Genomic DNA, 288,358 nt, shown 5'->3' with positions numbered 1-288,358 from the left:
TGCCTTTAACAGAAAATCAGGGAATTCAGCTTGAGGTTTAAAGTCAAGACACAAAAAAAATGTAAGTTTTAGCTTTATTTATATAAAGTTTTAAAATACCACTTTTCATTACATATATTTCATTACATATTTTATATTTACAGTAATATTTACATATTACTTTTAAAATGTATATTAAAATCTATTCCCAATCATAACACTGTGTTTCAGGCTTTTCTGTCACAGACAAACTGTAATTTTACTCATTTCAAATTATTTAAATCTGCCTGCCTAATATACAAAGTTATACATGGTCTGGCGCGTCCACTAATGAGTGATTTTATTAAACAAAAGTCTAGCATAGTTGCCGGGTCTCGACTGACTCGAGCCACTGTTAGAGGTGAATTGACATTCAGGCGGACGACCTTTTCACAGAATGCTCTGTCATATCAGGGAGTGAGCTTCTGGAATAGTCTTCCACTGTCAGTGAGGGAAAGTACAAGTATACCCATCTTTAAGAGTCACTTAAAAGGGCGGCTGAGGGACACACAAACATGTGATCATGTTTAATAATCATGCTTTATATTGGACGTGAAAAAGAGTTAATGTATTAGAAAAATGGAGACAACTAATAGTGTAATGGGTCAGTGCAATATCAGGACAGTCAGGGCATGTGCAATACTGGGGTTTGTGCAATATAATTGATGTGTTTATCTTATTGATATCTATATCATCCTCTGTTGTCCACTCTTCTTGTGATTGCAGAGGGTCTGCAGATGGAAATTAGCCCAATGCTATAATCTGGCATATTTACATTTGTTAAAATGTTCATTAATATGTATCACCCCTCTTTCTAAATAAAATAAATAAATACATTTGAAAATAAAAAATATCACAAATTGTATTAGTGTGGTTCTGAATCCCTTCCTTAGTTTCTCCTCTGATGTTACAAATATATCCTTATGTACTGTATGTTGCAACTTCAACTACACCCCTCTCTTTAAGTCGAATTAAAATGCAGTTTACATGCAATTTATGACAGTGACAACAATTTACAGTTTATTGATATTGAACCTATAAGAAATCCACATACAGTCATACAGATTTAAATTTCTTATCAACATTGACATACATCAAAATTTTGCTGCATCTTTTCTGTGTAGTTTTGATTATGATATACTGTAAGTGCTCTTGTCATGCTACCTGTAGTTTGATTTATTACACCGTTCCAATGTACCGAAGAGAGAATTCAAATTATGTGCAAACAAATTTTAGTATCCAAATCAGGGTCATTAGCCATGTTGGTGTGTTGGTGTTCGAGTGCACAGTATATGTGATTGGTGACAGCTGTTGCTGCAGTCAAACTATTATTGATAGCTTATTTTTAATTAAGTTCTTTGACAACAAGCTATTTAAACTATGCAAAGTTCTACATCAACTAATTCAGTTCAGGTTCATAAGTGTTTTATCTTGACAGCTCACTAAATCAAAGGTCAAATAATAGGTTTATATAAGGTTTTATATAAGTTTAACCATTAAAAAAACTTTAACATGTTGCGCATTTTTTTTTCTTTTTTGTTGTTTTTGTTGTTTGTAATCACTGAAATTAATGGAAAAAATTAAAAGGAGAATTGTGTAATAAAAATGTGACAACCATGCTATCATAGCTGCTTTGCAGTGAGGTAAAAGAAAATGATGTGCAAAAGTGGTAACATAAAACACTCTAAATACAAATTATATCTAAATGACAGAAAAATAGCAACAACATATTATTTTAATGGTATAAAAACTCAACACACACAATACATAATTATGCCACTACAAAGAGATATAGTTGTTATTTGCAAGAGCAAACAAACAAATAACCTGGAACATTTTTGATTTTTAGAAGTCAGGAAAGTTTTCAACGTTATATATGTTAAACATCAATATGTATGCTTTATTGTTGGTGATTGGTGGTTATGTGCCAAAGTAAAGATGGATGGATGGATAGAAATGTAGTTTAATGTGTGATTGCAGTCTGAAATTAAAGCAAAAGTAAAAATAAGCAATTGTAGTTAAAAAAAAAAAAAAAGTTCCCAAAAATGTGTGGTACTTGTAAGTTTCTTTGCTTTCACTCTTCTGTCCAGTTCATCCCAAACCATTAAGTTTAAGTCTGCAGACTGTGCTGACCCTGGATCCAGCAAAACAGCCCCAGACCATCATACTTCCTCCTCTCCTCTATGTTTGACAGTTGATGCCACACACTGTGGAAACATCCTTTCGCTTACTTGATGCCGCACAAACATCCTTCATGATGAACTGAATCTTTCTGATTTTGATTCATCAATCCATAACACTTTCTTCCAGTTCTTAGTAGTCCAATGGCAGTTTTTCATTGCCCAGGCAAGCCTCTTTGTCTTATTTTTACATCTTATCAATGGCCCAGGCTGCAGCTCAGATTCTTCTATTTATAATTGTAACTAAGACTATGACCACTGTAAAGCTGTTCATAAAGCTGTTGTCCTGTGACTCACCTATCACATAAGCTGTTAACTCTCAGAAACTCCTCTGTTTCAGTTGTAGCTTTGATTCTGCCAGACCTCTTCCTGTCAGAGTTTGCCCCAGTTTCTGTGTGCCTTTATACCAGTTCAATTTATAGGACTTGGAATCTTAAATTGCCCCAAATGACTGGGAAATTTGGGAATGTTGTAATATATATTTTTTTTTCGTTTTTTTTTTTTCGTTTTTTTTTTTTTACATTTACATCTCACCTTTAAAAGCCCTTTAGTATAATTTCCTTTTACGTCTGAATTAGCTGTTATCTTTTTTCCTTTTGATATACCGTATTAACACAATTGATTTGAATTTAGACGGAAACATAAAATCAGAGTAGAAAAAAGTTATATTTTTACAGTAAGAACAATAAACATGTTTAATTATTAATTATATTTTCATAACCTGGAATGCAACTATAAACGCTGGTAATGCAGCTTCTGATTTGCCTATCCAAAGCGTGAAATGGACATGGTGGACCGGCGTGACCATTACATGCTTATGCGGTGACATTGGATTGATGCATCAGCTAAAGCAGTCTAAATGGTATTACCTAACAAAAAACTAGTGGAAGGATATGTGGGATTTCTTTTAAATCAGGTTGAATTTGATGCTAGGATAAGTATGACTGTTCCATTTTTTTTTTCATCTTACCCTCACTGTGTGTTATTCTTACAGCACAGTAATTTTCCTGCTCTGTGTAGAAACAGCAGAGGTAACACCAAACTGCTAGGTAAATTAATCCAGATTTCAAACATCAACATCATGCACTTATTATTGTCTTCTACAACACACAGTAAAGCCCAAGTCAGACTAAAAGTAAATCTCAACATCAGAACTCCTAGTATAGCTACTATGGTGTAGAATGCTTTCTGCTTTGACTGATCAACCCTCTCTCTGTTCCCGCCCTGTGCTCCTGGGCCTGGACGAAACAAAACACAGAGAACCGAAATGCTACAGAAGGAGACGATGCATAATGATATTAACGGAATGGCAAGATCCAAGATGATGGGAATATGTTGTATCATGACTAAACCGATCCCTACAAAGCAAAACAACCAGGCACATCCAATGCTGGTATTTCTGATTTGGATCCCTCTTTCATTTTTCAAGCTGAGGTAGATGATGGGATGAACTACAGCCAAATAACGCTCCATACAGGTAAGGGTATGAAAGAAAATCTGTCCAAACCAGTTGAAATAAATTAAGAAATACCCCAATACTATCATGCGTGAATCCTTTGTGTAGATGCCATAACAGATGAGGATACAGCCAGAGACACCAATCAGCTCAATCATGACCATGTGATAGGTGAAGCTATCGGAGTGACTTATCGTTGCTGCAGAACATGTAGAGCGCTTTTGTTGCCATTTTTGAAGACCATGGTAGAGGATGAAGATGGAGAGTGGGAGAAGGAGAATGACATTATTAATAGCTGCAAATGTATAGATGAAGGAATCTTGTCTGGAGAAAAGACAATGCAAGTATGGTGGTATGTAAGAGCTGACTGAGGTAGTCTGCAAGTCCAGAAGGGATTCATTGGAAGGGCAAGATGAGTTTATTGACATATCTAAAAGAGGAAAAAAAAGAACAGATTCTGTCAAATATCACTACTTCTGATTTTCTTTTTTTTTTTTAAAGTTTAACTGTTTAAGAGAGGCCAAAGACTCACAGATTGCAACTCAAAACTTAAAGTCCGGATGACTATCAGAGCTCCATTTTTAAGTCCCATTCAAAAATAATATCTATTTATATAATATAACTGGAGCATGCTTTTCTGTTTCTGACTGCAGAGAAACTCATAAGCAAGCAGCAACTTTATGTAGATGAAATAAAGGTGTTGAGGGAGGAAATAACAAGAAATTTTAACTTGGAACACACTGTGCATTGCTAATGGCTAATGATTTCACCTGTTGTTATTACAAATCACTGGATTTTACTGACATGCCATGATCAGTAGTTACTGCATTCCTTTGTGTTCACCCCTTTAAAGATCCTCCACAAAATCATAGAAAGCATGTTGGAACTGGATTGCATAGTAATTATAAGTAAACTGATTCAGATGTAAGTTCTGTGGAGTTTCCCTTACCTGTTTCCATGGCAGTTTCTGTAAGTGTCCAACCATCATTATGTATCCATTTTAGTGTTTCACAATGCAGTTAATTACACATGCCTGACTATTAAAAAAAAGCACCAACCTAATCAGTCTCCAGGCCTTCTTCATCTGTATCTGTGTGTACTTGCCTCAGATAGGATGTACTGGCTGTATACTGCAGCACCACTCCATGTCTTTTTATGTATGTACGTTCAATTCAAATGAGATTAATTTGCATAAAAGCAATAACGTAATGTAAAATGAATGGCCTCTTAAAAACAGATCAATAGATAAGTGAGGATTTATATAAACTGTCTTTTATATAAGTACAGATCTCTTCTGTAAAGTAATGTCTGTCATGTTTTACAGTTAACTGACCCAAAAGAGCAAACCAACTCAGCTGTGCAATAAAGTGTAAAAAAGGTTTATTTGCAGACCAAAATAGAAACACTTCAAGAATACACACTATTAGTAATAACTTAATGGTGTGTATACAAGTGATACAGAACGTTTTGTGTATCAGTTTATTATGGTCAGAAAATCCCTGCATGTATTACTTTATTTCAAATGCTTTTTAAATTTATCATTCATGTACACATTTACCCATCATGTCAAATTAATGTCTGTCAAAATGTTAAACAAACAAATTGCACAATAGTTACTTTAGAATTTTGAAAACCTGTTGTTGGGTCTAAACTCAGACCCCGCTGTATCCAGGACTTATTCCCATGAAAGAAAAACAAGGCAACAGTGATCGATCGATTTCTTGCGCAAGGGAGGCCTCTCATCTGTGTCCAGCACGACAAATGACCACAATGGTGGCCTCCTCTCGCTGCCTTTTATTGACAAACTTCAAACAATAGTTTACAAAACACCTCCCCTTGCAACCCCCTTTGGTTACATAGACAAGGACTGTATGTAAATGTGTGTGTGTGTGTGTGTGTGTGTGTGTTTGTTCCTGCTGATCAAAGGGTCATAAAACCTAAAAGCAGGAACAACATCCGTGGTCATCAAGAGGGTAGTCTCCCCCACACCCAATGTATGGTTTACCATAGATAACACAGTGAAACCATACAAAGGGTAGGAAGTTCTACCAAACATCAAACAGACCTTCAAAAGGACGTTCCTGTGATAAAACACTTCAACCTCGCACCCAGAACCTCGAGAATCTGGGGATGGGAGGAAAGAAAGAATTCCTTTCACAGAGTTAAAACAATGGACAAATGGTAAATATAAAAATGACAAATGTTTAACTATTTACTCTAACACCTGTTGAAATAAAGTCAGACTGCTTAACACCACCAAGGCTAAAAATTCACTCCATTTCATCCATAAATGAAGTCCTTGGAATTAAAAGAATATGTAATTAATGGGATTAAAAATGTGTAAGTGCATGCAGGTTTAGGACAATCTTTGGACTACACTTGATTTTTAAAGATTATGAGGACGGTCTCGTAAATGTGAAATAGCCTTGATGACCTCAGTGCATATGTTATTGTTAGGAAACTGCTTAACATAATGTGTTAAAATACCTCCCTACAAAGCTGCTCAAGAATCAAGAGTGTTATTTGTATGAAACAACTACTATCAGAGTGAAAAACTAAAACCAAACTTTTTTGTCTTCATACGTACAGGTTGATTAATTAAAGTTAGCACGAAGAGGGGGAAGAAAATCCTTCACATTAACATTGCTCTTGTTTCTTTAACTACAGGACTCATAAATGAACTATTTTTTATAAACTTTAATATGTTACAATTTTGTTATTAGACTGAAAGAGCTCTTATTATTGGATGTCATTCTTGAAACACACAAATTTGCCCGATTTGTATAGAAACAACACAGGTAACACCAGAGTGCAGGGCAGATTAAACCAGACACCACTTATTGTTGCTGTACAATGAGCACCATCATTTGACAAAAAGAGTGAAACCGAGTAAATACCCCAAGAAAACCTCAACAGTAGAATTCCAAGTATGGCCACCATGGTGTAGAATGCCCTCAGCTTTGATTGGTCAACCCTCTCTCTATGTACACCCTGTTCCCCTGGGCCGGGACGGATCAAAATACACATAACAGAAAAGCTGAAGTAGCTGATGATGGTTACAGATAAAAACCCAATAAAAAAATTCAAAATAATGACCAGTTCTTGAACCATCATTAAAACAGTGAATACAAGAGACAGCATCCAGACGCAGCCAATGCTGATATTTCTGATCATGATCCCTCTTTCATTTCTCAGGCTGAGGTAGGTGATGGGATGAACAACAGCCAAGTAGCGTTCCGCACAGGTAAGGTATTGAAAGAAAACTTCACCATAGACTGAGAAACTATAAAAATAAAATCCTGCCTCCACTGTGTTGAAATGAACACTGTTGATACCGAAACAGCAGAGGATACACCCTAAAACACCAATAAGTGTCAGGATGGTCATGTGGTAGGTAAAGATGTCAGAGTGACACATTGCTGAAGGGGAATTGGTACGCTTTTGTTGGATCCCATGATAGATAATAGGGATAGAGAGAGGGACGATGAGGAAGATGTTGGTAATGCTGAATGCAGTAAAGATGATGGAGCTTGGACTGGAGACAAAGCACTTCAAGGTCGAAGGTAAATTGGAATTGATGGAGGAAAGGTTTGGATGAAGAAAGTAGTCATTCAATGAGTCTGGTGACATATCTGTAAGAGAATAAAAAGATATGGCAATCAAATTTGATCAAACTCAGCAAATCTATCACTGATGGATCCATTTGTGTTGATCTAAAAAATGTGAAACCTCTCCTCTTCAAATATGTTAGGCAGTAACATGGGCAGATCTCGCACCACATTAATGTAATATAAAATACAATAATACACATTATTGTAAAATGTATTTATTTTGTGTGTGTGTAAGTCTGGAGACCCTTCCACCTGGGAAAACATTCCTGCTTTAATTTTTAGTAAAGAAATTATATAAAATTTTGTCAAATTGAGATATCATTTGGAGATATTTTGTGTCATTCACAGTTTTCACATTTAAATGTGTTTGTCTTGATTGTCCATGTCACGAGGAGTTAATTCATTGATAGAAATTCATCAACCCCAAAACTTAATCAAATGTAATATGTTCAAGAAAAAATTCTGTTTATGTTGTCAGCATTCCCAACATGTCACATGGGTTAATTTTTAGGAAAGATGTTTATTTCAACTGTGTTTTTCAGGGGTAACAACATAATTTTTCTACTGGTAGAAAAATATGTTTTGACTTATAACCAGTGTTGGGACTAACGCGTTATTAAGTAACGCGTTACAGTAACTACGTTATTATTGTGGTAACGAGCACGGTAACTAGTTATTATGCCAAAACCAGGAACTCGTTACTCGTTACTGGGATTTAGATAGGGTCGTTACTCGTTACTTCGTGTGGTGGCTATCGCGGAGCTTCCACAGATTCAGTAACATTAGCAAGTGGTGGAGGCCAGCAGGTGGATGAAGGAAAGGGGACGCAGAAGGAAAAGAGACCCGAGGCGGCCGCCGGTCCAAGTGTGAACTGAACTTCAGGTAAGAAGTTATGACCTGCAGTCTCTCCGGGTCAGATATAAACCAAGTTTAGGTGGAGTTTATTTTCGTTGTGCTGACTTTTTCCGTACTGCGTGCTAGCTAGCATGACGGAGTTTCTATACAGCTGGGTGGGTGCTATGAAGTTAATGATGTTGAACTTTATTTTGTTCATAAGTTATTAGAGTTGCCAACCGTCCCGTCTGGTATTCAGAGAAAATATTACGCGTTTCTTATTGAGGTGAAAAGGAACAGTTTGTCCCGTAATCCAGCTACAATGAAAAAGGCACAAAGCTGGAGTTATTCTGTGTTTACGCTGGACAGCTGCCTCTTCTTCTCTCATTCTCCCCCCTCCCTCTCCCGTTTCTACTTCAATCATGAAAACTGATCAATGATCAGCTGATCGGCTCTCTTGTTTGTTTATCGCTCACTTTGCGCCGAAAGAGGAAACCACCGAATGTCGCGCTAAACAACAGCAGCACGTTTAAGCTTGATCAGCTGTTGTTAGAATTTATTTAATATTAATTTCTAGTATCAGCTGATGTTTGCTGGAGCCACAGCTGCAAAAAAGCTGCTGGTCATGATATGGTTTGGTTATCTGGTGAGAGGGAAACATGAAGATGAAACCAGGAGACGTCCTTACTGGATCATCAGAGCTGAACAGGTGATGGAGAAACAGGTTTACCTTTTAGGTGACATGAATGAGTTGAAGGGAAGTTATGAACTGTTTCTGAGAGACAAATAACACCAGGATCCTTTTCTAAGTAGCTGACAGCTGGTAACTGTGCAGGGGCGGATCTAGCAAAGTGTTGCCAGGGGGCATGTAGGGCATTAACGGGGAAAGGGGGGCACAAGGAAATACTTTTCTTTCTTATTCTCATTTAAAATGTCTAGCTTTTAAAAAATAATTATCTGAATCTTACAACAAACGATTGATAGATTGATGCATATATACCATCAAAACAGTGTACATCACTGTCACAACAGTGTTTGTTTTCATTCAAAGGCTTTATGATTTTTCCTATAATGGTGGGCCGGTCTCTAGTCAAAATGCCCGGGCCAATTTTCTGTCCCAGTCCAGCCCTGTATGCAGCTCATCTGCAGTCTGGTGTTACCTACATCTTCCTATTCAGAAGGCAGAATTTCTGAGTTCTGAGTACAATCGAAAGCACCACGACTGCAGTTTTTGTGTTGGATGTAAAAGGCGCACATGACGCTGTGACGTAGGCTAGAATCATGGCAGCAGTCAATGATGGTCCAGGCGTGGGATTTCTCTCGTGGAAATATGCACATTATCTTTTCCTTTCTATTGGTAGGTGGCACAGTGCACTTGTGGCAAGAAAGCAAGCTAGAAGACTGGCACTCTGGCTGGATATCCAGTTACGGAAGCAACACATTAACAAGAGAATTCTGAGTAAAACCAAAGTTACTTCCCTAGTAACTAGTTACTTTGAAAGTAACGAGTAACTTGAAGTAACTGAGTTACTTTTGAGAGAAGTAACTAGTAATGTAACTAAGTTACTATTTTAAAGTAACTTACCCAACACTGCTTATAACTCAAAACATATTAACCTAATCATTTACAAATTACTTGATTTTGTATACCATAATATTGAGCCTGATTATTCCCCATCACTACCCCTATCACTTTACGTCTTCATTGACTGTAATCAGCACATATGCAGAAACAATGCATCTGACTTAGACTGTACAAATTATCATGTCAAGCCAGTTAATTTAAAGTTTTACACAAAAACAGTGAAAACAGCACTTTCATTCAAAAACTTGCTAGAATAACAATGAATTCTATTATTTGAATATGTGTGTAGATAAATTGTTCATTATATATATTTGCAAAAACAACTTAATGTATCATCATTATCATTAATGTTGTTGCTTTGCCTCCAAAGTGGTTACAGTTAGATAAATATATCTTTGTAACTAAATGAAACAAGCAGTAGAATTAGTTAGTATTGGGTTTCCAAAATCATTGAATATTAGTCAGATAAAACATATATATAGTCATTGAAAACAAACAAATACCAACCTAATCAGTGAGTTTTTACAATAGTTCTCCCTGTGCAGATTCCCTGTAGAATATTTGAGCCAAATAAGTATTACCTGTTGTGTATAAGCACCCCACCTCTCTTCTCCCTTAAATCAAAGTTCAATTCAAATATATTTCTTATTTGCATTAGAAAAATATTTGAAAATGACAAAGACAAATGAATAACAAATGAATAAACACTTAACAAAGGAGCTACTACAGTACACATTACACATTACAGATACATACCCTGTGAATATATATATATATATCCTCCTAAGACCCAAACTCTTCCACGACATGCATTTTTAATTTCACTTTGATATTTGGGCACATTGAAACAAAGAATTACCAGAATTTTTTTTTTTCTTTCTGAAAGCGCTGTAACTAAGTTTAAGAATATAATCCACCCACTGTTATCATCTTCAATGCCGTGTACCAACACAGAGCAGAGCAGCTATCTGAACACTACTCCAACAGAGGTCGATTATCTTGTTAATAATTTCACCTCTTCACTACGTACGACTCTGGATACTGTAGCTCCAGTGAAAACTAAGGTCTCAAATCAGAAGCACCTGACTCCGTGGTATAATTCTCAAACACGTACCCTAAAGCAGATGACTCGTAATCTGGAGAGGAAATGACGTGTCACAAATTTAGAGGATCATCATTTTTAGCCTGGAGAAATAGTTTATTGCTTGTGTCATTCACAGTTTTCACATTTAAATGTGTTTGTCTTGATTGTCCATGTCACGAGGAGTTAATTCATTGATAGAAATTCATCAACCCCAAAACTTAATCAAATGTAATATGTTCAAGAAAAAATTCTGTTTATGTTGTCAGCATTCCCGGGCGACCGTGCCTCAGGGGCTTGGGAAGCGTATCTGTAACTGGAAGGTCGCCGGTTTGATCCCCGGGCTCTCTGTCCTGGTCGTTGTGTCCTTGGGCAAGACACCTTACCCTACCGCCTACTGGTGTTGGCCAGAGGGGCTGATGGCGCGATATGGCAGCCTCGCTTCTGTCAGTCTGCCCCAGGGCAGCTGTGGCTACAACTGTAGCTGCCTCCACCAGTGTGTGAATGTGAGTGAATGAATGAATAATGGCATTGTAAAGCGCTTTGGGTGCCTTGAAAAGCGCTATATAAATCCAATCCATTATTATTATTGTTATTATTATAAGAAAGCCCTCCGCAAAGCCAGAACATCTTACTATTCATCACTGATTGAAGAAAATAAGAACAACCCCAGGTTTCTCTTCAGCACTGTAGCCAGGCTGACAAACAGTCAGAGCTCTTTTGAGCCAACCATCCCTTTAACGTTAACTAGTAATGACTTCTTGAACTTCTTCACAAATAAAATTTTTATATTAGAGAAAAAATTACCAATAATCATCCCACAGATATAATATTATCTACAGCTACTCTTAGTACCATTGATGTTAAGTTAGACTCTTTTTCTCCAATTGATCTTTCTGAGTTAACTTCAATAATTACTTCCTCCAAACCATCAACGTGTCTTTTAGACCCCATTCCTACAAAACTGCTCAAAGAAGTCCTGCCATTAATTAATTCTTCGATCTTAAATATGATCAACCTATCTCTAATAATCGGCTATGTACCACAGGCCTTCAAGCTGGCTGTAGTTAAGCCTTTACTCAAAAAGCCATCTCTAGACCCAGCAGTCTTAGCTAATTATAGGCCAATCTCCAACCTTCCTTTCATATCAAAAATCCTTGAAAGAGTAGTTGTCAAACAGCTAACAGATCATCTGCAGAGGAATGGTTTATTTGAAGAGTTTCAGTCAGGTTTCAGAGCTCATCACAGCACAGAAACAGCTTTAGTGAAGGTTACAAATGATCTTCTTATGGCCTCTGACAGTGGACTCATCTCTGTGCTTGTCCTGCTAGACCTTAGTGCAGCATTCGATACTGTTGATAATAATATCCTATTAAAGCGATTAGAACATGCTGTAGGTATTACAGGTACTGCACTGCAGTGGTTTGTATCATATCTATCTAATAGACTCCAATTTGTGCATATAAATGGAGAGTCCTCTTCACACACTGAGGTTAATTATGGAGTTCCACAGGGTTCAGTGCTAGGACCAATTCTGTTTACATTATACATGCTTCCCTTAGGCAGCATCATTAGAAGACATAGCATACATTTTCACTGCTATGCAGATGACACCCAGCTCTATCTGTCCATGAAGCCAGATAACACAGGCCAATTTGTTAAACTGCAGGGATGTCTTAAAGACATAAAGACCTGGATGGCCGCTAACTTTCTGCTTCTTAATTCAGATAAAACTGAGATTATTGTACTCGGCCCTGAAAAGCTTAGAAATATGGTATCTAACCAGATTCTTACTCTGGATGGCATTACCTTGGCCTCCATTAACGCTGTGAGGAACCTTGGAGTCATTTTTGCCAGGATATGTCCTTCAACGCACATATTGAACAAATATGTAAGACTGCGTTCTTCCATTTGCGCAACATCTCTAAAATTAGAAATATCCTGTCTCAGAGTGATGCTGAAAAACTAGTTCATGCATTTATTACTTCCAGGCTGGACTACTGTAATCATTATTATCAGGATGTCCAAAAAACTCACTGAAAAGCCTTCAGCTAATCCAAAATGCTGCAGCAAGAGTACTGACAGGGACTAGAAAGAGAGAGCATATTTCTCCTGTTTTGGCTTCCCTTCATTGGCTTCGTGTTAAATCCAGAATTGAATTCAAAATCCTGCTCCTCACATACAAGGTCTTAAATAATCAGACCCCATCTTATCTTAATGACCTTGTAGTACCATATCACCCTATTAGAGCACTTCGCTCTTGCTCTGCAGGCCTACTTGTTGTTCCTAGAGTATTTAAAAGTAGAATGGGAGGCAGAGCCTTCAGTTTTCAGGCCCCTCTTCTGTGGAACCAGCTTCCAGTTTGGATTCGGGAGACAGACACTATCTCTACTTTTAAGATTAGGCTTAAAACTTTACTTTTTGCTAAAGCATATAGGGCTGGACCAGGTGACCCTGAATCCTCCCTTAGTTATGCTGCAATAGACGTAGGCTGCCGTGACTCCCATGATGCATTGAGTTTTTCCTTTCCAGTCACCTTTCTCACTCACTATGTGTTAATAGACCTCTCTGCATTGAATCATATCTGTTAGTAACCTCTGTCTCTCTTCCACAGCATGTCTTTTATCCTGTCTTCCTTCTCTCACCCCAACCAGTCGCAGCAGATGGCCAGCTCTCCTTGAGCCTGGTTCTGCCGGAGGTCTCTTCCTGTTAAAAGGGAGTTTTTCCTTCCCACTGTCGCCAAAGTGCTTGCTCATAGGGGGTCATATGATTGTTGGGTTTTTCTCTGTATCTATGAAGCGCCTTGAGGCGACTTTTGTTGTGATTTGGCGCTATATAAATAAAATTGAATTGAATTGAATTGAATTGAATTGAATTGAATTGGTAGAGGACCCGAGCTTGAGGGTCCTGCGCACTAGCTTAGCTGTTCCTAGGACTGTGCTCTTCTGGACAGAGATCTCCGATGCTGTTCCTTGGATCTGCTGGAGCCACTCACCTAGTTTGGGGGTCACCGCACCTGGTGCTCCGATTACCACTGGAACCACTGCTACCATCACCCTACACATTTTCTCGAGCTCTTCTCTGAGCCCTTGGTATTTCGCAATGTTCTAGTGTTCCTTCTTTCTGATGTTGCTGTCACTGGGAATTGCTACATCTATCACTACGGTCGTCTTCTTCTGTTTGTCTACCACCACTATGTCCGGTTGGTTATCCATCACCATTTTGTCCTTCTGTATCTGGAAGTCCCACGGGATCTTAGCTCGGTCATTTCCACCACCCTAGGGGGCATCTCCCATTTTGACCTTTATGTATTTGGCACAGATGTTCCTGTACACTATGGCTTTCCATATATACCCTGCCTGCACGCATCCTACACCCTGCTGTTATGTGCAGGATTGTCTCAGGGTCATCTTTAAATAGCCTGCACCTGGGGGTCTTGCCTGGTGTGATAGACCCCAGTTGTCATGGCTGTGTGCGGGCAGGCAGGGAGATAGGACCCAAAATGCAGGACTCGGAGGCAGACGTGAACTCAAAATACACAGCTTTATTGCTGGAGCAATGGAACAGAAACTAAACTAAACTGAGAATACAAAAATAAAGTAGGCAGGCAGGCAGACGAAACACACAGATAATGTGAGGGTACGACGCGACACTGTGCACAGTGGCTGTGACAGAGCTGGTCCGAGTTTTTTGAAAACACGGACTGGAGCGTGTTTGAAAATCAGGACCTTGAAGAGCACACAACATCAGTGCTCTCATATATTAACTTCTGTGTCAACAGTGTCACTGTGGACATGTCACACAGCGGAAATTTGTGTTTTTATGTTTTATCAATCTGTGTATTGGTACATAGTGTTGATTTTATTTGCATGATTTTATTGTGATATTTATATTGCATGTTTGTTTATTTATATTTATACTGCATGGTTTTATCCTCATATTTATATTTGTGTTAATGTTGTACCATATTCCTTTAACCCACTGTGGACTAAACAGATAATTGTAGGCACCTGTGAGGTGGGGGCGTTCCCCAAGGTGGCCTATCAGCCACCAGGTTGACCTGTTAAAGGGGATGGTGAGCGCAGAGACAAAAAAAAGAAAGAAGCGATACACGAGGGGTGAGCAGGAGAAAAAGGAACGCGTGCAAGCCCGCACGGGTGTGGAACGAACTGCTGCCTGACTGTGGGGCGCCGCGAGTTGTTCGGCGATCCAGTCCTAACGGCAGGAACGGCAACAGTGGGTGGCGATGGCCGCAATGCACAACAGGGCAGGGATGCCCCTCTGCCTGCATCTGACGGTGAGACGAGGGAGGCCGTGTTCAGGTGTGGAGTGGGGCGGGACTGTGAAGCGACGCGCTGTCCGGAGCAGACAGGTCTGCGATAGGAGCCTCCTCCCTGGTCTGTTGCTGGCGAGTTTCCCCATCCCGGAAGAGAAGTTCCTCTCCTGTCTCTTTCAGATAAGGACCATTCGCCCATTTGTGGCTGGATTGTGGGATTATGGGACTGTGGGAGAGTAGTTTTAGCATATGGAAAACATTCATTTAGCCTTATTTTAATATTGTATAGTTATTTCTGCCGGCAGGGTTTTTAGCGGGTTGCAACACTATTTTTATTGTATACGGGGAATTTTATCTTGTATTTGTGACTCTGGCTGTGTTTTTTTTATGGAAATAAATGGTGTTTGAAGCCAGCTTAGTTTCTGTGCCCTGAGCGCTGACCCACCCACTCCCCTTTTTCGCTTGTATGTATACCAGACGTGGTGGTGGTGAAGATTTAGGTCCACCAGTCTTAGCGGCTACAGACAAACGTCTCCGGGTGTATTCCAACCAGAAACCCTGGATGACTAAAGAGGTCCAGGTCCTGCTGAAGCAACATGACGCCGCTTTTAGATCCGGTGATGGTATGCATTACAGTGCAGCCAGATCTGAGTTGAAAAGAGGCATCAGGGAAGTCAAGGCAGCATACAAGAGAAGGATCGAAGACCACTTCAGCAACAACAACTCACGACAGGTTTGGTAGGGAGTTCAGCACTTAACCAACTACAAACCTTGCAATACCACGTTGACTGAGGGTAACGCGGCGCTTGCGGAGTAGCTGAACCACTTCTTCGCACGCTTTGACGGACCAGAGGCAGCAGCAGCAAAAACATCGGACAGCAGCAGCAGCCCAAGCCTCATAGTGCAGGAATATGAGGTGAGGCGCACACTGAGGGCAGTGAACCCCAGGAAGGCCGCCGGACCAGATGTGGTAACCGCAAAGTTCCTAAAAGAGTGTGCAGACCAGCTGGCTGGGGTCTTCACTAAGATCTTCAACACTTCACTGTCCCAGTCCTGCATCCCGCCGTGCCTAAAGTCAGCCACAATTGTCCCACCGCCAAAGCGTACTAACATAAGCAGCCTCAACGACTACCGACCAGTTGCTCTAATACCTGTTATAATGAAGTGCTTCGAGAAACTGGTCCGACGTCACATCATGTCCTGCTTGCCACCCAACCTTGACCCGCTCCAGTTCGCATACAGAGCTAACAGATCAACTGAAGATGCCATTCCTACAACGCTCCACACCACCATCTCTCACCTGGAAGTGCAGGGCCGTTACGCCAGGCTGCTCTTTGTTGACTTTAGCTCTGCTTTCAATACGATACTCCCGGACAGACTAAAAGTTAAACTGCTGGAAATTGGATTCCCTTCTACCACCTGCCGCTGGATCAGAGACTTCCTCTCAGACCGTGTACAGAGAGTTAGAGTGGGGCCTCATCTTTCCTCACAAGGCTGTGTACTAAGTCCTCTACTGGACACTTTGTACACACTTGACTGTGTTAGTTCCCACCCAGACAACGCAGTCATCAAGTTTGCAGATGATACCACCGTGGTGGGGCTCATCTCTGGGGGAGATGAGACGGTGTACAGAGCTGAAGATCAGAGGCTGTCAGATTGGTGTGTAGATAACAACCTGGACCTCAATACCACCAAGACAAAAGAACTGGTAGTTGATTTCAGAAGGAGGAAGTCTGAGCTGCAGCCTGTCAGCATCAACGGGGAGTGCGTGGAAAAGGTCTCCAGTTTCAAGTTTCTGGGTGTGCACATAGACCTCGGATCCTGCAATGGAGCTCTAACACCTCTGTGGTTTTAAAGAAGGCCCAACAGCGTCTCCACTTTCTGAGAATCCTCAGAAAAATGGACCTGAAGAAGGAGCTGCTGACCGTCTTCTACCGCTGCTCCATTGAAAGTGTGCTGACATATTGCATAGGTGTGTGGTTCTCCAGCTGCACCACAGCACACAGAAAGGCACTCCAGAGGGTCATCAATATGGCCCAAAAAATCATTGGACATCCTCTTCCCTCCCTGAAGGACCTGTACAGCACTCGCTGTCTCAAGAGGGCACGCAGCATCCTACGGAACGGTACACACCCAGGACACCGGGTGTTTAAGCTGCTGCCATCTGGCAGGAAATTCAGGCTGCTGAGGTCCCGAACAAATAGACTCAAGGACAGCTTTTACAACAGGGCAATAGCCCTAATCAATGCAAACAGCTGACCTGACTGGCTACCTCTCTGGACTTTTTTGGGGGGGTTAACAAAGGTAAAAACAGTAATAATAATAATATTTATATTTATAACAAGGTGCAATAATAATTAATGTGCAATAATAACAGTGTGCAATACAAATACACTTATTCTTCTTTTTTATTACTAAGTTATTATACTGTGTTGTGTTGTTTGTGTTGCGTTGTGATGTGTCGTATCGTGTTGTGTTGTGTTACATGTAGTGCCGATGTAGGACAGTTTTCCAATTTCATTGTACTATGTATGACTGTGCAATGACAATAAAGAGTTATCTTATCTTATTGTAGTTTTTTCAACAATATATTATATCAATTCAGCAGTCTTATTTGGGGTGAGCAGGTGAAAGAAATGATTTGAGTAGAAAAGTTTTGTGTGCATTCAAATCAAACAAATGTGAATGTTACATGAATATAACCATAGTTCAGAGAATTGATGCATAAGGTCTACGATCTAAGGTTTTATCATGACTGTCATGTTTTTCAGGCCCGATAAATATTACAGATTAGCTTCACAGAAGTACAGTTCAAAATACTGAAGTGGACCCATAGAGCTGGTGGCTCTCAAGTCTTATTGTGTGAATCCGGCAAATTGCATTCACAATGACTAATGCGTATCTTGCAGGGATTGATAATGAGCTCTGCAGCTCATCCTATTTTTTGCAATGTATATCCTGCTTAATGAACATATACATATGTATCTGTTAAAGAGCTATTTTTAAGACCTAAAAGATGTGTAAATAAATATTTTTTTTAACCTTCTGCTACATCTCACATTGTAAGATATAGGGTTGCCAACTCCCTGAAAAATAAATAAGGGACACCTCGTGGCCACCCTTCACCCAGTGTGGTGAATTTTTTAGCTCTTTTTTTTGTGTGTGAAATTATTTTTTTAACCATTTGACTTTAAGTTGCATATTCTTTGTGATATGAACACATGGGAAACAAATGATCATTTAGCCGTATTTTTAGTGCAAAACGACAACATTAACACAATAAAATAGGCATCTTTCCCAAACAAAAGACTGTTATGCTAAACTTTTTGTGCAAAATGACAAAATTAACAATAAAAAAGGTCTCTTTCTTAAACAGAAGCCTGTCATGCTTAACTTTTGAGAATACAGGTATATCTTTATTAAAAAGAACTCTTTCCTGCTTAACTTAAAATTATATAAATTAATAGAAAACATTCTTGTAACAGTGCACATTTAGTGCAATTAGAAAAGTACAAACAGAAAGTCTGTGGAACACCTGTAAAGACAATATATGTGCCTCAAAGGCCTTGACTGTAGCTGAAAGTTGAAGTAAAAAAAGAACAAACACATGAACTCAAAAGCTCAATGCTACATTATGTGGAAACAGACCAGTTTTTCCATTTCAAGTGTTTTTTGAGCTCTTGCTGCAGTTAGGAGTTGTTTGTCTTTCAGTACTGCAGAGTAAAACTCTGGGCAAGACATATCATAATTTAGACTGACAATGAGCTCACTTCTAATTAATTCGGTAGAACATTTGTTCTGCACATCAGTCCACTTATTCTTCATAAGAGAGAAAATCCTCTCCTTGAAACTGAAGAAGCCTCTTATGTGTCAACTCATCAGGGATTTTTGGCTTCAGTTGAGGTATTATTTCAGCTTTTCTAATTCTAATCAGCTGCTCTCATTTGTAAACCCGCTTGTTCCCATGATTACGCATCATAACTCATCATCATTATTCATCTATGTATTACTTTTATGTATTAGTCATCTATTTGTTGTAATCATCTATCCTTGGCAGTTGTTTATTACACAAAATAAATTATATTATCACACTTCTGGCCACATGGCGCTGATATTCATTGCACATGCCCATATTAACCTTAACCAGAGGGTTTAAAAAAAAACAATGTTTACATACCATATCTGCTTCTGCCGTGGTGTGGTGGACAACAAATTGATCAAGGGTTCCCCGAGCTTTCACGTCCCTCATGTTGTTCATGTGCCCACCATTAGAAGCATGCTGTTTGAGGTCAGTCAGTCCACCATGGCCTATGGAAAAAGTGCGCCGGCACACAGTACAGTGCGCTTTATAGGTGTTATCGCGCACTTTTTCCAGCCAGGTGTTTTCCTTTTCCCATTCCTCCCTGTATTTTTGCAGCCTTTTTTATTTCTTTCTCAGAGGGGTACAAAAATTGCCCGGTCGAAAGTGTACTGTCGTCCGAGACTTGCACCGCGGTATCGGCGTTTGTTTCCCTGTAGGCCATGCTTCTTGTTGTGGTCATCTGTTGTCTTCCGGTATCTTCCCCGCAAGCAACCTTTACTCGACCAATGAGATAAGCGGTAATCTGAATTGTCATACTCGTGCGTAAGTGTGCTGTCAGCTCATTGGTCACAGAGCAGGAGAGGGGCTGAGAATTGTTTTCAAACAGAGCATTAATTCCATTAACATTTATAGACTACTTTTGATTCTCACTGTATTACGGGACAAAGTGCATCCCTGTTCAGCTCAATACGGGTCGTGTACTTTTGTTTCTAAATACGGGACGATTACGCTTTTCAAGGGACCGTTGGCAACCCTAGTAAGACACCACCATGTAAAGATTTTGATTTATTGTTGATTTAAAAACTTGATGACCTGGTAAGTGGTTACTGGTTACTTCTTTTGAAATTTCGAATGCTAGCTGTCACCATATTTGTACTTTGGAGCCAAATGTGTTCATATTTCTAAAGTGGGTGTAACTGTAAGATATCAGGTACAAGATTAAGGGAGTTTTTGTATAAAGGAGTGGGCCAAAAACCTTCAGGAGATGTGTGCAAACCTGGTAAGCAAATATGCTTGCCATCAAGGGTTTCTCTAAGTACAAAGTCACTCAGTCTAATGCAAATCAATAAATAACTTTTATTAAGAGAGACATGGAGCAAATTCAGATGGGGATCACATAGTTAATTCCTAAGTGTTCTAGAGCTCCCAATGTGATAAACTGACTCTGCTTGTGACAGACACACCTACAGACCTGTTTTGCATGGCCAGTACTACCAACCTATGATGCTCCCACTTTGGACTATATACAGTTGTTTACCAAGGCTTCCTGTTGAGATTCTTATTGATATCAACTGTTTAATTATATGTTTAATATTTATTTAATTCTTTTGACAAAAGAGTGACGCATAATATGCAGGCTTGAGAATTTGATTCAATGAATAAGAGCATGTGCTTTAACGATTCAAAAAACTGTATTACTACAAACAACCTTTAATTGTCATATACACAATCATACAGAGTACAACATCTAGTGAAATGCCTGTGTCTGAGCTGCAGACGTAGACAAGCCATTCCAGGGCTTAGGTTTTTTTTCTAGCATGGGCGGTCTACCCAGGACCCTTACTGGATACTGGGTGGGAATCAAATTTGCAATTCCCGCTCCAAAGGTGTCCTGTCTTACCACTACATTATCCACAATATTAACATGTATTATTATATATACAACATTGTTAATATAACAGATGTAGAATAGAGTAGAAAAATTGTGCTTGGTCCCTATTAACTAATTAACAATTAACAAACAATTAACAAAAATAAATATCAGTTGTCTAACCACAATGAGTAAGCTTGTCTTGTGTAAAATCTCTGCAGTGTCCCTTCAATAAGTGAATTTTACAGTTTTCTTGTCACTGTAGTTCAGTCATCAGTGCTGTTGAGTATGTAACAGCAAATCTGTATTTAAAATGACAGCAGCCATATGAGTGTTTTTTAGCCTTCTCTCTCTAATGTTTATCCTCTCTTTAGCATGTAATTCTAACGTGCAGTACTGACTGCATCCCACACAATATGCTTACACATGGCCTACATACTGCAAAGAATGACGGCCCTTTGGTGGCCCACACAAGGCCAGTTGCAGACATGCTGCTGGCCCAGAACAGCTTCAGCTCTGGCCCCAGATGTCAGCCTAATGCGTACCTTAATCAAGTCATATAATAACAACATTTGCTGGAACATAACAACCAAACTCAACTCAGACAGTGAACAGACTGATTCTTATATAGCGCTTTTCTACTCTCCCACATTACTCTGTGATCTATACAACATTCTTCATCAATGGAAACCTCAAGGCCACTGGATATTTGAAATTGCTACATGATGGTGTGTTTCCCTCTTTATGCACTGAAGCTGGCACGTTCCCTGAGTTTTTCCAGCAAGATGGTGCACCACCACTTTATGGGTGCCAGGTCCAAGCATTCTTAGATGAACAGTTTCCTGGAAAGTGGATTGGTCATCGTGGGCCAGTTGAATGGCCCCCAAGGTCTCCCGATCTGACCCCCTTAGACTTTTATCTTTGGGGTCATCTGAAGGCAATTGTCTATGGTGTGAAGATACGAGATGTGCAGCACCTGAAACTACGGATACTGGATGCCTGTGCTGGCATTTCTCCTGCGGTGTTGCTATCAGTGTGTGAAGAGTGGGAGAAGAGGGTTGCATTGACAATCCAACACAATGGCAGCACATTGAACACATTTTATAAGTGGTCAGAAACTTGTAAATAACTCATGAAAGAAAAAAGTTACGTTGAAACCAAGCCTGAGCCACAGTCACCCAGTAGTAAACATGAGTAAACCCTCACTAGGTTTTGGATAAAGTGTACACTCACAAACCTGTCAAACCTGCATTGGAAACTTTGGCTACCATAGCAGTATAACAATAAATGCAATCCGTGGCAGACCTGTTTTCTATGAGCCTGGGCAAACTTTACTATAGTGAGATTATGGTCAAGTAAGGTAGAGCTAGACTTATTTTAACATTTCATGGGAAAAAAAAAAAAAAAAAAATTAAATTAAATCATAATGAAATCAAATTATATTCGCCCCTCACTGGATGCTGTTCTTGAAACACACAAATGTCCTTCCTCTTTGTAGAAACAATACTGGTAATACCAGAGTGCAGGGCAAATTAAACCATATACTACATGCTGCTGACAGACAATAAAGGCCTTCACTGGACACATAGAGAAAAACCCAACAAAGATCCCAAGCAAACCTCAAAAGAAGAATTCCAAGTATGACCACCATGGTGTAGAATGCCCTCAGCTTTGATTGGTCAACCCTCTCTCTTTTTACACCCTGTTCCCCTGGGCCTGGACGAATCAAAATACACAGAACAGAAAGGCTGCAGAAGGAGATGACTGTTAGAGATAAAGTTATAATGAAGAAATTCAAACTAACAACAAGTTCTTTAATCATCATGAAACCCATCCCTCCAAATGAAAGCAGCCAGATGCAGCCAATGCTGATATTTCTAATCATGATCCCTTTTTCATTTCTCAGGCTCAGGTAGATGATGGGGTGAACAACAGCCAGGTAGCGCTCCACACAGGTCAGAATGTGAAATAAAATGTCTCCAATGCAGGTGAACGAATAAATAGTAAACCCCACTTCTAAAGTGTTGGACTGGACACTGTAGATACCAGAACAGCAGAGGACACACCCAAAAACACCAATAAGCATGAGGATGACCACGTGGTAGATGAAGGTGTCAGAATGTCTTATTGTTGCTGGCGAGGAAGCAGAGCTGTTATGCCACCATTGTTCGATACCACGATACAGGATGAGAATGCCAAGAGGGAGGAGGAGGAAGATGTTGGTGATCATGAATGCGGTGAAGATTAAGGAACTTGGTGTAGAGAGAAAGCAATTTATGGGTAAAGAAACAGTGGAATTGATTGACGAAAGGTATGCATGAAGAAGGGAATCGTTAAACAAGAAGTCTGATGACATATCTGAAAGAGACAAAATATATCACAATCACATTTTAATGAACTTCTCAGTAAAATTATCATAGGAGAAGGATGTCATCTTTGCTGCTCTCATTAATTCTGATATAGCTCATCTTAAAATATAGGGAGTGGCCAAGGAAGCTCTAGCTTTGTTGTAAAAGGAGTAGGCTTTTTGTCTAAGCAAGCCTGGAGATCTTTCCAGCAGGGTAAAGATTCCTGCTTCAATTTACATATTTATCTCAACTGTTTTATTAACCTGATTGGCCCCACGCCCCCGGTACCAGGGGCAAAAGAAAGGAGATCATGTTTAATCGTTTAAAACACAGGGTCAGAAATATAAGTCCCGACATGTGTGGTATACACAGAAACCTCTGTATGGGCCACCTCTGATGAAATTTTACAAGTGTTAGCTTTATTATGATACCAAGATCGTATACACAGTTGTATACACAGAGTTTGTAATTGCAGAGAAATACTCAATTAATTGTGGGCATTTCATTTTTGAGTAGGAAGCTCAGAAAAGCCCTTGGGGCTGAAGAGTTTGGCAAACAACTTTACCATATGATTTGTCTAGTGGTAACAAGATGTTTTGAAACAGGAGATGTTAATCTACTTATTCGCAGCTCAGCTGGTTCTGAGGTTTTAAGATGACTATATCACAATAGTAGGCCTGATCTTCCGTCTCCATTCTGCTTCCTTCATAGTTATCAACAGTGATGGGAATAACGGTGTTACAAGTAAGGGCGTTACTAACGGCGTTACTGTTTTCAGTAACGATTAATCTAACTAATTACTATTCCTATCGTAAGCAGGTGCGCACACTCCTGCGGACAGCAATCACTTTCTGGCACAGGATCAGTTTTTGGCACAACACCTGGAGCTAAGAGGGCAAAACAATCGCATGAGTGCTGCTGTTTGGCTGAGGAAAAATAAAGTAGTCGTGGTAAGCCAATCACATTACAACATCAAGATGACAAAGCAACAAGGTGATATATACCCGTTTTTAAATTGTGTTGATAAGCCACGGAAAACCAGAGTCATGATAAACAATATATACGTGTTTTTTTCCTAAATAGTTTCATCACGTTTAACGTCTAAGGACAGCGCTAGTAAGCACTCTCTGCTTATGACCAAAAAATTAAAAAACAGAACAAAACAAAAAAAACCGCCCTTTCATGTTAGCGGAAAAATGTACAATGTCGACCAATCAAAAAATGATATGGCAACATGAGATGACATAGGAGTGATGGTGAGAGAGAGAGAGAGAGAGAGAGAGAAAGAAAGACAGCAGAAAAAGAGAGAGCAATTTTTAAGATGCGAGAGATTTGTGACGTTTAGCATGTTTGGAGTGTGTAGTTAATGTGTACTGTTGTGGATAGTTTTGTGTTGTGTGTCAGAACAATGAGGTGACTGCTGTCTCCAGGTAGAAAAAAAGATTGATACATCTGCTGCTGTCAGACCTACAGGTATCAGGCTGTGATGTTCTCCTTTATAGTCGACAAAAATAATTTTTTTGGAGTGGCACAAATAATTTGTGTGGCATCTTATTAAATGCAGAACACATGATTGTTATGTAAATAGTTTGAAATGGTTATAAAAAAAGGGTAAAAGGTAAATGGATGCAAATAACTTTTTTGTTTGCAAAACTTGTGCATATGATTTTAAAATTCACAATTTATATTTGCATTTAAAGTTATAAAATATGATTTGTTAAACATGTTTGTAGTTGTTACAGTAAAAAAATACAACTTTTTTTACTCTGATTTTATGTTTTTTGTCTGATTTTAGATCAGTTGTGTTAATACAGTATGTCAAAATGAAAACAAAACTGTAAATTCAGACACATGAGGTTGTGCTGAAAAGGATGATACGAAACAAGGCAAAGTAAATAGTTTTTAAAGTTGAAATGTAGAGGTAAAATGGTTAAAGTGGTTAAAAATGGCCAATTATACCCTGGACCCTAGTGAATGCAAAGGCATTATTTAATGTCAGTCATAATTTAGCATTAAGTCATAATTCAGTAGCCTGCGAGATCAGCTGTGGTCACAAATTTACCAAACCACACAGACTTCTTTTGTTGTTGAATTATCAAACTGTGTAAATACAATGTATTATTTACTCATTTATTTACTAATTAGTACTAATTTGATACCAAAGTTAGGATAATGTTGTTACATTATCAAATTTAACGTTTTTAGTATGTAAATGAAACATAAACACAACACTGTTTTTTGACATTGCTTTAAAAAGGTGTCAGCGTTATACAATTTGAAAAGTTAACCAGATGCAAACTGGTGAATACTACTGTGTATTCGAAATAAAGCTATAACTCAAAGTTATAAACAAGACCAACCTTATCTGTGAGTTTTCCTAATATACCTCCCTGTGCTGATTCCCATGGAATATTTTCTATCTGCAGGAGTATCTGATATATATATATATATATATATATATATATATATATATATATATATATATACAATAGACAAAATTCACAGTTTGGTTCGTTTTGATACTTTGCTTTGGTGTCACGGTTCGATATTTTTTTGATACAAAAAAATGTTCATGCCTTTTTTTAAGTTATTAAATTATAAATATTTCTTTTAACTCAAAAGTACAGTTTTTAAACAACAAACTAATAAAAAAAAATGTATGTGATGGAGAAATCACCCATCTGTGGAAAAGTTTATTACAGAGAAATGGCTCTTTCCAAAATAAAAGCTATTTTGTCGACAGCAATAAAAGTAGTAATTGCCCTGTCTACCTCTTTTGCCCTCTTAGATGCATGTGCTAACGGCTGTCTAAATGACTCAGGTAAAGTTTGTTGCATGCGTCCTTGTTGTTGTTTTTGTCTGCTTCCACTTGTCTTTGCACTAACGTGATGTCGGTGTAAATGTGCAGTTGTATTTGTTGTGTTCCGACCGATGTAATTGAGCATTGCGTAGCACATCCGACATACTGTTGTACTTTGTCCATGACAGGCTTAAGTAGGGTCATACTTCACATGAAAACCAAAATAGTTCCAAACGCCAGATCTGAATGACGATGGATGAGGTTCAATTTCGGGTAGCATTGAGGCAGTTGCCATACTAACTTGAGTGAATGCATATGGGCTGTGCTCAATGGATCTGCGCTCGACAATGAAGCCTAGGCAGAGTAATTGAACGCAGATCAATTACTTAGATAGATATATAGATATGTATATGTACATATATAGATAGATAGATAGATAGATAGATAGATAGATAGATAGATAGATAGATAGATAAACAAACATGTTGTTCCCAGTTTGCTGTAACTGTAATAATAATAATATTAAAATTACATAAACTAGGGCTTAAACAGTGTAAGTGCCCAGGCCCTAATAATAATAAATATCAGGCAAACCACAGTGAGTGTTTTATCGTGTAAACTCTCTGCAGTCTGCCTTTAATATTTCAGATAATAAGTGAATTTTGAAGCTTTCTTGTCACTTCAGTTCAGTGATCAGTGTTAATGAGCATTTAACATTGAGTAAAGCTTGTATATTTAAAACAACACCAACCTTATTAGTGTTTTTTAGCCTTCTCCCTCTTTATTTGTCCTCTGTGGATTCTTGAGTAGTTGATCCTAAGGTACACTACTGGCTATATATTGCAGTCCCACTTCACCTGTCTGTCCACTAATCCAGTTGATTTGCATCAAAACAAAGTGTGACAATGACAAACTGACCAACAAATTGGCAAAGACATACCTAATAAAGAAACCATTACTAAAGCACAGTCGGACTTCATCAACATATACACAACACAATTTTATTTTATTTTTTTTATTTTATTACACCACTTGAATGACTACATTTTTTTTTCCATTATTAACCATCAACTACTTTTTAAGTGAATTAAAGCTAAAGTAACACAACATGTTGTAAACGGCAAAACATTTAAACCAATTACTTGAATTACTCTGTTTTTTTTTTTTAACTTAGAAATATATGACCAGCATTTATTCTGTGAGGCTTAGATAGGCAAAGAGTCCTGAATTATGTAGCCATTCAGGGTTGCATGTGTTTAGAAATGTTCGGAAAATGACAAAATTGAACACTGATGCTTTACATATCTGTTGTTTGTTTGAATTCATCAATGGAAATTTATCCTGTTTTGCAAAAATATGTTTCTCAAAAAATAAGTAAAGATTTTAAATTGATATAAATGAAATTTTAAACTATGCTAAATATTAGTTTAATCATGATTATTCATTGAAGACGAAATAATATATGCATTTTATAATAATAAAAAGCACATATTCAGAACAGAACTGATTTAGAACTGAAATTAATTGTTACTTTTAGCTTGTTGCTAGGTTGTTTCTAAGCATGTATCACTCAACTTTTGTGAATATCAACATCATGGCGTTTCTTCATCCTGTCTTCTCCCCTCACCCCCAGCTGGTCACATAACACATGGCCTGAACTTCCCTGAGCCTGGTTCTGCTGGAGGTTTCTTCCTGTTAAAAGGGTGTTTTTCCTTCCCATTTTTCTTCTTGTAAGCTCTTTAACTTACAATATAAAGCACATTGAGGCAACTGTTGTTGTGATTTGGTGGTATATAAAAAACTGAATTCAATTAAATTGAATGGATGTTATTGTTAAAATTAAAATCACAGAATGTTTTCATACGGTGTTGTAGGTGCATAATAGCTAAAAGCAGGTTAGTTTGCATGTTGCTAGATGGTTTCCAGACCTTGGATTTGCATAATGGATCATGCAATTCCACTTTAGCCATGACACAGACATATAATGTGGTGGAGGCACTAAGATGGAGATTTGGTTAACAAAGTGGTTTGCAGTAGCACCACAAATTGGCTGAAGCAGCTTAAGCACCATACTCCATGTGAGTGTTACAGAAGGGAATGAGCTCAGCTGACATGGGCTAGCATTGATCTGCAAAATCTGTTGTCTGAGATTGACTCCAAAATTTGCTAGAATTAATAGAACACTCAAGTACTGCAGTAAAGTTGAGCATTTTAACATGAGAGCCCAGGATGAAGCCAATAAGTGAATCTCATAGGTTGCATCTTAGTTTTAATGCTTTGAAGTGCCAAGAAAGTAGAAGACAAGTCAAATCGGCCAGTGTTCAAATAACAATGGACATTACAATTGTTGGATGTTGTATTGACAGCATGCTAACTTTCCTTCTCAGTAGAGGTAAAGCCAGACTGGTTAACCCTTTAGCTGTTCCACCCCTGTTTGTCTGTCCCTGGATGAAATAAAACACAGAGAACAGAAAGGCTGCATAAGGAGACAATGGGTAAAGATAATATCACTAAGCAGAAACTTCCAATAATGAATAAGTCCTCCACCATGACCAAGCATGTCCCTGCAAAACAAATAAGCCAGACACAGTCAATGCTTATGTTCTTTATTCTTATTCCTCTTTCATTTCTCAGGTTCACATAGGTGATGGGATGAACTACAGCCAAGTAGCGCTCTACACACGTCAGAGCATGAAACAAGATCTGTCCATATGATGTAAATCAAAAGAAAAGCCCCCCTACTAATGATAGGTTTAAATCATCTGTGTAGACACCAAACCAGCAGAGGATGCACCCAAAAGTGCCAATCAGCTCAATAATGACCAAGTGGTAGATTAGGCTGTTGGAGTGATTCATTGTTGCAGCTGAGGATGTGGAGCTTTTTTGCTGCCACTGTTGGAGACCATGGTAGAGGATGAGGATGCAGAGAGGGAGGAGGAGGAAGATGTTTATGATATTGAATATAGTGTTGATGAAGGAGTATTGGCTTGAGATGAGACAGTACATGACTACATCGTGGCTCAAGAGTTGGGAGTTCGCCTTGTAATCGGAAGGTTGCCGGTTCAAGCCCCGGCTTGGACAGTCTCGGTCGCTGTGTCCTTGGGCAAGACACTTCACCAGTTGCCTACTGGTGGTGGTCAGAGGGCCCGGTGGCGCCAGTGTTTGGCAGCCTATGTACAGGGTGGGCCATTTATATGGATACACTGTAATAACATGGGAATGGCTGGTGATATTAAAGTCTTGTTTATGGCACATTAGTGTATGTGAGGGGGCAAACTCCTCAAGATGGGTGGTGACCATTTAGAAGTCGGCCATCTTGGATACAACTTTTGTTTTATCAATAGGAAGAGGGCCATGTGACACATCAAACGTATTGGTAATGTCACGAGAAAAACAATGGTGTGCTTGGTTTCAACGTAACTTTATTCTTTCATGAGTTATTTACAAGTTTCTGACCACTTATAAAATGTGTTCAATGTGCTGCCCATTGTGTTGGATTGTCAATGCAACCCTCTTCTCCCACTCTTCACACACTGATAGCAACACCACAGGAGAAATGCCAGCACAGACATCCAGTATCCGTAGTTTCAGGTGCTGCACATCTCGTATCTTCACACCATAGAAAAATTGCCTTCAGATGACCCCAAAGATAAAAGTCTAAGGGGGTCAGATCGGGAGACGTTGGGGGCCATTCAACTGGCCCACGACGACCAATCCATTTTTCAGGAAACTGTTCATCTAGGAATGCTCGGACCTGGCACCCATAATGTGGTGGTGCACCTGTAACACTTCTGGAGTCGTTACAGTATACTAGGACCAGTTAGGTTCGACTACTAGAGTAGTAATGAGTGTAGCATGTAATAAAGACCACAGACCAGTAAATACGTTTAAATTGCCGGCTTGTTATTTTGCAAAGACAGAGAATAGACAGTTAACACACATTACATAAAACATTCAACATCACACATTTAAGAAAACAAGATTTTTCTTTTATTTGGCTTTAGAAGGATGTTATTTTCAACCTAGGTTATTGTCTTATTTATTTCAAGTTCTAAGTTCAAGTTTATCCTTTGATCTATTTGAGTTAACACTGTGTTATTTTAAATCAAGTTTAGTTCCTTTAGGCCCAAGATTTAATTTAATCTTGGTCTAGGTTCACCTTTAAATTTCAACCAGTTCTTATTTTGTTTTAACCCAACAAAATTATTTACATTTCCATTAACACCATTACAGCATTAAAATGTAAGGTTGACCAAAATAAAATACAAAAATAAATAAATAAATGTAAAACTGAAAACAATTCAGCAAAAGGCTGAATAAATCCCTTAAACAAACAAATAAACTAAAGAAAGTTGTCTCTGTGTCCTTTAACTATTAATCCTGGAATTACTCCGGATGATTATCCAGTGCTTTGAAAGTCCGCGGTTCTTTTGCAGAGGTGTATGGATTAATCCTACCAGTTTTTTCAGTGAAACAGCTCAACGTCCAGCAGGGGGCGTTTTCTCAGTGGCGTGTCCAGCGGGGTGGCCTGGGGGGGCACAGGCCACCCCCCCCAACCAGACTGGCCACCCCAGGTGCCACCCCAAAGGCAAAACAATAAAATTCAATCAAATATCAAATGTACGATTATGTTTTCACATAGGTGGATGAGGGAAGGGGAGGCAGGAGGAGAGCCCCGAGGCAGCCGCCAGTCCGAGTGTCAGGTGAACTGAACTTCAGGTAAGAAGTTATGACCTGCAGCCAGTTTGACGGAGTTTTTATACAGCTGGGTGGGTGCTATGATGTTACTGATAGTGAACTTTATTTTATTCATAAGGTTAGTTAGTAGAGTTGCCAACGGCTCCTTAAAAAAATGGAATGGTCCCTCATTCAGAGAAAATATTACGCGTTTCTTATTGAGCTGAGAAGAGATGCAGTTTGTCCCGAACTTTAGCTAGAATGAAAAAAAGACACAAAGCTGGAGTTATTCTGTCGTTACGCTGCACAGCTGCCTCTTCTCATTCTCTCCCCCTGCCTCTCCTGTTTCTACTTCAATCATGAAACTGATCCATGATCAGCTGATCGGCTTTTCTCTCTTGTTTGTTTATCGCCCACTTTGCGCCAGAAAGAGGAAACCAGCGGATGTCACGCTAAACAACAGCAGCACGTTTAAGCTTGATCAGCTGTTGTTAGAATGTATTTAATATTAATTTCTAGTATCAGCTGATGTTTGCTGGAGCCACAGCTGTAAAGCTGCTGGTCATGATGTCGGTTTGGATATGTGGTGAGAGGGAAACATGAGGATGAAACCAGGAGATGTCCTTACTGAATCATCAGAGCTGAACAGGTGATGGAGAAACAGGTTTACCTTTTAGGTCACATGAATGAGTTGAAGGGAAGTTATGAACTGTTTCTGAGAGAAAAATAACACCAGGATCCTTTTCTATGTAGCTGACAGCTGGTAACTGTGCAGGGGTGGATCTAGGAAAGTGTTGCCAGGGGGCCAGGTAGGGCATTAACAGGGAAAGGTGGGGCACAAAGAAATACTTTTCTTTCCTATTCTCATTTAAAATATCTAGCTTTTATTAAATAATTATCTAAATCTTACAACCAAAGTTTTTATCTGATGTAAAGTGTATAGAAATCATACATATACCAACAAGACTGTACATCACTGTCACAACAGCATTTGTTTTCATTCAAAGTCTTTATGGCTTTAATACCTGGTGGGCCGGTCTCTAGTCAAAATACCAGACTTTCTGTCCCAGTCCAGCCCTGCAGGTTAATACTGGCAGTGTCACCATGCCAGCTGACTGTATTTCATCATCAGCAGGTGTTGTTCTTTATCAATATTACCAAAGTTTACCATAAGGCAGCATAGAAAGTATTTACTTGCTTTCAGATTTTATTCAAATGTTAGTCTTTTCAGTTGTTTCCCCACTTTTTTCCTGTTTCAAAATCAAACACCAGTTTGTGAGAAGATTATCTTCTTTTTTTAATAGGCACATAAAGTTTTACATTGGAATTTGTCAATTGTTTGTTACAAATGTTCGTATTTTAATATTAAAAAATGTTTTTGCCCAAAACATATGTGCACTATATGTCAGTAAAAATACTATGCAAATATTGCTGTCCTTGACTGCTGAGTAAACACTGACAAAGCACTGATTGTATCTCTTGTACTTTATCAACGCAGTATCTAAAAACTTTGCACCGTAGTGGTTAAAATCTCATTCTAATAAGAGTTAAAAGCGCATTCGGTTATTAGGTTTATAGGATTATTGAATTATGGTTAACGGTTGGTAGAATTTTTTTTAAACATTATCTGCCAATTACATCTGCCACCCTTCTCCAAATCTGTGCCCCTACCTGGCCCCCCCAACAAAAATTTTCTAGACACGCCACTGCTCAGCGGATCAAACTCTGATTCTAGTTTGGCATTTCCCGATCCAAACCTTAATGGCCAAGTCCCGTTCGGTTATGTTCACAACGTCACCAAGGCAAGGACAGGTTGGAAAAACAAAAATATATTCTCCAGAGTACAAAAATGGCTTTAAGTAGACTTCTGGCTTGTTTTTTTTAATATTTTTTCACTCGTTTAAGCAGCAGCTCTGCAAAGACTGTCTGCATTTCTCCCTCTCCAGCATCAAAAAGAAGGAACAACCCGATTGGGTTTGGCTATCACAGGAGTCACGCTGCAGCGTGCCCTTTCACAATAAGAGTCTCAACACATATTTTAGTCATTTTACCTGAATTAACATAAAACGCCATGAATTAGCAAGTTTTTTACCCTTCTAACATCTTTTTAAACACAAATGAAATCCTACACCATGAATTATATCATTGCTGATGTTTTTAATGAATTTTCTAACCATTATGATCTATTTATTGACTATTTATCACCTGTAATATATTTCTTATGACCGTTTTTACTAACAGGCTTTTATTTATTGGCAGCTATGTTAACCAGGGTTACACACCATCTTGCTGGAAAAACTCAGGGAACCTGCCAGCTTCAGTGCATAAAGTGCATACCACACCAAACCATCACTTTTGTTGTTCCAACAGTCTTGGAGGGATCCATCCAATGTGGGTTAGTGTCAGACTAATAGCGGTGGTTTTGTTTGTTAACTTCACCATTCACATAAAAGTTTGCCTCATCACTGAACAAAATCTTCTGCGTGAACTGAGCGTCCTGTTCCAATTTTTGTTTTGCCCATTCTGCAAATTCTGTGCGCCGATCTGGGTCATCCTCGTTGTGAGTAGCTAATATCCGCCGAAGGGATGTTCGACTAATGCCACTCTCCAGTGACATGCGGCGAGTAACTGTAGCATGGGAGATGGGTGGTCTCGTAGGGTGTCTTGCATTAAAATCTGCTGCAATGACCCAGTTACTGCGTCCATCAGATATCAACACAATTTCGATCCACTCCTCACGTGTTAACATCTTCGACATGTCAATGGCTGTGAACAAAGAGAAACTTGTAAATAACTCATGAAAGAATAAAGTTACGTTGAAACCAAGCACACCATTGTTTTTCTTGTGACATTACCAATAAGTTTGATGTGTCACATGTATCCAAGATGGCCGACTTCTAAATGGCCACCATGGTCACCACCCATCTTGAGGAGTTTGCCTCTTCACATATACTAATGTGCCACAAACAGGACTTTAATATCACCAACCATTCCAATGTTATTAAGGTGTATCCATATAAATGGCCCACCCTGCATTAAAACTCAATATTTCTTTTTCTCCTTCTTATCTTCCTCCGCGTGACAGCCCGTCTCCTCTGCTCTTACCTTACTCACTCAACTCAAGTACCATAGAGGAATCAGGTAGTTGACGTTTCCTGCTGCAACCTTCTTTTTAAGCTTTCTTCTTGTCTGATCACTGTGCTCCTGACCGGGTTTTATTGACGTTTTGACCTCTCTGCTACTTACGGAAACATGAAGTACATCATCGGCATTGGTGGTGTAACCAATGGAGGGAAAACCACCCTCACCAACAGACTGATCAAGAACCTGCCCAACTGTTGCGTGGTACATCAGGATGACTTCTTCAAGCCCCAAGATCAGATTGAAGTTGGTGAAGAAGCAGTACGATGTCATCACTGCTCTGGACATGGAGGCTATGATGAGTACCATATATGCGTGGCTGGAGAACCCGGTGAAGTTTGAGAAGTCTCATGGCGTTAATAACACCCGGGATTCTGAGATCGTGCCAAAGTCTGACCGCAAGAAGGATGAGGAGACTCACATCCTTATTGTGGAAGGATTCTTGCTTTACACCTACGTACCTTTGATCGACGTGCTGAACCAACGCTACTTTATTTCCATCCCATATGAAGAATGCAAAAAGAGGAGGTGCTCAAGAAACTACCTGGTACCAGACCCACCTGGTACCAGGTCACGTCTGGCCCATGTACCTGAAACATAAGAACATCATAAGAGTGTTTTCGCACATTGCTGGTATCAAATTTCAAGTCACCATGTTTGAGGACTCATCAATACATTTTGATTAGTTCTTTAACAAAACTTATGAACAGTTTCAGGATATAATATATTAAATAACATCTGTGAAAGTGGTGAGTTTATGTTAATCTTTCTATTGTTCTTACCATCCTGCATTAAAATCTGTAATATCAGTAAACTTAAATAAGATATGCAAACTGTGTCTAAGTCTTTTTCTTTTCTTTATTTGTTAGTTTGTTTTGTTTTTCAAAACACTGATACCTTCAGTAAATTGATTTAAGAAATTTCCCAAATTCAAGTGGCATATACTTTGGATGATGCTGACATTGAAGAACCAAAAATGTTTCTGTGGGTATTGACTTCATTTTAATCATACCTGTGAGTGTAATGTGGTGATACATCACAAAAGGACTTACATTTTACTGACTGTATTTTTTTATTTAATTTTTTAAGTTAACATGTTCAAAACTGTTACAAATCATGCACATCTATGGAAACTATGTTTCTTTGTTGTGTAATCATGAGTATAGACTGTAAGAGAAGATAACATCGTTATAAAGTAAGATATTAACAGAAAATACATTATTCAACAGAACAAAGAAAATAGTAGCATTTTCAAAAACTACCATTTATGTTAAAGGCAACCACCATGGATGTCATCATTCCACTGAATCATAATTATCATTCTTTAACTGTATATATAAAATTAGTGATTACAAAAAACTAAAAAGATTTTAAAATATAAATTAATGACGGCAGCTCTTAAAAATACAAATGCAACAATACCATGTCGTACCATGTAGGACCTATATACTGGTGGCAATGGTTTAATTTACTGGGCAGGGCAGGTGACTCATGCAAATGGTGTTAGTTTTATGCAGAGGCCATTTACTGTCTTCCCCTGGTTTTTCTCCCAGTTCATGTCTGATCTCCACTATTATAATTCATTGTAATTAGATATGAACAGCAAAAAATGCAGATCATGTAGACATGTGTTCATTGTGTGAAATCGATGGGAAATCTTTACTTTGCAGTCTAGTTACACCTACAGGTCAGTGGCCACTCTTTCAGTGATGAAAGAGTACTTGAGGAACAAACTAGAAAGTGTTTAAACATTTCTGGCCTAAAACATTTTTAGTGACAGTTATACATTGCACATTCTAAGTGGTTGCTGTCATGAGAGATGAGATGCCTTTTTATTATATAGTATAGTGTACAATTATGATTTATTCATATTTTTTTTTATTGTTAATATTTTTATTATTACTAGATTTTATGTTCTTATAATCTAGAGTAATATTCTGAGTCACTGGCTGTTGTTCTTACAGTGCAAAAACTTGCCTTCTCTGTAAAGAAACAGCAAAGGTAACACCAGACTGCTGGGAACATTAAACAAAAGATCAGACAAATGTATAACACAGTCATTTGCTCTGCCTGAGATGTTGGCCACACCCCAAGATAGACCCCCCACAAACCTCACCACCTGTGCTGCCAGTATGGCCAGAATAGTGTAGAATGCCCTGCGTTTGATTGACCTCTCCCTGTTTGAACCCTGTTCTCCTGGACCTGGACGGATCAAAACGTAGAGAACAGAGAGGCTGCAGAAGGAGTTGATGATGAAACATAACACCATAAGGCTAAACATCAGGTTTAGGACAAAGTCCATGTTAAGTACCAGAGCTGTCCCCACACAGCAAAGCAGCCAAATGCAGACAATGCAGATATTTCTGATTCTGACCCCTCTTTCATATTTCAGACTAACGTAGGTGATGGGATAAAGCACAGCCAGATAGCGCTCCACAGATGTCAGGATATGGAAGAATGTCTCTCCTAACCAGGTAAAATTAATAAAATAGCAACCCATCATGATTACACTTGTATCATATGAATAGATACCATGAATCACAAAAATACATCCCAAGTTACAGATCAGCTCCATAACAACCACATGATAGGTGAAGCTGTCAGAGTGACTCATTACAACTGCTGAGGAGGTGCAGCGCTTTCTCCACCATTGCTGGAGACCATGATAGAGGATGAGGATGCAAAGAGGAAAGAGGAGGATATTGAAGGGAAGATATGCTATAAAGATGAAAGAGCCGGGTCTGGTGGTCAGACAGCTGATGTAGAATAGATGGTTAGACATCACCAGGGAATGGTTTGGCTGAAAAAGAGAGCTGTTCGAGGATGAGAGTTTGGTTGGCATGTCTGGAAAAGAAAGAAAAGCTACATAGCACACAAGTGGAGCAGATGTATAGATTAAAACTTTACATTTTTCTTGAAAAGTGATATCACCTCATGTACAAAAACTGTGGTAAAACTGTGTTTTATGGTATGAATCCTTTTTTTGAATTCTCCAAGGTGCATTTTTAATAATTTACTAGTTTCCTGTTTGATTTATTTTTCCCAAATCAAGGTATGTTCGGAGTTTTATATTTGAATGCAATGTAATATTTTCTGGCACAAATAGATCTGTGTTAATGACACAGTGCACTTTCCAAAAATAAGACTACGTACACAAGATTAATATTGCTACTGGCACACAGTACTTAATATAGGGGCCTAACATAATAGACTGAACAAAGAACTGAGATAGAAGGACTATTACAGTATTGTGAGTGATCAGAAAATGGTTTGCTGGTTTGTTAGGAATAACAAAATAGAAAATAGCATTATAACAAAGAAAAAATAAATATAGTTTTTCGTAACAGCCAATGATGCAATTGAAATGTAAAAAAAAAAAAAAAAAAAACTGTCCCATGAGCAACTGGTGAAACTGTTGTCTCCAGTGTAAGTGATTTGTTGTCCAGCAAATTAGTGATATGTCAGTTGCGAACGAAATGGCTCTTTGAAGTGAACGACGCGAGCCGACTCCTTATTCTGTTTTTGTTTTTTGTTTTTTTTTCTCTCACCCTCTCTCGCACTTTTTTTCCACTTCACTCCGCACATGAGCCTTGTGCTCGCGTTGGGCAGAGGGGGGAGGGGCGGTAGTTACACTCTCAGTAGCACAGGAACAGAGCGGGAGGGAGAAAGAGAGCCAGGGACAACAACGTCACATTAGAAAAGTATAGTAATCATCCACAACTATTTTCAGTTGCGGATGATAAAGGATTCAGAAAGTTTATTCATGCAGGGCATATGACAGAGAATATGCATCTTCTTTTTGTTTTCATATTTTAATTTATATTTAATTGTGTTGTGGTTTGCAGTGTTTTGTGTTGCTTCACTTTAAATTTGTTTAAAAGGAAAAAGCTGAAAATTTAAATAGTTAAAAGTTGAAATGTAAATAGTTGTTTTTTTGTATTATATGATTTATTTATTACATTTTATGTGGAGTAAATGAATAAAATTATATTTACGGTGGCCCCTACAGACAAAGCACATACAAACTCCAAAACACGTACAAAACACAACAGAAGTGCTCCAGAATCCAAGGGCCAGTGTTGAGCTTTTGTTACCTAATGGCTACACAAGACAGGAAGTACCAACGACTAGATTTGGTGTGTGGTAGTAACAGGTAAATGAACTTTTTTTAAGTTTTTTTTTAATTATTTGAATATATATGAGTGCTTGTGTATAAACACACAAACAATACACATATGCTTTCAATTGTAATTGTGTAAATATGATCTAGGTAGCTCTGTTTTGGAAGGTCAGTTAATGCTAGCAATGTGTTTTTGGAGTTTGTACGTGCTTTGTCTCTAGGGGCCACCGTATACATTTACATGTAAACATATAAATAAAACCACATTTTCTTTTACATTAGTAATTCCTTTTGTGCATAATTTTATATTGTTGTTGATAATAAATGAATTAAAGCAACAAAACAACATGAAGAGCCGGTTGGGAGCCGAAATAGCCGGCTCTCTAAAAAGAGCCAGAATTCCCATCACTACAGCAAATGCATTTACTGTTCTCAACGATTTCCTATTTTGCATGAGATCAGACTGAGGAATAATTATTTGCATTGAATTCAGGGAAATGTAAATCAGGAGGAGAAATTAATTTACACAAACATTCAAATAAGAACTCAACATTTTTATCAAGAAACACAAATAATAGATTAAATATTTATGGTACACAAACTGCAGTGAGACTATGTTGAAGATTTTAGATCTTTTCTGTTGTCTACATGGGTAAATAATATTATTACATGCAGCTTAAAGTTTAAAACCTCCCACCAGTCAAGTAAAGAACTTCTTTTTAACTGCATCGACCAGAATTCAATTTGATATTGCCCATATATCAAAGAAAATATGCAAACCTCACTATGTCAAGTGCTTAATGACCAGTGTTTTTCCACACAGTATACAGTATACACACTATGTAGCAAGTTTCATGTCTTCTGTGATGATAAAGAAATTTTTAAAAATGCACAAAATAAAAAGTAAAACAAACAAATACCACACAAACCTTATCTGTGTTTTGTCTGACCTTTCTTGTCCTGTATCTTGTCTCTGCTGTGTCTGTATTGAATTAGCCAAATATCGCAGTCCCCCTCTATCTCTTTCTGTCTCTGCATGTATTATTTGCATATATAAAAAAATGGATGACAGACAAATCCAATGTGATAAATGAGGGCAGCAGGGTGGCACTGTGCTATGGTGCTTAGCACTGTTGTATCACAGCAAGAAGGTTCAAATCCATCATCTGACCGTGTCATGGTCCTGGGTCATTTGACCCAGTGTTCTGTTTATTTTTTTATTTCATCATGTTTCCCCAGCCTGTCATGTCTGCTCTCTCCCTCTCTCCCTCATGTTCCCTTGCACCCTCTCATCTGCCTTTCCTCCACTCTTGCATCATGTTCCTCGGTTTCCTGTCTTATTGTGAAGGTTTCATGTTTCCATTTTCATTCTGTTGAGTTTTGCTTCCTCTATCTCGTTATGTTTTTTCTGCATCAGCAGTGTTCCTCATTTCTCTCGTTATCCTTCTGTGGATTTATGTCAGCATCTCCCTCGGTCCTATGGTGATTTCCCTCATGGCAGTGTGTCTCTCCCCGTGTATTCAGATGAATTAATTTTTCAGTTTAGTTTTGTATCGCTATTTTCCCAGCAAATTAAGCTGCTTGTTTTAAGTTCACGTTCCACCTCTGTGATTCTGCTTTTGGGTCCTTTTCTGCTATCCTGCATAGCTGTTTCATGACGGACCGGGCTTTCCTGTGTGGAGTATGCACATTTTACCCATGTCTGCGTGGGTTCTCTCCAGGCACCTGGCTTCCTCCCAAAGTCCAAAGACATGCAGTTAGTTGGTTAGTGATTCTAATTGTCCATATGTATGAATGGTTGTCCACCTCTCTGTATTAGCCCTGTGATAGATTGGCAACCTGTCCAGGGTGTATCTGTGCATCCTCGATTTAGAGCAATGTGTGTCCAGCCAGGAGCAGGCCTGGCTACCAAGACTAGCAACTTGGGTATGGAAAGCCATAGTTAGTCTATGAGGTTGAGAGGTGCCGGCTAGATATAGTTGGGCTCACCTCAACGCATGGCTTGGGCTTTGGAACCAGTCTCCTGGATAGGGGCTTGCCCTTGGTGAGAGGCAGTGGGCTGAGATGGGTTTCTTAGTATCCCGTTAGCTTGCTGCCATTAGGATTACTCCCAGTGGATGAGAGGGTTTGTACCCTGCACCTTCAGGTCAGGGAACAGGTCCTGAATGTTGTCTGCGCTTATGCACCAGGGAGGTTGCTGGACAAACATGGCACACCTAAACATATAGTGAGTGAGCTGGGAATGACTGGCAAAGGTCCCGATCTGCGAGATCTTCAACGCACACCTCCAGCAGAGCTTTAACAGCAGTCAGGGGGAATAACTAGGTATATTGAGTCTGAATGGACCATATTCAGCACCTCCATTTCTGAAGCACTGACCTGTTGCTCCAAGATGGAGCAACAGGTCAGACAGTGCCTGGTGGTAACCCCCGAACCAAATGGTGAACACCAGAGGTGGTTAGCCTGCACACAGGTACTGACAGATCAAGTGGAACGATGAAGGAACTGACCTCCCAGCCTATTGTTCCTTCAGTGGGCTGGTTTCAGTCATTATGCAAATGTACTGTTTATAAGACTGGGGAAATCTGCAGCCAGCTGAGACTGAAGAAGTCACTTGGATGAGTGACAAAATGTTTCTCCCACTGAAAACGCTACGTCCAGATGAACAGAGTCAACCTTTGGAGATCCATGGATGGTACAGCTCCTTGTGGCTGTTTAACTTGTGGCCAAGTATCTCACTGATCACTGTTGCTGTAGTGTAGATCAGCTTGTTAGCAGTGTTGGTTCAAGTTACTTGAAAAAAGTAATTAGTAATTAATTATTGATTAGTAATCCCCTTACTTTTCTGATTACTTATTTTCAAAGTTATTAGTTACTTAGTTACTTTTTAAAAACACGATACACAACCCGAATAGGTAATGTGGCGTGTTGAGGGAGCAGCTAGTTCTCTCCCATCATGCCTTGGGACGTGCTGCTGTTTAGATGTTCTTGTTTTATTGTTTATGGTTATGTTACTTTTGACTGTTATCTTGAATGTTGTGTTTATACTGTGGTACAAAGTCACTGACAATTACTGTTTTATAGAAAGAATGCAGTACCATAAGTGAGTTCTGTTATGCTGTTATTGACGCTCAACGTACGTTGTAGTACCACCAAGTGTTTAATAAAGAGCTCTTGGGGTCAAACAGCAAGCTCAGTCTCTGTGTGGAGCTTCTTTGTTAAGATACCTCTGCCTGCCACAGTAATAAAGCTATAGACTTTTAGCCCAATTCTATTTTTAATGCATAATCTATCATATAAAATGTAATCAAATGAAAAAGTCTCTTTTAAATATTTGTTTTGTTAGTTTTAATCTTTTAAGTGTATGCATATTGCATCAAGCAAAAATTAAATTGTATGCAACAGTCTTTGACTTGAAGAAATTATTATAATAATAATAAACTTTATTTATAAAGCACACTTAAAAACCAAGGGTATGCCAAGGTGCTTAACAAGTAAGATAGAGAATAGGAGGAGGATAATAGAAATAGGACCAAAGCAAGTACTAAGTATGCAAGCAGATAACTGTCACTGATACATAGGAAAGCAACAGGTACAGAGCAAACAAGAATTTAAATGAGCATAAAAGTGCATGATATAAAATCATAAAAGAAATATTAACTAGAGGGAAAGGCAAGATTGAATAAGTGGGTTTTTAATCGTGATTTGAACAGTGCAATGGAATCAGATGCGCGGAGGTCGAGAGGAAGGGTATTCCACAGTACCGGGGAAGCCAGAGCAAACGCACGGTCACCCCGGGACTTCAGTCGAGATCTGGGTTGGGTCAGAAGTAGTTCAGTGGCAGATCTGAGTGTTCTAGCAGGAGTATGTGGTTTGAGAAGTTCACTAAGATAACTTGGCGCTAATTTATTAATAGTTTTGAAAGTAAGGAGTAATATTTTAAATTGAATACGGTACTTTATGGGCAGCCAATGCAAGCTAGCTAGGACAGGAGTAATATGGCAAAATTTTCTGGTACCAAGTACATTTAAACTTATTTTCTGCATATTCCAGCATACAAAATAAAATATTTTTTTGTGTTTATACTCACTCTTTCAAATAGACGCAAGTAAAACACAGCAGAAAATAAAATAATTAAAGAAAATAATTAAAATCAAAGATTAAGCAGCACTAAGTCCTGTCGCTTTTAAATCTACGTATATTCACCTGTTTAGCAGTAGTGGGGCGGGTTACCACGAACGTCGCACGCGCTTACGTCATTGTCATGAGACACTCTCGCAAACAAAATTACAGTTTAGTAATGCTGTAATGCAGCATGCTTACGGGAAAGTAACAGTAATCTAATGACCTTTTTTGCAATAGCAATCCCTTACTTTACTTGTTACTTGAAAAAGTAATCTAATTACAGTAACACTTTACTTGTAACCAGTGTTGGTCAAGTCACTTGAAAAAAGTGACTTGAAAAAAGTAATCAGTAACTAATTACTGATTGCCTCCCCCAAAAAGTAATCCCGTTACTTTACTGATTACTTATTTTCAAAAGTAATTAATTACTTAGTTACTTAGTTACTTTTTAAAAACACGATTTACAACCTGTATAGGTAATAAAGCGATAGATCTTTCAGCCCAATTCTACTTTTTCTCCATAATCCATCATACAAAATGTAATCAAATGGAAAAGTCCCTTTTTAAAACTTGTTTTATTAGTTTTAATATTTTAACTTCATGCATCAAGCAAAAATTTTATTATATGCAAGATTCACTGACTGGAAGAAATTTGTTTACCATTTAAACCTATTTTCTGCACATTTCACTACTTAAAATAAAATATTTTTTGTGTTTACACTCACTCTTTCAAATAGATGTGCTTACGGGAAAGTAACGGTAATCTAATTATCTTTTTTGCAAAAGTAATCCCCTACTTTACTCGTTACTTAAAAAAAGTAATCGGATTACAGTAACACATTACAAGTAATGCCTTACTGCTCATCTCTGCTTGTAACTCGTTACTGCCTATCACTGCTTGTTAGTTTTGGTAATGGTGGCTGTAGGTATCGTCCGTAGTGCTGCAGTCACATCATCTAGGAGATCTTATGAGGGTACTTTACGTAGTCTTTGTAAACGGCTATGGAGCATCCAGGTTTCAAGCTTCGCCATGATCCCGTCTATCAGGTCAGTTCCTCTCACACTTAACGATCCTTCTTCAATCGCACTTGGGGCTTGGTACCCAATCTCGGGTGGGGGTGATGATATCTCCCCCCTGACCTGTCATCCTGGTTTCCCCTTGCTGTCCTGATCCTCAAGGACCCCCAGAAGGGGCCGGTCCCCTCCAACTACCACCCAATAACCTGCTTCAGCACCACATGGAAGCTCCTGTCAGGCATCATAGCGGCTAAGATGAACAGGCACATGGGTCAACACATGAGCGGGGCACAGAAAGGGATGGGCAAGAATACCAGAGGCGCAAAACACCAGCTACTGGCAGACCAAGCAGTCAGCCGAGACTGCAGGACCAGACTGACCAACCACTGCCTGGATTGATTACAAGAAGGCCTATGACTCAATGCCCCACACCTGGATCCTGGAATGGCTAGAACTACATAAGATCAACAGGACCCTGAGAGCCTTCATCAGGAACTCAATTCGGATTTGGCGGACAACACTAGAGGCTATCCTAATGCCCATAGCACAAGTCACCATCAAGTGCGGGATCTACCAAGGAGATGCTCTATCCCCACTGCTGTTCTGCATAGGCCTTAACCCCCTCATTGAGATCATTGACAAGACTGGCTACGGATACCGACTATGGAATGGAGCAGTTGTCAGCCACCTCCTGTACATGGATGACATCAAGCTGTATGCCAAGAGTGAACGAGACATTGATTCACTGATCCAGCAATGACATCGGAATGTCGTTTGGACTGGAGAAGTATAGTCGGATGATAACAAAGAGCGCGAAGGTAGTCAGAACTGAAGGGATCGAACTACCAGAGGGCAACATTGCAGACATAGAGGACAGCTACAAGTACCTGGGGATCCCGCAGGCAAATGGGAACCAGGAAGAGGCCGCCAGGAAAGCTGCAACCACCAAGTACCTGCAGAGGGTCAGGCAAGTCCTGAGGAGTCAGCCGAACGGTAAGAACAAGATCCGGGCTATCAACACCTATGCCCTACCTGTGATCAGGTACCCTGCTGGGGTAATAGGCTGGCCAAAGGAGGAGATAGAAGCCACTGACATAAAGACAAGAAAGCTCCTTACCATGCATGGAGGTGCAGGCTGTGTAAAGATGCCCCAGAGGCAATCCAGCACATAACAGCAGGGTGCAAGATACTAGCAGGCAAGGCAAGCTATGTTATTACGTCAACAGGTATTTTTGAAAGCGCAGCTTGGGTCGTTTGGGCCTTTCGTACACACGTAAACTGCGTGTTGGATCACTGAAAATTGAGGTTTGTAAAGACTCCTGCCAGGGGGAAGAGTTTCAAAAACTCAGATTTTGTGTTTACATGTGGACGAAAATTGAGATTCAGTCATGTAACGTCAAAGTTATGCGCCTTTTTTGACGTCACACTGTGTGTTAGGTTTTGTATTGTTGATTGTCATTTATGCTTAGAAATATTTAACCATATATGCTTAGAGGTGTATAATCATTTGTAGATTGAAAGAATGTCTCATCCTAGGAGGTCTGTAACGGCTCTGAGTAGCATGAAGGGGGAGTGCGTTCACTCCCTCTACAGAGTGTTCTGGCATAGATCACACACCTCCTAGGAGAGGTCGTATCTTCTCTTGCTGATATATGGTATAGCAAACACACGTATAACCACAATAAAAGGAGTGCTATGGGGAGCCTGGCTGAGAGTCTGACGGAGGTCAAGTGGTGGAACGACACTTGGCTCCAGGCAGGTCTCCCTCATGCATGAGTAACATGAAGAACTTTGCCTACTTCAGGTCTTGCTTGCTGTGTAATTATATTGTCCTCAACGTTCCAGCGGATAGGTTCAAGCTACAAACCTATCACTGTGCACCATGTTATTGTTTACATAAGATGAATTTCTACAATGGCTATTGTACTGCTGCTGTTAATCTTACTATCTGCAGTTTTTAGACGCTTACATAAACACAAGCAATTACTGTCTCTCCATGTCAGAGTGAACTTCAGACGTGGCTTCTACATTCAACAACCCAACTCACAACCCAAGTCGTGACGCCACTTGTTGCTTTGACATGTCCTTGGCAGCGTTTGACTTGTATGAAGATATTTTTTTCAAAACTGCACATGTAGACAGGATTTTTTTGATTTTTTTTTTAATGAAAACAGAAAATCTCAGTTGACAAAAATATCCATTTTTGGATGTAGCCTGAGTGACTGTTCAGACCAGATGTCTGTTCCCTATCCCTCTGGATCCCTGAGAGTCATTCCCCACTTGCATCTCAGCACTCAGTGCTATATATGTTTATTTACAGTGAAGTCACAAACCATGATAACCTTCAGTCCTGCACTTCAGTCCTCTCACACACACATGAGAAAAGGCATGTTGAAATGCTGCTAGTTGTCTTCATCGCCGTTAATGGAACTTAAGCATCACCTACACAACATATCCTGCCCACAGTTTATACCATGTTTTCCAATCCTCCAACTTCTCTTCATCAATTGTCTTCACTTGCTGTTACATAACTAGTAAACTGATCTCTATGTGTAAAATAATCATGATGCCCTTTTAATTTTTTTTTTCATAAGAGCTCACTTTGAAAACTTTTACAATATAAACACTACTGAATTATTTCAGAAAATGTTCAGATATTCAAATTCATTCATTCAAAAAATTCATTGACATTGGCATGTACTTCAAATGATGCTGATACTAAAGCATTAACAATATCAACCTTGCCAGTGTTTTTTTTCCTCTGGGCTTCTTCCATTTGTGTCTCTCCTTTATCATATCCAAGTAGTGAGTCTAATGTACATCAGTGACAAGAAACAAATCTATTATGTAAAATACAAATAAAGTAAAGCAGATTTATCTTAATAGATATTTACAGAACCTTATACAAAGAGAGAAAAAGTACAAAGTGTGCCCATTATACTCATCTAACATTTATTAGTGTCAGTAAAGTGTTTCATTATTTCATTCGAATGCATACTTCACTCCACATGTTGGTCTTTTTATTTGTTTTTATTCTAACAGGACAGAAAGAAGCAGAATGATGTGTAATCAAGTATGAACTAAAGTATTCACGGTGTGCTATGTGGGTGTTTCTGTGGATGTGGACTTTATTTTAAACATGCCTGCGGTGATACATCAATGTGGTGATACATCACAATAAGAATCACATTTTATTGATGGTATTTTTATTTAATTTTTTAAGTTAACATGTTCAAAAACGTTACAAAGCGTGTACATTTATGGAAACCATGTTTCTTTGTTGTGTAATCATGAGTATATACTGTAAGAGAAGTAAGATAATGATCTATAACTTGCTTTTACAGGAACCTGGTGTCAAAGGTAAATATTAATCAAAAAATAACATTATTCAACAAAACAAAGAAACAGGAACCATTTCAAAGCCTGGCATTTAGATAGGTTGAAGGCAACTAATCTGAATATTATCATTCTACTCCCATATGGAAAAGAAATAGTAAAAACTTACATGTTTTACTCATGAAAGTGGCCACTTTCTCATTACTTTCATATATTGTTTTAGTAAGTATCCAAAACATACAAGTTTCATTATATAATTTTTCAAGGGATCTTATATCTGTTTTCACTCTTGTATGCTTTTCATACAAGTATTCACACAAGACAGATACAAGATTTATATATATATCTTTTCCATATGGGCTGAATCTTAATTATCATTCTTTATCCTTTACTTCATGAATAACTTTATTAATAAGATTAGTGTTTAGACAAATCTAAAATTATTTTAAAATGTACATTTGGTAAGACAGCTCTCACAAATACATTAACAATGCCATGTAGTACCATCCAATAAATATATGCTGGTGGCACCTGTTTAATTTATTGGGTAGAGCAAGTGACTCATGTAAATGCTGTAAGTCTCATACAGAGGGTATTCACTGCCTTCCCCTCAAAAACTATCACTCTCTTAAATCAGTGATGAACACAGATCAACTCAAATACTGTAAACATGTGTTCATTGTGTGAAGTGGATCAGAAATATGTACTCTCCAGTCTGGCTACACCTAAGCCCCCTTTCCATTAGTACCTTCTCAGATTACCACTTGACTTGGATCAACTGGTTTTCCATTACAATCCAGTACTACCTAACATATACTCATGGCAACTAATCAATAACCATTGATTAATGGTCATAAATGATCATGAAGTTGTGCTTATGGCCAAACAACGAGTTTAATTCATTATACAACTTAACTATTTCTAAATTTAGCGAAATCTGCAATCAGCTGAGAATTCTCTTTCACTTGGATTATTGATGATGAAACATTTCACCCACAGAATTAGAAACTCTTTAGTATATCGGTGCTATCTTGAGCTGGCAAATACCCTCTTAAAACATGTGCTTCGCTTAATAAAATTATGTGTTAAAAATATTATTATTTCTTAGCACTAACCAATTCTGCTATGCTCTTATAATTAATAAAATCTCATAACATTACAAAGGCAGGATCATTTCAAATGTTTCTATTGCTATGCTAACGTGAAAAAAAAAAAACTAACTTCTAATCTTGAGCACCACTGAATGAGGTGGCCTACTACTAGATGGAGGAGGCCACCATGGAAATATGCAGACTGACAGATACTCATAAAATCTAACCATTGTCCTGACAACATTCAGGAACAAGTGGCAAGAATGACAATATTGGGGGCTGTAACAGCACAACAATGTATTCCATATCTATATTAATTCAGTCATGATTTGCACAAATGATGGACAAAAGTTGAGATAAAACTCAATATAAAACTTAATATCAACATGTTTGTTACATATCTGTTTCTCTACATCAGAATCAAGTTGTTAGTATTTAATGAATAGTGCTGTGAGTGTGAATGTATGCTTATAAAGTCCAGCCTTAAGTGTTTTTATTTTCTGGATTTAAACAAACAATATGCTGGAAATGCATAGTTTAATTTAATCATCAGTTTCAGTTAAAGCTTCAATAAAAAGCACAAATACACAGATGTTAAAAGTCAAAAATCTCCTGTTCAATACGTACAATTTTCTGAGTCACTGGCTGTTGTTCTTACAGCACAGAGACTTGGATTCTCTGTAAAGAAACAGCAAAGGTAACACCAGAGTGCTGGGAACATTAAACCACATATTAAAGACATTTATGATACATGCATTTGCTCCTCCTGACATGTTGGCCACAGCCCATGCTAGACCGCCCACAAACCTCACCACCTGTGCTCCCAGTATGGCCAGAATAGTGTAGAATGCCCTGAGTTTGACTGACCTCTCCCTGTTTGAACTCTGTTCTCCTGGACCTGGACGGATCAAAACGTAGAGAACAGAGAGGCTGCAGAAGGAGTTGATGATAAAACATAACACCACAAGGAAAAACATCACCTTTAGAAGAACATACATATTCACTATCAGAGCTGTCCCCACAGAGCAAAGTAGCCAAATGCAGACAATGCAGATATTTCTGATTCTGACCCCTCTTTCATATTTCAGACTAACGTAGGTGATGGGATAAAGCACAGCCAGATAGCGCTCCACTAATGTCAGGATATGGAAGAATGTCTCTCCAAACCAGGTAAAAATAATAAGAGGTATCCCCAAAGACATTATGCTGGAATCATATGAATTGATACCATAAATGGTGAAGATACTTCCCAAGTTACAAATCAGCTCCATGACAACCACATGATAGGTGAAGCTGTCAGAGTGACTTATTGCAACTGCTGAGGAGGTGCAGCGCTTTCTCCACCACTGCTGAAGACCATGATAGAGGATGAGGATGCAAAGAGGAAAGAGGAGGATGTGGAAGGAAAGATATGCTGTATAGATGAAAGAACCGGGTCTGGTGGTCAGACAGTTGATGATATTGTTTGATATCACCAGGGAAGGCGGTGGCTGAGGGAAAGAGTTGTTGGAGGACGAGGAGTTGGCTGGCATGTCTGGAAAAGAAAGAGAAGCAACTTTCTTTTGTTTTTTTCTTTTTTTGTTGAAAAGTGACATCCCCACTGGTACAAAAACTGGGGTAAAACTGTGATTTATGGTGATTTTTTTGGGGGGGGGAGTTTTATTTATTTTTTGTATTCTCCAAGATGAATTTTTAATAACTTAAGAGTTTCCTTTTTTCCTTTCCTTTTCATTTTTCTCAAGTGAAGGTATGTTCGGTGTTTTATATTTAAATGCATTGTAATGCTTTCTGGCACAAATAGATTTTTGGTAATGACACAGAGCCCTTTCCCAAAATAAGACTCTGTATACAAGATTAATATTGCTACTGACACACAGTACTTAATATAGGGGCCTAACATAACAGATCGAACAAAGTACTGAGATAGAAAGACTATTACGGAAATGAGATTTTAGTAATTAAATAATCGCAAAATTTAGGAAGTATGTCGCCCTAGCAACAAAGAAATCTTTGTATATTAATCTAAAAAAAATCTAAATCAATCAGCTATTTGTTTTTGTTTGTTATAACAAAAAAAGTATTTTTTGTAACAGGCAATGATGCAATTGACATATAAAAAAAAAATCTGTTCCTGAAACTGTTGTCTCCAGACTTGTTGTCCAGCAAAATCATATTTGCATTGCATTCAGGGAAATGTAAATCAGGAGGAGAAATTAATTTACACAAACGTGTAAGAGCACGACATTTTTTTATCAAGAAACACAAATAATAGGTGAAATATTTATGGTACACAAACTAAAGTGAGACTATGTTGAAGATTTTAGATCTTTTTGGTTGTCTACATAAATAATAATAATATGATTAATATGATTACATGCAGCTTTAAGTTTAAAACCTCCCACCAGTCAAGTAAAGAATTTTGTTTAACTGTATCAGCCAGAATTCACCTGATTAGATAATGCCCATATAACAAAGAAAATGTGCAAACCCCACTGTGTCAAGTGTTTAATGATCAGTGTTTCCACTCTATCTACACATTATGTAGCAAGTTTCATGTTCTGTGATATTAAAAGACAATTTAAAAAATGCAAAAAATACAATGTAAAATAAATAACACACAAACCTTAACTGTGTTTTTGTCTGAACTTTGGTGTCCTGTATCTTGCTTCTGTGGTGTCTGTATTGTGTTGGCCAAATACTGCAGTCCCCCTCTATCTGTTTCTGTCTCTGCTTGTATTATTTGCATATAAAAAAAAATAAATAAAAAAAAACTGGATGACAGTGTGATAAATGAGGGCAGCAGGGTGGCACTGTGCTATGTTGCTTAGCACTGTTATATCACAGCAAGAAGGTTCAAGTCCATCATCTGACCGTGTCATGGTCCTGGGTCATTTTACCCAGTGTTTTGTGTTTTCTTGCATGTACTGTCCTTTTGTATTATGATTTATGTTTAAGTCCACTGTGTTTGTCTGGAGTTATTCTGTAATACCTAGGTGGTTCTATTTAGATTTGTTTATTAGACTTCCCCTTGTATCTTTGCCCTCTGTGTGACTGTGTTTATACAGTTGTATGACTCCTTGTGCCTTGTTTCCCATCCTTGTGTTTTATCCCATCATGTGTGTCTTGTTTTGAGTTTGCATTCTGCCTCTGTGATTCTGCTTTTGGGTCATTTCCTGCCAGCCTGCATAGCAGTATATGTGAGGGGTGGAAAGTGTCCTTCACTATGCTGTTCGCATGTCGGATGATGTGTTTGTCGTAGAGTTGGGAGATGGATGGGAGAGGGCCTCCAATGATCCTCTCTGCTGTCCTCACTATCTGCTGCAGATACGTCTTTTCAGCAAAGTGCTGTTCCCATACCAGATCTAGATATGATGTTGCAACAGAGGACGCTCTCAGTGGTTCTGTGGAAAAATAATGTAAGGATGGGAGGAGGGAGACTGGATTTCTTCAGCTTCAGAAGAAAGTGAAGACGTTGTTGGGTTTTTTTCATGATGGTGGTGGTGTTCAGGGTCCAGGGGAGGTCATCTGATATGTGCACACCCAGGAACTTCACACTGTTAGCCATCTCAACATCAGATCCATTGAGGTGTAGTGGGGTGTGGGCCATTGAGCTCTTCCTGAAGTTAACAACCATGAAACTGACCTCACAGTCCATTGTTATTCAGTTGTGATAGTTTTGGTCATTAAGCAAATGTGTCGTTTATAAAGTAGGGGAAACCTGCAGGTAACTGAGACTAAAGAAGTCCTTTGGATGAGTGATGAAATGTTTTGTCCCACTAAAACTGCTATATATTTCCCTGGGACATTTAAAAGCTGTCCATAGTATTTCACCATGCTCTAGAGCAGGTATTTTACTTCACTTTCAAAGTTTAAAGCTAAGGCATGCTGTGGTTTGTGGCCCCTTCTGAGATGTTTGTCATATTTGTAGGCTGTGGACCATGATGGCTAGATTTTGTTCTGTATTTACTGTGTCTTTAAGTCTCTGCAGGTCCTTCCTGATTGGAGAGCTGGTGGCTGCTGATTGGTTTCCTGATCAATTGGCTGATTTGAAAAACCCTCTCCAGCAGTTGTCCTAGGGCAGCAGACCTGTGTTTGGCCTCCAAAACCCTTGATGACTTTTGTGTTTGTGCTCCCTGAGGAATGCTGAGTTTTGTAAATAGATTGTAGATACATTTTCATGTGTAAATAGTTACTGAAGCGAAAGAGGTGAACTACCTTATTTTCTGTACTGTTTTCTCATGTGTGTCAGTCCAGTCATTGAGTGTTCAGGAGTCTGGCGGCTTGGGGGAAACTTCATTTCAAAAACCTTTTTCAAATTCCACTTTAATAAAGTGATTTTCAAAATGCTTTTTAAAATGCTTTTTAAAAAATGAAGTTGTTAATCTAATTGCTAATCCAAATGTTAATCCCTGAGCGAACAGAAAAGGGAAATGGATTTTGAAATGAGGAGTGGAATCACCATTTTGAAAATCCCTTCATTAAAGTGGAATTCGAAAAAAGGTTTTTAAAATGAAGTTTATTAAATTGGAATTCAAAAATGAATTTACAAATGGAGAATTTATTCGATGATTCATTATTTAAGCACAGAATTCTTTATTTCGATGTGCGTGGCTCTTGTGGTCCTCCATACCCTGTTGGACGTGACCCACCACGTCACAGTGTCAAAGAGCAGATTTGGCCTGTAGAACAGATGTGGCTGGGGTCCACTTCCTCCCCACTGCTAGGATGGGAGCAGTGCCTCTCACTATGGGGTCCTGGGAGTCCATTAGGGACATCTCAAGCCTCACTTTTGCACTTTTAAACTCCTCTACCAGGCCAGGGATAGGCAATGACAGTATCCCATCGCTACAGATTCCAACATTGCTGAGGCATTTGGGAAGTCCAAGCCACTTCTTAACATAGCCTTTCTATAGCCTCTCTAGTCGATTGGCATGATTGAGTAAGACCTCATACATTGTCAACGGCCACAGTGGTCTGGGTACCAACCCAAACTGGAAGCACCAGAGCTTCAGTTTCCCTGGGTGCAGTGTTGTTAATCCGCTTGAGATCATAAATTCTGCCTTAGTTGTTCTAGTTGCCACGTATCATTGAGGTCTGCATTATACCACCATCCCAGGCTGCTTATGGGCTTCTGTAATACTGTTGGAATTGGTTCTCTGCTCAGCTGTCCAAAAAACGATTTTGCTTTTTTGGGAGCATTTCATTGGGAGCATTGGGAGCATTTCAAGTTTCAATGGTTCAATACAACCATTACAGCCCAAATTTTAATAATATGTATGCATTAAGTGCATAGTAATTACATAAATTGCAAAAAAGTGCAATAAACTACAGAAAAAATGAAAATTGTTTTTGTTTTTTTTAACATATATTTCTAGTTAGAGAATTTTAAGAGGCTTATCCCTCAAAACTGTAAATACAAAAAAGTTGCACAAAATAGTTTCCCACCACAGGAAATTTATTTTGAGTGTCTTCATAGTTTTATTTTTTAAATACACCAATTTTTATATACTGCAGGAAAAACGAAAATAAATATTATACTGCAAATTTGCAAAAAAAGCAGCATATGCATCAAAATAAACTATTTCCAGCAGTGCAATATGAGTCCTAAGCATCCCAGAAAAGACACAGAAAGTCATAAAGTCAAAGATAACTTTGAACACCAGTATAAGCTCACGAGGCCCTGGTGGTAAAAAACTACATTTCCGCGAAAATGACATCACTTCCGGTTTCGGGCAGGTAATGGCGGAAGTTCGCGCTGACGTCTATTCCAAGATAGGATGTGTTACAAACAGCTGATCGGATCGGCAAAGCGTGTTTCTGGAATATTATGTTTTTGTTGCTGCAAGCGCTTTTTATGCAATTTTTGCAAAGCTTTATGTGGAAGGAAACTGTGACCGAGGACAAGCTGATGGCATAAGATGTAAGTACAACTCCTCCGGTTTCATATGCAAAAAAAAGTATTGCGCTAGCTTACGTGGTTGCAGAGCTACCGGGATTTAAAAATAGTTACGCAAAACAGAGCGTGCCCGCTCTGACCGGCTTTAAAGGGTTAAAGAAGTCCAGATGCTTTTCTTTCCAAGCTCCTTAGAATACGATTGCCTGGATGACTGAGAACCTTCACAGATGTTTTGTTACATTCTTAGCCTACAATGAGCGCACCTTTCTTTTGCCCTACTAATATTCCAGGTTCAGTTTATTTCCCATAGTTTTTCTAACCTGTTGCCTTATCACTCCAAGTGCTGTTACCAGTCTTTACATTTTCTTATAACACATAACACTTTTTAAATCAGCTACCATCTTTCCTATGGAGTTTTTACAGTCTACATACTCTGATCAACACAGCCCTGCCCTCCAGCACTTCAGCAGCAGGAGCAGCAGCAAACCCTCAATAGCAACATTATACCCTATCAGGTGAAACATAAATCACACTAAATTACAACAACAGTCGCCTCAAGGCACTTTATATTTTAAGGTAGACCCTACAATAATACAACACAACTACCTGATGAACGTGATACAGTGTGATGCGATTCCATATTAGATCCTTGATAAATGTGAGTTACTGTTTTTCAGCCTGGTTCTATGTGCCCCTTTTTTAACTTTGAGCACCTGCCCCTTCAAACATCTCTGCACAGCCCTGGGTGTTATATATTTGAATGCACTGTAATGTTTTCTGGCAAAAATAAATTTTTGGGAATGACACAGTGTGCTTTTCATAAATAAGACTATTTATGAAAGATTAATAATTCTACTGACACACAGTACAAAATATAGGGGGCTTAAATAACAAACCTAACAAAGAACAGAGATAGAAAGACTATCAAGATAATTATAGTATTATATATTATAGTAATTAAGTGATCCGAAAATGTAGGGAGTATGTTACCCTGGCAACAAAGTAATAGTATCCAAGGAAGTGATTCCTTTGTATTTTATTCCTATGTTGTCATTTCTTTTTGTTTAAATAAATAAGCAATTTATTTTGGTTTGATTTTTTTTCTTTGGCGGAGTTTACTTGGAATAAAAAAAAAATACAAAGTAGTTTTTCATAACAGCCAATGATGCAAATGAAATGTGAAAAAACTGTCCCATGAGCGACAGGTGAAACTGTTAGAAGTAAAGAATTTTTTTTAACTGTATCAGCCAGAATTCACCTGATTAGATAATGCCCATATAACAAAGAAAATGTGCAAACCCCACTGTGTCAAGTGTGTTTAATGATCAGTGTTTCCACTCTATCTACACATTATGTAGCAAGTTTCATGTTCTGTGATATTAAAATACAATTTTAAAAATGCAAAACGCAAAAAATAAAATAAAATGTGAAACTAATAACACACAAACCTTATCTGTGTTTTTGTCTGACCTTTCTTGTCCTGTATCTTGCCTCTGTGGTGTCTGTGATGTATTGGCCGAATATTGCAGTCCCCCTCTATCTCTTTCTGTCTCTGCTTGTATTATTTGCATATATAAAAAAAAAAAAAAACACTAGATGACAGACACATCCAATGTGATAATTGAGGGCAGCAGGGTGGCACTGTGCTATGGTGCTTAGCACTGTTGTATCACAGCAAGAAGGTTCAAATCCATCATCTGACTCGGGCTTTCCTGTGTGGAGTGCATGTTCTCCCCATGTCTGCCTGGGTTCCCTCCAGGCACCTGGCTTTCTCCCACAGTTCAAAGACATGCAGTTAGTGGGTTAGTGATTCTAATTGCGCATAGGTGTAAATCGTTGTCAGTCTCTCTTTGTTAGCCCTGTGACAGATTGGCAGCCTGTCCAGTGTGTACCTGTGCTTAGGCCCACTCATCAATTCAGAGATGGTCACTCACTGTTCATGTAAATGGCCTCCCTAACTCCCCGCTCAAACCAGCGTGGCTCTCTGTCAAGAACATGGACATCCTCATCACTGAAAGCGTGGCCACTGAGAAGAGGGTGCCTCATCATCTTTCACTGTCTCACAGTACAATGCTGTGATTACAGTCATTCCTTAACTCACTGTGTAATGTACTAATGTCAATGATATATAGTCATCACAATGTTTATGTTAACGATCATGAAACTGACCTCACAGCCCATTGTTATTCAGTGGTGCTAGTTTATAAAGATGGAGAGAAACAGGAAGGAGAAGCCAGAAAGATGCCAAGGAGACTGGCCCTGTCTGTGGAACTGGTGCCAGATACAGTGGAGGAGTTGTATGCAGTAAGAAGGCCTTTCACAGCAAGACACAACCAGTGGAAGCAAGTGATTTCTGTGATGTTGGTTCTAGAGCATCCATTTCAAGACTGTTGTACCAGTGTGTGAATGTGTGGATGACTGGATGTGTAAAGCGCTTTGGGGTCCTTAGGGACTAGTAAAGCGCTATACAAATACAGGCCATTTACCATTTACCATTTGTGCATATGTATTATATGTGTGTGTACGACTCTTAGCTGGGTTTTTGTTAGTTTTTTTCTCATTCTCATTTCTCAAATCTGGGACTCTCCACCATTTGACCCTTAGAACTGAAGAAGCCCCTCGGACGAGAGATGAAACGTCTCCAAGCAACTTAAAGAAGTCCAGACGCTTTTTTCCCCCAAACTCCTTAGACTTTTTTCTCATTCTTTCTCATTTTTATCCTAAATAAATTGTATTTGGTCCTTGAGTTTTGTACTGTTTGGCTACTATGACCCCTTTATTTAAAAAAAAAAGTTTTTCAATGGTCTCCACCTGATGGAAAGGGGACTTCCCTCTCCCTTTTCCCTTATTACACAGTGGTTACCAATGTTGCCCACAGTAAGAAGGTTGTTGGTATCTGTGTGGAGTTTGAACGTTCTCCCTTGCCTCCATTTGTTGTCTCCAGATACTTTTTTCTATCTGAACCCCAATGGGGTATCCTCATAACCATCTGAACTGCTTATCCAATTCAGGGCTAAGAAAATAGATGGATTGCTGTCAGCACACTATTAAAAAATGCAAGATCACACTTTGGGATTTATGAAATTAATGTCTAATGATCTTCTACCTATATAGAGAGCAGGAATGTCAAAACTAATTTTAAATCAAGGATAAAACCCACATTGATCTTAAGTGGGCTGGATGACAGAAACTCCACTTTGTGTCAGTGTAAAGATGCTTAACTACACATTTAATCCCAAAGATATCTTGATATAAGATAAAGAAGTTAGACTGCATTCCAAACTGTCCCACATTTCGAATCAAAGTTTTAGTTAATTGATGATTTTATTTTATTTTTTTACCAAAATTTCTATGGTAGTGAAAAACAGGAACTTTTCTGTTATTCTATTGTTAATCTATTTCTTAAACACTTCTGGCACAATCAGGTTGTAAAGCCTCCGATTTCAGTTTAATAACACTGCAATATTTCTCCTGAACATTAAAAAGCTGTCCAGAGTATTTCACCAAGCTCTAGAGCAGCTACTTAATGTCTGGGTTAAAGTTTAAAACTAAGGAGTGCTGTGCTTTGTGGTGCCTTTTAAGATGCATCAATGCTCATATCTAAACAGCAATGACTTTAGATGTTATTATTATTGTAGAATTTCATTATTAAATGTTACTGTAAATACATCAAGACTGACAAGAAGACATTTTTGAGTACCTTTTTATAACAGTTACTGATAGATCTGATGTTTTCGATGTACATAAGACCAAATGATCTTGTGAACATTAAAATTACATACATAACACCATCTACACATTATACTGATGTGTTACTCAACTGAACACATACAATGATACAATGGTTTCTCAGATTGTAGTCTTTTGTTGCCATCTGCTGTCCGCTGTATGACTCAGCACCAGCCATCATGGACAGTCAGGAGGTTCCCACATGTAGCAGATCAACTACAGCTTACGTCTTTATAGGCTTTAACAGAGATTGAGAGTAAATGTTTATGGGATTCATTTTTATTGGATTATTTTTATTGCATCCATACATACATATAATATAGCAAGAAATGTAAAACTACTCTTGGCATTCTTCTGTCAGACGGTTGTCTGCAATAATTGTGCCAATAGATGCAATAGTGGAGCATTAATTTCCCGTTTTTAAAACTACTGTGATGTGTCATTGCTTTTACTTTTTTTGGCAAGGCACCCGATTTATTTATTGTGCCACCTTTCACAGATGTCACTAGTGTAAGATGTTCCTGTCATTACAGGTCTTTGTGTATGCCAGAGTTTTATTGTCTGTCTTTGTGTACTTTGCTTAATGATCTTTTGCACTACCCTCACTACTATGCCCTGTGTTTAGTCTGCCACAAGTTTTTAATTATCATCAGTCTTCTCATTGTATACCTGCAATTGATCACCTTTGTTGGCGCTATGTAAAAAAGAATTGGATTGAACTGAACAGATTAGCACTGTTGCCTCACAGCACCCTGTGATCATGATAAAAATAAGGGGAAGAGAATGGATGGATGAACTGAATTGTTCTCTTACCCATACTGAAATATAGGAGTCCATACCCGGCTAGTGCGCATCTTAAATAGAAGCTGTCGAGCTTTGACAGTATGTTGATGTCAGCTCATATTAGCTCTCAAATAACAGGTTAATATACAAAAACTTGTAATCATGGCTCGTTAACAAAATCTGTGAGCCTTATTTATCTATAACGAAATATATTCCACATAAAGATGTTATTTGATGCTGTAGTACAACACTGACATAGGGTGTTGGTTGTTTTTTTTAAACCCCAAAAAAATCTTCCATCTGAGTGTCTTGCTGAACAGCAATGTGCTGTAGCCCAACACCAAGGATGATCTTTCTCTCCCTGCCTGGATGTTACTATAAGTGTGTTTATATAATTCTTCAAAAATCTCTTTAATGTCACTTCCCACATTAATCACTGCAGCTGCCAGCCTAAAATTGCTCTTCAGCTCCCAGCGGCTACAGCAGCCACTTGGGTTACTCAGCAAATGTGATTATTTCTGCCAAAAAAAATGTAGTGGAACTGAAACTGCCTCTTTTTTTCCACGTTGGTTAGTTATCCTGGACTCTTCCTCACTTTGTTCTCTCTTAAGCAAGCATGCATTTACATCTTGCCACCATATCTGTCCGCTCTCATTTTGCAAATGTAAAATTGAGCTGGCATTCATCAGATGAAAAAAAATCCTCTTCCGCTCCTCCCTCTCCTGTTATCAAGCATAATGGGCACAGGAAGTCGGGGGTTGATGGGATTGGCGCTGCTGTGTTCTCACGATGGGACGTTAATCTGTTTCCCAGCTCAGGTGAAAGGAGGACGGCTGATAACCTTGTGTGGAAGCCAGAATATAATACAACATAACAGAATTTGGTTTGTCTGCCTTTATCTTTTTTTCACCCTCTCACCGCCTGATATCGATGCTCAGCAGTTTCACTTGCTCCTGATAAGTGATGCCTATCTTGGTATTTACCCAACACTTAACTCGGTTAAATTGAAATATTATTAGAAGCAACACTCCCCTCAATACCTGAATCACAGCCAAACATCATCTTGGAAAACTTTGCTCATCTTTCACCACTAACGGGTCAGCATGCTTCAGAGGTAAGTGTCTGAGGGAACAGCCTGAAAACTATGAAAATTACCATAACTGACACTTGGTAACATATTTTACTGTTTGCAAATGTTGATCACATTTTTGCTAATCTCGCATCCTGGCTTTTGGTCGCTTGATGTTTATGATAACCCTCTATTTGACAAACTGTTCAAATGTATTTTATTTTTATGGGTGATAACGTCTGGTAGTGGGGCCTAGTAATTCACATATGTGACCACTATCTGCAGATTACACATCTTCACCGAATCTTCATCTCAGCTTTAGTTTTATGGCTTTAGCCATCATAGTTTCTTAAGGACAGTACACTCCCCTGACAAGAGAGGAAGTAACATGTGAAAGCTGCTACTATCTGCCCCTTAGTTTCAAAGTAAAGAGATCTCTAGTGATCATTTGAAGAAGTGCGCACAGAAAGCGAGCTTGCAGTACTTTAATGGTCTGTTTACGCTGCTGTTCTCTTAGCAAACTGCGCTGTACGACACAAATGACGTCACATCTGCTGGCACAAGCTGGCACTTTGGCGTTGTTTCAGCCACTTGGGCACCTCTCACATTTTGTAACCTTGCAATCAGATCAAGGACACAAGAATACAATCACGCTGATTATTACTGCCATTTGAATGACGTGTCAGTACAGAAGTTCACAGATAAATAATAAATGAATAAATGATAAATTATATAGAGAGAAATAATGAAACAGTTGGAGAAATTTGGGGAAAAACTTTCTTGATTTGGGTTTTAACTTCTTCTCCTCATTTATCAGTGCTTGTCTGAGTGATGACGCATATCATTCAGGAGAATGCTGCAACCAGCACAACCAGTAACTGGCCCATTGGATCGAGCAGAACTGTGCTCTTCTTAATGTGTTTAAACTGGGATGCTTCCCTCACCCTGAGTAAATTGTGTGTCCAACCAAAATCAAGTATTTTTTTAATGTTTACCACACCAAACATGAAAACAAAAATGAACAATGAAACAAAGTGTCAAACAGCAGCCTTTGGTTGTCATTTTATGCTTTTATAGGTTGGATCAGAAAACCAAAATAATGACCTAAAAAATAGATAAAACGACTTTATGGAGATTTGAGTAACTGCACAATACATTAAAATGAGAATTATCGTAACAGTGACTGTTCCTGGAAAACCACACATCTTTACCTTATCTTTAAAATGCTTTTCTTTCACATCCATGGAAAGAATTAGGCACACCCAGGAGATATATGCATAGGCTTAAATCTTCATTTGAACTTTTCTTTTCTTTTTGTGTTTCTTTTCCATCCATCGGCGTACGTCTGAGCTCACACAGTCTACAAGTATTTTCTTTATGATGCTGAAATGCAGTTGTGAGACAAAGTGCATAGATAGACATAAGCCTGTGTGTGTCTCTCTGAAATATCATAGCAAGGTGACTTTGTTGTAATCCACTAATTAGATTTTTTTTTTCCTTTTTCATTGAGAACAACTCCGCCGGGAGACAGAGACCGAACAAAGGATGGAAGAGTGGGAGGATAGACGACAGAACAGGAAGTGCAGTTTTGAAAAAGGGGAAGAAGTGACACAGAAAAGATGGAAGAGAAGAGCGAGAGACAGAGAAAGAAAAGTGTTTCTAATCCTCCAGCCGGCTGAATTTTCCCTGCAAAGTCGTCTATTCACATGAGACCAGCTTTATGGTGTTATGTAAAGACCTCATGGAGTTAAGAGCCATTTCTTCTAACCTCTGCCCTCTACCGAAGATATCAAGCTTGCAACTATTTGAACACACCCCAGAGGCCACTCAGTAAGGAGATTATGTGTATACACTGATACAGAGAGCATCAGACAGGCTTGAACTGGAACCACAGCTAAAATGTGCAACTTATTCTACAATAAGCAGAATAAATCTGGTAACTGTGGGTAATGTAACATCAGCACTAGTTAAAGAACCTATTAAACTTCATGTAAATTTAAACTTTCATACCTAGAGCGTAATTGGAGCATATTAAATGATATTTTCTTTTCTTTTTTTTACTTCTGTGATTTTCTTTTTAAGCACATTTCACTTTAAGGGTTTAGATTGAGGCCATATTAGGGTATACATTTTTCAAACAAGTGTGTATATGAAATATGATGGAAAAAACACAAACTTGAACAAACATTTATTTATGCGCATTTTCACTGACTGACACTGGCACTTTTTGAAGTGATGCTAAACTGTACGAAAATAAAATAAATAAATAAAATCCCCTTCTCAATATCTCCGACTTCTGGTTTCTGATTAAATAAACTTGGAATCTGACTTTGCCAGTGCAGAAATGTTCTGTGTTTCTGTTGTTGAACTTCAGCTAAAGTTTGGTGACAGTTTCAGAGTTTTTCTGAAAAATTACTTCAACGTTTCATCGAAAAGAAGCTGCAGTGATTTGTAATCAATTGCAGATTATAGATAAAACAATTGAAACGGGCTCAGAAAATCAGGTCAGATGCAGAAATGGAAAGATCATTTATATTTTAGAGAAACTGACAGAAGCATGAAATGGGTAGCGTGTCCTCTCTGAGTCGTGTTACAGTATAAAAGCGCACCCAGATTAAGATTGCTGTTGTTGCTTTTAGACTGATCTGTGATGATGATGATGATGGCATAATCGCTGCAGTGGAGATTTAATCAGGTCCATGTTCCCGTCTGTCCATGCCAAAATCATTTTCATTGTCGGTGAAATGATGTGTGCGCTTAACGTAGCTCTCTGTGTCATTCATTTATTATTACTATCATGATTATTATTATTATTCCTTAGCACTACATTTAATTTCCTATCCATCTGTCTCTTCACCTTTAAAGCTTTTGGCTTTGTTTCTCCAGTACTAAATCTTCACTCTTTAATTGGGTGTTTTCATGACAAGAGCAATAAAAGCTACCCTTTTGACACACACACACACAAATGAATAAACAAAACACTTGTGCATGTACATGCCACGTGCACTTGCAGGCCTAATTAACTGCTTGTTAGAGCAAAGCAAAACAGTGAGGTAAATCTCCCAGTTTAACCAGAATGTCACGGTTGACGCCCCCCCCCCCCCCACCCTCACCCTCCCACCAATGGAAAAAAAATAAGAAAGAGATGGCAGGAGGAGGAGATTTTATTGAGGAGAGAGGAAATGAAATATGAAACAAAGAGCGAAACGAGGACAAGGAAGAGACAAGGAGAAGTAGGAAAGACAGAAGAGGAGAAGCCATAAATTAATGGGATTGAGAAAGGCGTGAAGGAGGATATCCTTCTAGATTTATCTTCCTGCATGACATTTTTCGAAGTGAGATAAATTATTTTATTTAATCAAATTTCAGAAGTTTCACTAAACAGATCCCTTTAAATTCATTTCCCTCAGAATGTGATGACACATTTGTTTTCTGAGTGTCGAGTAAAATCTAAATGTATCTAAGGTGAATAGTGAAATTAATGCAAAAAAGGAGAAAAGGAAGATATAAAACAAAAACAAGGTTCTGTTTAACTGGTACTTTTGTTTCTGTAGTGCAATAAAGAGATTCACCAGCAGGTGAAGCTAAAAGTAACTCAACTAGAAAGAGAGCAAAGGTTTCAGTTTAGGCAATCTTCCTCCTTTCACCCTGTAAAGTAATTTTGACAGGAACTAATTAACTTAATTAATTAAATTAATCATCTTATATTAAGGATGTTTTGGGCTCTGGGTTCCCAGGACCAAGTCCTTGAAAGATTAAAGAACACCTTGAACGTTATATCTACCAAGCATCGAGTGCTTGACTCTTTGCATGTGAATCTTTTAAATTCAGTGAGAACTGAAGGAGATTTAACAGTAATTCAATGCTCCAGATCAGCTGTTAATCATAATTTTAATTACTTTTACGTGTAACTGGACACGACGTTTGCAAAGTAGAAGCTTCAAAGAAAGATAAAACTGATTTTATGATGAAAAAAGATTGATATACTTTTTTAATGATCCCCATCAAATGTGCAGGCTCAACTTGGGCAAAAGAAAGAGTTTCTTCTCCAATATTTATCTAGTCTTTGAATTGTATTGGGTCAGAAAAAGTGATAGTTAAAGGGAAAACAGAGGGACTAATATTGCAGTTATTGTGCAGTGTGCTTGCAAATATATATCGTACAGCATCCACCCTTATGGCTCTGCTTTACAAATGAGATAAGGAAAGAATCTTCTCCAAGTAAAGTTTGGGGAAAAAAAGCAAAGATAGTTGAGTGTAACAACGTGATTTGACACTAAAAGGTTGTTTTCTCCTTTATCTGCTGAAGGCAGAAGTTTCTCTGAGCTGACGTTACATTCAGTTTGACACCTGCGTGTATGAACAAGGGGAAGTTGGGACATCAAAACAATGTGGGGAACCAATTATCCAAGATGCACTAATGCAAGCAAAATACTTCATTCTTGCCTCGAGATCAACTCAACTGCCTCAACACTGACAGCCCTTTGAAGTGTCTGTTATTTATTTATTTATCGAGTATAATAAACTGAGATTATATAAGAGCCAAAACAGCAGCATTTCTTTGTGTGCTTTTTTTATGCATACAATGATTCACATTCCACAAAATGAAGTTGTTTTTTATGGCTTTGTGTGATTTCATTTACTGTGCTTTTAGTAAATGGATTGGAATTGTTTTTATGCTTTTATTGTGAAAATTCCTCTTTTTTTTTTTGTTATTTTAGTTAATTCACTTTAAATTTAATGAGCTGCCCCAAGTCAGAGCAGCTCTTTAAGAGAGATGAGCCAGAGAAGGAATGGAAGCGAAGAGAGATGGATCACAGTGAAAGCTGGAACACTGGAGCCACGGTTGGGAGGCAGTTAGAGGAGAGCTGTTTAGTCTTAGGGTGAGAGTCAGACAGAAGGAACGGGGGGAGCTAAGAGTGGAAGCTGCAGGCAGCGGTGGCCCAGTCTGATGACAGTGAGTTGGCGGTGTTGTCCTTGACAAACCGGGGGGGGGGGAGATGAGTAGAGAAGGAACTACAATAGTTGGCAAAGTTCAGAAGTTGAAGCCACCGAGACTGGAGAGGAGGCCAGTATGTCAGCAACCCCCGGTAATTGTTGAACAACCCCGCACAGTTTGCCCAAGAGATCACATAACATACAGAGAGACAGGAAATGACTGAGTGTATTCTCCAGCTGCCCCATAGGGATATTCTAGGGATTTTATATAGTGTTCAATAGAAACCTATAAAGCCACAATTCAGTAATGATGTGCAAAACTCTTTATTTGGTGTCTGAACACAGCAGCATTTTTCCCGAGTACAAAAACAAAATGAGAAACAACTAATTGCCCCTTTGAGCAATAGGGCTCATTTGAAAGGGCAAAATTTAGTATTGTGGTCTAGACAACCCAAAATCGGATGTTCCCATATGTGGGTCCTAGGAGGTTAATTCCTCATGGTGCAGTCCATTTCAACATGACAGCATCACACAGTTGTAGATTTGTCAGCTGCAAATCCATGATGTGAATGTCCTGATCCACCACATATTGAATTAAACTCGGGTGACTTTAGAGTCCATTCAAGACATCCGTTTGAGATGATCTGAACTTAGTAGTGTGTCATCATGCTGCAAGCAGCCATCAGAAGATGGCAAACTGGTTTGTAAGGGATGGACACAATAATGTACACAGTACCCAGAGAGCTGTGGCATTTAAAAGGTGATAAGGGCGACCAAAGTATCCATCCGTCCGTCCATTTTCATCAGATGATCTTAGCTTAGGCTACTGTAAGGGGTGTCCTCAGGCCAGCTGAGAGATATAATCTCTCTAGCATGTCCTGGGTCTGCCCCGTGGCCTTCTTCTGGTGGGACATACCTGAAACATGTCAACCAGGAGGTGCCAAGCGTCCCTGTCAGATGCCCAAACAACCTCAACTGGTTCCTTTCAGTGTAGAGAGTAGTGGCTCTACTTTAAGTCCCTCCCAGATGGCCGAACTCGTCACCCTATCTCTGAGGGGAAGGCCAGCCACCGTCTGGAGAAAGATTGCGTTCTTCAGTCACCACCTAAAGCTTGTGACCACATGGTCACAGAAGCAAAGTGTGCCAACAAAATATCCCCCAGATAATTTTATCACGCAGCCTGGATTGTCTTGAACCACTAGTAAAGGGGGGATGGATCAGAGTTTTCACGTTTATGTCAAATTCTGACTCTCGCATCCAAATTTTGCAGCAAAAATCACCCTTATCAGATCAGGCAAGGTTTTCCAGATGTTCTGTGGTGTGCCACATAGCCTCAGCTACTCAATTTGATCACAAATTGTTACCCAGATTTTACGTTGTGTAACACACTTCAGGAGCAATGACGTGCGTTCCTTGAACAACCCCAGGAAATATGTTTGGATATCATGATGATAACATGATATCATAGTGTCCAGGAAAACATGTGATCGTAATGGGCTCTTACCACTCTGACTGGAAAGATGTGGTGACTGAATCACTATCAGATGAATCAGCTGTTAATTTCTGTGTATACTGTAAGTTTGTTCACCAATGATTATCCATTACAGCGAGGTTAACCGGGTCTCTTGGGAACAAATTGTTTTTGTGATAAGATTGTTTGCCCCATATGGCCTCTGAACAGCAAGCTGGTCTTTTCATGTTTGAGAAAAAGTAAGAGTCTAATACAGCTGAGATGGATTAGTGAAAAATTATAAACACATATTTCTTACTCTATTTATTATAAAGATGCAGGTTGCCTTCTGCCCTTCTGCTTTTATGGTAGCATACCTAAAAGTGTGTGTGTGTGTGTGTGTGTGTGTGTGTGTGTGTGTGTGTGTGTGTGTGTGTGTGTGTGTGTGTGTGTGTGTGTGTGCTGGTTAAGCTCAGAGTAATCTATCGGAGCCAGATTCTACTAACACACATGCTTGTTCGTCGCAACGCTTTGGTTTAAACAAGCCGCTATTCTGGAAAATGTCACACACTTGTAGAGATGAACAACCGTCTCTCGCCTCCCTCCGCTCTTATATCTTTCCACTGTTTTATCCATCTCTCACTTTTAACCCCCCCCAACCCCCAACCTGGCTCTGTTATACATCCAGCTTTTCTGCTACTAGTCTAGGCCTCCTTCCAGTCCTTTCCCTTCAATTTGTTCTTTCGTCATCTTTTAATGTATTTTCAATTCCTTCATCTAGCAATTTTCTCGCACGCTGTGACGCCCCCCCCCACCCAAACACACACACACACACACAGACTCAATTCCACTGATCTCCTTTTTGTCCCCTTTCTCGGCCTTATTTCTAACTCTTCTTCTTCTTTTCCTCTTATCCTCCTACAATTGTTCCCTCCCTGTCTCTCTTTCCTTCCCTCTCTATCTTTCCATTCATCTCTTCATGATGATCCAGTAATTGAATCAGGCGTCCCATGGATACCGACTCCCACACACTGGGCAGAACAAACACACACACACTGTCCAGGAAAAGCAGGGGCAATGGCAGAGGCACCAGGTGTCTGCGTTATGATGGATTATACTTGCTACCATGCACACACACACACACACAAATGTATTCATTCTTTCCTTTTGGAACATTTAGCATCAGATGAGACGAGCACAGGGAGTGAATTTGGTACGACATCAGTGTATTTGGAGTAGCTGAACAGTTACATTTTGGTCTTCAAACGCAATGACGTCAACTCTAAAGAAGCAGTTTTCTTTTTAGAGTTCGAGTCCACATTTTGTGTGTGCACAGGACTAATGTTTCCCCAGAATAAAAAGACACTGAAATCATGTTGCATTTCTAACTTTATGGTTCTCGTCTCTCTGTCCCCCCTCATGGTAGTGTTGGATTTAATCTTATGCTTATGCAGTTTAAAAAGAGACAAAAGAGAATGTGGAGGCTAAGCCCTGCTAGAGTAAGTAAGGTCAGCTTTACTCTGGGTAAACCCCAAGGCCAAACAAGGTGTTTCTGCAAGACCACCACAGAATGTAGTCTCCCATCAGTCTGGTCTGTGCTGCTGTATTTAAAGATTTTAAAAGAGAAAAGAGAGAGAACGTCTTCTTGCATCTTTTTAATGTATATTTCATACAATATCCAAACTTTTTTGGTTAATTGGGGTTGTTTTTAATAAATATATTAAGTCTTGATGGGACACCAAGTCTTGATGAAAACTATAAGAACTCATGGCCAGGTGGCAAACAATATCACCTCGCAGCAAGTGTATACCAAGTCTGCATGTTCTTCCTGTTCTTGTTTTGGTTTCCTGTCTGAGATTTGACCTTTACAGTCATCCAAACATCCTAAGGTAACTGCACAATGCTTGCTCAATGCTCCTAATAATTAAAATTAAATATTATTAAATACAATGGATCCCTTTAAGGGAATCAATAAAGGCTAGCTTCAATTTTACATCAAGGTGGGAGAACATATGATTGTCTCAGTCTTGTGTAACTGCAATCTGTATGTACACCTGTCTGAGGCCTGTCTAGCTCCAGTGAACCAGATTTGGTTCAGCCTGAAGTCTTTAACTAGTGCTTTACATGTTTTTTTTAAAGATATTCCTGGATTTTCTTTACAGTTTCAATGGTTTGTAATTAGAAAATAGATATTCTCTTTAAGTATTAACAACTTCTTGCACTACAAGCCGCTTTATGGCATTAGTGTACCTCTGACAGGACAGCAGTCACCATGAAAATTACAACCAGCTGCAGTATAACACTTTACACACACCTGTGACCTCTTGTTGTGAATCTTTACCATCCATCAGCTGGTGCCATAGGGTAAGAGGTGGGGTACATCCTGGACAAGTCGCCAGTCCGTCACAGTAAATCTTTACCTGCTGATCATTAGGCATCAGAAAATCAACAAGGCACCAGTTTTGTTTCAAATAAAATAAAATGAAAATAGTTATCTCCTCAAACTTATCAGTCTCTATTTTCTGTAGTTCATAAAGGGGACTGCTGCTGTGCCCTTAATTAACTACAAGAGGTCACCATTTAATTTCAGTGCACGTCTAACTGGACCTTTGCTTCAAAGCCTCCTTAGCATTCAAGCTGCACCCTCAAATTTCCAGCTGGCCTCTGCACTTGAGACCCGCCCCCTGGCAATGACTGACAGCTCTAATTAGCAAGAAGAGCATGGACGAAAGTCTCTAAACACTGTCCAGCATCAGATAGAAAACTTCAGCTAGTCCTAAGGATGTAATACTAATGGAAGAGAAATTAAAAAAACAACCTTCAAAAGGGTCAGTAATGATCAGATTCCAGGCACCTATTAGTTGCCTACTAATGTTTAAACTATAGGGGGAGGAACAGCAAAAGTAATGCAGCTGATTGAACTGTGCAACTGCTAAACAAATCCACGACATTAAATCCATCCTGTTGACGGAGATGGTGCAGGGTAGCAGATTACATGTCATGGATTAAGACTGTAATACTCATATTTCAATTTCACCTCTGTGTAACATTTTAGACCATCACAGATTTTTATCAGTCCGGCAAAGACTACAGCCCACTGGGGGGCTTTGCAAAATGCTAACGAAGCCATAAATTTTGGACTTTAAACTACATGGACAAAAAAAACCCCAAATAACTGAAGTCTACTCATTTGTTTTTTGTCACCGTTGACTCTCCAAATGTGTGTTTTTTTATAGAGATTCCACACAATCAAGTCATCGAGCTACCAGAACTTTTTCTGTAGTTTTACACATTTATTGCTTATAATTTAACCCCAAACAGCCATGCTGAGAGATTTCTTTCATTTACTTCAGCAATGTTTCTTTATCATGTGAAAAAACTGAGACATACTGTTGAAAATGCACTTTTCCCAGAAGCAGAAAGAGGGATTTCATTGGTTCAGCACACTTAAGATCAAAGTGAGCTGTATGTGGCCCACAATGTAAAATGAATTTCACATACTCAGTCTACAGGCTGTTCTAGGGGTGAAAAGTGGTTTAAGAATCAATTTAAACAGAAGGTTTCATTGAAAATAAGACAAAAAAACTAAACAGTTGGATTATTTTGGTGTAGTGAACAAGTTATGAAAAAAATAGATGAAATCGGGTGTTTTTGCTTTCATTGCTTTTCTGAATAGTTATTTGTATGAAACATGCTTTATGTGTGCTATTTTCTGAAATGTTCTTTTTGGTTTTTGACAGATTTACTTAAATGTCATGCTTTCCCCTTGTGTTGTGCTTTTATGAAGTTTTCATGCTTAAAAATTATTGCAACCATCTATTGATCTATCTATCCATCCTTTAGTTTGCATTTGTTTGTCAGAAACGTCACAAATAAATGCAGGGTAAAGATAATTCAGTATTCCTTGCAACGAAAGAAGCATAAAGATCCTTAACTGTGTAATGAAATGCTGAAGCACCACTGTTTTAACAACTCCATAATATAACGATTAAAGTGCTGGATGCCTTATCAAATATTTGTTGAGCTGAGTAGAAAACATCAACGTGCAAAGTCTTTATTAAACACGCCTGTCACAAAAAAGAAAAATACGACCATATAAATCAAAAAGAAACAGAGAGGAGCGTTCCTATTCCAAATGCAGTGGAGTGGAAATGGAGTGGATCTATACCATTTCATTTGATGGGGGTCAACAGCGAGAGAGAGAGCGAGAGGACGTGAAGTGGTATCTCGTCCGTGTCAAACGCTGCGGTTACCGACGTCTCTCTGTGGAAACAAGACACTCTGCAAGCAACCGCGTGGGCTGCACTAAGACTCTATCTCGGATTTAAAAAAAATCATCACCTGTAGCTACAGGATTTAGATTTCAGACACACACACACACACAGAGAGAGAGAGAGCATCTCTGCTATCTCCCGCTGAAGCAGCCGCCGGCGTCAGGATGGAGGCGCAGCATCAGCAGCACGAGCACAAGCGTCGCGAGCCGCTCCGTCTTCGTCCGGATGGCGCGAGGAGAACGAGCTGAAGAAGAAGAAGAAAGTGGTGGAAGAAGAAGAAGCAGAGAAGAAGAAGAGGAGGAGGAGAAGCACAAGAAGACGGTTGGAAGGTGGAGGAGGAAATCCCGCGAGAAAAGAAAAGACAGAAAGACGGACAGACAAGCGCAGAGAACGCAGAGAGTGAGAAAGCACCTCCAGGGAGAAGGGAGTTAACGTTCATTTTGGAGGAGCGCAGCGGCCGTTTTTTATTATTATTTATTATTTTTTCCCCACACCAACGGAGAAACAAGGTCTCCGGACAAAAAGGTAAGAGCCACCAAACATTGACTTCTTCTTCTTCTAAATCCGGCTTAAACCGGCAAACAGCGCGAATTAGCACCTGTAAGCGTCCGTAATTGATTAATTGACTGAAGCTGTGGCCGGTTTTAAAAAATAAACAAGATAACTGAAAGGCTGCCTGGAAACTGCGCCAGCGCTCGGCTGTACCTGTTATCATGTTTCCCCAAAATTAAACGTCGGCCATGGTGTTGGAGCGTCAGTTTTAACATAAGCAAGAGCAGCAATGAAGGGCCAATAAAGCTGGTACTTTTACAGCTTTTATATACGGCTTGTCCTCAACTAAGAGCTTCCTCCACACGCCTGGTCTTAACAACAACAACAAGTAAAAAAAAAAAAGACTGGAGTGTGTCAGTTGTGCTTTAAACCCAAAGAAAGACTGAATTTGTGCCACAGTTCTCGTCCATCCCTCCCACATGTTCTGACTGTATTACACCTTCACACTTGAGCTGGAGCTGCTTTCATACGTGCTGATAAGCCAACCTGGGTGTGCTACTTACCTGAATTCGTGCTGTGGCGTGTTTATGAATTCTGGGCACTTGGCCTGATTTAATTTAAGAATTTGAATGTTCTTGCTGTTCTTGTCCTGTTCTTGCTCAGGCTGTTGCGGGTTGTATGTGTGTTGTTTCAGGGAGAGAGAGAGAGAGGTAGGGTTTGGCTGGGAGATGCTTTGGGTGACTGGTGGGTGGTTTATGTATCCTGACTCTATTGACTAATGCTGGGAAGAGAGGGGGTGTAGAGGGAGTGCGCGCGCGCGCGCGTGTGTGTGAGAGAGAAGGAGAGAGAGGAGGGCTGCAGAGTTTGTGTTGGTCTCCGAAGGCTCGGTTCTTGCGCGTTCGTGCGTTTTGCCTGTGCGAGATGGATGTTGTGCAGTGTTTTTTGGGGGCGGGGGTTTAGGGGGGCGGGCGTGCACGTGTGGCTAGACTGTGCTTTTCTGTGTTCATGCACACACGTGCGCGCGTGTATATGAGAGCACATAAGAGAAGAAATAAAAAAACAAATTAAAAAAGTGAGAAGAGACGGATGGAGCTGCAGAACGTGCGCATGTGTTGTTTTTATGAGTGCGCACGCCACCGCGGACCCAACGGCTTTTCCTGCATATTAAGCTGCGTCCCCCCCAACACACACACTTTTATTTAAGCGTTTCCCTTTTCCTTCTGACGGGAAGCTTTGTTTGAAATGTCAGACTAAACATTAAGTTTACACACACACAGCAGTGGCTCCACAACACGAACATCCAGCAGCAAAGGAACAATTATTGCGCCCAGTTGTAGCTTGAGATTTTAATTAATTGCGAAACATCTGCTTGTCAGCAATTGTGAAACGTTCATTTCAGCCCGAGCTCCACGCCTCTGTGAGGGAAAGCCGACATGTTTGTGTGAGTCGGGACAAAAGGACAACAAAATAATTTAGATCCTCCTAATTATGACGAGTAATTACAGCAGCAGCTGAATATTTGTTGCCGGAGCAGATTCGAGGAGACCCTTTTTTCCTTTTTAACAATTAAAGTGATTAGTCATTTGACACAAATCAGTTTTGATGATTAATCCGTTGTCTTAGTCATTTGTTTGTCTGTTTTGTGTCTCTGTTAATTACCTCTGACAAAGAGCTTTGTGGTTGGTTCAATTTATGCGTTCAGTTTTTGTTTGTTTGACTGTATAATAGATCATTAGTTATGGACAACCTTACTCTGAAGTAGTTTTCCAACACTTTCAGTGTCACAGTTATATTTTTAATGTACATAAATGCTCATACTGTCTTGGATTAGGGTCTTGATGCTCGAGTTAAATCAACACTTTTGTATTGTTTTTTTGTTTGTTTGTTTTTCAGTAGAAACACAAAAACCTGCTTCTGTATGTGATCCATTGATCAACGTTTTTTGTGGTAAATTTTCATCTGGAGCATGATGGGAAAAGTCTTAGTGTTAATCTAACTATAGTTTCTGAAATTGTGCCTCTGCAAGATCACCAGTCTTAGCAACATCTTACAGTCTATGGTGACTAAAAACTTTCTGCAGAAGTGATTAACCCCTGGACTTGATCTAGATCCCGATTTTATTTTATTTTTTTTGAAAATTCTCTACCATTTGGGGTAATATGTTTCACAAACATATGAAACTGAAATAAAGAATATTAGTAGACTTCTTGTTGGTATTCACATCAAAATATCAGAAGCAGATCTGTGTGCAGGTATTAACACGTTCTTACTCCCAAAGCATATGCTAGGTCACAAATCATCGATATATTACACTTCCAGGCACCCAAGACGTCCCTAGATTACAAGATCAAAAAAAAAACAAAACAAAACAAAGGAAATATGAGAACCATTTGGAATGAATCTACAAATGTACTTTCATTTTACTTAAATCGTTTTGGAAAACACTATCTAAAATGATTAAAGTGCTGGTTAAGGTTTGGGATAAGGTTCTGGTTAGCGTTAGGACTGGAATACATGGCTGGAATGAGTACTACCTCGGGAGCGTTATTGTACTGGATTTTATCCAGAACCCGGCGCGTAGCAAGAATGCGGAAGGTCACCTTGACAAATCGTCTGTATATTGTGCCTCGGGAATGAGAATGGACTGCAGGTATCCTTCAGGAGCGAGGTGCTTGGTGGATGTATCCAGTCACTGTATATTTTTTCATGTAAGTTAAATGTCAAATTAAACAAACTACTGTTTAGCTAGATTCAAACAGTGAGATCTTCTGATATATCGGCCAATAGTTATGTAGTGTCAATGTGAGAACGAGTGATGGATTACCCCTTTAAGCTCTCTATGGCTCTGCTTGGATCAGACACTGATTGTGTTTGTGGTGTTTCCAACAGAGACGTTGCAAAGTTCCCTGTCTCTTTATTACCTTTTACATTTTCATTCATCATTTTAAATATGAATATATCAGATAATATAGCAAATAGCTAATACTGGGTGATCTATCACCCTGGCAAATCTAATAATTAACAGTGAGTAAGTATTTAGGGGGGGGGGGGGGGAAATCTATCAAATGAAATCAACATAACACATTAAATGTCTAAGGAAGATTCAGCTAAAGCACTGACTAATATCACAACATCCAGTTTGGCTCTGATCGAAGCAGATGGGAAGTCAGTCTCATCCACCTTTATATATAGAGATTGAAAATGTGACGTCATTCAGGGGTAAAACCGCAAAGGATTCTGGGAACGAGTGGCAAGTGGTACTAGCGCACGCAGGCATTCACATGAAAACAGTCACATGGAGATAAAAAGAAACACAAAAAATAGCAAGAAGCTGTTGTATTATTAACTGCAATAGCCGGTCGCATGTCAGCCACGGGAAGCCGACGGGTAAAGAGATCGGTTGTTATCGGATTACGTCGTGGAAGAGAAATTGTTTAAGCCATGTTTCCGAAGTAACAAAGAGCCGACGGATGGCCTGGATTGCAGCCATTCGAAGACCAAATATAACGTCCCAGAACACTCCAGCTCACATGTTAGTCTGATCCAAGCATTTCCACAAAGGTACATCTTCTGTTGTAGTTATTACTTAATTTATCATAACATAATTGTTGATGTAGGTTACAAATAAGTCTTATATTGATTTGAATTGAAATCGTTGTGCTATGCTGCTTTGTTCACTGTGGCTTTGTGGGCTAATGTTTGTTGTGTTTTGTAGGAAAACCAGCCTACAAAATGCTGGAATGCGATCCAGACTGGGCACCCTCTATCAACCTGTATCAGCCTGTGTCAGACAGAGTTTAAAGCTGCTACCACAGCGAGATTTGATCGGTTAAGAGAGAGAGAGCTCAAAACAGCCACGAAAAGTCCCGCATATATGTGCCCAAGGGTTGTATTGAAGCAATCAAGTGATGAATAAATGTTTTCCAATATGTTGTTTTGCAATGTTTGGGGTTTTTTTTTGCATTGTTGATTTGTTTTTCACCGAAGCAGCTAATAAAGCATAATGGATTTTTACAATTTTGCCTCTTTCCTGTAAGATTCTATAATAGAATGAAACAATAATGCCAGTTATAAATAAAGACAATAAATTGAATGAATTACGAAAAACTCATTTTATTTCTATTAGATCTGAAAATGTTGTGTAACACTACAACCTGAAACGATTGCGTTTGCCTGTACAGGAGATAAAGGGAAAAAAAAAATAACAGCTGGGAGATGGAATAGTCCAAATCACCAAAGTAAACTGGACCTGGGCTTGTTGCAGGGATCTGAAGTTACTAAACATTTTGTGAGTGTATGCACTCACACTTATTACCATATAATAATAAATATGTGTGTGATGAAAGTTGGGCAGCATGCTAACATCCTTACTCCGCTCTGTATGCTCGTATGGGTCTGACCCTTTCACTCCTTTGATTTTTTTTTTTTCCTCGTCCTTTTTTTTTGCCTTTTCGTCAAGTCAGTCTTTGTACGGACCTGCCGTGTTCTCCGTCGTTTTGTACAGAACTGTTTTTGGGGCCAAATAAAATGCAAGTAGGGATTAAAACCGCAGAATTAATGATTACCGGTGCTGGAAATACTAGCGCTCGATGCAGTGTTTTGATTTTGTTGCCACGGGTACCCACAAAGCAATTTGCAAAAGTCACGTGGTCTGTCAATCTGTATTCTGACACAGAACGTCTCCCAAGACACAAAATGTCAGTGTTTTTCATGTTTTTCTGCTGTTTGTTCCGATGGTGTTGATTATGCAACACTTCACACTTCAGTGAGCCCCCCTCCCCATCTTTTTTTGTGCTTCGTCCAAATGTTACCTCAGCAGCTGCAGAGAGGGGTGCATTTAAGGTGTGCAGATAGAGCTCTAAAGACTTATACTGGAGTCAGATTTGTGTGCTTTCTTTCTCTTAAATTGCACTATAAACGATGGAAAGTTGACGTGTGACTTTTAACCAGCATCTAGCATTTCTTAAGCACAAGCATCAACGAGGGTGCTGGGATACAGAGGCGAGAGATGAAAAAACGAGATAAAAGTGGAGAACTCGAAGCATGGGAGTAAAAGTGCTTTGAGGGGGCTTTAACATGCATAAGAGAACCAGTGGAGTTGGTGTTTGCATTGTTGAACATTATCATCAGGTGGCTGCAGCTTCTCTGTTAATCTAAAATCTGAACATGTGAAAAAGGAGCAGCTGAAGGTTTATGATCATCCACCAGGTTTGTTAACATGATGCGTGCTCCACCGTTATTGACTGAATTGCGTGGTGTTTTTTGTTTTTTGTTTGTTTTAGTTTTTTAGTTTGAAGAGGCTTGGCTATATTTAGATTTGTGAACGCATGCAGATTCACCCCACATTGCCTTATTTTGTGGAGAAGAAAGGTTTTACAGTGAATTAGGTTGTATTTATGGCTGTATCCAGATAGCAATGAGCATTCCTTTATTAGCTCTTTTATGGGTCACATTTGGTCTTAACTGTTTGATTGGCCTTGTCTGTAGGCCCACAAAATATGGGCTTAGTTGGGAGTAGCGTGACTGCTTTAGACATGTTTATGTTCCAGCTGAGCTGTAATTGACAAAAGTCACACAGATTTGGCTTGTGTGTGTGTGTGTGTGTGTGTGTGTGTGTGTCTGCAACTCGTGAGGAAGACAGGAAGGGGGGGTAACAAGTCACTGGATAACATCATGTGCGAATTCAGTGTGTTGTATTTGCTTCTCACCTTGTGTAAGCTGTTGTCAGCACTTTACACCTATTTTCTCCTTTCCTACTTTTGCTGCTCACATATCATGTGTTTTACAGGGAAATTCCCAGGAAAGGTTTTTGTCCTTAAAATGTTTTTTTTTTTTTTTTACTCTGTTACTGTTGTTGTGCCTGAAACTGCATGTTTCAGGCACAACAACTGCAGTTAACCAGCAGTAACCACAGTAACCTCAGGAGACAGAAGGCTGTGCTTCACGTCCTAATTAGACCTTTGTGTTTTGGGTTCTTTCTTCCTCCTTCTCTCTTTTTTTTTTTTTTTTTTTTTTTTTTGGTTTGTTTGTTTGTTTGTTTTCCAATTGCAGATGTGTTTGATTTTCAGGTGCTTGTTAGGTTCAGACACCTGTAGTGAAACTAGGGAGCAGGTGGAAGAGATCCTGGAGAGGTGGAGGTAAGCGCCGGAGAGAAGAGGGATGGAAGTTCAAATACCTGGGATTGACCATTCAAAGCAGACAGTGCCCAAGAGAGGTGACAAAGAGAGTGCAGACAGGTTGGAGTGGGAGGAGATGAGTGTTGGGGTAGTTTGTGCCAGAAGGATGAAGAAGAAGGTTTAGAAGATGGTGGTATAACCTGCTGTGACTTATTGTTTGGAGTCGGTGGCTCTGACAAAAAGACAGGAGGCTGAGCTGAAGATGTTCTCATTGGCTTGACCAGAAGGGAGAAGATTGGAAATGAGTGCATCACAGGGGCAGGTGTGGTTTAGCAGTTTGGAGTTGAGGTTAGAGAGGCAAGGCTGAGATGGTTTGGAAATGTAAAACTGAGGGATAGTGGATATACTGGATGGAGAATGTTGAAGATGGAGCTGCCAAGTAAGTGGAAAACAGGAAGACCACAGAGAAGATTAATGGATGTTGTGAAAGAGGACGTGCATAAGGCTGGTGTGACAGAGGAGGATGGTAGGGTAGGGTGAGACGGAGGTGATCATGAAAATGATCGACTACAACTTCTGAAGGGAGCAGCTGAAAGAAGAAAAGGTTGATCCCGGTTTGGACTAAAGTATGCATCATCTCGACAGTCACTGCATTTTGAAAAATGATGAGTTGGGAGTAGGAGTATCATGCACAGTGCAGAATCATTTTTGCTAAGTCCTACTCTGTGGGACTCCTCTGTAAAGGAGGAAAAAGTGGCTAAAAGAATTAAAAACATTTTTTTAACAAAAGGGGAACTTGATCACATACAGGTTTCAATGTGATGTTACCCTAAGCTTCTCACTAGTATATCACTGCCCCTGACTTTTAAAGGGATAATATAGGACAACTAACAGAAAATATATTGAAAAAGTATTAAATACTGGATAAAATCAGGTTTACAGAATTTGCTATTGCAGAAAGAGGTTTGGGCATTTATTAAGAAAAGATTCATCCTCTGTGAATGAGGATTTGCTCCTTTCTGCCTGCTGACATTACTGCAGATTTGGCTTTTCACTGTGAGTTCGTAGAGACTGTTGGCCTAAAGCTTGAGAATGAATATTTTTATTTTCTTTCATTTCGTTTCCATTTTGTAGGCTTGTGACGTCATTAAACGAGCAATAAGTAAATGTGCAGCTGTTGCTGGTGTTGCGATGGTGTTTGGAGCTCTTTGAGTTTTCACATGTGTGATATGAAGCTGGGTTTCAGCTGACAGGAAGCGTTTTGGGTTTTTTTGCTCAGCTCTGACCTGTGTGGGTGAGGACTTTTTGTTTTTTTTTTTAAACTACCACAGTCCTCTTTCTCTTTCTTTCCATCACTTTTTTGTTCCTCCTCCACTCTTTTATTTTTGAGAGAGAGAGAGAGAGGTGCTTGGCTTGTGATTGTTTTGTGCAGCAGAGTGAAACACAGGCAGTGCACTTCATCCTTCCTGGACTCTTCACTCCCCCCTTCTCCTTCTCATCACTCACTGATGATCCCTTGTCCATGCTGCTCCCTCTTTGATCTTCCTCCATCACTTCTCCTTCCTTCTCTAACTCCGCCTCCTTCACTTAGCTCATTTGCCTTCATTTTGTTATTCTCTTTCGCTCCACTTGTCGCCCTCCTGTCTTATTTTTCTCCCCCTTCATCTTCCTTTCTTCTCCCTCCGCTCCCCGTTCTCCTCTCATCACTTCACTCAAAGGCAAAGCTGTGACGTCGAGTGTCTTGTCTATCTCACACAACCTCTTTTTCTTTCCTTGCCTCTCTCTCTCTCTCTCTCTCTCTCTCTCTCTCTCTCTCTCTCTCTCTCTCTCTCTCTCTCTCTCTCTCTCTCTCTCTCTCTCTCTCTCTCTCTGCTTGGTTTTCTATTTTGGGTCTTCTTTTCGTTTCTCTCCCCTCGCCTTGCTGCTTTTCTCTCCGTCATCTTGCAGTACTAGTACTTCTTCTTCTTCTTCTTTAAACTGATAGCTCAGTCTTTGTTTAGTCCCCTTCCTTTTTTCCTCTTCTTACCTCACCCCTTTCACCATCCTCCCCGTTCTTGTCTTCCTCTATCCCTTCCACTTTATTCTCCCAACAAAGTGTGTAACGGTACATTGGTCCACAGTGTAGATTGTTGTTTTTACAGTAATGGCTGGGTGAACATGGTTGTGGAGTATGGACTTCACAGCGACTGAAAATGAAATGAAGTGTGAAAAGTCCAGGGGGAAAAAGAAATCAAGGTACTTCATGTGATTGATGTTCATGTGATCTTGTTTCCTGGTCTCCCACAGCACTGTGACTCCTGCCTCCTAATGCACTCTTTTGAGGCCTTTCTCTCTGCAAAAACAGAGTCATGTGACGGTAATTACAAAACAGTGGGTCAAAATGTCACAATTTTAGCGCCAGTATTGTGAAACCAATACGTCTTCCTCCTCATGTCCACTCTTCTTCTTTTCTCTGTAATAACAGTCACAATGATCTTTCAGGAGACACTCGGAAGGCAAATGATTGCCATGATACCTCATCACACACACACACACACACACACTGTGATGCATGTGAGCACACTTGAGATGCCTATACACTCGACTGAGCATGCATTGATACATGACAGGAGCTGCACGTGTTGCAGTGCATACTCACACATACAGCAGCACAGCCTCCTAGAAATTTCATCAGCATCATGTATTATTAAATTGCCTTCAGAGTTGGGGTGGAAAATGTAATTGCTGAATGAATTGTCTTTAGAGGCACTGCTTTCTTTTAATTGCATTATTTGATATTTATCATCTGCATCGGGGCCGTGCAGTACATAAAAATATATTTTCAGTTGCGATTTTGGCTCCCAACGATTTTAAGACAAAGATAATTAAGTACAAATTAACTACTGCACTTCCTGTTTTACGGTGATGCTTTTGTTTTATCCTGTCTTATAAAGCCACAGTAGCCCTTTAATTTGCAGGAGTGTGCAGAAATTCAGACAACACAATCTGTGGTACATTACAGCTTTGATGTAGTGGCTGTAGCTCAGGTGGTAGAGCAGGTCAGCTACTAACCGGAAGGCTGGTTGTTCGATCTGCATGCCAAATATCCTCGGGCACGATACTAACCCCGTGTTGCTCTCTGATGCATCCAGGAGTGTGAATGTGTGTGAATGTTAGATAGGCACTAACAGCTTAGAAAAAAAAGTGCTTGTGTGAATGGGTGAATGAATTAGTTGTATAAAGCGTTTTGAGTGCTCTGAGTAGAAAAGCTGTATAAGAACCACTTCATGTACCATGTGCATCAAGGACAATGTTGTAATTTAACTTGTCAGAAGATCTGTCAAGTTAAATTAAGGTTGGGCAATTGGACAAATTTATCGACTATCAACGGTAGGCTGAGCCTTTTGCTTATCATTTTTGCAAGCGCGAATTTATTTATTTGTCCATGAGTAAGTTTGCTGAATCCAGTGATGGGAATAACGGCGTTACTTTTTTCAGTAACGAGTAATCCCAAACTGCTCCGCATTCAATAAGGCTTTTTTTTTTTTTTTTTTTTTTTTTTTTTTTTTTTTACATGTTTTAATCCTTTGTATCTTGTTCTATTTAATTTCAACAAGCCCCTAAAAACAGCCAGTGATCACTGTCGGCCTCTCTTCGTTTTTATTACCGCTAATCATTTTAAAGCTCAGTTTTTAAAACCTTATGTAACTACAGCCCAGTCTATGCAGCAGTATATTAATGACTAACCTCGTATTGTGGATGGATTATCTCAGTTGTTCTCCTGACTGAAGCTTGGTCTGTTTACAGCATCCTGCCATTCGATTGCATTTGTCCCGAACCTTCGGGAACCCTCACATTAACTTTTATCGAGTGGGGAAAAAAGTTGCCGTTCATCCTCCAGCTTCACTGTTTATATTATGCTAACATAGCTGTGTCGCTAGCGATCACATAGCACATCATTATATACCAGCTAGCCAAACTTCAGTAACCCTATAAAAGTCACTGCTGTTTACTTTCTTGTCTTCATTTATGTCAGAAATGATACCATAGCTGTACGTCTTAATTTATTTCATAAATCCCTCAGTCAGAACATGGTATATGATATTTAGACTAGCAAGCTAACTTCCTGCTAACTTCTAACTCCATTAAATTTCATAAATTCGGTTTTCATGGATGCCTGGACGTTAAACTTAATTGTTACACCTTTTAGATCAGCAACACTGATCACTTTATTAAAGATGAAAGGATTTGGACAGTTTTTAACTCTCAGTGATGCTGCAGTGGTCGTGTGACTTGGGGATCTGCAGCAGAGTTTGGACCCAGGCACGGCTAATTATGTCAGGCTTAAAGACTGGATAACCGTGTTTACAGGCTGTTCCAGCATTTATCTGTCTCATACACTCAACCAAACAACAAATACTTTTTGTTTAATTTTGTAAGTCAAAAATCTAAATCTCTCTTCCAGCAAACATTAAAAAAAATCTTTTATGTAAAGTTAAGTCTTTTGTGCGATTTGTTGCATCTCAAATAAATAAATAAATGAATAATCCAAAAAGTAGCTTCATTAATACTGAAACAAACAAGTAAAGGTCAAATATTCCCTCCTAACAAAACTTAGAAATTGTAAACATGCAAATCAGTCTGTGCATGATTACATACTCGAGTATATCCCTATGGTCGGTTATTGGACTAACGATTGTCAGTTGGAAAGATTTTATTGCCCAACCTTAGTGTAAATAAGTCATTGAACCTTTTGTTTTGTTTTTTTTTGCCTTAAGAGCAAGCATATATAAAAGGGACTGATGATGTTGCAGACCATTGGGCCTTAATGTAACACAGGTACTCTACGTCTCTACCTTAATCTAGTCATTCTTTCAGATCTTAATTCGTATGGAAAAAAATTATAACTGCAGTCATTGAAACACGCTGGCTGTTTTCAGTTTTTCAGTCACTTCTTAAACAAAATGGCTTTTTTGTGATCAAACACTTGCCTGGTGCAGGCGTAATGCTAAGTGTTGCAAATAAATATATTTTTGCATCTTAAACAACTGGAGGTGAGTTTGCGAGGCTGGTTAGGTTTATGCACCCAAAAAAAAGCTCTCACGTTGTTATCAACCAGTGAAAAAGCTCACGTTTTAAACAGAGATTTTTACATGTATTTTATGCAACTGCTAGACAGTTATTACATAATGTGGGTAGCTTTCTGTTTATCACAGATTACAATGGATGATAATGATGGTGGATGTCATTGCACCTACAGGTTATATCTCTTATATAACGTGTTATCAGCGATAACCACTGATCACAGCTATTCATTCAGTGTGATAGCACCAGAATTGGCTGATCCAGTCACATTACACACACACACAGACACACACACACACACGTTTAATGCAGTTGTTTTGATGGAGCAGGAAGTGGTGGTGCTGTTAATCAGCAGAGTGATCACTTATCACTCTGTACACAAACGCATGGAAACACACACTTACATTTACACAACTGTAGCTTCACACTAATCAGTGTCATATATGCTTTATCAGCTGAGAACACACACGTCACACATACAGCTGGTAGTAGAGTCATATTGTCAGTTAGTGGAACATCATCACCAGTCCTTCAAAACAGCAGCCTCAAAACAATCCCTCGGGACCTTGAGCTAATGAGCCAAAGGACGGATGGAGACACACACACACACACACACACACACACACACACACACACACACACACACACAGGCCGTCAAACACAGTCACCCAATCATTACAGGCTTTCTGACAGAAAATTTTATTGGACGATTTATCAACTGAATGGCTTAATTCTCGTCTAAGTATCTTGATTTTAAACTGAACTTTGTTATCAGGTTTGAGAGATCAGACGGATTAAAGCTGACACTACACAAAGCAGTGGTGCTTACTACATGACTTTGTACTTCACTTGGAGGAGACGTGCATTTGTATTTGAGCCCGGTTACAACAAATTAGAGATATGGGGACGTCCTTGCATTCACCCTCAGTTGAATTTATGTGGACCCTCACATACTTGTGGATGTGTAAATTACAACATTGTAGTAACCTACATCAGATAAAACACTTAAGGCAGAGGCAGAATGTATGATACTTGGGTGATTGAAGGCTAAGAGAAACCGTAGTTTCTACAGACAAATTATTGTGTCATCCTGTAAAATTACATAATATAAATGTAATGGTAGAGATGAGCAGTACCGATAACATTTACTGCTTAACTCCCACATTAATGTTACCATTTTGTTATTAACCAAAGTGGCTAGCTGTCACCTTAATGGTAACTTGGCAGTCTAATAAAGGTAACAGAGTTATAAATATGTTTTTAAAGTTAAAGATGGATAATGCTGCCATTGGATAAAGGTATGTTTGGGTGCAGATGAATCTGCTTTTTTTTCCTTTTTCTTTTTTTTTCTTTTACAGATTTTATTCCAGTTCTGCGTTCCGATGCACCCATTCTAATTATCCTAGTGCCAGTTATTGGGAGTGCATTAGCTTGTGACCCCCTGAGGCTGGATTTGTGACTAAAGGGTAATTGCTAATAGTTAAGCAGCTAACGTTAACATGTGCTCTGTCAGGTTAACATTTATGACAATTGTTTAGTACTTGAATATTCTTGGGGGTTAGGCTGACCTCTCAAAATTCCTCCTGAAGCATTGTTTAGTGTTGTCAATGTGAGCTGTGTTTTAGCTCAGTGAGATGAGCAGCTGTTCTCAGAGCAGGAGGCCCAGCTTCGAATCCCACTTATGGCAACATTTTTTTCAGTTAACAGTTAAACTTTTTTAACTATTTTTCAACAGAAATTTCAGATTCTTCACTACTTTTCAGCAGAATTTTCAGTTTTTTCACCCCTTTTCAGCAAAAATTTCTGCTTCCTGTTTTCAGCATACTTTTAATTTTCTTCACCTTCTTTCAGCACATAGTTTTTCCTCATTCAGCTGTTTTCAGCAGATTCCACTACACGGCATTCACAGAGCATTTTTGCAGGAAATGCAACTTTTTCTAGTTTATTTTCATTTTTTGACAACCCTAGTTTAAAATGTGTGTCATTTTTAACTACAATACCACAAAATTGTTTGTCTGTGTCCTGGAAGGTGAGGACTTTGTTCTAACAAAATACAATAAAGAGAAACAAATTATCTTTTTTTTTTTCCAAATATCTTTATGCGTTAGACTGTTTATAGGAATACACCGGACATTTCCATGGAGTTTGGAAAACATGGTCTCTTCTTCTCCTTCTTCTTCTTCTTCTTCTTCTTCTTCTTCTTCTTCTTCTTTTTTGCATTATACACACTATTATCAGATTAGCTGTTCAAACACAGCTATGTACAGTATAATTATCGCCTACACCTGCCTCAGGGTGCCACTTAACTACAGATTCTTTAGTAGTTTGCGAGGGGGAGTTATCTTTTTTTAATACATGAGAGTCCTTCTGACTGTGAATTAACTGTACATCATTTATCCATAACCCTAAAGGGTTGAATGGGTGGATGACTGAATGTGTAAAGCGCTTTGGGGTCCTTAGGGACTAGTAAAGCGCTATAGAATTATAGAAACAAGACATTTATACATTCTCAAATTACTTACTTTTGTCTTAATTTTATTATCCACTTTTTCTATATAAAAAAATCCATAAAATCTATTTTGAAAAGACTCCTTTCCTTCACATTAAACACAGCGTCCGCTTACATCAGTAATAGTTCATACACCGACTTTAATTGTTGTGTTACAGGTTTTCTATGCTAACATAAAAGTAATTAAAATCTAACCTGGAAAACTGAACTGGAAGTGTGATTTTGTTTAGGTTCTATTCATAATTTTCCTGAGCAAAAATCCTCAACTTGTTCACTGTAGCTGCTCCAGTGTTCATGTGGTTTCATACTTTTAGGTAGGGACTACTTAAAATTCACAGTAATTCACTATAGTCAACAATAATTAGTTTGATCAGCTCAAAAAATGGGAAAATTCCAGAAATACTTAAAATAGTAAAATAATTAGTATTATAGGAGGAGAAATAATATCTATATAAAATATATAAGATATAAAATAGGCAAACCTTCACTAAATGTCAAGTCAGATCACTTTTGTTTTCCAGCTTTTAAAAAAACAAAGTGACACAGACTATTTTGTACATATGTAAAACACCGGCATTTTGCCATGTAGTGTAGTAACCAAACCATTCTGGATTTTGGTGTACAGTGGTCCCTCGTTTATCGCGGGAGTTACGTTCCAAAAATAACCCGCAAGAAAAATAAGTCGGTATTATAGAATGATGATATGATGATATTATAGAATGAACCGCAGTTGCCTTTGACGGTGCAAAACGTTTTGTCGACATTGTTGTTTGTCGGGGAGAAAACTTGCAAACATACAGTACAGCACTTCAGAGTCACACTGCTAGCCATCAAAGATTTATGTAAATTTGACAAGCTGAATGTATTCTGTACAATGGTCTACAGCCAATCAGGACGGAGAACACCATGCGCTAAAACAGCAAGGCCGCGAAAGGTGAACCGCGTTATAGCGAGGGACCACTTTATGCTGTTCCAAGGATCTATATCCAGTTAGCAAGGCAAGAAATAAGAAGTCACCATAAAAGCAAAGGTTTTACAGAAAACTAAAACCTCATGTTAAATATAATTTCATTGGATGTGATATTGTTTTTCTGGGCTAGACGTTGTACCTCTTATATTGCAGACAGATTTCTCCATTATTGCAATACGCCTGTCATGATTCTTCTGGCTTCTTTCTGTTTTCTTTTGTTCTGTTCCTGAAATGAAATGTTAATTTGACATGCACAAAGTGCTCCCTCAACTCCTGCAGTTCTTTGTCTCAAACGGCTGTCAATAAAGACGTAAATCAAACTATAGCGTCCAGCAGCCAACTGCGTTCATTATTCAGGAAAGCACTACAGCATGACAATGATCCAAGTACTTCCTGTGCAGATAATTAATGGGGTAATATTTCAGCATAATCTAACACAATAAGTTGAATTTTGGCTAATACTGATTAGGAACAATTATGTTTTTATGGATGGTTTTGTAGAAGTTCTTTATGGTTTTGTGGATACCAGAGACAATTTCATTTCTGTAAATGGAGTTAATGGACTGCATTGATTAGTCAGTGCTTCCGTCTATTTATTGGTGATGTAACCATCAGAGGAAAAAAAGGCTTTTCAGTGTCTCAACCTGGGCTCCATGGAGGAGGAGCTTGGCAAACCTCTCATTCTAGTTTAAGCGGCCAGACGTTGTTTGTGTTACCGCATACTAGTTTTACTCTTCTGTAAATATTTAGAGATTAAACAAAGCTAAAGCAAGATGGATTGTTGGATGTGGAGCACAAACAGACGAATCCAATGAATCTTATTCATTAGGTAAGTACACACTCATTCCCAGACAAGGAAAAAAAAAGGTTGTAAAGTAAATTGCTTAGTGTTAAGACACTGATCTAGATTTAACACTTAACAACACTTAAAAATTGGAACAAATAATTCAGGCTTTAAAACACAGCTGTCAGTGTCATAGTCATATGTATTAAACTGAACATGCAAGAATTGTTTCTGGCATGTAGTTACCATTTCTTCTGCTAATGCTAAAATAAATGTCAATGCTGTCGTTGATCAGTGACCTACAACATTCATAAGTCTTGGTAAATTTCTTTTTTTAACCAGAAAAATATAGCATGGCATCTTCTGTTAAAGGAGGATCTCGCCCTTCCCCTGCAGTTTTCGTACTTATACGAGGTCAAAAACAATAATTGCATCTCATGTGGATAAAATGGTATTGATACATTCATTGTATTCTCAGATTGTAATGAACATAATCCTCTACTGATTTGACCTCATTGTTCTGTGACTTGCCATAAATGAGGGTGAAGTGAAAGAAGAAACTCCATGGATGTATCATTTCTGACAATTGCGGGTGACATATTGTGAGTAATTTTGGAAATACGCCGGGTGGGGTTGCATTGTTTGTGCTCCAACTGCAGTTCCATCAGTTGTGGAAGCATCCCAGAAGTAGCTCCACACTTTCTGTTGCTCAAAATAGTGAGATCTATTTTTGATGGGGCAGAGCAGATCGGGAAGTGACATCGAGTAACAAAAGAGGGGGGAAGATGAAATAAGTCTGTGTGCTTGTTAAACACTTCCAGAAGGATTTTTAGAGAATTTTTAATATTTTTTTCAGGCGGTGGGGTGGCTTGTTTGAGACACGGTGTCACAGACACTCTGTAAGTCGGACCCTCAGTCATAACACACATCGTCCTCACCTCTCACCACAATGACACACACACATGCGCGCAAACAAACAGAAACGCACCCCTGTAGTGACGTAATGAAGGGGTGTAATGTCAAATTGTCTGGAGAACGCTGTCTAGACATCTTGATGTGCAGCCTTTGACCTCCACAGCTTAGTCATGTAGGCTTCAGAGGAAGGTGTTTCTGTGTGAGTGAGACTGAGGAGAGAGTCAAAGTCAAAAAGACAGATTTATGAGTAACAGGCATCAGATACACAGGGCTTTACAGACACTGTAATATTACTGTTCATTTGCCAAATCGAGGCAAATCACAGTGTGAAATATTCAAGTAGATGTTGGCTATTAATTAAAATTGCCAGAATTTTATTTTTCCATCACCACAGCCCACCCCCTGTGACATACGCTATCATTATTTGGGGAAAAAGAGGAAGCAGAATCTAAAAACGACGAATACAAGCCATTAAAATTCAATCAAACAGAAAATGGCTGCAAAGAAAGAGAGGAAAACAGACAAAGTTGTTTGTGACATTCTGAGTAAATTTAAGTTCTACTCCCCACTTTGGTTATATAACCAAGTTCAAAAGAGGTCTGTGGTATTAAAAGCATTGATCCAGACTAGACTTAATGTAATGGAAGAAGTGTAAGCTGGAAGAGTCTAGCTGTTCAGAGAGACTCTGAGGTCAATGAGAGAGTTATTGTGTGTCCCCTTCAGCAGGTCACTGCATCTCTCCTCTGACAGTCTGCAGATCTCCACGATTTAACATTAAATTATTCACAAAGGGAAAACTAAGCATGATGTGTTTTTCTTTAAAATGATGAGAAACTGAAGCCAGGGGAGTAATGACGCATGCTATAGGTAAAATTTTAGATTTTAGTCTCCTCAGCATGCAGGCTTCAAACTGCTAAAATAAGTGGGAAAATGTTCTTTATACATTTTTAATCGCCATAGTAACTGGTACTCCAGGACTTGGAATGTGTGGCACTCGTAGGGATCATCTGGTGAAGAAGTCGCATACAGGATGAAACGGCCATGAAACGAGCATCATGATACCTATTATCTGCAACTGAGGTTTTGGAGTGGGATTGGCCCAGCCCACGCAAAGAAGGGTTACTGTGTTTAACTTTGTTTGGAGCCTTTGGGAAACGGTTAGGGGAGTTTAGTCAAGGTATTTCTAGTCTGTTTTTTGATTTTTTTTTTTTCTTGACATGTGTATATTTGTAAATATTTATTCTTTGCATCATGTTTGGCGTTAGTTAGATTTTAAGCTTTTCATTTTGTCCCATTATCCCTGGAGTTAAGCAATTTCAGTTACTCAGTAAAAAAAAAAAAAAGAAGACACGTGTTTTCAGAGGTATTTGTTGGTGTCTTCATGAAGTCCAGTTCTAACAATAAAAACCACAGTTTGGTGGATGAATTTCATTTCAGCCTCATACTTCTTTATTCAGACTTGATTACAAAATGACAAAGGATTATATAACTTATATAAATAATACAGGAAAGGTTTGGGCGTCGTTTGTCTTCCATGTATAAATGTTGTGTTAACAATCCAAAATGCAAAACTATCATATCAAACAAAGACAAGACTACGTATTAGTTGAGCCTCAAGTTTAATATTTCCTTTTTAAGCCTAAATGTTTGTTTCTGTGTTAAGTTTCTCACAGAATACCTTCAGCCAAATTCACACAGCTTTTATTTGACTTAAGTAAAATTACATTGATCACTTCAGTTTTGGAATAAATGCAAGAGAAGCAGAAATTCCAAGTACTGGACCATACAAGGAAAAGGGGTAAAAAGAACTAGACCTGAGATCTTTCTTTGATAAAGTTGCACAGTAAACCACACAAACATAAACACACACAGCCTGCTTCCATATCTAAAGGCATTGATTTCACAGTCATGCAGTTCAAAGGGCAGGTGACACTGTCGAAACCTTAACACCAGCTGACATGCAGACTTCTTTGTAACCTCGTCCTCTGCTGACCTTTGCCCCTGCCAATAGTCATTCTCCTCATGTCTTCTTAGCATGGTGGCTTTGTGATGTAAGTATGTGAGCACCTGTGTCTGTTCTCTGCATCAGTTTGTATGTTCAATGCAGCCTGTGTGTTTGATCACAGGACTGTAAACATTCATGCATCTGTGTGTATGTTGAGCTAGTTATACACCAAGCAGCCACACAGTAAAACCACATCGAATATATTAGTTTAAACGGTTCTGACCTTTTAGCGTATTGACAAGTGACCTCTGGAGTCTGGACCCTTTGGCTTATATGGTTTGTGGGCAGAGCCTCGATGCACCAGGTGTATTTTAGTGCATCTCTCAGATGCTTCCCCTGACTTTTTGAAGGCCTTGGTATTTCTTCTTGTATTTCACTAGGCCAATGTTGCTGAGAAGTGTTGTTGCTATTGGATACTGTGTGTGAGATAAAGCAGCTTGTTCGAGTTGCCTAATTGATCTTGTCCCCAAAAGACTGAAACAGCACTTATCCTAACCAAAAAACATACAAATCTTAGCATAATACTAAAACCGCAACGGTGGATCTGAGACTGGTGGCTCACAGCTTTGATTCATAAAGGTTAAGTGATGCAGACCTTATTCTGAAAGGTCCTTAAATTTTTACCATGCAGCACTTTTGTGCCATCCTCAAATATTTATGTAGTTTTATGGCATGTTATTGATTTTTGGTTTTGTAATGAGAATTGTATCCTCTCAGGGTCTCTGCAAGGAGCTGTAGGTAACCAGAAGATAGGCGGTGTCATTTTCTGTCCCCACATGAACAGATAAGACCTTTTTTCTCAACTGAGGAGGGAAAAAAAAGTGAGCTTTTTGTATTTTCAGCCCCAGAAACGGCGTGCACTCAGTGAAGTAATATAATAGTCACCATATTGCCCCATATGATCCTCTAAATTGCAGAGAGTGACCTCATATGAATCCAGCTTGACATGTTTAAATACACAACTCCAATCCATTAGCTGACAAAGAAAAACCAGCAGCAGCACAATGAGTGTCTCATTGTTGGAATGAAGCAATTTATTTTGGCCTTTAATGTGCGGGAAAAAGCAGTCATCCATAATTTGACGAATAATGAGCAGAGAGCCATTACCAAAACACAGCAATTACTTTTAGATAATGGGCTGAATTTTGTGTTTTCCGTGTGTCGGAGAGCAGCTCTGGCTTTTTTTTTTTTTTTTTTTTCTCTACATGTGTGCACGTGTAGGTCAGTATCTGTTGGACTTTCTGCTTTGGGACGATCAGGGTTCCTGCCACAAGAGTCCTCAGGCCTCATGGTAGTGGGAGGAGGGGAGGAAAAATGGTGCCTGAACACACGCAGCACGCTTGTAATTATACAAGATTCTTTTCAGGGAAGACAACGATGTGTATTGGACGTGACAGCAATGCATTTAGGTCTTGACGTACTCATCAGCCATGTTTTTAGGTACACTGGGGACACAGCACAGATCTTTTAAAGTAACAGTATCAGTAGAACGACAGTAACAGGAGAGAGAGCCACCAGGGAGATCGTTTCCAACTTTCAGCATGAGGAGCAGGATCGTACCAACTCATGGTTAACGTTGTTTACATACGTCAATAAATTATTTAGTCTCCTGTAACTGCTGAACATAAATGGATGTATATCAGCAGAACAATTGAAAGTAAAAACATCTATCTATTGCGTAACTGTGTGGCGATTGCTCGACGGTTACCTTTGAACTTACGTCCACACCGTCCTGGCTGTCAACTCGTTAGATCAGTCTGATTTGGCGTGCTGGAGATCTTCAGGCTATTTTCCCTTTTTTCAGCAGTCTACCGGTCAGTGTGGGAAAAGCCTCTTGGGCAAAATTTCTTTCTCAATCAGTAATAATCAGACCCTTCAGCCAGGGAAGCGAATCTTCCGGCCAGATGTACGTCTGGGAACGAGCTGGGCCATGAACTACCGACCTTTCTTCGTTGCCCTAATGCCTTTCAGTCAGCCGATCTGGTAGACCGCTGGCCTTGGTTTTGTTTTGTGATTTTTCTTTATTTTACTTCGTGATTGACGCACCTGAAGTAGAGTCTTTTGTGTTCAATGAATGTGGAGTGGATGGAGGATTAACAAAGCATGGAGTGGATTTCTTTTTTGTTTTTACAAATAAACAGCATTAACTGGAACTGCACTGAGCTAGCCACAGTTGCCTGTTTTGTCCATTCAGACTTGTTTCATGAATATATATTTTTTTTACTTTTAATTTTTTAATTCAAAATTCAAACCACTTGAATGTAGTGTTTTTTTTTTGTTTGTTTGTTTTTTTGTCATATTGCATATCCTCTCATTTTAATGTACAGAGAATTATAGTAAAGAGAAATTTAAGACGATGGGAAGGATAAAGGGAGACCTTCTTTAAAGATAGTTGAGTACATTTGAGGTTATGTTGACACTTATATTTGGAATATTGTACTGAGGAAGCATCAAAATACTTCAACTAAAATGCTTGCAGTGAAAACGGCCAGAGCCAACATCTGTTACATTTGTTCTGTCATGACTGTTCATCCAACTTGATTGTCAGTAATCATGTTTCCTACATGTATGCTTTGATTGGACGCAGCACCCAGATGTAAATGCATTTAGTCATTTAAGGATATTTTTATGCTAAATAACGTCATCCACAGTTGCTTTACTAGCTTTAACTCGCTCTTAGTTTAAAAGTCTGGTGGACTGGTAATTGTAAAGTGCCTTTCTACTCGAGTTGGGCAGTCACAGTGGTTCCTCCTGCTTTTATTATGGATACTTTGACACACAGAATGGAGGAGCTGGGGATCAAGCCACTGACCTTCCAATTGCTGGATGCTATCCAGATGTTTTCACCCATCACCCTGTGTTAGACTGCAGCCTCTAACAATGATTTTTCTTGTTCAGATATCTTTCCAATCTGCTGCAGCCAGAACCTGCAGCATGTTGAGAACTGCTTCATGTGCTGCTCCGCAGAGCTCACATGAAGCAGATGCAGTCCAAGATGGTGGAGTTGGATGATAGACTGACTGGAGAGCAGCAAATTTAGTGTTTGGCAAATAAAATAACTTCTGTTTGGTCACGCATGTGTGTACTTGCATGCGTGTGTTTATATCTTCCCTGCCACAAACAAGATCTAAGTGTGTTAGATTTAATCTGTTACATTTCTTTAAAACTCAATGAATTCCACTCAGTGAGGTATGTGGATTTTAACACGTAGTACAGAGAGCACTGACATTAGGTCTAGAATAATCACAGACCCTGAAATATTTGACACTGTAACAGGCCAGAAACCCTTTGCTCTTCATGCCTTTTTTGTTGCGGTTTCTGTTAGTGAAATATTCACCTTTTGTATGTGAGTGGCCAAGCCAAATGGATAGAGATGTGTTTGATCTGATCAAACTTTAAACAAAGCGAGTCACTTTGCCTACGGCGTTAAGAGGGGGAGAGAGAGCACTGCTCTGAGCAGGGCCATATCAAAATGTAGGCAGGTTGAAAATTAAAAAGAAAGGATACAGCTAGAGGGGATTTAGGCCGTGAGAGGCAGTGAGAACAGGTCAGAAATACAAATGAGGCCAAATGTGATGTGCGAGAGCAGCACTACCCTCTTTGACCCAGGCCCCTTTAAGTGAAGTGTTTAACCTCCAGCTACAGCATCCAGAATACCTCATTCATCCTGTTGGTGGATAATATTTTTATAGAAGCAGAAGGATACTGTTCTCATTGCTGTCAAACTGCCTTTGAGTGAACCTCTTGAATGCTCCTAGATACTATTGTTTAAAGTCTTACAGGGAGAGCTTTCTGCTGAAATGAATGGATAAATGGTTGCTACCGATGTCTCACTGATGAGGCTCAAATGTTTGATGTGTGGTAGTGTCACCTGCTTAACGTCACTTTTACATGGAAAAATTGAGCCTTTTAACACTGTACTTGCTTTAAATGTAGTATTTTATTTATAAAATAACCTTAACGACTGTTTTGATTATAAAATTGACAATTATCGTTTATAATCATGACTCAAGTAGTCGAGTCTAAATACATTAATATACATGATACTGTGTTGCTACAATAGGAGCAGAGAACTGGAACGATTAGTTTTCCATTGATTTCTTCAGGACTACATATAAAGATAACAATGAAAGCATTTTATCTGTAATATACTTGAACCTAAGAAAAACAGATGGATTCATAAAGTCGGCTAAAGGAAGAGAATCAAAATGAGTCCAATGGTATTTCTGTTTCATTTTTCCTTTTTAACCATGAGCTAATATGAGTTTTTATCCCCCTCTAAACTTCTTGCTGTATTTTTAATGTTTTTCTTCACACTTTAACCGTGTGTTTAATGTAATACATATTTGTTAGCAATATATACAGTACAAATATGTTTAACTGGAAGGTAGTACATCACAATTAACTATAGGATGGATCATGGTTGGTTACATTTGTTTTCTCTCAGTTAAGAAAACTTTTGTTTCCTTGAAGACTGTTTTATGATTTTCTGACTGCTCTGACCATGGATTTTTTTTAATCTATGCTTAGAGTATTTCCACAGGAGATGCAGTTGGCACACTACCCGTTTAGAGAAACAAACAAAGGTACCAGTACGCATGCTAAACAATGCACTGCTGTTGAAGGGGTCGGTAGCAAAAATGTCTTTTATCCAGCTATAAAGGACACCGTCCATCTATTTTCCTCTGTTCATGTTCAAGTTCATGCACACATCTCAATTTATTTTTGGTTGGTATAGTGCTGGTTATTGAATTGTGGCAGAAATGCAAAAGGACAGTGGGTTTGAGGGAATGTAAATTTGAGTGTCAAAGCAAATGCACATATTCATGGAAAAAGCTGCTAAAGTAATGCCCTTCTCATCCCATATCTTCTGAATGAAGATTCAGAAATTGAAATGACTGATGACACTCATTATGGTATGGCAGTAGTATCTAATTGCAATATTCCAGATGTAGTAGCTTTGTTAAAAGGCTTTGCTGCAAATCAGTAACCCAGAGTGAGTGGAAAACTGTGTCAAATTAACCTTGGTCTTCAGCTCTGTGGAGGGATTTATCGCAGAAACGATCTAAATCTCTGTGCTCGTGGACCAACGTCTTCCGCTGAGGCTTATGATGAAAATCAGTCAACAGAGTCGGGTTCTCAACGGGGCCGGAGATTTAAAGAAGGCAGTGCTACCACACAACAGCCCTCGAGGAGTATGCACTTATCTTAAATCTTTATTTGTCCAATTCAGAGCTTCTCCCGTGAGCTCGGCATCTGCTCCGCTTCATATTCAGAACCAGGGAGCGACTTGACAGGTGTTCCCTCAATATTCTCCTCTGGTGTCCTCGTCTTACTAGGGATTCAAACAGGTTTTTACAACCTACAATGAATGTTCCTTTAACACCAAATTCCCCATGCCCCGATACACTGATATTCAGTGCTTTTACAGGAAATTGTCCCCAGAACAGTGACAGATTGGTGCCACATCGACCAATCTGTCACCGGCAGCACTGATGTGCAGCTCTGCCATTTCACTGATGACTGTACTGAATTTTTAATGGCGGTAACTGCAGGCCTCTGGACATGATTTGGTAATGTCATCCAGTTATTTGTCACTGTGCCATTAAAGTATATAAAATTGTTATTTGATTACTTGTACTCTTTATTATATTGGTTCATCAGTTCTCTTCCGTTGTTAATTATCCAACAGTGTCTCCTGGAAATTGGATTTTTATACAGCAAATTTGTTTTCTTGGTGCAGCATAAACCCTGACTAGACTACATTCAGACTGTTACAAATGAATGAAGAGAGATATTTGTGAGCTGTTAGAAAATATACAGTTTTCCACCAAAAACCAAGGTCTACAGTCACATGCAAGATTATAGGTTTGGGCTACAAGTAATATGTAAATAAACATCATCTCAAAGATTTTTTTTTTTCTGCTATCTCTAAGGTCCAAAGACTCTTCCTTTTTAAACCAGACCACAATCTTTCAGGTCATAAAGAAAGCAGGAGTGGGGGAAGTCCAGGCCTCAAGGGTCGGTGTCCTGCAGGTTTTAGGAACACACTGTCTGAGCGAACACACAAACTCCCTGAGCGATCCCTTTGACCACTGTGAGCGACATCAGACGTGGGCACTGTGGTCACGCCGGCATCTTATCCATCCAAGTTACATGGTTTATTAAAAGAATCAAATTACAGCGTTTACATTTATGTTAGACTACTTTTAATTAAGTGCTTTAGCCCACTTACAATGAAAATTAATAAATAAATCTTGTTCATGACCTGTGTAGTATGTTAACACTATTGGAAGTAAAAATAACTTGAACTCCAATTTCGAAAACACAACTTTCTTTCTTTATTTTCTTTTTTATAAAGCTCTGACTTGTATAATGAGTATGAGTCTGTGGTCTGGGAGAGAGTCCTGTAACTCTCTGTCTGCAAAATACAGTATATAATGACCAATGTTGGGAAATTAATTATATAGTTACTTCTTCAAAAAAGTTACTGAGTTTTGGAAACATCAAAGTGTTTTTCAGCTATTTTTTTTTAAACGCAGCCAAGGCGTTTTTAAATAAACATTTCAAACTATTTACAGAACAATCAGCTGTTCTGCATCAAATTTGATGCCACACAAATTATTTGTGCAACTCCAAAAAATAATTTCTGTCTATTATGAGATAAAGGAGAACAACAGCCTGATACCTGCAGGCCTGACAACAGGAGATGTATCACTCCTGTAACACCTGTAACATTCAGCAGTCGCCTCATTGTTCTGACACACACAACAAAACTATTGACTACACTGCACACTAACTACACAAGATTTGCACTAAACGTCTCAAATCTCTCACATCTCAAAACACCGCCGTCACTCCTAAAACTTCCCCCCGTTTCTTAACAACAAGATGCCACGTTGCCATATCATTTTTTGATTGGTCGACATGGTACTTTTTTGGACCAATAGGAAAGGTGGGGGGTGGGGTTTGTTTTTGCTCACAGGCTTTCGAGCCTTTTTCCTTATAAAACGCCGTTTTTACCGTTTCTTCCCGCAGTAAATATAAACAACGATAGTATTCGGGAAGAAAACCAAACATTGCAGATTTTTATCACAACTCTGGTTTTACGTGGCCTATCAACACAATTTAAAAACTGGTATAAAGTCCACACTTTTTCCATCAGTTGAACACCGTCTGTCCTGCTCACATCTCCAATGGTTGTACACGTTGTCATTAATGTGGCTTCACTCCACATCAGCCACGCCGCTTTGCTAGCTAAAACACCGGTGTCGGCACATAAGGACGCTGTTATAGCCTGTCAACGACGTTGATTGGCTGCGTATATACGCATTGGCTGAACTATGGGATAAGGTGGCATCGTTCTAATCCCATACGGGAGCAGCCATTCACTCACTGACTAACACTGCAAAACATGATTGTTGAAGTATTAATTTTAATTTCAATTCAGGTTAGGTTTTTTTTTTTTTTTTTTTTTTTGTGCGCAGAGACGGTGCCAGCAGTGCGCAATTGCGCACGTGCGCAGCTTAGAGGGAACATTGGGTCTCACCCTGGGTCAACACACATTAGTTCATTACCAGGCCTCTGGAGAACTGCAAGACATGCTGAGGAAGTAATTTAGCCATTTAAATCAGCCGTGTTGGATCAAGGACACATATAAAACCTGCAGGACACCGCCTCTCGAGGCTTGGAGTTCCCCACCCCTGATCTAACATGCACACCCCTTAAAAATGTAGATCATGCTGTAGTTGCTGCAAATACTTGCAATTAGATTTCCCTCAAAATTTATTTTGCTTTTATAAATTATGTAAATCTAATAATGCCATTATCAAATCAATGTCTAGAAATTACACTGATTAGATTACATCGTCACCATGATGATGTACTTTTGTTTTCTACTCTACAGACATTTGTTTTGTTTATAGACAATTTACAGCTTCAGGGGTTCTCAGGGGAAACTGGTCACCTGAGGGTTTTACAACTATTACAGGAGGTGGATCAGCTAATTACTGTATTGCATGAATGATCATGAATGAACCACCTGACTCATCAAATAGTGTTTTGGGTTTTTTGTTTGTTTTTTATTTTACTAAAATGTTAAAACTTGAAGAAAAATTAAGAAAGTTTCTTTTCATTTGTTAGTCTTCCCATCATTTTCTGCACTTAATTTGTTAGTCATGCTTGTCTGTAAAATATGAAACTTAACAGTTTTTTATAACATCTCCAGACTCGCTGCCTTCCAGTTGCTTGTTTTTGTCTTAAGAACAGCTGCAACAGTAATATCATGATTTTAAAAAGGTGTCAAATCCTTGTGTTTGATTTGTAGAAATGTGAGGATATTTGATATTTTTACATCTAAATGAATGAAGTAATGAATGAATGAATGAATTTTAAAACCAAAACAAAAAGTCTATTTGGGGGGGGGTTATCCTTAATATTTGATTGTAAGAGGAAATAATACAATATATTTTCATATAGAAATTTTGTCAAAGTATTAATTGCCTGATCTTCCCCAACACCCGAGAACTTCCTGTTGGGTCCAGAAAACTTTTACGTTTCAGAGTTTTTCTTTTTAATTATTTGAATTTATGCAAATTAGGCATGTTTTAATTTGAGTGTAAACTCAACACACACAGATTCAGCCTATGATGAAGTATGAAGAAGAAGCTACATTATTCCCACATCATGATGATCAAATCATCTATCGATTCGTTTTCAAGATTGAAATCGATCGGTTGAAAGAATCTCTTTTTTTTTTATTTATTTCTTTTTTTTGTCCCCCTCATGCAGTTAAAAGTATTGTCTATACTGGGCTGAAAAACAGCAGCAAGTCATCCCGTTTTAAGGAGGATGGAGCTGTTGTGTTTCAGCATTACAGCTTGATAAATGGCTGCAGCTATCAATCAATTATTATAATTGTGATAATTTGTTTTCTGTAGATTGACTAATGATTTCAGCTCACAGGTGCACCTGTGGCTCAGGAAGCGGAGTGGGTCGTCTGCTGATCACAAGGCTGGTGGTTCAATTTCTGGCTCCTCCGCATGCTGAAGTGTCCTTAAGCAAGAAGGTGTAAAACAAATTTCCTCATGCATACATATCCTGTGTGTATATTGCAGTCAATATGCTATTGACTGTAATATACACATTTCCAGGAAATGACTTGCATAGCCTAGATCTAAAGAAGACCGAGGAGAGAAAAATAATGGTTTTGTTTGTTTATGTTATTTTTTTATTTTTAATTTTTACTTGGTTTGTGTTACACTGTTTCTCTCATAGTTTCCCATTTCTGAAAACCCCAAACCACCCATCCAACCACCTTCCAAAAGTGCAGTCAGCCTAGGGGAGAAGTGCGTCTTAAAGATCACCTTAAGGAGAATAAGTGTGAATATGTTACTGGGGAAGACGTACAGCTATGAAGCTACAGAGAAACATGTAAGAGTGTGCACTAGCTTGTGGGTGCAGGGTTACTGAAACATTGGGAGTCTACAGCAGCGAAAGCCGTCTTTAGTGCAGAGGGTCTCCATGCCACTCTGTCTCACCACTTTCATCCGTTTGGCTGTCACATTGTCTCTTCTACTTCTCGCCCATCTTCTCACCTCTGCTGTGTGTGTGTGTGTGTGTGTGTGTGTGCCAACATGGCCTGTCTCATCATTTCCCATCTCTCTGGCTGTATATATCTGTCATCCCCCTCCTTTCCTCCTCCTGCTGCCTTCTCTGCTCGCTCACTCACTCGCTCACTCACTCGCTCTTATCCCGGCCATCCGCAGGCTGCAGATAGGATTAAAAATTAACACCCTCTGTGTGTGTACATATGTGTGTTTGAGACAGAGAATGAAAATGGGAGAACAGCTAAGGGATGAGTTGCTGAAATCATTGTCATACACCACATTTATGGTTTGCAGTATTTGCCACCTCATTTTGGTGGCACTGCATGTTCACCTTTTCCTTTTTGCTGTTTATTTCACCTCCCATTATGAACACGCCTCCTCATGGGTTCACGAACTCACATCCAGCAATTTTGGCATCTCTGGAGATTTTGTGACTTTCCACTGTGGAAATGTCACTTCTAATAAATGTGTAAACACTGATAGGTCACTCATGTTTAAAGAGCAGAGTTTCAAGCTCTTAATATTTCTGTCTTCTTCTCAGTGACCTATTTAAATATATTTTTACACATTTTCTTTGCACTCTGAAGCTGACATGAGACATTTAATGCATCATTGAGCAGCAGAAATGGATAATTTATCAGCTCTCTTGATAACTGATTTGTTTTCTAGCCATTTTAAACTAACTAGTCAATTAGTTCCTTTTTTTCTATTGGGGCGATTTGTGATGTTACATAACAGTAAACCATTAAACCAGAGCAAATAGCATCTGTCTGTGTAATCTGACATCTCATCAATTCTTTTGATTGCATTGTCAGACGAAGGCATTGTTGATGGCACGTTTATGCCATTTGGACCTAGTGTTCCGTCACTTTGCTAGCATACAGCTCCAAACAGCTCCGTTGCCTTGATCAGACGCTTTTTCACAGTAAAATAGTCTTGGTTCAAATCCAATGCTTTTCTAAGCAGTAGTTTCTCTTTCTAAAGGGATGTTTGGTTTCAAGGTGCCTCTTTAGCTTGCTTGACACCATGCTAGCATTAGCCAGCTTCTCCTGACATACAGCTCGCTCGGGCTGAGGGCTGTTGACATCCCTGGTCCAGCTGAAGCTGTAAAAGCCATTGGCTTTTGCAATAATGTCAAGAGTCAGTTTTTCTCTTTACTTTAACCGGAGTATCTTTGCACTTGGGGGTGGTTGTGATTTGTTTTGCATGTAAAAGTGATCCGTTTTCTCCCTTACAACTATCCTCCTTGCTTTCAATTAAGGCGATTGATGCGTCAAGCTCTCTTAATTCTTTACTTTTTTAGAAATTTTAGAAATCTTTTTTTTTCTGGAAACTAGGAAAACAAGGCAAGCCTGAGAAATAGCTTGAAAGCTCAACTATAAGCAGTAATAAGATTATCTGTAAACTGATCAGGGGAAATAGATGTAATTATACTGGTTAGAGGATTCAACTGATTGGATGGTGTATTGTCAGAAACCAGGTGGAAACCATTTCCCTGTATCAGCTTTCGCAGGATATGTGAGGCACTTTTAAAATGACGTTTTTGCTGCAGTGGTTGTAAACAGAATTCATTAGTGAAGTTCCTGAAAACTATCTGAAGAAACATCTGCTAAAACTCGTTTAGTGCAGTACTGTCAGTAGTACTGTAGCTATATCATAATGAGGAGTAATCGTTTATTGGAGTTGAGCCAGTAATAAAAAAAAAAAAAAAAAAAAGAAAAGTGCCTTAAGTCTGCATTCTTTATAATAGCCAGCAGGGAATTTAAGAGACATTTGTTGTATAGAAGTCTATTTTAAAGTGTCAAATTCTGCATCATGATTATTTTTTTTAACTATGATCTTGTTAAAATCAAAAAAATGTGGAAAATATTTGTGACTGTCAAGTTTCTTGTCTGGGGTTGTCACCGCATGTATTAATTCCAGTTTTGAAACATGGCCACAACAAGCCTCAGCTCAATGCACCAATAATGTAACTAGCTTAAGCATTGGTTGACATGAAGGTGAAAACATCCATATTTCATATGTACCTTCTTGATAGACTTATATTTAGGACCTTGCCAACACATTACAGGTTTAAAACCCGCTTAAAGATACATCTTTTACTCCTTTAATTTAATTTAATTGTTGTTGACACTTTGTTTTGTTTCTTGATTTGTTGTTCCTGTTAGTTGTAGAGCATTATAAATTCACTTGACTTACATGTTCATTTGTCTCACGTGTGTGCATATATACGTGGCACAATTTTCTGTATTTTTTGGTAATGCAAAAACTTTATGAAATCAAGAAACAAAGGACAGGAAAAATGAAATGGCAAAAAGTCCTAAAGGGTAATATATGTTTTGATATAATTTGTGATCACAATAGGACACCTAAATAATATATTTGTTCAATAATTAATCAATGTTGTTATTATTAAACAGCTTTTAGAGGTTTGACTATTTCTGTCAAGTTCATCATATAACATGCACAACGGCTGCAGAATTTTTTGAAGCTATAACTTTGTGTGTGCTATCAGTTGAATACAGAGCTACATAAAACTAGCCTGTGTTCTAAAATTGTATACATTCATAACGGAATGAAACAATGTGTTACATATTTAATCACATCCACCGATGAAAGAAAGAAATCCTGTCTGCACAGCTACATGGCTGTTTAGCCATGGTTGCCACAAACCGGAGGTGACTTTAGTTGTGTAGCTGTCAGTCAACTTTACTCTTTCTCTGCTCCACCTACATCCTATATCTTTATGGTCTCTGACAGGCAACAACCTCACTTTCACCTTGCTGCTTTCACCAGCCATCCCCTTAGATGTCTCACTCAGACAAAAGAATTTGTGATTGAAGTGCTTAGCATCAGGCCCTGTTGGCTAGATCGAGTGTGAAAGAGGACCAGATTCTTGCTGTCTGAGGGTTTTTCCACAGCTTCAGAGGGAACATCAGCACAGCAGGGATCCTGGCAGGCAAACAGGGCGATAACACAGCCGCTGTACCAGAGAGCCTCCACTTTACATTTGAGTCATTTAGCTAACAGACTAATTTCCACAGACATACAGTGAGCGAGACCTGATTAAGGACATTCACCAGCAATTTTGGTTTTTATTAAAATGAACTTCATGGCCTGAAGACCACCTTTCATAACCAGCTTTTTATTATAAGGAATGAGTACTTACAGGACATGGATCAGTAGATTAAATTTGACAAAATGTTGGACCATAGAAGCTGTTTTACATGCAAGGTTTCTGCTGTTGGAGGTTTGCGTTACGGTGATCATTACATGCTCCATTTTTAGGACTTTACCACACAGCCTTTCCTGGTGTGTGATGCAGTGATATGCTGTCAATTCACCGGTACATTTCTCCTCCTGCATCTTTACTCGCATCCTGCAGACTAGTCCACTTTTTTCACCGCACAACACCGACGCTCCATCTGTTGTAAGTCCAACAATTTTGTCCCAGGGCAGTTTCATGTCAGTTACACTTTGACATACGTTTTAAAAAAATGTCTTTTCCTGTCGTTGTCCCGTGCATCGATTTAATGTTCAGTATTTTCTCTCCACGGATGAAGATAGTCACCTGTGCAATGTCCATCATGTCTGTACTTTCATCCACAGCAAGAGAGTATGCAATGAAGATTTTGCTTCTTTCACACAACTGTGTTCTTAAATCAGTGGCCATCTCACAAACCCGATCAGCAATCGTATTTCTGCTCAGGCTCACATTTGCCAAAATCTGCGTTTTGTCTGGACACAAGACGTTGCACACCTTCATCCTGCAGCTCTTCAGAGTGCAGGGCTGATTTGGCTCCTCTGCTACAATAAAACTTGCTTTCACAACAGCTTCACTTTGCGATTTTGCTCTGGTGACAAAAGTCTGCTGAAATGTCAGATTCTTCTTTAGCTCTTCTACTTTCTTTAGTTTCTTCTCTGCATTTAGGTTTTTTAGCTTATCCTGATGTTTTGTCTCGTAGTGCCGTCTTAAATTAAATTCCTTAATTACAGCCACATTAGCTCCACTAATAAGACACATGGGTTTACCAGCAAAAAATATATTCAGTCACCCAGGGTCTGCTTTCAGAATCAACTTTTCTCTCCACCATTGTGAGCGGCTAGCTTCGTAATAACAGAAGTTTGACTTGATTGACGCGGGAATGTTCCCAGTTAGCCTAGCGTTCAGCAAGGAGGCTGCAGCGCTCCATTATGAGATCTGTAGTTTGTATATTATTAGCGCCTCATATCGCCGGGCCATGCATAACAATAATAGTACAGCTATATAAAATGATCTCGCGGGCCGGATATAAATGTACGCCGGGCCGGATGTGGCCTTGACTTTGACACATGTGGCATACACTCTACCGATCATCTTGTGGTGAAATCTTATTTTGTCTTTCTAAAGAACGTTGCCACTTTCAGCCACTCATGTAGACTTAAAACATTTTAAATGTTAATTCAGTAATTGCCAAACTTCTAGTTGTTGGCCCTAGATTGTGCTGAAATGACTCCTCTTTATTGATTGTTTTGCATTTTGAGTACTTTGTACTCTACTCCCTTTTCCTGAACCCTATTACTGTTGCTCCCACAACTACCCAGTTATTCTTCAGGGATCAATAAGGTTCCATGTGATCTAATTAGAAGAGATGCTGCTCTGTTTAGGATGCCAAGTTTCACCACTCAGCAGCTGAGGAGAACACCAGATGTTTATCTAAAAAGGTTCAAAATTGCATATTGAATGTGGATATAATAATAATCTTAATGTGACACAGCTCTTTGGTGTCAAGAAAGTACATTTTCTACATAAATAAACCTATCTGAGTACTTCAGGTTCATGAATGCACAGACATCTGGCACATTTTCCCTTCCACACTGTCACTCTGTTACAGTTATGACTCTCAAATATGAAACTTTGACTGTCAATCTGTTGTAACATACTGTTCTGTTTCAAAAACTCTTATGTGCAACAAGTTAAGCTCATCTTAGCACAGCCAACAACTACAAACTACAAATTATATCAAAAGCCCTTTGAGTGTTCAGTAAGAGCAGAGCAATGCTGTCTATTTACCATTTCCTCCTGTCTGAAAAGACCCATTCCCATTGTCAATCATAGGAATGTTTGCAGTTTAAAAGACAAAGTCTGATTAAATGGAACCAAATGGACAAACACACACGACACTGAATCAGGAAAACGGTCTCATATGGTCTCATGTTTACATATGTACTTTTTTGAGATGTGTTTAGAACCCAAACTACGGAGTTATGCTTAGCAAAATAAAAATTGACTGTTTTTACTGTAACGTTCTATTTAAACTTCATAAGGCTGCTAAACATAACTACAGGTCAAAGCTTGCACAAATGGTCCATGGCTGGTCTCCTTCCAACAGAGAAAATAATTAAAGTAGTTTGTTTTTTTGTGTTTTTTCTGAGTACAGTTCGATTTTTCAAGATCGGAGCACTTCAGCAAAAACGTGGTGCAATAAGATGATGAAATGTGAAGTGCTCGCAGCCTTTTGGAATCATTTAGAAAAAGATCAAATCCACCAATTTCAGTTCTTTAAAACTGCCCAGATAAGACAATATGTGATTCTGTAGGTTTTGTCTTCAGCTATTTTCTTCCTACTTGAGGACCCTTTAACCGATGAGCTTTTGACAGGGCTGTTGCATAACTGAAAGCTCACAGTTTGCGCTACTTAGCAACTGATGCAAATCCATCGACAGCCAGAAAAACTGAAAACAAAACGTAATATATTCTTTATTCAGGTTTTTTAATCCTTCATTTTGTGTGTTTTTATTACTTTGGTTAATTAAGTAGTTTTCAGTCATAAACAAAATTGGCATAAAGAATTTCTGTACTTTTTTGTTTAATTTTGTCATCCATTGGTCATTTTCCCTGTGCTAATAAGGACCTAATACTGATTTATGTTGTGTGTGAGTCCTTTTTATAGATGGCTCAAGGTTAATGTTTTGGGTTTTTTTTGTTTTTTTTATAATATCCATGTCATCGTACATTCTTTCAAGGTTTCAGCACAAAAACTAGAAATAGTTTACCAGCTCAAAGGGATATTTACAGCTTAACCTGAGAATTGGTGTCAAATTCCTGATGCGTGTGCTTTTGAGATACACTGATGTGTCTCATTGTGTTGAGCTGATGCTCTTATCCAGTGTGATTCACAGTGAATAAGCAGACGGAGGCACAGGTTGTTATTCAAGGACGCTTGGCAGTTACTTGACAGTCTGGTTTTTGAAAAGAAAAGAGATTCTTCAGCTACAGAAATGTCTCATTTAACCACTTCAGCAGGAGACAAGATGGTGGGAGCTTTTTTTTTTCCAAGTTATTTATTTATTTTTATTAAGATGTCGTACTGCCTTAAATCAAGGAAGAAACCCCCAAAATGATGAAATAGGCTGCCAGAGAAAGTGAACTTTAGTTTGAGTGTATATGTATAGAAGCTGTAATAACACCTTGTTTTTACCTTTGTTACCAGCAAGATTACACATGTCATATCTGACTCCCAAGTGAACTGCAGTAAATTTTAAACGGTAAAGTTTTTGACTGCAATGTTTTTCATATATAAGATATGGCTTCATTGGTGGATTCTCATATTAAACACTACAAAGCTTTTTGAATGAAGTCAACATGTGTGCAAGTAATCTCTCTGAGCAAAAACCTTTATGATGTCAGTGTGAGGTCATCTAAATAGGGTCATTTGAGCCACACTGCTCTGCTGTGAGCACAGGTACCCTAACCACCTGCTGTTCAAACCACGGAGCAACCTCAGGATCTGAAAAATGAAGCCAGTGTGGAAGTAACAAAAACAGTGAAGCAGTTCCTCTAAGTGCCATTGGGGGTGTCTCAAAATCGAGTCAGTTCCCATAGACCAGTGTTTCCCAACCTTTTGGAGCACATATTTCACATTAGAAAAATCACACAGCACACCACCAAACAAAATGTCACAAAAAGCATATTGATGTTTCCCAACGCACCAGGTATAGCGGAAATGGCTCTGTTTGTTCCCAGTATACATTTTCTGCTTTCTTCTGACCACTACTTATGCTAAGCCCTTCATCTGGGTTGGGATTTTCTCCAGGGCTCACATCAGACTGACTGCTACTTCTTTTCAAATATTCATCTATTGCTATTTGTGCTGCGTCGTCTCACAGCATGACTATTATGTCATTTCTTCTTTGTCTTCTTCTGTTATTCTGGTAGCTGGCAACCCATTTAATTAGAGTTGGTATATGTACTGCCCTCTAGTGCAAGGAAATGTAATTACTCACACTGATCGCTTAAAGTCAGGTGGAACCAGATAATCGTCCACGGTACACCTGATCATTTCTCACAGCACACCTATGTTCCACGGCACAGTGGTTGGGAAACACTGCCACAGGCTGTGCAGTTTTAAATATTTTGAAGCATTTTAATATATTATCTAAATAAAAATATGGCTTGTTATGTGGTACAGTTTATTCAAGATGTTTTAGCTTTTTTGTTTGTTGTTTACATTCTTGTTTTTTATGAATCTGTTGCATGGCAATAATTATTTCATATATGTGCCTGAGGGTCAGAGCCATAAAACATATGGGTACAGTTTGATAACCAAGCATGCTAGTACTATCTGAGGGCTTAGTCCTCTACTCTTTCAACCATATGAGCTTCATATGATTCAAGGTAATGAAAAAATAAAAACATGGTGGCAGACAAACAGTCACAAGTCACACAAGGCAGAAATGAATGGGTGATATGGCTATGTATGTGCATTTTTTCTGTCTGGGGTTCAAACCTTCTGTTTAGGAGGGGAAGCCAACCAAAGTAAAGCTGGCTTGGAGGATGGGTAGCTAAATGTGGAAATGAGCTTAATAAACCCTTTAAATGCTCTGTCTCATCGTAAAATAAACGAGTGCTCTATGGAAAAACAATAGCTTGCAGAAATGTTGGGCATGAATTTTGTTATAATTTGTATTTGGCACTGCTCTACTCTCGGCCCCTTTCAAAGCACTTTGTGTTTATTTCTTTTTTAGGATCTAATGCAGTTTGGTTTTATTGGTTTCAAGGGCCATGGGACTTTGAACTTAAGTTGATTAGTTTTGCTTGTTCTCATTCTGAATTGTAGCGAGGCTAACACTTGTGTGCACTTGAAACAGTTTTCATCACTTAATGGACGACATCAAGGGGGAAACGGTGTGCTAATGTGGAAACCAAACACACCCAGTGTCTTTGAAGCTGCAAACAGTTTTGATCACACACTCAGTTTAAATTTTATGACATCTCAGTCTTTAAGGGCTGCTTATTGCAGTCTATCATTGCAAGCTACAGAGAGCTTTGACATTTGATTTAACAGTCAGAAAAATCAATAGCACATAAAAGACCTCTTCAACTCCTTGACAATTGAATGTTTTCAACCCCATGATCAAAACTCTTTGTCTCCCAATACCACAGCAAGCCAAAATGATTTGAATTTACTGTGAGACAATACAAATTGTCATTATGTGAAGAGATATTCTAAAACAAGACAGACTTCTCCTTTGGGGCTGTGCAATTTAACCATGTGGGAAAGACGTGTTAATCATACAGTACCTGTGACACATGAAGCTACAGTGACTTAGCCTAGCATGAAGGCAGGAAACAAATGGAAATGGATAACCAGACCCTGCCTAAAGGAAACACACACCAATGCAAATGTGTCAAGTACAGCCTGACGGATATTATTGGCTGATTGTAACCGATCGCAAAGATCAGTATTTCCTGTATTCCAGTTAAAACCTTTTCCTTTCAAAATAAAATGCAGAAAAAGTTGGTTGGCGTGACTGAGCTGATTGTTAATACACTCAGCGCATGTTGCAGAGTAGCATCACCCCTAAGCAGATGCTTAGCTGTAATAAGAAGTCAAGCTGTCTTGGTAAGTAGCTTTTAATGCATATCACAGAAACTTTAATAAACATTGACCTCAATATATATAATTCTGTATGTATACAAAATATCAGTCTATATTGCTATTGTAGCACTCCTTCAGGAGAAACTGGTGCCAAAAAAATATTTAATCTGATTAAATCAGAGTTAATGAGTGACCTTTTTGAGAAGATGATAGAATATTTTGCTGCCTTTTGAACAGATCCAGGAAATCTTTTTCTTTTCTTTCCTTTTTTTTTAAAATCATCTTTTTCATGTAATCCCGTCAGAAAATGGGTTATTTTCAAAAGTAAGAAATTTTTTCTCATGTAGATGATTAACAAGAATACCCAAGTTTGAAACAATAGTTTCAATGGTATAGCCAGGCTGTGTAAATAAGGGAGTCATGTACACTGTCACTGCAAAATCTAGCCTGACAATAAATGCTGTCAGTGACAAACTGTCCTTAGACCAGTGTCTTAACTCCTTCAGTGATTGTCATCAATAATATGAAGTCTTGTTCCATCATTTGTCAAGAATAAAAAAGCTGCAATATGAAACCTTTCGATGATAAAATGTTCGCATCAATGCTGTGATTAAAAAGCCACGGATGAAATACTCTGCTCAATGAGCCCTCTGAGTGTTGAGCACGCTTTCAATCACAAGGTTTTCAATTTCCAAGGACGCCATTTTTTAGGATACAAAAAGGCGACCTTTAATTAAAATCCAAATTAAGTAACTGCATCATCTTTCAAAAAAACCAAAACAAAATCCAGACAACATACTTTGTGGTGGAGATGCTCTCAGAATGTGATCAGTTACAGTCTAGCAGTTAACGCTCAGTGTTATTATAACATCAAACGTATCTTTTCTTTAGCTGTCTGAATTAAATCTGATAGATTGAACAAACATTCACTCAGCTTAGCACGATAATTAAAAGAATAATCAAGTTTTTCCTGTTTAAGTTCAGCCAGCTTTAAAGAAGTGGACATTATGTTTGGACGTTGGAACTGCATATGAAATGCAAGGTATAAATTTCACTCGGGAATCCATAATTGTAGCATAGCAAAAATAATCAGCCATAGCAATAGTGTTGCTACCTTGATTAACAAGGTGCACCTAAAATTGACATTTACGGCGAGTCTAATTGGGCTGCCAATTCTGGAATAAACTGTGCCTGTTGGTTATATACCATAACAACAAAAAACATTGTCTATTTTTACTTAAAATTACAACAAAAGTTATAACCTGAACACATCGTGCTATGATGAGGAACACTCCAAGTATGAAGTAATGAAATGTTTAGCTAGGTCACTAACGCAGGCGCAAATGGGCTTCTCATGGACTTCTTACAGTGTGCACTTTGAATATTAGTCTGTTTTAGAAAAGTTCTAATTCTGTAATTTAATTATTTATTTCAATAAGTAAGCTTTGTTTTTGCAATGCAACTCAATCCGGTATTTAAAACAAAACCATTAAATGCGCCCACTATTTGGTGGTTTGCCTCTTGAAACACCATTTTCATATTTCAGAGCAAAACAAAAACATTTTCTAAGCTTCATTTCCTCCTGCTACAGAGCTGGTCAGGCAGAGATTCTCACCACCTGCAGTGAAATGTAATAATATTGCAGCTCCTATCTGGAGTCTGCTGCTCATTTCCCTCCGTGATGGCACTGTATTGATATTTCACCTCTTACATCACTACTCTTCTTAGCCCGTAAACATGTCCCCGTGTTGGTTTATTGCTGGTCAGCTGGTGCCGTTAGTGGAAACAGCTCCAAACTGATGTAGAGGTTCAGCTAAATGCTGAGAAACAATCGATACATTGATCTGGGTTCAAGACCACACACATACATATGGGGAAAAAAGCAGAAGGAGACAGTCTTCCTAATGCAGCAAACCAGAACAACTCCCTTCTAGATTTCGCTGATTCTGGTTCTGATCTGGGTTTTTTTTTTTCTGCCATTGTCACGTCTTCATGTGTCCTCTGTCCCTGATCTGCTTTGCACCATTACCCTGGATGTTCTTGTGAGCTTTAAGCTTCAACAAATCCAACCAAGACAAATCTGATCTGATCTTCACCAACATCTAATGTATAATTCAAACCAGGGGTGTGTAAAAGTTTGGGTTTCGTGTCTGTGTAGAAGCAATGGGTCTTACTGTGAACATTATTATAAATACATCTCTTTCAGTATACTAAAAGTTGAATTGTGAATTGACAGGGAGTTTTTAGCTCCCCTCCACCTCCTTTTAAAGCAACTTTTTCTGATTCTCTGCTACCTGTAGTTAGAAGATCTAAACTGTTGGTTTGAGTATTCTTCAGGAATAGTTCTTCAGACTTCTTGAAGGACATACAAAGCTCTTCTTTGTATGTTGGCTTCCTTTTGTTCTGTTCTCTGTCAACATGATCCTACACTGCTTCAGTATTGTTCAGATCTGGGCTGTGGGGAGGCCAAACCATGACTGATAGTCTCCAAAAAGTTGATTCTGTTCATCTGGACATAGCGTTTTGTGGGAGAAAAACGTTTGTGACGAAACGTTTCTCCCACAAAACGTTACATCCAGATGAACAGAATTTTTGGAGACTTACTTTCCTGGATGATTGAGAATGCATCAAGACCATGACTGATAGTGTTGCATTGTGTGCTTTTCAATCTAGATTTGCTTTTACTGAACTTACAGTGTGTTTGGTGTCATTGTCATGCTGCTATGAAGCTGTTGCCTTTCCAGATGGGCTTGATTAGCATGTTGGATCGCAATCTCATCATGCTTCTCTGATATCCAACAATACTGGCAGCACCAAACCATGAGTTTCATTTATTTGGCTGTAGCCACTCTCTCTTGTACCTCTTCTCTGAACACTTCCATTCATATTGACGAAAGGCCCGGATGCATCTCTTGAGTCTTGTCATGTATTTCCTGGATTTAATTTAATTTAATTTATTTATTTATTTTTAAGAACTTTGTTTTCTGATGCTTTTGTAGGTGGTCTTGAGGCCTGCCAAGTTTTTGGGTAAGAGCACTTTGGGAAGCATCTCATTGGTGCAAGTACTCTTTATGCCTGTCAAACTGTGTTCTCTTTAGAATTTTTCTAAAATGAAGCTGAAGAAATTGTAATAACTAAATGTGCTTCTAGGAACAAAGTGCCTAAAGATACAATACAAAATTGGTTCTTGGCCAATTTGTCTGCTATGTGTAGACTGAACACTTGCTCATCTCCTGAGTTCGGTGCCTTGAATGATTCATAGGGCAGTCTTATGTGGCTAAATAAACTAATTTATCTGAAAATGGTCAGATTCAAGGATTGGACTGAAAATGAGTGGAAAAGCAGCCCGTGTTCAATTAAGAACTTTGAAAAGTTCAGAAAGCATGGATAACTATTGGTCAAGACTACTTTAAGAATTGCAAGGAGGAAAACATGATGAAATGAGGCTTGACTGGAGAATGGTTAAGATTAGTGAGGCCCAACTAAACCTCTGTTAGATGCTTTGGGGCTCCAACAATCATTGGCAGATCTGACCTTCAGATTCTGTCCAATCTAAATTAGCTCAGCTTCTAATGACACTAATTAATAATCTCTCCTCAAAGCTACCCAAACGTGAGCTAGTTCTCCAAAGCTACTCGAAGAGAACTGATTCTGTCACTGCTCTAACTCGGCATTAAGCAATATCTGTTCCATGTTATGGTGAGCTTTCCTTTTTCTTAACCTCAGCTGATATCACAGTGGTAAAATTAAATTTCAGCTCCCATGTCTCTTTGTAAATGACAGCACATGGCCTTTTGGCTGGAGGCTGTGCGCGAGTCAAAAGGGGGAGATAAATTTTCTGTCTGCGCTGGATCATATTTACTACAGGGCAATGTTCAGGTGGAGAAAGGGATCAAGCATTCAGTTATTTTTATATATTATTCTTTTCAAGTAGACAATGTTCAGTGGGGTTTTTTTTTCTGTTATCAGCTGATTGAAAGAAAAGTAGCCACAAGTTAGAAGATGTGGACATTACTATGAAACATAAAAGACAGACGTAGGTATACACAAGTGTTTACTCAACTCATTTTCAGTATTTTCAGTTGTATTTATAAAGCAATGATATTCAATGGTCTTTCGTATTTGGCACATTTAAGAAAGTGCAGTGTCTATTTTGAAGATGTTTGAATGAGCTGTACCCATAATTTTGGCCAGTTTGCTATGCTGTCTAGCAAACTACTGCACATCAAGCATTTAGGTAACATCATTAAATCATAGTACACACGTATATTTTCAGTAGACGCTGTCAGTAGCAGGTGTTTGACATTTACATGTGTAAACTGTAGCTTTAGATAAATAAGTAGGGTTACACTCTCACCCTCTATGCAAACTACTCCCACAGCTTTCAGGTTTCCTTAACGCCTGGGAAATGATGCAGTGAAAATTAGGAACAACCAAACATCATTAAAATAATGAAAGAACCAAATTTGTTTCCCAGGCCAGTATTAAAACAATAATAAAGAGAAAGTTTACTGATAACCTAAAATGTTCATATAATCAAAACACGAAGACTGTGTACAGAGGATTTGAACCTCTCAGTCTCACAGAAGGAGTTGACTGTACCACTGACTGTAAACTTTTTGCTACAACTATTTGCATCTGTGAAGATTTAAATGTCGCATGGTTGATCCTTTAAGCGGCTGTATATCCAACAGTGAGGGCGAGACCCTAAACACAACATGTGAAATGTAAATTCTGCAGCTTTGCAGGAGAAACAAAAATAAAGGTGTTAAGAGCAGACACTGGATCAATAATCCTTGCACAGGTTCCTTTACTTCTCCCCCTGCAGCGTAGCGAAATAGGAGTGCGAGTACATGTACGGCTGTGCAATATTTAGTTTTTTAGATGTGCCTTTTTTTTCTTTTCTTTTTTTGTTGCAAAATGTTGAAACATTTCTTTCTGCAGTCTTGAGTGTGCTTGTTAATCCCACCGAACCCACCCTGGGAGGAATCTGTGTTCTCTGTAGGGGGTCTGTCTGATTGATGGATGGCCCTCTGAAGACAGAGCAACACATTAGCTTTGATAAGGAGATCACATGACCTGAGAAAAGGGGAGATGGTGCAAGAGTGCCCTTCACAAGAGAGCCAGAATTTGTCATTCCTACTGCGCGTTTTAATATTCATGCTTTTGTGTATTTATATCTGAATGCAGACACGCTCAAGTACTGCAGAGTAGCCATGCACCACTGCAGCTGTGTGTGTGAGAGAGAGATCAAAGAGAAACACACAGAGGAAGTGACATTTGTCAGTGCTGGACCTGCACAGCAGTGTGTGTGTGTGTGTGTGTGTGTGTGTGTGTGTGTGTGTGTGTGTGTGTGTGTGTGTGTGTGTGTGTGTGTGTGTGTTTGTGTGCACATATTTGGCATGCAGCTCAATGGATAAACAAAAGTGTGTATGCATACATAGTGTATGAGTGAGAGCGTGCAGATCTTTTTCCCTGGTGCCCCGCTGGCTGCAAATCATGAGGTTAAGCTATGTGTTTTCATGAAATGGTGTGTTGGTATTTGTATACTTAAGGGTCTCTATTTAACGGTTCCACTTCTGATAGAGGGCAGATTTAAAGCCCTGATCCACAGAGTGAATAAATCCTGTTATATTTAAGCATTTTAATCGTCAAGTATGTGTTTAGTGTTCATTTCTGTGTGTACATTTTGTCTCTTGGTATATTTCAGTGTGCAGCGAGTACAAATGTGGGCTCGTGTGTCTGTCCTGGCATATATGTCAGTGTGTGTGTGTGTGAGATGTGTCACATCCAGACAGATTGTTCCCAGACGGCGCTGTGCTGTATGACATGCCACGCTTGTTGTTAGGACAGCCATGCTGGTAACCATGACAGCCGTGGTCGTTAGGGAGCCTCTGCAACAACTGATGACCGTCGGGACAGGAAACGCTGCTACATTTCACGTCTTCCTCTTGCTGAATCTAGAATTCTTTCTCCCTCTTATTACTTCACATTATTTCCTCTGGTCTTGTCGTCGGTTTAGAACAGGTCAGCTGTTCACATTTTACACCAGCGCTGAGGTCCGGTTTAAAGCACCATAGTGGTTTCATCTGTATGACTCCACTGGCACCAAACGGGTCAGAGGAAGCTGGCAGCGACTCCTGTTTCTTGGAACATTATCTGTCTCTTTTCTTGTACAATCTGTTGCCGCCATGGTGGTAGTCAACTTTTATTCCTAAAACCATGCATGATGGTGACATTACAAAGAAACCAACTGCAGCTCAGCATGGATCATGTGCCAACGTGTGCAGCAGTATATATGTAGCAGATTTTAACAAGAAGCACTCGGACAGAGGTTTCAAACCTCAACACTTTCCAAAATGTTTTTCATGCACCAGCTATAAACAACTGGTACAGGGCGCTTACTAGATCTCCTATTTTTCATTAGTATGTTTATCAAAGAAGCTAGGTTGTTCTCATTCCCTTGGCCTAAAAGACTGATGTCCTGTGTCTCATAAATGCAAAAAATGTGTCCTTTGATGTTAAACCCTATGTAGGCTGTCCTCAGTACCAGCTAATTGCCTGCTAATGCTTGTAAAGGACTGATTGGTGCTTAACATTGAGATCTGAATGTAGCTGAGTCCTTGGGACACAACACCAGTAATATTTTGATACTTTGTCATTTGGTGTTGTGCCTTGATTCACTGGCTGTAGAAATAAAATACACAGAGAAAGCAGCCCTCTCAGCACGGTGCATGGTCTACATTTAGAGTTTGGATGGAGGCAATCACAGTTTTTTAAGCCAGGAGACCACGGTTTGTCCTGTTTTGTTACCTTTGTGTTTTGCACCTTCGTTTTCATTCACAGATTTCTTTTCTTTCCACTCACTTGTTACTCACACTCCCTGGTATAGAAAAGATCTTATTTACAGGTTCTGAGTTTACGCGTTTTCAATACAGTCAGAATAAATAAGCTTAGGAACAGCCGAGGTAATGACTTTGTATAAATCTCTACTCATGATGCAATGATGAATGTACCCATTTCACAGCTGATGGTGTCCACATAATGAGAACAATCTCTGCCATCGGCGGGCTCATGATCTTGGGTTTCTCTGAAACTTTTGGAGGCTGCAGTGTATGACGCTATTAAACTGCACAGTGCTATACTGAGAGCTGTTTCTCTTATTTATGCGTTGATGGGGGTACTCTAAATATTAAAAGCACCTCTGCAGTTAGCTGAGCTTTGCCTCAGTGCTCTCAAGTTGGCAAAACTCATTTCCACAGTCCCTTAAATCAGGGAGCTGTCTGATTTGCTTCATCCTTTTTTTTTTCTTTTTCTGAACATCTATGTTTGATTTTTTTTTTTTTAGTTAATTTCCCTCACAAATGTAGATACTTTGCTCTAAAGTTTCTGAGATTCTGTTTCTATTTACCTGGAATAGTTGTAATTTTCTCTTTTATATTGGAATATATAGAGCTGTGCAACAGCCTGGTGGCTGTACCCCACCTTTTGCTTCAGGCAGCTGGGACAGGCCCCAAAGCCCCACAAACTGGACCAGCTGAAGAAAATGGATGGATGGATGAAATGCATAGAACCGCTCCAACAGCTTTATCGACACATATTTATGTGGGTTAAAGAAGGGGTAGGAAGCATGCTATCAAACTTCAGAGTTACTTAATCAGTCTGACAAGGACTTTTCCTCTGTTTTCAGCACAGCCTATAAAACATTTGCATACAAAGGAAGATGCAGTGGATGTCGGGCCACCATTTGAAGGCATGTTTGCTCAGGTTTGTACGAGAAGTCTCAGGACTTGTCGTTCCCGTACAGAATGGCTAACTTCAGGGCATCATAAACTGCCGATTTGTCGACGTCCCGTCTATCAAAGTGACGGATGATAAAGTGGCTGGCTAAGCTCGCAAGTGCATCGCAGTTAAGAGTGTAATAACGGACTGAAACAGAAGATGGCAGCACTGCATGTACAAGGATGCCAGCTGCCGTTAAACCCCGAAGAAGAAGAAGCAGCTGTGTCCCAGAATTCATAGCGCGGCCCAGCTTAGTTTCCAACAATGGCGGTAGCTAGTTAGTTTTAATATTACTCTTATTATTCTTTCTGGGTCACAAAATAAACGTTTAACATATTTTCAGGCGAGAATGTAGCTGTGTAAACCTCAAATATCGGCTCAGTTTATCAGGACACCACATATTTTCAAAAGCGCTCCGACATTTTCGGAGACGTCTGTTACCCACTAGCTCGATAGCTAGCCGGGGGCTAGGTCACTAGCGCCGTGAGAACACCGGACTCCCGGCAAATTGTTTTCAAACCCACCGCCGTCTTTTGCGACTCAGGTTAAATATATATGAGTCACTTAGATAAATTAAAAATGTTGTTGTTTGGCTTTTTTTTTTTTTTTTTTTTTTTTAGTATTTTATTTGTTCCTGAGTAAATCGGTTTGGCTGAGATTAAAGTTATAGTTTTTACACAGCTGAATAAACGTAAAGCAGACAGCTGATTATCAGAAGTGTGAGATGCTGGAGAATATACTCTGGTGTCCTGTTATATTTTAGATAGCAAGGAGTTTATTAAACTTTACCGAAACAATCTGCAAATTACATTAAAATTGAATAAACTATCATCTTGTCTTTATTTTTAGTTAGCACCTTAAAAGCTTAAAGCTGTAAGCTAATGATAGTTATATAAGAGCAGATGCTGCTGGTGCAATAAGCTGTAGTTTTACGTCCAGTGGATGATGATCTGATTAGTCGACTAATCGCATAAATAATCGGTGACTAGTCGACTATCAAAATAATCGTTTGTGGCAGCCCTAATAAATATATCAATGTTTTATATTGTAACTCTGCATCTCCGTGGAGCAAAAGAAGGGGAAAAAAAATTCTGCGTGAGGAAATTATGGTCCCACAAGGTTTCTGTACCGTTTAAACTCTCGCCCAGTTTTTGTGCATCTTTTCCTTTTCACAGCTTTGTTTTTTAATGAAACTATCAGCATGAGAATATCTATGGAGTAGCACTGTTAGAAAGCACTGTATGAAAGCATAAAGGATTACTAGTGAGAACTGCACTGATTTGTGGTTTGAAGACTGGAGACTGGGTTGGAATGTTAAGATTTTCATTGGGAGTGACTAGGATGGATTGGATTAGATGTGAGTATATCAGAGAGACACAGTTGAGAAGGTTTGGACATGTGCAGAGGAGGGATAGTGGATATATTGGACAAAGGATACTGAAGATGGAGGACAAGCAGAAGGTTGGTGTGACAGAGGAGGCTGTTGGAGAACAGGTGACAGAGGGCAGATTATCTGCTTTGACAACTCCCACCTTAACTGGGTGGGTGTAGTTCAGGAGTTTGAGCAGGTCATCTACTAATCAGAAGGTTGGTGGTTAGATCCCAGTCTGCTCACTAGAGTGTCATTGGGTAAGATACTAAAGATATAAGACACCTCTGATGCGTTCATCGACGTATGAATGTGTGTGAATGTTGGACGAAAGCTTCTATGGGACAAAGTGCTTGTATGATTGGGTAAATGACACGTTGCACTCCGAGTAGAAAAATGCTATATAAGAATGAGCTCAAATGGAGCAGCTGAAAGAAATGATGTGTGGATTCGCTCAAGTAAAAATTGCTTTGAGTGATCAGTTAGAATAGAAAAGTAACAGTCTATTTCACTCTCTTCCAACTCTACTCACTCATAGTATAAAATGATCTTTGTTCATCTTATGTGGGGTCTTTGTGCAGACCAGTGCTTCACTCGCTGTCTGAAACGAGCTGCTTTAACTGCATTCTGTTTAAGGACACCCTCTCTTCGTCCTCACAGTCAGCTCATATGACCATCTATGGCATCTCAGCTCTTACTGACATCATTCAGACACAAGAGTAGGAAAACAGGCCAGTCTGAGTGTTTGTCCCACGGGGATCATTTGCACAGACTGTGACCTCTGTTGTGTAAATCTTTGACCGTGTTCAGTATGATCTTACACCATTGTAAAGTATGTATATGCATAATACAACAGCTTTAATCAAGACTGCTCTCGCCCCTTTTTCTCCTCAATTTCACTTATTTTCTTTTGCCTTTGCCTCTGTGTTTGTCCCTCACTTCACTCTGCTGCTTCAAAGCTTTGATTGCACTCGCACACAAGCCGTGGCTGCTCTCCCATTGTGTCTGTCTGTGTAAATGTCCATTACTAAGAAGAAAATTAATTCAGCGAGTGAACAGTTAGATGACTTACTGACTCAGTGTCTCTTCTTCTGGTGGCAGTCAGACAGTTATCTGGCAGTTTCTTCCTCACCAATGAATATTTAGACCCCTCCCCTTCATGTCACTGAAGCAAAGACATGTTGATATATTCACAGTTTTATCATGGAATAGCTCTTATTAAGTACTGTTTTCACATTGAAGGAGGAAGTGATTCTCCTCCATCTGTCTACTTTTCTGTCTGGGTCTTTTATTTTCCTTCTGGATTTTCATCTCTCTTCCACTTTTTCCTCTGTCTGCTTGTTTTTCTTTGCAGCAGAAAAGCTCATTGGCAAACCGCCGCCCCATTTAGGAGCCATGCATCATTTATCGTTTATTTATTTTTTGGTATAATTTGCAGCATAGAAGCTTCAAAAGTCTTAATTTAACTCACTTTTTGATGAAATAAACCTCGTCTTTCAACTGTGTTTTTTTTTTTCCTGTCCTGGTATTTCCAGCTGCCAATCATTATTCTTCCACTTTGATATTCTTCATTTCCCGATCAGCTTTTTTTCTGCCTTGACATTGCAATTTTATTTTGACATTATGACAACTTCTAGCTGACACGATCTCACAGACTGTACAAGAGCAGCTGACTCAGTGCTTCTGTCTTGTGTCCCTCTTTTTCCTTGATAACTCTTTCTGCCCCGCTCTCACTCACTCACTTTTTTTTTTTTTTTTTTTTGGTTTGTTTTTAATGATCAGAATTTTATGTTTTTCTCATTTCTCTGCCAGCCCGGTCTGTAATGGCTAATAGCTATTTAATGGGAGGAAAGACCACATCACTTTAATATTTTATAGGACAGAAAGAGAGAGAGGGGGAAGAAAAGAGGAGGAGATGGGATTTCATTTCAAACTTGCTCAATTCATTAAAAGTTACTTAAGCTGATATGGATCATAGTGCGGAGAGAGGAAAAAACAACTACCGACACAGTCTAGAAAATCCATCATGTATCCTGTCTGCTGTAAAAGGAACAGACTGTTCACACTGGCATGACACATTCAAGCTGACGATGTATGGAGATAAATATTCATATGAGCTCAGTGATTTCAGCTCTCTACCTGCCATCAGCTGCCTCTACACTACAGAAAATGTCCTCAGTACTAGCTGCTACACCTGCCAGCATTAACCTGCTGTTTTACAGCAGTAATCTCCAACAACAGTTTCTCTGAAGGTATAGTCAGTCAAGGTTTTGAGGTTATTTAATATCTAAAAGAAAAGAATGTGCTCATAAATATTACATTGCTCATAAAAATGTCTTCCAACAAATTGATGTGTTCTCATAAACTTGGAATTAATTCTTTAAAATTACATAGGCACAGTTTCATGGGAGCCGCCATGTTGCCTTCTTGAATACAGTGACTGAGATGAACATCGCCTCTCTGCCTAATCATATTTTATGCATGAGGCTCGAGACCAAGCCCCATACGCAGTATGCCAAAGGTGGAGGAGAGGAAAACTTGTAGGCGTTTGTGTGCCGTGGAGGTGATTTTTAATTTGTGTCTGTACCTTCAGACTGAAAGATATGAAGGATCATACCTGTGTTTAAACAACTGAGAACGGGTCCTGTTCACCAGAGAAACAAAAACCGCAAAAGATAAAATGCCATCCTCTCCCCCCTCACCTCAAGCGTCATCTCCTGAACCAAAGTCAGACTTGTATATACATATTTCTGTGTCTTGGAGCTACAATGCTAGATCCACTTCAAAGAAAGTTCCGGTAACACAGGCTAACAGCAGCTAATAGCAGCAAAAACACAGCAGGTCTTACTGACGGAAAAATTCAGGATATCCTGAACAACTCACCTCAGTATTGCTGTCATTGGACAGAAGTGAGGATCACAGACTCTTCGACCCGTATCAGACTCCTTTTACAAAGTTTTACAGCCTCCAGAGTAAATGGACGTAGACACCTGGCACATTAACAGCCGACATCAACAGTCAATTACAAGCCTAGGCTCACTACAGATGAACAGCGAACAGAGTTTTGAGGTGACTTGAGGGTAAAAACAAAAAACTATAGCAAAATATTTATGCCATAGAATTGACACAAATCCATTTTATAACAATTTTTTTATTCTCATTCCTATTAAAAAGTATTGTATTATACAAATACTTTCAAATATAATCCATATAAGAATGTTTTGATACACAAACAGTAAAAGAAAAATGCTAGCTGGCATATTATGGGGAAAAGCAGTGCAACCAGCTGCAGCCTATTATGGTGTTGAGTGTTTTTGGTTTTATTTAAACCTCTTGTTTGACTAACATGTTTGTCCTACAGTGCCCACCGTACCTAGGAGTTTGCAATTCAGGCTACGTCCACACGTACACGGGTATTTTTGAAAACAGAGATTTTCCGTTTTCGTTTTAAAAAATAATCCCGTCCACATGTAAACGCAGAAATGAAGGAAAACACTGCTAGGAACATGCCAAAGCAACAGGTGGCGATATATTCCTAACCGTGTAGAAATGTTGGCCAATCAGAAGTCTAGAAGCCTCGGTGGGAAATAGTAAACAAAGATGGGGCATAGAAGCAAAACAGAGTCCTATATGTGGAGGGACAGTAACTGTGTGTGTATATGTAAGCATTTAAACACTGCAGAGAGTACAAGTAACAGTAACAGTATTGTAGAAATTCATTAAACCTAAACAATAACGTGGTGCACAGTGTGACGTCAAAAAAGGCGCACATCTTTGACGCTGCGTTTTCTCCGTTTTCCTCGTCCACACGTAAATGCAAAAACTGAGTTTTGGAAAATATCCACCCTGGCAGGCGTTTTTAGAAATCTCCATTTTCAGTGACCGAAAACGCAGTTTACGTGTGGACGAAAGATGCAAACACCTAGAAAAATCTGCGTTTTCAAAAATACCCGAATACGTGTGGACATAGCCTCAGTTAAGACGGCTAAGAGTTGACATATCATACCTTTAATTGGCAAATGATGCATTCCTCATTTCTCACTGTCGCTGGGTGAAATTGGTGGCAAAGTAGTTGCTACAACAAAGACGACCTTGTGGTTTTTTTGGTCACTACGAGATTGCTGCAGTTCACTTTAGTTTTCATAAAAAACACTCGCACAAGCAGTCGTAGGGGAAATTGTGAAAAGTGCAACAGAAAAGGTGCTTCCTACTTTTGAAACGAACATGTTTTTAAAGGCAGCAGTTTGTTGTAAAGTTCGGTAGTCTTCATTTCCAGTTTGCATTACACTATTGAGCTTCCAAGTTGCTTGGCAAGTTGGTGGAGAGTGTTTGCAGAGAAATCCGTGTCTTCCATGCAAACTATAGGCGACGACGGCAGTCTGCAATCAAATGCACTCTGTATTAAAATAATTAAGTACAATTAAAATGTTTACTTTACCGCTGTGTGTCCTCAATCCCAAGCTGTTTACATGTCATAGTAAATCAGGGAAGTGTGACAAAGGTGATGAAAGTCTTGTATTCATCTTCCTCATTGACTGTCTCCTCTGGCACGTGTTTCAGCTCCCTGATGATGGATGTCCTGCCTCTGTTGGGGGATTTGTAGTTACTGTGTTGCTCTTATTTCTTTAAGAGTTTGAGCAAACTCTTCACAGAAGGCCAATTTGGCTCTGATGATGCTATTTTGGGATGAGGAGCATAATTAAAATGGAGCGAGGGAAGTAAACTGCCTGAAAGTAATCATGTTAAATTGTTTTCTACGGTACAGTTTTTAGACTGGGCTTGTTGTATTCTCACTGCAGTGTTGATAAAGAGTATTTTTATTCTGTCTGGGTTTTTAGACCAATTAGAACAGAAATATTGAGCACTGTGTAAACGTAGCCGCCGTCTCTCCTGACGTTGTTCTGCTGTTTTCAAAAATCTCTTATTCCCTTGTCCTCTTATCCTCCTCCTCCCTTACTGCTCCCTCTCTGAGCACAATTTCTCAGCCCTTCTCTTCTCATTTATCTTGCTTTAACTCTTAAGTGCAAAGTGCTTTAGTGCCCTTCACTTTGACCTGCTGTTCTCTAACTTTCTATCAACACACGCCCTCGCTCACAGGTTAGGTAACTCTGGACACGGTGTTAGTGTAACCCTCAGGAGTGTAGCTCAATGATCTATAATTAGAAAAAGTGCAGATGTCACAGCAAAGCCTGCTATTGTCATCTCTGTTGCGAAGGTGTGTGTGTGTGTGTGTGTGTGTGTGTTTGTGTGTGTGTCTCCAGGAAGTACTTAGCAGCGTCAGATCAAAGGAAGCCATCTAACGTCTGCCTGTCGTCTTCCTGGCTAATTAACCCAACACACACGCACAGACGCATGCGTGCACAGACACACACACATACACAGACTAACATGGAGATTACATACAGAGGAAGCTAATTAGCTTGTGGCCTGTTTTATTTTTTTATTTTTTTTAATACGGACTGGCATGCTCGCTTACGTGTGTGACTTTTGTAGAAGTCATCATAACTTGAAGCATGTGAACAAGGTGACGGACGTGTCCATATTAAAGCACTTTAACCTCCTAGGACCTGCCGTCCGCATATGTGGACATCACATTTTGGGTTATTTAGACCAAAATACTCAATTCTGCTCTACATGGGCCTGATATCCACTTACGAGGACATTATACTGCTACTGTTCTATCAAAATTTGAAACGAATATCCTCATATGTGGCTCTTATTTTTCTTAAAAACAAAAATAAGGTAAAAAAAAAATCTGGTAATGCTTTGTTTTTACATTCATCGGGCCCCAATATGCCCAAATATAAAGAGAAATTTAAAAATGCCTGTCGTGGAAGAGTTCGGGTCTTAGGAAGTTAAAGGAACATGTTAATTGTTAAAGGTTAGCAGGATCCACTGGAAGTGTTCTAAGGCTGTTCTTAGAGCCCAAAGTGTTCTCAGTGTATAGATGAAGAAGCCAGAGTGACCTTTGCCATTTGTCAGTGATGAAGCAAAAATGTTAATGATTAAAACCAAGATCGCAGGCAACTTTTCACCATTATGTCCATTATGTAAGGAACACTGAGTGAACAAAGGAGAGATCTCAGACATGACCAAAAACACTGTCCATCCATTCGCTTCCGCTTATCCTTTCTGGAGTCCAAGCTGTCTTAGGGCGAGAGTAGTGGTGCAACGGATCAAAAATCTCACGGTTCGGATCGGATCATGGTTTTAAGTCACGGATCGGATCAATTTTCGGATCAGCAAAAAAGAAAAAAAGACAAAATTTTAACATTCACTTATTAACTTTTTAAGTATATTTTGCTATTAAAAACATTCAACTCCAGACTCATTCCACGCAATTATATAAAAACAAATTAAGGTTCAATATAGGGCAGTACCAGTGGCGTGTCCAGCGGGGTGGCTTGGGGGGGCACAGGCCACCCCCCCAACCAGACTGGCCACCCCAGGTGCCACCCCAAAGGCAAAACAATAAAATTCAATCAAATATCAAATGTACGATTATTTTTTCACGGTGAAGCTCAGATATCCGAGTGTAAGTGAATGCAGCATCAGCTTCTGCTCTATGTGCATCACGTTAGCAAAGGTAGGAGAGCCAAGCGCGAAAGACGGCACTGCAGGAAACAATTTTTCGGTGAAAGAAAATGAGGACAGAATAAATGTCCCGGTAAGTAATATTAAGTTTGTTGAGTTTAGTAAACTTCGGTGAAATTAGAATACCAAGGAAAAAATAACACTTATTATTGCAGCCGTCGAATATTTCAGACAGTATGCTACTGAGGGGAGCTAACATAAGAGTTATGAGTTATAAGATGTAATCTAAGTCGTAACATTGCTGTATGGAGCTGCAGATTTGGTTGCAGGTTAACATACCTGGACTGGCCATCGGGCATACCGGGCATATGCCCGGTGACTTATTTATTTTTTTTTTTTGTAAGGGCATGAACAATGAGAGGTGGTGGATTGGCCAGATGCAGGTCGGTGTGTAAAAATAACTCAGTTGTTTGGTGGTGGCTATGGCGGGGCTTCCACAGAGGCCAGCAGGTGGATGAGGGAAGGGGGGGCAGGAGAAGAGACCCGAGGCAGCCACCAGTCCGAGTGTCAGGTGAACTGAACTTCAGGTAAGAAGTTATGACCTGCAGTCTATCTGGGTCGGATATAAACCAAGTTTAGGTGGAGTTTATTTTCGTTATGCTGACTTTTTACCGTCAGTTGCAATAACTCATACTGCGTTCTAGCCAGCTTGACTGAGTTTTTATACAGCTGGGTGGGTGCTATGATGTTACTGATAGTGAACTTTATTTTATTCATACGTTTAGTTAGTAGAGTTGCCAACGGCTCCTTAAAAAAATGGAATGGTCCGTCATTCAGAGAAAATATTACACGTTTCGTATTGAGCTGAGAAGAGATGCAGTTTGTCCCGGACTTTAGCTAGAATGAAAAAAAGACACAAAGCTGGAGTTATTCTGTGTTTACGCTGCACAGCTGCCTCTTCTCACATTCTCCCCCCTCCCTCTCCCGTTTCTACTTCAATCATGAAAACTGATCAATGATCAGCTGATCGGCTTTTCTCTCTTGTCTATTCATCGCCCACTTTGAGCCAGAAACAAGAAACCAGCAGATGTCGCGCTAAACAACAGCAGCACGTTTAAGCTTGATCAGCTGTTGTTAGAATGTATTTAATATTAATTTCTAGTATCAGCTGATGTTTGCTGGAGCCACAGCTGTAAAAGCTGCTGGTCATGATGTCGGTTTGGTTATGTGATGAGAGGGAAACATGAAGATGAAACCAGGAGATGTCCTTACTGAATCATCAGAGCTGAACAGGTGATGGAGAAACAGGTTTACCTTTTAGGTCACATGAATGAGTTGAAGGGAAGTTATGAACTGTTTCTGAGAGACAAATAACACCAGGATCCTTTTCTAAGCAGCTGACAGCTGGTAACTGTGCAGGGGCGGGTCTAGGAAAGTGTTGCCAGGGGGCCAGGTAGGGCATTAACAGGGAGAGGGGAGCACAAAGAAATACTTTTCTTTCTTATTCTCATTTAAAATTTCTAGCTTTTATTAAATAATTATCTAAATCTTACAACCAAAGTTTTTATCTGACATAAAATGTATAGAAATCATACATATACCAACAAGACTGTACATCACTGTCACAACAGCATTTGTTTTCATTCAAAGTCTTTATGGCTTTAATACCTGGTGGGCCGGTCTGTAGTCAAAATGCCAGACTTTCTGTCCCAGTCCAGCCCTGCAGGTTAATACTGGCAGTGTCACCATGCCAGCTGACTGTATTTCATCATCAGCCAGTGTTGTTCTTTATCAGTATTACCAAAGTTTACCATAAGGCAGCATAGAAAGTATTTACTTGCTTTCAGATTTTATTCAAATGTTAGTCTTTTCAGTTGTTTCCCCACTTTTTTCCTGTTTCAAAATCAAACACCAGTTGAGAAGATTATCTTCTTTTTTTAACAGGCAGATAAAGTTTTACATTGGAACTGGCTAATTTGTCAATTGTTTGTTACAAATGTTCGTATTTTAATATTCAAAAATGTTTTTGCCCAAAACATATGTGCACTATATGTCAGTAAAAATACTATGCAAATATTGCTGTCCTTGAATGCTGAGTAAACACTGACAAAGCACTGATTGTATCTCTTGTACTTTATCAACGCAGTATCTAAAAACTTTGCACCGTAGTGGTTAAAATCTCATTCTAATAAGAGTTAAAAGCGCATTTGGTTATTAGGTTTATAGGATTATTGAATTATGGTTAACGGTTGGTAGAATTTTTTTTAAACATTATCTGCCAATTACATCTGCCACCCTTCTCCAAATCTGTGCCCCTACCTGGCCCCCCCAACAAAAATTTTCTAGACACGCCACTGGGCAGTACAGAGCTTTGTATCTACCACTCCGCTGTGATATAATGAGCAGTCACATAGCTTTCCGTTGCCCTGGAGGTCCACCCATTTGTAGTTGGGCAAGAGAAGATGCCTGGGACAGTTCAGCCATAACTTTAAACTTTTCCTGCTCATACATGCCTGGGTACGATCTTGTCACTGAAGTGGACGTGCAACGGGATGTCATAGCGTGGCTCAAGCACGTTCATCATAGTTTAAACCCCTTGTTTTGCACAAGGGAATACGGCCTCCCGTCTGCAGCTAAACACCCCAGTAGCTTATGTAATAGCTTTAGCCCGGTCGGATTGGGCAGCAAAGGGCTGCTTAAATGCCGTAAACTCCTCTGCTCCTCCACTTGCACCGCTAGCGCTGGCCATAACTATCGCTTGACAGACTGACCACGTGCACCATACACATACTTTTTTTTTCCTTCTTTTTCGAATCTTCGGATTACGTGCGTGCCGAACCGTGGAGTGGGATCGGTTCGAATTACGGATCAACTGTGATCCTTTGCACCTCTAGGCGAGAGGCAGGGTACACCCTGGACAGGTCACCAGTCACCAAAAATGCTGTTTCAAAATCAAATCCCCTGTTTGTTTGTTTGGTAGTCCAGTAAATAATATCCTAGAGGACAACACAACACATGATCACTCAAGCAACAAGTGATGATCGCTTAAATATTTAGCGTTTTCACTCCTTGGAGGTGAAAGGCTGATGGGGTATTGTCATCAGGTGGGCAGCATGGACACCTGAGTGTGTGAATGTGAGAACTCGAGAATGAGGATATGTAGGATTTTCAAATTAAAACCATAGATGCATCTACTAAAAATCTCAGACGAGTCTGAATCCCAGCATCTTTGACCTGAAGATCAGAGGTCAACTTTCATTAAAAAAAAAAAACAAAACTCTAGTATTTTCACATTTATACCATAGATACATCTGCTAGCTGTGGGTCATGGTATTTCTATAAAATGGCATAATATATAATGGAATATAATAATGGAAGAGATACAACAGTTCGATTCATCTAAAAGTTTCTGTGGAACTGCTTTAGATGGACATCCTTTAATTTCTGCTATATTTTCAAAATGGCAGCAAGATGGTTTTGCAGTTGTCTTTATGGAGCTGCTGAAAGTCCGAGGCAATGTTAAAAGCATTGCTCCTGGAATCACTAGCAATGGACTCCAGTCACCAACAGCTGCCATATTTGTCCAATCACCCAACTCTTGTATGTTGTTTTGGATCACTGCTTCAGCTGAAAGTACAGCATTGGGCAAATATTCAGGCTTTGTTTAGCACAAAGTGAACTTGTGCCTCCAGTCTAGCTCACTAATTTCATTATCTGTATTAGCGGATGTATGTGTCTTAGTGCGGTGCCACCAGCTGCACCTGTAAGTCCTTATTAGGTACAAAAACACAGGCATCAAGGAGATGAAAATATAGCAGTGCCAAAATCAGGCTCTGAGCCAACCTGCCCTATAGGTATCAAAGTATATGTGTGTATACAGCAAATGTTTAGTTGGCAACTAGACGGGATTTTAAAAGTTTCTGTGACTGAGTGCCAATTTCTAGAGCCAGTATAAGATTGAGAGCAAATGCAAGTACAAATGCAGACATCAAACACCTTTACTGTTTGTTTTCCTGCTCAGGGCTCCACTTTACAGCAGGAACGGTCATTTGTGTGTGGGCAATATCTGTGTGTCTGTCTGTCACTTGGCTGCAAACATTAAAATCATATTTTCCAACAGGCCACCGTACTTCAATGAACTCTGTCGAACATTTAGTGGAGAAATGCTGGTGTTGCTCTGCTCTATTATGTCATACTATGAGTAGAATGTGCAGTTAAAAGTGGGAAATTCTTTCTTTGTTGCCTTTCTGGGACAAACAAGTTGTTACCAAGCATTGCTGTTACACCACACTTAAGATCCCTGCTTTTAGTGCCTTTAGAAGGGTCTGTCTGACAAAGCTGGACTGCTACAGTGTACCACGTGGCTCTTATAGTTATTGGTACGGCATCAAGTTTAATGGATTTAGACTATGATGATACCTGCTGAACCTTTGTTGGAATCTCAACCATAAGCACCTCTGTCAGTATGATCAAGGCATCATTTTGTTCTGGATTCCTACTGGCTGGTTAGATTTGTAGATTAGTAGATTTGGGTTACCTTTGGTTACTGTGGTTACTACAATCAACGTTGAACCACCCTCACTGTGTGATGCGGAAGCACAGTTTCAATGTTGTGATCAAAGCTGACACTATAATTCACACTGGTCATCTTTCCTCTGGGATGGCCCAAGATTGCACAGTGTATGCCCATCTGTCACTGAGCTGTCCGTGGTGCTGAACTGAAGTCCTTTAGCTGAAACTTCATACTTTTCTACTTTGCACTAAAGATATTGCAGAAAGTAAGTGTTTACTAAAATAATGTGAATAGTTTTCACTTGTCAACGCTTTATACTTTATAAAGTGAATCTGGTTAACAGATCTAGTTCTTTTTCATCCTTTTCTGGAATCTTGCAGAACTGCCACAGCTCTGATGTCTCGTCCCATTATTCCCAACTGACCCTAGGATTGGGCTGGTTGCCTTATTGCTGAGTAAATTTGGAACCATCAGCGTTCTCCCTGATAGTATTACATGCTGAATAAAGATCTAGACTTCTTAAATTGCCCGTGGAATTTCTTTTTAAGCTGCTTTAAAAATGACAGATGGTGTCGGTTTTTTGGAAAGGGACAGGAGTCTGCCGGAAGTCTTTAATATTAATCTCAGATGAGATAGTGAGGACGGCACTCAGACACACGAACAAACCTGCTGCTTTAACCTCTAACCTGATGTTGTGAGAAATAAGAGCTGCTTTCTGACTGGTCGACTCCAAGTATTGTTTCCATGGCGATCCTTTTCCCTTCTGCTGTCATGACTAAGCACCACAAGAGACGTGTGTGCATGTGTGTGTTTGAGAGAGAGAGAGAGAGCAAGCTTGTGAATGCCCGGAAAAACAGAATTTGTATATGCACTGTGGCATCATTTTTATTTTTTGTTTTTGTTTTTGCATCGTACTCACGCACACAAACACACACTTGAATGTGGTGAGATTCTTAATGTGTTATTTCGCTCTTAAACAGTTCTAACACAAACTTAAACAAATATAAAAAGAGCACACTGTGGCTGCACATGGATATGATAATACCTCAGTTTATCACCGTTTTAGAAAATTCTCTGTGTGTGTGTGTGTGTGTGTGTTTGGATACCTCACTCCTTTAATATGGGGTCCAACGATGCATATCAGGACAATGATTTTACTGATTAACAGTGAAAATCTAACACACATACACAGATTTGAAAATACTTGCACAGTACTCCATCACCATAATATTTGCATGCAGAGCCACATGGATGCCCCCCCCCCCCCCCCACACACACACACATATACATACACATGCAGATTAGCCCAATTAAGAAGACTGATGTAGCGCAACAAATTCAATTATAGCTCATTGTGTAATTACGTATGACTAAATTAAAGGCAGAAAGGAGGCAGAGAAGGTAACAAGCAAGTTTTTTTTTCTTTAAATCTAGAAAATTTGTACACATGCTGTATTTAGCTTTTTTTTTTTTTTTTTTTTTTTTGTATACTGTATTGTCCCCCTTTTACCTAGCTTGGTATTACAGTTGGATCAGGAGTTTGTACAACTGCAGAATATAAAAAGCAGAAACCAGAAGAGATTTAAGTTTGGCCACTATCTCCTTCGAGCTTGCCTCCTTGTGAAATGCTGCACTGCTTTCAGAGCTCCTGCTATTTTTGGATTTCTTCTTTGACATCTTATTCTGGTCACTTGCAGGAGGGCATTGGCGATCTGAGATTGGAAGGCAGTCTTGCATAGTGAAAAATACAACTTCAGTGTCAAACCGAGCCATCAGTTTTCAGTAGAAGTGCACAGTGTCCAAGTGTCAGTCAGGGGCTTGGGGCAGGAGCATGGTCATCACTTGACTGTCAGCATGAGGGCGTGTTGTAGCTATACAGCCTACACTGTAGTCGAAATTTGAAGATGGGTATGTGCTGACCCATAATGCAGTAAGGAGTCCTGAGTACTGGTGGGTTGAAACACCAACATGTTGACATGTAGACTGATCCAGTCAAAAGTTTTTACTACTTTTAAAACATGTATTCAACTTCAATCTCATATCTGTCTAAAAGCCATCTTTTTATGTTTGTTATGGAATTGAAAGGAGTACCCCAGGAGACTTTTTGGTGCTGAAGATTCCTGAGAAGTGAAAATAACTGCTGTGAAGTGTCAGTCATAAGTTTGTTTGAATTTAAAGATCACAAAAAACTTGTTTGAACTATGTATGATCATTTAATATGTTTAATACTTAATGGGTTTTTTCATTATCTCTTTCTCTTCCTTTTGTGCGTCTGCTTCCCCCTCCACTGCTCTCTTCTGCCTCATTTCCACCTCATTCACTCACTCTTCAGCTGAAGCCTCATCTGCTGAGCTGAAGTCAGGACTCTAACATGAGAATACATGCATAAACATGGTTATTTATTCATGATATAAATATGCTATATGTGCTGCGTTTCACTACTGTCTGTCGGCAGTTCTGATACATGAATTGAGAGCCAGAGTACAATTGTGTAAACATACCTGGTCAATAAAGCTGATATTGTCACAGTTCGTTTTTGTCACCTGATTAGACATGGGAACATCCCGTCTCCAGATGGCTGGTTATAAGCTGATGGTGTGCCAGCTAATGTTAGTGTGTGTCGTAAAAATCTCACTTTCCTTCTGATAAACACTTTGATATGATATGAGAATGTAATTAGTTCATTCACTGCAGGCCAGAGTGTGAAAACATCAGACCCATTTTAAAGAAGCAGCTAACAACACCTAAAAGGGGCTAACAGCAGCTAACACTGGCAAAAAAGCAACGCTTGTGACAGAAAAATTCAGGATATCCTGGACAAATGAACTGTTTCTTATATAACACTCAAAGCGCTTTATGTAACATGCCTCATTCACCAATTCGCACCCATTCGTACAAGTACTTTTATCTACATCCAAGATCTTTCTCACTAGCAGTGACACTCAGATGAACACACTGGAGACCAACATGGAGTTCAGGATCTTGCCCAAGGACACTTTGGCATGCAGACTGGAGCAGCCAGGGAACACAAACAAAAAGCATCAACGTTTCAATTCAATTTCAGTGATTCCCTCTACCTCCTGAGCTACAGCCATGTCCCAATTCACCTCAGTATCTCCATCATTGATCAGAACTTTAGATGAATGCTAACAGGAGTGTTTGAGATGACTTGTTTATTTGTTTTGTTTTTTGTTTTGTTTTTTTCCCCAAGAACAACTTTGACCTTACATTATAAAACTGAAGGTCAAGGTAAAATGCTTAGTCAGTCTAGGAACTTGTGCCCTGACGGCACCCTTTTCAGTTGACACATATCCTCGTTTTTGTTCCTGAAGTCTTATTAGGTGTTGATTTTATTCAAAAATAGTAGAAAATTGATGATCATCCAACATGGTCATAGGGTGTGGGGGTTTAATTCTGCTCTTGGTTAAGTTTTATCAGGAAGGTAGCTAAAACTGATAGGTTATTTGTGTGCCAAAGCTCCTCAAAGTTTAACTTGTTACTGAAAGAGTTGCTCTGACTTGCATCAGGCTCGCAAGTGAATCTAATTAATGGCAGAAATTGCACCAAAATGCACGGATTTCACTGCACAGTTTCACAGCTTTAAAGTAAAGCAGTCGTAACACAGATGATGCAGTACAGCAGGTTGAAAATCTACTTTGTTGCTTAGATTGTAACGTCTAAAAAAAATGGAAAAAAAGAAGTTCTTTAGATAAACTGTCCCATACACTACCTGCTAGGTCAAATGGTGCTGCAGGTGTCTCGTGATAAACTGACTTGACGTCGCTCCACTTCTTGACTTAAGTTAAACTGATCTGTTCATGTAAAATGTAGCTTGTAAGAACATCCAGGGATGAAGAAGTTGATCTAAAAGTCAATTAGAGGCTGGACACTCCTGGCAGCATTTTTTTTTTTCTCACTAAAGTTTCTGCTGCTTCCTGTCAGCTTAAAATGCACAAGTGCCACTAAAAGCTATGCCCCCTCCCTCCCCCAATTTTAGCAGCACTCTAGTTTTCATACAGTATTACTCATCCTTTATACGATCACACTCAAACACACCACAACACACCCACCCAACATTAGTTGACCCATTCCCTCAGTGGGTATAGTCCATGGTGGCTCAGACCCCCTTTAGCATTTGGTGGGGGCTGGGTGTTCCTTGAGCGCTGGGAGCTCTGAGACCCTGATCTCAGCTCTCACCGGGGTCTCCTTGGCCCATCACCTCTGGTCCACTGGGACTCCCACATCCTGGTCGTGGGCGCCCCATATAGGTGCTCCCTGCTACTCCTCCTGTGACGGGTGCACAGATATCACCGAGATGTGTGGCCTTAAGTCTTCTGTACTCTTGGGGGGCTGCGAATGGCCCGGTTCTCCCAGATCCATCTCTGTCTGCCTCTGGCAGTATATTTCATGACAACGACACACATTACACACTCTCTTGCACGTGTACACACACACACACACACACACCTTTTTTTGCTCTCATGCCAACTCAAATAAAACCAACTGCCAAGTTATTTATTTATTATTTTGCTCTTTCTGCCATATCAACCAAATAAGTCACATCAGGAACGAGGGGTAAAGTGCTGAATGAATGCATGAGTGGAGTTTTAATTGAATCTCGCTCAAAGTTTCTGCAAATGCAACCTAATTTAATTGAGAGCAGAGAGATTTCATGATTAGCGCAGCTGTTGCTCTAATCGGTGTTTTGTCAGAGGAAAGCTTTTTGTTGTTCATGGCTGTTTGTTGTTTAGGTGTTTTATAAAAACACACTGACATCGTCGCAAGCTGTGTCTCGTTTAGGTGCCATGACCTATGGGCAAGAGTCGGCCGCAAGCATCAAAGCAGGAAAACAGAAAAAGGAAAAAGGAGGTTGGAGAACAGAGATGGGGGGAGAGGAGGACGATGTTAATTAAATCAAACTCAGCTGAAAGGGAAAGTAGAAAAGACAGATGAAAAATGAGGAGAAATATCGAACGTGACAGAAATGGGAGGAGAAAGAGGAATAAAATGACGGATTAATGAACGGGAGAAGAAGAAAAGAAAGGGCACAGCAAGGCGGGTAGGGGGGTGGGATCAAAGATGGAGGGAAGAGGTGACAGTCAAAATGACAAAGAGGTGAGGAATGCTAGCAGATGGCACGATGAATGAAGGTGGGAGAGGTGAAGGATGACAGGAAATGATGGATGGAGAAAAGAGAGACAAGTGAATTAAAAAGGGCAAAAATCGAGGTAGGATTGGTAATGGAGGATTATTGGATGGAGGAAGGATGAATGAACCTGGAGGAGCGATGAAGAGCCTCAGAAAGAGGTGCGAGATTAGGAAACCGGCACAAGGGAGGGGAAGGGAAGAGAATTGTCGAAAAAGGAGAAGTGGGATTAGAAGAGAAAAGGCTGAAGAAGGGTGAAATTAGTCACGGTGAAATAAAACTGAGGGACGGATGAAGAAGGAAAGAAGGGAAATAGAGGGATTAGAGGTGGAGGGATACAGAAGCAGCGGCTCCCCCAGGATTTTAGGTCGCACTGGGGTTGGGATATATTCAGTTCAGCTTGCTGTCTCATCTTCCCAAATGCAGAATGCCTTTTGGGTCTATATTTAGAGTGTTATACAACAAAGGATTGCATCATCTGCCAACAGAGTTTTGTTTGCCAGAATTTTCTCTGTTGTCTTTTTTTTTCTTTCTTCTTCAGTGGCTCCTTCTGCCTTCCGCCAGACTGAGGTTGAGGTTGAGGTTTGTTTGTAATTAACATCTCTATGTTAAACCGAGGTCAAATAAGAAGCAGAAAAGCTGTTTACAAGTTCTCTGAAGCTTTTTGAGGAGTTTTCTCATTGTGTTGTTTTTGTTCTGCCGTCAATTTGATTTGTTATTTTGTGCCGTAAGTAGCCTACCGGGGATTTTATCCAACCTGCCCAAGCTGCTTCAGGTTCTAAAGTCAAACTGAGTTAGTTTTATTTAAATAGCCTGAAATCAAATTTGCCACATGGTGCTCAACACTTTGCACAGCCACAGTATGAAGTGAAACTGCCTTTAAAAAAAAGCCATCTGGGTGTGGATGGAGAAAACAGGTGGAGGAGACCCACAGAGCAGGGATTCACCTTCCACACAGTTTTACGTAACCTACAAATTTACACTGAAATCATGTTTAGCTTTGTCTTACAAATCCCCAGTTCACCAATTGTTTTGTACTGGGCTGCACAAATGAAACTGCATTTGGGACAAAAGCTCATATTCAGCTTGGGTTTAACTGTGGCATTAATACAGCAAACTCAGTGCCAGCTCACGTCAGCCAGTGTTTCAGCTGGTCCACTACTATCACATGCACTGAAATCTAATTTTAGGTATCTGAGATATTAATAGAGAGATCTTTGGGAGAATTGTGTGATGCAGCATAGCCTGCAATAGAAGAAATTCCAGGTGAAATTTAGGACAATTTACTCTTTTTGTCCTTTTTGGAGTGCCGTTGATACACTAAACATAAAAATATCCAGTGATTTCCTTTGTAACATGTATCATTTTTCACTAATACTTCTGTCTGATGTGACTGTTGAAATTAAACCCCCACCTTCCACTTGAGAGTAAAATTTCTGGAAGTGTTTTTGGTGCCCATTGCTGCAGCATATCTGCAAGCACCTTTGCAACCCACCTCTGGACAAGCTCCTCACATCATTCTGTGTTTGTCAGATTGTCATCCATTGATCAATTCTCTTCCACTTTACCACTGCAGGATTGTGGTTAGGGTTGGAGACAATCCCAGCTACCATAGGGCGAACAGCAGAGTAGAACCTGGACAGGCCACTGATCTGTTGCAGGGCTAACACAGAGAGAGAGAGAGACACACATTTACACTCACATTCACACCTATGGGCAATTTAGAATCACTCATTAACCTAACCCCACCAGCTGCATGTCTTTGGACTGCCTTAAAGTCGTATCAGTGGCCATTCGTGATTGGGGATTTTGCGACTGCTGTTGCATAAATGGACTGGTCCTTATAGAGCCTTTCTACTTGAGCACTCAAAGCACTTTGCTTTGCAAGTTTCATTCACCCAATCAGATTCTTATATAGTGCTTTTCTGAGCACTCAAAGTGCTTTACACAACTTGTGCATTCACCTATTCACGCCCATTCGCACAACCACATTTTAGTAGTGCTTTCTAACTAACATGTACACACACATGCATACTCCGATGGATGCATTGGAGAGCAATTTGGGATTAGTATCTTTTGATCAAGGGTATTTGGCATGCACACTAGGGGAAGCCAGGAATTGAACCACCAACCTTCCAATCAGTAGATGACCTGCTCTAACGCCTGAGCTACAGCCACCCCTGTAGCTCAGGGGTGAGGAGGTCCGAGGAGGACAGAGCTACACAGTCAAATAGAAATGACTATATTCTCCTTTTGACTGTAGTGGTTCTCACTAAAATGCAATAAAGTCTGTTAAGTGAGTAAGATTTGAATCAAAGATGCTTGTGCGTGGGTGCGATTGCACAGCAAGTCAGTTTGAATGAGATTCTCTTTGCACAAGAGTAAACGTGAAAATGAAATGTCGTCTCTGATATACCAAACAAAGTTTTAAATCTCCTAACACGATGATCATTGCGATGCAAAACTTTGGGCCTCTTCTGGCTCTAACATGCTTGGCTGAGCGTATGAATTTGATCTTCGCATTGGGCATGTGCTGTCAGTGGACTGTTAACAATCTGTTTTGCAGCTTGCCAGTTGAATCCAGTCCCTGTTGATGGCAAACCCTTTTTCTGGCAGGGCCCGACACCTTAAACCCTGGAGGAAAACTCTGCAGGTCTTGGTTTAAATCCTCCTAAACCTCGCTCACAGCAGATGAAGGCTCCTCTAGGTTGAATTTTGGGGTCGTTGTTGGATGGGCGGGGGGATCCCCTTTTACCCTGTATTTCACCCCTCTTGCCCTTTTTCATCAAAGAGGCAGCACTGTAGTCCTTAAACAAAACACAACAGAGCTTGATGTGTTTTTTTTTATTTTTTCTGGTTATCTCTTCTGAACATGACGTGAGGGCACTCATTGAAATTCACATCTTTTCTTCCTCCTGTATTAGTCCTTCTTCCTTCTCCACGCAATACCCCTTTCTGTCATCTAGTTTACCCCATTTTGTCATGTTTTCCTTTTTTATCTTCTGTTGCCGTGGATTTCTTCTTCTGATTCTCCTCCCTGCTCGTCCTCTATCCATCAGCTCCCATATTTTTCCTCTGGCTCGCTTTATACTATTTTAGTTCACTTCGCATGGCCACACTAAATATTTAGGAATGTGTGTGCGCGCAGAAAAACATGAATGCGTTTTTTCAAAATAGAATAAATGGCTCTTCCAACCATCTTTTTGGTGCTTCCTCTCCTTTAGTCTGCCATCCGATAATGTATGATCCTCCTTTTTAAACTGCTCTCATTAAAAAAGGAAATGCATTTCACCTCATGGCTTAATTTGTCATCAATGAGCGACTTTACTTAAAAGTAGTGCATATAAATATTAGTGTGTTGAGGTGCTGCTACAAGTAAAGAAGATGAAACCAAAAAAAGCTTAAAATATCAACAGAGCAGCTTTTGTACTGAGATGAGCAGGTAGTGTGCGGCTGTGGAGAATAGTCTGAATGCAGAAATCTATTCTCGGATGAATGATTCTTTTCCTTCATCCAACACTCATTGCAGTGCATTAACTCCTCATTAACAGCATTTTGGGGACTATAGATACATGGGGCTCAGCTCTGAGCATCCGTCCACACCAATTACACATTCAGTCTAATAAAAAAAGTCATTCTACCACTACAGGCAGTGGTATCAGTGCCGGTCACAGTTTTGGTTGGGGTGGGATAACTGTAGCAAGTTATACTTCAGAGTTAATCTCAGAAATACCATATTATCAGAACCATGTACTTTGAACTTTTAATATCAGTAATATTAGAGATTATTAGTAATATTTAGAGTTTGTGGCTATTACTAATTTCCAACACTTGTGGATACTTGGGCTTTTACACCAATGTTACAAAAGGATAGCATTCATCTGCTGAAGATATTTTTTTCATCCCTGCCATTTCTTCTTTTGTCCTCTTCAAAATTAAGGAGGAAACACTGCACATCATGCTGAAATATGCCAAGTTTTCAGCTAAAAGCAGAAGTGCTATTTTATATCTGTCAAACTGTAGTAATATTGGCATGTCTCATCTTTCATGGGTTCAGCTAAAGAAACATGACAGGCTGCTAGCAACAGCAAGTATTAAAAGATACTCTTTGTTTATTTGTGTTACTTTTAAGTTGACTGTTGTGTACCAAAAACAGTTTCATCCCTTGAGTCAGATGCCTTTTTTTATGCTTGAATGATTCATAGTTGGGTATTCAATGGTTCAATTTGTTCTCTGTAAATATAACCTGGTATAACTTTACTGGCAATGAGTGAAAAAGCAGCCAATGTCCAGAGAAAGGTCTCCGTGGAGGCTGGAGAACTATTCTTCAAGAGCACTTTATAAAAGCAGTGGCTGAACAGTTTTGCACAGTACAATTAATCATGTGTAAAATTCATCTGGTGTAAACAGTCAACCCAGACTCTTCAGTCAGAATGATTTCAGTTTGTACTGACTGAGTAATAAGTGCTGACTGTACTGCCCACATTTGTGTACAATATTGATGCATCCGTTTCTGTTTTACTTAGTAAAGAATGTAATAATTTTCACAGGGTGTAAACAGGAACTCGAATCAGAAGTTTTCTTTTTTTTGTTCCATTTTGTTTATTGCTCTGGCCCTCTGTGACAAGACCTGTTGCTGTGCCAACACTGACACGATTAAGGAGGGTTGTATTTCTTGCTGCAGGGCATCTGTTTTTGTGAAAACCCCCTAATTCACAAAGCTGCTAATTTCAGTGTTTTTGCACTCTGATCTCCCAGCAGGTTCTAAAATTTCAGGTAATGTTTATCTGATTGCAGTTTGGCATGCGGTCGTGAACATTAGCATTTTCTTCCTTTTAGGCTGATTATGTTGTGTTTGTGCTGTCCTGCAGACACAGAGATTAGAGGGGTTTTCTCTCTTTAAACCTCTTTAGTGTACCCATATTTGGGAGATTTTCATGGATTATCTGCATGGTGCCCTAAAATGTAGCTTCGTCTAAAGAGTAAATCAACCAAATGCATCTCAAAATTTAGAAAAAAAGTCTGTTATTTTCCTAAAAAGAGTCAAATAAATGTCTATTGAAACTCATCACATGACACAAGCAGTGCAAACACTTTTAAAGGAAAGAACCCTGATGGAGGGAAAGGGGAGAAAGAAGATATGGTATCCCAAGGAGCAGAAACAGCGAAGATGGTGGTTAATGATGTGAGGAAAACTCAAGAGCAAGCGGCTGAAATGGAGACGGAGAAAGCAAAAGATAAGTGGTAGCAGAGAGACCGAAAAGAATGTGAGTTTTGGGGTAAAATATATGGGGGTACAGTGGATAATGATACAGAGAGGTGAATAGGGGAAAAAAGAGAGAATGGTTTTCTAAAAAGAAATTTTCAGTAGCAAAAACATCAGCGTCTAAGATGAGATCATATTAGACTGTAGTAAGCGAGAGGACAAGACCGAGACAGAAAGTGGGAGTAAAAGACAGACAGAGGGAGTTTGATTAAGTACAGATAAGATGGACTAAGACACCCGGAGGAAAAGCTACCCGAGGGCACAGTGAGTGATGAAGTGGAGGTAGTGAGAGTGAGATAAATGTCTAAAGTCATGCTGGAACATTTAAAGGGATTATAAAATGTGCAGAGAAGAGGAGGTAGTGGAAGAGAGACACAAAGAAGAGGAAGAACAAATATCTGTTTAATTAGCAGGATACATTTTTATTGCAAGAAAAATTTCTAGACTTCTTTTAAATTGACTAAATCCACTATAATTATATACTGACATTTTCCAGATCTATGAAACATCTAATAGTATTTTGTAAAGTTACACATAAAAACCCATGTTACAGTTGATATAATCAATAACTTGCAGTACATTGTTAGAATTGTAGTATTTTGAGTTGATTTTTATATATCGTTTTATTACATTAACTGTGAATTACATCTTCACTTTTTTTTTTAAACACAGTACATTATATAACCAGTAGGGGTGCAACGATACACAAAATTCACGGTTCGGTTCGAGACTTTGGTGTCACGGTTCGATATTTTTTCGATACAAAAAAAATGTTCATTCCTTTTTAATTTGTCATTTATTAAAATTATAAATATATATTTTAACTCAAAAGTACAGTTTTTAAATTTGCTTGTTGTTTTTGTCTGCTTCCACTTGTCTTTGCACTAGGATGATGTCGGTGTAAATGTGCAGTCATATTCGTTGTGTTCCCACTAGAGCTGTCAGGTTAATCCCGTTGAAATGACGTTAACGCCACAACACGGCAAATCTCCATTAACGAGCTACCTCGGATCGCCCCGTGCATGGGGCTAGACGGCCAACACGTTAACGAGCTAACTGCGCTAACACACTAGTTCCCACCAATGTAAATGAGCATTGCGTGGCACATCCAACATACTGTTTTACTTTAGTCCATGACGCGCTTACCTTCAGGGTCATACGTCACATGAAAACCAAAATAGTTCCAAAGGCCAGATCTGAATGAGGGTGGGGGAGGTTCAATTTGCCATGTTGCAAGGAGAGCTTAACTTCTGTCTCGCTAGCTTGCCCTGCGCTCAGTGAATCTGCGTTCGACTACTCCGCCTAGGCTGCACTGTCGAGCGCAGATCCACTGAGCGCTCAACACAGACAGCATCGTCAGAAGGAAAGTTGATAAAATAAATTAAAAATTTTGTATTGTTCGATACATATGCGTACCGAACCGAAAGCACTGTATCGAACGGTTCAATATCTATACGAGTATCGTTGCACCCCTAATAACCAGTATAACCATAATATAACCATAACCAGACTGTGACAGTTCTCTTCTGTAATTTTAAGGCTGGTTATTTGTATTACATCAGTGGCTGTATTTGTATGTAATTTAATTATTTAGACGCATTCAAATACCTCATATGTAACATAACTCACAAAATGCTCGTAGGGTTTGTTTTTTATTTTGTTTTGTTTTATTTATTTTTTGGCATCATCATCATCACCCAGCTCATAGAATATTGCAGCTATTTGCTGAACTTTGATTTATTTATTTTTTACATCATTGATTTTTATAGTAGTTAGAGCTTGGACCGGTGCTACATTGGATATTTATATTTATACCATGTAGCACACATTTTTATTGATGGCCCATTTTGCAATAACAGACCCATCTTTCCTTCAAGATCACCTTCTCCTGCACCTCCAGATATATTTCCAGCACTGCAGCTGCTCAGACTCCCTGGATATCTGCCAAGATCCAGAGCAAATTGCAACCTTTAGCTGAGGACTGCTGAAAGTTTCTGGTGAAATAAATATTTCATTTAACCAAAGCTAGGAGCAAATCATAAATATCAAAAATCAAATAATGTAGTTTTTGTAGCCAAACATCAACTAAGGCTGTAATCAGAATCAGAATCAAAGATACTTTATTTATCCCCAAGGGGCATTTAAGATAAAAACAGAGCAGCATGACGTTGAAGATAAGGACAGGGCAGTAAGAGTGAGATAATAAATACACAGAATATACAGTATATAAACAGTTTTAAAATTAAAGTGACTGAATAGGTGAATAAATAACTGTAAGTGAGTCAAAGTGAGTAAAGTGTCGGCAGTATAAAAAGATTATAGAGTAGTTTATGTTTGTGGAAATGTTCTTATCGGCTGGAGTTAAAAAGCAGGGTGGCTTTGGGGACAAAGGTGGCTCAGAGGGGAGCTATTGAAATGCAGGGTGAAGAATGTGAGAGGGGTCATTGATGATTTTGGCTGCCTGTCTAAGGACCTGTTGGCTGAAAACCTGTGCCAGAGAAGATCATGATGCTTTCCAGGAAGGCATAGTAAAAAGTCATCATCCAAAGGAGTTGAGTTTCCCAAAGAGGTATAGTCGTTGGTGGCACCTCCTGAGAATCTCCTCTGTGTTGGCAGAGAATTTCAGGAGGTTGTCAAAGATGGTTCCCAGGTATTTGTACTCAACTACCTCCACTGGCTTCCTGTGGATGGTGGTGGTGACTGAAGCAGCCAGATCCCTCTGCCTGCTGGAGAAGGTCATCACCATCTCTTTGGTTTTGCTCACGTTCAATCCAAGTTTAGAGCTGTCACACCACTCTACAAACTCCTGCAGAGTAGGCCTGTGGTGTTGTGAGGGGCCTGACAGCAGTGACAGGAGAACTGTGTCGTCAGCATATTTCACCAGGTGACAGTTGGGATGTGTGAATCTGCAGTAGAGGATGAAGAGCAAGGGGGAGAGCACACAGCCCTGGGGGGAGAGCAAACAGCCCTGGGGGGAGCCAGTGGAGGTGGAACGGAGACCAGAAAGAGTTGTTGACCCGAACTTTCTGAGTCCTGTTGGTCAAAAAGTCCAATATCTACAGGATTAGCTGATCATCCAGGTGAAATCGGTAGGAAAGTTTAGTGGCCAGGATATGAGGCAGCAGAGTGTTGAACGCTGATGAGAAATCAGCAAACAGAAGTCTGGAGTACCACAGAAAACTGTTACAAGAGTGATAGAAATATACAACCTGAACATCAGATAAGAAAACACTTTTATGCCCAGTTATGGAAAAGAATAAAAAAAATAATCTGCTGTTTAATTTTGAGAACTTGTCGTTTCCTGTACATAAGAAATACAAGGACATATTACCATTAGAAATGGTTACAGACAGCAGGAGCTATACTGTGGCAAGATAATCTAACAATCTTAAACAGGATATATCAGTTAAATGATGAGTAACGAATTGCAGAGAGAAAATTAAAAGGGAAGTAAAAGAGGAAGTCTTCACATGAGTTGAAAAATGAGTGAAAGGGGAGAGTAGAGAGTGAAGAGAAGACAGAGATGGGAGTGACAGTGTGGGGGAGGTGTGTGAAGGAGGGAGAGTGCTGAGGCTGGAGAGAAGCATTAGGAAAACATAGAGCGGTCATACTTAGCTGGAGAGATGGGGAGGGTGAGTGGAGAGGAGGAAGAAAAAATGGTAAAGGATGAGTGATGAGAGAGAACCAACAGAGAACCACCCACATACAATAAAAAGCAGTGAGCGCTTGGCTCTCAAGTTCTCCTCACTGCACTTTCTCATTAGACTGCAGCCTTTATTGCTGAGTGGCTGAAGACAACAGGACACTCGCTGCTTATTCTGCTGTTTTCTGCTGTTGTCTGCCCTTTAAATTTTAATATAATCTCTGCTGCTGATACATGTGCTTAATTAAAAAATCAGGCATTCAATGGGAATTGTAGATTTTCTCCTTTAAGGTACATATTAATATATACATATAAAATTCAGTGTTGGTACTGATTATGTGATGATTACCAAACAGCTTCTCCTGGTCCTGAAAAACAAAGCCAATGCAGAAATGTGCAAAACTGCACTTCCTCTAAAGACCACTAGAGGCTGGCTCTGAAAGCAGGTCGGTCACCATAGAGTCTGTGTTAAAATGGCCAGTTTTAAAGAGGCTATAAACATGTTTACAGCCTGCAAACAAAATGTGTTCTGCATTATTGGTGTGGGAGCAAAAGGTAAAGGGGCTGATTAGGAGAGTAGCTGTCAGTTCATCACTGCCTCAGTCAATTTAAGGCATTCAGTAGGACATCTTAACATATTTGTGTTTTTTTTTTTTTTTGTCCCTTTGGTAACACAATTTAATGCAGTTATCAAAAGACATTAATTAATGCTACTATTTTTTTTTTAAATTTATTTAGTATGCTTTCAGTAAGCTGTATTTGTGCATTGCACCCATGCAGTCTTTGAATGCATGACTGAGCACTCCACCCTTTCATCCAAACATGGTTACTTGTACAGTCCCGATCAAAAGTTTGACTGCTTGAAAAAACTGAAACAGGTCAAGGTTAAGTTTTTCTCATCAGAAAATAAAACTCTCTTCCACCTTTCAATGTCCCATGTTTGGTGCTCAGAACGGTCAGTTCTGTGGCGTTCAAGGGGACGTTTTTTGTTTTTGAAGCCCTTCAGTCTCAGATGCCGTCTGATGGTTATGGGGCTGCAGTCGGCACCAGTGACAGCATTAATTTGGGTTGACGATTGTCCAGTGTCAGCCAATTGGGTCCTCTGGCTTGGTGCTGGAGACATTTTCTGGGGTCTTCCCCTTGACTTTTTTTGTTCCATAACCCTCAGTATCATTTAAGAAATTCCAAATGAGTGTTTTACAGTGTCCCACTGCAGCATCGATGACGCAGTGCGAGAGACCCTGTTTATGCAGTTCAACAACCCAACCACGTCCAAAAGGGGAAACTTTGTTTACCTTTGCCATCAGAATGTCATGACAGTGTGACTACCTGACAGAAAATGACAATGAATCAACGTTTTTGCACAGATGTGGCCTTTTAAAGGCATGTGGTGCTAAACTTTAGATCAGCTGTAGAAGCCTGTTTCAATTTAAGCTTTGTTTTCAATAAGTTCTCACTCCCATTTCTTCTTGACATGGCATGTTGAAGCTCTACTGGGAAACTTGTTAAGATCCAAGCATGCAAAAAAACCTCTGATCGGCACTGCATGTGCAAAAGTCCAAGATGGTCAAAGTGCTGAACATTAAGTTTGAGAAGACTTTATCATAGTGGGATTATTTTTCCTTTTCAATTATCACTTAAACTCAAAATCACAAAAATATCAGTAAAGGGAGGAGAGCGATGCAAAAAAGTGTCAGTTACGAGTGTCAGAGATTAAAGCATTTATTTCCGTTTGTTCAGGTGCAGGTGTCTCTGGGTAACACTATTCTAACAGTGATCTTTTAAAGTAAGCTGAGGCTAATAAAGATGAGTTTTCTGCTGCTGACTGATGTGCAGTGAGGGCCTGATGTCTTGGTTTTGGGTTGGACTTTGGAAAGAACAGAGCCTGAGAATGTGAGGGGAGCTTGGCAGGAAGTCAGAGCATCGGGCAGGTCATTAATACACTCAGGGCCGAGTCCATCAAAAGTCTTTAGCAGCTGCTACAAGTATCATAAAACGTCTTTGGTGATTTACTGCCAACCAGTGCAGCGACTTTAAAAGAGGAACCATTTGTTTTCTCTACCTGCAGGCTCTGGCTGCTCTGGGCCTGATTTGCACCAGTCCAAATGTTTAATTTAGCTTTTCTAATTGACTCGCTTTAATAAATATACAGTTTGACAGCTTTGCAGCAATTTAATGGACTCAAGTCGTTGAGCCGCTATTTTAAAACCTTCTCGCTCATTTATATTGCATATGGACTTGAAGGTTAGATGTTTGAAATTAATTTATTGCTAAGACATATTTGCATAACCCATATACCTTAATATGTGAGAGGGGTGAACTGGCTGATACAACCCCTGTTATTTTAACTTCAAAGAAAAGTAGAAGATCTGTGTAAAAGGCAGGATTGTAGATCTGTTTAGCTGAACACGTCTGGGCAGGTTCAGTCTTCTGTTTTGATTTCCAGCAGTGTAGCTCACAGTGTACATAAACTAAGGCTGTGTGACTTTGGAAACAGATGATCAAAAATCTAAAAAATTCCCTTCATACAATTAAAATAACTAACTAAACTAAACAGGAGCAGTGAGAGAGTGCAACTCCCTCTGAAGGGCAAAGGCTGTATTAAATGTTGATGTTCTGATGTTTTTAATTAAAACATCAGTCTGCTTTTGTAGCAACATGCTGGCCTTTGACCCCTGATCTTGAAACATTATGTACTAAAACAGTGTATTTTATTATCTTGACCCATATAGTTGGAGAAGAAATCTGAAATCTTTTGCTTCTACAAGCTGTAAAAACTTGAAAATGTACATTTTATTCATTTATTCATTATTTGTTTTTGTGAAACATCATGGCATCATTATGAAGTCGCTGGACTTTATACTGAAAAAATAAACAGTTTTGTAACGCTCTCTCCATTACTTTCATATTACTCAGTTGGGTTTCTTGAAATCTGTTTTAAAGATGACCTTTGACCTTGCTTCCTAACAATAAAGGTAAAATGCTTAGCCAACCTAGATACTTGTGTCCCTCAAGGCCTAGTATATTGTTAAGTCTAAAAATTGCTGGTAATATAAAAGTTTTACAGATTTTTCACATTTGGTGTGACCCAGTTTTCACCTAAATTAAATCAGCTGTTGGTTTCTACCATCACACAAAATCTCAGAATGATATCTTGAAAACTGTGGATGCTAGACTTCAAGCGAACAGACAAACAGATGGAGTGCGTACTGCCTCCCTTGAGACTACAAACCATACGAATAGTAAGCACTTAGCTGTGCTTTCAGTGATTTGGTGCGAAACCAGTGATTTCCTCGAACTTTAAACACGACTAAACAGAGAGCAAAATAAATCAGTGGTGGGGAAATGGGTTTGGGTTGATGTGCTGGGGGTCTAGTGCTTGGACCAGGCAAAATACTGGGGGTCTTTTTACCCATGATGCCTTTCTCACAAGAGGAACCGTTGCTCCAAGCTAGCTGCAGCCGCCACCACAGGGAGGTCTGTGAACAGCAGAATGGTACGCCTCCTGAGACCTGCACAAAAGCGACAGTGGAGGGATTTTGCATGAGCACAGACAGGAACCTTGTTAAAAGTTCATCCTACACTCCTCTGGATAGACCTTGTTGACCAAAGCCTCACATCATCTTGCCTGGAGCTGAAATAATTAGTGAGTGAAGTTTGGGCTTTTAAGCGAGAGCAAAAGCACAGCGCTGTGTGCAACGATTTATAAAGCAACATAAACTATGATTACAGTTGTTTTAAGACAAATTGCTGCTGCACCCTCTACAAAATGCCCTGTAGATCAGGCGCCTTATCGTGTGTGATACATCATATATCCTCTTTATTGTACGAGGCTGTAGCCATGGATAACCTTGCCGGACATTTCATTTTGTGCACATCTGACTAACTCTTGTTTGTTTGTTTTTTAAACTTGTGACCAGATGCAACTTCCTGCACCTTCAGCATCCTTTTTCTTATCACCACACTGTGTTTATGTGCTAACTCATTAGTATTAGTGAAACAAAGTCAAACTAAGAACTTTTGTAGAGCGTATAGCAGCTGTGCCATTTTCCCTTTAAACAAGAACTGTAATCTCCATATTTCAACTTTATTCTCAAAATTATCAATATTTGTTTTCTTGATGTGGCCTCAATACTCCTTCATTGTTCCCCATACAGTCTGAGTGTTCTGTGTACAGTTGAATTTTTTTTGGTTCCCCCTGTTGTGTTTGTTTGACTCCTCAAAAAGCTGCAAAGCTTCAGCTTATTGGGGAATCAAACAAACACGACAGGACGCCTGCATCAGAGGACATTTTACACCACGCCGGCCTCTTCTCAGCCTCTGTGGTTGCAGCTCGGGGCTTGAGGTCGTGCTGCTGTTTGGAGGCTCCGTTTACAGTGAGCGGGAGCCTGCAGTGCCACTATTGTTCATGTGACGTGCTGCTGGCAGTGAGCAGCATCTCTGCAGATTGGGGCTGTGCTGCATCGGGCGCTTGCCAGGACCAACTCCCATCAGCACTTCAGAGCAGCAGTAACTGGTGACATATTGTTATCAGCAGACCTGAGCTCTCCGCCCCTGTCTGTAGTCCACTTAGTGTGCACGATGAGGATCTAATGGTAAACAAAACAGGCCGCTTTAACACACACCCAGTATGACTGTTGTAACTTCCTGCATCAATTCATTTGTTGTTTATTCGTCTTAATAAAATAAATTGTACAAGAGCTTGGGATGATGGTGTGGTATCACTGTAAACAAGCACAACGATTTAAGAAATGCAAGAGAAGAAGAGAGTGGGCCAAGCGTGCAGAGCTGTGGAGGATTGTTTCTGCTGTAGCCAAGAGAAGAGCGAGATGGGAACAGCAACCCAAAAGCAATGAGACGGAAACAGAGGAAAGATTAGAAGTGTAAGGAGAAGTGAGTTTGAGATGGAAACAAGAGCCAAAGAAAGAAGGAAAAAATAAATGAAGGAACAAGAACATTTAAAGATGCAGGAAGTGAAAAATGAGGATGTTCAGGCTGGAGAGACGTCTGAGGGAGGCAGATAAGAAAGAGAGGAAATAAAGAGTGGTTACAAATAGCTGCACGCACAAAACGCAGGTGGGAAAGCTGGCAGGAGAGAAGAGATGAGGGTAGATCGGAAGAGGGAACATAGTTCAGGGTAGAGAGGAAAGCAGCACGGGCAGGGAGTTAATGATAGATGGATGTGTGCCGTGGGTGGTGAAAAACTTTTGTAAAAAATAAAATACAAGAGGAGAGAAAGAGGGAGCGAAGGAGTAAGATAGGAGGTGAGTTAGAGGGTTTATCTGCAGTGCTGTACCACAAGTCAGTAGAGCGTTGTAAAGCCGTCAGCAGAAATTCCTCCTCACTATGCAGATCTTAAACGCATCTGCATTCCAGCAACTGCCCGCCCGCCACTGCAGAGTTAAACCCAGCCACATAATGTGGCTGGGTTTAACTCTGCAGTGGCACGGGGGCGACCGTGGCTCAGGGGGTTGGGCATCGCATCTGTAACCGGAAGGTTGCCGGTTCGATCCCTGGGCTCTCTGTCCTGGTCATTGTGTCCTTGGGCAAGACACTTTACCCTACTTGCCTACTGGTGTTGGCCAGAGGGGCCGATGGCACGATATGGCAGCCTCTGCCCCAGAGCAGCTGTAGCTACAACTGTAGCTGCCTCCACCAGTGTGTGAATGTGAGAGTGAATGAATAGTGGTATTGTAAAGCGCTTTGGGTACCTTGAAAAGCGCTATATAAATCCAATCCATTATTATTATTATTATTATTATTATAATTCAGCCATCAACAATAACCTGCAGGCACGAGCAGATCCCATCACTTCCACTTCTGTGAATGCACAATATTCTTGTTTAGCCACTCGGCTAAGCATGAGTAAGACGTGATTTGTGTAACTCCTGTTTTCATAAAAGTTAAATAACTGAATCTCTAGTGAATTTTATTTTGAATTTTTATTTTTTTCAGAACTTCCCCCTAAAGGTTAAGAAGGGTCCTAAAATGTAAGCGATGAGCCAGAAAGTCAGACGCAACTGCAGAAATGAGCTAAATCAGCAAACTGCTGTTTCTCTGCAGCAGAGTCAGCATGTCTGTGTGTTTGTTCCTGCCTGTGTTCTTACTGGGGGGGAGACAAGTTAATTAGCAAAGGGGCAGCAAGAGCTCTGCAGCAGTAAACATAAGGCTTCGCTCAGTAGTCCGAGGCAGGGAATGGTGAAATTGCTGTGGGTATTTTTGTTGGGTTTTTTGGTGAGATTTAAAAGCTTCTGGCTTCTTTCTGTCACACAGTGACCTGCCAGAGGAAAACATCTATACTGGGATGCATGAAAAGCATAATTTGTTGCACCGCTTGGCTGTCAAAACAACCGTGAAGGAGGATATAACAGATTATTCCCCAAAACAGCCCGCAAGAAAAACAAGAAAAATGAGGCGTACGGATAAAAAATGTTCCCAGTCGTGTACAGTGTGATATATGTGGCACGAGAAAATGAATGCCTGTGAAACGTGAAGCTAAAATATACACGTTTTTCCCATCGGTTGGTGAGAGAGTGTAACTTAATTAGATCAATCTTCTTTTAGGTTCATTTTGTGTTATAATCTTATTTAATTGGTGACGGTCCCTCAGTAGATGGAGTGAGCCTGCACCGATCCATCCTTTAATATGTGAGCGGGTTATCGATAACATGCTTTGTGTGTGTGTGTGTGTGTGTGTGTGTGTGTGTGTGTGTGTGCGCCCATAAAGGGTTTCTACATTAAATTAAACCGGTCCCCTAAAATAGCCGTGCCTACATTAAATCTGTGATGTCGCCATCTGGGACTTCCAGCAAAGAGAAATTAATTGACAAGACATGATTCCTGATTTTTTTTTTTATTAATAAATTTTTGTATATATTTATTTATTGATTGATTCAGTCACAGCCTGATGGCAACCAAAACTAGTTTCCCGTTAATGTATTAAATCTTTAATGGAACGATCTCTAATGCAGCCATATGAACAGTGTTTCTTTTGCTCTGAGTCCAACTGACCTGCTAGTAAACGTGGAATCAACATCATTGTTTTTCCATCCCTGGTTCTGTTTTTGTTGTTTTGGTTTGGGACCACTTTTGGGCAAGACGGTGATGTCATTGTTTCAGTCGTAGGATAAGTGTTAAACCACAAACAACCTGGATTTAGTCCATTTAACAGCAAACTTCTCAGTGTGGAGGATCCTGCAGTGTTTGTCCTGTTGTAGCTCCATTACAACCAACTCACTGACTGTCGGTCTTTAATAAACCTTTGAGTGGCTAAATAAAGTTCTGCATTATTGCCCACACATTGGATGTTCAGTCCAGAGCCATTGTGATTAATTATTTTTATTTTATTTTTAGTCTCCATTCACTTTAGTTTCATTTACTTGTTACCTCTCAGACAGCTCTATTTTTTTCTAAGTGTAATACTTTTTGTAATATTGTTTGTACGTTTCCTTATTTTATGAATATTTAAACTTTTTTTCCACACTTACTTTTTAGTCTTTAGTTAAGATTTAGTAACCTTGCTGCAAACCAAAGAAAAGCACGGCAGCAGACATGTCTTGTTTTTTGAGTTTTTTAGAGACGGTAATGATGAAAGCTACATTATTGATGAGGTATTTACATAAAAGGGAGACAAACTATGATGTTTTTCCTTCTCCTGGTTCTCCATAATCCGCACTGAGCTAAAGTTTAGCTCTGCATTCACCCATCAGTACCACTACAGACTTTAACACCCTCAGCACATTCACAGACATCAACACTGCAGACTTCTAGGCTGGTTAACAAATGCCGCTGCCTTTTTAAAAATGTTTTGCCTACTTGCTTTAGTCCGAGAGTCTGTTGCTAATTTGCATGAGAAACAGTAATTGTGCCTGGGTAAAGCCACTAATGTTTCCATCCCTGTTTGCTCTTTGTTAGGAGCTCAGCTGCCTCTTATCTCTTTCTATTATGCCCACTTCCACACTTGTGTTCCTGGACTTTTCAATTCAATTTGATTTATACAGCACCAAATCACAACAACTGTCGCCTCAAGGGGCTTTATGTTGTAAGGTAGACCCTACAATAATACATACAGAGAAAAACCCAACAATCAAATGACCCACTATGAGCAAGCACTTTGGCGACAGTGGGAAGGAAAAACTCCCTTTTAACAGGAAGAAACCTCCGGCAGAACCAGGCTCAGGGAGGGGCGGCCATCTGATGCGACCGATTGGGGTGGGAGAAGGAAGACAGGATAAAGACATGAAAAGACAGGATAAAGACATGAAAAGACAGGATAAAGACATGAGCTACTTTACTACAATAGCTTTTCAGTTTTGAATAAAAGGCCTTGGGGCAGCACTTTTTAGCTCTCTTTCCCTTGAGGAGCAACTTGCTGATGTGTATTAGGTGTCCCAAACAAAATCAATAGTTTAAAAAAAGCTGCTTGCTGGACACCACTCTGTTCATCTTCTCACCCACCCTTCATACTGAAACTGTCCTGGCAGTGCCCACTCACAGTAAATGAAACTGCACTTAATGCAAGTCAAGTCACTTTCACTCTGTTACATTACAGTCCAGCTTTGTCTGCTGCAGTCCAGCTCAGCTCAGACTGGTTCACCGCTCTACATCCTGAATCCTGATCCAGTCCAGTCCTCTACTGGTGTGAAGGTCACCCTGGCCGTGAATGAATTCATTGCATAATAAATCGGCTGCATCAAAACGGCAAACTAGAGCTCATTACACAAAGGGCAGACACAGTCATGACGCCGAGGTCACGGCGTTTTCCTCTTCCCTCCTTCCTGTGTGGCTAATAGAGCCTAATCAGTCTCATTAACGCAGAAATAAATTATCTGAGGTGCAACGACCAAAGTGCTTTCAGGATTTGGGGATGACGGTCGACCTTGTACTCAGTGTAAAAACCCTCGGTAGCGCTTGTGCTTCAAAGCACCATGGAAACGGCCTCTGCCAGTCAGCAACTGTCATTTTCAGTTGACTTGACAATGGTGGTAACTGGAGGTATTAATTTGTCTGTCAACTGTTGATAAAGGGGCCACTGACAGCGGCGACGTCTTCTTCTTCTTCTTTTTCCCCATGACAAACTTAATACTGTGAAAGTGCGACAGTGTCAGCAGAGAAAGCCGGTTGCGTCACTCTCAGGTGAAGAAATCTCTGATTTGTAACCACGACTATCCGCGCGCGCAGATAACCTGACAGCTGGTCATTCACAGTGGACTCTGTGGTCACATTTAGAATTCAGGACTTGTAGCTTTGTGCCAGTGATTTGTCGCTCTTCTCCAAAGAAGCAAACTGCTTGAACTTGACAGGATGAGGTGTGTGTGTGTGTGTGTGTGTGTGTGTGGACTTTGAGTATTTTAAATCTTTGGTGTCTTGATGAGGGCAGTGAGTCAGCACTGAAGACTTCTTTTAAGCTCCATTAAAGGTCTTCAAGGATGAGACGGAAACAAGAAACTCTGCTATCGCTGTGTGATGCATCCATCACTGACACAGTGTTCCTGTGTTTCAGTTGTTCTTTAGGCTGCTTTTTATCCATTTCAGATAAATTTTAATAAATGGCTATATTCACACAAGCATACCTTTTGGTCTTGTTTTTATTAAGCAGCTGTCTGAGTTTGACCCAGAGAGCTTATAAACTTTATTCATTTGTTTTTGTAAAGTCATCCTTTTTTTAACATGTTATATTTGTTGGAGTTTATTATCAGCCAAACCAATATTGTTAGCCAATATTACCTTTTTTTTATTTATTTATTTTTTTTACATATCGGTGACCAATAAATGAGAATTTAAGTAAAAACGGGATGGGAGAAACACCCTTCAAGCATGTTATGTGTCTACTGTCCACCAGAGGGCACTGTGCATTTTTACCGTCATTACATGGTAGATTTGATTTGACAGGAAGTGGGGAGAGAGGGACCAGATGTAGCAAGTAAAAAAGAGCCAGACTTAAACCCAGGTTGATGCATTTCAGCCATGTGGCTCAACTGGTGAGCTACACTGGGATGCCTATCGTAAATCACCAAATATCAGTATTGGTCTTAAAGTCCTGAATTTATTGGCCTTTATTTTGTATTGTTCAGCTTTCAACCACTTCTTCTATGTTGGAACTGTTTCTGTAGGTACTTTTACCTAGAAGGTACTCTACTACTGATTCAAATGTGAAAAAAGTGTTGTAGTGTGTTTATCGAGGTGCATGTGTGAGATGGTGGTTTAAGTTCAGTTTACTGTAGTTCAATCAGTTCTGTAATTTCTATCTCTAGTTTGTTTCTAGATCATGTTGCATGTTTGTCCTGAACGGAAACTTCATTCTGCACAGACTGATTATTTATTTTTATTTTTTTCACAGCCAAACCGAATGTTAAATTACGATTAAATTGCTGTCCTGCGGCAACTACATCACTGTTCATGGAAGAATTGAAAGAGTTTCTCTTTCAAATCTGTGATGTTCTCGCTGGATATGTAAATAATATAAATTTATGTGTATGTAGATCACAGCAGATGGCAACAGATTGGTGATTATTGCTGATTTATCACAGTTAATCACTGAATTATCACAAACACATTGCCAACTTGACCCCATTCAGTCTCAGACTGATGGCAGACTGAGTTGTTGTTGGTGTTTTCTCCAGCAATCAAATTTTGACTTTTTATTCTCTTCTGAGATGTGCCATTTAATGTTTACACACCGAAGATAATGAACTGTGAAATTAGCTACACCTGAACAAAGTACAAGAACTACATCATTATTTGTGACCAGCAGGCACTTCTTCTTTTTTCTCCTCAGTCACTGTTGTAAAACCAGGTCTGCTCATACCCCTCACCAACTAAAGCCCAGTGTTTTTTTTTTTTTTTTTTTTCCCCCATTCTTCGTGTTCAAATGGCAGAGCCTCTAAAAATATCTCTCTGTGCTCCATCAGCATCTTCTTCCCTCTCTGCTGCGTCACCAAACCAATTACAGCCATGTTGAAATGCAGATTTATATCGGTGCAGCAATAATAGGTTCATTTTACAGTGTCAGACTGAGTCCTAACCCACATCTGTGACATTAGCATATCTGTCATCATCTGCAAGATTATGTCCATAAGTCTGTGTGCTGGTCACAGACTGGAGCATCACTGGAGTCTACATTTAAAGCCTTTAGAGTTTGAAGAACTCCGTTGCTTACTAGTGTTTTTCTTATCGTGGGTGGCTGTAGCTCAGGTGGCAGAGCAGGTCAGCCACTAATCAGAAGGTCGGTGGTTCGATCCCAGGCTGCCTCCTGGCTGCATGCCAAATATCCTTGGGCAAGATACTAACCCCATGTTTGCCTACTGGTGGTGGTCAGAGGGCCCGGTGGCGCCAGTGTCCGGCAGCCTCGCCTCTGTCAGCGCGTCCCAGGGCAGCTGCGGCTACAATGTAGCTTGCCATCGCCAGTGTGTGAATGTGTGTGTGAATGGGTGGATGACTGAATGTAGTGTAAAGCGCTTTGGGGTCCTTAAGGACTAGAAAAGCGCTATACAAATGCAGGCCATTTATCTTAATGTGACAATTAAGCTCATCATCAGCATTTTTTATTTTTAGTTGTTTTTAAAGACAAAACTCAAAAAGAAATGCGGTGTTTCATTCTGTTTTGGTTAAATCATAACAATGCCGTCATCAACAATTATGTCTAAGCCAGTTACAATATAAAATGTATAAAATATTATAAGTTAAAAGCCCTTCAGCAATTCAGAAAAACCAAACTATGCAAATTCCTAAATGACCAAGCACTTGGTGAGAGTGGGAAGAAAAAAAATTGAAGTCGCATATATTTTGTATAGAAGTCTTGTGGAAGTTGCTATGGAAGGGAAATTGTGAAAAGTGTGACACAAACCAGAAAGTATAACCATTTGCCTTAAAAGTAAGAGTCGCACCCTTTGAAAAATTGTGGTTTCATGATGTGCCACAACTTTTACTTTGAAGGCAAAGATTTCCCGTTTCTGGTTTAGAGTTTTCCAATTTTTAGGACTTCTTAATGGTTGGTTGGCAAGTGATTGGAGACAAGTTGGTATCTTCCATGCAAACTGTGGGTAAGCAGGGGATTGTGGTAACAACCAAAGTAATCACAAATGTTTTTTTGCTGCAGTTCTTTGTGAACCGGTTTTCACTTGGCAGCAACCTGACTGCAGTCGCCAACCACTTAGGACTAGTTGTGCCTTAGTGACCAAATGTTTCAAGGGGTTGCTAACTGGTCTCTAGGCCATCAGTAACTTAATAAGCTTCGAATTATCCTAAGCAGACACCTAACATTAGTCTTACATGATGCAGGCCATTTTAAATGTTGATTGTCTGTTAGGTTAATTGTCGATTCTATATTAGGTGTAGGCATGGATGTGACCATTTGTTTACTTGTCCTGGTTGGACTAACTGTTGGGATAAGTTCCAGCCCGACACAAACATGTCTAACTGAACATCCACAGATTAAAGTGTTGAACTAATGTGATCTGGGTTTGCCACAGCTGATCTGATCCACCACTTACAATAGCAGCTTTTCTAAAGAGCAACCGTCAGTTAAAAACGAGGGCAAGCAAAGGGTGATTAAAGGTTCCTTATTAAATTTGTTGGCATCAGAGCTTTAAGAACCAGCTCTCAAAAGCCTTCCCTGTTTACTGCAGTCAGCTCTGCATAACTCTGCAGTCTGTAGTTTATTTTTACCTCCTCGGGTGTTTATACCGTTGAGAGAACAGCTGGAAATGAGCACCTGTGCTGACTGCAGTTTGCCCCTGGCCTCTGTGTTTAACTTGTGTGACTAATGATATTCAGATGTAACACAGTGCTGATTTCCACCGTTTTCATTCTGTTGTCTCTCCTGACTTACAGAACTGCTCTTTTTTGACTAAAGAGTTGTGTTTTTTTCTTTCACACAGAAGCACCACAGCAGTAATTAGCGAGTAAGATCTTAACTACTTTGCTTACATCAGTATTCAAACCAGCAGCTTCATTAATTTGCTCTTTCTTACTCAAAGACACGTGAAGATTGTTATCTGCATTTTTCCCCCTCTCATTCTGATGGCTTCCTACCGCTGGATTATTAATGCCACACAGTGTAGGAAAACGTCCTCAATGCTTACTGTTAAAGTAAACAACTGTGGGGTAATTACTGGGCAGTGTCTATGTGATTTGTAACATACACAATCACACGCACAGATGTGCAAATATGAAGAGCTTCTAAACATTCTCTAGGAGTCAGTGGTTCATGGGGATTACATGTATTAATGAGTCTGGAGACACTAATACTGGAGGCTTATCCTGCATGCTGTGTATTGTGCTGAATGTATGTGGATTCGCTACTCTGCACTGCTCCAGCTGTCCACTCGTCCATCAGTCGCTCATTGTGTCAGCTTCTCTTTAAGTATCAGGTAGAATTAGCTGAAGCCATAAGTAGATTTGAAGATATTAGGTCTTCGTTGCTGCTTTTAAAGTCTTCCACAGTGACTATAAATCCAGTAGAATTACTTAATGGTTTCTGTAAAGACATCGGTGTTGGTTACCTGTTATGTTTTTCCTTATTTTCTGTCATACATGTGTTGTTACTACAATGAATCTTCATATTGTATTTGTATATGGAAGGAGTCTCTATGAGCGAAAAGCTCTCAGGCTCTTTTTTTCTACTCTTTGCTCCACATGATGTCACTGAGAGTGAACCTGCTCAATGCTACAATTATAGCATTTTGTGGTTAGAGACCACAGAAAGAGCACAGTTATTGCTGTAACTGTGTGCAATGAATTTGTGATCTCATTTCCTTTTGAAGTGGCTCCTTCTAAGACCGGAACCAGGTCTGCAACCAGTCACACTTTTGCCTTCTTCAAAGTAGCTTTAGCGCAACAAGATAGTGGTAAAGAGAGACTAGTCAGCATGCTGTTATGTTACGATTCGAATGGGGTCAACCTGGCAATTATATTAAGTCTGTGAGAATAAAGCAGTCAACAGTTATAAATAGACAAAATTCGCTGTCTGTCCATCTAAAAACACAGAAGTGCAAATTCAGTGTAGTGCTGCAAACCTCAGATTTAAAACAGAAATGCAAAAAATTCCCATACAAATAATAATAAACTTACATTGGCATTTGGCATGCTTGCTTTTTATATAAAAATGTCTGCAGTTTATTGGGTCGAGTCCCTTATTGCAAAGAGTCGTGTCAGAGGTGAGTTGCACTCATTGGTGCAGACTTACTTATTGATTGCAGCATTTTGACAGTCTTTATTTAGAAATTAGACGGCAACGGTTTGCAAACTTTTCCCAGCCTGAAATGGCGGGGGCCTTTAAAAAAAAATGCTGTTTTTTTCTCGGTTATCTTTGCCTTATGCTAAATTTGTTTGATGATCTGAAACGTGTATTGAGTAAATGAGCATGGAGTAAATCCTTTTTCAGTTTTTTGTTGGTGGAGTGGCAGAATTATCTTTGGCGTTTCTTGTGTGGATTGTACCTGAGATTTAGAAACAGCTGTTCACGAGATTACTTCCCTACAGAAAATATAAAGCCTGAATATTTTTACATAAAACCTGAAGTTATGAGGTGATGGTTCTCCTTTAATGATAACACCATTGAGTGAAAATGGCACAGAAATAAAATGATCCTCATAAAAAGCATATGTGCTGTGTCAGTGTGAACAATATGACTCATGGAGCATTGTGCGCTACGATTGCAGCAGTAGTAAAAGCTCTTCCTCGATAATGCTTAAGCTCTCTCCGTGGCCAGAAGCTAAAGTCCTCAAGTGGAAAATGTCCATGAACTGACGAGTCTGGATTTAAGCAATGCAGACTTCAGGTGTCTGCAATCCTGAGCTCGGGGTTGCACGTTATTCGATTAACCTCTGTGAGCTTTCTTTCGCAACCGCTCTTATGGCTTCAGCTGTTGACCGTAATGATAACTGGACCAAACCTGTGCAGCCGTCCACACGCCTGTCTTTCACCTCACACTGTTTTTGCTCCACTCGTGGTAGTAACACAGCTCTCTCTTCCTTTTTCCAGACTGGCCAGATGAATCCCATGACGCAGTTGTACTACAAAAAGGTGAGTCAAACTCGTTCTTGATCCTGAAACAAACTTACAAGATGTGCTGATTTGTAAAAATTAACCTCATTCTCGTAATTGGAACTTGTTCATCTCCACAAAGTTAGAAGTTCTGAATTGCACAAAGCAGACACGTTGGTGTTTCAGCCTCTCCATCACTCTGCTGGGTTTACAGTGGGGTGTGGAGAAGATACCTGAGTGAAAAGGCTTCACTTGGAGAGTTTCAGTGTGCTTGCATCTTGTTGATGGTAAATGAACTGTATCTTAAAGACAGAAATAATTTTTAGCATATTGCCCTAAGAAAACCACATTAAAATACACTGAAGTATTAAAAAAAAAACAAAAAAAAACTATCCAATGGTAGTAGTTTCATTTTCCAGTCATCCTGAGAACTGCTTCTGATCCCTTTAAGTGGCCAAGAGAGACAGAAGATTTCCTAATATTGCTTTCATTTCATTTCATTAATTGCCTTTTCTTCATTCTTATACTTATTTAAAATTTATTTTTTGAGTTTTATTTTAAACTGGTTAGTATCACTACTAACCTTTTATTTCTTGTTGTAACTCATTCCAGAATTTAACTGGAAATAGAAAATTGAAATAGACATCCTTTTCAATGTTGTTCTTACTCTTTGCAATTTTAATTTCCACTTCCCTCTACAATTATACCTCCCTTCTCTTTCTAAGAACCATTTACTTATTTGGATTTGTAACATCCCTTTCCTTGCCTTATATATTATTTGCACTGTTTTAAACTTCACCGTCTTAATAAAAAGTGTGTTTGTGTGAGCCCTATACCCCTCCTGATTTATTAGTCTAATGGCCCTTTTCTGCATTATGATTATAGTCTGAATATTACTTTTATATGTATTTCCCCAAACCTCTACACAATAACTCACGTATGGTAATAGTAAAGCACAATATAACACATACAATGTTTTCCTATCCAGAAATTGTTTTGCTTTCCCCAAGACAGCAATGCCCCGAGCTAACTTTACCCTCACATAAGTGATGTGTGATTTCCAACAGGCCTTATGATCAATGATCACACCAAGAAATTTTATGGTATTAACCCTTTCTAGATATACATGATCAACACAAATTTCAATGTTAATGTTTTTCGTATAGTTTCCGAATAACAAACAAAAAATCAATTAACAATAAAGTTAAAGTTGTTGTCATTTTAAATCTGCTCATCGTAAGAATGAATTTCATATTAGTTTGATGCCTTTACTGATTTCTGTGAACTATTCTTAATAATAATAATAATAATAATAATACAGCAAACATCTTTAATGACTTTAAAAAAAAAAAACAGAAATTTTTACGCACATTTGAATTTTTTATGAATGCTGTTTTTGTCAACAGAGGGTGGAAAGTATACATTTTACTACAGCTGGTAGTTTCTCGTTACACATATAAAATGTTTGTTTGACAGTGGTCATTGGATTGAGTAAACATCAGAACACTGGGAATGTCCAAAAAACTAAGAGCTTAAAACGACTGCTGATTCCAAGATCAGTTCAAACAGTTGCATGAAACAAGCAATTTGGATGTTTCACCACTTTGCTTAGACCCAAACTGTCACTCTCAATTGAGAGCAAATTGGCTAGGATGCTAAGAATCAACCCAGGAAATACCAGAGCTTAAGCCTGGCATGAACTGGAAACTGCTGGAACACCAGGGTCACTGTCCACAGTGAAGCCAGCTTTAAATCCCTTGCTCAAGGCTCGACTGAAATTTGCAGCTGCCCACATAGTCAAGCCAAATGCCATCTGCAGGAAAGGTTTATGGTCAGCTGATTGAGCTATTTGGCAACAAAGACAAGAGGTTTGTTTGGAGAAGTAATAATTAGGCTTTCAGACCTAAGACCACTACATCAGCTGGCGAGCATAGTGATTGTAGCGTCATGCTCTGGGGCTGTTTTTGCCACTGGTAGTAAAGTGGATAAAATGATGGAGGAGTGCTATCTCCTAATTCTTCAAGTTCACCTCACACACCTGAAGTGGGTTTAGAGTGGATAAAGCAGGCTAATATTAAGGTTCGATTTCAACCCTGTTAAAAACAAATTAACTATGCTTCAAACTCCACCAAGTCTTACATTTGACCACCGAGAGCTGTCAAATATCCAGCCAAAATTATGCAAGTTGTGCCAGATATAAATGGGATATAATGGTATGTATATATTTGAGCCTGTATGTATACTGTTGACTCTAAATTCAAAATAAGTTATACGTTGTACACCCAGGTCTTCTTTTTGTTTAAAGTCATTAAAGCTGTACAGTTAGACCACTCTGGGAAAAAGAACAGTTTTGAATAAATTATTAAAAACCTAAATTTATGCCCATGATGGGTGTATTTTGGCAAAACAACTGTGTACCCACCACTACACGGGTGAAACTTTGGTGAAAATTTATTTTGCATGTGCATTAGTTCAATAACATAACTGGCTCATATGTTTTTTTTGTTTTTTGTTCATGTCTCTACTTACATGCAGTTTGCCTCATGTTGTCGTCCTCTGTTTTTGTGGTTTAGGCGACATATTCGCCGTACCGTGACCGCATCCCACTTCAGATTGTCCGTGCTGAGGTGGAGCTGTCTGCTGAGGAGCGGGCCTACCTCACAGCTGTAGAGAAAGGTAAATGCACACACAGCCTTGCACAGCCATCTTCTTTTTAGCCGCATAGTTGCCTCCACAAATGCATTCTACTGATCCACTCACCCGTTAAATGATGCTGAGTTTATACTTTCTGATAGCTGAGCAGCTGGTCAGTCAGAGTGTCAGTACACAGGTGTCTCTGCAACGTGTGCTGCAGAAAACGTCCTTGAACAAGATGCTGCAACCAGCAATTCATTGACTAATCGGACACAGCTTCATAGCGTGAAGTCTACTGCAAAAGCAACCCAAGAGTTTCTCAAAGCAAAGAAACTAGTTCAGTCACCTGATCACAACCTCACAGAGCATTTTACTCTAAAGTCAAAACTGAAGGCAGAGAGACCCACAGAAAAGTACCAACTGAAAGCAGCTGGAGTAGAGGCCTAGCAGAGCACCTTAAGGAAGTAAACACAGCACTGGGTGATGCTCATGCAGAGCAAAAAGTGTCATTTTCCAAACACTTGCCGACCTGACTATGCTTTCTAAATATGTCACTTTCCTGCAACCAGTTGTAAGAAACACAGGAAAGGTTTTCACAAGAGCCCTGCATGCAGCTTATACAGCAACGTAGCATTAAGTTTAAATCTGTCACAATACGGCTGTGTGCAGGCAAGAGTAGGACCCAAATATAATATAAAATATAATGAAACGCAAATATGACAACATAAGAAACACAGACATGAAGCACATGAAAGACAAGGGAGACTTAACAGGGGTCGGAAACACAAGGGGAATCTAATAAATAAATGAACTTAGATAACCTAATGAACAAAATAAACTCAAACTTAAAACGCTGGGTCAAAAGACCCAGGATCATGACAAAATCAAGTTCATCAACATATTTCAAACACAAAAATGAAGACAACCGTAAATAAGTTTACATCGTGGGCCAAATGAAACTCCACTTTCTAGCGTAAAGATATGTAGCTAAATATTTAATCCCTGAGATGTCTTAATGTAAAAAAAAGAAGTACAGGATACATAATAAATGTGTAATATTACAGTAGTTCATGTAGCTCCATCATCCAGACTATTCTGTATTTATAATGATTTTTGTTTTTGTTTTGTTCTTCAACTCCTGAAAACACAGTTAAAAGTTCAAAATCTTCACACTCCTTCACATTTTCCAAAGTGTCTTTGCAAGGCCAATTCTGGCTCCCAGGCCTTATGTTGGACACCCCTGCTTTTAAAAAGATCAGCATACATTAGATACTAGTCATACACACATGTACAGTGCTTTTCAACAAACAACAATAGTAAGTTGCACAGTAACTAGCCCTTTCTCAGGATACCTTACCCTGCTTTTTTAAAAATTATTTTGTTATACATATTTTATTCATCTCCACATTTTAAATGTTGTTTGATGGCATCACAAACCTGGGTGGGCCCTTCTGTGAGGAGTTTGTGTGTTCTCCCCGTGTTTCCATGGATTTTCTCTGATTACTGTTAAAAGGTCTTGTGATAAAAAGCTAACCCTGTAATGTGAAGTTTTTGTGAGTTTTTGAGTGCTTTAGATAATCAGCGTGACCCTCCCCCCCAAACAATACTTTTTAAGCAATAGGACTCCATGTAGCAAACACCATACATGTTAAAACTCATATATGCAAATGAGTGTTTAATGTCTTTTTTTTTTAGACTTTGAAAGACTTAATTTTGATTGATAATTATTTGATTCTTGTGCACAGGAGGTGAGAATAAATCACGAAAAAGTATAAATGAATAAGCATATATATCATACACATATCTGTATTGGCATTAGCTCCCTGACAGATTTGTATTTTACAGACTTTCACATCAGTAGACACATAAACAATAATTTGGGTGAGAAAGTGAAATTTTTGATGAAGCATGGTTAGCCACCTGCACACTTCAACTATCCTCTTCCTGTAGGTGACTATGCAGGAGTGAAACATGCCCTTCGCGAAGCAGAGGTGTACTACAACATGGATGTGAACTGTCTGGACCCGCTGGGCCGCAGTGCTCTCCTCATCGCCATCGAGAACGAGAACCTGGAGATCATGGAGCTCCTGCTCGACCACGGCATCCACACGGGCGACGCCCTGCTGTACGCCATCAGGAAGGAGGTGGTGGGTGCCGTGGAACTGCTGCTGTCACACAAAAGGCCCAGCGGAGAGAAACAGGTTCGTGCGGATGTTTCTTTTTAACTACGCCTAAAGTTTATGTCTTTTGGTTTGTGGTGAACCAACTTCACATTTTCAGTGGCCCCATCTGGTCTCTGGAAATGTTTCTGGCGACACCACTGGTTCAGACCAAACAGAGAGGGAGAGCGAGCCCTCTGTGGGTATATGTTAGCGTGTTGCATCCAGACGCATCCATGCATGCACGTGTTTGCATTTACTCATCCGTGAATGTGCGCCTGTGTGAGTATTTTTCCATTTTAGTGTGTGTGTGTGTGTGTGTGTGTGTGTGTGTGTGTGTGTGTGTGTGTGTGTGTGTGTGAGATAATGAGCAGCACATCCATTCATTGTAATGCTCCATGCCACATTCTGCTGAGAGGAGGGAAATTAAACAGCCCGTTTCATAGACAAACTGTGAAATAGGATTTGGAGACAGACAGCATGTTTGTCTGCCTGCTGCATTTCTGTTTGTGTGTCAGAGAGAGAAAGAGGAGCAGAGGAAGGAAAAACACACTACAGTTTAGTTTAAAGAGTAGGTGTTGGGGGGTTAAGATGGAGAGATTCAGAGACGGGTAGTTAAAAAACTGATTCACAGCGATTCAAACTAACAGGGGAGTAAATGTGAAGACGGAACGAACGGGAAGTAAATTGCAAAATGTAAAAAATAAATAAGTGAAACAACGACGTCTTCTTGAAAAATATTCCTGGACTGTTGAGGCTGTGAGGTTCGATGTCACCATGGCAACCAACCCTTGGCCGAAGCAGAGGATTGTGGGAAGGTTTTGGTTGCCTCTCAGTTGGATGTGGATGAGAACAAATCTGTTCTTCCAGTGTTTCTGTTTGTCTTCTCATACTTTTTGTCTCTCTTCAGTTACCTTACACATCACACATGCGTCATACACAGTGATGTCAGCGCAGCGCAGATTTCTGTAATAATGATAATAAAGCAGTGGGCAGCAACGCATACATGTTAATCTGTTTTACTGTCTTGTATAAAATATTGGCCTATGTGTGAGATTTAGAAAGCAAGAGACATGCAGCACCGTGTTGTTGTTTCAGAATTGCACAGACTGTATATGAAAGATGCACATAACCACCATGATGTTGGTTTGTTGAAGCATTGAGTATTTTGGTCATTGTCATATTTTGTCAAGGACATCATAAGCGAGATGGATGTGACCACGATTCCGAGGGTCACCGGATGCTCATAATGTAGTTGTTAATCACACCGTATGGAGTTAGACCTGCCCAAGAAAATGTTACTTTATCCTTTTTGACTAAAACAAACATCATACTTTAACCAGAAAGACTTGAAACTAACATTTGTTACCATAAAATCCTCAGAAGTTAGTACTGAGGTCGTGGAGTATGGGAATTGTCTTTTCCCAAAGACTTTTGCAATTACATGTCCCCCTGCTGACCATTAGAAAGAAACTTACTCCCATATTAATGTTGTTATTTTTTTGTCTATCTTTTATATACAGTCTATTTCAATTGTCCAATACGTTCAATAAGATCTCAGTATTGTAGCGTGCTAAAACAATATGTGATTGAATTTGGAGGGTGTAGCTGCTGGTGCTGGCTAGCTTGGTTAGCGAGGGGTGTAATTCAGGGTTAAATTACATGAATACCAAGTTTGCTAAGTGAATAACAGGCTTAAAAATGTGCTTGTGGGAGTTTCCGTAGGAAAAAATGAACCCCAACTAGAGTTACAGAAAAAAATTCAACCCCTGCACAATTATCATCGGGGTGGCTTTAACCCTTTAAAGCCAGTCGGAGCTGGCACGCTCCGTTTTGCGTAACTATTTTTAAATCCCGGTAGCACTGCAACCACGTAAGCTAGTGCAATAATTTTTTTTGCATATGAAACCAGAGGAGTTGTACTTACATCTTATGCCATCAGCTTGTCCTGGTCACAGTTTCCTTCCACATATAGCTTTGCAAAAACTGCATAAAAAGCGCTTGCAGCAACAAAAACATAATATTCCAGAAACACGCTTTGCAGATCCGATCAGCTGTTTGTAACACTTCCTCGTCCATCAGCGCAAACTATCGCATTTTGCAAAAATTGGTGTATTCTAAAAATAAAACTATGAAGACACTAAAAATAAATTTCCTGTGGTGGGAAACTATTTTGTGCAACTTTTTTGTATTTACAGTTTTCAGGGATGAGCCTCTTAAATTTCTCTAACTAGAAATATATGTTAAAAAAACAAAAATGATTTTCAATTTTTTTGTAGTTTGTTGCACTTTTTTGCAATTTATTTAGTTCCTATGCACTTAATGCAGACATATTATTAAAATTGGGCCTATAATGGTTGTATTGATGTATATCAACTTGAAATGTTCCCAAAATGGCTCCACAGCATGTAAAGATATATAATATAAGCTCTGGCGAACTTGGTTCTATGGTAGGTCTTAAAGGGTTAAAAACCCAAACGCTTTTCTACTACAATATTAACATTTTTTTTTCTGCTGCTGCACAGTTACCGAAGTCTAAAGATGGATACGTACAGGAAGAGACGAGTAGCAGTGTGGCAAACAGAGAGAGTGTGAAACAGGTTATATTAGCAATAAAAGATGCACAGAAATCTGTCAGTTCACTTTTGTTAGTTTACTTGGGTTCAGCTGAGAGAAGCATACTTCCAGCAAAAGGCATTGGAGAGAATCAAGTTTGATGAGAGGAAAAAAGAGAGAAACTCGGAGAGGAATGCTTCACAAAAGCGTTACCTCGTTACCTCTGCATGTGTGGGGAAAACGAAAAAGTGCCTGTTTGTGGAAAGAGTGATCTCAAGTTTTATATTTAAACTATCCATCGGCGCAACTTTGTGCTGAACATTGGGGGGGTCGAGATCTTTGTCTAAATAAAAAAATAAATCTGGGTAAATTCCCAGATGATTAAACATGTAACAATTTTGCTGGTAATGAGTAAAGAAAATCAACACCTACTTATGCAAGATAATTCATAATTTTATTGGGTGGGTTATTTTGGTTTGATCTGATTATTTCGGGGGTCATAACCCCCCGAACCCCCCTGGAAATTACGCCCCTGAAACTATCTATTTCACCAATATTCAGGGCACAGTATTGAGTTTTGCACACACAAACATATGCACACTCGCACATCAGTGCTCGATACTTATATTAAGAGCTGGATGTGTGCTTTGTGAGTTTACGTATGTTTCTAAACTGCACTTTTCTACTGACAGGTAGAATCAGGGCCTTTTATCTGCTCCTGCAAAGCTAAACTGTTGATCTTTCTGCCATCCCTCTCCATCTGACTCAGTCTGACTCCCCCTCTTTCTTTGATTACCTCTCTATATCTCTGCGTCCATCCTCCCTCACTCCCCTGTTCACATCCACTCCTCACTCTTCATTACCAGCATACTCGAAATAGAAGGACTGAGGCAACAGCCCAAAGAACAAAAGGGAGGGAAGGAGGAAGAAGAGAATGATTTTTATTTTTTAAGCATGGACAAAAGGATTAGATCTGGAGCTCTTTGCCCTGAAGAGCGCAAACAGAGATGGAGTGGAGTCAAACAAAGAAGAAAAACAGCAAATGCAGCATGTAGGAAATCAGATGGGCATTGAGGAAAAATATAGGAAACAAGACACATTAGGAGGGAGACAAAGTGAGAAATAGTTGCGAAGAGAGATGCAGATGAAGGAAGGTTTTGTGTGTCCTTTGATGTGTGAAGCAAACAATTAGAATTGCACGTGTGTAACTGGAGTCAGTGTTAATTTGTGTTTTGATCTGAGCGTATTCATCTGGATTGGATGCACGTGTGTCTGCATTGATGTATGCGAGGAGACAATACAGTGGATTTTTTTATTGTCATGCATAGTCTGGTTTTGTTTTTAAAGTGAAATCTAATTTAAAGTAAATCCATAACACAAAACATCTTTTTATGATTTAGCCAGAAAAACAGGATTTCTTGCACAAACTTTCTGCAATTTCACTCCTAATTTCTTGTTATAACTTCACAGGACTCTAGCTGAGGTCCACTTTCAGTAAACCAGCAGCTCCTTTGTGGACTTTTTTCTTCTTCACATTACAGTGTAACAAAGCAAGTGTGACCCACTGTGATAAACTACAGAAACCATTTGACTGCTCTTTGGAAAATTTCCAGTTTGATGGTTGGCTCTGTGTGCCCCCATCCCAAAGTACCCCCACACTGTTCCCAGCATTTCATGCAGTGACTTTCACGAGCGCTTGCAGCCATCAGCGTATGAATGGGTAATTTGAGAGCCAAATCATAATGTGCTTCAGATAATAGCCACGAATAAATGGAGTCCAGAATAAAAAGGGGTCCAAATTCTGACACAGTTTGGAGTCAAAAACGACCTTTTATATAAATTTTGCTTTCAATCGTTCTCCTTTCAAGGGGTCAACAGCAGTCGTGCCCTAGATATGTTGGATTTTTTTGACTGACAGTGACACTGTTGTGGCTGAAAAATGTTTTGGATTGTGAATGTGCATCTGAGTGTGGTTATCATGGCAACACATGGTCCTGGAGATGCTTATAGGACGTGGAGCTGCTACTACTAAAGGTGCTGTACTGCTTTGGGAGGTGTTTAATATGTTTGTGGACAGATTTTAAGGAAGTTTTTTTGTTTTTACTTCAGTTTCTATAAGCGCCAGACATTTTGAGTTGTTGAATTTAATGTGAAGGTTTGGGGTATAAAGTTTTATGTGGTGTGATCTCAGATTACTGAATAAGGTCACCAGGTATCAGGAGCAAAAGGATAGAGCAGACTGATATAGGTCTTGTCTTGATACTAATATTTGATATTCAGTGCTGATGAAGTCCTGGGAGTGAGACAAAACACAAAACTGTTTTGTTAGCTTCAGCTTTCCCCCTGGGATTAATAAAATGTTCTACATATCAGACTGCTAGGTTATCAGCCTGCCATTAAATACATTGGCTTTGTTTTACTAAAAGCCCTTTTGTTTATTGCCATTTTTAATGTATTAGTACCTCCTAATGACATAGCTGGTTTTCTTTCCACTGTGTAAGTCTGTGTGGGTGCGTGTTTGTGTGTAATCATGGCAAAATGTGGTCTGAGAGACACCTGCTCTAACAGGTGCCACTCTGTCGTGGCTGAAATTGTTTTCACCTTGTGTGTGTGTGTGTGCGTGTGTGTGGTGTTATCATGGCAACATATGGTCCTGGAGACACTTGTTACTACCACTACCAGGTAGTTTTGAGTACTTTGGCTTGTGTTTATGTGTCTGTCTGTGGATTTTGTCAAGACTATCATCACAGTCCAGCATGACACAGTCAAGAGACTTTAGGGTTGCAGACAACACTTAAGTAAAGACAGACTGTGGAGACAAATGCCGTCCCAGGATTACTGGTGTTGTCGCAGTGGGATCACATGCTACATGGTGTCTTGATTATTCTGTCTTGTGTTGGTTCAGTAGTTTGTGTTCTTGGTCTTTGAGGCTTTTGATATTTGAGTTTCTCACTTCTGCTTTGATCTTTATCAGTTTCTGTCATATTATCTGAGTTCTGTGGAGTTTTGGTACATGTGTAATGATGGTGTGAGTTCCCATTTTAATTTGAATTTGTTTTTAATTCCCTCAGTGTCCCGCCCAATTCTTTGGTCATGCCTCAGCCCCTTTGTGTTTTCTTGTTTTCTTTCCTTCGGTTGTTTCCGGTTTTACTTTGTTTCCTGCCTCAGGTTTGCTTCCTGTCTGTATTCTCCAAGTCTAGATTATTTTCACCTGTTTCCCTTCAGTTATCAGTTACTTGTGTATAAATAGTCCTACCCACCCTGAAGCTTTTATCAGATCTTCTCCTGTTCATCTCTCCTGTGTCTGTTGTGAGTTTATTTGCCCTTAATTATTTTCAAAGTTACCTTTACTCTTTGGGTTATTTTCCTGGAGTTGCCTTCTCAGGGACTTTGAATTCACCTTGTCTTTTGGTCCATCCAAAATTGATTATGAGACACACACAATGGTAACTTATCATTTCTTTCCAGTAATTTAAGTATCCCTTAAAGTATTTTTTATTGACTCAAAAGTCTTGTATCAGAATACCTGTTCTGGTGACTCCAGTATTTTAAAACTTTATGCACTCGCAGTTCTGTGCAGAAACTGGCTCAATACTCAATACTCCACAAATGAGTGAATGAACCTGATAACCAACTTATAACTGAAACCATAGGTTTTCTCAAAAGTTTAAAGTGCTTTTCTTGGCTAAATCTAAACGTTATTACGTACACCCAGTACTGGGTTGGACCTCATTTTAGACTTCAGAACTGCCTTAATTCTTTGTGATATCAACAAAGTGCTGGAAACATTCCTCACAGATTTTGGTCCATATTGACATGATAGCATCACACAGTTGCTGCAGATTTTCTTTGGCTTCCTAAACCCTACAGACGGTTGTGTGGGAAAATCCCAGCACTTTCTGAAATACTCAGATCAGCCTGTCTCAGACAACCGGCCATATTCAGACTCACTTAAATCGCCTTTCTTTTTCATTCTGATTCTCAGTACGTCATTTTGACCGATACCCAGTGCACTGAAGTGCTGCCAGGTGATTAATATAGTGGCAGTCAAGTTTAGATGGGACTCAAGCTATGAAACCCAGCCTTTGCACCGTTGTAGCAGATAAAGATAAACATTTCCTCTGAACATAATCCAGCCAGCAATAAATCGGGGAAACAATGTAGATCGAGTTTAACTAAACCTTTCTCTCATGTTTCATCATGTCGCTTTAACTCTCAGCGATCTGACCCATCTTCAGAAACACGTAAGAGCAACAAGCCCATAACAATCACACCTCCTGCTATCTCACTGTGTTGCTCCATTTTGGGGGAACCAACAATGTACATCTGGAGCCTAAATATGCCATCGGTGTAGTTTCACCTAATTGAAAAAGTTTAAATCCCCAGTTATATAAGGCTGGAGTTTCCTAAGTGGTGCTCGTTCGCAGCTGCAGATGGTGCAGCCAATTTCAATGCGTGACAAATCAATTGTACTCAAGTTATGTTCATTCTGTTATTTGCCGTTTCTGTATTTGCATGCGTGCTTGCTTATATTTACTTGTTTGTGTATTCTCGGTCTGTCTCTTTAATTTTTATTTGGGGCCCAGCCCGTGGCAGCTGTTCTCACACTCCTTATCACGGCAGGAAAAAAAGAGGGATTAGAAAAAGAGAGAGAGATCTGATGAAGAAAATAGGGTTGTGGCAGGTGAGAGGAGGAAGAGACAAAGGTAGAGAGAGATGAGGAGAGTAAGCTGATGGAAAGGAGGGGGTTAGATGAAGGGAAAACAAGGAAATGAGAGAGATGCAAGAAGATGGAGGGGGGGGAGAAAATAGAAGAATGTGGAAAGGGGAGACGAGGAGAAGATGAGGCAGCAGAAAAGATGGAGACAGAAAGATGGGAAGGGTGAGGAGAAGCACTCTCCGTCATTCTCCCTCTGAGACATGAAAGAGTCCACACATGTACCCTCCTTGCTCAGCCCCTCCTCCTCTCTCTTCTTCAGATGTCTGGGAGTACATGTGTGTGTGCTTTTCTTTGACATACCAGCACCCTGTCAGCCTCATTCTTAACTTTTACTTTAGGGTCCTGGTTTCAGCATAAGACAGCCTTCAACTTTATATAATATACATTTACCATTTACCATGTAATATACCATCAATTGATCACGAATGTCTCCGTCACTGTTAGTAGTGGATTAAGATACCTTTTTAAATAAATTTTAGCTTTTATTTTTAATGAGATCTCTACACTCATTTTCAACATTGATCGCTCTTATGTTCCATGTTCTGCTGGTCGTTTCAGCAAAGCTCAAGGTTGTTGACATTTGGCTAGTTGAGTGTCTGGAGCAGTATTTGTTTTCTAAACCATTAATGCTATTCTGTGCCATTTACTATTGGAAATTACCAAAAGACTAAAGAGTCCACACAACAGTGCGCATGATTCAGTCCAGCAGAGGTAGCTTGTTTGCAGTGCTTCCCCTGTTAGACTGGGGTAGCACTGCATGCCATCTATGTGCAGAGAGCTCTGTTGTTGATGGAGACGGTGTACAAAGAATGTGGTCTTGATCTTTGAAGGGTTTTCTTTTTTTCACACCTCTTCCTGGAATATTGCACTTGGCAGATGCCTGTCACTTCCAGAGACACACAGTTGGGATTTTGGAGGTCTGGACTAGAGCACGACTGCAGTGGGTAAACACCCCTCAACTGGCTCAAGTGTGCACGTACTTGGGACCTTAAACTACACTTTACTCCCTTTACAAACCACCACCAGCCTATGGAAACTGCACTTGTGGTTAAATACCTGGGACTCCTGATCTGAAGGAAAATGAAGAAGCCTTCTGTGTGAGTTTGAGTTGCCTTTAACTCAGGTCAACTATGACCTGGATGACAAGGACCCAATAATATAGCAGTACACAGACACTCCGATGTACTTACCCTCGTTTTCACTCAGCAGCAGGGCCTGTACCTTGTCTTTCTACATTGGCCAGATGTGGTCTGTGTTGTACTGTAAATGGAGTTTTACACACATCTTTGTGTTGTGGTAGTTTCTCAAAAAAGTTTTAATTTCTAGCATGCTTCAACAAAACTTTGAAGAGATTTTAAAGAATTGTTATTTTTGAAGAGAGTCTATTAAAATATTATGCTCAAGAAAATCTACCATCCACGTTTCTATTGATACATATTTTTTAAGTTTATTGTTATAGCAGTTATCTTTCTACAGAGGCTAGTGCAGAACAATTAATAAAACACGCAGTAATAAATATAACATCAAATTACTTGGGGAAATGCAATTGATGGCAAATACTGCACATTTGTGTTGCGTCTTACAAATGATTTGTGACCTCTCAACTCCATATTGACGTTTAAAGCTGCAGATTACAAATTTGATGCACTCCCAGCTGTTTTGGGTGTTTTGAAGATCCCAGCATTTTGTTTGAAGACGATGTGATCTCCGCCTCAAAAACAATCTTCCAAGCTCTGCTACATATGGCTGGCACTCTTGTTGTTGTCTTTGTGAGGTTGCCAGGCAGAGATTCCAGAAAGTTCCTGCTCTGGGCCAAGAAACAGTCTGGCACACAGCCCCCTGATATAACTGACTGTAAAGCTACAAGTGGTCGTGTTTACATTTTGTACAGATTATATGAAGCAGATGTAACGTGTCCGTTATGGGCTGGACTAACCTAGTGATCGATAGCATCATAGACTCAAGACGTGGCACTAGTCTAGAAAACTGTATCCTCTTGGTTAAGGCGTCTTGTTAACATGCGTCTGCATTTCTTTTTCTTTATTTATATGCAGCCATTACATTCTTGGTTTTTCTCCCTCCATCTCTCCTTTGTCTTCCTGTAATGACAGACCTCCTGGTATTCACTTGGCAAACAAACAATCTTCCACTCCCCTCTTCTCTCCCAGGTACAGCTGGTGTTCAGAGTTGCATCCATGAGGGATAAAATGAGTTTTGGAGAGGATGTGGCTTTAAATAATGTACCTCTGCAGAGTTGTCAAGCAGGAAATTTCTTTTTATCGAATACATTACACTAATTTAATTTGTTTTAATCTGATTCAAGAGTGTTTGATTGGATTCATCATTTGCTTAATTTGTCTTTTACTTCCAGTTTTCCCCCTATGTAACAGTGTCACATGTGGAGATGAATCAAAGCTTTTTAATTGGACAATAAAAGTGTTTCTTAGTCATTTTTTTCTGTTTAACTAGCGGTTGGCAGTAGGCTTTTTACTCAAATATTAAAAGGTAGATAACAGCCAGTTTAAGAGGTGTGTACTTTGTTCTCCTACAGGTTCCTTCTCTGATGATGGACAGCCAGTTTTCAGAGTTCACCCCAGATATAACTCCCATCATGCTTGCTGCTCACACAAACAACTATGAGATTATCAAGCTGCTTGTCCAGCGGAAGGTAATGGTTGTTTTACGCATAAGTTATCAACATAATGAGTAGTAAGCTCTTTTTTTGTCTGTCTTGATGGTCAAGGAATAAAGCGAGATCTTTATTTTATCAGTGATTTGTTGTTCGATGCTTTTGCTCTGTGTAGGTCACCATACCCAGACCACATCAGATACGATGCGACTGTGTTGAGTGTGTATCCAGCTCAGAGGTAAGGGATTTTCTTTCTTTATTGCTGCATCTTTTGCATTGCTTGCATTTTGTTTGGTTTGCTGAACATTTATATTTGAATATTTTTACAAACTTTAACTTCCAGCATGGACCCTAGATCAGACATCAACAATTTCCAACATCATTTCCAACTTTTTGAACTCGCCTACATTTAATGTTCTTATACTTTGCAACAATATGAAAGATGAATGAGCATGCTTTATTGATATAACCAGGCTCTGAGCCTTAAATTTGAAGACTTAAACATTTTTATGAAGGTCATGGTTTGGAGTGAATAATTTTTTTTATTTGAAACTACAAAACTGCTTTACAGTAAATTCTTGAAATCTTGTTTAATCATTTCAGGCCTGAGAACAGCACAGATCCAATGTAAAAAATTGTCTTCTATTTATGCTTTCCATACAAGGCACCACCAACTCTATTACACAGGAATACTGTAGATCTCAGCTTTCTTTGTTATATAAATTGAAAAGGTGCAGTCTGCAACTTTAAACCGAATTTACCCCAGCTCCACCATAATAATGATGATGATGATGATAATGATAAAAATAATGTCCGTTAAGCTGCTTTGCTGCTCTTCTTTTTTTTTAATCTTGCCCAGGGAGTGAAATGAAAAGAATTTTGTTCAAACAGACAATAAGTCATTAAAGCATTAGGCAATATTTCTCTATTAATCTATATTTACAATGAACACTTAATGTTAACAGACTGTTCATAGTCTAGACATACCACACCATAGTCACTCATACAAACTGGTTAAACGAGTGTTATCACACTGCTGGTGCAAAATCTGAAGACAAAACTGAAAAACTAAAGTTCACCATCTTGTTTTGTCTGTGATAGATGCTACCCTATGACATAGTTGGCCTGCAGTTAAAACACTTGAACGATGCATGTTGAACATCCACTCTGGGAACAGTTATGTTACATGTGAAAGATGGCCAGTGTGTTAGTTTTTGTTATACCGATTGAAACTGTTTCTCGATGTTAACGGTGCCTTCTGCAAGTCTCGTAGTTAATGTAAATCTTAAAGGAGGGGTAAAAACCTTTCCTGATTCTTTGTAGGTCGACAGCCTTCGACATTCACGGTCTAGACTCAACATCTACAAGGCTTTGGCCTCGCCATCTCTCATTGCGTTGTCCAGTGAAGATCCCATCCTCACTGCCTTCAGACTGGGCTGGGAACTCAAAGAACTCAGCAAGGTATGGATGTTGATGCCTGTTGATGTCATGTTTGTTGACCAAAAGAAGAAACTTAACAAAACTCCTTCTGTTCATACATAGCCCATTACTTTTCTAAACAGCCAAGGTACAGATGTACTGGAGGAAAGCAACCTCCTAAAACTTGATGGGATGTTAAATTAACTGTGGAAGGAGTAGCATTCAGCATCATCTTCCTCTTACTCATTTGCCTCAAGTATTTCTTTCACTTATGCTGTCAAGAGTGACTGTCTCCCCCTGCCTCACATTTTTTCTGGTATTTATCGTCTCAAAAGTAACAGCAAAAAGACTCACCATACCTTACTATAATCCCTGCAGTCTTTTCTCGGGTAACAAGAACAGACACACTTCTTCTCCAATACTGAGTCTCTATGAAGCAGACTTCAGAATGGTTTATGTCAAATAATACTTTCATTTTTGGGGTCCACAAGGAGATTGTGATGCCGTTAAGCTATTCCAGCAGCAGATGGAAATCTAAAACTGAGGAAATCAAAGAGCCATCATATGTTTCCCATTAATCTTACAGCATTAATCTTACTCCACCCTTATTTCAGGTGGAGAATGAGTTTCGTCAGGAGTATGAGGAACTGTCTCAGCAGTGCAAGCGTTTCGCCAAGGACCTCCTGGATCAGGCCAGGAGTTCTAGAGAACTTGAGACCATCCTGAACCACAGAGACAATGACCAGAGTGAGGAACTAGACCCTAGACAGTGCCATGATCTGGCCAAGCTCAAACTCGCCATCAAGTACCACCAAAAAGAGGTAGGGACTCGACTTGGATAGGAACTCCTATTAAAGAATCTTTCAGACCACTCCTCATCAAATCACTCTGTTTCTTATGGATAAAACAGTCTGTGTGAATGTCCAAGATGCTTTATATATGACCCATCACGGTCAAGGTAGCATGTCTTTTGCATATTTGCTATACTTTTACCCACTGCGAGCAGAGTGACCATCAGTTGGCTGAATAAGCACTTTGGTCCTACGGTTAAACATAACATTACAACCCAACGGTAAAGTTCATCTTCAAATTCATCACATTCACAGTGAATACTAACTTAACTGCAGTCAAAGATTTGCTTTGTGAATAATGAAGTAAAGGTGTCCGGAGCCACAAATGAAGTCCAACTCCCTTTTAAAGTTTACCCTGTCCGGCCACACATTCATGTTGATGTATGGGAGTTCCTGCCTTGGAAGCTGTTGGCTATTTCGGCTTTTACAGGGAGACAAAAAAGGAGTGATTACAAACAGTGCAGGCTTTGCTCTGCTTTCTATTTCACTTTGTGTGTGTATATGAGTGGAGTAAGACACGTGACAATAAGAAAGCAGAGCAGAGGAGAGAGGGATTAAGATAACTTCTATCTTAGATGTCAGAAGGCCTGGCAAAAAAATCTGTCTCCATTAAAAGCAAAGAGAGAAGCTGACAGTGTCATAGTCATTTTACAAACCTGGAGCGGTTCAGTGGTTGTTCATGGGTTCCTTTTGTTGTTGTTGGCTGGGAGCTGTGTCCAATCAGCTTGTTTTGGTCTAAGATGCTGGTGGTCTAGTGTCATATTCAGTTATTCTCAATGATTGTAGCACCTTTAACATGCAGCGGGGCTTGACCACATACACTATGCTTTATAAACCCACACCAGCACAAAACATGCTACATTTATATCGGTCTTTGCCAGATGAAAACTCTCCAATCTTGGTGATATGCCAGCATGGTACATTCATAGTTTGCAGGTTTCAGGTTAAACTATTAGAGTATTTCTATGCATATGGTGCCCATTCTAATGTATTTAATGAGATCAGTAGGTTTTATATAAATATATTAAATTAAAATTTTGTTTGTCACATACACAGTGCAACATGAAATGTTTGTGTCCAAGCTGCAGACAGGCTGCAAATGTAGCTGCGCCATTCCAGGGCTTAGTTTTAGCATGGGGCAGGGGCTCTAGCCAGGACCATTACTGGATACCGAGTGGGAATCGAACTTGCGACTCCTGCTCTGTTTTTAAAAAAACAAACAAAATAGAACACCTCCTGTAATGTTGTTGAGGAATTGATGGAGCTAATAGTTCACTATATTGGGGTTTGTCAAAGGAGATGAGGATGCTAGCCGATGTACACGGTAGAAGCAAAAATCTAGGGAGGAAAGGAGGGTGAAGGCTGGTGAGCGGTTGAGGTGCAGGGTTAAATAAAAGAGGGAGGATGAAAGGGACAGGGAGGGAAAGTGAGATAATGAGCTGGAACAAGAGTGAGCAGATACAAAGCCAGCAAACGAATGAGAGATTTAATGGGACAGAAAGTGAGGGGAAAAAATGGAGAGCTAGAGGGATCAAACGAGTGCATGAGCGAGAAAGAGATGGAGATTTGATGGGATAGAGTTAGAGAACAAAACAGAGTTTTGGAAAACCCCAAGGCAGTCTGTGTCTCTTCCCGTCCATCCACATGTCTGTTTCCTACACTTTCTAACTTTCTGGAACAGAGGGATACTGCCAGACAGATGAAAGCAGAAGTGAAAGGCCAGAGCAAGGGGAGGAGAGGAGGGGTGTCAGGGAAGATACGTAGATGGACTGGGGGAGACGTAAGAGCAGGAAAATGAAATGCTTTATCTCTCTTGAGTGCAAGAGGTGACAAAGGTAAAGATCTGAAGAGAGGCTATAGACACGTTGAGTGCCAGACAGAGGGATGGCATTTCTCCCTCCCTGGGGACGGAAGATCAAACAGGTTAAGGTGAGAAGCTTTAAGGAGTATGCACCAAATCAGAATTTTCTGCTTTAATTTTTAGCACAAGCCCTACTAATTAAACGTTAAACGTTTTTGTGTTGTTTAATGTAGAGAAAATTTAAAAGCACAGAAAAAAAATCATACCCTAAAGTAATCTTCAAAATGTTCACAACTGTCTTAAAGTTAAAGGTTATAGACATTCCTGCAAGCAGAGCTGAACATCTGAACATCTAGTGTAGTTTGCAATATCCACAACAAAGTGACAGTTTTCATGCTAAACATGGTAACCATTATACTGTTTAATAGTTTTATGTGATATCATGTCAGAATCATTTTTACATGCTAACTTGTAAGTGAAACTTTTAATATGCATATATGACATGCTAATAGGCTAACATGCCTAAAAATGGTGTATGCTACCCTGCAGCTGACATGCTAATAAAGCATGCTGAATAATACATTAAACATTAGCTGAATAAGATTGTTTTTAAACTTTGTGATTGCTTACTAATGTTCTTGTACTTGTTATATGCATATTTAAAATTTGAATGCTACCTTTGTATCAGTCATTATGCTGACTATGCTAATGATAACCCACTACAAACAAACTTGCTGAAACAGGCAAACTTGTGATTCAAATCTGTAAAGAAAGGTGTTGAGGAAGTGTTTGAGCACTATATGTTTATTTATGCTGCTTTTGGTACTTGGTACCACTCAAAACCACACCAAAAAAGACAAAAAGACTGGGGTTCAATCCCCAGACAGAAAACAAAGTTGGTGTGCCCACTTTTGGATGACAGATGTGTGTAGGCTTTTCAAGTGTTGTAGTAGTAGTTTGAGGTATAAATAGACATGGAGAGCAGGAAAAGTGAATGACTTTTTCACCTTTGAAGGTGTGTTGGTGCTGCAAAAGATTAACGGGAATGGGGGATATTAAAAAAGAGAAGATGAGTGGGGGCTTGAAGTGCTTTTCCAGGGCAAAGGATTTAAGAGGATGGAGGCAGGAGCTATTTTGCCTTGGCAGGCGTGGTGACATGGAGATTTAGGAGGGCACTTTATGTCTCTGGTATGGCGGGAAGAAGTGAAGTAAAGAGAGAACGTGAAGGGTAGTTGGAGTTATGGAGGGTGTCTTTCCTGAGTAGTTATAGTGGAAAAACACTGATGTGAATGGGACATAGGGAAGAGATGAAAACTGCTTAGTTGTCCTTGTGTATTAGTGACAGAGGAGATAATATAATGGAAGCCTGCTAAGAAATTATCATATAAATTGATGGAGCCATAAAAAAAAAAAGCTTTAGAGAATCCATTGTGCAGCTAAAACAACTTCTATGCTATGCGAGTCTATGCTTCGACTCTGCATAGAGCTCTGTGACTACTTTCTTTTTGGTATGACTCTATCAGCCAATACTGAATGTGTCTTAAATTTGTTTTTAACATCTTTTCAAACGCAGACAATAAGTGCTGTGATCATGGCGGTAATTTCTAAGGGCTTTTCTGTTTGTCTGACAGGGGACATAAATGTATTTGATGGCTGTTGGGAGGAACTGTCTGAGTCTGTTTGTTGCAAACAAACATAGTTGGATCAATGGGACTGAATACTTATCAAACAAATCAGACAAGCATGTGAATCATTTGCATCTAGCTTTATAACATTATTACACTCGCTTAGTACAAGTAAAGCCTGGTGTAGGCTTTTAATATTTCTTGTAGCCATAGTGGAGCTATATAGCAATTGTACTAGTTTAAATACTGAACGACAGCAATTTCAAGAGTTTAAATAATAAAACCTAAAAGCTCACTCGGGAAACCAATTGAAATTAAACTGAAAAAAAAAAACCCCATTTAATTCAAAATGGAAACGTGGAGAAAAAAAGCATCATAACTATTTTAATTTTTATACTTTGTCGATGAATCAAGGAAAACCCAAACTGACTGTTTTTGTTTAATGAGGCAGTGGAAGCCTCATTAAGAAGAAATAGAAATGTCGCTACTTAATACAGCTTTTGATACACAGTGGGGATTTAGCTAAGTAAATACATTATGGGAGCTAGCTTTATGGGCAGTTTGCACAATTGAAACATGTTCACTGTTCATCAGTTTCCATTTGTGACAATAATACACTAATTTAAAAAAAAATCTGTCATGCTTCCATGCAGTGCAACTCACATTAAATCAGAGGAAACTGACTAACGGTCTGTCTTCCTGCTGTTTGCTGGTGCTGGAGTGGGCTGACACCTACTACACCTTGCTGGGAGGTATAATTGGCTGCAGCGCTGGCAGAGTAGTCCTTTGAGCGAGACTCTTACAGAAAGCAGAAAGTCGTATTTTTCAAAACATCCCATGGCATTCTGGAGACTGTGCGAGTGACTCTCAGCTCTTAAAATAAGACCTCTTCAGATGTAGACTGAGAGGAGAGAGGGAGGAATGGAAGAGTGCGAGTGAGAAGATGTAAGAAGTAAAGCAACTGAGAGGGAAGGAGGAAGAGAGAGAATTGTCAGTGCTTGATAAGACATTCTGAAATGGATGAGAAACAAAAGGAGATGAACAGGACGAGAAGGGTTTGCTGAGAAAAAGATGAAGTGGAGCTGCTGCAGAAAATATGCATGTCTTCAAAAAGCTGCGACTGAGGCAGACAGTTCATGGGTGGGTCAAAAGTGATGCCAGCTAAGATATGCATGTCCTTTAAGTGGGGAATAATACATTTGTGGTCAAAACACATTGTAGGGTTAGGCTTCTGTAACTCTGAAATTAAAGCCCATTTTTAAACAACCACAGTTTATCAAACAAACGTTCAGACAACTGTGCATAAGTTATCTTGATGTGTCACCACTTTCCACCACTTAAGTCTGGAAGAGAACCCAAGGTTTCGCCCTAAGATGAGAGGTTAGGATGTTCAGAAACAATCGTGGAACCACCAAAACTCAAGCCAATCAACACCAGTGTCACTGTCCAGTTTTACATTTCTATGAACTACGAAGGTAGTCCTTCGAAGGACCCGGCCTACTCGGTCTAGGTGGACCGGGTCCTATGAAGACAGAGAAGGCCGGAAGTGAGCGGCTGTGAAATGGGAGGGTCTAGCCTTCAGATTTGCCTCACTGCTTTCTCGGTGGAGTTTAATAAACTCAGCTGTCTGCTCCTTGCTATCTAAAATATAACAGGACAGTGGAGTAAATTCTCTAACATCTCACACTTCTGTTTAATCAGTTTTCTGTTTGACGTTTATTCAGCTGTGTGAAAACTATAACTTTAATCCAAGTCAAACCGATTTACTCACAAACAAATAAAACACTGAACAAAGCCAAACAATAACATTTTTAAGTTATCTAAGTGACTTATATATTATGTTTAACCTGAGTACCGAAAGACCACGGGGGTCTGAAAACTATATGCTGGGAGTTTGCTGTTCTCGTCAGCTCTAGTGAGCCTTGAACCCCGGCTAGCTATCAAGCTGGTGGGTAACACCCGTCTCCGAAAACATCGGAGCACTTTTGCAAATATGTGATATCTTGATGAACCGAGCAGATATGTGAAGTTTACACACCTACTTTCTCACCTGAAAATATGTTAAAAGTTTATTTTGTGATATTAAAACTAAGTAGCTGTCGCCATTGTTGGAAACTGGAATTGGCTGGGCCGCGCTATGAATTCTGGGATAGGTTGGACCACGAAGGATACACCTGACCCATCCTTTAAATCCAGGGAAATGAAAAACTAATTTTTTGGCCGCATTTGGCGCAGCCTTCGAATTGGGACAGCCTTTATCGCGTCACTGTGATGTAATCCGCCTTCAAATGCGGCCTCCGAAGGATGCAGCCCCTGATTTGAGACACGGCCAAAGATTGAGCTATCTGCCTTCAGCAAGAGGAGGTATATTTGGAGAAGTAAAGGTGAGCCTTTCCATCGTAAACCACTGCACTAATTGTTAAGCATTGTGGTGGTAGCATCAGGCTCAAGGTGTAAGCAAACATTTAACCAATACTTCTGACCATGCACGGATTAGAGAAAATCCAAAAACGGTTCAAAGAACTTGAAAGTCCAAAATTACCACGATATTTAATATGAATGCTGCATGATGAATGGATGTAAGGGTTAAACACAACTCTTTTGATTTTGATCTTACTACAGTAAATTACATTATCTTGTCTTATTTATGTCTTTTGGTAAACACAAACATAGCATAGATATCATGTAATATAATACTGACTGAATTATTCAAATCAAGCAGTACCTGCTTAAAATAAGCAACGACTATATTGCAACGAACTACTGTTTCCTTAACATCACACGTTTCATGTTAAAATCTCTGTATCTGACAGCTGGTGGTGTGACAGCTGTGCCAAAATCGGGGTCACTCTGTTTCTCTGGTGGTGGAGAACAACAACCACCTGTTATCTACTCTTGGCGTGTTAAGTGCTGTACAGGAAGAAAATCCAGTAGCACTGCCCCAGGTTGATCCTCTCTCCCTGGAGTCTGCACTAAGTCGAATGCTCAGCTGAAGACCCAGCTCGTGCGCTTTCAGTTAGAGAATGAAGAACAGGATAGAAAGACGTCCATCTCTGGAGGGAGTTTGAATTGGAAATGTTTGGAGTCAGACACTACAACGGTTTGTTTCCATTCCTGCAGCTGCTGCTGTTGTATTGGTATTGGTGGAAAAGTAGGTTGCTTCCAAGTTTCTCTACAGTAAGGCTGAAACTTTGATGGATTTCAGTCCATTTATTGCATTGACATTTGGTTTTAACATACATTATGGTTGATCAGATCACAAGTGGACGGTCTTAAATATAGGGAATTACATCATTAGTGCTCAACTACTCTGTACATATATACCCTTGAAACACACTGGTGTACTGGGATGTTAAAGCTTTTAGCACAAGTCACAGTAGCAGCAACAAGCTGAACACGAGCGGTCATCTGAAGCCCTTGGGGGCACACCAGAGTAACTGGTGTGAATGGCAATGTTTTAGCAGTCTGTGTCCATTAAAAGCAAGCGTTAGCAGGTTCTGGCTTCACTAGGAATCCTGGCATGTCTAATATTTGATTTGGAGCAAAGTAGAGCTGGAAACTGACCGAGCTGTCTTAGGGTGGGAGACAGGGTACAGCCTGGACAGTTTGCCGTCCATCACCGAGCATAGGATTTGGCTTTTAGACCTTTTTTAATTAGGACAGTGTATTGAGTCTGTTATAGGGCAGATTTAGGACTGATAAGAACTTAAATTTTCACGTGATCTGCTAGCTACAGATCAGCTGTAAGAAATTTAAACCACATACATAATGTTTCCCTTTTACTGTTTATATTATACTAAAGTTCTTGGAGTTCCTCTTGTAGTGTAGTCATAGGCACTCTGTTTTTTCTTTCTTCAACTCACTGAAATCCAAGCACGTGTGTTTTTGTGTTTGTGTATGTTGACACAACAAGAATGTGGCAGTATGAAAAACTCTGAAAGTCTGCAGACTACAGATGCCCTGACAAATGGGAATCCCGTCAGTATTGTCACACATAAGTGTTCGTACCAATAAAAGTGAGTGATCTGACAGAAAAAAGATAGAAGAAGAAGAAGAAGAAGAAGAAGAAGAAGAAGAAGAAAGAAAGTGGAAGATGGACGGAGGAGCAGGAGGACGGCATGCAAGTGAGAAGAGACAGTTGTTAGCAAAGATCAGGCTTTTCTCGAATTTGGTGTAAAGTGAGAGACAGAAGAAGGCGGGAGGAAAATGGAGTGAGGAAGTTAACAGAATTTAGGAGAAAGAGAAAACGATATTAACAAAAATGTGTTTTTGAATTTTTGTCTGAGAGATGTTAAGAAAGTGGGGAAATGTCTAGGTCTGAAAGCCAGGGCAGAATGTCGTGATTGGTTAATAAAATGAGGACTTAAGGCAAGACTAAATTAAATGGGAAGAAAGAGTACGGTTTCTATATTAGTAAATACATAGTTAGTGTCAGTGTTGATTGTTTCCATAATACTTCATAAGTATACTCACCAGCCATTTCATTAGCTACTTTGCTAGTGGCAGGTTTGACCTACTTTTTGCCTTCAGAACTGCCTTAATTCTTCATGGCAGAAATTCAACAAGGTGCTGGAAACACTCCTCAGAGATTTTGGTCCATATTCACCCAAAAGCATCACACAGTTGTTGCAGATTTGTTGGCTGATATGACTCTGCTGTCCCACCACATCCCAAAGGTGCTCTAATGGATGACGATCTGGTGACTGTGGAGACCATTTAAGTACAGTGAACTTGTCCCTCTGCAACCCTAAATTGGATAAGTGGAAGAGGATGGATGTTTTCAATCATTTCACCGAACCTGTAAGCAGCAAAAATAATTGGGGCAACCATAGAATCCTGGATGATGCCACTTGAAAAACTGGATGGATGTGATTTAAATCATAGTCAGTGTTATTAACTGTGCTGTTTTTTCATAATTGAACATTTTTTCATGGCGCTGATGGATTCCTTCAGACAACGTGATGGAAGTCTTCAAAAGTTAAGCTAAGTCATGATGTTTTTACATGCGGGCCTTTGCAGACGAGTACTCACCAGGTTACCTCTAAGCTGTCTCCATCCCTTCTTTCTATCTGAGTGTGTGGCAGCCATGACAAACATGCATTACAGCAGACTGAGTCACAAGCAACACCTGTTTACGCTGCTTCATTTATCTAATTCACTCCCTTGTTTCATCTCCCACTACTCCCGCTCTCTTCATTCGTCTTCCACCTTCTACTCTCCCTCGTTCTCCATCTTTTTCTGATATAAAATCTCTGGCAGCGCCTCATTTATCCATTGGTGACTTTCACTTTTGTCATGCTGTTCTTCATCTGGCTCCTGCTGTAAGCAGCTGAGTTATTTAAAAATGGTGCTTCTTCTTATCATCACCTCTGAATGTAAGTGTGTCAATGCTGGTGCGCTCAGAAGTACGAAACCCAGAGCAGATACTGCTTTCTCCATCAGAACAGCTATGAAGGAAGTCCTTCAGGGGAAAACCACTTAATGTCTGAATTTGGGTCATTTCCAGCTTTATAACACAAAAGTTTTTTAGTGCTTTTTTTTTCTTAAGAATCTTGGAAAGTTTATCAATTTAAATTTGCCCCTAGCTTTGAGCACGTTATGAAAGACGGCAGGGACATGTGGTTAGAAAGGCTGCAGACAGGAACAGTGGCCCCTGGACACCATGACAACAACAGATGTTGACAAACAAACAGATGCCACATTAGCCTCTCCAGGCGCCCTTTGTGCATGTGTGCGCTTGCCTATGGGTGCGCTGGCGAGCAAGAGCGCGCAGGTGTTTATTTGAATGCACGCGAGCGCACGGGTGTGGGTTTAGTTTTTTCCTCTCTCTTCTTTCGTGCACACATGCATCTGTGGCACTCTCAGGAGACGGGTGATGAACGCCGTCAGTACACTTACATAAGCTTGCCACATACTGCAACCTCGTTCCCGCCTTCTCGTTCTCCTCCCCTCTCTCTGACAGCAAGAGTAAGGGAGGTGACATCCTCTTTCTTTTTGTCTTACCTGATCTTACAATCTTCATCTTCCTTTACTTTCATCTCTTGCATCTTTCCTTTCATCACTTTTATTCTTGCCACATCGGTTTGCTCCAGACCTCCCTCAGTCGCTCGCTCTCTCATTGTGTTTTATTCTTTTCATCTCTTTCTCTTAGTCTGTTTCTCTCTGTGGCTAACCTCCTCTTAGCTCCAAGCCTTCTTCCTGTATTCACCATCTATGGTTTGTGTGTGTGTGTTTATGTTGCTTATGCATGTGTCGGTGTGTACGTTCTGCATGACAGAGGTCGCGGTGTCGCACACTAAGTGCTGCCACACTGTTCCACCAACACCAGGCTTTTAGAGCAAATTATATAATGCTGTGACTCTGTGTGCGTGTTTGTGATACAAAACGTAGCCCTGCACACCCTTTTATTGTCCCTGTATTATACTGTGTTTGCAAAGACTCACATACATCTGCAAGCTCATACTCATGTTTGTATTCATTAAGTAACCATATTGTTTATACAGCAGTTTTTAAAACAGTATTTATGAAATTGTTTGATAGATAAAGTAGGAGAACATATGGGACGCCCAGTAAGGCAAGAAAGGAGATAAAATGAAGGTAAAGTTGAGAAATCAGTGCAATAATGAGAAAAAAGACAGAAAATTGCAAAATGACTGTAGAAATAATAAAGTGGTCATGACATCGATCACAAATTAGGTCTGTAGGAATGTGTTTTAAGAAAGCTTATTAAGAATGAAGCTGCATTTGATGTTGGAAAAATTCATTTTAATTGGAAAAATAAATGTGAATCACAATTCATTTTTTGTAGTAAGGCTGTGAAATTAAGCCATAGTGTCGTGGTTCACAATGGAGGTGGAACCAAATGTGTGACATCAGAGAGATAAAAAAAAAACAAAAAACACTTTGATGTGGACATAATCTGTTATTTACTGGCAAATTTAAACCTTTACAGTGGTGGATACTCTTACTAAACCTGCTTAACATATGTACAGATAATTGCTGTGAGCCACAAGTTCAGGTTGTAGATGACTCTCAACACTCCACTTTGGACAGTCTTTTTTTTTTTTCTGCTCTTGGATCTCTACGATGTCACTAAAAATAGATATCACAATCCTGCGGTTCAATACTTCTTATTTGCAAGGAGCAATATCACCTTAAAGGCCTTAAAGCAGGGATGTCAGACTCCTTTTACAGTGTTGGCCACATATAGCCAGCTCTGATCTTAAGTGGGTTGGACCAAGTCTGTTCAATTTAATTTATGAAGTTCCAAATTACAACTGTCGCCTCAAGGTGTGAAAAGTGAAATCCACCTTTCTGTCAGTGTAAAGAAGTTTGACTTCACATTTAATCCTTGAGAAATGGTAATATAAGAAAGAGAAGTGCATGTTTCGGTTTTTCCACACAATGAAGAAATGCTGCTGTGGTAAATGTTGGAAATCTGTCAGCACGATTCTTTGGACTTATGTTTTAAGAAAGAAAAGAAAAGGTCCTGGCAGCTCAGTGCACAAACTGTCTTATAATAATGAAACAGAAGATTTTATTCATTCACAACCATTTTAGTTTCTTAATGTTAAAAAAAAAGTGTAAAAACTGAACTTTTCTGTCATTTTGTTGTTTTTCTATTACTCAGTTATTTTGGTGTGGTATGAATCTAGCAAAGCTAGAAAATAGTTAAAAGTCCAAAGTTTATGGTCTTCCTCACATTTCAAATTGGTTGTGAATCATGCAAATCTACTTTAGTATAGTTATGAGATATTTGGAGGTAGTAAATTAGGGCCACCTTAATGCAGGCTAGAAGTATTTCAGAGGTCACTCGGTGTGTAATCCAAAAACAGCCAAAAAGTCATTCACATTTGTCAAAATATGACAAAGTGTTTAAATAAGGAAGCTTCAGTACAAGGATTTCAAAGACAGTGTGGTTGTGTTTTGCACACAGTGACTGCACAGTGGTCATCTCTTATTCAGCAGCAGCATGAAGATGGCAGCTACCATAGACATGTGCAAATAGCACAGCTAACAGTCTGCTCTTCTCAGGCACCTAAACTAAAGTCTTTCTAGAAGCAGGTCTGTCCAATCACCAGCCATCATGGTGATGTGTTTAGGCAGTTACTTTGACGCCTCTGTGTAAATGAAAGGGAAGAGTCATTACATGCCCATGTATGTTGTGTACATTAACTGCGGGCATTCATCGGCTCTCCCGATTGGGTAATGTGCTTGCCGGTTCGGTTAGAAGGGTCACATCTCCAATCGCATAAACGCGTCTGCAACACAAAGACAATGGAAGCACAAACACGGCCTAATCACAAACAGCTCGTGTAGAACATCGCAGAGGCGGCGTCGAATCCACCGCTCCACTGTGCATAAAGCTCAACCTCTCATTAACCTGTTGAGTCTAAACCGAGCTTCACGATGCACGCTCTGAAATAACAATCAGCTGCAGTGTTGTTTGGTGGGAGGGGCTTTTAACACCTGACAGCAGTCTAGCGACCACGACAGCCTGTTTGTGTAACGGGGTTGAGGTGTACGGCAAGTGTGTGCACGTTTGTCCCAGAGCGTGAGAGCACGAGCACACCCTCGTCAGCATTCTCCAGCGAGATCAATGCAAATTACATCTCCAATATACTCCCCATGTTTCTCTGGGATCAATACATGCTGGCTGACACACACACACACACACACACACACACACACACACACACACACACACACACACACTCCTCATTCTTTGCGTCTCTCTCCGTTTTGCCTTTTTTAACCTTGCATCTCTAAATTCAACTTGCCCTCCATTCCTTGCACTCCCCAATCTCTTCATCACTCCTCCTCCTCCTTCTGTTTGTTTCTTCTTTCCCTCCATTTTCTGTGCCTTGCACATATCTCCTCTTCTTCTTTTTTGCTTTATGTTCATTTTTTTGCTATTTTATCTTCTCTTGACTTTATCACCTCTGTCGTTCCCTCTGTTCTGTCTCCACTCTCTCTCATTTTCTCCCCCCTCTTCCTTCCTTCCTTCCCTCTTCCCTTTCCTTTTGACTTCTCTCTCGTTTCCTTCTCCCTTTTCCCTTTGTTTTTCCCCTTTCTCTTTCTTCTCATCTTTGTTTCTGCACCCTTTTCTTTCTTTTTCCACTTCTCCCACCTCTCTCATCACCTCTCTTTTTAGTGGTTTACTCCTCATTTCTTTTCCTTATGCTCTCTTCTCTTCTGTTTGTTTTCCGCTTTCATTTTCACCCCTTCTTCTTTGCCTCCTTTTATCTCCTTTCCGGTTTATTGTTCTTGTCTCTCCTGCTTTTCCTGCTTCTCCTCCTTTCTTTACTTTTTCTCCTTTTTCTTTTTTGTCTTGTTTCTGTCCTACCCTTGAATTTTTCTCCACTTTCTCCTCTTTTCTTGTTATCTATCATTTTTCTCTCATTTCCTTTCATTCCTCTGCTTCTCTGTTGCTTATCTCTCAGCTCCTGTACTCATCGCCGCTTTCCACTCCTCTCTATTCCTTGTCCTCTGCGCATCATGCCTTTTCCTCCTCCTTTGTCTTCTGTCCTGTCTTCTCCCTGTAGACGTGGTCGTGGTTATTGATCGAACTTCCAACCTTTATTCTGATAAAGCGAACAGAAGGAGACAAGGAGATGGGGGTGGGTGGGGGAGACAGGAGTGCATTAAGTTTTGAAGTGTGAGGAGTTGCGTAACAGCAATGTAACTCTGGGTTTCAACTCACTGGTTCCAACTTAATGGGTAAATTGTGCACACACGCACGCACAGACACACACACAGGCTTGCCACAGGCTACCTCATGCTGAGGGCATTTAAACGCCAAATAAATTCTCAGATTGGCTGTTTGACACATGGGACTTAATGAACTGTGTCCAGCTGGCTGGCAGAGAGGTGTTGGAAAGTGGCGGATACCCTTCACAACACCTTTGCAAAGCATGGAGGGTAGCTGCTGATAAATGAGGGAAAAAAAAGTGTGAACGGCTGGAAGAAGAGAGGCAAAACAGAGGAGGGTCGAGTAAAGAGGGTGTGAGGAGATGGAATGAATGTAGAGGTGCAAAGAGAGGGGAAAAAAAGTAGGATTAAAAGTTTAACAAACTAGAAAGGCAGATGGGCATAGGCGTAGATTACAGGTGGGATTCTGGGGGTGTGTGCCCCACCCCCCTCCCTCCGATATTTAGGAAATGCAGATCAAGAGGCTGTGTGGGAGGCAGAACACATAAGGAGTTTAAATTCATCTATTACTGTTACTGGTGTTCTCAAATCTGTGCAAATCTGCTCAAGCGGACATCAAGCGGACTTTGTACTGGGGACACAGGAACTTAATAACGGCTAATATTTGCCTAGAATGCATCAGAAATGTGCTTTGTCACATGCACCTCCATCGAATAATGTCTACAAAAGTTCCAGTTTGCAGTGCATGTGTGGTACCGGCTATAGTGGTGATAGTCCCAGTCGCTGGGATTTAAAGAGAGAAAACAGTTTACTTGCAGAAGAAGCTTTGAGTACTACATGTCCAATAATAAAATAAGGAAAATACAAAATCGACCACAACAGCAAATTCGTTTTATTAACAGATGATAGTGTTGGTTGTTGCCAAGCTCCTTGTACGATTGTTTCGTTATTGAGGGAGCCAGCAGTGAAAGAACAAACAGCAATAGGTGTGCGGTTTGGAAAATAGGTTTTTATTTTATCCCCCAGCTCAAAATAAAGAAATCAGAAAATCACAAAACAATCATAAGAATAGGCTTGTAAAAGGTGAAGACTCAAAAAGAAGACGGATAAAAAAAAAATTGATCAAGTCAGTGAGAACTAACCATTTATACTTGTTAGAAAAGCACAGATGTTCTGGCCCATTTGTTAGGCCAGAACAAATGTATTGATCCCATTTGTTAGGCCTAACTCCAAAGATAGGGCCAATGCAATGTATTTAAAATAATATATCACCCATATTTGAGTGTCTCGTTTCGAATACTGTGTAGTGCATAGGTGTCAAACTCTGGCCCGCAGCCTAATTACATTTGGCCCGCGAAGCCATACCAAATTACTATTAGAGCTGGCCTACTGGTATTATACAGCTAATATATATATTGTTTAGTATTAAGCTTTGCTTGTTCCATATTCAGTTTTTCAGCAAAACGTGTTTGAGTCCATAAGAAAAGATTCATTCTTATATCTGGAGGAATAAATATATTTCAATAAATATTAATGTTAGCCCGCGACTTTGTTCCAGTTTTGAATTTTGGCCCACTGTGTACTTTGAGTTTGACACCCCTGGTGTAGTGTGATAACTTGGTTGAAAAAAAATTAAGTAAGCCAAAGAAACTAGTGTGATTAGCCAGAAAAAAGTCACTATTACCTGCCAGCTACTTTTAACTCCGCGGGTTAACTAATCTTAGCTTACAAATTGACTGATGCCATAATATACAAGGATATAACTACCATGACATCACCCACTGATTTCTGAATTCCCACTTTGAAGTCTCCAGATTAGTGTTTTGAATGTGACAGCGAGAGGTGGCTCTGACTGTGAAGCTAATTGGCCAATGACTTGTCAATCAGGTGTCTTTAGGAAGGAGGATTATTGAGAACATTCAAAGGCTGCTGCTTAGAATGACCAAAAAGTGCAATAAATAGTTTACAATGTTTTATCAGGTACGACCCAAATGAGTGTTTATGACCATAAACTCAGCAGGATAGTGTTTATTCTACCTTTTGCCATCTTCACATAGACTCCTGGTCCAAAAAGAGTCTATATCAGCAATAGCTAAGGGTTAATAGCTGGAATCCACTTCTATGCTGGCTTTACTCTTCAGGCCTCCTCTTTCAGATCTTTGTACAGTTTGTGCCTGAATGCCTAGAAGCTGCTTGGCTAACCTGACCTTACTCACACTATGATGGTGGCTACGATCTCCCTTGATGGTGGGTGAGAGCCACTGATTCACAACACATTTTCACGATACAACTCCATGAGAAATACGCAGCGTTATTCAAGTAAAAGAGACTCCCTGTTTACATTACAGTGAGTTCATAAACTGTCACTAACCAGGTTTTGCTGGACATATATTTAATGTAATGGAGAGAGTAGATATTTCAATTGTGTGTTGTGTAATGACTGGGTAAATATTAGTTTGTTTATACTTAAGTTAATGATTTCGGTTGTCATTGTTTTTAATCCAGTAGAGTCTCATCCAGGTTTGTGCAGACTTTCCTTTTGTCTGTTTTTATAACAAAAAAAAAAATGGTGAAAGTCAGTGAAAATCTGAGCACATCTCTGTATTTACGCCACACTGTATTATTCATGCTGAGATTATACGTACTAAACCTTTAAAAGCATCCACTTCAAACACCTTTAATAATTAAGGCTGCCATTTAAAGGGGAAGTCTGTGTACATGGATCGCTGGCAGTAGGGACAAGACCAACAGACACATGTTTACACACAACCACGTATAGAAACGCACATAAAGAAACGTGCTTGTATTGATTGGACCTCCCTGGTTAAACCACTGCACTCCTTTTAAGTCTACACACAAACACATACATATACTGCAGGCTCTGATGGTGTAGTACCTTCCACTTCCTGTCAGATACTAACCTGATTTTTATCCCATTGTTGTTTGATCCTAATCTGAGAAGGTCCCAGTCTTGGCTCACGCTCAGTATTGTCTTTGTAACATTATTGTTAATATATAGCAACTATTAATTGTTGATTTATTGATGGATATTAAGACCATATCCCTGAGAATAAATAGCTGTTTAGCAACATTGAAGAAGCCTTTTTTTCTCTATTGAAATGCAAATTGTTTACTTACCACAATAAAAAAATACTGTAAAAATTGCTTCAAGTAATACTGGATGTCCTCTAATATCACGCTGGAAACACCAAACCCAGATATTTTAACGGTAGCGTCGTCCCCATAAGGAGGGAGAGACCTTACATTGCTTAGGTCAGGAGTGAGGGTCACCCTGAGGCGAAGTTTGACCACAAACCCATCTTGGTTAAACCTTCCTCCCCTTTGCCACACACGACCAGCACGTGAGTGATCTGAGTTAGAGTTACTGGCATTATTGATGAATTATGAATTAATGGTGGTTTTATGGGGATACATTTTCAGCCGTGTTCAACTTCGACTGGATAAACTAAACTTTGTTTTTGTGAACTTTTATGTCATTTGTTTAGAGGTAGTGAACATTGCTGCTGAGCGTTTGTGCTAATTTAATAAGTAGAAAATTTGAATCAGCTGTGATTGAGAATGAATAATGAGAATAATCTAAGAATTATGATAAATCAAAACCTGTCGCAGTAGTTTAAATTGAGACAAATTGCTGCTGCTGCTGCTGCTGCTGCTGCTGGTGTCGAATAATTATACCTGTAATTGATTGGTCTTTGGTTCATTCATCAGAACTTCACTTATTTGTTCATTTATATAGCTTTGATAATTGCTTGTATAGTTTGCATTTACAAGAGCAGAGGAATGGCAGAAAGGCATAACCTGGAGAGGAAAGATCAATTACAGGAAGAACAAAAACAAAAGAGAAGAAAAGAAAAGATTGATGGAAATGATGGGAAGATGGGATGGAGCCAGAGGAAGAAGTGAAGTGGCTGCTGTGAATGATGCACCTTACATCAGTTTTTCTTCACCGTGGTTCTTGGCATCTTTCTGTGTGTGCGTGTGTGCTTTAATCCATCCAACACTGCTGACACAGTGAGGGAGAGAGGGAAAGCTCGGAGGCTTTCCAAAACAGCCCAAATTATTCACTTTCTTCTTTTGCTGCTGCAGAGAAATGAGAGCGAGAGAGAACGGGAGGAGAGCGGGATGGTGATGGAGCTATCATTAGTGTAGAGAAGTACAAAACAAGATGCAGCCGACGAAAACATCTGCAACGCTGCAGTAACTTTAAGCATTGTGTTCGAGCATAAATAACTGGGCAGTAAAGACGCAGTGTGGCTAAATGCAGATGGAAAGTTTTTTAGAAAATATAGTCGTTATCATCAGACTGACGGTTCGTTGTTGAGAACTGTTTTTGTGGAGGGGTTTGTGGAGTCATTAGTAAATAGTTTGAAGCTTCAGTTGACGGCACACACAGTTTTCAACAGTGATTCGAACTAAGGAAGTCAAGTTGACATTTCATTCAAAAAAAGAATACTTACCCAATGAATTAATATTTGAATAACTGAAAGTTCAACTGTGTCGAGACCCCTGAGACCTGTTGTTTCAGTTTAGCTTTTTGAGATTATTTGCACCTGATAAAATGTATTAGTATTACAGCACTAAAGTACTGTGCAAAAGTCATGAGTTACCCCTGATTTTAATACATTTTCTTTGGTAAATGGGAAATAGGTGCAGCAAATTATTGAATTGTGTAAACATGCATCACTTTGTTGGTACAAAAATACAATTTCATGCCTGTCAAACAGTGTTATCTTTACCATTAACCGTACATTCAACAAAAGGAAAAGTAACAAATTGTCTTTTTGTGTGCCAGGAACAAAGTGCCTAAAGATACAATTTAAAATAGTTTCATTGCTAATGACAGTTATGTGCAGCACAAAAACACTGAGATATTTTTCATCTGCTGTAGACAGTGTGTCTTTTCTCCTCTAGTTTATCCACACTGTGCTCAAATATGCCACATTTCTGGCTTTTGGGGAATTGTGCTGATGGTGATCCTGTCAGATTTTGTTGTCTTTGTCTTTTTGAATGGGTTCAGCTAAACCAGTTTGAACAAATGGTGTGTTTTTGTGACAGGCTGCTAGTAATAAAGTATCACACCATTTAAAATCTGTTGTCTGTTATGTTTAGACACAACACTGCTTCATCCCTGGAGTTTAGGTCTCTTTTTTATGCTTGAATGATTCAGAATCAGAATCAGAAAGGGGTTTGTTGCCAAATGTTGAGCAGGTTTACAACATTAGGAAATTGCTGCGGTGCTTCAGTGCAAACATAGTGTCATAAATAGCACTTAAATAGACATGAAAAAATAAAAGTAGGAATAAGAATTAAAAGTGCTACGTAGAAAGATATGTGCATGAGATATACATGAGATATATACATGAGAATAAGAATTAAAAGTGCTACGTAGAAAGATATATACATGAGTGCAGGTGGTGATCAGTGCCAAACATGGAATGATGCAGTGAACACAGCGTAGTGTCATGTGTTAGTGGCGGGGACAGTCATGTGGTTATTGTTCATGTGTCCAACAGCAGAGGGGAAGAAACTGTTCTTATGGCGAGAGGTTCTGGTGCGAATGGACCGGAGCCTCCTGCCTGAGGGGAGCAGGTCAAACAGACTGTGTCCAGGGTGAGAAGGGTCAGCTGAGATCCGAGCTGCACGCCGCAGTGTCCTGGAGGTGTACAGGTCCTGCAAAGATGGGAGTCTGCAGCCAATCACCTTCTCAGCAGAGCGCACAACACGCTGTAGTCTCTGTTTGTCCCTGATAGTGGCTCCAGCGTACCACACGGTGATGGAGGAGGTGAGGATGGACTCGATGATTGCAGTGTAGAATTGCATCATCGTCCGTGTTGGCAGGTTGAATTTCTTCAGCTGCCTCAGGAAGTACATCCTCTGCTGGGCTTTCTTGATGACGGAGGTGATGGTGGGCTCCCACTTCAGGTCAGTGTTCAAAACAATTACTGAACACAGGGCAGAACACCACCCTGATGCCTCACAGAACAGAAGAGACATAACAGAGATCACACAGAGTATGGAATGGCATGAAATGGAGATGGGTTGCAGAGTGGCTTGCAGAAGCAGCAGCAACTGTATGCAGCAATATCACAGCCAAAAAGAATTTCACAAGAACAAAAGTCTTCAAATTTATTTTGAATTGACTTTATTCATCAGTCACTAATACTTCGTACGACTTTCCTCTTTAGAGGTTGCCACATTGTGTTGCCTGCCTCCATCTCACCCTGCCTCTAGCATCCTTCTCTGTCACATCAAATCTCTTCATGTCCTCCTTCACAAAATGAGACAAACAATGTGTGGCAAAAAAAAATTCCAGCTACCGTCCATGTTTTAGTTGAAAGTGATATCGAAATCCTTTCAAATGCATATGTATTGTGTGTTGAAGCCTCTGGACTAGACATTGTTAGATCTGGCATCCCTGGATCTCAAAATAAAGAAAAACAAAACAAAACAAAGACGTAGCCAAGGATCTTTTGATCTGTCATTCCAACCATGCATTAAAACCCTAGAAAATAAAACAAATATCTTGATGAAAAACACAAGCCACTTCTGTGTGTCATTCAAGCACAAATTCTACTTTATGGTTTGACGTCACACTACTGGGAACACAAGCATTTTCCATAACGAGATAGAGATGGTAAACTACTCAGGACTTGTCATCTGGACTTCTTTAAGTTCCTTGAAGATGAACAAATGGTGGCGAGTCCCAGATTTTAAGCCCTCTGGAAGTTTCCCCGAGGGATGATGGACCCCCTATTGATCCTCTACCTCACACGAGTCAAGGTTTGAAAACTGGGTGTGGGTCACAATCAGCCAGGGTTTCGGGTGAGCTCATTGTGAAACCTAGCCCCACCCTATCATGTGATTTCCTGAGGTCAGATGGCCCAGGATGTGAGTGGGCGTTAAGGCGTCTGGAAAGGGATCTCAGAACTGGATTATAGATGGCAGAGAGTTGGTGTCGTAAACCACCACCTCTGTTCAAAGACGGTCGCTCACAGTGGACATAAATAGCTTCTTTCACTCCTCTTTCAAACCATCTGTCCTCTCTGTCCAAAATGTGAACATTGGCATCCTCGAAAGAGTGACCTTAAGTTAAAAACTTAACTTCTCAACAACGTAGTGTATGTGGTATAGTGTAAGGAGGAATGCTCAGACCTCTACATTGGAGATCCCTTTCTGTTTAATGAGTAGATGTTGAATGAAAGAAACATCACATCTAAAATTAGTTTTACACTTAAATAATAAAAATAGTTCTATTACAAGTATGGGATTTAAAAATTTAAAACCTTTTTTTAACTTTTATTCAAGATGTTTAGATCTCTAACACTCTCTTGAACGTTAGATATATATTCACATTTCTCTGCGTACTTGTTTCAGACATTCTGGAAGTGCTTTTACTTCCCAACAGCTGAGCTGACAGAAATATAGCTAAACGACTTTGTGATATTCAGTGTTTACACGGTTTGTTTTGATGGGTTGCAACAGGAAGTGGAGAGCCTGTAGGAGAGAGAGCAGAGGGTGATGATGAAGGAGGGATGCTGTGATAGACAGAGCGGTGGTTATGAGCTGACACGGAAGGTGGAGGGAAGACGTGAACAGCGAGAGACGAAACAAAACCTGAGTGAGGTGGAACAGAGGGAACCGGCACAGAAATAGAGTCAGCAGAAGAGCGAGTGAGTCACATTACAGCAGGGCGGTCAAAACATATATTTATCTTCTCTTTCTTGTTTTTCTTTTGGGGCTTGAAGTTTTGAAGAAAAGAAATGAAGAAAGAAAATGTTTTTGTTTTAAAGTAAGAAAAAGGTGAGTTGTAGAAAGCAGAGGGGAAAAAAGACAAATGGGGTAAAGATTGTGTGACATTTTGATAAATGATAGCAATCGAGGCAGGATGATGAGGGAGACCAAAAGTAATTACGAAAGTGAGAATGGAAGGAGTTATTTTGAGGAGCAGCAGGCAAGGATTGAGGGAGGGAAGTGACAGAAGTATGTACGATAGGAAGTTGTAACTTTCACCTGTCAGCACTTTTTTGTGGGGGGAGGGTTACTTCTCTTCTTCATCTTACTTTGTTTTTGTCATGGACTGTGTCCGGCAGGCAGGGAAGTAGGACTCAATATGCAGACTACAGGAGGCAAAAGTAACTCAAAACTCAGCTTTTATTGCTGGACGGCAAAAGAACAGAAAACTAGCTAAACTGGAAATGTAAACGAAGCACAAACAGGCAGAACAGACAGCATAGTATGATGGACGACATGACAACGAGCAGGGGAAGACACAGACACTAAATACAAGAGGTGAACAGGACCAAGGGGAAACAGCTGACACTGATTACACAGACGAGACAGGGGAGAGCAAACATAACATTACGCACACAGACCGAAGACTGCTAAAGTAAAACAGGAAGTACACTGAACTTTACAGACACAGACTCATGAGCAGCCAACTATGACATTGTGGACAAGACAACAGAGGGAACACAGCGATGTGGGACCAGAGGGGGCTCAAAATGCAAACAGAAACCAAAACACAGGATACCAAAATAATCAGAACCTAACCCAATATATAACAAAAAATAGGAAACTCAAAATAGCCATGTTGCAGAAATTGGATATTGGAAATCGGAAGTTGGATACTGGATCTCAGGAATGACGTTATTCCCCAGTTGAGTACATTCTGGTAGTATGTAGCGTGGCTGTAGCTCAGCATGTAGAGTAGGCCCTCTACTAATCAGAGGTTTGGTGGTTCAATCCCTGGCTGCTCTGGTGTGTGTGCCAGAGTAAGATGCACAACCACAAGTAGGTCTCCGATGGTCCATCACAGTGTGAATGTTAGATATGAAGACTTATGGTAAAAACTGCTGCATCACGTTCACGTCTATTACCTGTCTATTGAGACACAAATCCACAACAGCGGCCATACAGATTAAGCCTTTACTGGTTCTGGTGGTTCTTGGTACTGGTATATACAAATGTTCCACTGAACATTCAAACCTTAATGGCTGGTAAATACCTTTTATTAGAAATGATGGAAGCACTGAAGGAGAGGGTGGCAGGGTTTGTGCTTTGCTACACTTTTCCCAGTTTCCTTTTTCTATTAAATTCCATTAAATTTTATGCAAACTGAAAGAAAATCACGCTGCCATTTTTGGCATTCTCCCTTCTACTGTTTTCTTTTTCTTTTTGCTCTCCAGTGTCGACCTGTTGATTAAAGGAAGGTTTTATGAAAGAGCCTTCAATCATGACCATTTAACCCCATTTAACCCACAGTAAAGCTTATAAAGTGTGTGTGTGTGTGTGTGTGTGTGTGTGTGTGTGTGTTCATGCGTATTTTTGTTTGTGTGCATTTGAATCATTTAAATCCTTTTTCCTCTCTTTGAGCCTGTGATACCTGTTCTCTTTTTAAATTATACATTAACTGCAGTCTCAATAATAAATGGAGTGTGCCTGTGTGTGTGTGTGTGTGTGTGTGTGTGTGTGTATCTGTGTGTGTGTGAGTGTGTGTCTGTGTGTCTGTTCAGTTGTGTTACTATATTTGTTTTCATCTGTGCGTGAGGTTCAATAATCCGCTGCAGGAGCTGAATAATGTGCTGACCTTCATTCATCTTTATTCACCACATCCAAATTAATTATTGCTTTAATTAATCTATCAATACGTCCTCAATTACAAATGTACACACACAAGCACACCACATCTGCAGTCTTTTGTAACTGCGGCATCCTGCCTTGTACTAAATCATTTGTGTTTATGACCAGACTATTGTCACACACACACACATAAAGTCTTTTCATACAACTCTCGACAGAACACAGCAGGACACCTCAGCAGGGCTTAGTGGGCAAAAATGCAGTGTAGCATCAGCAGCAAAGATAACTAACACATGATTTTGATGACCTTTTTTTCTCAATTTGTGTTTCTTTTTTTTTTAAGGTTTGGATTGAATCTTTTACTCTAAATGATAAACCATAACATTGTGTTCAACTTTGGTGCAATTTGGGGAATTAAGCCACCTGCCACATTCTTCCAAACCATCTTAAGCCTGTTTGGGAATGAGAGCCATCTGGAAACGAACCAAAGACAACCTCTTCCCTAAATGCCAATATATTTTTGACCACAAAGTGGAAACTTTCTATTGTTCGCTTTTGGCCTTGATTGATGGTGTCGAGTCAGGCTGCCTCAACTCAGCTCAGCCGTAGTTTCACCTTTTATAGGCCAGATATCAAATTACTAGTCAAGTTTTAACCAAATCTGGGCCCTAATCTACAAGATGTGATCAGAAAGTTTAGAAGATAGGTTCACAAAAATCTAAAGCATCATCTTTTTTTTTACATTCTGCCGATCTAATTTTCCCAATCAGCTTCTTATGAGTTTCTAAACTTTTAACTGCAGCTACTTTTTCTTGTTTTCAGTCTCTCAGTAGACCTATTATTTCTCTTTCCACTTGTGCCTACGCAACAAGCCCTGGGTTTCTTTCAGTGCCATATAATGATAATCCTTTAACTTGGATTTAATTTTAGGAAGTTAGCAAAGTTGCAGAGAGGCACATCTGGTGAGTGGTCCAGGTGGTGAGCGAAGATTGTGTTGACTCTGAACGCTGGCACACACCACAACTCGGATCATTTCCTGTGACTGTTCCCCCTCACACGCCTCGGGATGACACCTGATGAAAGTTAGAAGAACAAAAACAGGACAGACTTCTTCCCTTGACCTCTTCTCACCTGACGCTCTGCCGTTGGGTTTGAAAACTTTTTAGCCAGGACTGCTCCAGACTGCTCGGGTCCCATGTCTCATTACCATCGATTCAAACAAACAAAAGAAATTGTTTTTTACAAATTTCTGGTCTAAACTTTTTGATCATCTCATCCGACCTGGTTTTGGCCCACAAAGCATTTGGCACTCGTTAACTGAGCCATAAAAGCAGCCCAGGTTAGATTAAATGTACAAGAACAAAATTTGTCCATCATAATGTGAATTATCCTTAAAACAACCCGTTTTACCCACATGTTAGTTTTTATAGTCTTAACAAGTCACCTGTTGAGGGTAGAGTTGGTTGAAAATCCGTCTAATCTAACAGATGTGAACATATTTGGCATACCTGAATACAAGAAGCATCCTGTGAGGCCAAAACACTTACAGTACAAGAACTTTTATTTGAAACTTTGAAACTTCGGACTTGATTTTGACATTTTACAGAGCATTTTGGTTTCATTTTTAACAGTGGTTTTAAATTTGATCAACTGATTAGCTGTGTCCTCAAACAGGTTTTTATCAACTCGGACAGTTGGCTAACATCAAACTACAGTAACCATATGAATTTTGTATATGTACAACATGCGACTGCTCGGCTTCTTGCCAGGACAAAAGTGAGAGCACGTTACTCCAGTTTTATCCCCTCTTCGCTGGCTTCCTGCCACTTTTTAGAATGAATTTTAAGATTGTATGGCTTGTTTTTAAGGCTTTGAATGGGCTTGCCCCTCCTTATTTATCTGAGCTTTTAATTATCCACACCCCAGCTACAAGACCCCACAAAGGTCCTATAATCAGATGACTCAATGTTCCCGGGCTAAAGAAATGGAGGGGATGGGACCTTTTTGGCTATAGGCTCGGTCCTATGGAAAAGCCTACATCAGAACATCAGATGTGTTCAGTCATTTAGAGACTTTCAAGTGCTTCTCAAAACTCAAACTGTTTTCTCTTGCTTTTAGTTTGTGTTGAGACATCTCGGAGCATCCCTGTTTTATTGTATTTTATATTATCTTATTCTAGTGTTTTCTCTTATCTTTATTGTCATTGGTTTATTGCTACCCGAAGCTGTAAAGCACCCTGGTTAACTATTGTTGTTCTAGATGTGCTATATAAAAAAAGTTGAAGCTGAGAGGTGAATGAATCTGAGCTTGTTTAACATTTGACTGAAGTGCAATCTGACCCTAAACTTGTCCCATGCTGTTTGCCTACAACCTGTTGGATATTAAAGTTAATTATAGATAGATTTATTATAGATAAATCTAAAGAATATAAGAAATGAAACAAAAACATTTTAACTGTAGTAGTTATTAATTAATACATTTCTTGAAGTTTTTGAGAAAGCAGCTTACAGTGCCGAGTTTCTGTGATCCAGAAATGACTGCACGATGCTCCATTGCTGAACTGAAGAGAATAATTTGAAAGCAGTGTAAGAAAGGAGGGCAGTTTGAGTGGGTGGAGAGAAAGGAGAGCCAGAGAGATCGATGGAAAGGAAGAAAGTGTGACAGAGAGAGATTTCTTTTTCTAAAAGACAAAATAAAAAAAGAAATCAGAGAGGATTAACAGAAGAAAGGCCTAGCACGTCAGATCAAATATGAATACATGAATCAGCTTCACGGAGCACACAGACGCACACAAGGGCTTTAGGGTATTTGCATATGGATCACAAGCATGTGGACAGCCAAAATGAATTAGTGTTAGCATGGCTTTGAGTTAGTGTATTGCTTTGTTTAGATTACATCAGGCTGTAGAGAAATTGAATTAACTGCTGCTGTGTAGCAGCGGTTAGCATATTTCTTAGTGGTTTAGCGGTTGAGGCAAAATGCCCAGAAATTGTATTAGCTGGAAAGTAGTTTGTGTAGCAGATTGCCATTTAGTGTCAGAAGCAGGAGGAAGTGCGGTGACACAAGCGCGCGCGTGTGTGTGTGTGTGTGTGTGTGTGTGTGTGTGGGGGGGGTGTAAGACTGAACTCAGCATCTTTTGCACTGGCTGAAAATCGTCATCGCACTTTGATATTGACGACACGGCAGGACTCTTTGGACCACTGACTACATTTCCCTGTAGTCGCAGTGTTTGGAGAACAAAGTTTGATATAAAGATTTGGTAGCTTGTGTACGGCAGCCTGGCTACATGCAGGTGGGCAATGATGTCATTTATTAGAGAATGTTTACTATCATTTGAAGTGCCAGCAGTGTTTGTGGGGAGAAGCAGTCAGATAGAAGATGGTTTCACAGAGATATTTGTTATATTTTGCTGGGAAAATGGGAAATAGTTTAAGCAGTTTATTGAAATGTGCAAATATACAAGAAAATACAGTATAGAGGACAAAACAGAGTTTGTGGATTTTTAACAAGCTTTAAAATCAGTGTTTAATATGAAAACCTTTATTCTTAGCCTGAACTTCAGTCTTCAGGAATACTTCTCCAGGCTTCTTGAAGGACATTCAAAGCTCTTCACTGGATGCTGGCTGTGTTTTTGTTCTGTTCTCTGTCCAGATGATCTCACTGTGTTTCAGTAATGCTTTTTCTGCATAAGTAGCATGTTTGACATGATGCTAAATGAAGCTCTTATCAGTCAGATAGATGGTATTGCAGAGTGGATCAAAATGATACTACAGTGTAGGAGAATAGTTTTTGTTTAGCGACTATTAACGTTATGGATTTATTTATTTATGGGTGTTGTTTAACAGCTACAAAATCTGCATTATGTCTTCAATACATCTGCAATTTGAGTGTATTATCTGTATTTCCTAATAATGATTAAATGATCTTAAACACTATAAAATTGGGCATAATCAGCCCATATTTACAGTCTTTTATCAACTATGGGTTAGAAATGTGGAAAAAAAACAATTGTGGAAAGATGAGAAGAAACATCTTGCTTCATTAATGACTGTGTGATTCTTCCCTGCATTGGTCATAAATACGACATTGCTTTATTCAGTATGAAAGAGTCTGAGCTGCAGTGAGCAGAGGATTCTCAGTGGAAATTACTTTCCTAGGTATGTTACTGAAAGGAAGATGAGTGCTGAATCATTTATAAATGTTCTTCAAGTTGTGTTTATTACCAAACATCTCCACAAGCATCAGCAACCTGCACTAAAAAACACAAGCAGCCAGTCATACATTGCGTTTCCTTAATGCGGGCTGAATTTTTTAGGAGGCCTATTTTGCTTTGTCTGGTTATATAACTTAGCTGTGATTCAAGTAGCCAGGAGTTCTTATTTCCCAGCATCAGCATAAGTGGGACTCCAGCAATAAGTAACAGAACTAAAGAAACAACAAAAAATAATGACATCAGAAGTAAACATTGCCATGTTTTCAGTTTTTCTTCTGTCCCTTTAATAGTTATCTCTCACTGTGAGTCCTCCGTTTGTTTGTGTTCCCTATCTACATATATATAATTTTTCCACAGATTACTTTGTTATGTGGTTACCAGTGGGTCTTTTCCCACTGTCATTATTTAGTTTAGCTGTGTTTTTTTTTTTACTTTTTGTGGCTGGTTTATATTTAGTCTCTGTGCCCTCTCTTTCTGTCTGTATCAGTTTAGTCACACTGACCTACAGACTGCTCAGCAGACCACTCAAACTAAATGTGCAACCCTGGTCCCTTGGCAACTGGTTGCTGGAAGTTGCTAAGAGAAATTAGTTGCAAAGATGTTTTTTCAGTGCAGTGCTGCACTGAAAAAACATCTTAAGATTTCTTTGGTTTATATTAGTAAAGAAAAAAAGGGATTGCCTGCAGTTCACATGGAAGACAAAGACTTGTCTGGAAACACACTTTTCAGTTTTACTACCACTTGGCAAGTAGTTGGTGAGTGTTTGCAGACAAGTTGTTATATTCCATACTTCTTTGTGACTAATTTCACTTAGCAACTCCCAGCAATTTCCGGGAACCGCTCATCAACACGTTATGAAAACATATTCTTCCTTAGCAACAAGAGGTTACCATGGCTTTGCCGACTAGTCTGTAGACCTGTGTGACTAAACTGACAACTGAAATTGTATTAGCTGGATGGTAGCGTGTGTAAAAGCAGTAACCCAAACATGTTGAGGGTGTGATAACAATGAACTGGTTAGCTCAGCTTCTTTTGCATTGGCTGAGACTTTTTTTCTTACATTTGGATTTTAAAGGATCCCAGAGGAGTCTTTGGAGCGAGACCACTAACACAGTGCTTGTGGAATTACGTTTAATGTAAAGCTTTGGTAGCCAGTTTGTGCCTAATCACACACCAACCAATTTGGAAATACACAATTTTCCCTAGTAACTGATGGGCCTATAGTGAGTCTCTAATTGGTCTCTAGGTCTATGTGACTGAGGCTGAAGTCACAAGTTGTCCATGTCAGGAAAAAGTTTGAGAACCACTTCTTCGTGTTCCTTTCCTCAGGTCACATAAGAGGTGCTGATCTCTTGCAAGCTGGTCCTGTTTGCATCAGCACAGGTGTGCCAACAAATTAACCAATCGATGAACACAGACCCACTCAGGGAAAGAACAAAATAGATGAACAAAGTAGAAGAACATGCTGCCAGCCATCAAATGAGCTTTAAAGGAAAGTGAGGACAAGTAATGTACATGACTAAAAGATTCAGAGCGTTTCTAGATAATGCTTCGGCACATTTGCCAGATCTTGCGTCTGTGGGCTAAAGTAGGACACAGAAGTCAAGTTTGAATTCTTGTATAACGGTTGCTGTGCCCATCACGTAACCCGCAGAGGCTTCCTGAACAAGCGGAAATGCAAATAATGTAAAAGCCTATTCATCTCGCAGCACTCCAGGCTGCTGCTCCTTTCAGCAGGTTAACATGAGTCATCACAACTCGACCGAGTCTCTCTCTGCGAGGAGTTTAATAAAAAGGAGTTTGGGTCCTTTTTGGAGAGCCTGGTTTCACACTCTGCTAATTTCCTTGTCTGTGCCAGCTCCCTGGAGTATCTGCTGGATGACTCGGTGCATTTATTAGTGATGAAAATACTTTTCGCTTTTTTTTTCTTTTCATAGTCTGTGTCCTTATCATCACAGCTAACAGGAATGAAGACTTTTAATAAGGAATGCTTATCTAACATGAGTCTTAACTGGCCACTGCGCTTCCCTGTAATTCACTATTAATGCTCGTCTCTGTGATTCATTCCTGCATTTTTCTCCATTCACTTTGCTAATGTCATTTGAAACTCAGTGGGCTGCCAGCAGTGCAGATTTCATGGTATATTTTTCTTGCTGTTGTTATTGTGTGCGGCTGTGGGTGCATGTGTTGCTGCGTGGGCGTGAGTTGTTTTTTGTTTTTAATCTCTGTTCATGTCTTTAAATGTTTTATGAAAGAATAGAGACAGTGAAATCCTGATAAACAAGCTGTCCTGATATAAACCTGGCATAAAATACATACAGTGACAAAAAGGCCTGATCAGCGCTGACTTTACTTCTTTTTTGGGGGGAAATTTGAATCTTTGTTGTTACATTGTGTTGATGCTTTGAGAGATTAGAAGATATTGTGTGGTCATTATACAAGAAATGATCTAAGAAAACAGTCGTTCAGTTTACAGATTAAAGTGCCTTTGAAGCATTTTGTTTTGCAGCAGTAACTTTGAGGTTTAAAATGATATTTTATGATACTAATAAGTAAAATAAGCCTTCAGTGTAACTTTTTTTTAATACACTCTTATAGTTTAGTTAAGCAGCTCAGTGATTCAGTACTGAGAGTGTTGTCTCTTAGCACGAGACGCCTTCTGTTTGGAGTTTGCACGTTGTTCCTGTGCTTAAGTAAAGTTTCCTGGAAGCCTTGGTTTCTGCCCCTCTGAAATAAAATAAAAACTGCTTAGTTAATGCTGCAGATCTGGGCCCACAGGAAGCACATACAATATATATTTTTAATATCTTATTTTGTGGCCTGAGCCATTGTCTTGTCAGAACCTTCTGTTCTTCACATTAGACACAAACACTAAACTGATCAGATTTAGGATGTAATAAAAATTATCCAGGAGGGATAAGGAGAGAGCCATGGTCCACGGCCACCACCTCCAGAAATCATCCCATTTGTGATTTGTGTGTGTTTTAGTGTTGCTTCTTCAGTGCACTTGTTTCCACTTTCATTTGCACAAAAGCAGCTGAACTGGATTCACAATGATTTATGGTTTCTAAGTAGACAGACTAATATACCTGATGTTTTACTGACTTTGTGTTATACTGAGATCAACGGTCTCCTTAGTTCTCTTAAATGTTTTGAGCGATGTAACTTGATCTTATGATGATCTTCCAGAAAGATCTGGCCTGTAGTGAGCACCGTAAGTCAGGAAGACAGGTTGTTTTTTCACATTTAGATTTGACATTTTTACAGACACCCAGCTGCGCACTCATATTGGTAGTGGCTTGGCACGGCATACATTTAGACTTATTTTTTTTAATCGAGAAATGCTGCCCCCTGTTGCCCATTAGATTTTACTATATCCAAGTCCAAAAATTTCCCACCTCTCAATTTTTCCCCCACATTTCACCATGGAAACATCTGTATATTTCTCAAAACACTGAAGATGTGGCGTTTTAAAATTAGAAATTTTACATTGGCTAGATTTGCTTTGTTTTTTTTGTTGGTTTTTTTTTCCCTGGATTGGTCGCTAAATTATTTCTACAGGAAACCCCCCATGTTTACATCCCTTAAAGTCATTTTCAGACAACTCTCTCTTGCCCCGACCAGTAAAAGTACTGTGTGTTATGTAAAGCTGCTATTGGATTAGCATGAAAGAGCGTGGTTTCTTTGCTGCAGGCACACTGAGATTAAGTTTAAGACTTTATCCTCTGCAGTTTTCACACCACTGACCCAGCCTGCTGGGAGAAGGAGGCAAAGCGCTGCCGGAGAGAGACCGTGGTAATCAATTTAAGTTGGACTGGAAATTCGTCATGGTGGCGCAGTGACACTTTTCCAGTGCTAGCATAAAAGACTGAGAGTGTGAGACAAAAGGAATTTCAGTACAAGACAGCAAAACCTGATAAGTATCCATGTGTGGTTGCTGTTTGCCATTAAACATGAGCTCATTTTAAATGTATATTATAGGGTTTGGCAGTCGGGTGAATATATCAGCTGTTTGTGTTGTCCATTGCTCGTATTTTGTAATATGTGATAGTTTATTTTGCAAATTGGATTCTGGATCAGTTAAATTTAGAAAATTATTAACTTGTACAGTGGAATAAAAAAACAGGTCCCAGAGCTGGCAGTTACATTTGGGCCATATTAACAGTCTGGTTTTGGGGGCAATACTAAATTACTAAAAAAAGTGATGGTGCCTGCTTCCTCTTTTGTCAGTATTTCAAGCAAATGTATGAAGCTGGAGGCCTGGTATTAATACAGAACCGGTGTCTCAGCTGCTGCGTCTGACAAGTTACTAAGCTAACAATATATTCCAGAGCACACGACAGCTAAGCTTTATAGTGGTACCACCACATGTTATAAGTTATATAACATGACCATTTAATTTTTACTTTATTAACACCCTTCAGCTATAGTGCAATTTGGCCAAATTAAAATCAATTTTAGGTAACCATGTATTTTAACTTCTTCATTTTCTTGTAATTAATAATGATAATAATATTTTTAGGTAGGCAGGTATATATGTCTCAGGTACCTGTCTACCTTGGCTGAAGCCAAAAGAGATCGTTAGGAAGTAAAAAAAAGTTCCAATCATGACGACATGTTAAAGATATATTGAAAATGATGAACGATGCTACTGCTACATGTGCTGCATTTTTTTTAAATCAACCTAGCCATCTTTTTTTTCTAAAGATAAAAAAGAATAATATATCAAAAGATAATATCTGTGGGAATATTGCTAAATAGAATAGAATTTAATATAAATAGAATAGAATAAACTGATCATCAGGGCATAAATTGCCACTATTCTCATTTGTTCCACTTCAGTAGGAGTTTGACTGTCTGGAATTTGCCACTCATCCATGTCTCAATGTTGATGCAAGTAAAATGTAGATCTCTTAACCTAATGTAGGTTCAGACAGGAAAATGATGTCATTTGTGTCCCCAGTTCAGCTGACCCGAGTCATCGCCCACCACAGTCATTTACCATTCACTGCCTGGATCCAGACAATGTATTTCTATCATCTTCATGCTACTGGCTGACTGACCGCTGATGATGAAATTATACCACCCACCACCCCAGCTTTTCCAGAGTGTTGTGTAATTTATTCTGATTCATTGTGAGTTTATAAGTTATTTCAGTGATGTCTCATGTTGTTCTATATATCCCAAAAACAGAGTTATGCCTGAGATCTGTTTGCTTCTTAGGTTTCTCCTTCCTGACCTGCTCTGCCTTTCTGATTGGTCTAGAGGCCATCTCAAATGGTGCTGTTACGTCAGCAAGTGTTTTTGTGTCAACAGTAAACCATGACAAGCATATTTATCAACAGCAAAACAGGAAAGGAGAGAAAGGAGCAGACTGCTGTAGTTTAGTGAAGCCAAAAGATCAACTAGCTCATTAGCATACTGCTGCCATGGAAACAGGACACCATGCTGGAGCTGAGGGGAGGATAGGAAGATGGATGGAAGAAAAGAAGAAGGGTAAGGAAGAAGGGGTGAGGAGAAGAAATGCGACTGAGCAGAAAAGAAAGACAAGCGAGCAAATACAAAGTGAGAAGGACGGGAGTGGAGACCAAACTCAGAGGAGGTGGAGAATCAGTTGAGAAGAGATGCAATGTATAGAAGGGGAGAAGTAAAGAGGATTGGGGGTCATATAATGAAAAAGAAAATACACAAGATGACAATGAAAAGAAGCTCAGTGATGTAGAACAGAGAAGAAAAAGAAAAACACTGAGAATGGGATGTAGCAAAGACAACTGATTTAACAAAGTGGTGAAAGAAATTGAGGGGTGGAAGAAAACAAAAAATGCTAAGTTGGTGGAAAAAGGAAAAATCAGAAAATCTTCCTATTCTTATTTGTGTTATACATCACATTTAAAGCTTTATCTAAATAGGTCCAAATCACAGCAACAGTCAATAAGCTGAAATCCATACAGTTAGAGTCAGAACTTTGCATACTGTTAAGCTCCATAGAATTAATATGTATTATTTATACTGGCGATTTAAACAATAATTCAACAATGTAAAAAAGATTTAGGAATTGCTGCTGCTTGTCGACATACACTAACCCTGCAAACAATGTAACTTTTTTGTTTCCATTAAAAATGGTGACATGAGTCCTGACAAAGGAATCATGTGTAATCTTTACACTTAGAAATGCTCCACAGCAAGCATCATACGGGTAAATCTGGGGAGGCTTTATCTTCCTCTGTGAGCTTTTATGACAAACCAAAGGTTACTTTCAGCCCTGACAGGTTTGTAGCTCCTCTGTTGTTTCCATTTACATCTCATTACAGTTCAACCGCTAATACTGTTGGCATTACGCCAAAGGCTGCTTGTCCCCATCAGACCTTCAGGTGCCCTCTGAGTCACCAAGAACCATTCCTCTTTCCTTCCTGTCTGACTTTTCCTCTTATTTTCTTTCTCCCATTGTGTCCCCCTTTTTCTTTTCTTCTCTCTTCCTCTGCTTCCTTGTTCTTGCCAGGCCCATCTTTCATTTTCTTCCTTTCTTCATTCAGTACCTTTCAATTTATTTACTTCCTCCCTTCTCATTTCTGCTTTTCGGTGATTAGTTTTAATCTTGGTAAAAATCCCAGGACTGTAAATTACTCTCATACTCTGAAAAGGCTTCAGAGACTGAAGGTTATCAATCACCCCGAGTCATGTCTGTGTGTCTTTGTATGTGTATAAGAGAATGTTAATAATGTGTTTCTCCTTTAAACAAACATCCTTTTAGATAAATGAGCTAAATAAACATCCAGCTCAATTTGGCACATCCACCTTCACACAAGGACGGGAAACTGTTATGAACCAAACATTTAGCTAATAGATTGAAGAGGAAAACTGGAAAACAGGAACAGGAAAAAAAAAAAAAAAAACAGGATGACACCTGAAACTGTCAGTCAAAAATTATCTTCTGCAACTTTTGACGGCTGAACATTTGGTGATAACTGCAGAATTCTTCACTTCCTTGTGTTTTTTTCTGTAAGTGTGGGCTTGGAGATAATTGATCCTGGCACATTCTATCTGCACTGTCTATAACTAAACATAGGCTCTTTTTATGAGACTGTCTGAATTTTTACCAGCTTTGCTTCAAACATTTCAGCATCCTGTAGTATAAGAGTGTAGAAAGAGCTGTCCATGGTGCTGATCTTGTGATGCACTGTAGTTAGGCAGGAAAGAACAATCCTTGCTGGGATTCCTGCTGTTAAACAGCTATTAGGACTAGTTTCTTTGTGTGTGCGTGCGTGCGTGCGTGCGTGCGTGCGTGCGTGCGTGTGTGTGTGTGTGTGTGTGTGTGTGTGTGTGTGTGTGTGTGTGTGTTTATTCCTTAAAAAGTAGCTGGGGTTTTTATTTTTGAATGTAACAGGACTTTTTTGAAGAAGGCTTCTACAAGGCTCTGTGTCATGTTCAAGAAACCGGTTTGAGATTATTTGAGCTTTGTGACATGGTGTGCTATCCTGCTGGAAGAAACCATCAGTGGATGCATACACTGTGGTAGCAAAGGGATGGACATGGGCAGCAACAACTGGGGTAGGGTGTGGTAGTTACAAAGAATCCAGTTGTGCCAAGAAAACATCCCCAACACCACGACACCACATGCAGCACCCTGGTGGTATAATGGTGTTCAGACAAAGCAGGATTGATCCATGCTATCATGTTGTTTACACAAAATTGTGATCCTACTACCTGAATGTCGCAGCAGAAATCGAGACTCATCAGACCAGAGAACGTTTTCCAAACTCTTATTGTCCATTTTTGTTGAGCCTGGATGAACTGTACCCTCCTTTTCCTATTTTAGCTGTGACGCCCAGTGTGGTCTTCTCCTGCTGCAGTACATTTGCCTCAAGGTTTGACATGTTGTGCATTCAGAATGCCTTTTCTTCTTCGTTCTGATTCTCAGTTTAAACTTCTTGGCTATGTCTATATGCCTAAGTTTGAGCTTCTGCCACGTCTGTATGAATGCATGTTGTGTAGCTGAATGACTCAGTTGTTCTGATTTTTTTTTTCTGCTCTCTGGCTGTCAAAGACGTGAGTCTGGTCTGTTTGAGTGTCTTTAACTGTCCGGTATTCAGTCTTAAAAGGTTTCAGTTATTAATGAATTCCTGTGCCTGGCTTAATCCACTGATGCACCAGTGGATACAACAAGATAAGGATTCTAAAACCCTGGAAAATTATCTGCAAATGTTATCTCCTACGTGTTTACCAGCAACCTCGTTTGAAGACCTATTTTTCTTTTTACTGTACTTTGCTCTTTACTTCTAAATCCCTGGGGAAAAAACTGTATGTTTGCATTGCTGTGCAGCAGTGTCGAGTTTAATCACATTAGCTTCAGGTGGATACCTTGTTCTTTTGTGATTGGTTAGGGGAAATCAAATCCCAACCCCAGTAGAAATCAGTCAGAGGAGTCAATGTCACAGTCGAGATGGAAATGGACTTTAACAAGATGACAGTTCACTCTGATATCCGACTACTACTAATAAAGGACACGCTAAGAGCCACTCGTGTTTTACTCTATCGGGAATGTGTGACTGTGAATAACAAAATGATTTAATTACATATAGATGGAATGATAGAAGAGGGAGAAAAGATGAAAGGGCCACAGCCTCCTGGAGTTAAGAAAAAATGAATGAAGTGAAGGAGGAGATAATTTGGTAATGGCATCAGCATCAAAATAAACACCACTGAGCAGGCAGAGGCAAATGTTTCCATGAACTTATTAAGCAGTCAGGGTGATCACATTTTTTTAAAGTGTAACCTGATGAGACTTGGGAAGTATTAATGTGAACTCTGTGTAGTGATGTGAAAGCTGTTTTTATACAAGCGGTACCCCCACCCCCCCACCCCCCCCCCCACAAAAAAAAAAGCCTCTGTATGATTAATGAACTACGTTTAAAAGGGCTTTTCAGGGCTTTTTCACATATACTAAACTGCATTTTCTCTCCCTGTTGTTCTCTTTCCAGTTTGTGGCACAGCCAAACTGCCAGCAGCTGCTGGCCACACTGTGGTATGATGGCTTCCCGGGTTGGAGGAGACGACACTGGGCGGTTAAACTGGTCACCTGCTTTATCATCGGACTCTTGTTCCCGGTCTTCTCATTGGTAAGGAAAAAAGAATAATGGGAGGGTGCAGGAGGATGGAGAATATAGATTTGAAGAAAGTGGGTAAAGGATGGGCAGGGATAGCTCAGTAGGTAGAGTGGTGGCCCAGTGACCCCAGTGGTGGTGATCGGAAGGTCGGGGGTTCAGTTCCCCTGAACAGCTACCCTGAGGTACCCCTGAGCAAGGTACCGTCCTTACACACTGCTCCCCGGGCGCCCAATGGCTGCCCACTGCTTCACTGAGTGAATGGGTTAAAATGCAGAGAGGAATTTCCCCACGGGGATCAATAAACTACACCTTCTTTCTTTCTAAAAAGATGACAATAGAGGGGGGATCGAGATTTCAAGAAGCAAGGCAGGAAGAGAAGCTGAAAATCTAGATTGGAAAGGAATTTAGAAAAATGGAAATATTGAGATTCAGGAAAGTTCAAAGGAGGAAGAGGGAATTAGAGAAAATAAATGAAGAAGGTGAGAGATAAATGGCAGGAGAAGTGGAAAGACAGATGAGAAGAGGAACTGACAAAATGATCATTTCCCTAGAAAGGAGAAAGACAAGAAATCAATGACATGGGGAAAAGAAGAAATATAGGGTAATAAAGTCAAAGAGCTGATGCAACCAAACTGCTGCTTTTTCAGACTGTTTTCAGGTAGTAATTAGACCAAAGTTACGGTTTACTGACTGAAGGACGATGGAAAATAAGAAATAAGGTTTTGAAGAGGACCTGGAAGTTAACAGATGTCACAGACATACGGACTGTGTTATATATTTAATCTGGTCATTTTATGTTTTAAAGGATTTCGTTTCAGAAAAATGTCTATTTATGCTGTTGGTACTGCAGTAATATGAGCCAACTAAATACACACAGATGAACTTCAGCCAACTTATGAGCCAATGTGTTAACTTGCTGAGTCATTAATGCTGGGATGCAGATAAAGATCTGCTTTTGTTCATCTTTAAAACCTTTGAGTTTAGAGAAATTGAGAAACATTTGTCTAAACATGGGGTGGCTGTAGCTCAGGTGGCAGAGCAGGTCAGCCACTAATCAGAAGGTCGGTGGTTCGATCCCACGCTGCATCCTGGCTGCATGCCAAATATCCTTGGGCAAGATACTAACCCCATGTTTGCCTACTGGTGGTGGTCAGAGGGCCCGGTGGCGCCAGTGTCCGGCAGCCTCGCCTCTGTCAGTGCGCCCCAGGGCAGCTGTGGCTACAATGTAGCTTGCCATTACCTGTGTGTGAATGTGTGAATGACTGAATGTAGTGTAGAGCGCTTTGGAGTCCTTAGGGACTGAGTAAAGCGCTATACAAATGCAGGCCATTTTAAAATAAATAAACAAAATTCTGTACAAAACTGCACATTCATTTCCATTCCTGGGTCATGGATCATGGTGTTCCACGTTGGATCCAGGTCTTGGCGAGCCTTTAATTGATGAGCACCTGATGACTCTGTAGGGTCCAGGTGGGCTAATCTCCAACATGCTGCATGGGTCTATCTGACCGCAGCAGGGGTTTGTCAACCATGCAGCAATCGAAGGTGGAAGAAGTACAAGATCAGCAGCAGATATGAGATTTCTCCAGGTTTTGATGCGTCCTGGAGGGGGGAAGAGTTTATTTTTATTTGGGAGAACTCAGAGTAGGGCTGCTACTCCTCCACGTTAAGGGAGCCAGTTGAGGTGGTTCAGACATCTGATTAGGAAGCCTCCTGGGGAAGATGTTCTGGGAGGCCCCTAGATAGAACCAGGATACGCTGGAGAGATTATATCTCTTTGGTCGTCCGGGTTACTGCTCTGAACTCCAGGAATACTTTAAATGATTTATTGACACATTCAAGAAGCAGCAGGAAACTCAATAGATATGCAAACAAGGAGGAGATCTGAGGCAAAGGGACAAAACCACAAGTCAGTCAAGAGGGAAAAACAAACTTGATATCTTCAGGAGAATTAATTGCTTTAGATATTTGTACTTTGACGAGCCAAAGACAGTTTTGTAAAGAAAATTGGTGCTTGCCTTCACTGCCATGTGTTGCTGCTTTTCACAGCCTGGCAGGAATGATGGGCGGTTCTAAAATGAAGAGTCACATGACAGTTAAAGGGCACACTTTTCCAAAATACAAGTCAACTTACATACTGGCTCTTGTTTCCTGATTCCCCACATAAAGCCAAAGAAAAGTAAAACATTTGTTTGCAGCACATTTCAGGGATACATTTTCAACATAACTCTGTTAAACCCAATAATTGGTCTGGAAGTTCGGAGCCATTACAGGCTTTCTTAAAAATGTTCCTCCTTCTTAGATGAATGCTGTTAGCTCATTTTTAATGTTAGTTTACTTTTCTGTCTTTCTATAAAGCTTAAGAAGGAAGAATAATTAGAAGAGGGGAAAATATTTGCACCTCTTTCCTCTCGTTTATTACTGTGACCTTTGCGGTGTCTTCAAAGACTCCGACATGTAATTTGGTCTTAATTGAGGTTATTTACACTGCATGTTTTTGCTGATGTGAGTGAGATAATTAACATAAAGTGCTTACATATCAATAATCAGAGTGGTTTCGCAGTGGGGTTAGTTATTAATGTTTTAATTGTGTATTTAAGCACATGTCTCTCTCCCTCTCGCTCTCTTTCGGCCTTATTGTTTCTGAGTCTGTCGACGTGCGACTCAGTTCGAGTTAAAAAGCATCACTGGCGTGACTCAGTGTGCCGAGGTTGCCAGCAGCAAGTAGACGAGCAGAGCAAGTAAACAAGCATCATAACGGCAATAACGCCGGCGATAACAATAACAGCGCTGACAGATGAAACACGAGGTGACGGTGGCTGAGCATGGACATTTATCGACTTACATACATCTTCTTCTTCTTTTTTCCCTGTTGAGCTGAAATTGAGGGGGGAAAGAACAATATTTGAGAGGACAAAATCAATTTAAGGCATCAACAGGCATCTGAGATGATGTTTTTTATACTCATTAATCGTTACATAATGTCAAATTTCTTGTTTGTGTTGCTCTGCTTTGAGAGTCACGTCTCTGCAGACATTCAGTCCTGTGTTTTTATGCCTTCAAGCCACTTCCATCGGCTGATTTTATTTTATTTTAATTTATTTTTTTGGTCATTAAAGTTCATTTAATAACAAAGCAGGCTCCCTCTTATCTTGCCTGTCCTTCTTCTTTTGTGCTCTTACTGAAATCCTTTCTTTTTCCATTCTCCCCCCGTCCATCTCCCTCTCTCCATCCTCCTCAGATCTACCTGTTGGCTCCAAAGAGTGCTCTGGGAAGTTTCATTAAGAAGCCTTTCATCAAGTTCATCTGTCACACGGCATCCTACCTGACCTTTCTCTTCCTACTGCTGCTGGCCTCGCAGCACATCGCCCGCACCAACCTGCACATGCAGGGACCCCCACCCACCATTGTGGAGTGGATGATTCTGCCGTGGGTGCTGGGTAAGTTTTCAGAGTATTCCTCGGAGGATTGTGCTTAAAAACTCTGTACCTGCTGAAATGATCTGCTCTGTTTGTGGCTGGCCTTTCTGCAGCTCTGACCTCAGATCTGTTGGAAGTTTCTCTGTAATTCAGTCACATAGCATCCCTTACACTGGCTGGTATCCAACAGGGGTTTGCATCTTTACAAAGATTTTCATGATCCGACAGATGTCTTCTGTCTGCCTACAAAACCAAGTTCTGCCGAAGGCAAGAACAAAGTTTAAATCCAGCTTTTAGAGCCTTTGTTGTTCTTCTCTACTGGACTTAAAGACTTTACAGACGGGGACAGTAACTCTCTTTTTTTTTTTGTTTATTCTGCTTTTTTTGTGTGTTGTGAGAAATGTGTGCCATCAGCCACTTCAAATCACACTTTGAAGACATGTTTTCATGTAATAAAATAGTTGTGTGAAACAGTCAATGAAAGTTAAGAGTCGTGTTTGACAGTTTCAGCATGGTAAAGGGGGTTTCTTCAAAAAGCAACTTTGCATTTATCCTGGTAAATGGTGATGTTTTCACCTCAGCTTAGCTTTATTTCAGGGGTGGGCAACTCCAGGCCTCGAGGGCCGGTGTCCTGCAGGTTTTAGATATCCCCCTGGGTCAACACACCTGAATCTGGAGAACTTCAGGACGTGTTGAGGAGGTCATTTAGTCATTTGATTCAGCTGTGTTGGATCAGGGACACGTCTAAAACCTGCAGGACACCATCCATCAAGGCCTGGAGTTGGCCAGCCCTGCGTTATTTACATAAAGACTTTTTTTAGCTTCCTGTTTGTTACTTGGCTGTTCCTTGGGCAATGCGTCCCTATCAACCTGATGGAGCGTAAAAGGTTCTGCAAAGAATTATGGGAGAAACAGAAAATAGGTGTTAACCTCGTAGCATCATTATACTAAAAAAAGGCTATGAATACATGTGTACATGTTTTTTGTTTTTATTTTTAATACAGTTCCAAGAATTTTGATAAAATCTGTCAAATCTAGAGGTAGAAAATTGAATGTATTCCATTTATGAATTAGACTGTGAAGAAAGACTTGTGCCACCACAAGGAACTGAGAGACCTGATAAATGTCCTCAAGTGTCTGACAGTTTTGAAATTTGAAATCAGTTTGACAGCGTGGTGTTGTGACGCAGGCTCACCACACCGGTGGAGCCCCCTCCACCACTGCTGCAGGCTCTGCTCTCAGCAAAACTAGCAGCATCTCAGGCAAAAAGCGTCACGGTAAATTAGTCATTTTCACACATGAATTCAGTTCCACTTGGACTTTCTCACAATGATAGGTGTGTTGACACTATTAGAAGTGCTCAGCTGGGTTTAGCCAAGGGTGTTGACTGGGCAAGGCATGCAGGGGGGAGGACACAGGGCAAATGCCTGCTTGTTATGAATTCCTCAGAGATTATGCTCTCATGTCGACACACGTTTTACCAGGAAACTGGCAAGGAAACCTAGTGAGGTCTAAGCCCGTTTTCACACTTACAGTTCGAAGGTCCAAATCAATTGTTGAGTTTTCAAACTTTTAGGTTCTTCCTTAGATTTGGGTTCTTTCCACACTGAGAAAAATCCAAGTGAACTCCAAGTGAAACAAAATGCGTCACTTCAAACCACGTGAGAATGTCCAGTCTACTTACTGGGACCATCAAAAGTTAAAACATGAAGAAATTGCTGTGTTCTGGACTATTGGAGAATTTACATTCATTTCACAGCTATTTGCTAGTCATGTACATTTGTACATCCATAGTATCTTGCCGCACCCCAGAATACTAAGCATACATGGCTATGAGAAATTTTTGTTTATCTGGAACTTATAACGTGCTGCTAGTAGCTGGTTCGGATCAAGGTCAGATCGCATTCATATACAGGGAGCGCAGAATTATTAGGCAAGTTGTATTTTTGAGGAATAATTTTATTATTGAACAACAACCATGTTCTCAATGAACCCAAAAAACTCATTAATATCAAAGCTGAATGTTTTTGGAAGTAGTTTTTAGTTTGTTTTTCGTTTTAGCTATTTTAGGGGGGTATCTGTGTGTGCAGGTGACTATTACTGTGCATAATTATTAGGCAACTTAACAAAAAACAAATATATACCCATTTCAATTATTTATTTTTTACCAGTGAAACCAATATAACATCTCCACATTCACAAATATACATTTCTGACATTCAAAAACAAAACAAAAACAAATCAGCGACCAATATAGCCACCTTTCTTTGCAAGGACACTCAAAAGCCTGCCATCCATGGGTTCTGTCAGTGTTTTGATCTGTTCACCATCAACATTGCATGCAGCAGCAACCACAGCCTCCCAGACACTGTTCAGAGAGGTGTACTGTTTTCCCTCCTTGTAAATCTCACATTTGATGATGGACCACAGGTTCTCAATGGGGTTCAGATCAGGTGAACAAGGTGGCCATGTCATTAGTTTTTCTTCTTTTATACCCTTTCTTGCCAGCCACGCTGTGGAGTACTTGGACGCGTGTGATGGAGCATTGTCCTGCATGAAAATCATGTTTTTCTTGAAGGATGCAGACTTCTTCCTGTACCACTGCTTGAAGAAGGTGTCTTCCAGAAACTGGCAGTAGGACTGGGAGTTGAGCTTGACTCCATCCTCAACCCGAAAAGGCCCCACAAGCTCATCTTTGATGATACCAGCCCAAACCAGTACTCCACCTCCACCTTGCTGGCGTCTGAGTCAGACTGGAGCTCTCTGCCCTTTACCAATCCAGCCACGGGCCCATCCATCTGGCCCATCAAGACTCACTCTCATTTCATCAGTCCATAAAACCTTAGAAAAACCAGTCTTGAGATATTTCTTGGCCCAGTCTTGACGTTTCAGCTTGTGTGTCTTGTTCAGTGGTGGTCGTCTTTCAGCCTTTCTTACCTTGGCCATGTCTCTGAGTATTGCACACCTTGTGCTTTTGGGCACTCCAGTGATGTTGCAGCTCTGAAATATGGCCAAACTGGTGGCAAGTGGCATCTTGGCGGCTGCACGCTTGACTTTTCTCAGTTCATGGGCAGTTATTTGGCGCCTTGGTTTTTCAACACGCTTCTTGCGACCCTGTTGACTAATTTGAATGAAATGCTTGATTGTTCGATGATCACGCTTCAGAAGCTTTGCAATTTTGAGACTGCTGCATCCCTCTGCAAGATATCTCACTATTTTTGACTTTTCTGAGCCTGTCAAGTCCTTCTTTTGACCCGTTTTGCCAAAGGAAAGGAAGTTGCCTAATAATTATGCACACCTGATATAGGGTGTTGATGTCATTAGACCACACCCCTTAATCATTACAGAGATGCACATCACCTAATATGCTTAATTGGTAGTAGGCTTTCGAGCCTATACAGCTTGGAGTAAGACAACATGCATGAAGAGGATGATGTGGACAAAATACTCATTTGCCTAATAATTCTGCACTCCCTGTAGAGTTGGATGTCTCGATACCCTCTGGTCTTGGTATTGTCTTGGTCCTGGTTTAGGCGGTCTTGACTACAAGTCTACATTCACACCATAGATTAAACCACCCTGGAGTTCATTTGAAGCCGTACTAAGACCTCCTCCAAAGAGTCTCATTTCACTGACCTTTACCCTAAAATTAACCCTGTGTTTATTTGTTTGTTTTTGTTTTGTTTTTTTTTTTTTTACAAAATTGCTCTCCCAAGTCTTGACAGTCGCAAAACAAAGATTATAATGATTCTAACAAACATGCATAAAACACTAAACATTTTTTGACCTTGTCTGAAATGCATGATTGGGTTGGAACTGCCAGCTATGATGCTGAGATTAAAGACCATTCAGTGTCCGGTCCAACTGCATCAGATTCAACAACTCTGTTAGGCGATGTCCAAAAACGTTCATGCCTGCACTGCTATTGTCTGTAATGTGGAAAGCGGGCTCTGATGAAGCTGAACTGGAAGTTATATAAAAAAAGATTCCAGGCTCTTCTGCTTCAGTTTGAATCGTTTTTTTTTTTTCTTCAGCTGTCATGAGTTTGACGGTGTTACAGAAATGGGCTGGGTAACCTTTTAAAACATCAGTATAGAGGGAACAACAAGGCTGGAGGAAGATTTATGGGAATCTGTTTCAAAAGTTGCCAACTACAGACTGACAGTTAGGGGACTTTGGGACTTGGCTCAGGAAATGGTGCATGGAGAGGGTCAGTGGAGTAACATTTGACTGTTCAAAACAACCGACGTCAACAGGAAACTACTAGTTTTGTGAGTGTTTTTCAGCTGTTATTGAAAGTATATTTTCTCTCAATTTAAACAGCGCTTACAAACATTTTGCACAGACAAACGAAATATGTCACACTTTTTTCCTTCATATGTCTTTAATAAGTGACTCATATCAACTATTCTAAGCCGAGCTCTAACGACGAACTTCACATTTAAAGTCTTGAATGAGTCACTGCCCGGCAAGAAGCCGGACTTTCTCCTCCAGACAGTAAAAAAACAACCAGATTTAAATTAATAAAGACAAACTTATCTGCTTCATTTTTTCTATTTGATTGCTAATCATCAAGAGGCCCCGGAGTGTGTCTGTAAAAGTGCGTGGATGTGGGGGTGCGTGGTCGGCTGCTTTCAAGCCTGTGGAGGAGTTGGTTTTGTGTGTGTGTGTGTGTGTGTGTGAGAGAGAGAGAGAGTGGGTAGGTGGGTGGGTGTGAAATGAGTGATTACATCTCCATCTTCTCTCTCAGAGCTGACACCAATCATTTCCAAATGCAGTCCATAATCACTTGGAAAAATACAAAACCATCTGCTCTCTTCCATCGTCTCTTCCGCTTGTTTTCTTCTCATTTTTAAAGTCTCGGCTACAAAACATGTTTGACAAAGAGAAACATGATTTAACTGGTTGTCATGTTGATGGTAAAAACTGGAACATTTCCTTCTGTTGCTTCCTTTTGTAGTTATTTCAGATGAGAGCTGCACTAAATACCAAAGAATCACTGTGGCATAGTTGCAAAAGAGCTTAACCCTTTAAAACCAGTCAGAGCGGGCATGCTCCATTTTGCGCAACTACTTTTAAATCCCGGTAGCACTGCAACCACGTAAGCTAGCGCAATAATTTTTTTTGCATATGAAATCAGAGGAGTTGTACTTACATCTTATGCCATCAGCTTGTCCTAGGTCACAGTTTCCTTCCACATATAGCTTTGCAAAAACTGCATAAAAAGCACTTGCAGCAACAAAAACATAATATTCCAGAAACAGCTTTGCCGATCCGATCAGCTGTTCATAACACTTCCAACGTCAGCGCGAACTATCGCACGTCTGCCATTACCTGTCTGAATCCGGAAGTGACGTCATTTTCGCGGAAATGTAGTTTTTTGAGCCTATACTGGTGTTTTTAAAAGTTATGTTTGACTTTATGACTTTCTGTGTCATTTCTGGGATGCTTAGGACTCATATTGCACTGCTGAAAATAGTTTATTTTGATGCATATGCTGCTTTTTTGCAAATTTGAACTATAATATTTATTTTCGTTTTTCCTGCAGTATATAAAAATTGGTGTATTTCAAAAATAAAACTATGAAGACACTCAAATTAAATTTCCTGTGGTGGGAAACTATTTTGTGCAAATTTTTTGTATTTACAGTTTTGAGGGATAAGCCTCTTAAATTTCTCTAACTAGAAATATATGTTAAAAAAAAAAGATTTTCAATTTTTTTGTAGTTTATTGCACTTTCTTGCAATTTATGTAATTACAATGCACTTAATGCAGACATATTATTAAAATTTGGGCTATAATGGTTGTATTGATGTATAGCAACTTGAAATGCTCCTAAAAATGGCACTACAGCATGTAAAAATATAATAAAAGCTCTGGCGGACTTGGTTCTATGGTAGGTCTTAAAGGGTTAAATGTTTTCTCCCCAGAGTTCAAAATAAAGTTCAGCATGTCTGTCATTCTTACAGTCTGTGGCAATACTCGTCTATGTATCTGTCTAATGTTAAAATACATGTGTATGCATTTATTTAAGTTCAGATTAGGTACAACACAATACTACTTCCATGTTGTTCTGTAGCACAGTGATCTGTATGGTTTTTAATTTTCATTATTTTAGGTGATTTCTAATATATTTGTTTTTCTGGAACATTATGACTCCATTAAAATGTTAATTTTTAAATTAAAAAACAAATAAAGCTAAAGTAAAATAAATTTTTTTTAAAGTAAAATTAAATAAAACGATTTGGAAGACTTGGGACTGAAAGATGAGCAACAGGTAGCTCAAAAATTATTTTCAAAAACTCCTTTGTCTGGAATAAACTTTAGATTAAATGAAATATAAGCAGCAATAACATTTTCTTGCTGTCAAAAACCAAAGTATACGCTCTACCAGAATGTTATTTATGGGAGAGACAAAAGCTATATTAAAGGTGGTCTGTATACATTTATATAACAGTTCGTGTGTTATTGGATATCTCTGAATTGACCACTGCATTCTCTTTAAAACTGTTTGCATGGAATTGCAAAAATCTGTAGAAGTATTTCAGAAATTAAAATGTGTTGGAGTTGATTTATATTTAACTTTTACTTTTAAGAGGGAACGCTTGAAAAGTCTCGAAAATATGACTGATCAGCTGTCAGTATTCACAGCAGGTCCATTTGTTCATTTTGCTCTAACTTATTTCACCTATTTAATGCTGTAAGAACAGAACAGAACAGAATAGAATGGAATAGAATAGCCCTTTATTGTCATTGTACGTGTACAGCAAAATTGGCGGGGGGGGGGGATTAAAATGATTCTGTCTCCTGTCCCCAAATATGTTACAGGGCTGCATTTATGAGGTTATATAAAACATTTTTTATTACCTTCAGAATAATGAAACTTCTTCCATTAGAAATGATTAAAAAACGAATTGAATGTCAGTTCTTAATTTGGGGCTTAATAGAGTAATTTTGTAGATGTTTCCTGTTTATAATGTAAATGTAAAATAATGTAAACATCTTGTATTTGAATCGCAAATAAATATAACCCTTCTGCTTTTTATGCTCATTACTTTATTTTGTATAGTAATGACATTTGGAGTGTCCAGATGTGACTAAATGATAATTAAGATACAACAATACTGTAAAGTCAGCTTGTTTTATTTGTTTATTTTACAGAATACTCACAAACCCTGATTGCAGTTCATAGCAACACAATATTGGTAATCAGGATACTCGCTCTGCTCCAGTAAATGTAAATCTTATCATGGGATCTGTGGTCATTCTACACTACACTTGACATATAACACAATACTTGAACATCATCCTCACTTTGCTTTACGACAAAACCAAGAGCCAAGAATCCATTGTTTTGGATCTGTTTCACACCATTAAATGACTATGACCACTCTGGAAATATTGTTTGTTGTTTCTGAGAATAATAACTATGTTTGGATTTGTTGCTAGGACAGAGTTTGTTCACAGATAAGAAGAACGCAGTGAGCAATGAAAGAGGAAGAGAGTCGTAGATGTTGTAAAAACCCCTAAAACTCCCAGAAGATTGACTGAGGAAATAACCATTGCTTAGTTTTCATTCTCCATTTGCAGTTCTGCAGCATCTCTCTAAACGGCCGCAGTGATAATGAACCACACGCCAGCTCTGTCTTTTAAACATTACTAGGCGGTAGTAACGGCCAGTCTAATTGGGAACTAATTGGGAAGAACCAACTGGAAGCTCCTCTGGCGTCATATTTCCTGGAACACACCAAACCACTGACCCACCGTGCCGCTGAGGCAAACTGATACGTGAAAACTTGGGATCCAGGTTAACCAAGAGCCAGATATTCCAGGGAGAGAGTATTAAATAGAAAATGACTTGTGCATTATTTACTTTATCTAAAGCCAGTCATACAGAACAAATATGATGGCTCTCTGCTTACTGCTCCAAGGCCGCTGACAAAGGGGAATATTCAGCAGAACTTTTGTCATACTGCAGAAATGAGGCAAACAAAAACCGCTGATGGATGACATTAAATGATCATATAGACACAACTGTGTGTGTGCATGTAAATAACCAGCTCTGTGTACACTGTGCATGTGTGTTTTAGGCTTCATCTGGGCAGAGATTAAGGAGATGTGGGACGGGGGATTCACAGAGTACATCCATGACTGGTGGAATCTGATGGACTTCGCCATGAACTCCCTCTATCTGGCCACCATATCTCTGAAGATAGTGGCCTATGTGAAGGTAAAGTTGAATGTGTGTATTAGAAAGAGGGGAGGATGAGAGGAAGGAGGATGATGGGCACAGTGAAAGATATAAAGCGTCAGTCAGTTTATGAGGTAATCAGTGCTTAATGTTCTTGCTGGGAGATGAAACTAAAATGATACTGAGTAACATGCTGATTGTGTAATGATGCATTCATGGAACAGCAGGAAACAGGCAAAGCTCAAATGTCTGTTAAACGCTTTTGTTTGCATTGTGTGGAAGAAGAAAGATGACTGTTAAACAATCCAAATGTGGAGATTTTACTGCTAGCAGTGTCGCAGCACTACAGTGCTCAGACATAGCATTAAATACACTCATAGAAGGCGAGAGTAAGTAATGTGGTGATGGGAAATCCTTGCATTGAAATGCTAGCCATGATCTCCACCAGCAGAAAAGACGCCAAGGCTTTAACGTAACCTCCTAACTCCCCACAGTCCAATCCCATCAACAATTTCTGAGCTGCACCAAAATAAGCCCGGTCCATGTGGCCCCACCCTCACACCAAAGAGTGTATGGACAAGAATGGCCAACTTCACATCACCCTTTGGTCACCTGTTTTAAAGCTTCTGTTTTACTTTCTAGGTGTTACCAGGTGTAACCATATTGTTTTTGGGGCATCAGAATTGCTCATATTTGCACTGCAAATCCATGCTAGCTTGAATAGCTTTCAGCTAGCATTACTGAGGCTGGCATGACTGAGGCTATTCAAGCTAGCCTCAGTCATGCATGCTTAGAGCCTTCTGGCAACCTTTAGTTGCTAGTGAAAGTCGTATTTCCCAACCATCTGAAAAGTAGTTGCTCAGGGTTTCTGGAAGCTGGTTGCCAGAGAGGTATGCAGTGCTGCATCGTTATTTAGATATTGTTTACATGCTAAAATTTTTCGCCCATTGCTAGGTGGTTACTAAGCATGTATAATTCAATAAATGAGATGTCGTTGTCATGAAATTAAAACGGTAGAATGCTTTCAGAGGGCGTTGTAGGTGCGTAAAGAAAAAGGTCATTTTTAGCTAGATGACAGCTAGATGGTGTATAGCATTCACAATTTAAGTATTGTGGATAAAATGTAGAAGTTGCAGTCATGTTATGCCTATAATGCTTTTATATAACGGTGTAGGTCTGATAATGGAAAGAAGTTTCAGGAGCTTAAAATCTACCTGTTTGTAAAGCTTGGTTGCTCAACTCTTGATGTTGTAGGAAGAGTTTGAAGACAAAGAAACGGATAAGATTTATTCTATTAAAACCCCTTTGCATAAAAGCATTTCTTTTTTATGGCTTTGGTCATGCAATAACCATTTCCCGCTGCAGTGTCCCATACATTCACTCAAATAGTAGAAATGACAGTTTGCAGATGCACAATAGGACATGTTAACATTAACTGACCATAAGAGAGACCATGCCGAGAGCACAGCCCGACACAAATATGGGGCCTTTTGCTCAGCCTGGCAGTCAATGCCATTTGTGTCACATTTTGATGGACACAGTAAAATAATGCAAACACTTTGTTCCTTTATGGAAAAAAAATCCTGCTGTGTAACTTCTAAACTTCTAAAGACAAAGATATTAATTAGAGGTGGAGCAGCACTATAGGGGAGCGATTTCAAGAGTGGGTTACATGTTTGTGCCTCGTGAACATGTACATGGGTCCTGCTGATGATTCCACCAACGGCTGGCTGAGGCAACTTATCAAGGAAAAGCATGAATGTGCCAACAGAGGCATTTAAAAGACAAATCGGCTGTGCAAATGTGTCATGAGAAAATAATAAAATATAAAAATGAAAATAAAAAACTTCTCTGGAAAAATGTATTGGCAAAACTGCTGTTTAAAAATGTTTCGATTTTACTGCTGAGAGCACATGAGATTTAGATAGATATGGATGTATATACAGTATAACCAATATATAGACACGGATGTCAAATTGAGACGAAACGTAGCATCCAGCCAGCCACTGTTTTTTTTTTTTTCCTTTTATTCGTCACCATAAAAAGAATTTGAACCACGCCCTTTGTGAAGTGCAACTCCTTTGACCTAAAAACACGAGCCTGCCTTTGTCGCTGTTCATCTTCGAGGGTTGCACATATTACATATTTCACAGTTTCACTTTAATGGCCTCAGTGATTTTCTTTCACAGCTCAGCTTTTAGCTTTAATGATACCTTGTTTAGCTGCGCACTCTGCATGCATATACAATTTATCTTTTATTAAGAGCAAATAGTGTAATCACACACACACACACACACACACACACACACACGCCAGACGGCTGGGCCATCTGCAGCAGCTGTGAGTCACTGATGGCGGCGGGTGGCCCTCCTACACAGGTCCTACACACACACACACACACACACACACGCACATACAGTTGTGCACATTGCATCTGCATGTAACCTTGCATTCATGCAAGAATAAACATCCACACGGTCATACACAATGAATGCCCACACAAAGAGAGAGGCAGCTGCAGGCACATTATATTTTAGTTTTCTGTCTTTTTTTTTTTTTTCATTTTTCCTTTAAATATTCATCAACATTTAAAATCCTCCTGAGTCACAAGATTTGACACACACACACACACACACAGAGAGAGATGCACAGACACACAGAGCAAGCACATCTGAGAGATGGTGTGAGAGAGTCCATAAATTAATGAGAGTGCAACTGTGTGCATGCTTCTGTTTCTGGTTGGCCCGTGTTTTTCATGTACGTGTGTGTGTGTGTTTGAGAGGACGGTGAATGCTAATCGAGGCAGAGTTAACGAGACACAAGTCCTGTGGAACTCTAATGGCTGAATTTATAATGAGGTGGAAGCCAAGCATGAGACAACCGAGAGAGAGGGAGAGATGTGCAGAAGGTTTGTGCAAATGGGATGGAAGCAGTCACAGAAATGAGTGAAACAAGAAACGGTAACACTAACAGAGAATGGAGGAGTGGGGGAGAAAGAGGGTGATGAATGGTTATTTATTATGGTTTTAGGGAATAAAGGCTTGAAGAGAGAGCTTAGGATAGAGAGGGATTAACAGTGAAAGTAGAAGAGAAATGGCAGGAGATGGGGAAGATGTGCAAGCACGTGGCACGAAGAAGGATTGAGCGGAAAGCTGGGGGCAGAGGAAAATGCGGACTTAGGAACAGCAAAAAGAGAAACACAGAACCTCGACTGTGAACTGTGTTGAGATTTAAAGGCTCAGCTGAGAGCTTGAGGGAGCTCCTGGGGATTAAAGCGTGTTTATCTTTCAAGGAATGCTCCTACATTTTGGATACCTGCACTGCTGTGTGATATCAGAGTCACTCTAGTCTGTTTTGTCTGTATAACATGCGTGTGGTCTTCACAAAATGATTCATGAGACTGTCTTCTGAAAGACGGGGTGTTTATCAGAAATTTGGATTCTGTTTGTGGCAGTAGTGTGTTCTTGTGAAAGGAGTTGCACCTAAAATCTGAAGAAATCAATAAAAACTTCGTCATGAAAAGGTGCCCCTCTGTAAATACAGCAAGTCCGCTTTGTAACAAATAGACAGTGGAGGCCTGTCCTGTGAGTCTCTCCAATTCCAGCTTCTTGAAGAGTGGTTAGCAACTGCACTCCTTGTTCTGCTTTGAAGGACTTGGCAAGACCATGAAATTGAAGCCCAAAGTGCAGCAAATCACTGGAACGAGCACATCATCAACCCCGGCCAGCAAACCACCAGTAGAGAAACATGAGACAGGGAGAAGCTGTAGGCTAGCTGGTTGGCAGTGACTGACATTTCAAAATAAGAGTGAGGAGATTCAATTCAATACAGTTTGATTTATATAGTGCCAAATCACAACAACAGCCACTTCAAGGCACTTTATATTATAAGGTAAGGACCCTACAATAATACTGAGAAAACACCAACAATCAATAGTCGACCCCCTGAGCAAGCACTTGGTAACAGTGGGAAGGGAAAAACTCCCTCCAGCAGAACCAGTTTCAAGGAGGGGCAACCATCTGCCGTGACCAGTTGGGACAAAAGACATGCTGTTCATGTGATTCATTCATTGTGATTCACCACAAGTGAATTAGAGATGCAAATATATTTTACTTGGTAGAACCTTATAAAAAGTGTTCTTCATTAAACCCAGATAGAATGACTTTGTATACAAAGTGTACAAAGCAATACACCAGTGAGGTTAGCAACTCTTCCGATGTGCAGCCTTAGTGAGAAAGTGGAGTTGGGATATGAAATGACTGAACGTGAAGCTCACTGGAGAGACAGCTGAATAATATCGAAGAGCACCGCATCACAGGACACTGACCTCTCGTCCAGCTTTAGTTAGACTTGTCAGGGCCAAACAAAAAGGATCGTAGTCCGCAACAGTCCCAACCTTTATTCTTTCAGGAAGAGGCTGAAGGATATCAACAACAGCACCTGAGCACCTGAGTCGTGTGTCGGATGTGTGAGCAGTTTTTTGTGGACATAGATGTAAACCACAGAAGGCCGGCATCAAACTTAACATGAGTGTTTAATGCTGATTAGTCCAAAAATCTAGGATAACACAGGAAACGGAACAAGGGAATACACCTGTTACCCAAATAAAACAGGAAGTGTGACACGATAGAATGACATACAATTACTGTTCATCCCCAGTAGCTAAAACTAACAATAACTGAACATTTACAGTGGCACAGAAAAAGAAATGTTAGAAAATAATCAAGGTTTTTACATTTCTGAATCTGGACTAAATAAATATATACAGGACCAACTGGAAATGAGTCATAATTTTTTTTGAAGCTGAAAACTCCGTTCACCATATAAACAACAAACAAAAATTAAACATAAAATATTCTCACAGCCAAAAACAATCATCAGCTCTCAAAAATAAAAAATAGAAATCACAGGAATATAAAGCGATAAATAGTTAGCAGCAAATTAACTTTCAAAATAAGAGCAAGTGGATTTTCCACTAGTGAAGCAGCTGTGAATGTGAATGTTTTCTTGGTAGATTAAACAAGAAAATCATGTCAGGTGTGTGTGTGGGGAAACACTGAAGGCTTTGTGCTTCATGATCACCCTCCTGATGTTTTTTAATCTGCGTCCACGCTGGCAGTGATCTGCTTGTCGAGCATCGCTTTGAAGCTGACTGCAGGTCAGGCTTGCAGACATTACAGGCTCTGGTTGCCTAGGTAACCATGTAATGTAGGCTACTTACGACCACATCTTATGCCAATCGATGGTATCCTGTGCTGTCATTGGTTGTCGCTTCAGTTGCTTCCCTGGAAGTTGTGAAAAGTTTCCTATTAGGTCACCGTGTGTATAAAAAGTCTTCCTTGTGTTGTTTTCTCTCTTTTTAATTTCTCACTTTAAAAGATGTTGAACTTTGTTTTACTGGATCTTTGCAAACTAGAAAATCATTTGTCTTTTGTTCAGTTTACCTGCCTCTTCTGTCCTGCGTTTGTGTTCCAGTTTTGCAGAAAAAAAAATAATAATAACAATTTTACACAAGGTTGACTCAGTCCGGAGATATTTAGCATAATATAGCACAGAGACTGGACACCATTAAAGGTCTTATCCCTCTGCCAAAAGGAGAGTGGAGGCGGAGGTACATTTTCTGTGATGTTTGTGAGATTAGACACACACACACACAAAAGTACAAAGTCATTTTAGATAAAACTTAGTTGAGATGTGGGGTAGAGGCAAATGAAAAGCCTCTTAAGCATTCAGCTCAGTGAGGTTAAACCCTCTATGATGGATAGAAAAAACTTACATCATTGTTCCCATCTAATGTTCTTCCAGCTACTATGGAAAAAATGTTTTATTTATATATATATATTATTAATCTTTTCCTCTGCGGTTCCTCTCACCTCCTGCCTCACTCTCTTTCCTATCTTTTATTCTTTCAGTATAACTCCTCTCGGCCTAGGGAGGAGTGGGAGATGTGGCACCCGACACTGATAGCCGAGGCTCTGTTTGCCATTGCCAACATCTTCAGCTCTCTCAGACTCATCTCCCTCTTCACCGCCAACTCCCACCTCGGGCCACTGCAGATCTCCTTAGGAAGGATGCTTCTGGACATCCTCAAATTTCTCTTCATTTACTGTCTGGTAAGACATAGTTGATGGGTTTGTAGCTTAAACCTATTCGCTGGAACGTTCAAGACAGTTCTACTACACAGCAAGAGCAAGACACGAGTAGGCAAAGTTCTTCATGTTTCTCGTGCACGGGAGAGAACTGGACAAGCGCCGTTCCTTCGCTTGACCCCAGTCGCTCTCGTCCGCTCCACCATAACACTGCTCTGTTATTGAGGTTACATGAATATACATAGGTTTATTAACATATGACGTCTACATACACACAAAGAGTACCTTGCCTGTGCGTTGTGTAAGTGTGTGTGTGTGTGTGTGTGGGGGGGGGGGGTCAGAGTGTGACCCCATAAACGACTTCCCTAAACCTGCTGGTCTGGAAGTCCAGCAGTTCATCTAAATAAAAGGCACTTAGAGTAAAACAGATATAGATGTGTTTGCCATACCATATATCAGCAAGAAAAGATAAAACCTTGCTCATGATCCCAAGAGGTGTGTGATCAATGCTAGAACACTCTGGAGAGGAGTGAACGCACCCCCTCTTCATGCTACACAGAGTTGTTACAGACCTCCTAGGATGAGACATTCTTTCAATCTACAAATGATTATATACTTCTAAGCATAAATGACAATGAACAATATAAACCTGACAATAATAACTGTCCTCTGTAGCACATTTATGCAAAATTACTTTTGTTATGCATTAAAAAAAAAACTTAATTAAATGCAAATTTAAATGAGGGGGGGGGGGGGGGGGGTTGTTCGTTTTTTAATTGATCTGAATCCAGAGATGTCAAGCTCAGAGGTGGAGAGTTTCGGAGTCTGGGGGCCACTTTTAGAAAAGCTCTCTCCTTTAGTTTTTAGCCTCAAATGATGTACTCATACGAGGCCCTGATCACATGACCTCAGGGACCTATTTGGGGCATACAGGGAGCGCAGAATTATTAGGAAAGTTGTATTTTTGAGGAATAATTTTACTACTGCAATACTCATTTGCCTAATAATTCTGCACTCCCTGTATAGAGGTGAAAGTTCAATGTCAACCTGCAGAGATTTCAACTAGTTTTTGCTTAGACAAGCAGACATTTAATTACAGTACACCAAATAAATGCATTTATAATAATCTCCACACAAATGGAACACAATGTGACACTTAAGTGTTAAAAACAAGTATAAAGTTGAACCATGGATCCCCATTGAGGATTTAGCAAATGTCACAAGAGGTCCAAGAGCTTCTGTTATCTTAATCACAAATACATCAGGGACACACAAAGAAATAAGTTTTTCCTTCATTATGCTGGAGATAGTTGTCAGTTCCATCCTAACTTTTAATAGATCCTATTCAGGATCTACAGCTTAGAGACATCTTGAGGCGTAAAAGAGATACATAACTGAATGTCATCTGCATAGCAGCGGTAACAAATGCATTTAAAGATGCTCAAAATGTGCTGAAGAGGGAGCAGGTGTAATACAAACAATAAGGGCTCAAAAACAGAAGCTTGTGGCACACTGTCGCTAAGAGAAGAAAACAAGGATCTGTATGAGAAACTGCCACAGAAAAGCGTTGTTCAGGCAGCTATGATGCAAACCACTTCAACACAGATCCCGATGCACCCACCCAGTGATTTATTACCCTATTATTGTTACCCTGTTGTACAAGATGTGATGTTCAACAGTATAAAAAGCAGAGGTAAAGTCCAAAATCATCAAAACAGAACATCCTCCTGCATCACTGTGCATGGACACTGTATAAAGAGCTGTTTCAGAAGAATGAGCGCTGCGAAAGTCGGATTTAAATTTATCAAGAACACAGTTTTTATCTAAAACCGCTATAAGCTCCTTATCCACAGCCTTTGCTAAGATCTTAGCAATACATGACAAGTTTGGTGTGTGTCTGCTAAGAAAAGAAGGCTCAAGCTTGGGGTTTTTATCATTTTAAATAAGCAGGGCCTTGACCAGAGAGCAGTGAAGTGTTGATTCTAGTGAGCACATAGAAACCTATAGTACAACAAAACAGCATTTTATCTATGTCATACATTTGCATGCTGATACATTCCAAGTACCATGGGCTCGAGCATCTTTTCCAAGGACAGTGTGACATGCAGACTGAGAGAGCCAGTGATCTAATAAACTGTACCATCACTTAATGATCTTATATTTTAGTACTGGTTGCAGCTTATATAATTCATAGCAATATAATATTTTTTTCTATTTTCTAGAGGAGAAGAATGTAATTATGTTCACTTAGAAAACATCTGACTCACTCTGTAGCAGGACACTCCCTGCTACAAGGACACATCATGCTCTCTTTTCCAGCTCCACACAATGAAGGAAAAAATATTGAATATTAAAGTTACTGCAGCAGCAACAGTACTGAGTTTCTATTACATGCACTGTTTGAGTGGTGGATGCTCATATTAAATGCATTCAAAAGTCTTTGTAAGCCAAAGGTCAGGATTCAGGTTGCTGTAAATGCTATGTGTTGAAAGCGGATCTCCCTAATATGCACCCTCAGGCACACATCCCTGACTATGAGCATATTAGCCCCACCTACCTTCTGTTCAAATGTTCGGTTTATGAGTGGCAGCCAATCAGAAGTAAGTCAACATAAAGAAAGGAGGAAAGAAGGTCAAACTCCCAACTCTTTGAGCCACGATCGCCCACCATTCTGTGCAGGGTGGACCCCCTGTCCTGACCTCTGAGATGGGCTCCAGTCCCCCAGTTACCCTGAACTGCATAAACAGAATATGGATAGATGGATGCTCAGCCTTTGTCTTTTGAATTCTAATTGTATTAGTGAGTTCATTTTGAAGTTAAGAACCCACATTAGCATTCACTTCAATTTTATCTAAAAGGCTGCTGCTTTGAGTGGTATTTAAACTCCTCTACCTTCACTCACTCTACACGTCAACTTTGCCATCTGTTTTCTTCTAATTCACACACATGATTTCTGTCTTGCTTACTGCCTTTCATTCCTCGTGTCTCCAACACATACCTCCACCTCTCCAGCCACTTTTCCATCTGCTCCCTACTTTCACTACAGATCAGAGTGTCGTGTGCAAAAACCAGAGTCCACAGAATCTCTTTCCCAACCTCATCTGTCAGCCTCTCCATCACCACTGCAAACAAGAATGGCTCAGAGTTGATGTCTGATATAATCTTACCCCCACCTTGAACCCATCTGTCAGTTCTACAGCACACCTTCCCACCCTTACTACCATGTAGAGTAGAAGTAAGGACAAAGCTGCAGGTAGCTGAAAATTCTTGAACCAGGCTCTTTGAATTCATCAGTGAATTTTGAACCCTTCAGCCTTCTTCTCTCGAAGGCAGATTTAATTTCTTTTTCTTTTATGGCACGGTTAGCTTGATTAGCACAACAGTCTCTGCACCACCACATCACTATGTGTTGCTGACCTCACTACAGGGAGCGCAGAATTATTAGGCAAGTTGTATTTTTGAGGAATAATTTTATTATTGAACAACAACCATGTTCTCAATGAACCCAAAAAACTCATTAATATCAAAGCTGAATGTTTTTGGAAGTAGTTTTTAGTTTGTTTTTAGTTTTAGCTATTTTAGGGGGATATCTGTGTGTGCAGGTGACTATTACTGTGCATAATTATTAGGCAACTTAACAAAAAACAAATATATACCCATTTCAATTATTTATTTTTACCAGTGAAACCAATATAACATCTCCACATTCACAAATATACATTTCTGACATTTGAAAACAAAACAAAAACAAATCAGCGACCAATATAGCCACCTTTCTTTGCAAGGACACTCAAAAGCCTGCCATCCATGGATTCTGTCAGTGTTTTGATCTGTTCACCATCAACATTGCGTGCAGCAGCAACCACAGCCTCCCAGACACTGTTCAGAGAGGTGTACTGTTTTCCCTCCTTGTAAATCTCACATTTGATGATGGACCACAGGTTCTCAATGGGGTTCAGATCAGGTGAACAAGGTGGCCATGTCATTAGTTTTTCTTCTTTTATACCCTTTCCTGCCAGCCACGCTGTGGAGTACTTGGACGCGTGTGATGGAGCATTGTCCCGCATGAAAATCATGTTTTTCTTGAAGGATGCAGACTTCTTCCTGTACCACTGCTTGAAGAAGGTGTCTTCCAGAAACTGGCAGTAGGACTGGGAGTTGAGCTTGACTCCATCCTCAACCCGAAAAGGCCCCACAAGCTCATCTTTGATGATACCAGCCCAAACCAGTACTCCACCTCCACCTTGCTGGCGTCTGAGTTGGACTGGAGCTCTCTGCCCTTTACCAATCCAGCCACGGGCCCATCCATCTGGCCCATCAAGACTCACTCTCATTTCATCAGTCCATAAAACCTTAGAAAAAACAGTTTTGGGCACTCCAGTGATGTTGCAGCTCTGAAATATGGCCAAACTGGTGGCAAGTGGCATCTTGGCAGCTGCACGCTTGACTTTTCTCAGTTCATGGGCAGTTATTTTGCGCCTTGGTTTTTCCACACGTTTCTTGCGACCCTGTTGACTATTTTGAATGAGACGCTTGATTGTTCGATGATCACGCTTCAGAAGCTTTGCAATTTTGAGACTGCTGCATCCCTCTGCAAGATATCTCACTATTTTTGACTTTTCTGAGCCTGTCAAGTCCTTCTTTTGACCCATTTTGCCAAAGGAAAGGACGTTGCCTAATAATTATGCACACCTGATATAGGGTGTTGATGTCATTAGACCACACCCCTTCTCATTACAGAGATGCACATCACCTAATATGCTTAATTGGTAGTAGGCTTTCGAGCCTATACAGCTTGGAGTAAGACAACATGCATGAAGAGGATGATGTGGACAAAATACTCATTTGCCTAATAATTCTGCACTCCCTGTACTGTAGCTTCCTGCCAAGATCAATGCTCTTCAGTCTCGGGTGGAGGGAAATAACCTTGGTGTGGTGCTTGTATTGCTCCCCCTTCTCCCGTGATATAAATATGATACTCGCGTGTGTGGTCTGAATGTTTAAGTGGTTCTGTGTCTACACAGACACACACACACATCTGATGAAACAGATATGCAACATTTCAGTCAATCCGGCTTTCTACACAGGCAGTATGATGTCTTACTTGCTTTTTACATGTGCTAAACATCCAGGTTTACCTTGAACATTGTGAAGCCTATTACACGTTCCTAACGATAGGAAGACATCCAACAATCGGGTTGTCAGTAGGAATTGAATTCAGGCCACCCCTCTTTTGTTTCTTGTTAAGCAGCTTTGAAGTTTCCATTTTATCCAGTACTGTCTGCATCTTTGATGATGATGAAAGCAAGCAAATTTCTCAGCATGCTGCATCCTTGATTGGCGGTAGAAGGACATTACAAGCCCATTTCATTACATCTGAAACTCATTAATTCCTCCCCAAAGGAACTCCTAACCTACAACACAATCCACGTGTGAATTGCTTTGCTCCTGACAGTCTTAAAACCAATCCCAGCAACCCCCAGGCACCTACGCCATAATACTTCATGTTCACACAGTAGTAGCTTTATGTAACACTACTCATGTTAGCTCTCTCCTGTTTGAGATGAAAGCTGCGTTTTAAAAGGGCCTGGAGGCACTAAAGGTCAATCCCTGTAATAAAAGTGAAATGTTATATTTGCAGAGCTTCACTTCAAAATGAAAAAGTATTGAGGGTTTTTTCTTTCAGATATTGAGAAATCAGTATTATATTTCATTATACGTTGGTGGTTAATGTGTGGAGTCTCGAGGTGACGGCGCAAAATCATTGGGTGGAGTGTCGTGGTTGCTAAGAGTATGTGTTAGATCAGGTGTTTAAGTGCAGCGCTGATGTGTTTTGTCTTGTGTTTTTCGGTATGTGTAGGTCCTGTTAGCATTTGCTAATGGTTTGAACCAGCTGTATTTCTACTATGAAACAAAGGCATCAGAGGAACCCAACAACTGCAAGGGCATCCGCTGTGAGAGGCAGAACAACGCCTTCTCAACGTGAGTACCATTTCCAACTTTAACTGCATGTACTTGAGTACTTGTAGAGTCTGTTAGGAAGTGAAAAAAGGTTGAAACTGCACCAGTTTGGTATAAATACTGGTTTTTGGTTTTGCAAAACTGTTTTGTTTTTTGTTTTTTCCTTTTAAGTGCACTTTAAATTTTCCCGCCTTTCCATAATTTTCTTGTCACATTTTATTGTTTTAGTCATGCTAACAATACCAGGAATTTAAAGTTTGATGTTCTGAATTAAATTTGGTGATCTATTTATACCCCCTTAGGTACACTTGTCATTTGGTAATTGTCTTTAATGCTAATTATCAAATGTTAGTATGCTTGCACTGCAAACTAAGATGGTGAACATGGCATGTCAGAAAGCTGATGGTATTTACTAGAGTCTGACCAGTATGGGATTTTTAAGACCAGTTTCCAGTGTTTTAACCCTTTGATATACAAAAAACATAAAATCTGAGTAGAAAAAGTTATTTTTTTACTGTAAAAACAACAAACATGTTTAAAAATCATCTTCATAACTTGAAATGCAAATAGAAATGGTAAATTTTAAAAAAAATTATACACAAGTTTTGCAAACAACAAAGTACACCACAGACCTAAACTGGTCTATAGTTTGAAGTCCGCACTTTCGACCCAAGTTGAAATGGGTCACTGCATCTTGTTGCTGTGTCGTCTTAAATCGGTCATGTGATTGACCCCGGGGAGTTAAAAATCTGATTCCAGCTGATATTTTCTCTGTCAGAATTGAAAACAAATGCATTGTTTTATAAATAAAATGAAACTTATTTGAAATTTAGATTAAAACATAAGTACCTACTGTATTTTGTAGCGTTCTATAATTCTATCGATGGTCGTACATTTCTAGACCCGGTTTACTTTTCCTTTTTTTTAATTAAAGCAAAGAAACAAACCCATTGCCCTGCCTGTCTGTGTTTAGTTGAATATAAATGATATTTCTTTAGTCATTTTTCTGTAAACAAACCTTTATTTAAACCTGCTCTTCAGTGTTTGATAAAAATGAACTGTGAAACTATCAGGTTACAGTGATGTACACATCCATTTAAATTGCACTAGATGTATGTGTGACTATTTTATTGCACACATCAAATGTGTAGAAGTACTACATTGATCTCAATTCAAAGTCTTATTCGCGCAGACCTTCGTCTTGTGCATCGTTGCACCAGATAATGATATCGAAATGATTTTTTTGGTGTCGAGTAGAAGCTCAGGCTTGTTCAGTGAACTTGGGGAATATTAATACGGTGTTCTCTTTGCATGTGAGGTCGGTAAATGTGGAGGCAAGTCAAGGTTTCGCTCACGGAGAGGCCAAGTTTGAGTTACTGTTCATACAGCAGCTTTTCACAGGCTCAGCAGAGATCCAGAGTCTCAGTGCTGAGTGAGACAGAGTGAAAGCCAAGATGAGTCAGTGGTCTGAATATTGATCAAGGCAGTGGTTTGTTTTAGATAATAGCTGTATTGATTCGCGATCAATTCCATTACAGTAAAGTCCTCGGTACAATGATAGGGCCGTGAGGACCATGCTAAAACAACAGCTCCCACTCTAAACTTTGTCTGCTTTTATTAAAGGTAAAAAGAGAGGTATGTTTGATATCCATGTATTCAACCACAGATTATCATGCAAGTAAAGTTTGACCCAGAACGCTGCTAATGATTTTATTTCTGCTGAAAAGTCAAACTGTGACCTTAGCTAAGTTTGTTTTTAGGGTGTCTGTCTTGTTGGGCAAAGAGAGTGGGTCTTTTAAAGAAATACTGCAGTGGCCTGAAGCGAAACTGACTGGAGTTCCTGACCCTCTGAATTAACAAAAAGATTTTTTACAGATTACATTTTAACCAAGACTTTCAAGTCAAATAAATCTGAACATGTCATTTCCAGTCTAAGGAGCTTGGAGAAAAAAAAACATCTGCATTTCTTTTAGTTTCCTTGAAGATGTTTCACCTCTCATCTGAGAAGCTTCTTCGGTTCTAAGCGCAATTAATGGAGATTTTAACCCCTTATGGGAGTGTCCCCCCCAAGAGGGTCATGGACCCACTATGGATCCTCTACCTAATCATATGAGCCAAGGTGTGAAAATGGGTGTGGGTCACAAGCAGCCAACGCTTTCTGGTGAACCCATTGTAAGACCAAGCCCCACACTATCATGTGATTTCCTGAGGTCAAATGGCCCAGGATGTGAGTGGGTATAATAGACGGTAGATAGTTGGTGTCGTAAACCACCGCCTCTGTTCAAAGATGTTCGTTCACAGGGGACATAGATGGCTTCTTACTTACCAGTGTTTATTTGAAGATGTGCTCAACTCAGCCTTGGTTGTAATATTAACTCCTCACAGCTAAGAACTGTAGAAGAGCATTCAGAAGACCACAGCAGGTGGCCATTTCTAGTATAATCTTCAGGGATTTTTAGAATTCTTCTGGTTGTATCTGGTTTAAATTGTCAGCAGAGCAAATTATTAACTGAAACCTTTAACACAGGACACTCATAGACAGCAGAGCAGGCTCACATGTTTGAAAGTCAGGAGTCAGTTTTTATTTTCTCTCCCGTAGCACACAACTTCTCTCTGACACTTTCTTACTACTGGATGTGCTTTGTGTGGCCTCTTTCATCATTCACCCAAGTAAGGGAGGAGGCAGCTTTGATGAAGCAGTGAGGCGGTTGCTGTCATGGGGTTATTATTATAAAAGGTGTTTTGTTTTGTTTTTTAACCTAAACTACAATCGTTTCTTAAATCATATCACGTGCATAAAGTCTCACTTGATTTATGAGCTCAGTGATTACTTTCCTGGTGAGTTGATGGTCTCAGTCTCAGGTTTTACACTTTATCATGATACAACATGATGTTCAACATGTACTTTATGATTTTCATTAGTCCAAAACGAGGATAAAGCAGGGTATGCTTTAGGGCAGGCCTAGCTTATGCTTGACAAATCGCTATTATAAGAGCGAGTAGTGTCTCTCAATCAGATTAAAGCCACCCGTCATCATCTCGCACATGTAGTTTTAATAACATAAGATGTCAGCCCAAATGGCAAATTTGTGGCTTCAAAGGAGGGATGTAGCAGCCAGTGGCACGATGTTATGGTGGCTGCATCCATCTTTTCTATGCAGTCTATGAATCGCAGGCCGTCAGAATTACTTTCACTGGTCTATCCCTGCTTTGGAATCACTGGAAAATGTTTCCTGCTCATTAGGAGTGCATTTTCTTCTGGGGGAGTAAATCCCATCATAGTCCAGGAACAATAAACACCTAAAAATTGGAGCAAAATAAAGCACAATCTTTGGCTCAATCTTTACACTTTTTTCAGACATGGCTTACAAATGTATATTATTTTATCTTTGTGCATATAAATGAACATCATTTTATTGATTTGCAAACATTTGAAACCAGTATGCAAAGTTGGGGGGGTGGGGCTTGTTTTTTTAATGCGGCTATTTGATGGTCAAAGTGCAAAAGTCACGAGGGTTTTTACACCGGTAACTCTTCTTCTCTGTGTCGCTAAAAAGAATAAACGCGCTCAGCAAACCTTGAGTCAAAGTGACAAACATGTCACGCTGATCAAAGCTCCTCATCTGTACATCAGCGCTGACGTGGTGGATCCAGAGTCTGGGGGGAAAGAAATCAGCCTCACACTGGAGCTAAACTAGCGAGCAGATCACAGCGATGACGGCTGAGAGTGACGCATTATGCAAACAGCGATCGCAGCCCTGCGGGCAACGCAGCCTGCATCAACATTCAAGAGCGTGTGTGTCTGTGTGCATTCCTGCGTGTGTGTTCTGCTCCCTTGCTCTGTAATTCACACACACTTATCGGCATTTCTGAGTTATTTCACACGATCACTTCCTGTTTCTGCTCAGGTGTCCCCCCCACTCCTCCTGTTCTCGCTCATCTGTACTTCACACACACTTATCACCTTTAATGTGTCAGCGTGATTTACACTGTGCACTGTGTGTGCGTCTCTCACTGTGTTCGTCTCTGCCTCTCCACCTCTTTTCTTTGCCTTCACACAAATGTTGTAAATAATCCCTAATTTTTCCTTTCACAGTCTGCACACCCCCATCTATTTTCTTTCACACACAACTCTGGCGCTCTCTCGGATTTGCACACTTTCGTTGCATCTCTCTCTTTTCCACAGCAGCAGCGGCAGCAGCATGGGAAGCTGTGGGGTTTCTGATTCACCTGATTCAAATGAGGAACTCTGAGTACTTTTAGATTGTTTTCCAATTGGTTCAGTAATTGATTAAAAAATGTTGGATTTTAAAAACATGATTCTGCAAACTGATGTTGTGGAAAAAACAGGTTATGGAGGATCTAATGACTGTTTTGTGTGAGTGAAAAAATGCTTTTGTGTGCAGGTAAAAAGATATATAAAATATATAATAATGGATTGTATTTATATTGCGCTTTTCGGGGCCCTCAAAGCGCTGTACAATGCCACTATTCATTCACTCTCACATTCACACACTGGTGGAGGCAGCTACAGTTGTAGCCACAGCCATCCTGGGGCAGACTGACAGAAGCGAGGCTGCCATATCACGCCATCGGCCCCTCTGGCCATCACCAGTAGGCGGTAGGTGAAGTGTCTTGCCCAAGGACACAACGACCGAGACTGTCCGAGGCGGGGCTCGAACTGCCAACTCTTTGAGCCACGATCGCCCATATCCATATCTGCGTTTCTGGGTCGAGCACAGTCAGACCAAAAGTCGGTGACTTGTGCCGAGATCTATCCAGGACAAACCAAACAAACACAATAGTTTTTCTTCAGACAGATTGCCACATTGAGCATGTGAATTTCCTAAATTTAGAGTCACTTTTATGGTAATGTATTAAAAAAATCAGCGCTGCCGCCACCCTTTTATCTTCCGAGTGCACAGAATGAGAAACTGGATTTGCGGCAGAACAGTCCTTAGGCACAGCAGGCTGAGGGTTTATTAGAGCGCTGTTCAATACCACATGCAGTGACTGTCAAAGTCAGGACATCTATGTGGTGAAGGTGAGGCTCTCACTGTTTCAGACCTCAGACGCACCGCTGTCTGTGTGAGGCGAGAGAGAACGAGGGAGTGGCGAATGGTTTCGCTGACTGTAATTAGCGGACCTAAGGTGGCATCTGCACAGGAAGTGGTTTCTTTGTAGGCCTTTGGTCACTAGCCCATATTCCAGCTTCGGTTGCCTAGGTAACAGTCTGTCACCGGTGTCTTTTGATCACTTTTCTTTAATTTGAGAAGATTTAAAGTTACAATGTGTAAAATCAATGCGTGTCCACGTCTGTTTACTCTGGAGGAGGCTGTAAAACTTTGTGAAAGGAATCTGTTACAAGTCGATGAATCAGTGATGACAACGACACTGAGTTGATTTGTTTAGGATGTCCTGAACTTTTCTGCCATTAAACACTGCTACTGTTAGACACTTTTAGCTCCAGTTACCTCCTGTTAGCTGTTGTTAGGTAGCATTAGTGAAAATGGAATGGATCTAGCATTATTAGAATCGGATATTTAATGAATAAACTCTGTAATCAAACTGTTTATCAGAGGGAAAGTGGGATTTTTAGAAGACGCGCTTAAAACTAGCGGGCATAAAGTTGGCTTATAACCAGCTGCAGTTGTTTAGCCGGCTCATTGTCAACTGTGCAGAGATGGAAGGATCAGGTCTAATCTGCTGACCAAACTTGATTGTGCAAACATATCAGATCAGTGAACAGGAGTGCATGTCTAACAGCGCTACATGTAACAAAGAACACATAACCTGTGCCACAGCATCAGGCAGCTCATAATCCCAGCAGGCTGCTTGATTTCTCACACCCTAAAAATGGTTCATGTTTACTAGAAAGAGCGGCGCTATAGGCTGCGCTGATTAATTGCACACTGTCTGGCTGCTGAATCTAAACACACTTTGTTTTCTCTCACAGATTCGCTTCATACAGCGTTTCTGTGTCACAATGCACAACACATTCGCACGCAGTCGCTTTCTCGGCTCGCCTCCCACACAGCTGCAGAACTATAACAGTCAAATGACTGCGTGGCTGCGAGACTCAGCTGTAGCAGTTTACTGCTCGGCTTAGTGGACAGAAAGATGAGAGAGGATGGAGAGCAGGGAGGAGAAAGGCAGATGATATTGGGATACAAAATTAGACGCGTGTGAGAGGGACAGACGCACGTGCCCAGTAAATAGTGGTTATCAGTTGGTATCACTCTCATACATCTGACATGCAGACACCCTCCTGTAGCTAAAAGGTGTGTTATCATTTATTGTCATCACTGATAAACATAAAGTCAGCCAGATTATCGAGGATTATCTTGAATAATAAAATCTCCCACTGAAAATGGAGCTTTCCAACACGTGATCGTTTTGATGTATATTTAACTCTGGGCTCTGTAAGCACCATGATATGACAACAGTACTTTGTGAATTACTGCTTTTAATCTTCAGGTGTAGCAGTCAGATCTTCGTTTACTTTTTTTTTTCTTTTCTAGGGCAGATTTAAAAGGGTGAAAACTGCAGACATACTCAATTTGCCACCCTGTTTTATTCTGGATTGACCAAATTTTTCAAAACTGAACACCTAACTCTCCGAAAACGTTAGAGCAGTTATGCAAATATGTGATGTCTTGGTAAATCGAGCAGATATTTGAAGTATACACAGCTACATTCTCGCATGAAAATATTTTAAAAGTTTATTTTGTGACCCAGAAAGAGTAATATTTCAAACTCCACCACTCTGTGTTCCTCCGCCACAGCCTCGTTTGAGTTTTGGACAAAATGCATTCTGGGATACTGCATTTCATCATTTCGAGCCGATTGGAGACCAGAACAGCCAATCAGATTTTTTTGCATCCAAGTCAAATGCAAAAACTGAGCCAGAGGGGCTGCTATTGTGTGTGTGTGTGTGTGTGTGTGTGTGTGTGTGTGTGTGTGTGGATAATAGCAAACACTGAAATACATTTTTTGCACGCAGCAATGAATTTTGTTCACTCAAATCTAGCTTTTCTTCGCTCAAAATAAATTTCTCCTCAAAATGCAACACTTGCACCTGCAAATTTTTTTTACGTGCGCTCAAATCTTTTTCCGTGTGCTCAGAACAGTGGCACAAAAATAACGCCATAAACATCCTCTTGTATACATTAAGAATCAAACCAGCAATTCAGGCCATAAACTAAGTGGAAAAGTGTTTCCTGAGGTCATAAATCAAGCAAGTCCTCGGTTGTTCGCTTGTACAATTGTATAGATCGAGGACGACTGAAGAGGTCAGGAGGGAGGTGCGTTGGAGATCCTGAAACTGATTAAATTGTGAGGCCATAAAAGTACCATCAGACTTTGATCCACCGTGCAGTACCATCTGGAAAGAATCTGATTGGTGGACAGTTTCCCTTTTCAGCATGACAATGACGCCAAACACTGGTAGTTCAGTAAAAGCACACCTGGATAGAAAGGCACACAGTGGAACACTTTCAGTCATGGGTCGGCCTCCCCAGAGCCCGGACCTCAACATTATTGAAGCAGTGTGGGGATCATCTTGACAACTTTCAATGTCCTTCACGAAACCTAGAGAACTATACCTGAAGACTACTTAAAGAAATGATAAGAAAGCTGCCTAAGAGAGCGTGTGTTGAAGAACAAAGGTGGGCTCACCAAATATTGACTATTAAGCTTATTAGAATTGTATAAACTCTGTCTTTGCCTCATATACTGTAATTCTGTGTTTACATATGTTTGAATAAACTCCAACTATTTCCCGTTTTGATAGCAAACAATAGAGAAATAAGGAGTGGCACAAGATTTATGCACAGTACTCTATGCAGTGGATTCTTTTCAATGTCCGTGTGACTACTTTTGATCTGTCACGGAGGAAACACTCACCTTTCTTTTGCCCTTTCAGCAGAAAGACATAAGATTGTTTTTGTGCAATAGAATGAAAATAAACTACATTTATATAACACGTTTGTTCCATAAAATGTGTTTTAGAAAAAGATTAAAAGATTCAATAAAAAAAACAAACTGAAAATGGAAATCATTAAAACAAAACATTATAGATGAAAGCTAAAAAAAACCAAAGACAAGAAGAGAATAAAGCATTCATGAAATCCTTTGAATAACAGAAAAGATTTAAAGGGCACTGGTGATGTTAGCACTGATCCCAGTTGGCTGACTGTCCCACAGATTTGGAGCTGTAATGGCAAATGCCTCGTCACTGTTTACTAACCTAGCTGCCGGAGCAGGCCGCCTGCTGGTGGTACCTATGGGAGTGATAACAACTGATAACGAGCATTCAGTGGGCTGATGCTGAAGTTATGGGTGAGAGAAGGAGCAGGTGGAAAGAGGAAGAAATGTGGCGTGGAGAGGAGAGATTTGGATCGAGAATGGAAAGAAGAGAAAGGACTGAAGGTGAGGTGAGGTGAGGTGAGCAGGAGGACAGAGAGAGAAAGCAAGGAGTTGAAACAAAAAGTGGAAAGAAGAAGAAATGATGAGAGAGTAGAAAACAGTGAAAAAGAAATAAGACAAATAAGGAGACAAGGGTCAAAGAACAGAAGCATAAAGGAGGCAAGATGGGGAGAAAGGGGGATGAGAAAAAATAGAGAATAAACAAGGACTGATGGTAGTGAGGATAGGAGTGGAAATGGTGAGAGTGAGGAAGAGTAATAGGAAAGGAAAAACTAGGGAAGGAAATGAGAAAAGCAGGGAATGGGAAAGGTAAACAAAGGAGATAGAAAAGTTAAAGTAAAGAGGGAAGAAAACAAGAACTGAACATGAGAATAAAGGAGGAATGGAGAAAAACAGAAGGATATCGGAGAGAAGGAAACAAAAATAGATGAGCGAGAACAAGGAGCAAAGAATAGATAAGGTGAGGTGAAAGACGAGGACAGTCAATGAGACGGGAGAGGATGCAAACGAGGAGAGGAGAAGAAACAAGCAAAGAAAAGAAAGAGAGAAGATCAAATAAAAGGTACAAGCGTGCAAGACGAAGGGGACGAGGACAAGTGGGTGAAGCCAAAGCAGAGATATGAAAAACCAAGCTTGGATAACAGGAAACAGCAGAAAGGTGGAGAAGGGGAGGACTAATGAATTACTGGATACTAGAGATTGCATCAAATGTTGCTTGGCGAGAATTTCGAGGGAGAAGACGAGGAGGTTTGTTCCTCCTCACTTCGGTTGAAAGTTCACCGCCTCTCGTTTCTCCCTCCTCCCGCTCATTGTTCATTCCCCTCCTAAACACGTTCCTCCCCCCCTCGTTTCATAACTGCGGTGCAATATCACGCTTGGTTGCTTCATTCATCGTGGATTCAATCCCACCCCCCAACCTCCCTCACCCCGCCTCTCTTCATTTACACAATCTCCGAAGTTTCTCGCCCTCTCTGTCTCTCTCTGCGCCGAGCGAGCGCGCACACAAACATTGAAACCATCGCTCACACGCAGCCTGTACACCGATTGATACAGCGATCACTCACACACGCCGGTGACAACACACAGTCCTGCTGCGATGAGAATAAATGCTGGAGTCTTAAATATTTTATGCAGCACAAATATAACACCCCGCAGACAAAACCTCTCTCTCTCTCGCTCTTTTTTGCTCTTTCATTCTCATGATGTAGTGTCGGCCGCTACCAATTTCATCAAAAATTCAATAACCTCCCCTGTAACTGGGACTGTCACACAAACAGAGGGGAAAAAAAGACTGAGAGACCGAGACAGACCGAGCAGGGAAGGGAAATAAAATAAGGAGGTAAACAGAAGAATGAAGTGACACAGGGAGATGATAAGAGTCGGTGGAAGGAGGGGAGAAAAGAGGGAGGGTGGGGAAAAAAATCAATGCAGATGGAAACGGAGAGGAAACCTGGGGTGGTAATAAGTGAAGATTACAGAAGTGAAACTTCTGGAGTTGTTTTTAGGTCTGAACCCAAAGTTTGGAACCAAAGCCGAGTGAAGCAGGTTTGGTTCGCTGTTTATCTGCAGTGACATGCACACATCACACCTACATCCAGGCGCTGCTTCCGGGTTCAAGATTAACAGTCGTGGGTCATATTTGAGGAGAAAGCAGAGAAGCGAGGTGAAGTACAGAGGCTTTTTTGGGTTTTTTGAACCATATTTTTTGCAGGTCTCTTTCTGCCTTTACGACGAGTGTTCAGCAGAAGCACAGGTGGTCCGCTTTAATCATGGACAAACTGAGCATTTATTGAACGCACACGCCATTGCAGGCAGACCCTCGGGGGCTTTTTACTACAGTGACATTTGTGCTTAAAAGGTCACAAGACAAATGCAAGAGCTCAGTTTGCGGGCGTGAGCTGCACGGACGCAACCTGAGGTGAATGAACTTTGTAAAGTGAGAATAATTTTTGAAAGCCAAGCCTTAACCACATCACCGGCACGTCAGAACACAGCTTTGTGAAGGTGTAGATGGGTGAGATGTAGCTGGACAAACCTCCCAGGGAGCCCGAGGCAGGGAACAGCTGTGCACCTGATAACCTCGATTTTACACAGCAATTTCATCATTTTAGAAATTCGCTCTGGTCTGGCCTGTGGATGCTAAAACATTTTAGGTAGTAGCTTTAGGGTAAACAGAACAAGCCTCAGGCTGTCACAAGCCTAGATTAATGGGAAGGTTGCATCGGGAAGGGGTCTGGTACAAAGTCAGTCAATTATCCAAGAAAAGGATTGACCTGTAGATGTTCATTGAACCAGTTCTCTAGGACTGAAGTGTTATCTTTCTCTGTTCATGTTTTTATTCAGAGCCAAGATGGAAATGTGGTTGTGTATTTTGTAATTAAGCAAACAGATTTTGAACAAATGTTTAATTACCCAAAAATGAAATGTGTGAAGACATCATTTTCAGGGTCATTGGAGTGACGGCGGGTCAGTAATCTACCCTTAGGAAGGACACATCGCCGTATTGTCTCAGTGCAGGAAAAAAACTGCATCACTGTGTATTTGATGCTCATCTTTCTCCTGCTGCAGCATGTAATGTGTTGCCATCTGGATGCAGGTTCTGTGCCAACAAATGCCGACTCAGTTTAACTCGGCACTGATATTACTAACTCTGATCTGTGGCCATTTTCTGATAACAATTGCAGATTTGTGCATTTAAATGTTAAACTCATATGCAGGTAAAGTTTTAGTCTCCACTCACTGCAGCTTTAGCGATGTGAGAGCAGTTTTGCTTAGCCCAGTCATAATGAACTTACATCTGTCAGCTTATAACATTTGCTTCTACCCAAAAAGACATTTCCTGTGGGTGGTTTAAATCTCATATCAATCATGCTGACAACATTAGCTGAGTGTTCAGTTTGGATTTGAATTTCTATTAAATTGCAAATCAGTCTAAATTTGTTTTGCTTGTCAGCTGCATTTGAAAACACACATAACTGGGAGACGAGTGGTTTAAGCTGAGCGAGTGTCTAAATAATGTGCAAATTAAAGCTTGGAGTTAGAGACAGGTTTATATAGATAAAAGCTATTTATGCGTTGTCTCTCTGGTTTGTTGCATTATCCTTTTTGTTTAAAAGCAGTTTGTTGTTGTGATCTTTTGAAGAACCTTATGAAGTTTCCTCTCTCTCTGTCCTCAGGTTATTTGAGACTCTCCAGTCTCTCTTCTGGTCCATATTTGGGCTGTTAAATCTGTACGTCACCAACGTGAAGGCTCGCCACGAGTTTACGGAGTTTGTCGGGGCAACCATGTTCGGGACGTACAACGTTATCTCACTGGTGGTTCTGCTCAACATGCTGATCGCCATGATGAACAACTCCTACCAACTCATTGCTGTGAGTGAAAGCACGACTGTGCTGAAAGGATTAGTGAGTGAGGGGAAGCTTGTTTGGTGTCATTTGTCCAGTGAACACTCTTGATCTCAGTTTCTATACCGTGAGAAGTTTGTTTGTTTAGGGTTAGTGTGCTTCCTGTTTTAATCAGGATGTGACCGTCACTGCATGTTAAATTACAAAACACTATAAAAAGGGCCACAAGTTTTCTCCATAATCTGAAAGATCAATGATAATTATGAAATTCATCAAATTATTTTATAAGAAGTTAAGGTTTCATGCTAATTTCATGCTATGGTGTGAACTGCTCCCTGCAAAGAGAATTTGATATGTTAAATATTGAAGTCAAATATTTAAGTTGTCTGGCTTCAGTGGACGTTATCGACCATTAATGAAGAGGAATTCAGAGATTTCAGATGTCTGTCCTTGTCTCTTGAGCTTGTAAATTCAGGTGCCTCCTTCTCCTGCTGCAGGACCATGCTGACATTGAGTGGAAGTTTGCACGCACCAAGCTGTGGATGAGTTACTTTGACGAGGGCGGCACGCTGCCGCCTCCGTTCAACATCATTCCAAGCCCCAAGTCCTTCTGGTACCTGCTCATGTGGCTCCACAACAAGCTGTGCAGGACAGGGCAGCCGCCCGGGGAGGAGACGCACAAATGTGAAAACCTGCGGGAGTTCACGGTAAGTGGAGGCAGAATAAGGTAGAGGCTCACAGTATACGCACATCTGGATTCTGTTTGCAACATTCTTGTTGAGCTTAACCATAATGGTTCCCTCTTAAATTATTATTTTATCACTGAAAGCTTCAACAATCTGTTCAGATGTTTGCACAGCATCTTTCTAATTTGCTTTTTCTGAGTTCAACTCTCGGGCAGGGTTTCACAACCTTGTGGTGGTGCAAGCTTTCAATTGTAAATTGAAAAGGACATTATAAAAGACGGACAAAACAAGAGCCCAAAAAACCTACACAGTCTGCTCTCTAGACACAATTTCAAAACCAAAAATGTGATGTATTTATAGAAATATATAGAGAGAAATATTACACATTGTTTAATTAAATTCAACCTGGAAGTTGTTTCATAATCTTGCTGACGATGTCGAGGACAAGCGGTAGTTATAGATTATAACTCTGACACTGGGTGAGAGACACCCACCCTGGACACGTCGCTCTCTGCATTACGTTTTGTTGAGGATATGATCGGGAAGATGGAAATTATAACTATTTCCCTGTTTTCTTGCAAAAGTGAAGTACAAAGTATTTGATGGGAAGGATGGGATGTTTGTACTGAGGCACGTGTATTGTTTTATTTCCTTTATTCTTTGTGTCATCCTTGTTGCCTTCTGCACTCCAGTCCCAGACAGGAATGTGGTTTAGTCTGTTTGTATTTTGAAAGATGAAGATGAATTTTGAAACTGACTGATGGTGACAGAACGAGATGCAGCTGCAAGGATCAAAACTCTGAACACTGCAGTTATGGGACACTCAGAACAGCAGCTGCAGACGAAACTTTTAAAGTTCACAACGTTGAGAATAAACTGGAGTCACTGCTAATGTGTGAACTAATATGCTATGTGTGCGCAAAGCCTACAAACTGTCCTGGGCTGAAGACTGAAGAATTTACAGGCCATAAATGGAAACTTGTCTTAGCTGGAGCTTTGAACTCTTCCCTCATAAAGACTACATTCGATGATCTTCTCTATACCCTTAATGACAAGTTTTGACACCTCAGTGTATGTCAGTAAAGTCGTGGTTTGATGACCATTGGAATCATTCCTGGGTTTTTCTACAGGTAGCTGTAGAGGCAGAGACCACTCTCACTGGAAATCTGTCTGAAATGTGACAGAAACCACTGAGTTCAGAAAAGAGAAACAACGGTTTCAGGGGCAAAGACCTGAAGAATGACTGTGGTAAACTTCAACAGACTGCTATGGAGTGAATCTTGGGCTTTTCTGTGTGGAGTTTGCACGTTCTACCTGTCCGTGTGTGTATTCCCTTCTTTCTGACATCCAAAGACGTGTCTGATAGATTGACCGATGACTCTAAATTGGCCATATGTGTGAATGTGAGAGTGGATGGCTGAATGACTGGTGGACCTCATCTCTTGCCCTGTGATGGGTGGGATACACCTCCGTGACTCTGAAAATGAAAAGATGGATCTTCTTTAGCTTGTAAATCAGAATGAAAAGGTTAAAAGCCAAACTGTACTACAAAGGTCTTTGATGCAACTAAAATCTTCAGAAAGGCTCCTTAGGGGACTTTTATGCTGCTGTCACACTAAGGAAGACAGAGGTTTGAGAAATTATTGCAACCTTGTCCAATAAACTTGTGATTGTTCCCTTTGAAATTACTTGTGTTCAGGAGCAAAACAGCATTGATTTCAACTCTCTGTCTGTTAGAGTTGAAATGGGAACTTGCAGATCTGTCGCCAACTGCATGCATAGGCCATCTTACATCTGCCTCTTACGTCCGAGACAGAAATTTGTCCACAAATAGTGACGTAGTTGCTGCAGGACAGTTATTTACCTGCAAAATGACACTGGTGCTTGATTTATATAGGAATATAACCAGATTGAAAACAGCTGAATCATCTTCACTATTGCAAAAAGGCACACTGTGTGTACGTTTTGCTAACCTGCACAGACTGACTCCCATTGATTGCTATGTGTTGACAATCTGTCTGCGCCAGACTGACTTTGCCAGTCTGTCTGAGAGTAAATGCAGTCAGCCCGAGTTGGACAGCGCCGTGTCTTCATGTGTAATCGCCTTATAATTGAAAATGCTTGATCAATCAACTATTTAGTCAACTAATCGGCCTCTAAAAGCACATTCAGTGCAATCACTGCATGGCTGGGTATCACCGATTCACAAGGTCCTGAATCGATTTGATCCACGATTCGATTCGATTCGAATCTGGGAAATTTTGCCTCAGAAAGTCAGAAATAATATAATTCAGATCAGTACATTTACATATTTTTGTATCTATAAAAAGGAAGCTGACACTTTTGCAGACTTTATCAAAGGTGTGAGCATCACAGCAGAGGCCTTTGTGTCAAAGTAGCTGAAGATAAAACAGAAAAACATGAAGGTGATTTTCCTGGCCTGGGATTTTATAAAAATATTCTGCAGTAGATCAGAAACGAAAGAAAACCATTAATCAGCTTATGAACATTACCTCTGAAGTTACAGCGGTTTTATTAGAGACACGGCTAACAGGCATTTTGTATTTTAAAAAATTTACATTTGTTCAGAAGCCTGTTGAACAGCAGAAATTAGGTTTTCTTTTCGGAAGTAAGTAAAAAAAACATCGGCCGACAGCACTGTAAACAACAGTAGACTTGTGCGTAACAAGCAAGCGAATAATGAAGAAAACAGATTTCGGGGATAGACGGGAAACTGTTCTTGAAGTACACAGAGAGAGAGAGAGAGAGAGAGAGCTGTGCATGAAGTGTGATTTTTATCGTGGTGGAAACAAAACAGCAAAAGTCAGAGAATTCATGATGATGTTTATGTGAAGCGCAGTTTGGCTCTTCTTTTGCTGCTGGTTCGGTCAATATTGTTTGGAGAGAGATCAAACTAACAGCTTTAGAATCAGCCCAAAAAGGGCGTAAACACAAAGCATGGACCCGCCAAAACATCAGAATCAGCGAGCTGTCGGCTTTCAGCCCCGACTGTGTCCGTGCCGTCGGGTGAGAAAGTCACATCTCACTGATTCTGATCCGCGGGTCGGGGCTTTGTGTTTACGTCTTTGTGAAGAAGCCGTGTTCCTGCTCGCATTTACTGTTTTAAATGTTTGGTGGTTCTTGAAATTTTGTGAGGTTTCACCTGAGATTCTGGAATTTTGGGCAAAATAAATTTATATTAAAAAATCGATTCAGGATTTTAATGAATCGATATCACGTTATCCAAGCCAGAATCGATTTTAATCGATGAATCGATTATTAAAACCCACCCCTAGTGACAACCAATTTTTACCTAGTAGCGATCAGGTCACTAACCTATTTTTAGGTTCTCTAGTGGGGTGTCAAACATAGGAATTTCCCACTATAAATACAGGACAGTCTGGGCAGTAAGCTACCAGGAATTTTTATTTTGCACATTTGCCATTTAGAAATCAGGGACTTATTCTTGAGATTGCACTTGTTTTTCTTATATTAGGATATGTCAGGGATTAATTAGCTTCACTGGTCCGGCCCACGGTGTAAAATTAGTTTGACATCCCAGCTCGAATGTGACTGAATCACAGAAGAAACAAAACTAATTTAAATAATAATAATAATGATAATAACAGTCCATTTCCATTAGCTGAGAAAAGCTGAACAGCTGCTTGTGACGAGTTTATGCCTCATGTATTTAAAAAGCTCTCATTAAAATAATGTATTTGGGTTTGTTTTGGTTTTTTTTAGCCAAAATTGATTTGACAGTAGTCCCAATATAAAAGCCACAATATTTACAACAGTATTTCTTTTTTAAACTTTGACATACTGTATTTGTCTTCTGCTGACTCTGAATTTTGGGGGTTTATTACACAGAAAACTGTGATCAGCCTACATACACTAGAGTAACAGAGATTTGTGAAACCTGACAGAAATCCAGGCTTTTTCTTCTTATTACTGAACATTTCGGGTTGATGGTTTGGTTTGCTGTGAAGTACCGACTGAAATAGAAGCAGCATAAAGCAGCAGAGTTAGTACAATAAGTGAGTGGGGAGGCGGAGGAAGGACTTGTCAGCTGATGTTCTTTTTGTGATTAATAAAATCATGCAGATCCAAATGATCTGCAGTGAATGTGGCTTTTTTGACCTCTGAGCAGTCGCCCACCTGATCAAAGCAGAAGGACTCGGTCTGCTCGCAGTGAGAGTGGATTAAAGAGGCAAAGAAAGAGCCGAACACAGAAAAAGCCTAACAAATACAATCGCACCGCACGTGGACGAACATCAGCTGCGTTTCTATAATCACAGAAGGAACATCGGCAGATAAACACATTTAACAGCCCAGTCAGCTGGAGAGAGCCGGCGAGCACGCGGCGCAGAGCGATAATTCTCACACACACACACACACACACACACACACACACACACACACACACACACACACACACACACACACACTGCAGCTGGCATGTTCACCTCAACTGAAGTCAGCTGAGTTATATAAGCCAACCAGCCCACATAGGTTCACAGAGACACACACAGCACTGCAGAGATCTGATCGAGGGAGAGAGCCTGTGTGTGTGTGTGTGTGTGTGTGTGTGTGTGTGTGTGTGTGTATTAAGAGTAAACACAAAGACAGCGTGAGATATGAAGAATAATGATTGCTCTGAAGAAAGGGACGGGGTTGAGTGAAGTTTTTTTATGTGTCGGGGTTTTTTGCATTAGCACCAAGCAGTGAGAGAAAGAGAGGGAGACAGTTTCGAAGGGGGTCGAGTTAGACGAGTGTAAAACATGACGAAGATGAAGTGGAGACGGAGAGGTGAAACGGCCGTGATTGGGCCGAGATGAAAACAAAATGAAAAAATGCGAGATATGAAACAGGAGAGAGATGATGGATGTTTGTGTGACAGATGCAGAAATGAAGGGAGAGAATGCTGATAAGGACGACGAGTCGTTAGTCGTCTCGACGCCAATGAAACATCGAGTTACGGCTGACGTGCATCTGCGGCTGACAAATATCCGGCCAAATATTTGTCTGTTTTCTGATATTGTTGAGATTTTAAAAGGAACAAATTGGTTTGAATGAGCTCTCTGTTTCTCATGTGTGATAAAGTTGATGTGTGAGGTTAAAAAAATGATACTTTGCCCCATAAAGCCTTTACATTACCATGTAAAATGAACTTGTGGATCTCACCACAGCTCCTCCATGTTCAAAATCCTCCCAACCTATGACCAGTTGAGTTATGTTTCTGAACACAGTTTTTCAGCTTTGACGTGTCCCTGAACACCACGCTCTCGTATGTCAGATACTGATTTGTGTGCATTTACGTGAAATCAGTGTTTTCCACTTTTAAAAAGGAGAAAAAGTCTACATTTGGATGTGAAACACTTTACTTTTTTTTTTATTTAAAATGATTTAAGCATTAAAACTACATGTTTTGGAAAGTCGTAGTTTGGGTTAAACTGTTTGGTGCTGCATCACATTGAGATCTGGTGACTGTGGAGGCCATTTGAATTCAGTGAACTCATTGTCATGTTCAAGAAACCAGATTTGTGGTTTCGGTTTGAGCTTTGGGACACGGTGCATTATCCTGCTGGTAACTGCCGTCAGAGGCCTGGTACACTGTGGTCATAAAGGGATGGAAATGATCAGCAACAATACAACTCATGCAAACTGTGGCATTTAACCCTCTAAAGGCTAACCTGTTGCTGGCGTCAGAGAGGTTTTTGCAACATTTTTTTAAACATCCGAAACTCCCAGAACTCCTGAACCATTTGCACAATTAAAATAATTCCAATGCTTCCTGAAAGCAGCAACTCTGCACTTTTCAATGATATTAGGGTGAATACAGTAATCCCAGTCATGGCGTCACAGCAGCCCCAAGAAGACAAAGGTTTGTTGACAGATGAGACAGACTTTGGGTTCTTTGTACCATTATTTTTACTGTGTCCTGTGTTATTTGCCGAGATTTGGAAGGTGGCACCTTGCATGGGTTTACCGTGACTCTCATATCACTGAAAAGCACAGACTTGCTGCTTTCAGGAACTGCTGGAATTTTTCAATTGGTTCAGGAGTCACAGTAGTTTGTGCTCACAACGGTTTTAATTGGTTAAACAAAGCTCTAACGGACCTAAAGCGTGCCAAGAAAATATTCCCGATGCTATCACAGTATCAGCCGCCTGAACCATGATGGATCCACTGCTTTCATGTTGTTTAAACCAACTTCTGACGCTACAATCTCAGCGTTTCAGCAGAAATCAAGACTCACCAGACAGGAAGCTATTATCCAGTCTTCTGTCCAGTTTCACTGAGGTGGTAAAAATAACAGTAATAGACTAAGTTTCCTGTTTTTAGTTGACAGGAGTGGCGTCCGGTCTTCTGCTGCTATAGCTCATCTGGTTCAAGGTCTGACATGCTATGCATTCAGAGATGCTTTTCTGCATACCTTGGTTGTAGCGAGTGGTTGTTTGAGTTTCTGTTATGCTCCTATCAGCTCAAAGCAGTCTGGCCGTTCTGCTCTGTTTTCCCAGAGAACTGCTGCTCACTGGATACTTTCTCATTAAACTCTAAAGATGGTTGTGTGGGAAAATCCAAGCAGAGAATTAATTAATTAACCTCCTTTCCTCCTCAATGTGATGACCATGCTGTTTTGCATTGAACAGTTGTACCCAAAAAAGGGCCACCGAGTGCACGTGCTGCAGATAACGAATATATTTCCATTTGAAATGCATTCTTTTCAAACTCATCTGAATCACAAACACAGATTGTTTTTATGACTATTTCATGTTTTGCTGTGAGACCGAGCAGGCAAACGTGGAGACCCAGAGGCAGGAAGAACAGCAGCGCAGACATATGTGACAGTAGATATTACATGAAGTCACACAGCAGGAAAGTGAGGAGCTGTCGTGGTGGAGGTGGGAGGTGTTTTGCCAACTGCAGATTTATTGTTTTTTATTAATATTATTTAATTTGTTGTGATCAGATAACTGTTTAGATCCTGCATTTAAAATCCTTAGCTACAAAAACATCAGCACAGAATACACATAAAGTAAAATGACTCATAATAAAAAGGAAAAATTCGATCATATATTTTATTGTGCTTCCTGAGCTTTTTTCGATTTATCTATTATTCTATATGTGATATCGTATTGCGAAATCTGCACGTATTCATGTCTGTTTGTCCTCTTGAGTTCAGCAAAGTCTGCAGCAGAGTGACAAGTCCTGTGTCTTAGGTTTGGTTTGCTGTAGCCCGCTAAAAATAACCTTCATGCTCCCAGCATGCTCGCCTCGATTTAATTTATCATTGGATAAGGTGAGAAAAGCCTTTTATAGAGGAGAGATTCACATTTCTGCTCGTTTCTGCCACTGTAATGATTGTGATTCTGGATGACAGCACTGAAATGTGAATGAAGGGCATAACTTGGCCCTTTAAACTGTTACATATATAATCGTTTTGAGTGGAGAAAAAATGATTAAGTGAAATTCATTATTCGGCACCTCTCAAGTATGAAGGATTGTAAAAGCTTAATTTTCTTATGAAATTCCCAAAATCAATTTGTTACCTGGCTGCTTTTGGTTCAGTTTGGCACTAGAAGACAGATACTCTCTATAAAAATGTCAGATTTATCATCCTGATGATGATCTCTATAAACCGATATGAATATGCATATCTGTGGTTTCTGTTTGTGGTCTCATTTCTGTGGCACAATCGCATTTGAACAGGCTCGACTAGCTCAAAGGTAAACAGTCTATGTGGAGAGCAAAGAGGGGACACATTAACAAATTCCCGGGCTCAGTTCACCAGCTGTCATCCTTTGATTCAGCAAAGTTTTTTTTCTTTCAGTTTACCTGTATTTGAAACAGTGACAGGCAGAAACGTTTGCCCACCCGCTCCAAATTGGGTTTTGTTGTCAGAAGCTAAGTCGAAATATTGTAGCCAGAGCTTCCCCAAACTGCTTTGACAACCCAAAAAATTGGATGTGAAACTTCTAAGAAGGGTAATCTGGTTAAAGGGTACACTCTAAACAAAACCTTGCAAGTGTTTTTTTTTTTATTTTTTATGAAAAATAAGAAAATGAGAGGGAGAAAAGAGGAAAGTTGGTGAATAAAAAGGTGCAGAGGATTAGTGAGGAGGAAGTGAGGGCAGCTTTGAAGAGGTTGAAGAGTGGTTGGTAAAAGGACTGGGTCTTATATAGTGCCTCTCTACTCTACCTGGGCACTCAAAGCGTTGTGTACAACTTTCTATGCTTCATGACAATCCTGTGGAGGTATGGAGTCAATTAGAGAGGGCAGTGACCAGACTGTTTAACACAATCTACCAAATCACAGAGAAGATTCATGGGTGTAGTGAAGGAGGACATGCAAAGGGTTAAGTGACAGAGGATGCTAGGGAATAGGGTAAGATAAAGGCAGATGAAAGTGTCATTGTTGCCTCCTTATGTAGGCTTTGTTGGTCTTTGGTGGAGAGAGGCCGTTCCCTGCGCTCATAAGTGAGGGTACAGTTTAGTTGTAAGGGAGTGCACATTTTTGGAGATACAGGAGTAAAAGAACTTTTTGCTAAATGTGGAAAACCATGTATTAACACAACGTTTCTTCTCTTTGCAGGAGCGTCATGCCGACAGTCTGAGGCAGAATCAGCACTACCAGGTGTGTAGTTCCTGCACAGTCTTCATCTTTACTGACATACAGTAGGAGTGTCCTTACTACTTTTCCCCACACTGCTTTGCCAGCAAACTCAGCGCCTTCAGGTTTATAGTCACTGAGTTATATGTAAAGTCCCCACTTTGTATTACTACTCGGTCTCGCTTCCATTTGTTTGACTCTTGTCCAAAGATGGCCACATGTGGCTTCAGAAAGCCAGTAGTTCCATCTGGCTGCAATAATGCAAATGTTGAGGCTTCAACATTGAAAACCAGTGAATCTGTGATTCTAAAGTGTATGATTCAAGGGTGCTGTAGGGTTCAGTAAAGGCTCGCTGATAAGGCCAATGTAATCCAGATGCTCTGAAACATCTTCACTGTTTCTCTTGTACGTCAGGTAACTGATATCACCTGAGAATTTTTTAACCCCCTTGGCCTTAAAAATCACTAGAGAAAAGCTTGTGTGCTTTTCATCTCGTGAATAGCGAAAGGTCTGATTACTGTGAATCCAAGTGAATTTGTGTTTTGAGAGTTTTGCTCTACTTTGAGTTACAAAGACAGCGAGCGCCTTTTTCAGTAAACGAAACCGTGTATTGTTTTTGGCAGCTGTAACCCTCCGTTTGATGTCCAGCTTTAAGGGGATTTTTCAGTATTAGTAGAGCAAATCAACCAAAACTGAGCTCTTGTATTTTGACACCTCAGCACTGGCAGGGACTACAAACGCAGGAACGCCAGTACTTTGTATTTGGCAGTGCTGATTGTTACTTTGATATCTGTCCATGTTTTTTAAGGTTTGCTGCAGGAATCTGTCCTGCATTTTAACAAGAGTGTGTGGTGTGTCTTGGCAGAGGCGGAGAGTGACAGCATGCCAGACCGTCCTGTTTGGCAGGCACAGGTGTTGACTGTGGGAGGATGCAGTGTGTTAGTGTGTGCGCGCACTGTTGCAGTGTGTCAGGGTTTGAATTGCCACCCACTGAGCACCAAATGCTTGTGAAATTTGTCTTTGGTCTGTAAATCAATGAGGGTGACCCGCCTCATTGGCTGATTACTTAATGAGACAATAACATTTAAATTCCTACACAGGGTTGAATTGTGCTGCATTGCAATGTTCACACAGCTCAGACAGACACAGAGCACAACGATATAATATCTGAATGAATAAAGATTCAGTGGGTTTTCATTACATTAGAAATCAGTAAAAGTGTATCATGGAGATGGATTTAGCCAGTATAGTAAGTACTTAGTAAGTTTGTGAAGTTTCTCTTTGTAGGGATTATTTTTTCAGTAGGAGCACATCCTTGATTTGGAGGCGATTTGTTTGGAGGGATTTACAGAGAAGATAAATACAAGCTTAAACGTCCAAGAACTACAAGACACTCTCAAGGCTTTTTAAAAACCCCAATTTAGCATTTTAACTTAATTCTTCATGGCACAGATTCAACAAGCTGCTGGAAACTGTTGAGACAACGCCGGTCTCTGCGATTCTTTTGGTCCTGATAGAGATCACGCTGAGATGTTTCCATGTTTTACACAATCCTTTTATTACCCATTATTCTTACAGATGCATCTGGAGATCAGCACACTGCATCCTATGCTAAAGGCTGATCTAAAGAACTCCACACAACAGTTACAGTTATAACCTTTGGTCTCCTCCCCCCCACAATGGAAATACACTAGTACAGTGGCCAAGGGTGCTGACACCCTGACCCCCAAATCCTTTTAAGGTAGTGTGCGTTTGCCCTTTGTTTGCCCCTCACTTTCAGTAACTCTTGCTTCCTCCCCTAGGGGTGGGGGTTGATTGTCCTCCTGCCTTGCACCCCAGTTCTTTGTTGATTTTTGACAATCTCTACATGCCCTAAATTCATGTGATTGGTTGATTTGATATTAACAACAATGACCTGTGAACTGGCTGTAACCAATAAAAGAGCAGTTGAGAGTACAGAGAGGGTGGAGTGTGAAGCTATCAGCAGGTGTTAGCATAGACTGGACAGGTCCATCACAAAAACACAACCACATGCTAGCAATGAAATTATGGCAACTGTCTCCAACAGGAAGTGATCCGGAACCTGGTGAAGAGGTACGTGGCAGCAATGATACGCAGTGCCAAGACAGACGAGGGACTGACAGAGGAAAACTTTAAGGTGGGTGATCAGAATAAAGACAGAACACCTCTCACATGCTGTAAGTAATGAGTGTAAAATCCATCTTTCTTCAGGTTTGCAGCAAATCTGTAATTAAAAGCTTCACAGGCCAGTCTGCAGAAACAGAGCACAGCAACTGTTTATGTATGTTAGTGCTGTGATAATAGTGCAGGTTTCACTGATACCAGATGCAGAGCTGCTCTTCGTCTCTACTGAGATTTATCAAAAGATTTTTAATAACCACCTCCTGCCCCAAATCTACAGCTCTCATCAATACCAGCCATTAAGTCAATAACCCTTGAAGAGAGCTTCTTTGCCTTTCCAAAATATTCTGGGCCATAAATTATTCTGAGCTGCTTTTACCTCCTGAGTCTGTTTCTCATGAAGCCCTTGGAGCCCAGCCTGGGCTTTGAAGTGGAAAGTTCCTCTGGGTTTTTCAATGCAAAAACAACATCAGGTGCACATCATACTCAATCAATGTTCACACCCCGAGTGTGCTCGTGTACTTCTGTGTGTACTAATGTAGAAAACGGGAGTTGTAATTGTGCAGAAAGTGCGCGTTTGTGTGCTTAAAAACACGTAGCTAAGATCAGGTGCATGCTGAAGTCAGTTTTTACTCTCCCCAGTGAAGCATTTGGATCCCATATGGTGAGACAGACAAAAAGGATTTTTTTTTTTAGCAGAGTTATTTGGGTCTCGTGGCTCTCTGTTTTGCAGGAGAAAAATGCAGCAAGCAGCGAGTTACAGTAAACAGAGTGCATGTTTATGCAGGCATTTATGGTAATTTTCTGTATTAAAGCTACAGGCTAAATTCACGATGCACGTGATCTGAATGGGAATAAACGTCAGCCCTCCTCCCTGGTGGATGCTTCAGAGCTAAGCAACACAGTGAAAATCTTCCAATAGTTGTTTTACTTTCTTCTTGGGGGAAAAGGGAGAGGAAATTCCTTCCCTTCAATGCTTATCCATTTCTAGAAACCAACTGATTTAAGGAATATAATTCGTTTAATCTGTGATGAAATGATTAAAAGGCTAATCTTTGGAGATGTAGAATCCCATTTTCTAAAAATGTCCTAAAGGTCTCAATTTAAAAAGAACAAAGCAACATTACATAATATACACACTAAATAAACAGCTACAAATAATTGCTTGGCCCCGCCCATCCACAGCCTCTAGCCATTATGTAAGAAAACTGGGTACGAAGACCCACATCATACGGAGATGAAGAGAAATTCAAAGCAATTCGAATGCAGATTGTTTGTAACACAAATAAGCAAAAGATTTGGAGTATAAACAAATGGAAACTGTTAACAGTTGTTTTAAAGTAAAGATGGCCTAAAGCAAAAAAATACAAACAAACAACATGATGGAACTCTCAGTCAGAAGAAACTGATCTAATTTGTCTCTGTTCCATGAAAATACACAGAAATATAGATATCGCATAATGTCTGGGTTGCTATACAGATTTAGATTGTACTGTAAACCAATTTTAGAAGAAATGACAGTTCAAATAAACACGAGGGTATGTCCTAGGGCTCTCAAGGTCCTTTGGAAATTGGAAGTGTGGAGAATAAATCATGATTTCATGGTCTCATGTTACTGAGTACCTTGTAGGAAGTGGAAGAACCAGGGTTTTAAGGGTTTGACCCATTGAAGACCGTGAAGAACAACGTTTCCACTTCTTTCTTCTTTCTTTCTTTACTCAGAGAAAGTTAGAATAGAATAGAATAGAATAGAATTCAACTTTATTGTCATTGCACAGGTACAGGGCAACGAAATGCAGTTTGCATCCATCCAGAAGTGCTTTAGTGATATAGATATATTACAATATATATTAGCAATAATATAGATATGTGAGTATATTACAGAAATGGGTCTATTATGGTATGTTATAATGTACACGGTATGAAGTTGTGAATATTCTATAACTATAAGTATGTACAGGCTGTAGTGAGTACAAGCTATGTACAGGATATGAACAGGATATAAATATGAAAAACTATACAGAATATGAAATAAATAGCTGCTCCATTGATCTAGCGTTATATTTTGCTTGCCACACAATGGCAATTACGGACATTAAAGACAAAAACCACAAGAAAGTGCTCTAGTATCATTCCCCAAAATCAAATACAACTCAGTGCTAAGTGGCACTTTGGACCATACCACCTGGAATTGTTCTTTACAGTTGCATTGCAAGATATAACACACCTCTGGTCATAGGATATTTGCAAAGGTGATACCGGGTACAGGGTGTGAGACATCAGTGAGTTTATCTCACCCCTTTCTTGCCACTCGTGTCTCCCAAAGTTGGGTCGTACTACGTTGTTGCTGACTTGCAATCTTACTGCCCAAGATGATGTATTCATAACAGTCAAAAAAGTTGAGTTTGGAACGCTGGTCACTTCCCGGCTATGATCATCATCAGTTTTATCAACAAATTTTCCATTAGCAGGAGGAAGCTATATCATTAGTACAGTACAGTACCAATGCTAGCAGGCTATCTAGCTATTAGCATTGCCATAAATACTTGTTACACTGTCAGCTTCAGTACAGAAGTACTTGGTGTCAGATGTGTGGCTATACAGTTTAAGAAACTTTGAATAAACCCTGAAGCTTCTGATATTTTAATACTGTGGGGTTAACAGACTTACTCATTTTGTCCATGTTAAACCTTTATTTTCTGTTCTTTTATGTTAAGCAGTTGAGACTAAACCTACAAGTTTCATTGATGCCAACTAAACTGAGAATAAATGTTTGCTTCTCGTCATTTCCCCTCCACCGACCCCAGTCTCTTTACACTCACTTTCAGGATTTATCCACTCTGTTTTCCTCTCTTTTTGCATGTCTCTTGACCTTGATCTTCCTCTCTTTATCACCCTCCTCTTCACCCTCTGCTTCTACAAACTAATGGTTCACCTCCCCTCTCTCAGCCAGTCATCAGCCTCATCTCTCCCACTTACCCTCCTCACCCTCACCATCCCTTTCTGTGGTTTTTCCTTCTTGGTTGTCCTTTGGATATTAGATATTTTTTGATATAGGGATTTAGAATTAACAGTACATCCCTCCGAATGAAAAGTAGAATTGCTACTTTTTTTAAACCTAAATTTTAGCTTCTCATAGCAAGAAATGTTATATCCTTAGGATTTACATTATGAATTCATGTCTATCTTTAGGAGCTGAAGCAAGACATCTCCAGTTTCCGCTACGAGGTCCTAGATCTCCTTGGGAACCGGCGTCCTCCTCGGCGTAACTACTCCTCCTCCAGTGAGACAACGAAAGATGATGGTGCCATGGCATCTGAGGACGACAGCGAGTCAGGTGAAGGCACCGGAGGAGGCTTGGGAGTCCAGAGATCAAAGAGCGTGACCTTCATGACTCCAGCAGAGGACGACACAAAGCCGACACCAACGCTCGGCGTGTCTGCACTGGTGCGTTCTATTTCTGGAATGACCCAGGTAGAAAGGGGGGTAGGTGGGGAGGAGCTGGAGGAAGGTATTGAATGGGGGACAGAGGAGGAGGAAGAGGAGGGAAAACCAAAGAGCAATGGGCTGAAGACGACCGTCATCTCTCCATCCTCCACCTCTGTTGTCCCGTCGTCATCTTCATCATTCTCTTCAGCGCTCTCATCATCACTCGCTCGTACAAGGAGCCGTCTGCAGCGCCTATCAGGTCCGAGTGCAAAGACGGACTCTTTCAAACGCCTCTCCTACCTGTTCTCCCGCTCCAAACGCAAAGCCCCACCCATGCCTGTCCCTGTTCAGTCCCCAGTCTCCTACACCATCTCTGACGGGTTGCTCCGCCCCTTGGGGAGCCACAGCCACTCCGACTTCGGACTCAGCAACGTGACCAGAAGCGAGACTCACCTGAACGAGATGGGCCGTTCTGTTGACATCAGTAACCCGTCGTTCTCTCCTCGGAGAACGAATGGGCGAGACTCGCTTTTGACACTGCCCCTCCCGCCCCCCTGCCCCTGCCAATCCCTGCACTGTGCTTCCAACATGTCTGAGTCCAGCTCGCGCCTCCTGGACTCCAGTGAGGACGTTTTCCAGGGTGGAGGCATGGGAGGATCGGGTGATGGCAGCGTGGATGGAGGAGGGGGAGGAGGAGGGGTGATGATGATGGGCGGTTGGGTGGGACCTTGCGATGATGTCATCGAGGACAGCTGCGAGGTCATAGAGGACTCCGTCACTACACAGCTATAGGAGAAAGGGACTACCAAACTGTTTTTGTTTGTTTGCAAAATGGCTGAATATATACAGAGATGGAGAGAGACAGAGAGAGAGGGCGGAGAATTTGGTGGAATCCGTTCTAGAACTTACCTGGATGGATTTGGGATTCTGGAATTCTAGAATGCAGCACACCCGAGAATGGAGCAGGTTCTAAGGATTGACTTGATCGTCATGGTAACACCACAGAGGGCATCCTAAAGTGGCAGATGTTCATAGAGACAGTTTGTCTGGTATATTTCAGGGTTTAAATGGACACTTTCACTATTATGTGAACTTTATTGTTGGAAGGTTCTGGAGATAAATCGCTAGAACTCAGTTAAAAGTCCATAAATATCTATTTGGAAAACTTATTCCAGACAATCAAAGTATCTCAAGTTTGACGTTGTCTGGGATTTTTCAGGGTTCACACACACACCTTTCGCTATCGCATGAACCTCATTGCTTAAAAGTTATGGAGTCAAGTCGCTATTAATTGAGCTGACTTACCTTGCTTGCGAGAACTCAATAAAACATGTTTGGAGAACATTCCAGTAATTTGAAGTATCACCAGTTTGACATTCTCTGGGATTTTTTAAGATGGAAACACAACACACGCAAGTTCACCATTGAGTGAATTTCCAAGAGAGCCTAGCTAGCTAGCTAAACACAGATAAATGTCATTTATCATCAAGTTTTCTTCAGTGTCACAGAAATCCATGTCCGTTCATCCATGGATACATAAGAAACGTTCATTGCTAGAATCCAATTCAGCAGATGTTTAACTGCCAAAATATAAACTATGTAAGATGATAGCATTTTCTCACTGTCGCTATTACAGTTTGCAAATTATATCACAATGTCATATTTAAAATTGGCATATATATATATATATATATATATATATTCATGAATAATTGTGAATAAAACACAAGAGAAGGAAATATGAATTTCATATTGGGGTAAAAGTATCTAATTAAAAATATGAGGATGTAAATGAGGACAAAGTAAATTACAGGAAAAGTTTGAGGCAGGTTTTGCATTGAAAATTTTGTGGTGCTTTGACATGCTGGGGTCCGCATTAAAGGGGTTGGGGAAGATGATGGTTACGATCATCCCAAATAAGTACTTTGCCAAATGGAGCTAAGTATACCTGAGCTACTAAAATACTGAACTTAACTGAATTTAAGTGTAAGCTCTTGGACAAATTACATTGATTTCTTGTTTTGCGATGAAGGTCTGTTAGGAGTTATTTCTCCCTCTCGATGGCAGTCCCCGTCTTTTTGTCTGATCTTCACAGCCTTCACAAAGCCAAACTGTCTTTATATACATCTGCCATTTTCCACAAATGCCACCATGAGACCAAAGGAGTTCATTTAAAAAGGAGCATACTTTTTTTTCCGAAAGATTAAAACACACATCGTTATTATGGGATTACAAGGATTCAAAGTGACTTTTCAAAAAGGAAATATCCCTGTTTGGAAAGTTTCACATGATGGTTTCTTTCCCTTTAACCAAACTTCGAATCTGTATCGGAATAAAAATGGAATTAAATCATCTTAAAACCAGTGGAATTTGAATTGAACTATGCTTTTACATTCAGCTGAATGGAAGGAGATGGCACACGGAATAACGTCCCCTTTAACCATGGAACAATGGATTTAAATTTGACCGAATCACTGGGATGAACAGAAGCAGCATGGAACCTTTGCTCTGCTGTCAATAGCCTGCACCCTCTCTCTCTGCATCAACAAGGGCCAAGGAACTTTATTTTATCCTAATAACAATTATACTAGTAATAATAATAACGGTAATAATAATAAGAGACTTCTATTAATAATAATGAGGACTATTCTGGTTTCTATACACTGTCTTTGCTTCTATTTGAGTTGCCTACGATATCCTGGCTTCTCGTTCAGCTCTTCCTTAATAAGTACACTTTAACCTGGTGAATAATAAGATATTTATTGTGTGGAAGAGGGAGGAGGGATGATAAATGGGGGTGGGAGAGAGAGCTTAAGAAACGCGGGACGTTTTAAGGAAGGAAGAACAAGGTGAGGGGAAATAAAGGCAGGAGGAATGATTGGAGAATGGAGGGAGAGGAAATGAGGCAAATAAGTGAAGGCACATAGATATGCTTGAATGAGGAACAGATGGACTAAAATGGGGATGAGTTTCCCTTTCTATCTATCTGGGAAATCTATTTAAAAGGGAAATTTCACCAGAATTTCATCATGATTTTTTTTTTTCTCTTGAAGTCGCTTGGTGAGGCGACTTCAAAGGGTTGGCATGAGCAGAGGCTGTTGAATTTTACTCTGGTTAATATACGACTGTCAGCGGTGAAGTAGAGAAATTATGCATGTTTGATCAAAAAAGAAAAAAAGAAAAAACACCGTTACCTGCAACACACACATGCAAGCACACACACATTCACGCACTTAAAAATCAGCTTGTGTGATGAATAGCTGCCAGCTAAAAGTATTGATCTTGTTTTTGTTGGTCTCTCAGCAGGATGACATCACCTCCTCTTATTTCTTATTTGACTGTTTTATTCATTTTGTCCGTCCTTGTCCTCTTTTTTCATAAAAAAGCCCTCTGGTTAGGCAGCTGTCCTGGCAGTAGAAAGCCTCAGAGCAGCAATAAATCAGCATTCCAAAATGTCACGACGTCAACCGCTGTGCATCCTGTAATCATAATGTCACGGCCAGAGCTCGGACAGCAGGTGCGCAGTTAAGTGCTTAGCAGTGCCAGCCCATCAATTTAGTATTTAAAAATCAATGTCTTCTTACTTTACATTCCAGTAACAGAGGATGACGTGACAACTGCTTTAATACTGTTTGATTTTAGTACTTGTGAGAAATTATGACACAGTTGGTCGTTTAGATCTTAAAAGTACAAGGATGTTTTATTTTTCATTTGAATTAGCAAACATTTCACAATTTGGGATTTGGATATGTTTTTGGTTTCACATTAACTCTTTAGCCCTTCAAGGTCTGCTAGGAGTAACCTCTGAAGCTCCTATTGTGATTGGCCTGTTCAGTACCATCGATTCCTCCCGTGCATTTCCGGCTACTTTTTCACGGCAGTTTTTGAATTTGTCAGTGAGAGAATAGCAATCATCCTCTTAGTATAAGGAACAATGAACATAGCATCAATATAAGGATTCACAAATGACAGCAGATTCCTGGAGGTAGATTGTTGAAACAATCAGAGTAGACGTGAGGGAATGTTCAAAGGAGTAGGACAAAAATGATTTCCCTTCGAACGAATAAAAAAAAAGTGCAACAAAGAGGGCACACCGAGGAGGGAAAAAATGTTCCTTTTTTCTATCTGCTGGCACTGAAACATCTGGACACGGCCACGCTGTAATCAACACATAATGCAGCAGCACACAAGCACGTCAGCCATGGTTACATCGTAGGCTCTACATGCCTACGAAGTCTAAATCCTCCTCTGCTTTGCATTGCCTTTGTTTGTCTTTTAGACTGCTGCAGCACCTTCTATTACGCTAAATCCACTATTTGATGGATATTTTTGTTTGTTTAGTTTTGTCAGTTTTGTTTTTTAATCACTCTCACTCTTTCCCTTTTTCGGTTGTTTTTGAAGGAGACTAATTTTTTTGTTTGGTAGAGTAAACTCAGGCACAACATGAAGTCAGGCTCAACCACAACCCCAGCAGACCAGCTGGTCTTAATGTCCGGCCACATCAGCTGGTGGTTCAGCTGATACCTTGCTATGCATGCCATTGGCAGATCTTATATAGTGTGTGCTATTTAAGCTGCTTTAGCCTGGCTACAGTTGCTGCACATCTGCAAGCTGCTTTGCAACCCTGTCCACTCATAACCCCTCCTTAAATTGATGTGTCTGATATAATCAATGTCATATTGTTTGTTACTGATACCTGCTCTGTTCTGTGCTGGTCTGAGAACAGAGCAAATAAATGGTAAATATTTGTATAGCGCTTTACTAGTCCCTAAGGACCCCAAAGCACTTTACACATTCAGTCATCCACCCATTCACACACCCATTCACACACTGGTGATGGCAGCTACATTGTAACCACAGCCACCCTGGGGCGCACTGACAGAGGCGAGGCTGCCGGACACTGGCGCCACCGGGCCCTCTGACCACCACCAGTAGGCAACAGGTGAAGTGTCTTGCCCAAGGACACAATGATCGAGACTGTCGAACCGGCAACCTTCTGATTACAAGGCGAACTCCCAAATCTTGAGCCACGATCGCAAATACAAATACAAATGACTGCAGATGGAAATAACAATCTTCAGACTGCAGTGTTGCAAAATGGACCCATGGTGTTTCACCGTCATGTTTTACTGCCCTATAGATGAAAATGTCAGCTTGAAATGATAAATTAAAAAAGAGGATTTGTCTGTTGCCACTTTAAAGCATGGCAGAAATTTAGTTTTAGTAATTGCACTCAGTGCGCTTTACATAACATTCCTCATTCACCCATTCATACAAGCGCTTTTTTATGGTTTTTCTATGCAAGTGATTTCTATCTAACATTCACACACACTGGGCTGAATGCAGACTAGTGATATACATGGAAATGATGCATCCATGTTTTTAATCACACTAACGTAATATTCATGTTGAGTATCGCCACCAACATCAGTGTTTCCGCTGCTTCACCAGAAAGCAGCACAAGTTAGCAGCCCCACTATGAGTTGTAGTAATTCCTATGTTTGCCAACTATGCTGTTTTTTACACTATTTTAAAGTATATATGTGATATATACATGTATCACAAAGCCTCTTTAAAAAAAATAGAAGTGTTTTGGAAGCTGATTCAGTAGCAGGGCAGGTGAATAAGTTTCCACCCGTCAGTTCCAGCCTCACCTCACTATCAGTTAGGCTTCATATCTGCAAATTGAAGAACGTGCATGAAGCCCATGAAAAAGACATAGTTCTTAGTGGATTCGTATTTTAGGATTCAGCCCAGATCGCCGTTATTTTTCTCAATGAAAAGCTTGTAAACACAGCAAGCGAAGATGAATGTCAGTGAAGAAGAACAGTGAAGTTTCCACGCAGGGCTGTAATTTATGGCAGAACTCTCCTCTCTGATAAACTCAAAGCAAGCAACAGAGAGGCAGCACAGAGACCGTGAACCCAGGGGCAGCGACAGCATTTTTTATTTTTTATAAGGCTGACAACAGCAGTGATACTTACTGTAATCATGTAATCATAATCAGAAGCCTTTTCAAGGAGTCCTTCCTCATGACAACTTAAACATGAAGAAGAGCAACATTTTTCCTGCTCACTTCCAAAAGTGGTTTGTAAAACTGATTCCAGCACTGCAGACAAACAGCGATATAGCGATCTTTAAGTCTTTCATCTTTGCTACAAGCTGACAGCAGCCTTCTCTACTTTACCACACAATTTAATTTTAAACTTTAGTTACTAATCATAATTATTTGTGCAGATGTAGACTGCTTTGAGCTTTGTCTCAGGCCAGTTAAAAATATACAAGGGACCAGCAAAGCCCAAAGCAAACACCAGGGTGGTGAGACTGAGCAAAATATACACCAGTAAACGTCTTGATTTAACTGTGTGGTCACTTGAGAGGCTGGACTAAACTACTTTAAAAGACCCTCAGCGATGTGAACTGAAAGGGGGAGTATCGTAGAAACACCACTTATAAAATAAGTACAGCTTCTAATTTAGAATTTGTTGTTTACCTGATATGTTTAGCATATTTAAATGTTAAATATGCTAAATGTTGTGTCATTTTTTGTTAAAGTACACACTTCAAAGGCCGGTGACAAAGAGCAAACTAGTACCTGGCCTTCAGTTAGAGCAAAGACAGTTAGGTGACATAGCCTCAAAATTATTTCATTTGTGATAACAATGTTTCTGACAATATAGAAAAAAAATACTGACTATTATGTTATGTTTGCAGGCATCTATAAAAGTTAATGAAGGACATTTTCTTTTCCAGTGAGCTGATGTCATTGATGACAAACTTCACAGTATAGTGAAATATCAGTAAAAAAGTGTTATTTCCTTGGAAATTTGAAGTAAAAGTACAAAATAACTATTTAATATTTTAGTGTAACAACAATTAAAATAACTTAAAACTGCCAATTGTCTCGTTGTTGAAATGATACAATATGACATGTGAAAACTAATTCTGTTATTATTGCAGATGATATGGGAGGCAGGAAAAGAAGGACATAGCTAACCTGACATCACACACCAGTGTCTGAAGTCCTGTTTTGAATAAGAATACTTTATTAATCCCAGACGACATCATATAATTTGGAACCAAGTGTCACAAGCAATATAGAAATCCCACTGAAACTGGCTGCTTATTGGCTGATTGACATGTCTTATATATACTACCATGCATAATCCCTCCCTTTGAAACTTAGGTTCCCCAGAACTTACAAAATGCACTTAATGTTTTATCTAGTATGACCTGAAGTCAGTGAGCACATCAGGATTCCTCAGGAAAGGTTTGCAGAAGTCAAGACCAAGGACTGTTTACCCCATTGGCTTCTATAGGGTTGAAGATTTTTTTTTTTGTAGTATCACCCCCTGCTGGTGATGAAAAAGAACGCCGATCTAAGACTGCGAAGATAGTTGCTTCACATTTCAGACAATTTTTTGCTTCTTTTAGCTCTTTGTTTTGAAATCATTTCCATCTTTAACCTTGTCTGTATCATATCATCTGTATCAGCCAACAACATTTGCGGTATAAAGATAACCTTCATTGCTTACATATTCTATGAGGGCTGTCAAGTGTATGTGTTTGTGTTGATATCCAGTATTTTCATTTCAGACCACTGCACACTTGGGGCGTGTTACACTTTTCTTCGATTTATTGGTGGTAAATTGTGCAAATGACAAATTTAAAATCTTTGAGTCTGCCCTCATGCTCACAAAGTCTTAAAGCTACACCAGTTAATAGGAATGACTGTGCAATATGAATTGCGTAGTTATTGGTAGAAAAACTTGCTATTTGTCTGCCGGGTGTGCAAATGACTGCACACACACACTCCCCGTGAAAATGCTAAAAAGTGATAATACATCAGTGGTGTGTTTTCAGGTTGTTCCACTACCCTCAAGTGGCCCAGAGAAAATCAATTAATCCAGCTGTAATGCATCAGGATATTAGAAAACTGTGGATTAATATTTGAATAATCTTTTGATCTTGTGTGAGGCTTCAGGCATTTAATAAATCGATGTTTTGATCGGCTGGCTCGCAGACTGGACTTATGCTGAGCAGGAAGGAGTTTAAGAAATGTAATGGCTTCTAAAAACGCTCCTTAAAGTGATAATCAGCATTAATGACTGCATCAGTGGAGTAAGTAAAGCTCTGGATGATCTGCAGTGAAAATGAGAACCCGGAGGAAAAGGAGGGCACAAGTAGAGGTGCATTTTATTAAACAAATCTTAACATTCAAACTAAACACAACAGAAAGGACAAATCTAAACTAAGGTACAACCCAGCGTCGGCGCCATCAGAGAGATTCAGCTGAGGAGTTGAGGGGTGATGTAGACAATCTGATAAAGACTGAAAGGAGAACATATACAAAGGCCGCTACACTCCACGTGGAGTCGTACTTATTGCTGCTGAAGGGTCTCCTTATTAAAAGTTAGGGTAAATATTGCAGCTGCAATTCTAAAGACGGTCACAGCAATTTATAATCAGCAACTGCAGCAACTTATACACCTCTCTGATGGGTGGATGCAGTCATGTCCATAACCTGCCTATGCTGTTTCAGATTCATTCAGGTGTTCCTACAGATCCAGCTTCCCTTCAGTTCAGTTTAATGTGATTTAGATATCACAAATCGACAACAACAGTGAACTCAAACCACTCTTTCCTGTAAAGAACCTACAGTATTGGATAGAAAACCCCAGAAATCGGACGACCCCCTAAGTGGACCACTTGTCAATGTTATGAAGGGGCCAAGTCACTTTTAACAGGAACAGACCTCCAACTGAACTAGACTCAGGGAGGGGCAGCCATCTGCCGTTACCGGTTTTGGGTCAAAGGCATAGAGGAGATTCAAAAAGGGAGACCATTATTTTTTTATTTATATATATATATCTATATATATATAGATATATATATATATATACACCGTTTGATTTTGTTTATATCTGCAACAAACTTGCATCCAATTGGGTGGAGTTTCAACCACACAAAATAGGTGCTGCACCTTCAGGGAGTCCAATTAGCATACTCTGTGTTGGAGTGCTTTATAGGCTGCTTCCACTAATAAGTTAAAAGGAGAAATGGGGTGGCTGTAACGCAGGAGGTAGAGCAGATCATCTACTCTAATCGGAAAGTTGGTGGTTCAGTCCTTGGCTGCAAATATGCCAAATATCCTTGGGCAAGATGCTAACGCCTAGTTGTTCTCATCGAATCATGAATTTGTGTGAACGTTAGAAAGCACTTACATAGAAAAAGCTGGCCATCCAGTGCTTGTATGAATGAGTGAATGAGACAAGATGTATAAAACGCTTCGAGTGCTCAGGTAGAATAGAAAAGAACCAGTTCATTTACCAAAAGTGTAGGGGCAGAGCTGGAACTGGGCTTAAATGCACAAAGAGAAGCAAGGACAAGGTGAAACTGTTCAGGGGCGACTCTTGACTTTAACTTGACACTGTGGTGAATTTTAGAATTTAGATAAACTAACAAATGCTCAGAACTGGAAATATCACAGCTGATTTTCATTTCAACCACACAGCCTCCACTTTAGCTCCTTGCCCATTGCCATCTATATATATATATACATATATATATTTAAAAAAATTCCCCTTCGGGCAGTCTTTATCCTTCAAGCTCCTCTACCAGAGCCCTGAGAGCTTGAGGGTCATGGACAGTATCCTTGCTGGCCCTAGGACTGCGCTGTTCTGGAAAGATGCCACGGAGTCACTGCACCTAGTGCTCCGATTACCACTGGGACCACTATTACCTTCACCCCCCACATCTTCCCGAGCTGTTCTCTGAGCCCTTGGTACTTCACCAGCTTCTCATGTTGCTTCTTCCTGATGTTGCTGTCATTCGTTATTGCCACGTTCCCCACTACTCTGTCTGGTTGGCTAGCCATCACCAGTTTCTCTGTTCTTATCTGGTTCTCAGAGGATCTTAGCTTGATCATTCTCAACCATCCTAGGGGGCGCCTCCCATTTTGACCTTGGGATGTCCAACCCATACTCGCCACAGATGTTTCTGTATACAAGATGGCCACTTGGTTACAGTGTTCCATGTATGCCCTACCTGCTAGCATCTTGCAACCCTCTGTTATGTGGAGGGTGCAACATATAAAGGGAAACTGTGATGATGAATACACAGAAGGGTAATCAGGGCAGAGTGGAGACACCTTAAAAGCAAAACTAAATACAAGGCACTAAAAACATAAACGTACTGTAGCTTAAGTAAAACAGGCAGCGTTCTCCTGTGGAAAGACACAGGAGGACAAAAGGAAACACAGAGCAGAATATAATTTAATACTGGCCATTGCTATCCTTATATATTTATATACTTTTTGGAGTATATATCCATGCACCTTTAGACAAGTGCATGGATTGCTAGATCACCAGTTAACACATTTGCATAAGCACTAAACACGGTTTGTTCATAAAACTAACCTGCCCTCCATCTGTCACTATGCTTCACCAATATCATCCCCAGCCTATTTATTTGTGAATGCAACTCTGAAAAGATTTTACATTTAAAACAAAAAATTTAATTAAATTAAAGGTGAGGAAAAATACAATTGAAAAGGTCAGTACCCAGAAAAGTGGAAAGATTAAAAAAAAAAAAAAACAGGATCCTCTGTTACCATGGCAACCAGCCTGCATGACACCACCCCATAGTCAGAACTGTTCAGGTCTCATAATCAGTCAGGCTTCCGTGTGCACTGAAATTCTGACTATTACTTACCACAATAAAACAAAATTGCAACATTGCTGTCATTGTTGCACCAATCGGAGGCTTTTATTTTGAAATGTAATGTCAGAGTGAAGACACTCGCAGAGGAGCATTGATAATTTGATAAAGTCACTGCAGTCATGTGTGTGCTGCCCTTAAAAGATTTCAGATCACACCACACCAGACTCAACAGGCCGCACATGCCATTTGGCAGAGCATTAATAATCAATCACTGTAGTAGATCAATATCAGTAATGCCTGTCTGTTCTCCAGAGTGTGAGTGTGTGTGTGTGTGTGGCCATGGTGTAATTGATCCAGCCAGAATCCATAATTAGATTCTGTTTTGCTCCTGATTAATAGGTATTGACTTGGTTAGAGTTGTACCCAATCAATAGGTGTGTGTTTATATCTCAAACTGTGTCATTGTGAGGACCAAGTTTGGGAGTTTTGGGACATTTGTTGAAGTTGAGGGAATTTTGACAGCTCTGATGAGGGTTAATGTTGATTTTAGGGTTTAGAGTAAAACCTGGTTGGTTTTTGAATTTGAAGTGGCATTTAGTTGTCATAATCACACGAAGAGTGTCCTCACAAAGCTAGAGATACAGACATATGCCGGTCCAGGAGATGGAGAGACTGAGATATAGAGAAACAAGCAGAGCGTTATTGAAGAGGATATATGTTCTAAGTGGGCATGCAGTGATACACTGTGGGGTATAAAAATAGAAATCAAGCAGTGGTAAGGACGGGAGGAGACGTGTGATTCATCTTATGCATTATTCACTCACACGACCACTGACCAGCTGCAGGTTTGACTGTGAATTGCTTGAGGCAGCCGCAGCCTCCAGTCCACTTTAATAACCCTGGTCGAATGTGAATCAGCCTTGTCTCAAGCAGCAACCTCCGAGGCTAATAAAATTACACAAAGTGCTAAAAAATGCAGTTCGTCCGACAGCCACTTGAGGCTGAATCCAAAGATAGACTTCTATGTTAAAAACACTACAGCATTAAAAAGCTGGTTTACAGCCCAGAATGAAAAAAAAGGGTTTGTAATGATTCTTAACAAGAGTATAGAGGGTTAGTTATTTTGTAACTCATCAATCTGGGCACAGGAGTTAGGCGAGATTTAGTAGGCCACTCCCTGCCTGCAAAATCTCACTCGCACTAATTTAAATCAGTAGACTGGATCTCTCTGTGCCTGTGCAGTCGGTGCCTTGAAACAGAAGCATCTCACATAATATAGATTGCTCCAAGAAGTTTGCACTACAGGTTTAGGAAGTGAAATTTTAGGGTTTTATTAGTATTTATTAGCCGGTAACTTAGAAATTCACCGCCCCTCTCCTGGCTCAAAAACCCTCAGCATGGTGTAAAATGTGAAGTCCAGTGAGTAATGTCACAGTGGCTCCATTCATATTTTAATGCAGTTTGTCCCTTGTTTTCTATTACAGGCCTTCATAGTGTGTTTGTGTAAAGGAAGAGACATTTTTTAATCACATTTACACGGGGCACATGCTTGTCCATTATTACCATTCAAAAATGTGCTTCAAAATAAAGGTATTATACATAAACAGCAGTAAAGAGCCGTTTTAAGAAAAGTTGCTATTGGTCAAATTTATGGTCACTATATAGCAAGTTTCTGAGTTATATGTGGCAAAATTACACATTTTAGACTTGTTGGGCATTTAGATTTTCATATTAAAATTAGTTCTAATGTCAAGATTTATAAGAAAAAAACATGACTAAAAAACGAGTTAACAAATAAAACTTGACCTCTTATTGAGGTCAGTTTCAGAAAGTTACAAAAGGGCACGAGGCCAAGAAACAAGAATACACAATGCTGACATAAGATCTAACAAAAGACAAAGGGAGACTGGAAGGGTAATCAGGGTAGAGTGGAGACTATTGGAAAATAAAACTAACCAAAAGGCACTAGAAACGTAGCTTAAAGTAAAACAGAGTGACTAACTTTAAGCAAGGGAAAAACACAGGAGGACAAAGGAAAACAAAGAGGAGAACATGATTAACTACTAAATTATAAGTAGAACTGAATACTCAAAATACTAGAAATACCTCTGAGCTGAAAAGTAAAAAAAAAAACCTCTGAAAACAGAAGACAATATCATTCATAACCAAAAACCAAGGTAAAGCCAAAATTCATAGACCATGGACATTTAACCTGATTCATATATTCAGGCTCACATAAATGTATGCATGCACAATCACAAGAAAGGGCAAGATTTCAGTTTTCCACAAATCTCAAGTGTGTTGACTGATCACATTTGAGATTTGACAAGTGCCACACTTGGAAGATAGTCAGTGCTCTGCGCTTCATACTGGGATGATGTGCATTCCCACAGTAAGGTGGTGGTTTCATTTAGATTATGATTTAGGGTAGCAAGGACTGGATTTCAGCTGCTGGGTTTCAGTGTTTTTTCATTCACTATTATAGGAAGCAGGTACAGGAGTGGCTCAAAGGTTTCGAGAAAAGGTGTATTTGAATTATGTCTCAGAAGGAGGGTTTTTGTTTTTTTTCTTCTTCATGGCATCATGTTATCAACAGTCAACTATCGTCATAGAAAAGACAGGCCGACTAGATCATGTCTCAGTCCTTACTGTTTCTTTTTAATTAGATTGAAAAAAGAAGACAAAAAGCATAGTTAACAGGAAGTTTCTGCCAAACTGCTCAACAGCCGTGAGTTTGGCTGCTTATGAACATATCAGCCTGTAGTTTTGTGGGTAACTCTCATGCATTTTCTCAACCAATCATATGTCATTCATTAGTATCCTTCACTCTCATTAGAGTTACTCCAATTGCCTCGAAGTTAAAATTAGTTAAAGTAAAGTGCTCACCTTGTTCTTGTCACCAGATAGCAGGTACTTAGTTTTTGTTTTTTTGTCCCCTGTCATTGCCAAAAGTCTCTGGTCACCCCACTGCTGCTGTTCCCTTCCTGTCTGTATGCACATAAAAGGCAGTGACTGAAGGTAATGAGTTGTTTTACACTAATATCAGGACTTCCATACATCAGTCCACTTATCTAACTAAGAGTGATGGTGGTATTGGGGTCTATGGGACTAGGGGCAGGTCATCAGTTAGTCGCTGGACTATCTGGCTAAATAGAAATGAGCATTAACACTAAAACTGTCTCCAGTTTCCTGCATCAATCAATAATCAATTTCCTGCACGTGTCACAGAGGTTGCTGCTGCTACTCATCACACAAGCACTTTCTCACATGCACACACAGTGACAAACAGGTACACACAGTACACATACAATATATGAGTATATCATTCAGGTTCCCCTCTCACCTTCTAAAGGGATTTTGAGCTTTAAGAATAAGAAACCTGTCCTTGTTTCGTTTTTTTATTTTATTTTCTTTGTTTTTATGGATTTCCACTTGGATGAATGTATGACTGTGTTATTTTTCTAGAACCGGACGGCTAGCGCACGTTGTTGACTCTTTAATAAAGGCATCCTTAGAAAACTGGGCTGTGGCCGGGCTGTTTCTTTGACTTTAACCTGTGTCTGAGACTTTTTCCTTTTCAGTTATCCCACAGGAAAGGACGTAAGGGTCAAACTTGAATTTGAAAACCACCTGAAATTGTGAGACATTTGATTCTCAATCATTAAATCCGCATTGGAACTCTGATTAACTGCAAGTTATCTATTTTGCAGCCAAAATAGAAGCCTTAAAGGTATGTAATTCCACCACTGGGAACAAAAATATTATACAAAGTTTATAGATCGATTCATGCTTTCTCACTCATTCTGTCACTCCTTCCTGTTACCATTCAAAATCTGCTAAAATAGAAATTAGAGGTACTTATTCTTTTTTCTTCCAAATTATCTTCACAGAATTGCAAAAACAAGTGTAAACATCATCTTTGATGGCGAAAGAACAGAAATATGAAGAGTAGTTCTGAGAGATTCTGCAGAGGCTGATGAGGGCTTAATTGAATTGATGTAACCAGAGAAGAGACTAAGAAGATCAAAGAACCGAAGCTACGGCAGCGATTGGGACCCAAACACCTGCCGCGAGTCTGTAAAGCCAGCTGTGAGTTTAAATGTGCACTCACAAAAGGCACTTTTAACAGGAACACTTGTTTTGTCTGTTCTGGCGCTGTGGCTCTGGTTATTTTTAGAGGCCCTTGGAGACGAGGAGGACTCACTCTGAGATTTAATTGACATCCTGTCGGGTGTTTCTAGGTGCCTGACTGCATGACTTTTCTCCTGACAGAACGGGTGCAGCGAGTCGTAAGAAACCCGCTCACCATAAAAGACTCGGGGTGTGGTTTCTAATGCCAAATATAACCTGGCTGAGCCATGTAAATTAGATCAAGAGGAGCTGACTTCCTTATGTAAGAGGTGGGAGTTGTTAATGGAGCGCACAGTGCTGTCAAAGTGCTTTTCATTTACTTTTGCATATTCAGTGGTATTGCACTAAAAGCCACGTGTGGGGCTTTTAAAAAAAAAAAATTATTCATTTATAATTCTTCACGCTATATTGTGTTATGATTTCCACCAACTACAATTAATTTGTCAGAATGTATAATATTTCAGCTGAAATGCCTTACAAAAAAGACATTTCAGCCACTTTTCAAGTTTGAAAGTGAAGAATTTAAACAATATTTCTAATCTAGTTTCTAATTCTAAAGTAATGGCCCAGTCCCACTAGACCGTATCAAACATAAGGCCAGGGGGCCAGAATCAGCCCAGCAAAAACTCCAATTTACCCCACTGGGTGGTTTTTTTAAAAAAATTTGAAGGTGGGCTTAACTTTTACATGTACAACAATATTTTCTTGAGTTTTTGCTGCTGACAAAGACCTTCCCCATGGCCACTGACACTACATCAAAGTAATTAAGTGATAAATAAACATTTATATGAAAGTTCCTTTTTTTTTCACAATCTATTGTAGAAATATCTGTGTTTTTACGATGGATCCACAAAAATGGGCATTTTCAGGAACTTTGGGTTATATAATGACTAGACAGTCTGGCCAACCAGCTACCAGTACCAGGGTATTTTCTGTCATTTTACACATTTATTTCTTACAGTTTAAGCTGAAGGAGCCATGCTGAGAGATTTTATTTACTCCAGCAGGATTTCTTTATCATGTAGAAAAACTGAGATGTTCTGATGAAATTCCATGTCTTTATCTTAGAGATCAAAGTGGACTGTATGTGGCCCACGATGTGAAATTAGTTTGACATCTCTGCACTAGAGTAAAAATAAAATGACAATCTCCTGGCAACTAGGAAGAAAATCAATGGTCATCCAGTACATTGAAGTTTTCTGCATTCAGCCACTAGTTGTAGGTGTCTGAACAAAACCAGTTCACCTGCAGGTGACCAGTTTCAATTAAGTCAATTGCACAGGTTGCCTGGTTGTTGGCAGATTGCTGACAATTGCACTTAATCTGAGTCTGTCTCCTCTGATGAGTGCAGTGCAGTTTTATTTATTTAGCACTAAATTACAACAACATTTAATGTGCTTTATACTGTAAGCTAAAGACCCCAATAGCCAAATGACCCCCTGTGAGCAAGCACTTGGCAACAGTGGGAAGGAAAAACTCTGTTTTAACAGGAAGAAACATGCAAGGCTACTAAGTACTATTGTCAATTTACAGTTTAATTGCTGTCCTGCAGCAACTACGTCACCAGTTTTGGGGCAATTTCTGAATCTCTGTTTCAAATCTGTGAGCTGTACTCTTAAAGTAAATATTTACTGTATGTGTATTTGATTTTCAGCAGACAGCAGATGATCACTGTGTTAAAACAAACAGTAATATTGATAGCAGACTTGCTTTTTTATCGCTGTCTCAATGCAAAGTTGCTTTTTGAACAGCAACAGATTGCAAGCTGTTGATAGTTTGCTGCACAAAGTGACAAATATTTTTGCTTGTGCTGCCGGATCCAACCACTGTTTTCGCTGATGTGACTGCAGTATGAAAACTCTCCTGATGATTTTATGACCTCAGTGGCTACTTTCAATGATTATTTGATATAAATGGTTGTAAACTATTATGTTTACAACCAATTATGTTCTACTTGTAGATTACTGAGAGCACAACAAGGAGAGACTGAACTACTGTTAATGTCATTCATTCACAGCTCATGTCGATACAGACAAGATGAAGGATTCCCAGGAAACACTTTTTAATTTCAAATTTTTCTGTACGAGTCATCGTGGCAGACTGACGCTTGTTAACATGGATACACACCGTTAAAATGTAACCGCCACCTCATTTGAAACCAGCTTTTTTTGGCTCCCCTCTTATATTCACACAGCGTCACAGTAGTGGATGGATCCAATATATTTGATTTAGCACAGATTTTTACACCCTACGGCCTTCCTTATGCAGCCCTCAAAGAGGTTTGTCTCCTCCCAATCTTGAATCAGGAAGCTTTTGTGTGTTTGGCAAAATTATTAACCACTACACTAAACTGACTATTACTATAAACAAGTGTAAAAAAACACAATCTAAAGCTGATTTTACACCGACACGGAGATGCATCATGGCTGGTCTTTAAACTCACAGGGTCCATGTGATGGCAATAAAACTCCTTTAAGTCTGTGAAGGTTCTCAGTCATCCAGGTCATTGTAGTCTAAGGAGCTTGCAAAGAAAAGCGTCTGGACTTCTTTAAGTTACTTGAAGACGTTTCACCTCTCATCCGAGAAGCTTCTTCAGTTCTAAGGTCAAATGGTGGGGAGTCCCAGATATAAACCTAGTGGGAGTATCCCCCCACAGAGGGACAAAAGGACCCCCTGATGATCCTCTAATCGCCTGAGCCAAGGTGTGAAACTGGGTGTGGGTCCCAATCAGCCAGGGTTTCGGGTGAGCTCATTGTGAAACCTAGCCCCACCCTATCATGTGATTTCCTGAGGTCAGATGGCCCAGGATGTGAGTGGGTGTTAAGGCGTCTGGGGAGGGAACTCAAAACTGGATTATAGATGGCAGAGAGTTGGTGTCGTAAACCCCCGCCTCTGTTCAAAGATGGTCGCTCACAGTGGACATAGTGGACATCTTTCACTCCTCTTTCAAACCATCTGTCCTCTCTGTCCAAAATGTGAACACTGGCATCCTCGAAAGAGTGACCTTTGTCCTTAAGATGGACTGCTGAGTCTTGTCCTGTGGAGGTGGCTCTTCTGTGTTGTGCCATGCGCTTGTGAAGTGGCTGTTTGGTCTCTCCAATGTAGAGGTCTGGACATTCCTCGCTGCACTGTACAGCATACACCACGCTGTTAAGTCTGTGTTTTGGAGTTTTGTCTTTCGGGTGAACCAGTTTTTGTCTGAGCGTGTTGCTGGGTCTGAAATGCACCGGGATGTCATGCTTGGAGAAAACTCTCCTGTAAAACTCCTTTACATTAGCAAGTGAACGTCACGTGGGCTTAGGAGAACCATCCAGAACTGTAGAAGGTCCTTAACCCACCAGCAGGACCAGGACAGGATGAGCACTGGCAGAGCTACAAAATGACCTCTGACCAAACAAACAGACTTCATGAAGGTGGTCTCCCAGCATCCTTACAGGCACCGTTGAGCCAGATTGGCATTTACTATAGAATACCGGAATTGGCAGGTCCACCTGTGCTTCTCACAGATGAGAGCAGGTTCACCCTGAGCACATGTGACAGATGTGAACAGATCTGGAAGAAGTCATAGAGAACATTATATACTGCCTGTTATATTGTTTACCATGACAGGTTTGTTAGTGGATTACTGATGGCTGAGGAGTCATCCATGGACTAGCCTCTTCAGGCTAGGCCATGGCACCCAGACAGCCATTAGGTATCAGGATAATATCCTGGACCCATAGTAAGCCCCTATGCTTGGTGCAGTGGGTCCTGAGTTCCTCTTGATTCATATCAATGTCGGGCCTCATGAGAAAAGAGTATGCAGGCAGTTTGTGGAGGATGTTGGAAGGAGTTGATTCCATTGACTGTCCAAACACTCTCGTGACCTAAACCCAACAGATCAACTCCTGGGACATTATGTTCCAGCCCATCCAACGCTACCAGATTGCAGCTAAGGCTGTCCAGGAGCTCGGTGATCCCCTGGTCCAGATCTGGGAGGAGATCCCCAAGGACACCATCCGTCATCTAATTAGGAGCACACATACAAGCACACAGAGCCTGAACAGACATTACTGAGTATGATTTTGAATTGCTGCAATGAAATTTTGGGAAGACGGACTAGCCTGCCACATCATTTTTCTCTCTGATTTTCAGGGTGTCTTTGAATTCAGCCCTCTCTAGGTTGATAATTTTCATTTCCTAATAAATGATCCAGTCCATATAACTACTTGTCCAGCGTGATTCTCTTTTCTCAAATGAGATCTGATGTGTTTTCTATATGGTCCCTTAATTTTTTTCAAGTAATGTGGCCTTGTTCCTTGTTCCGCACAAACTTTGTGTTTGTCTCACATTTACTTTGTTGGGTTCTGGTTAACCTATTCTGGAACCAGGGGGAGAGGGAAAAAATAAGAGAAGTAGAATTTATGAGAAAAAAGGAGGATTACATGATTTAATATAATAACCAGGTGGCAGAAATTGATAAAACAAGGTCTTTGTTTAGTTTGGGTTTTTTTTGGGGGGGGGGGGGGTTCTAAAATTTGCATCGCTTGACTTTGAACAGGTTTGATTATTTAGATCTTCCTCTGCCGACAGTTTTTCTTCTGAATATCATCCTCTTTCCTAGACCTGTTTTCTCTTTTGTTGTTGTTGTTGTTGTTTTTGCCTGTAATGACCCAATATACTGCCTTTTATTAAGCTTTTTTCCCCGGTATGTAAAATCAGTGATGTAAAAACAGCAGAAAAACTTTCAATGCAACTTTTCATGAAAACACTTTTTGTTCAGTTACAAAGCCTCTGCTCACAATTCGCTCTGTTGTTTCTCTTATCCGAGATGCTTTCAGGGGTCAGATTGGTGTCACTTGTTTCACTTTAGTGTTTGTATGTGTGCGAATTGGATCTAAACTGATAAAACCTGTTTCTTTTTGTGCTCTTTTTCTCTGTACATGCTGAGAGCGAGAGAGCTTTTCAGCAATGTGTCATGTAATCTAAATGTATTAATATTTTTATTCAAGGAACAGCCAGAAAGGAGAGCAGTAGAGAGAAATGAGTTTTTTTAACAAAGCCCTTGCTTGCCCGCTGTGTGGGCTGCACCGCTGAATAAAAACCAGCTTTCATCTCTCCTTTTTCTTTCTTTTCTCTCTCTCTCCCTCTCTCTCTACATCAACCTCCCCTCCACCAACTCAGTGTCAAGTTCTGCTATGAGACACACAGTGATCTGTGAGTGTGTGTGTGTGTGTGTGCGCGCACATTGTGCAATGAGAAACTGGCTGTCCTTTTGGCAGGCAGCAGTACACTGAAGCACCTCTCAGAAAAACTGGACTATTATTGAACCACTGACAAACGCTCTCATCTCACTGTGCAGCTCTTTCTCTCTCTCTCTCTCTCTTTTACACACACTTTCAGATATGCAGTCAGAAACATTCAGGCACACCGACAGACAACATATGCACACACATAGATACACCTCTACAGATAAATTCTGTTAAAGTCCTGCAAGGGATCTGGGGAGTTTAGAAAGTTTATGAACTTGAAGTACAGGAGTTCCTCAGGGAACGTACCGAGGTCCTCTGGGGGTTACAAAAACAAAAAAAATCATAAATTATCCTTTAAGAAACATTTACAATTATCATTTGGAGTGCAGTGCAAATCCAATATCCATCCATCCATCCAATCATCTCTTCTCATCCAGCAGCTTAAACGGTAGAGCGCCATAACATCTGCGTCTAACTTCTTCCTGTCAACACTTCACACCAGCTAAATGCTCAAGTGTTCCTTTTGTATGGCTACAGTAATTTTTCTGCTGTCTACTGAAAGTAATTGGTTTTATTTTTGGCCTGTTGTTTGTTCTTTACTTGGTGGAAATCTTGAAAATTTCAATTCCAAATAGGGGGTGGGCAGTATAAATGGTATACGGTAGAAATAATATGAATTTTGCCAACGGTAGACTATACCGCTCTACCGCGATAGTGTATGTTGATGGTGTCATCAAGCTGCGCCTGTTTTGGTCGAAAGCATGGCAGCGGCTGCAAGCAATATCATCTGCAAATTATGCCGGGCGACAGTAATAGCAAAGAGACGAAGCACTTTTGGAATATGAGGGAAGCCAAAAACAGCGCTTCCTCCACTTCCCTACCATTGATTCATTAGTGCTGAATTCTCTCGCAGCTGCTCTATTCCCATGTTGTTGCAGTATATTAATGACTGACCTCTTATTGCGGATGGATTATCTCAGTTGTTCTCCTGACTGAAGTTTGGTCCGTTTACAGCATTCTGCCATGCAATGGCATTTGTCCCTAACCATTAGGAACCCCTTCTGCTAATTTTTGTCGAGTGGAAAAAAGTTAGCGTTCATCCTTCAGCTTCACTGTGTTTATATTATGCTAACATAGCTGAGTCGCTAGCTAACATGTAGCACATAATTATATACCAGCTAACTTCAGTAACTCTACAAACATCACTGCTGTTTAGTTTTCTGTCTTCATTTATGTTGGAAGTGATAGCAGAGCTGTACGTTTTAATTTTTTCAGAAATCTCTCAGTCAGAACCATTGACTGTTTTCTACAGTCAATGGTCAGAGCATGGTATGAAATGTTTAGGTGGAAACTAGCGCGCTAACTTCCTGATAACTTCTAACTCCGTTGAATTTAATAAATTCTGTTTTCATGGATGCCTGGATGTTAAACTTAATTGTTACACCTGGTAAAGCAGCAGTGAGCGCCGTGTACCACATAAAATCGTTTCGAGGTCAGTAAGCACAACCAGAATTCATACATAAGGCACACTGTCGATTTTTTTTCACTTCACCTGAGAGACATAACCTCTTCAGCATGTCCTGGCTTCAACCCTGGAGTCTGTGCCCAGTTACTTGAAACCCCTACCCCAGTAAGAGAAGTCTGGGAAGCATCTTAATCAGATGCCTGAACCGCCTTATCTTGCTCCTTTCACTGTGGAGATGTAGTGCTTCTGCCATCAGCCCTTCTAAAATGACCAAACTCCTCACCCAATCTCTATAGAAGACCCTAGACAAACTTCAGAGGGAATTTTGTTCTTTTCTTCAGTACCCACAGCCTGTAGCCATTGAGTTGGCGGGGGCGACCGTGGCTCAGGGGGTTGGGAAGTGTATCTGTAACCGGAAGGTCACCGGCTCAATCCCCGGGCTCTCTGTCCTGGTTGTTGTGTCCTTGGGCAAGACACTTTACCCTACTGGTGTTGGCCAGAGGGGCCGATGGCGCGATATGGCAGCCTCGCTTCTGTCAGTCTGCCCCAGGGCAGCTGTGGCTACAACCATAGCTTGCCTCCACCAGTGTGTGAATGAATAGTGGCATTGTAAAGCGCTATATAAATCCAATCCATTATTATTAGTAGTTGAGGTAAGCTAACAGCTTTTCCTTGAGGCTCAGCTTTCTCTTCAACACAACAGAGCAGAACAGGATCTGCATCAAGCTTTTGCTCCTAACAAAACTCTTTTTAATTAGCAGCAATTAGAGTTTGGAGTAGATCTATTCTGTTCATTAACAGCTTTGGATTTTTATCCAAGGACTATGGCTTTGCATAATTAACCATTCAAAATAGCTCCTATTTGTCTTTCACTGGGCCTTTGTTCAGCCTCTCTCTTCAGTCTCTGTCCGAAACAAGCTGTTTTCCTCTTTTTAGCTCTCTTCTGATTGGCTGCCCATCACAAACAGGAGTCTGAACCCTGTTTACCAAACAAATTCTTGCAATTTTGAGATTTTTGTGATTTTTAATTTCAGTTTTTTGTTTTCAGAAAATTGTTCCGGTTAGTGTTTACACCACATTTGCTCATTTCAGTTCAATTTTATCCTTTAATGTTCTTATTGTTACTTTTACTTCATGTGGACACACATTTGTCAGGGCAAATTGTGCAAAACATTCAAAACAGAGTACTTTAATACAAACAAAATACATCTGGGACACATTCACAGTCATGTAGACTTCCCAGACTCAACAAGCATTTTCCTAAATACCTCTTCGTGCTTGCTGTGTTGGCCAATTCGGCCAAATGAACAAAAACTACAACTGATGGATGGATATTATAACTGTTTCCAGGCCGACCTCAACATTGAAATGGATACGCAGAAGAAAAATGCTCTTTTTTTAACAACTCAATTTAATTATTCTCTAGCTCCCTACGAGCATCTGGTCTGACACACATGTACACACATTAAGTTGCGTGTGGCTGGCATGAAGCTATTGGCTAAATCGCTAAATGTCCAGTGACCGCGAGCCAATCAAATGTCTGCACATGTGCACCACGAGCATCACATCCACAGGCACAGGTGGATGATAAGCCAAGAGCACATCTGATAGTTCCCATAACTGCATGCAATCCATTATTTACATGGAAATGGAGATCAGAGGTCAAAGGTCATAACACAGGCAGCTCAGTATCAATACAGATGTGAGGCAATGAGCAGCTCTGTTAGTCTCACAAGGAAGAAAGAACGGAGAGAGGGATAGATGTCAATCATCTGTTTAGCGTTGCATAACAGGTGAAGCCTGGCAGAACTTTAGGTTGGTGCAGGTCTCCCTCTGTTGGATGAAACTAAAAACTGCACCTCAGAGCACTGAGTCCAAAGACTGTCTGTAGATCGGAGGTGCCACTCGTTGCCAGGACTGCTCACTCTAGTTCACCACAACCACAGAGTGTAGGCGTGAAAAAGAAATCCTGATACAGTCACAGATTATTAATGTGACATTATGTTTCAAAAAGAGTCATTAATTAATCAATTAAGCAAAAAGAGTAAAAGTATAGGTATACAGATGTCAGTGAGTGACAGAAGGCCAACTGTGGATCAAACCTCCCTCATATCACTTGTTTTAAAATCATTTTTAAGCATTTTAAAGGTTATGATTGAGTTATGAGCTACAGGACAACAAACAAAGTAACAACAAAGTATAGGCCACTTTTTTTGGAAAAAAATTGTTTTTGAACTAAAGATATTTTTGGTACCTTACCTAAGATGTACACCAGGTAAGTGTACATCTTGTGCAGAGCTTAGAGTCACAGTCAGATAAACATATACAGTATATATCTGTGTGTGTATATATGCACAACCTCTGATAATGTGTTGTGCGCTTTTCTTGCAGTATTATGTGGATATTGAGTCCAGTGATAGAAGATTAGTCTTTATAATCCTCTCTGTGATCTTTATGACTCTCTGGAGAGCCTTCTTATCTACGTGGGTGGTGTTCAAAGTTAAAAAGGGGCACATGGAACCAGGCTGAAGAACTACAACCCACATTCTTTAAGAATCTAATATGGAATCGCATCATACTTTATCACTGTCATCAGGTGGGGACCATGCAAAGCAAACATAGCCTGTGTTTTACCTGATGGGGACAATGTTACTGTTGAGGTGTTGCTGCTGCTCCTGCTGCTGACAGTGCTAAAAGGCAGGGCTGTGTTGACCTGAGACTGTAGACTGTTAAAATGTCCATAGGAGAGATGGGAGCTGATTAAACAGGTGTTATGAGATAATAATAAAATGCAAAGATGAGAAGGTGACAACACTTGGAACCATAAGGCAACAAAACTGTGAGAAATAAACTAGGCTGTGAATATGAATCACTCTTTGCCTCTCTTCCTCCTTCCATCTCCTTATCTCATCTATCACTCTCCACTTGCTGTCCATCTGAGATGAAGGCACAATTTACTATTGCATTGATCTATTATTTAATTATCCACTCTTAAAAACTCTTACACCCAATCCATAATAAAGTAATAATAGAAAAATGTTATAGAACCAAAACATTGCAGGTGTGTTTATTATTGTTTTTATACTTGAATGCCTCTGCAATGCAACAACTGGTACATGTGTTATTGTTACCTGTGCTCTTTTTATTACAGCTGGTGAGGGATCCACTGCCTTTAGCAGCTCCTTTTGTCACCATTTCCTCCTTATGTCCTTACAGGGCATGTCTGGACAATGTTATATCATGAGTAATGATTTTTAAAAAATATCAATATACATAAAACACACACACACACATGCACACACACACATACAGTGACATTTTATATCTTCTCCAGAATACTGTATGCATTATGGCTACAAGTTTGCATCATGGCGCTGATCCAGAATCATTACCTTATTGTTTGTTCCTTGTGTTATAATAATAAAATTATTAAAATGGAAAAAAAAAAAAGTAATAAATATAAAATAATGTATTATAATAATGTTTATGATGATTCAATTTGTTTGACTATCCACTCTGTGCAGGCAGAAAGCTTATTAAATGTTTAAACTATAGAGATACAATAATGTTGCTGCTGTAAAATCTGCATTTTGTCCTATTTGAAATATAAATCTAATGACTGTAGAAAACATTGGATGATACCAAAATTTGCAGTTTTGCGCAGGAGTAGCGCGGAGTGATACCTCTTGTCTTCCAGCAGCTCTTCGACCCTCCTCTGCCTCTCATTGGTCCAGCTCCTGCCACTGCTTCTTCTCTGATTGGTCCGGAGATCCGGTTGTGTAACGCCCTTAGCGGAAGTGATCGGTCGCAAGTGAAGCAGCAGGAGTGATGGTACAGAGGAAGGCGTGAAAACAGGGGGAAATAACGGTGCTCTGCGGAGTTGTTTGAAAGTCAAATAAGTTTTATGACAAGATAAAGACTCGGAGAGAGCAGACGGGATGATTTTAGTGGCATATTTGTCGTTTTTTCTCCTAATTTCCTCGGTCGGAGCAGCGAAGGATGGGGACGATGACTGGGTTCATCTGCCCAACAAATGTGAAGGTAAGGCGGCTTGTGGTGCTCAAAACGGGCTCCGAGGACCTCTAAGAGTCCTACAGCAAATAGAGAAGTCATACTGCAGTATTTGTGTATATAATACACGTAGTATATGTGCTAAGTATAATTTCCACTCTGTGTGGGTTCACACTGACAGCAGGCTGTTTGTGTTTGTGGAGGAAGTCGCACTGAAACAGGATTATGTGAAACATTAAAACAGGAGTGCTGTTGGGCTTAGCTAACATTTCACATTTGTAAGCTTTGCTTTTAGGTTTTTGCTCTTGAAATTACTCCATTGGCCATTTCTTAGCATCAATACAAACACTACCCTGTAGCCTTGCTTTTAAATTAAAGGTGCTCATTGTAGGTATTTTATTTTGAAAATCCTGCTACTAACCCATCCCCTCTCATAGCTGCTGTACCACCTGTCCTCTGCCAGGTCAGCTTTGCCTCTTGTCCAAGGGGTGGACTCCCAACTCCACAATGCTGGACTGCAGGTGGAGTTGGGAACCTACTCTGAAATGCAAAGGAAGGACTACCGCCTCCACCTGCAGTCCATGACAGTGCAGGTGGAGTCCATCTGTGGGGAAAAGCACACTTTAAATGAAACAGAGAATCTCGATGACATTAGTGTCCCGATAGGACGACTTTAACTGCTTTGTTGAGACATTGTTGAGGTTTAAAGGGCTTCTTCTCATTGTCTCTGTTTCCCTTTCCAGTCTGCAAGTTTGTCAGCATCGAGATGAAGTCGGCGTTCGAAGAGACGGGGAAGACAAAAGAAGTCATTGATACGAAATACCGCTTCATAGACAGCAAGGGGGCGTCGCCGGTCAAATATGTCAAGTCGTAAGTTTGAGTGTGTGCGCGCCTGGTACCTGGAAATGGAGCGTAAAAAAATACGAGTCCGGTTTCAAAGTAGAAGTGAAAGCTGCTCTGTGTGGAGGGAGAAGTATGCCTGGCTGATTCTGGATCTTTCTCTCGCCCTCAGAGACAGACGGCAACAAGGGACAGGAACTTGGTCAGGTTCAGTTCCTGCGCAGAAACTTATTATAGAACAGGGAAGCTGCTGAAGTGCTCTGGGTGGTGTGCGAGAGCAAAGCTCGATGGGAGTTTTAATCTGAAAGCATCACAGTTTTAGGACCTGCTTTTAAAAAAAAAAAAAAGTGTTACAATATTCTAAATGTGGTCATGAACATGCATGTTTATGTTCAGTCTGCAGAGCTGACATGCATCAGACACACTTAACTCACGATGTTTCCCTTTTTGTTTTTTTGATTTAGGGTAAGTTGATCACAGCTGTATTTTAGTGTTCACCGTGATCCATCCATCACATTTTGTTACAACCACTTATCCAGTTCTAGGTGGTGGACGGGGACACAGAATCAGTTTTATTGAATTTATAGCACCAAATCACAACAAAAGGTCCCTCAAGGTGCTTTATATTGTAAGGTTTAAACCCCCACAATCAGCTGGCCCCCTTTGAGCAAGCACTTGGTGATAGTGGGAAGGAAAAACTCCCTTTTAACAGGAAGAAACCTCCAGCACAACCAGGCTGAGGGAGGGTGTCTCAGGATGTTTTAGGATGAAAGGCGGGCTAGTAAACAAATATGTAGGACTGCTTTTTTCTTGTTTTTCCTTCTAGTTCTTCTAGCAACCCCTCAGCTCAGACCCTGAGCTGAGGGGTTGCTATAAAGGCCACTTTAATGTGGATCATTTAGTTATCACCTCAGGATAAAACCATAGACCTCCTTTAAGTATAGGGGTACTTTCATAGCATCCAGGATACCAGCTGAGAAATGCCTTTAGTGTGGAGACGCGCTGACATGAAAACAAAGAGCATCGAGGAGCAGAAAACTTAAATGAAAAAGCTCTGTAATGTTACTTTGACACGGTCCATAAAATGAAGTCAGCTATGACGTGTGATCAGGTTTTTGGTTCACAGACAAAACAAAAAAAGGGCAAATCCAAACAGAAGGTACAGAGAGAAAAAAGCTTTAACTCTGTCGCCTGCTGGGATGTTTAATGTGTGTTTCTCCTCAGAGACCTGAGATTCATCGAGGTTGTAGAAAATGTGTGTCAAAGGCTGCTGGAGTACAATCTGCACAAAGAGAGAAGTGGCAGCAACCGTTTTGCCAAGGTCAGTGTAACGGTTATTTTTAAACACCCTGGATGTGACGCGTGACACTTTCTGCAAGAATCAGTATTTTTAGGGTTTGGTTTTCAAGCATCTTGTTTTTCAGCTCCTAGTTTACAGCAGGTGAAGCTGCGTGTTTGTTTCATAAAATGTTTTTTAGCTGAATGTAGTCGTGCTGTCACCGTTGCTTCTTCACATGCAATGACTGCATATTGAGCTGTTCTCATTAAAACCCTGAAACTTTTTCGATCGGCTTTACTGTTTATGAAAACTGCTGAAAATAAAAGGAAATGTTCACAAAAACTGAATTCAATGGAAGTTGAACTCCGACCATAGACGTCTTCATCTCGGTGTTTGAAACTGTACGTGCTGACTGTGAAGCTTCACACTCTAGTTGTGATCCCAGGCCGTTAGCCAATGAGCTTACCGCAGATTACCCTCTTTGCTGACACTTGGAGAACAATAAAATTATACAGTGATAAAACTGGATTAAAGTTTCATTCAGTAAGACCCCAAATAAGTGACTGAGTCCTTAAACTCACTGGGAAAATCTTTAGAGGTCCAATCAGAGGGCTGTTTTCCTCATTTCTGGAGTAGCTGTGGCTCACAGGTAGAGCAGGTCATCTGCTAATCATCAGGTCGGTGGTTTGATTTTAATGCTCAGTCTGTTGCAGCAGCAAAACAGCACATATTGTTTAGCTTCTTTTTAACGTAGTTTGGTTTCTATGCAGTCGTCCATATTTGTAGTTTTAAATGTGTCATCGGGCATAGGGCATGTCGGAGACCTTCTCCACCCTGCATGGGTTGGTGAATAAAGGAGTGAACGTGGTGATGGACATTCCCTACGAGCTGTGGAACGAGACGTCAGCTGAAGTGGCCGACCTTAAAAAACAGGTGTGTTTATATATTTATTTAAACATTCCCAAAGGAACCAAAATTAAACTCCAAACATGGTCAAATTTTCATCTTTTAAATGAAATTTGTGTGTGTGTGTGTGTGTGGTCAGTGTGATGTGATGATAGAGCAGTATGAGGACGTGATTGAGGACTGGTATAAAGGAAGCCAGGAGGAGGACCTGACCACGTACCTGTGCGAGAAACACGTGCTCAAAGGACAGGACAGAGGTAACGCTCGTACACACAACTCTGACGTTACATCCATGTTGTTGTTTTTTGTAATTCATGATTCCTGATTGTTTAAATTTTGCACCCCTTTCTTTCCCTTCTCACATGTCCCTGTATTCACCTGAGTTTTTGAGACCTTTACACCATCAGTGTAGTAAAGAGCTCAACAAAAACAATAGAATCCTCAATGACAAAACAAATATTGTAATTACAAAAATAATAATAATTTTGAAATCAAAATAA

The 288,358-nt window shown here is 39.9% G+C and overlaps 2 protein-coding genes, 1 long non-coding RNA gene and 1 pseudogene across 3 annotated transcripts in view; all 4 read left to right on the top strand.

The window, feature by feature from the left end:
• The first annotated feature begins 33,715 nt into the window (after positions 1-33,715).
• LOC120718585 lies at positions 33,716-34,291 on the top strand (annotated as a pseudogene).
• A 35,132-nt stretch (positions 34,292-69,423) lies between these two features.
• On the top strand, positions 69,424-263,370 carry trpc5a (transient receptor potential cation channel, subfamily C, member 5a). Its single transcript, XM_040007056.1, has 18 exons — positions 69,424-70,032; positions 156,067-156,108; positions 158,643-158,745; positions 160,654-160,904; positions 170,690-170,806; positions 170,943-171,005; positions 172,091-172,228; positions 172,801-173,007; positions 208,906-209,043; positions 212,273-212,471; positions 220,541-220,680; positions 226,554-226,754; positions 232,591-232,712; positions 244,295-244,490; positions 244,961-245,170; positions 253,745-253,786; positions 255,831-255,920; positions 259,097-263,370. The coding sequence occupies exons 2-18, from the start codon at positions 156,076-156,078 to the stop codon at positions 260,123-260,125; spliced, it is 3,279 nt and encodes a 1,092-aa protein (XP_039862990.1). The 5' UTR covers positions 69,424-70,032; positions 156,067-156,075; the 3' UTR covers positions 260,126-263,370.
• A 946-nt stretch (positions 263,371-264,316) lies between these two features.
• LOC120718560 lies at positions 264,317-273,515 on the top strand. The gene is made up of 2 exons (XR_005692512.1): positions 264,317-271,735; positions 271,813-273,515. It is a non-coding gene; the product is annotated as an uncharacterized LOC120718560 (long non-coding RNA).
• Positions 273,516-284,605: 11,090 nt separating this feature from the next.
• Positions 284,606-288,358, top strand: part of cnpy3 (canopy FGF signaling regulator 3) — a 4,761-nt gene continuing 1,008 nt past the window's right edge. Inside the window, exons 1-5 of the mRNA XM_040007091.1 lie at positions 284,606-284,863; positions 285,577-285,703; positions 286,898-286,994; positions 287,763-287,885; positions 287,998-288,115. Of these exons, the coding sequence (XP_039863025.1) occupies positions 284,761-284,863; positions 285,577-285,703; positions 286,898-286,994; positions 287,763-287,885; positions 287,998-288,115 (568 nt within the window). The 5' untranslated portion in view covers positions 284,606-284,760. The remainder of the gene's footprint in view (positions 284,864-285,576; positions 285,704-286,897; positions 286,995-287,762; positions 287,886-287,997; positions 288,116-288,358) is intronic.

The sequence above is a fragment of the Simochromis diagramma genome, unplaced genomic scaffold (genome assembly GCF_900408965.1).
Source record: "Simochromis diagramma unplaced genomic scaffold, fSimDia1.1 OVJJ01000531.1, whole genome shotgun sequence".
Classification (NCBI taxonomy): Eukaryota; Metazoa; Chordata; class Actinopteri; order Cichliformes; family Cichlidae; genus Simochromis; species Simochromis diagramma.
Note: the sequence above shows the minus strand (reverse complement) of the source record. Positions and strands in the feature narration are given on the sequence as shown.

Coding starts and splice junctions, on each gene's coding strand:
- trpc5a (XM_040007056.1), top strand. CDS start 156,076: ATGAATCCCATGACGCAGTTGTACTACAAAAAG. Junction 220,681..226,553: donor AGATAGTGGCCTATGTGAAG/GTAAAGTTGAAT, acceptor TTATTCTTTCAG/TATAACTCCTCTCGGCCTAG. Junction 255,921..259,096: donor TGACAGAGGAAAACTTTAAG/GTGGGTGATCAG, acceptor GTCTATCTTTAG/GAGCTGAAGCAAGACATCTC.